Source organism: Pristis pectinata, chromosome 2, assembly GCF_009764475.1.
Source record: "Pristis pectinata isolate sPriPec2 chromosome 2, sPriPec2.1.pri, whole genome shotgun sequence".
Taxonomy (NCBI): domain Eukaryota; kingdom Metazoa; phylum Chordata; class Chondrichthyes; order Rhinopristiformes; family Pristidae; genus Pristis; species Pristis pectinata.
In genome coordinates, this window is record NC_067406.1 from 40,754,698 (window position 1) to 41,043,055 (window position 288,358).

Consider the following 288,358-nt stretch of genomic DNA (forward strand, 5'->3'; position numbering starts at 1 on the left):
GAAATTACTCAGTGGTGAAAATGAGCAGTTATGCTCCCAAATATCATTGAATGGACCCTTATTGTGGTGAAATATAGGTTTAGTAACCAAAATAAACAGAACTCTGAAAGTATACATTCTCCTCCTGACTTTCAACAATAGTCAAAAATTGGAAGGGATAATGGATGAGTTGAGGGTTTTGCTTTAGTTAGTATACAATGGAGATAAGATGGATAACACCATCTCAATTTCTTTCCACATATCTTGGTATCCATACTTCAATTGCAATGCAGACATAACAACCAAAGGCACCCATCATACAAATACCATGGGATTACACTCACAGGGCACTGCTTGAGATGTGCTACCCTACTGGAATGTAGGTTCAAACGCTAAATTGAAAATATTTCAATCACAAAAAAAAGGCTTTAAAATAAAAACCATAGTTTCATTAAAGAAACCATTTATTATAAACTCAGCGGTGTTTTTGGAGACTGCATTCATAATCAATAAGGTGGATAACAATTTGAAAAAGGAAAAAAATGGAACCATATGAAGGGAAGGGCAGAAATATTAGTTTAACATTGCTCTTTAAAAAAAAGCACAAATGGAATGAATAGGCTCCTTGTGTCTTGTTACATTTTATGGCCATCCGGGCTTATAATTTTTGCTCATATAAAACTGACTCCGTAGAAATAACGTAATGCTTGATTCTGTTAAAAAATTGATTTGTGATGGGGTGCTGGATTGTTTGCTATTGGTGTATTTTTGCTTTGAGGATTTTGTTAGTTACATTTTAATCTTGCATTACTCCCAGCTCTCAGCCAGCTCAAAAATATTGCATTGCAATACTTCTAGCGCCACCATTGTTTTGCTGACAGTTGCAATTTGATTTGGAGCATTCAGATAGCAGATAATGTGATTCTACTGGAGACTTTCATGACATTCTTAGAAGTGGAGGAGGAAGGAAAGTAATAGTGGTTCAGCCTTTTATTAACAGCAAAGTTACTAATTCACTCCTTGTTCAACAAGATCTGTGCCATCCAATGTATAGTAGAGATCAATGTCTCTCAATAGCTCACTACAAATTTATCTTCTGTATTTCAGTTACAATGCATGGCCACTGCGTTACGTACTGTTGCCTTAGTGTACTTAATTTAATGTAAATCAATAGCACAGAGCATAAATAAACTTCAGCCTTGGAATGACAGATGGAAAATATTATTTGCACTATAGAAATGACTGTATCTAGCAACAGAGTCCTATTGCCTCCCCTCTGAAATACAGAACATCACCATAAGCAGAAAATGAAAATTTAAAAAAAAACTGTAGGTAAAAACAGAAATTACTGGAGCATCTGTGGAGAGGGAGTTAACATCTGTGGAGAGGGAGTTAACATCTGTGGAGAGGGAGTTAACATTTCAGGTTAATAACCCTTCATTAAAACTGCAAGAATGGGAAAACAAGTGTGTTCTACTTTACAGAGAGGTGGGTGGGACATGAGGGGGAGGGGAAGGGGGAATGGTGGAGAGGACAAAGTGAATGTCTATGATAGGATTGTGATCAAGGTAGTGAAATAATACTTTTAGAGCTGTCTAGTTAATAAATAGAAAGAGAAAGAAAATTTTAAAAAGCCACTACAGAGAGATGTGGACACAGCCCAGCGCATCACGTACAGCAGTCTCCCCTCCTTGGACTCTGTCTTTACCTCTCACTGTTTTGGTGAAGCAGCCAGCGTAATCGAAGACCCCACCCACCCAGGTCATTCTATCTTCTCTCCTGTTCCATCGGGTAGAAGATACAAGAGCCTGAGGTCACATACCACCAGACTTAAAGGACAGCTTCTACCCCACTGTGATTAAGACTATTGAATGGTTCCCTTATATGTTGAGATGGACTATGACCTCATGATCTACCTTGTTTTGACCTTGCACCTTATTGCACTGCACTTTCTCTGTGGCTGTGACACTTTACTCTGTACTGTCATTGTTTTTACCTGTACTACATCAATGCACTCTGTACTAACCCAATGTTACTGCACTGTGTAATGAATTGACCTGTATGAACAGTATGCAAGACAAGTTTTTCACTGTACCTCGGTACAAGTGACAATAATAAACTAATACCAATACCAATAAAGAACACATTGGCACCATGTGAGATAGGCACAGTAGTTACCAGAAATTTAAAAAAAGAGAATGTTGAAAAGATCAGCAGATCAGACAGCATCTGTAGGGTGCTAAACATATAGCTATACTTTAGAGTGCTTTTTGAAAGTAGGCATTGCTTTAAAATTAAGAGATGGCAGAAATTTCAGAATTCATCTGATTTCCCATCTTAATATTGGTAGAGGATTGGAAAAAAGTGGCCTTTGTGTTCATGTTAATGAAATGGTTGTCATGGAACCATAAAGAGAATGATCACAGGAGGACCAAGGCCTGGTTTGGAACCCAACTAAACATGAGGGAAATTTTAAATGAATTTAAGCAAGGTATTTAACAATATTTTGGCAGAAGACAGATCAACACTTATAAAAAAGCAAAGTTGGATTTGAAGAAAGATGTATGCCTGAGATAAAGAAGCTCAGTTTGGGAAGTGTAACGATACATCAATTAAAAGTGAAATACAGAGGAATGTAAATAATCTCACCAAATTCCACAGAGGTGTAGAGAAGGCACTTACTGGAATGAATATGTCATTCAGAAATAAGTTGAATGAGTAGCAAGAAATGTTAAAAGAGATATTTGTTAATGCATGACTGCAGAAACTAAACATCATAATACAAAAACTATTTCCATTCCAGAAAGCAAAAGACTGTCAGAGGAGAGATAAGAATGCCAAAAGAGACAAAATTAACTTGAAACTGAGAAAATGCACAGATAATACAAAATATTCTGAGCAGCCACTAGCTCCAACTATTCACAAGAGAAGAAATATACAACATATCTTGTGAAAACAAAAAATGGGAGGTATGTCTCAGGACCTTTATGTAGCTTAGACTAACAGGTTGCCATTGTAAATGCTTTACTCAGACAGCATCTGTGTCTATTTTTGGTCCTTGAGAAACAGGAAACATTCAGGCAATGCAGAGAAAAGTTACAGGTCTGATGCTTTGGCGCTGAGTTATAAGAAAAGCCTGGTGAAATGTAGGGTTTTCAGTTTGAACAGATATCTGAAGAGTGACACTATCAAGGCAGATGAGATAGATAAGAAGATGGAAGTGGTAATTTGGAATGTTATTTTTGGTTAGGTCAAAGGGACATATTTACAATTTAATGAAAGGTAACTGTAGGACTGATATTAGGAGTTGCTGCATGCACACATTAAACATCATTTGGAATCCAATTCTAGATAAAGACATTTAAAGTATATGTAGATGTAACATGCAAGATTCTAAGGGGTCTTGACAGAGTGGATGTGGAGAAGATTCCACATCTTCTCTTGTGGAGAATCTAAAACCAGGGGTCACCATTTAAAACTAAAGGGGGTGCTTACAAGACAGAGATGAGGTGAAATTTTTTGCTCTCAGAGGGTCATAAGTCTTCTGAATTCTCCTCCTCAAAGGGTGATTGTCTTTGAATATTTTAATGACAGAGTTAGATAGATACTTGGTAAACAAGAAGCTGAAAGGTCACCATAGGTAGATGGGAATGTGGAGCTGAGGTTTTAGTTGGATCAGCCATGATTTTATTAAATGGTGGAGCCGGTTCATGGGGCTGAGTGACCTAATTCATATGTAACAATGTGTGGAGTATTGGGTTATTCCAAATGGATAAAGCAAGATAATCTGGGAGATCTACCTTATCTAAACATCTGGTTTGATCATTTGAAACCAATAAAATAATTATGAGAAATGCAATGATACTTTGGGAAATTATCTTTCTTCTTGTTAGTCATATGATGATGCACAAAAGCAATGCACTGATACCACCTTACATGTTTCAGTCCAGAAAGGATGATGACAAAACTAATATTTTTGCAATGATAATTTTCTACCAGGACTAGGAATTCAGATTGGTACAGGGGCCACTACATGACATTTTTAGTCTGCATTCAGTAGGTGTTAAGTTGAGGTTCCCGCTCACAAAGATGTAGTATATAACAGAGGTAAAAGTTTGATTTGTGAGTGACACTAAACTGTTCAGATCAATAGTTGCTTGGTTACTATCTGTATGTGTTGTCATGCATCATTTTATTGCTGGAGAGTCCAAAGGGTTGGTTTTGTTGAAACTGCCATTAAATCATAAAATATGTTATAAAATCGATAGGCTAAAGGCAGTTTTCAAATTGGATACAAGTATTCGTGAAAGCATTAATCCGTTGAGTGCTGGACACCTGCACAAGTTCTTGTCAATTTATATTCTAGATGAAGTTCCAAACCGCAGAGATGAGGAGGATAGTTTTATACTTGGGAATCTACATTGCTGTTTTTAACTTGAGGGTCACAGCTGATGAAAACAGTAAGTCAAAATGTTCTCTTTTGTATAGAATTGCACTAGAGATATAATATTACAGTTTAAAGATAGACTTCCATTTTACAGTTTATAAAAATATCACTTTAAACATGATACTTTCTCGTTAATCAATGATTTGCCAGATTATACAATTGTAATTTAAATCTACATAATTATAAATTAATAAAATTCTTGCAGTCATGTAAAGGTTTATATTACTTCAAAATGCTGAACATTATGAATTTCTGTTGGAAGGCAATGTATGTTTCAATATCAGCAAACGATGTCTATACTTAAATAAAATGGCAGATGCGTACTAGCCATCCATATGAAGCCCATGGTAGTAGTTTAGGTTGTTCATATGAGGAAGGCTGAGAGGCATGATTTTTTTATTTGGGTTTTTTTTTGTTTTTATTTGCAGCAAAAGGATATTCTTATAAATAATTTGATAAGTGGAAACGGCACTTAAAAATATTACCTGGTTATTATCTCTTTGATGTCTTTGAGGATTTAATCTTTGCAAAATGGCTACTGCCTTTCATAGCTTACAAAGCGACTACACTTCAAAAGACGTTGTTGACTGTAAAGTATTTTGGAACAGGTTAAGAGCCGGGAAGGCACTGCATAAATGCAACATCTTTCTTTTTTACTTTTTAAATGACATCAATGCTGCCTTTAAAACTAATTATATGTTAAATCACCAATTAAATGACAAATAATTTTCTCAACACAATTCAACCAATTCACAGGTATCTATTAATGATGAATAAAAAATTCTCTGATGTTTGAACAGAGTTGACTAATTGTAGGATTAGGGAATGAATTAGATTTGATTCCCTCAACGAATTGGAGCTTTTACGTTTAACTGAAGTATAAAAAATAGAATTTTTTTGTTTAAATGCAACAATTATGTTTAACGTAAACTTGTTTGGTGCCAGTGAAACATAGCTAAAAGGTAAATACATTACTTGGAATGAGGAAGGTGCAGATCCTCTTTGTCCTCATCTGCCTTAGAAGCTTTCAGCTAATCTTTCCTCTGTTGGCTCTTTGCTGGATCATTGTGAACTCCCAGGGCCATGCTCTTCTACCTACCATGGCTATTTATCCTCTTATTTATCAAATATTTATTCAACTTTTTCTTAAAAACACCAACGACTTCTGTCTTCATTGTTTCCTGTGGCTGAGCATAGTCATGGTCTCTCAATGGGCTTTTAATATTCATACTTTAAAATGATGTAGTTGCCGAGGAGTAGGGCTAAGAGGGAAAGTGGTGTGAAGGAACATAGGTAGAATTTTAAATTGATCAGCATTGTGTTCTCAATTATAGCCTCTCACTACTCATTCTTTAAAACCTTATTGTTGCCAAAGAAGGAGGTTGGGGTGAATGTTGGAATTGGATATGTGGTGGTGAAAGGAGAGGTGGGTTTGTGTAGGGCAGGCAATTCATCTCAAAGAGAGGGTGAGAATATGTTGACTGAATTATACCAGTCTGTTCTTCTGCTTCTTTTCTACCCAGTTTCATAGTAACAGTGGAGAAACTTGAGGTAAGATGGTCAACATGTGCATTGGGCATGAAGGAAGGAATATAAGAAGGGGAAAATAGAAAGTGAATAGTTTTACTCTCTTAACCCAGATATTCTCACTTCAGTAATATGATCCAATCCCAGATGGCTTTAATGGCTGAGGGACATATGGTTTACTTCTACTTTTATTTCTTAAGTTTCTATGGGCATTATTAGCCTAAATATTTCATAAATGCTAACAAAGAATTGAAATTTTAGTGATCTAATATCTTTATTCCAATTTTTTTTTCAACAAATCTATTATAAAATTAACAATCTTAAAATGGACACACCAGCTTTGTTCAGGAGCAGGAGCACCGTACGAAAGGAAAGCTAAATACTGCCATGGAGAGGATGAATTTTGCAAGTACATGTAATTATTTTCCATAAGCAAAAAAAAGTACTTGTGAAAGAAAACATTCTGAACATTCTTGCGAAACAGCACTTTGTAAAAAAAATACTTGATATGATTGTACTGGATATATTAAAATCCATGAAAGATTTCTATATCCAAACTAAGTTCTATAAAAATGCATTTTTGTCCACAGCTCAATTAGTGTATACCATAATTTGTTGTAAAAGAGGACAAAGGTCTCAATCTAAACAGTGTGATATACACCACATGTTGTCTGCTGTGGGATAAGGGGACAATTAGTGCAAAACTCTGTGGAGGGAGTGAGGATGCAACAAACTTGACCTACCTTTGCAAGGAACTGGTATTGAATTTAACATAGGCTAATATGACAAAAGTGCAGTTTCTTTAATTGCTTGTTGACATGTTGGTACTGGTTGAACATGTGAGATCCCGAATGATCTCATAGCTAAACAGACTCAGGCCTGGTCAGTATTTAGATGGGAGATATCTTCGAAACCTGGTGCACTGGACTTTAACTGATGATGAGATGGGGCCATCAGGTGCCTGAGTTATTATTCAAACTATGCCTCAGGAGCTCTATTGATTGAAATGACTTTGACTTTGAGAAGTCTTTCAGGTGGTTCTTGTTTTCATGGAAATAATAATTAGGAGATATAAAACTGGCTCCTGACTTGCCCTCTCCAGTTTTATACTATTGCAAGTTCTGTTCCATTTGTGGAATGTGACTACACAGTAACAAACAGGCTTCTAATGAATTCAGCTGGGCATATGTAGCCTGGAACAATATGACATTTTCCCTACATCCACCAATCCATGACCTCTTTGGGTGACATTGTCATATTAAGCAGGGTTTTGCTGACAATGGTTGTACACAACACAACTCTCCCTAATTTGACAATGTCACTCAAAGAGACCATGTATTGGTACGTGTGGGGAAAATGTCATATTGTTCCATGTTATATTACTCATGTTTAATTTAATACCAAGTAGTTGGACACTTACTTACAGTCTTAACAAACTGTGACAAAAACCTGGAAGAATAAAATGATAGAAAGCTCTACTGGAGTGTTAACAGTAGGAGTACAAATGAAGAAAAAAAAATCAGTTTCTAGGTTAATGCCCCTTATCTGGGTGAGTTCAGAATTTACCAGAAGTATTTTTAGAAAATTTACAGATGAGAAAATATCACATAATTTTCCATTGAACCAGCACAATCAGTGTAGTATTCACCTAAAATGCATGGAAGGGATTGGTTTGTAGGGTGGGGGGGGGGGGGGCGTGTAGCCTCTTCTATCAAGCTTATCTGTATCCTTAAATGGTATCGACATGATCAACCTTTAAGCAGGATATGGTAGATCAAAGCTGCTGGAATGGCTGAGATCTGTCGAAATTTGAAACAGGAAATAAGACAGAAAAAATAGGAGCAGAAGTCGGCCATTTGGCCTTTGAACCTGTGCCACAATTCATCAGGATCATGGCTGATTTTCCACCTTAATGCCATTTCCCTGCACTTATCCCCATATCCTTTGATTTCCTTAAATGTCAGAAATCTATCAATTTTGATTTTGACTGAGCTTCCAAAACCCTTTGCAATAGAGAATTCATCTTACTCTGAAATGGCCTATTCCTGATTCTGTGACTGTGATCCTTGATTCTAGACTCTTTGGGGAAACATTCTCCCTGCATCCAACCTGTTGGTCCCTGTAGGGATTTTATAAGTTTCATTGAGATTGCCTCTCATTCTTCTAAACACATCTCTCCTCATAAAGCAAGCATGCTATTCCTGGATCCAGTCTAATAAATCTTTGCTGCACTCCCTCTTTGTCAAAAGGATACCAAAACTGTACATAAAACTCCAGGTGCTTTCACATTAAGGCCCTCTATAATTATAGTAATTGATATCCCAGTTTAGATTGTCTAACATTGCACACACAAGGAATCAATAATGAGATTTGTCTGATACACAGTGGACAAACGTCTCCTTTCAATCTGGAATTGAACCGAAAGTATCCAATATTCATCAATGGTCCGATTTGGCTGAGTTTAACTAATATGTTTTTTTATCACTATTATCACTTCTAATAGCAGAAGTTGGAAAGTGAAATCTCACAGGGCATCTGTCCAGATCAATTTATACTAATGGCTGAGACTGTGGAATCTAAAATACAAATGTTATATTTGTGGATAACACAATGTTGGTTGGGAGAGGAAATAATAGGTACTGAGGAAGGCTAGAATAAACTACAAGAATACACCTGCAGAATAGGGACATAACTGACAAATGAACTTCAACATTAGTGTGAAAATGAAATAAGGCTGGAAATCAGAAATAAAACAAAAATGCTGAAAACGCTCAGAAGTCTCACAACATCTGTGGAAAGAGAAATAGAGAACATTTGAAGATTGTCAGAACTCAGCAGAGTGTGCATTGTTAAATTTTAATAAAAATGACAAATTTCTTAGAAAATATGAATCTATATCAGAAAAATAAGTAATCTGAGAGCCTAGAACACACTTTGAGGTATAGTAGTGCAGTGGTTACATTAGTGGACTGGCAACCAGAGGTATCAAAAACAAGAAGGTGTAGGTTTAGGGTGAGAGGAAGGTTTAAGGAGGATCTGAGGAGTAATTTTTTTACACAATGAGTGTTTGCTATCTGGAATACACTGCCAGAAGATATGGTGAAGTTGGATACAATTATTAGGTTTAAGAGGTATTTAGACAGACACTTAAATAAGTGAGGCATAGAAGGATGCAGTCCTAATGCAGACAATTGGGATTAGTGTAGATGGGCAAAAAGGTTGGCAATGGATGTACACGATGACTATGACCCAGAGGCATGAGTTGGAATCCCATCACTGGCAGCGGAAGATTTAAATTCAAGTAATAAAGCAAATTAAATTTTAAAATTAGTAGTCTCAGTAATAGTGAGCATGAATCTATCGGATTGTTGTGAAAACAAATTAAGTTCATGAATGTCCTTCAGGGAAGGAAATCTGTTCTCTTTACCAAGCCTGTCCTATATGTGACTCTAGACCCAATAAGGTAGTTGACTTGTAACAGCCTGTCAGTTCATGGGCATTTAGTCTTGGACAATTAATGGCAGCATCACCACTGATATTCACAACCCATGAACAAATAAAAAAGTGAATAAAAAATCTAAAAATAATGGCAGAGGTTAACAATGCCATAAAATGGCAAACTAAGTAATAGAATTTACTTCCAGAGGGGTATAAATGGTTCATTAGTTGATAGAACCTAGAACAGTACAGCACAGGAACAGGTCCTTCAGCCTATAATGTTTGGCTCATGACATCTCTTGATATATTTTGGTTTGCATTTACAAAGCACTTTTATAATGATCCTATGAGATGGTGGCATTACTGGCAAGATGAGCAATTAATGTTCATCTCAAAAAGCCCTGGAGAAGGTAATGGTGAAATGCCTCCTTAAACCTCGCCAGTTTTGAGATGAAGAGCTGTTAGATAAGGAGGTCTAGCATGTTGACCCAGTGAAGCCATGTCAGGATGATATATGTTTTAGAGAAGAATTTGCAGGGTTGAACTTCCCTGTCCCGTTTTTTGGCCATTATGGCAGGTAGTTAGTAGTGGTGGAGAATGCAGTGAATGCCAATCAAGCAGCTTGTGTTGTCCTGTATGATGTCCTTTTAGATTATAAAGGATATGGGTTTTGGAGATGGTGTTGAAGTAGTCTTGATGGGTTGGTGGTGACAAATTGTGGATCGTACAGACTACAGGTACAATAGACTGATTCTGGAGTGAATTAACGTTCAGGGTGGTAGATAGTGTGCCAATCAAGCAGATTGCTTTGCCCTGAATGGCATGGAACTTCTTGATCATTAATGGAGCTACACAGATTCAGGCAAGTGGAGAGTATTTCATCCCACTCCTGATTTATGTCTTCTAGGTGATGGGAAATTAGAAGGCGAGGCATTTGCCACAGAATAACCAGTCTCCTATCTGCTTTTTTTTTAACCATATTACTTGTGTGATGGGACAAGTGAAATTTTTGGTCAATGGTGACTCCAAGAATGTTAATGTTAAAGGGTTTGACAATGTTAATTTTGCTGCTTGTCTAGGGGATGGGGTTAGGCTTACTGTTATTGGAGATGAATACTGCCTAGTAGTCATGTGGCACATCTGTCCATATCTGAATGTTGTCCAGGTTTTGGAGCATGAGAACACAGACTGTTTTATTAAATGAGAAAATAAAGCAAGTGGAACTGCACACTGGACAAACATCAGCAAACATCCCAACTTCCAGTTCTGATAAAGAGAATGTAAGGACATAAGCAAGAGTGGGCCATTTAACCCCTCATGCCTGCTCCCCCATTCAATAAGATCATAGATGATTTTTTTCATGCACTGACCCTACATTCCTTGTTTTCCTAAATGTTCAAAAATCTAAGAATCATTGATAAGACAGTTTAAGATGGTTGGACCTTGGACATCGTATGATGCCAGTGAACTATTTGTTTTCTGTTCTGTATACTTTCACACATGTAGAGAAGTAAGATACTTGTGACCTGTTGAACCACATACCATCAGGAGATATTGAATCTTCAACACAGGAGATCTATGACTAAATGACTAAATGGGAACTCAGTCCTTGATGAAATAGTTCGCTACAAAACATTCCCCCCCCCAAAAAGTAAAATGAGCAAAAATAATAATTAAATAAATACTCGTGTCTATAGCATTCATGGTCGACTTCAAACATAGGAATTGTTGAATGGTTGTATTATTATTTGAGCGTATTTTATGTATGCAGATGATTCTGAGCCCAACTTCCCAGAATATTTCTTGTCTCCATCAAAGGTGGAAATGCATGAGCAGTTGAAAAAGGAAATTTACATCTATACTCTTGAGATTTATAAGAAGTCATCATGGCTATGTTTGTTCTTTCCCTCTTTGGCCAGAAGGAAACAACTTTGCCATTATATAGCATCTTTCACTCTCTCAGTATAATCTAAATGACTTTGCAGCCAATGAGGTACAATGAATTTACTACTGTAATGGTGAAAAGTAACAGCTAATTCACGAAACTTCTATAGTGACAATAAGAGATATTTGACTTTGGTTATGACTGATGAGAGTGAACTGGAGAATAGACAGGCATTGGTTAAGATGGTCTGATCAAACATGCTAAAGGCTGTGTTGTGGATAAAGTGGAAGAGACTGGAAGAGAGTTTATAATGCACCAGAGAATGACATGTATGCTTTGATTTAAGTTGTTTTGATGCAGCAGAGGGATAGACTAAGTGTTGAGCTTTAAATTGTGAGTTCCCAGAGAGGTGGGTGTAATCCAAAAGGCAACTATATGGTCAAAGAAACTAGAGAGTAAGACAGTGGGTGTGAGGTTAAGAGAACAAGAATTTGGAGACAGAATGAACTGCTTTTTGGAGAAAGTAGAGTGAGATGAGGTAATGAGCTTTGTTTAAGACATAATGAGGCACTACTAGTAAAAATGCAAGTTCTTCTTTTCAAACTCTGTTAACTTGTGACCAAGAAGTGACAAACTGTCATTATTAGCTGCTAACGGACATTCATGTTTTTCCGATCACAGCTGAAATTTGCATGGAAGCAAAGGATCCTGGAGAGATAACAGATCCTAAATTAAGGAATATTGAATGGTTCTATAGCAAAGATGAAGACAAATGCCATCCATTTGTCTATAATGGGGTAGGAGGCAACAGAAACAGATTTTCCAATGAGACGCAGTGTTTGAAAACTTGCTCTCCCAAATACCATCAACTATTTCCGGATGGAGGTAAGTTTATCACTTACAGTGATGTTTGTTTTGGAATTACTAAATAAGGTTTAATTTTTAAGTGAAAGGGTAACAAACAAAAGTTTTTGACTATTTTGAACTATCTATAATTTTTAATATGTAAGCATGATTTTCTAGAAAAAACTTAAGATAAAATACAGTTTACCTGATGTAATTGTATGTTTCATCTTAGCAATTTTGATGCCAAATCAAAATATTACAAGGTTGGAATGGTAAATAATTTGTGTTGCTTTCCAAGTCCAACACATGAATTATAGATGTAAAATAAGTAACAAAAGTCAAAACTGTCTCAATTTAAGTAGAATATATTTTCAAAATTATAATGATTGTCCTTCATACAACCTTATAGGAAGAATGCTGGATTCACATAGCCTAAGTAGCACTCCTGCATCAGAAATACCAAATTATGAACTATCAGACTGAGGAGATGCAAAAGGGATTGGAAACAGTGAACCACAAACAAATTACTAACATAGAACATAGAACATTACAGCACAGTACAGGCCCTTTGGCCCACAATGTTGAGCCAACATTTTATCCTGCTGTAAGATCTATCTAACCCTTCCCTCCCACATAGCCCCCCATTTCTCTGTCATTCATATGTCTAAGAGTCTCTAAAATGTCCCTAATGTATCTGCCCCCACAACCTCGGCTGGCAGTGCGTTCCATGCACCCACCACTCTCTGTGTAAAAAAACTTACCCCTGACATCCCCTTATACCTTCCTCCAATCACCTTAAAATTATGTCCCCTCGTGTTAGCCATTGTCGCCCTGGGAAAAAGTCTCTGACTGTCCACTCGATCTATGCCTCTTATTTAAAATATATGAAAACACTTTTAAAGTATATGAAGAAAATGAAAATGAAAATAAACAGAGATGGGAAACAGATTGCCGATTTGCTGTCAAACATTTTGCACTACATCACAAAGACACCTTACCTTCAATTCTGTTTAAAATAGATATCACAATGTTGATGAGGTTTTATTTTAAAGCCAAGCTTATTTCTTAAAAAAACTTATTAAAAAACCTATACTATTGGAATTATGTTTAATTTCCATGGATTTTTCTCTGATGTTACAATGGATAATTGGAAAAAACCCACGGAAATTCAATCCTTTTATTATCACATAATTTTGAAAATTATGGGAAAGAAATGATGATTGATGCTGTTGTTTCAAAAATGTAACAAGTACCTTTATGGATTATTTTAATACTATTGTTGATTGAAAATAATCAAATTAAAATTGAGAAGAATTTATAAAATTATTAAAAGTTTATGTGGGTACGTTAACTATCAGTTGCATTTTGAATATTAGTTATTCCTATAAACGCTGAATTTGTAGAGTAATAGAGTTGTACAGAATAGAAACAGATACTTTGGCCCACTATGTCTCTGCTGACCGTCATACCTATCTATACTAATCCCACTTGCTTTCACTAATTCCATATCCTCTATGCCCTGCTCATTCCAGTTCCTGTCCGGATGCCTCTTAAATATTGTTACTCTTCCTGCCTCCACCATCTCCTCTGGCAGCTCATTCCAGATAACAGCTACTCTTTGTGTGAAAATTTTACCCCTTAGACCCTCTTAAAATCTCTTTCCTCTCTCCTTAAACCTATGCACACTAGTTTTAGACATCCCTACCATGGGAAACTGACTATCAACCTTATCTATGCCTCTCAGAATTTTATACACCTCTATCATGTCATCTCGTGCCTACTTTATTCCAGCAAAAACAGAGCTAGGCCATCCAATCTTTCCTGATAACTCAAGCCCCAAATCCAGTGTGGCCTAACCAATGTTTTGTGCATCTGTAACATGATGTCCCAACGTTTATACTCAATGCCTTGGCTGCTGAAGACAAGCATGCCATTTACCTTCCTCACCACCCTCTCCACTTGTGTTGCCACTTTTAGGGAACTATGTGCTTGTTCTCCAAGGTCTCTCTGTTCAGCAACACACCCTGGTGCTCTGCCATTTGCTGTTTATGTCCTGCCCTGGTTTAACTCCCAAAATGCATCATTTCGCACTTGTACATGTGAAATTCTATCTGCCGTTCCTTTGCTCACTTTCCCAATTGATCTGTGTCCTGTTGTGACCTTAGATAACCTTCTTCATGGTCCACTATACCACCAATTTTGGTGTCACCTGCATATCTACTAGTCATGCCACCAACATTCTCATCCAAGTCATTTATATGATGAATAACAAAGGACCCAGCACTGATCCTTGTGGCAGACCACTGGTCACAAGCTTCCAATCTGAAAACAAATCTCCACCATCATGTGTTCTAACTTTCCAGACCAGCCTAGGATTTGTAGAGCTTGCAAAATGAAAAGAAGCCTTTGGGGTCTTTTACTTTTTCTGTATGCATCATTGTTGAAAAGGTAGTTTGTAGTGCTGGTGCTGGGCAACTGGAATGATAAAGAAGATGCCAGATCTGTAAATCCCTCATGCTTGTTGGACAGTTGTCAGTAAAGACAAAAAAAATAACAGCTTCCACCACCAAAATTTTCAAATTTCATTATGCTTTAAGAATCATTATTTGGTATTTTTAAAAATGTTTTCAGAAAATAGTAAAACCAATATGGTTGAAGTTTTCTTTCCAGTCAGGAATCTAGACATATTTTACTTTTTTGGCAGCTGCAGCATGTCAACTGCAAAAAGAACGGGGAGATTGCCGTGCCATGATACTGAGGTGGTACTACGATGTGGAAACCGGTGACTGTGATACATTCTTCTTCAGTGGATGTCATGGGAATGGAAACCGATTCGAGAACAAGTTGGACTGTCGGAATCTATGTGGTAAATTGTCATATTTTGATTTTGGCAGTGCTAAGGTTGACGAATAGATTCATATGTTTTACGTTCCTACTAAACATTGAATTGTTCCATTTTCAAAGATAGCATAAATGGATAGAATTACTTCAACATTTTTAATGAGCCTTATTAAGCATTTTGATTGAATATTAGTAGCGTGTGGTGAATAATGAAGACAGACACAAATGCTCTGATGAACGTGCAATAAATTCAAAGTATTATAGTCATCCTTTGAAATAGTATAGCCATAAGCCTCTTTTACAACAACTTAAAAATATTTTCCAACTGGGACTTATTGGTGGAAGAAAATAAGGGTTAAAGTTCCAGACATACTTATATCCTGAGGGGCCAGCAAATACTACTTCTGAATCATCATCACTGCAATAGGGCTTGATCTTTCTACTTTCAATAATCTGCAGAGAGCAGACTGCAAAAGGTGACTGGACTCTTCAAACACCCTATCCATTCAATACAGGTGCAAGTTTCCACTGAATCGGCACATTGATCATGGGTCATCTGGTCTTGGTCTCAATGCCTGTTTATGTCTGCCTGCTTCTTGCCTGTTTCCATAACCTGTGACACACTTCTAGTCCAAAAATATGTCTGCCTCATCTAAATATATTAAATAATTCAGCCTCCTCAGCTGTCTGTGGAAGAGAATTCCATAGGTTCCATAGAGAAGCAATTCATCCTTACCTCTGTGTTAAAAATGTATTATTCTGAAACTATGCCACCACCTCCCCCTACTGCCCCCTTTGTCCCCACCCAGGGGAAACTGCATCTAATTTAACAAGTCCCCTTGGAATTTTACATATTTCAATAAGATCACCTCTCATTATAAAATTCTATAAAATTCTAAGAATATAAGCCCAAGTTAATCAACCTTACTTTATAAGACATTCCTTTCATCTCAGGAATCAGTCTGGTGCATCATCTCTGAACTAGCCCCAATTCAAGTATATCTCTTCTTAACTAAGGAAACCAAGACTGTATGCAGTATTCCAGGTGTGGTCCTTCACAGTTGTAACAAAACTTCCCTCATTTTACTCTATCTCCTTATCCTTTCTGCATTAGAGACCAATATTCCATTGGCTTTTCTAGTTAGTTGCTATGTGCATATGATAGCTTTCTGTGTTTCATATCCAAGGACACTGCTGTATAGCGACATTCTGTAGTCTTTCTCCATATATTCAATATTCTAATTTTTTATTCTACCTACCAAAGGGGGGGGGGGGGGTGTAACCTCACATTTCCTCATATTATACTCTATCTGCCAATCCATTCACTCAACATATCTATATCCTTTTGTGGATTATTTTTATCCTCCTCACAAATGCTTTCTCACCTGTCTATACAGTATCTGATCAATGAATTTGGATACAAGACACTTAATTATATTATAACTATAATTTCTTTAATTATAGATTTCAATGACAGATTCTAGGCCAGATGACGCATGACTAATATGCCATATCAGTGGAAACTTAAATGTTGCCTGTGGATTGAACGGATAGAGTGTTTGGAGGAGTGATTTAATATACCTCTGTGGCTGCTTTTCAAAGCATGTGATAAATTGGAGGGAAGTGTAGCAACTGGATCCTTAAGTATTTGAAAGTGATCTGCAAGTCAACATGGAGTTTGATATTCCCCTTGTTCTACTTCTAGTGCTAGACTTCACAGGTGATCAAATGCTAAAATGGCCAAGGAATTAAAATGGTCCGGGCAAAGCAAATGTGTTATGTGCCTTACATGCAACTTAACAGGCATCCTGCCCCTTGTTCAACATGTCTTCTCAGTTTGAACAAGGCACAAATATCCTGAATTGGTACAACCTTATAGCAAAATGCTACATGATCAAATAAATCTTCAATGTCTTGATTGACTTGTGTATGCCTTCTTTTCAAAAGGATAAGAAAAAAACTATTTACCTTAATCTTTGAACTGGTAGGATTTAGGCAAGTATTATGATGATTTCCAAGATGAGCTGATTAGTTAGCAATTTTCTTCTCTTCAAGCAGAAAAGTATCTAGCCACTAGTAATCACCTAGGTGTGGTTGAAATTCAAGAAACATGGTACAGGTAATGACAATGGCCTATTTCTCTGTTTGAGTATATTTTAACCTTTGGCCATCTTAAACTGTTCAGCTAAGGTGTGGTGTGCAATTGATTATTCTACAATAGCGTAGAATGGCATTATATGGTAGTTTATGATAGAAATGTCCATTTTTATTTAAGCTGAATTAAAATCAGTGAAATTGATGCAATTACTTCTGTCTTATAACAATTATCTTTCTAAATGAACATGACAAGCTTTCCAAATGAAATCCACTCTTAAATGGCAAATGAAGATTTCAGTAATAAAGGGCTCTCAACTTCCAAATGTTCCTCGGCCAAATTCAACTTAATCAATATTGGGGAATAGTAACAAGGCTAAAAATTAGAAAAAAATATCAGCAAAGAGAAAAAGAAACACGTGCACTTCATTTTGAAATTATTTTTTTCCCTTAGCTCCCATCGGGCAAGGTCGACGTTCTTTAGAAGAAGAAATTGCAAATCAACAGAGAGATGAAGGTATTGTTAAATGGAAAAATATATATCCATGTTGCATTTTGAAATGTTTCCTATGGGTTCATGGGGAAACATAATTGTTCCTTTAAATATTATATGGGGCTAAAGAGGGAGAAAAGGCAAGTTCCTGAAGTGACTAACAACATTTCACTGGTCTCACCTGTTCTTTAGTATTGGGGCGTAGGGGACCAGTCCAAAAATTTTTTTGTTGAGTGAAGATATCAACAAGTATGAGAAAAGCAGAGAAGTGAGCTTGAGGTTATGATCAGCCATGATGGAACAGGCTTGAGAGAAAATTTATTCCTACTCCACATAGATTTGTTTTATACCATAGGATGCCTATCCTAGTTATCCTTCCTTCTCAGACTTTTATGATTTATTAAGAGAGGAAAATAAATATGATTAGTGTAATACGGATATGGTTGGTCCTTCATTTAGGGAATGTTCCCAGCAATTTTCCTCCTCTGTGGTATGTCTACTTTCCTCTGAAAATTTAATGAAGAAACTATTTTTAAAAAACTGTCCAACAGCAGAGAAGCTCATTCAGTGCTGACTCATATTCTGAATCACAAATGCAGTCAAAAATACCAAAAATATATCCAAATACAAATTTCATTCCACAACAGTGAGATAGTTTTACTTGCTTTATTTCACATTTAACTGATTGTACTGTTTAGTAATTTTATCTTTGTATTTTTAACTAATTCTAACATCTCATAAAGAAGGCTGACCAATCTTTAGGCAATCGTTTCCAATGAGAAAAATTACAAGGAAAATCAACAGTAGACTTCCATTATCCATGTGCCTTTCTTTATTTCAGAACATTCCGAAGTGTTTGGCTGTCAACAAATTATTTCCTAAATGTAATTATGATAATAATGGACAAAATGGAGGGATCAAGTTCTGCACAGCAAGATCTAACATGAGGATAAATGGATAATCTACTTTTAGTGAGGGCAGCTGAGCATAAATCATGGCCACCACTCTGAGCAGAATTTTCCTTTCTTCTTCAAAATTGTGTAATGATACCTTTCGATACCACATGCCAAGACAGGCAGTACCTCAGTATCTCAGAAGGGCATTGAACAATTGGTTTATTTGCCTTTTTTCTTCCTATAGAATAATAATTATTAATAAACAAAAGGGGAACATGTATGGTGAATTATTTTGTATCTCACTGATAACGTAATTTCTGGAGATAACTCTTCTTGTGTTATTTCATTTTCCAGGTGATACTGTTACAATTGTGCTTGGATGTCTTTTTGGTGTTGCTGTCATTGCCTTCGTCGCTGTATTTGTGATTCAGAGGTATGGCAACCTTATTCAGACCTGATAACATTAAGAATTTGTAAACATTCAAACATGTAAAACTAAGTATTGTTTAACTATTCTAAAAGAAGCAATTGTGAAGAGGTACCTGTGCCGGAATGCTTTGCATTTTAAAGTGTTTAATCATTTCATTTGGGGAAAATAATTGTTTGAATAGTAAATGTATAAGAAAAGAGAGAACACATTGGATGGATGAAGCACAGAGAGGGATGGAAATTTGGACTGGACCTGAAAGTATTAAGGGAAAGCCTGAAAATTATTAAATTTCTAACTTTTTGGAGACAACTCTTTACTTGCATCTCTGGCAGCTCCACAGCTCCTTTTTGAACATGATACTTAAAATTACAGTATAGGGTTATCCCTAGATGGAAAATTAACTAGTAGCTGCAGGGCAAATGGACCCTTAAATATTTGGAAGTGACTCTAATGTGCAAACTAACATGGGAGTTTGATTTTCCCTTTGTTCTACTTTTAGTGCTCTGTTTAACATATTTTTGTTAAGTTCCTTTGTGAGCTATTGTAAAGGTTCATAATAAATTAATAGTTTTGTTCAAATAGTGTAGAAAATAATTTTATGTGATCATATTAATCGTTAAAATTTGCAAAGGGAATTTCAACCCCATGGTGCTCAAATTACAGACAATTTTAGAACTTTTCATTTTAAATATAACCATCACTGCTAAGTTTTTTTCATGTTATATGATACATACTTTCTCTTCATTAGGAAAAAGCATAAAAGTCAGACAAGGAAATCAAAAAGTACAGAAGTAGAGATGCAATAAAACAGCTCTCAAGTTGATGAAAAAAATACCTGTTTCCTGAAGACATGTTATTATTGGTTGGCAAGATTCCATGAATTTCTTTATTTTAGATAATGATTTTGTACATTGACTTTTTTAAGCCTGACAAAAACAGAATGTTTTATGCCAAATGCGCTAAATGTCTCCATGTGCTCCTCTTCCGTAAGTGCAAAGGACATAATTCAAGTGTTTTATTATTAGCAGTGAATCATATCATAATGCTTAAATCCTTAATGTAATAAATAATTAACTGTACATTAGCTAAGTGAAGAACAAATTGGAATTTGATTATGTTTGCTCATATTTGTACTTTTGCCAAAACTTTGACTTTGATACTTGCAACATTACAAGAGGTTAAAAGATTACAATCTAGAACTAACTTGCATGGAGAATATTGTTTGATAAAAATATAGAGCAAAACACGAGTATTCAAATTATGAACTTTTGTAACTGAAATAAACTTTAATTAAGCTTTAGTTTAGACACTGTCCATAAATCAATTCTTTGGGTAAAGTCAGACTATGAAATAGCCATTTTAGTATAACTTATATGGTATCCACTTTTCAATTATATTTACATCTAAAGTGGAAGTGCTATTTCAACAACTTTTAAGACATCCTGAAAAAGAAATTGCATCAGTATCTTACACAAAGCAATGTTTATATTATAGTCATTAGATTTTAACATGAGTATATTTAGTACATGTGATCATTTCTTCTTTATTGTTACATTTCTTGCCTTTTTTAACTACATGAACAGACAGGAGAACTGAATTTGGTCCCTTCAAACATTTAGGCAGAAGAACATAGGCCCTATTTACAAATATTCACTGATACTACTGGAACATAATGTTTATCTGTTTATTCTGGGAATATAGGTGGCAAATACCAATTCACAGGAAGGGTGCAGGCAAGTCTTCCCTGTTGGAGTGCTAGCACTCCCTCATCCAAGTCCCTTTGAGTTTGTGTTAGGCAAAATTCCTGGACTACCTCAGGAATTATATCTACTACATCCTTCTCAGATCTTGTGGAAGTCATACTAACTGGGAATAGATGTTTGTTCCAAGCTGGGGCTTCCCAAGACTCACAAAAGGTTGGGTGAGATCAAGTACCATAACCCAGAGGAAGCAATACAACTTTGGCCTTAAAGGAATTTCACAAACAGCCCAGGTCCATATGAACAGCAGGATGATGCACTATGCATTCTCATAACATTGTTTTCTATTTAAACTTGCTATGAATTGCTGCTTTGGGAGATTCTCTGGTACATTAAGAAACGTATACCTAATTGCCATGCATGAAAATTCTTCAAGTAAGAAGATAGCATTACAAGAGTTATGATGAGGTTGGAATTGTTGGTATTTCTGCATATAATGCTGATTATTAATTCCATAATTCTGTGTAGTTGCACATTTGAAAATTGTGCTTTTACATGTTCTTCTACTATTTAGCTAATTAAACTGTGATCCAATTATCCCCGTTAATTTTTAAGGAATTTAATATTTCTTCATACCGTGGACCATGATTCTTGTCTGTTTATGCAAAGAATATTGTGTTCAACGTTATGTACTTGAAATATCAAAATTGAAAATAAAGCTGATGCAACAGTGTCTTTTATTTTATAACCCATCGTACTTTTACATATCTTATACCACCTTCTTTTGCCATATTGGTTTGAAAAATGTCTTGAAGATTTTGTACAGTATCATGACAGTTTAAAATTGCAGTAACACACTTGGCATTGAAAATTAAAGACTAGTAATAGACCCATATATCTCGCTTCACAAATCACTAGGTATAATTTTACCACTTTGTAAATAATGAGTGCAAAGATGGTTCAAAGCATGCAAAGACAGATTTACACAGGCATTGTTGACCTATTATCCAATTACGATTCAATTATTCCAATAAAGTTAAGGAAAATCTGAAACAAATTGTATATATTACAATTTTATAGATTGTTCAGAAGTCAAATCAAATCAAGTGTTTGTAATCTTCGTCACTTTAATTATCTGTAAACACTAAATAAATTCTATTAGTTTTAGATTTTTACTCTAAGACTGTAATAGGATCCATCATATACTATATACTGTAAACCTTAATAATGTAATTTGGGTTTGTCCCATTTGAAGCCAAAGTATAGTATGGATCTTTGAACTTGGCAATATTGTAATGTTCAAAAATCCTTTAATATTATTTGAGGTTTGCAGATCTCTGGAAAATCCCAGAAATTATAGATCTCAGATTTTTAGCTCTGAGATCTAATCTGTGACTTGCAGTCAAACCTTCAACATGAATGCATAACTCATGGTGAGCCAAAACTGAACAAATTTCTATTCCACAATGGTATGGGGAACCCATAACCACTACAGGACTTTTCAAATAGGGTGCTCTGAAAGGAAATCCTAAGGTATTAATTTATATAAACACAAACTTTTCTCCTGAACAGTGCTAAGTGGCAATGTGACCAGAAGTACAAATCATCATTATAAATATTAAAAAAATCATCATTATAAATAATGAAATGTCTCCAGCGCATCTGTCTCTGTAAACTTGACTAGAGTAAAGCTCGCATGCAACCTTTTAGAATGCTGATAAACTTTTTTCACATCAGGGAATCTTTGTTGTCCTAATTGTTTAACATCAAACATTCCTTTGTTAGGCAGTTTATGGTCTTGAAGCAGGCAAACAGGATAAAGGTGGTACAGTCAAATGGGAAGGTTGGATCTCGAGTTAGTGTAAGAACTATTTAAAGAAATAGCTTGCAAGGTAATTGTGGACTCTGTTGATCATCAGTACAGAGTCAGAGGTACATAGAATACATGGGTTAACAGTTAAGGACAAAAGCTGTGTAAGGCACAAAATACAGAGATCATGTTAAAGTATGACAGCTTGCAGTATTTTACATCATATCTTTGGCAATTTCATATTATGTTTTGTGTCATATTATTTGTAGTTTTGTACTTACAGTGGCATGCAAAAGTTTGGGCAACCCTGGCCAAAATTTCTGTTACTGTGAATAGCTAAGCGAGTAAAAGATGACCTGATTTCCAAAAGGCATAAAGTTAAAGCTGATACATTTCCTTAATATTAAGCATGATCGATCCACCCCTGTGCTTAACAGTTGGAGAGGTGTTCTTTTCATGAAATTCTGCACCCTTTTTTCTCCAAACATATCTTTGCTCATTGCAGCCAGAAAGTTCTATTTTAACTTCATCAGTCCACCAGGACTTGTTTCCAAAATGCATCAGGCGTGTTTAGATGTTCCTTTGCAAACTTCTGACGCTAAATTTTGTGGTGAGGATGCAGGAAAGTTTGGAGAAAAAAGGGTGCAGAATTTCATGAAAAGAACACCTCTCCAACTGTTAAGCATGGAGGTGGATCGATCATGCTTTGGGCTTGTGTTGCAGCCAGTGGCATGGGGAATATTTCACTGGTAGAGGGAAGAATGAATTCAATTAAATACCAGCAAATTCTGGAAGCAAACATCACACTGTCTGTAAAAAAGCTGAAGATGAAAAGAGGATGGCTTCTACAACAGGATAACGATCCTAAACACACCTCAAAATCCACAATGGACTACCTCAAGAGGCACAAGCTGAAGGTTTTGCCATGGCCCTCACAATCCCCTGACCTAAACATCATCGAAAATCTGTGGATAGACCTCAAAAGAGCAGTGCATGCAAGATGGCCCAAGAATCTCACAGAACTAGAACCTTTTGCAAGGGAGAATGGGCAAAAATCCCTCAAACAAGAATTGAAAGACTCTTAGCTGGCTGCAGAAAGTGTTTACAAGCTGTGATACTTGCCAAAGGGGGTGTTACTAAGTACTGACCATGCAGGGTGCCCAAACTTTTGCTTCAAGCCCTTTTCCTTTTTCGTTATTTTGAAATTGTAAAAGATGGAAATAAAAAAGTAATCTTGCTTAAAATATTAAAGAAATGTGTCATCTTTAACTTTATGCCTTTTGGAAATCAGGTCATCTTTTACTCGCTTAGCTATTCACAGTAACAGAAATTTTGACCAGGGGTGCCCAAACTTTTGCATGCCACTGTATATTACCTTCTTTGTGGCATTTGGTCAGTTTTAATAAATGTTTTAAAAGAGTTCTCTTTAGTGCTGGTCTGAGATCCTTGACTATTTTCATCCCACCAGGCAGATTCTGGTCAAACTCAGAGAAGAGATCTATGAATGTACAACTGTAATAGACTTCAAACCATGTAATTTACAATTTGGTATACAATAATGCAAAGCTACATGAATTATCTCAAATGTTTAAAGTTTATAATTAAGCAAAGATGTGATGCATTTCCATTCCTAAACCACAGTGCCAATTAGATAAGCATGGGTGAATAATTGCCAGGTAATTATTTGCAAAACACGATGTTGTGCCAAACTAATTAAACTAGTAATCAAATGCCCAACTAAACTAATCCCTTCTGCCTTCACAATGTCCATATCCCTCCATTTCCTGCACATTCGTGTGCCTACCTAAGAGCCCATTGAATGTCCCTATCGTATTTGCCTCCACTACCACCCCTGGCAGCGTATTCCAGGCACCCGCCACTCTCTGTGTAAAAAACTTGCCCCGTGCATCTCCTTTGAGATTACCCCCCTCACCTTAAATGCATGCCCTCTGGTATTAGGCATTTCAACCCTGGGAAAAAGAGAGCAGTTGTCTACTGTATCTATGCCATTCATAATCTTATAAGCCTCCATCAGATCTCTCCTCAGCCTCTGCCGCTTGAAGAAAACAACCCAACTTTGTCCAACCTCTCCTTATAGCACATGCCCTCTAATCCAGGCAGCATCCTGGTAAAGTACTTCTGCACCCTCCCCAAAGCCTCCACATCCAGGTAGTTCCCATCATGCTGAAAATTCAACCAAGTTCTTTCTGGTGTGAGTCCCAATGGTGTCCCAATGCAGCTTTCACATTTGGGAGTAAGGATGACGTCAACATTGTATGGGGATTTGAATTACATTTTCCCAGGAGTGGCTGTTGTTGCACACTCCTGAAACAATCTTACCTCAGCATAGTGTTTATCAGGTACGTCCTTTAGCCTCACTCTTCCTGCATTGCAACTATCTCAACCACCATCTTCTCCATCCTGATGCTGTAACACCTCAAAACCTAAGTCTTGATCTTAAACATTGCTGACCCCTGAAGCCACTGATGGAAGCTTAAATCTTCAGTGTCACACATGGATATCGCTTTCCCACTCTCCTCCAGATTTACAACAGAGGCTTTTGCTGTCTTTCATAGCTATAGTATTACAACTAAATCCCCTGGCATCTCTTGGCCTCTCTCCTCCTTGACCAACCATCACAACATATGCCCCCAATATTTCCTCCTCCAACCATCACAACAAAGGTTCTTAATATCTCGTGTCCCACAACCATCACAACACAAGCTCCCCAATGTTTCTCCCCAGCTGTAGAGTCTGTAGGTTTTTTGAAGATGCTGCTTCCTAAGAAGTAGCAACAAAACATTCTTTACTGTAGGCAGTTGGTTCCCACTAACAGTGGCTTGTATAACATCAGATCAAAACTCATACCATGGGGTACACTCAGTTCTTAAAGGTACACTCATTCTCATATATACTATATTACTTACCCTTTAAAAAATAACAAACGCATAAAAACTACTAATCACTTACAGACATCACTTTGTATTCTCAGTTAACTACTTACAGATATGAAATTATGCAATTGACTAATTACCTGGAACATAGAACAGTACAGCACAGTACAGGCCCTTCGGCTCATATAAACCTTATCCCCATTCAATCTATTCCTATCTCTACTTCAACTTTCATAACCCTCTATTTTTCTTTTGTCCATGTGTCTATCTAATAGTCTCTTAAATGACCCTATCAAATCGGCCTCTACCACCACCCCCGGCAGTGCATTCCAGGCACTCGCCACTCTCTGTGTAAAAAACCTACCTCTGACATCTCCGCTGAACATTCCTCCAGGCACCTTAAATGGGTGACCTCTAGTATTAGCCATTGCCACCCTGGGGAAAAGATGCTGGCTGTCCACTCTGTCTATGCCTCTCATAATCTTATATACCTCTATTAAGTCTTTTCTCATCCTCTGTCGCTCCAAAGAGAAAAGACCTAACTCGCTCAACCTCTCCTCATAACACATGCTCTCCAACCCAGGTAGCATCCTTGTAAATCTTCTCTGCACCGTCTCTAAAGCTTCCACATCCTTCCTATAATATGGTGACCAAAACTGAACACAATATTCCAAGTGTGGTCTAACCAGAGTCTTATAGACCTGCAATATTACCTCTTGGCTCTTGAAGGACATTGTTAATGCTCCCGCAATCTTTTCCCTTGCTTCCCATAGTAACCTGGGGTATATCCTGTCCAACCTTGGGGACATCTATCCTAATGCTTTTTAGTAGTTCCAACACTGCTTCTTTCTTAACCTCGACATGCTCCAACACTTTTGCCTGTTCTACACTAACCTCACATTTGTCTAAGTCCCTCTCCCTGGTGAACACTGAAGCAAATTATTCATTCAGGACCTCCCCTACCTCCTTCGCCTCCAGACACATTTCCCCCCTTACCTCTGAGTGGTCCTATCCTCACCCTAGTCATGCTCTTGTTCCTCACATACGTGTAGAATGTCTTAGGGTTTTCCTTAACCCTACTTGCCATGGCTTTCTCATGCCCCTTTCTGTCCTAAGTCCTTTCTTAAACTCCTTCCTGGCTACCTTATCACTCTCAAGAGACCTATCAGATTTTTGCTTCCTGAACCTTAAATATGCTTCCTTCTTCCTCTTGACTAAACCTTCCACCTCTCTTGTTAACCATGGTTCTTTCATCCTACCAACCTTTCCTTGTCTCAGTGGGACAAACCTATCTAGAACCCCACGTACGTGGTCCCTGAACAACTCCACATTTCTCCGGTGGATTTGCAGTGAACCTGCTCCCAGTTTACGCTCTAGAGTTCTTGCCTAATACCATCGTAATTTGCCCTCCCCCAATTAAATATTTTCCCATAATGTCTGCTCCTATCTTTGTCCATGGCTATGCTTTGTCAGGGAGTTGTCGTCACTATCCCCAAAATGCTCGCCCATTGAGAGGTCTTTCACCTGACCTGGTTCATTGCCTAATACCAGATCCAGCATGGCCTCTCCTCTAATCGGCCTGTGTCAAGAATCTTTCCTGTACACACCTAACAAATTCTGCCCCATCTAAACATTTTGCACTAAGGAGGTGCCAATCAATATTAGGGAAGTTGAAGTCACCCATGACAACAACCCTGTTATTTTTGCACCTTTCCAGAATCTGCCTACTTATCTGCTCTTCAGTGTCCCAATGGCTATTAGAATTCTCCCAATAGAGTGATTGCTCCCTTCCTGTTTCTGACTACCACTCACACTAACTCCATAGACGATCCCTCCAGGACATCCTCCCTTTCTCCAGCTGTGATACTGTCCCTGATCAGCAAAACCACTCCCACACCTCTTTTACCTCCATCCCTGTCCCTTTTGAAACATCTAAACCCTGGAATATCCAGCAGCCACTCCTGGTCTTGCAACACCAAGTCTCTGTAATGGCCACAACATCGTAATTCCATGTACTGATCCATTCTCTAAGTTCATCACCTTTAGTCTTAACATTTTTGGCATTAAGGTAAACACATTTCAACCCATCTAACTGATTACATTTATGCCCCATCCCCTGCCTATCCTTCCTCACCTTCTCTGTACACATCGCATCTGCTGCTACACCAACTGATCCATCTTCTAATTTAACACTCTGGTTCCCATCCCCCTGCCAACCTAGTTTAAACCTTCCCCAACAGCCCTAGCAAACCTGTCCACAAGGATATTGGTCCCTCTCCAGTTCAGGTGTAACCCGTCCCTTTTGTACAGGTCATACCTACCCCAGAGGAGATCACAATGATCCACAAATGTGAACCCTGCTCCCTGCAACAACTCTTCAGTCACTCATTAGTCTGCCGTATCTTCCTATTCTTTCTATACTTAGATACATCCTCAGTTATGAATCTAATTGAAACATACAACTGTTCAGGTTCTTGATTCATTCAATTACAAAACTCTTTACATATGACTGTACTTAATACCTCTGAAATACACATTTCAGGCACTAGTAATTCTGGTGGATCACTTTTCCAGAGTCTTCATAACATAAATTCAGTTAAATGTCTACTTTAATGTAAGGAGTTTCAGGAAATATGTGATGAACTTAGAGTGTGGGTAAGTACGTGGAACTATGACGTGGTGGCCATTACAGAGACAAGGCTGTCGCAAGGGCAGGAATGGTTGCTGGATATTCCATAGTTTAGATATTTCAAAAGGGACAGGGATGGAGGTTAAAGGGGTGGGGGAGTGGTTTTGCTGATCAGGGACAGTGTCACAGCTGTAGAAAGTGAGGATGTCCTGGAGGGATCGTCTACTGAGTTAGTGTGGGTGGAAGTCAAAAACAGGAAGGGAGCGATCGCTCTATTGGGAGTATTCTACAGGCCCCCCCAATAGCAGCAGAGACACTGAGGAACAGATCGGGAGGCAGATTTTGGAGATGTGCAAAAATAACAGGGTTGTTGTCATGGGTGATTTCAACTTCCATAATATTGATTGGCACCTCCTTAGTGTAAAGGGGATAGATGGGGCAGAGTTTGTTAGGAGTGTCCAGGAAGGATTCCTGACACAGTGTGTGGACAGGCTGACTAGAGGAGACACTATTCTGGACCTGGTACTAGGCAATGAGCCTGATCAGGTTTCAGATCTTTCAGTGGGACAGCATTTTGGAGATAGTGACCATAACTCCTTGACCTTTACCATAGCCTTGGAGAGGGCTAGGAGCAGATGATATGGGAAAGTATTTAACTGGGGGAGGGGAATTATGATGTTATTAGGCAGGAACTTGGGAGCGTAAATTGGGAACAGATGTTCTTGGGGAAGGGCACAGCGGAAATATGGAGGTTGTTTAGGGAGTACTTGCAAGGGGTTCTGGATGGGTTTGTCCCATTGAAGCAGGGTAAGGATGGTAGAGTGAAGGAACCGTGGTTGACAAAGACATGTAGAATATCTCGTCAAGAGGAAGAAAGAAGCTTACCTGAGGTTTAGAATCAGACAGGGCTCTGGAGAGTTACATGGTAGCCAGGAGGGAGCTTAAGAATGGACTTAGGAGAGCTAGAAGGGGGCACGGGAAGACCTTGGTGAGTAGGATCAAGGAAAACCCCAAGGTGTTCTACACATATGTGAAGAATATGAGGATAACTAGAGTGAGGGTAGGACCGATCAGGGATAAAAGAGGAAACATGTGCCTGGAGTTGGAAGAGGTAGGGGAGGTCCTTAATGAATACTTTGCTTCAGTATTCACCAGTGAGAGACCTTGATGATTGTGAGAATGGCGTACAACAGGCTGATATGCTAGGGCCTTTCGACATGAGGAAAGAGGATGTGCTGGAACTTTTGAAAAACATTAGGATAGATAAGTCACTGGGGCCGGATGGGAAACGTTCAAGGTTGTTACGGGAAGCGAGGGAAGAGCTTACTGTGCTTTTGGTGATGATCTTTGCATCCTCACTGGCCACAGGACTAGTCCCAGATGATTGGAGGGTGGCAAATGTTGTTCCTTTGTTTAAGAAAGGGAGTAGGGATTATAGACCAGTGAGTCTTACATCAGTGGTGGGCAAATTACTGGAGAAGATTCTTAGAGACAGGATTTATGGGCATTTGGAGAAGCAGAGGCTGATTAGGGACAGTCAGCATGGCTTTGTGAGGGGCAGGTCGTGCCTCACGAGCCTGATTGAATTCTTTGAGGATGTGACAAAGCACATTGGTGAAGGTAGAGCAGTGCATGTGGTGTACATGGATTTTAGTAAGGCGTTTGATAAGGTTCCTTATAGAAGGCTCATTCAGAAAGTCAGGAGGCATGGGATCCAGGGAAACTTGGCTGTGTGGATTCAGAATTGGCTCCCTCATAGAAGACAGATGGTGGTGGTAGATGGAGTGTATTCTGCCTGGAGGTCGGTGACCAGTGGTGTTCTGCAGGGATCTGTTCTGGGACCCCTGCTCTTTGTGATTTTTATAAATGACTTGGATGAGGATGTGGAAGGGTGGGTTAGTAAGTTTGCTGATTATCACAACATCACAAGATAAGGGAGCAGAAGCAGGCCATTCGGCCCATCGAGTCTGCTCCAAGGAAAAGGGAAAAAGAAATGGGGTGGGAAAAAAAGAAGAAAAAAAAACTATTCAATCCCATTTGCCAGCCTTATCCCCATATCCCTTGATACCCTGACTATTTAGATATCTGTCTATCTCCTCCTTGAATACCCCCACTGATCTGGCCTCCACTGCTGTGCGTGGCAAGGAGTTCCACAATTTCACCACCCTCTGGGTAAAGAAACTTCTCCTCATCTCTGTCTTGAAACTGTACCCTCTAATTCTAAGATTGTGCCCTCTGGTCCTGGACACGCCCACCAAGGGAAACAGCCTAGCCACATCTACTCTATCCTTACCTGTCAACATTTTAAATGTCGCTACGAGGTCCCCTCTCATCCTTCTGTACTCCAGCGAGTACAGTCCAAGAGCCGACAAACGCTCATCATACTTAAGCCCTTTCATTCCTGGAATCATTCTCGTAAATCTCCTCTGAACCCTCTCCAACGTCAGCACATCCTTCCTAAGATGTGGGGCCCAAAACTGCGCACAGTATTCCAAATGAGGCCTCACTAGCGCCCCGTAGAGCCTCATCAACACTTCCTTACTTTTATACACTATACCTCTCGAGATGAATGCCAACATAGCATTCGCTTTCTTAACCACCGATCCAACCTGGTGGTTAACTTTTAAGGTATCTTGTATGAGTACCCCCAAGTCCCTTTGTACTACCGCACTATCAATCTTCTCTCCTTCTAGATAATAATCTACCCGCTTATTTCTACTTCCAAAGTGTACAACTGCACATTTCTCAACATTGAATCTCATCTGCCATTTCCTTGCCCATTCTCCTAAACTGTCTAGGTCCCTCTGCATTCTTTCTATTTCCTCTATGCTCCCTACTCCTCCACTTATCTTGGTGTCATCCGCAAACTTAGCCACACAACCATTTATTCCATCATCCAAATCATTGATGTACAAGGTAAAAAGGAGAGGCCCCAACACCGACCCCTGCGGCACACCACTAGTAACCGGTAACCAACCAGAACGAGATCCTTTTATTTCCACCCTTTGCTTCCTGCCAACCAGCCAATTCTCCACCCATTTTGCTACCCTGCCCATAATTCCATGACCTCTCATCTTATTAATCAGTCTCTTGTGAGGCACCTTATCGAAGGCCTTTTGAAAGTCTAAATACACAACGTCTACCGCCTTTCCCTTATCCACCCTACCTGTGATTTCTTCAAAAAACTCCAATAGGTTGGTCAGACAGGACCTCCCCTTCACAAAACCATGTTGACTAGGTCCTATCTTGCCTTGCGCCTCTAGGTATTCGGTAACCTCCTCCTTGAGGATAGACTCCAATAATTTTCCCACCACTGACGTCAGACTAATAGGTCTGTAATTGCCTTTGTGCTGCCTCCCACCTTTCTTATACAACGGAACTACATTCGCTACCCTCCAGTCCTCCGGAACCATGCCAGAATCTATCGATTCCTGAAAAATAATCGCCAATGCCTCCGCTATCTCCACAGCCACCTCCTTCAGAACCCGGGGATGCACCTCATCCGGTCCGGGAGACTTATCAGCCTTAAGCCCCTTTAGTTTTCCAAGCACCTTCTCCCTATTAATCTCAATTGAACTCAGCTCCAATTCGTGAGACTCCTGACTAACGGGCACATTGCTTATGTCCTCCACGGTGAAGACCGATGCAAAATATTCATTCAATTCCCTTGCCATCTCACTATCATCCATTATAATACCTCCTGCACCGTTATCAATTGGTCCTATGTCAACCCGTGTCTCTCTTTTATTCCTTATGTATTTAAAAAAACTCTTAGAATCCTTCCGAATGTTGTCCGCCAGCTTCCTTTCGTAACTCATCTTTGCTTTCCTAATGACCTTCTTAGTTTCTCAAAGGTTTATACAAAGGTACTTAGTTTATACAAAGGTTGGTGGTGTTGTGGATAGTGTAGAAGGTTGCTGTAGATTACAACAGGATATTGATAGAGTGCAGAGCTGAGCTAAGAAGTAGCAGATGGAGTTCAACCTGGAAAAGTGTGAAGTGATAAACTTCGGGAGATTGAATTTGAAGGCAGAATACAGGGTTAATGGCAGGACTCTTAGCAGTGTGGAGGAACAGAGGGATCTTGGGCTCCAAGTCGATGAATCCCTCCAGGTTGCCACGCAAGTTGATCGGGTTGTTAAGAAGGTGTATGGTGTGTTGGCCTTCATTAGTCGGGGTATTGAGTTCAAGAGCCGTGAGGTAATGTTGCAGCTCTAAAGAACTCTGGTTAGACCACACTTGGAGTATTGTGTTCACTTCTGGTCGCTTCATTATAGGAAGGATGTGGAAGCTTTAGGGAGGGTGCAGAAGAGATTTACCAGGATGCTGCCTGGATTGGACAGCATGTCTTATGAGGATAGGTTGAGTGAGCTGGGGCTTTTCTCTTTGGAGAGAAGGAGGATGAGGGGTGACTTGATAGAGGTGTACAAGATGATAAGAGGCTTAGATCGAGTGGAGAGTCAGAGACTTTTTCCCAGGGTGACAATGACTAACATGAGGGGACAGAATTTTAAGGTGATTGGAGGAAGATCTAAGGGGGATGTCAGAGTTAAGTTTTTTACACAGAGAGTGGTGGGTGCATGGAACGCACTGCCGGCAGAGGTTGTGGGGGCAGATACATTAGGGACATTTAAGAGACTCTTAGATAGACACATGAATGATAGAGAAATGGAGGGCTATGTGGGAGGGAAGGGTTAGATAGATCTTAGAGCAGGATAAGATGTCGGCACAACTTGTGGGCCGAAGGACCTGTACTGTGCTGTAATGTTCTATGTTCTATAAGTCCTTAATGTAACTGTCTCTTTAAACAATTATCAACCCAAGTATCATTTCTGAATGAAAACAATATTACATTTAAAACATGCAAGTAACACATAAATTGTTGCAGTGACTGCAATAATACATGGTTTTGCTACATATTAGATATCATGAACTCAATTAACGCAACATTAACTGTAATTCTTTCTAGAGGTTCTCCAAATGTGTGCCTCTAAACTCAATGGTCTTTATCCTGGCTTACATTCTGACTTCCTGTAGATGCTTGACTTTTCTTCTTTCCAGATGTTTCTTTTGAAGCCAAGAGGTCACCTCCTTTGACATTTCCCCTCTGGATTGTCTCCAGTTCTCACAATTCTGCTACAACCGTTCACAGCTTCTCCAATCACATTCTGGCTACAACACTTTGGGCTGACAATGGTAAGTCTAAGCTGAGTGTGAAATCTCTCATGGGATTTTTGGATCTTTTAAACTGCTTCCACATTGCAATGTAGTCTTCTCTTAATGTATTCAATTAAACTGTGGTTGATTCATATTATTTACTAATTCTGTACACAATAAAACCCTTGCAGCTCTTCCCCAAAACTATTGCTGTTTCATGTTCTGCCGCAATGTTGTCTGTGTCAAACTCACTTGAACTGACTTTGATACATAAGAACATAAGAAGTAGGAGCAGGAGTAGGCCATCTGGCCCATTGAGCCTGCTCCGCCATTCAATAAGATAATGGCTGATCTGGCCGTGGACTCAGCTCCACCTGCCTGCTTTTACCCCATGACCCTTAATTCCCCTACTATGCAAAACTCTATCTAACTGTGCCACAAATATATTTAATGAGGTAGCCTCTACTGCTTCCCTGGGCAGAGAATTCCACAGATTCACTACTCTCTGGGAAAAGCAGTTCTTCTTCATCTCCATCCTAAATCTACTCCCCCAAATCTTGAGGCTATGTCCCTAGTTTTAGTCTCACCTACCAGTGGAAACAGCCTTCCTTCCTCTATCTTATCTATCCCTTTCATAACTTTATATGTTTCTATAAGATCCCCTCTCATTCTTCTGAATTCCAGTGAGTATAGACCCAAGCGACTTAATCTCTCCTCATACGCGAATCCCTCATCTTCAGAACCTCCTGTGTACTGCCTCCCAAGCCAGTATATCTTTCCTTAAGTAAGGAGACCAGAACTGCATGCAGTACTCTAGATACGGCCTCACCAGTACCCTGACAGTTGCGACATAACCTCCCTGCTCTTAAGTTCAATCCCTCTAGCAATGAAGGCCAACATTCCATTTGCCTTCTTGATAACCTGTTGTACCTTCAAACCAACCTTTTGTGATTCATGCACAAGCACTCCTAAATTCCTCTGCACAATAGCATGCTGCAATCTTTCACCATTTAAATAATAATCTGATCTTCTATTTTTCCCTCCAAAGTGGATGACTTCATGTTTACCAACATTGTACTCCATCTACCAGATCCTCGCCCACTCACTTAACCTATCTATATCTCTCTGCAGACTCTCCACATCCTTTGCACAATTTGCTTTTCCACTCAATTTAGTGTCATCAGCAAACTTTGATACGTTATACTTTGTTCCCTCTTACAAATCGTTAATGTATATTGTGAACAGTTGCGGGTCCAGCACCAACCCCTGCGGCACCCTGCTCACCACTGATTGCCAACCAGAGAAACACCCATTTATCCCAACTCTCTGCCTTCTATTGGTTAACCAATCCTCTATCCATGCTAATGCCTTACCCCCAACTCCATGCATCCTTATCTTATGGTCAAGTCTTTTATACGGCACCTTATCAAATGCCTTCTGGAAATCCAAGTATACAACAGCCACCTGTTCCCCTCTATTTACTGCGCTCATTATATCCTCAAAGAGCTCCAGTAAGTTTGTCAAACAGGACCTGTCCTTCCCGAATCCATGCCTGATGGAACCATTTTTCTCCAGATGTCTCATTATTTCTTCCTTAATGATAGCTTCAAGCATTTTCCCGACTACAAGCATTAAGCTAACTGGCCTATAGTTACCTGTTTTTTGCCTACATCTTTTTTGAAATAGTGGTGTGACATTTACTGTCTTCCAATGCGCTGGGACCTGCCCAGAATCCTTTCCCTGCTTCAATCTCAGGTTCTCTCCTGTTTTAAGAAGACCACTATCATCCCGGTACCAAACAAAAGCAAGGTAACATGCCTCAATGACTACTGACCAGTTGCCCTGACATCCATCATCACGAAGTGCTTTGAGACGCTGGTCATGGCTCGCATCAACTCCAGACTACCAGACAACCTGGACCCATTGCAATTCGCCTATCGCCGAAACAGGTCTACAGTGGATGCCATCTCCCTGGCCCTACACTCAGCTCTGGAGCATCTGGACAGTAAAGGCACATGCGTTAGACTATTGTTTATTGACTACAGCTCTGCCTTCAATACAATAATCCCAAGTAAGCTTGTCACCAAACTCCGAGACCTAGGACTCAACACCTCCCTCTGTAACTGGATCCTTGACTTTCTAACAAACAGACTGCAATCAGTGAGGATAGGCAGCAATACCTCCGGCACGATTATTCTCAACATTGGTGCCCCACAAGGCTGCGTCCTCAGCCCTCTACTCTACTCCCTGTACACGCATGACTGTGTGGCCAGATTCTGCTCTAACTCCATCTACAAGTTTGCAGATGATACCACTGTTGTAGGCTGTATCTCAAACAGCGATGAGTCAGAGTACAGGAAGGAGATAGAGATCTTAGTGGAATGGTGTCATGACAACGACCTTGCCCTCAATGTCAACAAGACAAAAGAGCTGGTCATTCACTTCAGGAAAGGGGGTGGTGTACATGCACCTGTCTACATGAATAGTGCTGAGGTCAAGAGGGTTCAGAGCTTTTAGTTCCTGGGAGTGAACATCACCAACAGCCTGTCCTGGTCAAATCACGTAGAAGCCACGGCCAAGAAAGCTCACCAGTGCCTCTACTTCCTCAGGAGGCTAAAGAAATTTGGTTTGTCCCTTTTGACTCTCACCAACTTTTACAGATGCACCATAGAAAGCATCCTATCTGGATGTATCATGGCTTGGTACGGCAACTGCTCTGCCCAGGATTTCAAGAAATTGCAGAGAGTTGTGTACACAGCCCAGCGCATTACGGACACCAGACTCCCCTCCTTGGACTCTGTCTTTACCTCTCGCTGTCTTGGTGAAGCAGCCAGCATAATCAAAGACCCCATCCACCCGGGTCATTCTCTCTTCTCTCCTCTTCCATCAGGTAGATACATACCACCAGACTTAAGGACAGCTTCTACCCCACTGTGATAAGACTATTGAACAGTTCCCTTATACAATGAGATGGACTCTGACCTCACGATCTACCTTGCTGTGACCTCTCACCTTATTGTACTGCACTTTCTCTGTAGCTGTGACACTTTACTCTGTACTGTTACTGTTTTTACCTGTACTGCATCAATGCACTCTGTATTGACTCAATGTAACTGCACTGTGTAATGAATTGACCTGTACGATCGGTTTGTAAGACAAGCTTTTCACTGTACCTCGGTACAAGTGACAATAATAAACCAATATCAATACCAAAGTATTACAAACTCCTCTACTATAATTTCCGCCATTTCTTTCAGTACCTTGCATCCCATCAGGACCAGGGGACTTGTCTACCTTTAGGCCCACTTGTTTGCTCATCACTACCTCTTCAGTGACAATGATTGTATCGAGGTCCTCACCTCCCATTGCATATAACATCTCTCTTTGGCATGTTAGACATGTCCTCCACTGTGAAGACCAACATAAAATAGTCATTCAAAGCCTGAGCCATTTCCATATTACGCAATATTAATTCCCCCTTCTCACCTTTCAAGGGGCCTACGTTCACTTTAGCCATCCTTTTCTGCTTTATGTAATTATAAAAACTTTTACTATCTATTTTTATATTTTGTGCTAGTTTACTTTCATAATCTATCTTCCCTTTCCTTATTGCTTGCTTAGTGGTTCTTTGTTGTTTTTTAAAGTTTTCCCAATCTTCCAGTTTCCCACTGCTCTTGGTGACTTTGTATGCATGAGCTTTTAGCTTGATGCCTTCTTTTATTTCCTTAGTTATCCAAGGCTGGCTCTCCCTACCCTCACTGTCCTTGCTTTTAACTGGAATATACTTTTGTTGAGCAGCGTGAAAAATCTCTTTGAAAGGCTTCCACTGTCCCTCAACTGTCCCTCCATACAGCCTGTGTTCCCAGTCTACCCTAGCCGACTCCTCCCTCGTCCCATTGCAGTCTCCCTTGTTTAGGCATAATACACTGGTTTTAGATTGAACTATTGCACCCTCCACTTGTATGAGAAATTCAGTCATACTATGATCACTCTTTCCAAGAGGATCCCTAACTACAAGATTGTTAATTTTACCTGTATCATTGCACAGAACCAGATCTAAGATAGCATGTTCCCTTGTAGGTTCACTAACATGCTGTAGAGGATGGGTGGTCTCATAAAATTCATATTTTATGAGACCACCCATCCTCCTGTCTATTGCAACCACATGACTAGAAGCTTTGTATGTGCACTTACATAACCTCAGGGGAGTATCTGAGGCCCAACTGTCTTCAACCTCTTCATCAATTACCTTCTGTTCATCATAAATTCTGAAATGGGGATATTTGCTGATCATTGCACAAAGTTCAATTCCATTGGCAACTTCTTGGCAAAAGGTGCAGTCATATCCTACAAGTAGCAAGACCAAGATAACATGGGCATGGGCTCACAAGTAGCAGGAAACATTTGCACCATAAAAGTGCCAGACAATGATTATCTGCAACAAGAGAGAGTCTAATCACCTGCCCTTAATATTCAATGGCAATACTAGGGCCATGTTCCCCATCATCAACATTTTGGGATCACCATTAACCAAAATCTCAACTGGACAAGCCACATAAATGTTCTGGCTACAAGATCAGGACAGAGGCTGGGCATCCTACTATAAATAACTCATCTTGAGGTGTGCCAAAGCCTTTCTATCTGCAAGGCCCAGGTCAGCAAAGTGATGGAATACTTGCTAGGATGAACACAGCTGTAATGAGACTTAAGAAGATTGTCTGCTTCTAGGATAAAACAGCCTGTTTGATAGATGTTCCATCTTCACCTAAAATATTCATTCTTTCCCATCACTGACACGTTATGGTACTGTGTGTGTCATCAACAAAATCCACTGCAGTTACTTGCCCTGGCAACTATGACTACCTTCCAAAGCTGTGATCTCCACCATCACAAAGGATAATGGTAGCAGGTGCATGGAGACACTATGTCTCCAGTTTCCTCTTCAAATCATGCACCTTTCTTACATGGAAATGTTTTGTCATTCTTTCATCATCACTGAATCTAAATCCTGAAACTTGCTCCACAACAATAACTGTAGCACTTCACAGAAGGATTGCAGTTCAAGGAGGTAGCTTCACAAGAGCATTTAGAGATAAGGAATCAATACAGTCCTTGGCAATGATACCCACATCCCAAAAAATAATATAGTGGAAGTGTGTGGAGTGATCAGGGTCAGGATTCCCTTTTCCAACTTTGGTGAATAGTGAGATAAAAGAATCACTGTGCTAAACTTTAAACAACCTTTGTACTTAGCGTCATAGAGTCATAGAGCAATACAGCACAGATACAGGCCTTTCGGCAAGTCCATGCCAACCACAGTGCCCGCCCAGCTAGTTCCAATTTCCTGCAATTCGGCCCATATCCCTGTAAGCCCCACCCCTCCATGTAGCTATCCAAGGGCTTCTTAAATGATACCGTTGTACCTGCCTCAATCACTTCCTCTGGCAGCTTGTTCCATATACTCACCACCTTCTGTGTGAAAAAGATGCCCCTCAGGTCCCTTTTAAATCTTTCCCCTCCCACCCTAAATCTATGCCCCCTAGTTTTTGACTCACTTACCCTGGGGAAAAGACTGTTACCATCCACCTTGTCTCTGCCTCTCATAATTTTAAACATTTCTAGAAGGTTGCTCTTTATTCTCCTACATTCCAAGGAGTAAAGACCTAGCCTGGTCAACGTCTCCCTATAACTCAGGCCTTTTAGTCCTGGCAACAACCTTATAAATCTTTTCCACACTCTTTCCAGTTTAACATGTCTTTCCTATAACAGGGTGACCAAAACTATACACAGTACTCCAAGTGCGGCCTCACCAATGACTTATACAACTACAACATAATGTCTCAACACCTATACTCAATGCCCTGACTGATGAAGGCCAGTGTACTAAATGCCTTTTTCACCACCCTGACTACCTGTGACACCGCTTTCAATGAACTATGCACTTGTACTCCTAGGTCCCTCTGTTCTATCGCACTCCCTAGTGCCCTATCATTCATAGTATAAGTTCTATGCTGGTTTGACTTTCCAAAATGCATCACCTCACACTTATCTGTATTGAAGTCCATTTTCCAATCCTCGACCCACCTCCCTAACTGATCAAGATCCCCCTGTAATCTACAATAATCTTACATAGAACAGTACAGCACAGTATGGGCCTTTTGGCCCGTGATGTCGTGCTGACCTATATAAACCTACTCCATGATTAATCTAACCCTGTCCTCCTACACAGCCCATAACCTTCCATTTTCTTTACATCCATGTGCCTATCTAAGAGCCTCTTAAATATCCCTATTGCATCAGCCCCCACCACCACCCCTGGCAGTGCGTTCCAGGCACCCACTACCTCTGACATCTCCCCTAAACTTTCCTCCTCTGACCTTAAACTGATATCCTCTGGTATTGGTCATTGCTGCCCTGGGGAAAAGGTGCTGGCTGTCCACTCTATCTATGCCCCTCATAATCTAATACACCTCTATCAAGTTGTCTCTCATCCTGTGTCGCTCCAAAGAGAAAAGCCCTAGAAAAAACCTGCTTCACTATCAACAACACCCCTTAATTTTGTGTCATCTGCAAAATTATTGCTCAAGCCTTGTGCGTTTGCATACAAATCATTCATACAAATAACGAATAACAAGGGTCCCAACACCAACCCCTGCAGCACACCACTAGACACCGTCTTCCATTCCGAAAAACAACTTTCAACCACCACCCTCTGCTGAATCCACCCAACTAGGTCTCCCTGGATTCCACGGGACCTAAACTTCCAGACCAGCCTACCATGCGGGACCTTGTCGAAGGCCTTTCTAAAGTCCAAATAGACAACAAGCACTGCCATGTGTTAGTATCTGTTTGCAGCAATTTCTAATTCTATTACAGGTTACCAGCATTCGCACTACTCCCTACTTTCTTTCCTTTTAGGTCAGTGCCTGGTTTCATGTTAGTTCCTCCCAAAGTCAGCAAGATAGGAAAATGAGTAAGTAGGGACCTATCAGATAATTCCAGCTCTATTAAGTATCAGGATTATTTCCAACCTCAGAAATATGAGCAGTGTTGTCAGATCTGAAAACACGAAGTTATCATGTGAGAGCCTTCAAATTATATTTTTTAAAACTTATCTTAGACTATTTAAGAATATCCTAGCTGAGGTTTCCATTTGTATTTGAGTCTGACATCTGGTTGGTCTGTGTACATGCTGTGTACAGTATCAACACAATTCTGTGTCATACTGCTTGACACCACCCACTGATATGTTTAGTTTAACTCTTTGTTCTCTGGGAAAGACTACATTTATTTACCCCGATTATTCTTTTGACCTTTGCTGGTCATTAAACTGTATTGAACAATAGCATTATATGGTGTTATTTATTTAGTTACCAGTTCATTCCTAATTAAGTTCCATTATGCTGCTGACTGTAGATCATGAGTTAAATAACCACTGATGATTATTGTTTGGCTATTATTGTTTATCTCACCTTCTGATACATAAGAATTGAACACACATTGTGGCATGTGGGATTGAGGTCTCTGATTGAAACTGTGAAGGAGGTGCAAATGACAGTACATTACATTGCATATTGTCATGTATGAGGGCTGGTAGTTCATCATTTAGCTTTTAATCAAATGATTAGTGGATTTGGATAGGTGAGGGGTTGCCAAGAAGTGCAAAGTGCAGCAATGTATATCTTGAACAATTTCTGCACAATCAACTGTATATCATAATATATTCTAAGAACATAAGAATTAGGAGCAGAAGTAGAATTTACTCAACCATTCATCAAGCTCATGGCTGATTTCCTACCTCTTCTATTTCAGATCCATTTTCCTGCAATATCTGCATATCTCTTGATGTCCTTAATATCCAAGAATCTATTAATTTCTATGTTTAATGAAATGAATGACAGAGTCCTCTTGACCCTCCAGGCTGGAGAATTCCAAAGATTCATCAACTTCTGAGTGAACGCATCTCAGTCCCCAGTGGTTTACCTGTTATTCTGAAATTGTGATCCTTGGTTCCAGACTCATCAGCCAGATGAAGCTTCGCTCCTCCATCCAGCCTGTTGACCTTATAAGAATTTTGTAACTTTCAATAAGATCATCTCTCATTCTTCTAAACTTTAGAGAACACATACTTAATCTCCTCTCATCTGGCAAATTAGAATTTCCAGGAGCTAGTCTGGTGAATCTCTGTTGCAATCCCTCCATGGCAGGTACATTCCTTTTTAAGTAAGAGGACTAAAACTGTACACAGTACTCAGGTACAGTCTCACTAAGGCCTGATGTAACTGCAGTAAGATATCTTGCCTCAAATCTTCCCCTAATAAAGGTCAATATCCCATTTGCCTTCTTAATTGTTTGCTGTATCTACCCGCTAGCTTTCAGTGATGAGTGCAAGGAAATCAATGTCCCTTTGAACATCAGTATTTCTCAATCTGATTTAAAAAATACTCTGCTCCTCTATTTTGTGCACTGATGCAAATGCCTTCACAGATTTCCACAGAATATTCCATTTGCCATGTTCTCACCCACTCGATCATCTTGTCCACATCCCTTGGAAAACTCTTTGCATGCTCCTCCCCATCTAACCTAGTCTTGTATCATCAGCAAACTTGGAAATATGACATTGGGGCCTTCAGCTTACAATATAGATTGTGAATAGCTGGGCCCCACCTGCGATACCCCACTAGTCACTGTCTGACAAGCTGCCAGACCTGTTTCTTCGCTGTCTTTGTATTCTCAATCCGTGCCAGTATATTACCCCTAATTCTATCTGCTCTGACCTTCCCTTAATCAGACAGATGTCTAAAATTATCGTACAAATACAATAATTACCATACACCCGGCAAAGTAAATATCAGGTGATTTAGGGAGACCTGTGATGATGAATGGGGAAAAAGCTAAGGGTGGAGTAAAAAAGAGTGTTGGAAGAACTCAGTGAGTCAAGTGGCATCTGTGGAGGCAAAGGGATGATTGATGTTTCGGTTTGATATCCTGCATCAGGACTAAGAGTATAGAAGGAAGATAGCCAGTATGTAGAAGTGAGAGGGAAGGGTTGAGACAGAGGCCAGTAAGTGATAGGTGGAACAAGATGAATGGGGGTGGGTGATGATGGGAAGATGGAACCAGGTGGGATGAGGGTAAGGGGTCTTGGTACCGGGGGCAGGTAAGATAGAAAAGGTGAACAGAGGGAGAAGGGACCAGGGTGGACTGGTGGGAGTGGGAAAGGGATGGAGGGGATGTGGGTTACTTGAAATTGGTATTGGTATTGGTTTATTATTGTCACTTGTACCAAGGTACAGTGAAAAACTTGTCTTGCATACCGATCGTACAGGTCAATTCATTACACAGTGCAGTTACATTGAGTTAGTACAGAGTGCATTGAGGTAGTACAGGTAAAAACAGTAACAGTACAGAGTAAAGTGTCACAGCTACAGAGGAAGTGCAGTGCAATAAGGTGCAAAGTCACAACAAGTTGAATCGTAAGGTCAGAGTCCACCTCATCTGGAACATTCAATGTTCATAACATTGGGGCTAGGCTACCCAAACAAAATATGAGGTGTTGTTCTTCTACTTTGTATTTGGTCTCACTGTGGCAATGGAACCGGCCAATGACAGACAGGTTGGTGTGGGAATGGGAAGGAGAGAAGAAATGGCATGCCACTGGAAGTTCAAGATGGCTGTTGCAGCCAGAGTGCAGGTGCTCTGCAAAATGGTCACCTACTCCGTTCTTAGTCTCACTGATGTACAGGATGCCTCATCGTGAGCACCAAATGCAACAGGCCAGATTGGAGGAGGTGCACGCAAATCTTTGCTTCACAGAAGGACTGTTTAGGTCCCTGGATGGTGGTGAGGGAGAAGGATAAGGGACAAGTGTTGCACCTCCTCAGGTTGCAGGAAAAAGTACCAGGCGACATAGAGAGGTGGGTGGGTAGGGATGAGCAGACCAGGGAGTCACAGAGAGAGTGGACAACGTGGAAAGAAAGGCCGGAGAGAGGGGAAGATGCACTTGGTGGGGGCATCCCATCGGAGCTAGTGGAAATGGCGAAGGATGGTATACTGGATGCTGAGGCTAGTAGGTGGACCAAGCTCTTACTTCTACCTCTGGAAAGGAGGGGGGTGGGGTGATGTGGATAGTTTTAGAGCAGACATGTGGGAAATGGAGGAAATGCCCATGAGTGGAGCTAAGGGTGGAGTGTTGGTATTGGTTAGTCAGTCAAGGCGATTGGCTGGAATTCTACAAGGGGGCGCCGATGAGCTCCGCCGTATTTTTATAAAGAAAGGGACATTAAGAGACTGGTCTTACTCCAGCACACGAAAGCAAACCCCTTGCTGTAAATAGTGTATAATTAGCATTTCCTAGGTTGTTACAAAAGGAATAGCACTAGTGCCACTGAACAAAGGCGTTGGTTAGAGAGTAGTCCTGAAGCGCGGGGAGGTGTTGGTGAGAAACTGTCAGGTGGTGTAAGAGCCGGCAGCGCGCTGCATCCTCCGGCTCGGCAGCCGATTCCCGGTGCGCTGAGCGCCGGACGCAGCGAGGAGATGTGCTCGACCGCCGGCCCGGAGGACCTGGCCACGTTGTCCCAGCTGGACGAGACCATTCTCCTGAACGTCCTGAGCCGCAGATTCCGGCATGACCAAATTTATGTAAGTATGTTGAGCCGGGCTTCAGGTGGTGCTCGTTTAAAGACCCGGTTTAGCAGAGGAGGAGGTGTTGTCGCCTTCCCGTTGACTTGAGGGAATTGAATTGATGACCGCGGAGGAACGATCAGTGAGCTCTCAGGCTACCGTGGTCATCTTGTTCGGAGCAGCCTTGTTTAGTCGAGGCAGAAATAGAGCGACAGCGCTCTGGGCACATTTTGTTTTCAAGTTTGAGCGTGACTTGAGATACCACCGAAGTATTAAACTGGCCAAGCGTTTGTGTGAACCGGCAAGTGTTGCAGCGTACAGACTAGATTTTGGGAATATGATAATACCTAAAAGACAATGTACATCAAGGAAGTGTAATCGGTTTCACTCCCCTCCTCCTCTCCTGATCCAAGGAGTGCAGTTGAACGAGCTGTTCTGACAAGTTCTTGCTCAGTCATGCTTGAACACGAGGGCCTTCACTGCATTTCTATGAACTTAAGTACGACCCGGCAGGACGGCGAGGCCATGGGAACATATGCAACCCCTGGGTTACCACTACTCACCAGGGAATTTAAGTCATGCATCCAGCCCTCCCCCTACTAAACTTTGGGATGCACATGGCTCTTCCACAGGGTGGTCATATTTCAACGGCAATGAAGGCTTGGGGGAGGGGGGACCGTTTCTCAGTCACTGCAGCTTCCAGTATGCAGTACCAGATTGCCAGTGCTGAAGGCTATGAAGGAAAGCACAGCGATGTATGCAGTAGTGGATTTATTTAGTAGGCTGTTACACAATTGCAGTATTTCCCATGGAATGATGTAAAGAGAAAAAAATAACTTCATCTTAGAAAAATGGCCTGAGGCACTTCATAGGAGCGTCATCAAAATGTGGGTCCAGTCCCAAGAAGTTTTTGGAGTAAATGAGTGAAAGTTTGGTCAAAAATGTTTGGAGGAGCATCTTTCTTTTTCAATCTTTTTATTAGTTTTCAAATTGATACAGATTGATATATAGCATCAATATTTATACATGTAATACAAAGAGATAGGATAACAATCATAGCATAGATAATCATAAAGAACAATAAAATATAAAACAAAATCTGTAGATCCAATGATCTCTTAGTAGATGACTATAATATAAAAGAAAGGAAAGAAAAAGATTTATTATATAAATTTAAAAAAACCCAAATCAGTAAAAAAAATTGTAGTCAGTATAAGCTAAACAATAAAAAATTCATAAAACAGAAAAAAAACAACAAAAAAAGAAAAAAAACTGGGCTAAAATTTCTCAGTAGAAACAGAGCAATATTATGTTGTCAACTCCGTTCCTCCAAGTTGGAAAGTTATTGAAAGGGGATCTACATCATGTGAAAATATTGAATAAATGGACTCCAAATATCTTCAAATTTAAGCGAAGGATCAACAGTACCACTCCTAATTTTTTCCAAGTTTAAACATGATATAGTTTGAGAGAACCATTGAAAAGTAGTAGGGGGTATTGGATCCTTCCATTTTAGCAAAATGGATCGTTTGGCCATTAATGTAACAAAAGCAATCATACGGTTAGCGGAAGCAGATAAATGGCCACACTCTATCCTTGGTAATCCAAAAATTGCAGTGATAGGGTGAGGTTGTAAATCAATCTTCAATACGTTTGAAATAATGTTAAAAATGTCTTTCCAAAAGAGGACAGGACCAAAACATATGTGTCAAAGAAGCCACATTCAATTTACATCTATCACATATAGGATTTATGTGGTTATAAAAATGAGCTAACTTATCTTTGGACATATGGGTCCTGTGGACTACCTTAAACTGTATCAATGAGTGTCTGGCACACATTGAAGATGTATTAACTAAATGAAGAACTTTCTTCCAAGTCTCTATAGGTAAAGATGTCTGGAGTTCACCTTCCCATTCATTCTTAATTTTTTTCTAATGATTCTAGATGTATTTTCATAATTAAATCATAAATTATTGCTATCAAGCCCTTATGATAAGGATTAAGGCCTAAAATTATTTTCGTAGTTTCAATTTTGTAAGGTGTCGGAAAAGAGGGTATGGTAGTTTTTAAAAAATTTCTAATCTGCAATTATCGAAAAAAGTGTGATCTAGACAAATTATATTTATTAGACAATTGTTCAAAAGATGAAAAACAGTTATCAATGAATAAATCACGAAAACATACTATTCCCTTCCTTTTCCATATGGAAAAAGCTGAGTCAACTCTGGATGGATGAAAGAAAAAATTAGATTGAATGGGACTTGATAGATTAAATTTATTCAATCCAAAAAATTTATGAAATTGAAACTATATTCGTATTGTATGTTTAACAATTGGGTTAATCGTATGTTTACTTAATTTGGTAAGTGCGAAAGGGAGTGAAGCTCCTGAAATAGAAACTAATGAAAATTCAAGAACTGATTGGTGCTCAAGGCATACCCATTTGGGGCATTGAATTACATCAAAATCTTGTATCTGAAAGATTAAATATCTGATATTAATTGCCCAATAATATAATCTAAAGTTAGGCAAGGCCAAACCACCATCCTTTTTTAGTTTTTGTAAGTATTCCTTACTTAACCTTGGGTTTTTATTCTGCCAAATATATGAAAGAATTTTAGAATCAATAGTGTCAAAAAAAGATTTCAGAACAAAAGTTGCTTGAAATAAATATAAAAATTTTGGTAAAATATTCATCTTAATCGCATTAATTTGGCCTAAAGCATCTTAAATGGAAGAAAGAAAGAAGGAGGTGAGGGTTTCAGGGAGGAAATTCCAGAGCTTGGGGCCTGGGGTGCTGAAGCCACAGCTTCTGTCAACAGGGTGATATGATACAAAAACAAGAAATTTAAAGTTGTTACATATCTAGGAGAAGATGTTGACCAAAGGCAAGTGAAAATATAAAATCCTTGGGGATCCTGATAGGCTAGATGAAGGGGCGATATTTCTTCTTGTAGAATTTAAAAACAAGGGATCACTCATTTAAGGCAGAAATAAGGCAAACCTTTTTTTTCTTGGAGTGTAGTAGATCTCTAACTCAAAAGGTAATTGTAACAGAGACGTTGAATGTCTTTAAGGTGGAGATAGATGCTCAGTAAGCAAAGGAGTGAAAGACTACTATCGTGGGTAGAAAGGAAAACTAAGTTGAGATTGCAATCAGACCAGCCATGATCTTATTAGCTGGTGGAGCAGGCTTGAGATGCCAAGTTGTCTGCTCCTGTTCCTAATTTATGTGTTCATAAGTTACACTTTTGCTTGAAAAGCAATCTTGCCATTTTTCTGCATATTCTAAAGTTAATGTGAATTGGGATTAATTGTTTTTTTAGTTGTTGCCATCATTTGCCCTTACTTTGAATAGTAGAGATGAAAGCCTATGGCTTGTAAAATATTGTAAATAATGTACTTTGTTTTTTTAAAATGTGCTTTAGAAAAATAGAATGGAATAAAACTGAGAAGACTATGAATCTGAAGTGAAAATAGAATTTCTAAATAAATGTAGAAAAATGGCCTGAGGCACTTCATAGGAGCGTCATCAAAATTTGTCTCCAACCCCGAAGATTTTGGAGTAATTGAACAACAGTTTGGTCAAAGATGTTTTGAGGAGTATCTTAAATGGAAGAAAGAAAGGAAGAGCTGAGGGTTTAGGGTGTGGTAGCTTTTACCATGAAGAGAAGTGCAGTAACACCTTGAGCTTATGATCCTTGCGAAGAAAATAACTTTTTTTGGTCAAATGAAGGAATTTTGTGTTAGAACTCTATTTGACATTGCTGTGGTGGAACAGGCAACGAGGTTGAATTGATATTTCTGTGCTCTTTAGTTGTATCATTAGATCTAGGTGAAGAAATGAATGAAGAAACGTAAAACAGAGTGCTGGCAATATCCTATTAATTGCGATGAATAGAAAATTATACAAGATGCAATTGGCAATGCCTTTTGCTGTTGGGAGGTTGTCTGCTAAGCTGCATCCATTTATAAAATTTGCTGGTTTATGTTGAAAGATAAAATAGTAAAATTTACAGTGAGAAAATGAATTCCTCTGCATGGTTGTATCTCCAGAAAGTCCCAAGCTTATGATACTCTCAGTTAACAATTAGTACTCAAATCAGACTCCCCACCACCGCAAGTCCAATATTCAGTATTAATCCGTGTGACGCAAGGGAAAAGCTAATTCTTGACATCCAGATTTCCACCCCAAGTCATGAGACAAAAATGGTTCCTGATTAGACTATTCCCCATATTTCTAGATTCTTCTCCAGAAGATGTAGTTTCTCTGTGTCCACCTTATCAAAAGTCCTTGGCTAGCGAAGTGCTGACTTTCTTATCTCTGGGTTACCTTAATTGGGTGGTTTCAAGCTGTCTTCTTTACTTAATCCTTTAAATCATGATATGAAACTGGTAAATCTGCACTCCAAAGTCAATATCTCTTCCCAGAAGTTTGAGTATGGTAAGTGACCAGGATATGAGTTCTTAGACTAAAGTTAGTGAAAGGGCAGTTTTCTCAGGCTCTCCAGTTTAGTCCAGGAAAAGGCAATTGAATTTTCTAAACAAGTTTGAAGTTGATTGTCTCTGCATTTCTAAAGCCCGCATACAATTAAATCCAAGTTTGCATAGAGTCAAATGGATGTGTAATAAATTAATGTAATGTTATCTTGTTTTATGCTCATTAGGATGTAGTGCGCTTAATTCCTAGTAACTTGTATTGCTGTGAGCGGAGGAGAAAAATGTTGGTGGTTAGAGTTCCTAACATCTTATAATGTGTATCTTATTTCCAGTGTAGTTTTTAAAATTGAAATCACGTTCTCACATTTATATGGTGGAATTTTCAACCCTGGGTGACTAGTTTAGTCGTCTAACATCAGTGATATTATACTGCTTCTATAGTGTACATCAAAATGGCTAAGTTTTTAAATTGTAAAAGTTTAAACAGCAATGTCGGTGTTCTCAATAATTGCCTTTCCACACTGATCGTACCTGCCAGGTTCTATTCTGGTCCATCCTGGTGTAGGCAGAAATCGCTTGAAATACGACCCTGTTTTGAGCTGCTGACTACTCATTTTTACCATCACTGTGCCACCTACCTGCCCTACTGCAGAATTAACTGACTCCTCTGTCTCAGTTTATCAGCTGCTGAAGTTTTCATCTGTGTAATTTTAACCTCTAGTCTTTCTGTGCACTCCTGTCTAGCCAGCTTTGTTCTATCTTCTGAAGTCAATAGTTGAGCTTATTGTCATATGCACAGGTACATATATGCACAGATACAATGAAAAACTTGCAGCAGCATCATCACAGGTACAGAGCATTGGAGAGACAATGTTTACAAGAAAAACAAATTAAACATAAATTATACAGGACAGAACACATTTAGAACAAAAAAAATGTCAATTTGTACTGCACAGTGGTAATAGTGTTGCAATACTGAGGTAGTGATTAGGGTTGTGCAGGTTGGTTCAAGAACTCAATGGTTGAAAGGAAGTAGCTGTTCTTGAACCTGGTGGTGTGGGACTTCAAAGTCAAGTTTATTGTCGTATGCGCAAGTACATATATGCATAGGTGCAATGAAAAACTTACTTGCAGCATCACAGGCACACAGCATCAGATCAACAGCATTCACAAGAAAAACATAAATTAAACATTATACGCAATTTCTGTACCTCCTGCCCGATGGTGGTTGCAAGAAGATGGTGTGGCCTGGATAGTGAGGATCTTTGGTAGATACTATCTTCTTGAGGCAGTGCCTAATGTAGATACTCTCGATGGTGGAGAGGGATGTGCCCATGATATATTGGGATGAAACCATTCAAAACAGAGTCACCAGGAGCCCGTGTCATAGTTTGCAGCAAATCTCTTTCACGTCCATGCTCACTGACCTCCACTGACTTTTAGTTTTGCAATGCCTGAGTTATAAATTTATCACCCCACCAAATATCTATAATATCCTCCATTCCTTTTACTGTCTGAAATCACCTCCAATTCTTAATTTTAGCAAGTCCAATTATGACCACTCCATGATGCTGGTTCCTTTGATAAAGGAGCCAGGAACTGTATGATTCTATGATTCTAGGTAGTGAACTTGCAATAAACTTAGGCAGGATGTAAAGTGAACTGTACACAGCTCTTGTCCCTACATTGTATCCAAGAGCCCTGGGGAAAAAGTGCAGGAGAAATTTATTAAAATGGTACCTGAACCTTGAGATTATAGCTTTTTTTTAAATTTTTAAAAAAAAATTTTACAGCGTGGTAACAGGCCCTTTTGGCCCAATGAGTCTGCGCCGCCCATTTTAAACCCCAAATTAACCTACCCGTACGTCTTTAGAATGTGGGAGGAAACTGGAGCACGCGGACACGGGAGAACGTACAACTCCTTACAGACAGTGACAGGAATCGAACCCCGATCGGTGGCGCTGTAATAGTGTCGCGCTAACCGCTACACTACCGTGCCGCTTTCTGAAGATTAGAACAGGTAACTTACTTTCACGGGTAGTGGCTGAGGCAAGTAGCGTGGATCCTTTTGAAAGGAAACTAAACATGTACACTCAAGGAAAAAGAAAATGGATTTGCTGAAAGGCTGACGTGAAGTAGATGTGGAATATAAACAGTTTTGGAGACTAGTTATGCCAACATGGTGTTTCTCAGCTGCATGCCATATGTCGTCTGTAACAGTGTGCATCTACTATTTTTGTGTTCTGAAATATCATTATTTATTATTTTGAATATAGTAACAAGTTATGTCAAATTTGATTTGGATAAACTGTTATTAAAAAGTTGGTCACATCAATATGTTGGGTTCATTCCAGTATTCCATATAAATTTGTATGAAAATATTTGATGTGCTATTTTACAGCTGACGCATACATAGTATTAGTGGTTTAGCCAAGCTTGTATTGTGTGACAAGTTAATATGGAAATTTGTAAGGCGTTAGTAAATTGAGGTTGGTTTCAGCTGGTAGATTGCCTGATTGATGATTGTTAATGGAATTTTTACTTCGTTCTGCTTTGTGAAAGGAATGGGGCTCTGGAATGCACATTTTATTTGGAACAAGATGGCCAATTCTCCAACAGAGCTATTGGAGAGAAAGTGTAAAATCCTGAGGCAAATTTAAAAAAAAGCTTGGATAGAGAGCCTGCCTTCCCCAACCCCAACCCAGTGGGATCCAACTATGTGTTCAGGTGGGATTGGGTGTAGGTGCTTGTAATAATTTGTTTAGGTATGACTGTTCCATGCACAGAGAGTGAAAGATTGAAACGGAAATTAACATTTACCATAAGCCTATGAAATCCAGAGTTCTAAGCATGCTGCAAGTTGCAGTTCTAGTATAAGCACTAGGAATTTGAGCCTCACTTGATTGTATCCAAATCTTTGAAGTTTAGTGTTTAAAGAAAACCAACAGAAGTTCCTGAAGTCTGGCTAAGAAACAAGTAACATCAATGCTGCATGGTGGATAAAACTAGTCCTGGCTGCGAATGAGCTCCAGAGAATAGAGTTCTTGCTAACTCTGTGAGCAGTGTGACTTTGGAGATTTTGGCAGAAGCTGAATAACATGACATCAGTAGCCTTCTGGAAACAATTTTATGATTACTTGCATCGTGAACTGAGCAGCCTTCACAAGTGGCTGATGGAATCAGTAATTGTGGTAATGTTGAACTGTGTGTCATAGCATAGATGTGAAAAGGATAACGTCACTAAAGAAGTTATCACATGAAGAGGGGACTGAGAATCAAAATTTGAGCTATTCCAGAGCAGATTGTGGGGACCACAAAGCCAGCCACTGTTAATATGCTGGTCAGCTTGAGATGTACAAGATTAGAACTAAGGCAGAATGGTTGATAACATAATGAAAGTTGTGATGGAGGATGAAGTGCCTGGGACACAGACTGTCACAGAAAATGCACCACATTCTTTAACATGATTGGAGCAGGTAGTTTAAAAGATTTGAGCTATTACATGGTTCATGGAGAAAGGGTAGATCAGATTGGAGTAATTTGAGTAAATGGGGATAAATGATGGGCCTTTTGAGAAATGGACGACGAGGAAGAAAATGATTCTTATTGGATAATAAAGTTGATTTCTAAGATTCACAAAATGAATTAGCATTTGGATTTGGTGAGATTGGTGAAGGCCTTTTTCTGACCTGATCTCAGCCGGGGCACCAGCAGAATGGTCTAATTGTTTTGAAAACCTTAGACTAATTTACAAAACATCTGCTAAGACTCCTACTTTTGATTACTTTCAAATGTTTAACGTTAACGTTTGCACATGTGGATATTAGTTGAGGTCGATATCAGGCTCTGTGGTGACACTGTTGCACTAGAAGATTAACTATGCTGTACAGCGCAAAAGAGAGCCATTTGGACCAATGAGTTCTTGCCAGCACTTGTGTTTTATTCTTACCATGTCTTTTCTTTCCTCCTCTAAACCTACTAGTGTAATCCTCTGTTCCTTTATCCCTTGTGTGCTTGTTCATCCTCCTCTTAAATATATTAATTGTTTCATCTCTTTTTGTGTTGGTGAGTTCCACATTCTTGTCATGCTTTGGCTAAGCAAGTTTTTTCTGAGTTCCCTTTTGGTTTCTTGATGGCTATCTCATATTGGTGGCCTCTATTTGTGCTCTTTTCCGCAAGTGGAGTCATTTTCTCTGCATACACTTTATGATAACCCTTAACAATTTTAAAAACCTCAATTAGATTGCTCCTAAATTGCCTTTCTTTTCCCCCAAGAGAAACAAGACCCAGTTGGAATAGCCTGCTTAAAAGCACCACACGATTTCCCAAGAGTAATGGCCACTTAGACAGGGGTCCAGGAGGGCGAAGCTAATTTTTTTTTCCCAAGTGGACATTTTAGGAGAGTAGGAGAAAATAAGAACACAATAAGGTAGGGGCAGGAGTAGGAGTAGTAGCCCCCTCAAGCCTGCCTGCCATTCAATATGGTTGTGGGGCCTCAACTCCTTTTCTGTACTCATTCCAAACAGCTCTCAATCCCCCAATCTTTCTTTCAAAAATTTTTTTACCTTCTTTTTAAATGCATCCAGTGATTTTTTTTTTTGCCCTCCCAACCCTCTCAGGTAGAGAATTCCAAAAAGCCCCACACATACTTTGTCTAAATGACTGCCCACCTCCCCCATCTTGTAACTCTGTCTCCTCAAACACTCCCAATATCTTCTATGTCTTGCCCCTTAAGATCATTATGTTTTAGTGGGATCACCCATCCTTCTCTTAAACTGAACTTTCTTAGCCACCTGTGATAAGACAACACTCTCATTCCCAGGAATCGGCTAGTGAATCACTTCTGAACTGCGTCCAATCCCAGTATATCCCTCCTTAAATAAGGGAATCAAAACCATAAACAATTCTTCCCGTATGGCCCCACTAGAACCTTGTACAATTGTAACAATACTTCTCTTTCACTAAACTCTAACCCCTTTCTTGACTACTTGTTTCTCTTGCTTGCTAACTTTTTGTGATTCTCACACACACGTAGATCCCGCTACTGTCTTTTGCAATCCTTCTGCATTTGCATAATCTGCTTCCTCTTATTGAAGTACATGACCTCATGATTGGCTGTATTAAACTTTGTTTGCCAAGTTTCCTAGTCTTTGTGCATTCACTATTCTGTTACGGAGTCCAAATATCCTCATTGCAACATTCCCTCCCACCCATTTTTATGTCATCAGCAAACTTGGATACTTTGCACTCTGTGCCTTCCTCCCAAGTCGATGATGTAGACAGCAAATAAATAGGGGCCAAGAAATTGTTCTTGAGGCACTCCACTAATTACATCCTTCCGTCCTAAGAAACACCCATTTATTCTGACTCTCTGCCTTCTCTGTGACAAGCAGTCTTCAATATATGATAACACACTTCCCTCAATACAGTGACCTCTTGTGCACCAGCCTTTTCTGTGGCACCTTATCAAATGTCTTCTGGAAATTCAAATACACTATATCTACAAGTTCCCCAATTGACTCTGCTTGTTACAGTCTCAAAAAAACACTTGCAAATTTGTGAAACATGATTTTTCTTTCATGTTTTTTCTGTCTACATTGTAAGGAATTCAAAATATGAATGTTTGTGATTTGTCTGTCAGTTTTCTTCAGTTCTTGGTATATAGCTTGACGTTCTTGCATACTATTAGTTGTGAGACATGCATGAAGTGTTGCATTATGTTCAATTTAGGCTTTAAACATATCTAATCTAAACCACCTCTAAGCTTGATTTACCAAAATTGTTACCATTTGTAAACTGTACAAATTGATGAATTCTGTTTGATATACAAGTCCTGAATAGTCTGTGTAGTGTAATGTGATACAGTCTAAACAAGAATCTGATAAGCTCGACGTAGCATTTTAAAAGTTCTTTTTTTTAAAAAAAGTGTGGGTTGGGCAGGATTTATGATAGTGTCATAGAAGGAATTGGCAGCAATGCAGTCTCTGCTGAAAATTAAGATCAAAGTGCATATTGTTTGTTTGCAGCAATTTGTGGCCTGAGTATGGGTTCAAGAATTAACTTCTGACTAAATCTGTTTGTTATGAGGTAATTTTCTCCAACATGTTTAGTAATGAAAGTATTGGGTAATGTCTATTTTTATTATTTGTTTGCAATATATGTCCTATTAATACACATCTGTAGATTTTTCTGGAATCTTGATTGAATCACAACGCTTAATACTCGATGTCTCCTTTATGCTGGATCTTTTAACCATTATTGCAAAATGCTTTAGTAGGTAAATATTGATGCTAACACATTGTATAGTGGGTGAGGGAAAAGGGTGGGTCTGATGTAAGTTTGAGGAGGCTTTTGAAAGACTGATTAACCAGGTGGATGATATGGGGGGGGGGAAGAGTTCTTGAAACATCAGAAGGTCCAGTCAGTCCTGCTGATGACATTCAAAGGAAGCTAAAATCAAAAATGCAAAAGCTTTGTAAAAGATAAAAATGCAGATGTTGAATCTTCTGTGTTGGCATGGGAAGGTGCTGTGAGGAAGTGAATGAATGTTGGTGGAACTGGAAGAGTAAATCAGGAAGTTGAAGAGTCAGGGAAGGTGAAAATGTATCTGGAGGTGAAAATGCTGCTGAATGTGGAAGTTGGTCAGGTGGCCAGTGAAGATAAGAGGACTCACATCCTTGCTTTGTGGAAAATTTTTTGCTTTTTGATTAATATTGCCCTTTCCAAAGTTGTCCTCTCAGTCTTCTATGCTGCATGAGCAAGAACACTTGTGCTTCAGAAACCAGGTGTTCATCAGTGAATGCTTCTGTGTCCTAGCTTGCCAAGGTCAGGGTGTACATTTGTCTTGTTGACAACTTGTAAGACTTTTCTAAAGGGCATACCTTTTAGTGGGAAACCCACAGTTCTTCTGGTTCAGTGCAATTATAAAAACACCTCATTGGTCCATCTAGCATCTGCCTCCACTATTGGAGTGCAGTGGCTCCTGTGTGTATCTTACACTGCAAAAACTCTTCAAGATTTCTTCAGTAGCTTCTCAGTCCATTACATCCTCCATAGAAGGACAAGTGCAGGTGATTCAAGAACGTCGTATTCACTCCAAGTTGCACACCATCCTGACTTGGTGTCATCTCAGAGTTCCTTATTTCTTGCTGGAAGAAAATCCTGAAGCACCTTTCCTAACTGCTATACTCCGTTCATCTTGGGAACCATGGAGGTTCCAGAGAGGTTCACCATCAGTTCAAGAGCTATAAATTTTGCCCTTCCCAGTACAGCTCATCTCCTGAGAAGAAGCATTAAACTAAACAACTTATGAGATGCAAATGACACAAAAGTTACTAGATTCTAAAAGGACAATTTATCTAAATGTCCGTAGTATTTGAAACAAGGTCATTGAACTTGTGGCATAAATCAATACAAAGGGGTGTAGCGGTTGCTACCGTGGAATAAAACAATCCTCTACTCGGAGGATTGCCAAACAGAACTGGTTTATTTTCCCGCCTTGCGCGGGCCCTTTAAGGGAGAATGTTCCCGCCCAAAACAACCGGCAATGACGTAAGTCCTACGTCATCAGGACTTTCCCGCGCGCGGGTTCTCCCCGTCGCTCGGAAAGACGAGGCCCGCCGCCATCTTGGGCCTCGTCGCTCCGACGCCGCTCGACCCGACTGCCAAGCCGGTTCGCCCAACTAGATGGTGAGTCTCCACACAACCCCCCCCCCCCCCAGAACCGGCGAGACAGTCCCCAAAGTCCGTGGGCTGTGCCAGCTGCTGCTTAGGGGGGCGGCCTCTGTGTCGCGGCGTGGCAACCTCGACAGGCTGTTGCAGATCCAAATGGGCTGGTTTGAGGCGGTCCGCCGTGAAAACCTGTTCCCTGTCTCCAATGTCCAAAATAAAAGTGGATCCGTTATTCCGTATGACTCGGAACGGTCCCTCATATGGTCGTTGCAATGGCGCCCGAGGTGTGCCCCTGCGAACGAAAACAAACTTACAGTCCCGTAGTTCCTTGGGCTGGCAGGATGGGGCTTGACCGTGCCGTGAGGTGGGAATCGGGGCCAAGGCGCCAAGCTTCTCGCGCAGTCTTTGTAGGACTGCTGGGGGTTGTTCCCCTTGGTCCCAAAGGGCAGGTATGAAATCCCCGGGGACAACTAGTGGCGCCCCGTATACAAGCTCAGCTGACGAAGTGCGGAGGTCTTCTTTGGGGGCAGTGTGTATGCCGAGCAGGACCCAAGGCAGCTCGTCAACCCAGTTAGGACCCTTCAGGCGGGCCATCAAGGCCAATTTCAGATGGCGGTGAAAACGTTCCACCAACCCGTTTGATTGAGGATGGTAGGCCGTGGTGGTGTGCAGCTGCGTCCCTAGCAGGTTCGCTAATGCAGCCCAGAGACTGGAAGTGAATTGGGTGCCTCTGTCTGAAGTGATGTGGGCTGGAACGCCAAAATGTGAGACCCAAGTTGTGAGCAGCGCCCGGGCGCAGGAATCAGTTGTGATGTCAGCCAGGGGGGTTGCCTCAGGCCACCTCGTGAACCGGTCCACGATGGTAAGGAGGTTCCGGGCTCCTCTTGAAACCGGCAGAGGGCCCACGAGGTCGATGTGTATGTGGTCGAACCTCCTACAGGTAGGCTCGAACTGCTGTGGTGGGACCTTGGTGTGTCGCTGGATTTTTGACGTCTGGCAGTGCGGACAAGTCCTGGCCCACTCACTGACCTGTTTGCGCAGGCCATGCCAGACAAACTTGCTGGCGACCAGTCGGACAGTAGATCTGATGGACGGGTGCGCCAACCCATGTACCGAGTCAAAAACGCGTCTCCGCCAGGCTGCAGGGACTATAGGGCGGGGCTGACCAGTCGCAACGTCGCAAAGTAGGGTCCGCTGACCTGGACCAACCAAGAAATCTCGGAGCTGCAGACCCGAGACTGCGGTTCTGTAGCTGGGCAGTTCATCGTCGGCTTGCTGTGCGTCAGCTAGGGCCGTGTAGTCGACACCCAAGGATAGGTTGTGGATGGTTGGTCTGGAAAGTGCATCAGCAACGACATTATCCTTTCCGGAGACATGTTGGATGTCAGTTGTGAACTCAGAAATGTAGGATAAATGTCTCTGCTGACGAGCTGACCAGGGATCGGAGACTTTGGAGAAGGCAAAGGACAGAGGCTTATGATCGGTGAAAGCGGTGAAAGGCCTGCCTTCTAGAAAGTATCGGAAATGCCGGACCGCCAGATACAGCGCTAGAAGTTCCTGATCAAAAGCGCTGTTCTTCAGTTCGGGCGGTCTAAGGTGCTTGCTGAAAAATGCCAAGGGTTGCCAGCAGCCTTCGAGTAGCTGTTCCAGTACCCCACCCACTGCGGTGTTGGACGCGTCTACCGTGAGGGCAGTCGGGATGTCAGTCCTGGGGTGTACCAGCATCGTGGCGTCTGCCAGGGTGTCTTTGGCTTTAACGAAAGCAGCCGCAGCCTCGTCAGTCCAGGTGATGTCCTTGCCCTTACCAGCCAGCAGCGAGAACAGAGGGTGCATGATACGGGCTGCTGCAGGGATGAAACGATGGTAAATGTTGACCATCCCAAGGAATTCCTGTAGGCCTTTGACTGTGTCGGGGCAGGCAAAATGGCGGATAGCATCCACCTTGGCGGGTAAGGGTGTTGCCCCGTCGCTGGTGATTTTGTGGCCGAGGAAATCGATAGAGTCAAGTCTGAATTGGCACTTGGACGGGTTAATCGTGAGGCCGAAATCGCGGAGGCGGGAATACAGCTGGTGGAGGTGGGAAAGGTGTTCCTGGTGGTTACGGCTGGTGATCAGTATGTTGTCCAAGTAAATGAACACGAAGTCCAGGTCTCGGCCTACCGCGTCCATCAGCCGCTGGAAGGTCTGCGCGGCGTTCTTAAGGCCGAACGGCATCCGAAGGAATTCGAACAGGCCGAATGGGGTGATAATCGCAGTTTTGGGGACGTCATCCGGATGGACCGGGATTTGGTGGTATCCCCTAACGAGGTCCACTTTGGAAAAGATGCGGGCTCCGTGTAAGTTCGCTGCGAAGTCCTGGATGTGAGGGATGGGATAGCGGTCCGGGGTGGTGGCGTCATTCAGCCTGCGGTAGTCGCCGCAGGGCCTCCACCCTCCGGTGGCTTTGGGGACCATGTGCAGGGGGGAGGCCCAGGGGCTGTCTGACCTGCGAACAATCCCCAGCTCCTCCATGTGACGGAACTCTTCCTTTGCCAGGCGGAGCTTGTCTGGAGGTAATCGTCGTGCTCGGGCATGAAGGGGTGGCCCTGTGGTAATGATGTGGTGTTGTACCCCGTGTGTGGGCCTAGAATTTGTAAACGAAGGTGCCAAAATCGATGGGAATTCGGCTAGGAGCTTGGCGAAATCGTCACCAGAAAGGGAAATGGAGTCCAGGCGCGGGGCTGGTGGGCTGATTTCTCCCAGGGGATAGGTCCGGAGAGTACTAGAGTGGACTAACCGCTTCCTTCGCAGGTCGACCAACAGGTTGTGGGCCCGAAGGAAATCGGCTCCTAGGAGTGGTCGGGTGACGGTGGCAAGGGTAAAGGTCCAGGTAAAACCGCTGCCGCCAAAGTGTAATTGAAGCGTATGGGTGCTGAAAGACCGTATCGTTGTACCGTTGGCGGCATTGAGTAGAGGACCTGGTGGCCTGTCACGAGTGTCACGGCCTGTCGGGGGCAAAATACTGACCTCCGCTCCAGTATCAACGAGGAAACGCCGTCCAGATTTCTTGTCCTGAACGAAGAGGACGCTCTGTCGGCGGCCAGCCGCTGTAGCCATCAGCGGCGGCTGGCCCTGGCGTTTCCCTGAAACTTGCAGGGTGGGCGGCATCGACGGGCCTCCGCACCCCACCTCTGATGGTAGAAGCACAGCTGGTCACCCGTGTCATCGTCTGCGTTCCTGGGGTGTGGCTGCTCGGTTGCTGGGGCTGGGCGAGGCGGGCGTTGGGCTCGCGGCCTGGTGATTTGACTGACGGACGAACCGCTCTCGCGCTTGGCCCTCCACAGGACATCTGCCCGGGCGGCCACCTCACGGGGGTTGCTGAAGTCGGCGTCAGCTAACAATAAGTGGATGTCATCAGGGAGCTGTTCGAGGAAGGCCTGTTCGAACATCAGGCATGGCTTGTGTCCCTCGGCCAATGCCGGCATCTCATTCATTAGGGCGGATGGGGATCTGTCCCCCAGGCCATCCAGATGAAGCAGGCGGGCGGCGCGCTCACGACGGGAGAGGCTGAAGGTCCGGATCAAAAGGTCTTTGAAAGCCGGGTACTTATCTTCCTCCGGAGGCGACTGGATGAAGTCTCCAACCTGGGCGGCTGTCTCCTGGTCCAGAGAGCTAACCACATGGTAGTTCTTCGTGGAGTTGGAGGTGATCTGCTGAAGGTGGAATTGCGCTTCGGCCTGGTCAAACCAGACGCTGGGCCGAAGTGTCTAAAAGGTGGGCAGCTTGAGGGCCACTGCGTTGGCTGCTGCGCTGTCGTCCATTTCGCGGGTCCAAAAGCCGTTTGGACCGTCGGGGTCACCAATGTAGCGGTTGCTACCGCGGAATAAAACAAGACTCTACTCGGAGGATTGCCAAACAGAACTCGTTTATTTTCCCACCTTGCGCGGGCCCTTTAAGGGAGAATGTTCCCGCCCAAAACAACCGGCAATGACGTAAGTCCTACGTCATCAGGACTTTCCCGCGCGCGGGTTCTCCCCGTCGCTCGGAAAGACGAGGCCCGCCGCCATCTTGGGCCTTGTCGCTCCGACGCCGCGCGACCCGACTGCCGAGCCGGTTCGCCCGACTAGACGGTGAGTCGCCACAGGGGTATGATTTAGTGGCCATTATAGAAACATGGTTGCACTGTGGAGATGATTGGGAATTAAATATCCGAGGGTATTGGGTAATATGGAAGGATAGGCAGGAAGGTTAGGGAGGTGGGGTAGCGCTCTTAATTAAGGATGAGATCAGGGTGATAGTGGGAGATTATATAAGATTAAAGAGCAGAATGTTGAGTCTATCTGGGTAGAGATTAGGAACAGTAAAGGGAAAAAAGGCACTGGTGGCAGTTGTCTATAGGCCACCGAATAATAACATTTCAGTGGCACAGGCAATAAGCCAAGAAATATCTGATGCATGTAAGAATGAAACGGCAGTTGTCATGGGGTACTTTAACTTCCACATAGATTGGGTGAATCAAGTTGGTCGAGGCAGTCTTGAGGAGGACCTCATAGAATATATCTGTGATAGCTTTCATGAACAGCTTGTTAGTGAACCTACAAGGGAAAATGTTATCTTGGATCTGGTCCTGTGCAATGAGATAGGTCAAGTTAATAATCTTGTAGTTAGGAAGGAGTGATCATAGTATGACTGAACTTCTCATACAAATGGAGGGTGCAATAGTTTGATCTAAAATCAGTGTATTATGCCTAAACAAGGGAGACTACAACGGGATGAGGGAGGAGTTGGCTAGCATAGACTGGGAATACAGGCTATATGGTGGAACAGTTGAGGAACAGTGGAAGACTTTCAAATAGATTTTTCATGGTGCTCAACAAAAGTATATTCCAGTTAAAAGCAGGGACAGTAAGGGTGGGGAGAGCCAGCCTCTGGTAACTAAGGAAATAAAAGAAGGCTTCAAGCTAAAGGCTTTGACTATTTTGTGTTGGTCTTCATGGTGGAGGACATGTCTAACGTGCCAAAGAGAGATGTCTCAATGGGAGGTGAGAACCTCGATACAATCGCTGTCACTAAAGAGATAGTGATGAGCAAACTAGTGGGCCTAAAGGCAGACAAGTCCTCAGGTCCTGATGGGATGCATCCCAGGGAACTGAAAGAAATGGCGGAACTTGTAGTATAGGTGTTTGTGATAACTTACCAAAATTCTCTGGACTCCAGGCAGGATCAGCAGATTGGAAGACGGAATATCATGCCACTGTTCAAAAAAGGATATAGGCAGAAGGCAAGTAACTATTGGCCAGTTAGCTTAACGTCTGTAGTTGGGGAAAATGCTCAAAGCTCTCAATAAGGAAGAAATAGCAAGACATCTGTATAGAAATGGTTACATCAGGCAGATACAGCATGGATTCAGAAAGGGCAGATTCTGTTTGATAGACTTACTGGAGTTCTTTGAGGATACAATGAGTGCAGTGCATAGAGGGGAACAGGTGGATGTTGTATACTTGGATTTCCAGAAGGCATTCAATAAGATGTCACATAAAAGACTTATCCATAAGATTAGATGCATGGAGTTGTGGGTAATGTATTGGCATGGATAGAGGATTGGTTAACCAATAGAAGGCGGAGAGTTGGGATAAATGGGTGTTTCTCTGGTTGGCAATCAGTGGAGAGCGGAGTGCTGCAGTGGTCAGTGCTGGGCCTGCAACTGTTCACAATATACATTAATGATTTGGAAGAGGGGACAAAGTGTAGTGTATCTAAGTTTGCTGATGACACTAAATTGAGCGGAAAAGCAAATTACACAGAGGATGCGGAGAGTCTGCAGAGAGACATAGATAGGTTAAGTGAGTGGGCAAGGGTCTGGCAGATGGAGTACAATGTTGGTAAATGGGAGGTCATCTACTTTGGAAGGAAAAATAGAAGATCAGATTATTATTTAAATGGTGAAAGATTGCAGCATGTTGTTGTGCAGAGGGACTTGGGAGTGCTTGTGCCTGAATCGCAATAGGTTGGTTTGAAGGTGCAACAGGTTATCAAGAAGGCAAATGCAATGTTGTCGTTCATTGCTAAAGGGATTGAATTTAAGCTGGGAGGTTATGCTGCAACTCTACAGGGTACTGGCAAGGGCGCACCTGGAGTACTGTGTGCAGTTCTGGTCTCCTTACTTGAAGGACATACTGGCTTTGGAGACGGTGCAGAGGAGGTTCACCAGGTTGATTCTGGAGATGAGGGGGTTAGCCTATGAGGAGAGATTGTTGCCTGGAATTCAGAAAAATGAGAGGGGACCTTATAGAAACATATATAAAATCATGAAAGGGATGAATAAGATAGAGGAAGGAAAGTTGTTTTCACTGGTAAGTGAGACAAGAACTAGGGGACATAGTCTTGAGATTTGAGGGAATAGATTTAGGATGGAGATGAGGAGAAATTGCTTTTCCCAGAGAGTAGTGAATCTGTGGAATTCTCTGCCCAGAGAAGCAGTAGAGGCTACCTCATTAAGTATATTTAAGACACAGATAGATTCTTGTATAGTAGGGGAATTTAGAGTTATGGGGAAAAGGCAGGTAGGTGGATGTGAGTCCACGGCCAGATCAGCCATGATTTTATTGAATGGTGGAGCAGGCTCGATGGGCCAGATGGCCTACTCCTGCTCCTGAATTTATGTTCTTACTTCCCTCTTTTCTTCCTCTCTTACTTTTCTTCTCCAGGATCTAGGGCATGGATATTATTTTACTTTTTTTTGCCTTTCTTTTAACAATGGTAATATTCAGAAGAGTAGTACTTTGAAAATGTGTGTACGTTATCTGATTTATTCTCTTTTAATTTTTTTTAGTCTTACATTGGAGATATTCTAGTTGCCATCAATCCTTTCAAGTATTTGCCCTTGTATGAAAAATCGGTAGGTACTAATTTTATTTTACATAAAAATCAGCTGAAATTGTTAATTAAACCCTAGTTTTATGAAGGTGAAGCTAATTAAATTTGAAAAAATATTGTGCTAATTATTCATGTGATTATTATTCTGCTTTATCAATTTCTATGTAGAAGTAAATGACTGCAGTTACATCATGTTACATTGAATTTTTTACTTTCATTTCAAACTGGCTCTTGACACAGGTTGATACTTCATCTGAGTTGTTTAAAAAAACAAAAAATGGAATCTTTCAAACAGTTGGTTGTGCCCCAAAAGTCAAGTCCTCAACTTCAATTGGATTTGCATAAGATGATATTGAATTTTGAGAGTCAGAAATTCCTATGTAAAACGGCATTAAATTTAATATTCATCCTATTACATAAGAAACTTTAACAGGGGTTTATACATTGTGCATTGTGCTACAAGATTACATGGGGTAATGGTTGATGATTTTCATTCACTCTGAATTAAGGTTACAGCTAGACTTGGTTCTTTTTTGAAAAAAAATTGATTTATTATGTTTTTGTTTATTATTGGCTTGGCTTTGAAAACAAAGATAGGGAAGCCAAACAAAATTGTATTGTGGAGACCTGGAAATGATAGGAGCAGTGACTTTGGGAGCATTGAGGAAGAGAACAATGAGTGATCCAGAGTGTAAGCAGTGAAGGGAATTATACAAGCATGGTTACTTGGCTTAAGTAGGTTCTTTAAGAAGGGTAGAGTGAGGATTTTGAGCCATTTTCAAATTAAGATACAAATCCATGCATTCAACATTTTTGCTTCTGCCTCGCATGCCTGAAGTGCAAGAATTTGAAGAGCAAAAGCAGGCTGCTTTTTTCTGAATTAGCTAAAGTTTGTGCAGGAAAATGTAAGTGAGCCCAACTATCATAGGAAATAATGCATTTTTTTTGTGATTAAATGTGCATATTGACCTTAATGTTGCAGCATTTTCATAAACCCCCAACAAAATGTCATTTTAACAATTTCTTGTTTCTGTTATCAGGAATCGGAAAAGTACAGAAGTTGTTCAAAAGATAGCCTACCTCCACATATTTTTGCAGTGGCAGATCGTGCCTATCAATCAATGTTGGGTCGCTTAGCCACTGGCCCTAAGAACCAGTGCATTGTCATTAGGTAAGAATATAATGAGAAATTTTGAGAACTGTTTTCTAAGATAATGGCCCAAATCTTTTACAGAATTGCTGGTAATTCCATGCAGAAAGCCAGGTGTTTACCTATGTAACTGTATGGAAGTTGAGGTTTCTTGCACAGACCTCCAGGGTCTAATGATGGAGCAGAAGCTACAGCCATTTCCCAGGACACTGAACTATGTCAGCTTAGACCTGACATCAAAGCAACAAGACCCATCATTTGAATGTAGATGGCTGTGAGGGAGAAGGTGAAATGTAGTGTAATTCACACTTTTCATTTAACTAAATTAATTTCAATGTATTGTGTTTTGCGTGTTTTCAAGTGACTTACTTAAATGTAAATTATTTAAATATTATGATTAATTTTTAATAAACCTTGTATGTTTGAATGTCAGAGAGATTCACAAACACTATTGTTCTCTGGCTTTCAGTTTAGAGTGGGGTCATAAGCTCTATCAAAACATCTAGGTGAAGTTTTATAATCAGATGACTCTGAACTGCCCAGGAACTTGTAGATCATGGGAGCTGGAGGAAGTTTATTTTGTTGGACTTACTCAAGTGAGTTGAGCAGATGGGTGACTGGTGAGCTTGGGTGGCTTGGGCTCAGTGGAACATGTGTAGATCTTCCACAGAAGATGACAGTTTTGTAAGTGATGCAGCCAAAATTACAGGCAACGCATTGACCTGGAGCTTTTCCTCGGCAGGGCTTCTTTTTTTTCTCAGCACAATTTGCCTAAATTTGGCCAAACCAGCCTAAATGGTTGTGAAATTTTGACTGCTGGACTTTAAGCACAAATTGAATCTCTATGGTCTTTTGCCCACACCTGGCTTATCTCCAATCAATGACTCATCGTTGTGTATTTCACCTAATTTTTGATCATTTGTAGGTCCTTGAGGAGGTTCTCAAAGTTGAGCTTTTTTTGTGCAAAAAAAAAGGCATGTGTTGAAAGTGCTTGAATGTAATTTTTAATTTACTAAAATTGACAATGCTTATTTTTAATGTTAACCTATCTTCAGCTGAGATCAAACCATACCAAGTTATTATCGTTAAATTTATCAAGGAGCGAGCTGCACAAACTCAAAGAAAACTTTTCAAAACTAGCACCATTTGTACTAGAAACGATCCTTTTGACCTTCTAATTATAATAATTTCCAAGCAGTTACAATCACTGAGGATTGGTCTTGAACACTGTAAATGAGCTTTCTAATACAAGTTGGGATTTTGAATTATTTGTTTTGTTTACTTATTTGGTCCCAAATCTTGGGCATGGGCATTAATCTAAATTTAGAATCTGATCTAACCATTGTCAATCCAAACTTGACCTGAGCTGAGTACTTGTAATTTGTTCACTATTTGACCACTTGCAGAAAACAAATCTTTTCCCTCTCACCTTAAACCTATGCCCTTTTTAGTTCTTGATTCCCCAACCCTGGGAAAAAGACTGAATGCATTCACCATATCTATGCCGTCATGATTTTATACACCTCTATAAGATCACCTCTCAATCATCTATGCTCCAAGGGAAAAAGACCTAGCCTGCCTAGCCTCCCTCAAGTCCTGGCAGCATCTTTGTAGATCTTTTCTGCATACTTTCCTGTGTAATAACATCTTTCTTATAGCAGAGTGACCAAAACTGAACACAGTACTCCAAGTGAGGCTTTACTAGCATCTTGTACAACTGCACCATGACCTCTCAACTTCTATACTCAATGCCTTGACTGATGAAGACCAGCATGCCAAAAACCATCTTCATCGCCCTCTCTACCTGAGATGCCACTTTCAGGGAACCATGTACAAGTACTCCAAGGTCTTTCTGTTCCACAACACTCCCCAGGGCCCTACCATTCACTGTGACAGACCTATCTTGATTTGATTTTCCAAAGTGCTATACCTCACACTTATCTGAATTAAACTCCATTTGCCATTCCTCAGCCCACATGCTCACTTGAGCAACATCTCACTGTAATTTTTGATAACCTTCTTCATTGTCCACTATAACACCTATTTTATTGTCATCTGCGAACTTACTAACCATGCCTTGTACACTCTCATTCAAATCATTGATATAGATGACAAACAACAATAGGGCCAGCACCACCCCCAGGCACACCACTAGTTGTGGGCCTCCAGTCCGAGAAACGGCCTTTCACCTCTGCTTCCTACTGTCAAGCTAGTTGTGTATCCAATTAGCCAGGTCTGTCTGGATTCCATGCAACCTAACCTTCCAGAGCAGCCTACCATGTGGAACCTCATCAAAGGCCTTACTGAAGTCCATATAGACCACATCTACTCCCCACCTTCATCAACCTACTTGGTCACGTCATCAAAAAAAACTCAAGTTCGTAAGATATGATCTCCTACACACAGGCCATGCTGACTACCCTTAATCAACCCATGGCTTTCCAGATGCATGTACATCTTATCCCTCAGAATCCTCTTCAGTAACTTGCCTACCACAGATGTTAGACTTGGTCTATAGTTCCTGGGTTTTTTTTTTTGCAGCTCTTCTTAAATAAAGGCACAACATTTGCTACCCTCCAATCTAGCAGCACCTCACCTGCAGCTGACGATAATGCAAACATCTTAGCTAGGGCTCCCACAATTTCTTCTCTAGCCTACAACAATATTCTTTGATAAACCTGGTCAGGCTCTGGAGATTTGTACGTTTTAAGACATCCAGCACTATCCCCAAGACCTCTCCATTAACTTTCCCTAGTTCCAAAGTCTTTGTCTTTGTCCATGGTAAAAACAGGAGAAATATTCATTGAGGACCTTGCCCATCTCCTGTGGCTTCACACTTAGATGTCCACTTTGGTCTTTGAGGGGCCTTATTCTCTCTCTAGTTACTCTTTTTTTTCCCTTAATATACTTATAAAATCTCTTTGGGTTCTCCTTAATCTTCTCTGCCAAAGCTACCTCATTCCCCTTTTTGCCCTCCTGATTTCCTTCTTGAGTATGCTCCTGCATCCCCTATACTCCAGGGATGCACTTGATCCCAGCTGCCTGTACCTGACCCATACCTCCCTTTTCCTGGCCAGGGCTTCTATCTCTTGTCATCCAGGGTTCACTACTTCTACCAGCCTTGCCCTTCACTCTAACAGAAACATGTAGACCTTGAGTCTCACTATCTGACCTTTAAAAGCCTCCCACTTGCCAGAGATCACTTTACCCACAAACAACCTACTCCATTCAGCCTTTGCAAACTCCTATCTCATACTGTCAAAACTTGCCTTGTGTCAACTGTGGAGCAGTTCTGTCCATTTCTATAACTATTTTAAAACTAACAGAACTATGGTCATTGGCCCCAAAGTGCTTCCCCCCCCCCCCCCCCCCCACTTTCACTTTAGTCACTTGCCCCACCCTGTTACCCAAGAGTAGGTCGAGCTTTGCCCTCTCCCTAGTAGGGCCCTCTTTACATCGCCTGAGGAAACCTTCCTGAACGCACTTAAATTCCACCCTATCTAAGCCCTTAACAGTATGGCAGTCCCAGTCTAATGTTAGGAAAGTTAAAATCCCGCACTATGACAACCCTATTATTCTTGCAATTGTCTGCAATATCTCTGTATATTTGTTCTTCTAATTTCCTTTGACTATTTGGGGGCCTATAATACAACCCCAATGAGGAGATCATCTCCTTCTTATTTCTTGGCTCTACCTATAAAGTCATGATTCTTCAGTAATTTCACCTCAATAGGTTACTTTGTAAGTGTGGTAAGTGGCTGGGACAATAGTGGCTTGTTGACCTACTGCCTCTCTCGGTAAATGACTGATCTTCAAACCACAGGAAAGTTTGTGTGTGGTCAGAAATACCTCATTAGTGCAGTACGTGGGTGCATATTCTAGATTCAGACCATGTACCAAGTTAGGGGAGACAAGAGACTGCAGATGCTGGAATCTGGAGCACCAAACTACGTGCTGGAGGAACAGCGGGTCATGCAGCATCTGTGGGAGGACTAATGCAGGGTTTCGACCTGAAATGTCGACAACTTCTTTCGTCTCACACATGCTGCATGACCTACGGAGTTCCTCCAGCATATTGTTTGTTGTTCCATGTACCAAATTATGCAATGATATAAAACATTTGAATGCATCAAGTGTAAGATGGCAGTCCACTGGACACCCAGGATACAGTTGAGTAGGTTTGATTCAGTGACATTGGACCATTATCTAGTAAAGATACAGTTAAAGTGAGCTTTTAGTGTGTATTGAGTAAAGGAGACCAATTTTGAATGTGGTCCTTTCCAGTATTCCTGTTTTCTACTTTCCAGTATTGCTGTTCGCCTTCCACTGTGTGTAGATCTAGTAGGGTATTACAGTATGATTTCATAGTCCTCTTCGAACATTTGCTTCATGATTTGAATTCTCTTGGTTCCACTTAGATGATGCACCATTAATTTACCCATTGAATAAACTGGAATTTCATATTTCTGTAAATTTTCATTGTTATATTCAAATTCTTACTCTAATTTTAATGCTGGCCACGTATGAAGCAATTAAAAGCAAAAAGCATAACTTAAGTTTGATTCTGTTTTGAATTCACAGTGGGGAAAGTGGTGCTGGAAAAACTGAGAGTACTAAGCTCCTGCTGCGACAGATCATGGAACTCTGCAAAGGAAACTCTCAATTAGAGCGACAGGTTCTGCAGGTAAGAAACTAATAATGACAAGCTGCTTGACATTGCTTTCCCTTGTAACAAAAAGCTTTGCTAAATCCAGACTGAACTGAGAATTCTTTGCTCTTATTGCCAGAAAAAAGGGTTTAAGTAAGCAAACATGTCAAACAGATGAGTAGATGGATCAATGGACATGGTTGTTGTTCATTTTATTATTGCTCAATAATTACCTTTCAATTTCTTGTGTTAAATTCCTATAGAAGTTTATTGCTGTTGTGGTGTGGCAGTACATTTCCTTATTATTACCATGTATATTGTTTACTCTGCGAGCTTCATGCAAACAAGGAATTTCATTGCACCCTGGTGTACATGACAGTAAACCAATCTGAATGAAATTACTATGAATTTGTCATTCATGGAGCTTCGTAAAGGTAGCTTGTACAGGACTATTACTTTTAACAAAAAATAAAGAAGTTGCCCTGATGACTCGGTTGGTCTAAATGATGGAGAAGCTTCTAAAACCTGAGGAATGTGGAAGTGCTCTGATATCTTGGTTGAGCTGTCTCAGGTTCAATCCGACCCACTGCCTGCATTCAGCCCCTAGGATAGTACTGTAGTCATGCTTGCCTGCTGCAGTACCTGCAAGGCCAATTGTACTGGAGATCTCCACTCCATGTCCTCCTGCAGGGTGGAGCAAGTCCTGGGCAGTGGAACCTGAGATTCTGATTCCAGCACTGCCTTGGACACTATACTGATATGTAGAGGCATTTATCCAAATAGATTCAAAATATTTTTGATATATTTAAAACAATAACAAATAACACATTTAATAAAATCTGCTAAAATAACTAAAAGAAATGTGAAATAATGGGGGGAAAAAAAATTAACAATGGTTGGCAATTACATTTGAATAAATGTGTTTACTGTGTGGCTGGCATAAAGCTAAAGGGCTGAGTGTGAATCCATTCTCTCAGCTCTTCACTGTCTGTTACCACCGCTGGACTTCAGCAGTGGAGGTGGTGATTAGCTGCAAGCGGTCTGTGATTATGTGCTTGACTATGGTGCAACATGAAGAAACCCTCAAATGTCACATCAGTGACATTTTATACCATGGAGTTGACTATTTCAACCGCATTCGTAAGAGGAAATGTAAACTAGACTTGCAAACTTGTCAAACATAGATGATTAGCTTCTAGCCACATGTCAACAATCATCACTAGTGTTGCCTGTTTCCATCTTTTGTAAGGTACTATACCTCTGCACTTACTCACTGGTGTACTGCTGTGACACTCACCAATGAGTTTCTTGCTTTAGACATGATGGTTCAAATGCATTTCTGTGTGGCCTCTCACCCGCTTCTCTAAATATATAGCCATGAAAATGGTGCTGCTCATGACTTGACTTGCACTGTCCAATTTGCCCATCATCTCCATACTTGATGACTTCATTAATATTAGCTTCTAGTTAAACAGTGGCTTTTTAAAACTCCCATCTGTATTTTCAGCAAAAGCAGATGCTGATGAAGTTCAACTCCACTTTCAATGTGGCAGCACAGCTTTTGGTCAATTGAAGAAAAAGGTATTTGAAGATTAAGACCTCCAGATCTAGCACAAAATTCGTGATCTACTGAGGCAAAGTCTTGCTCTCCAATATACTTCTGTGATCTGGACTGCCCACGGAAGGCATCACAAAGCACAGGAAAAATACCAACTGCACTGTCTTCTCAAAATCCCCAATGTCCCCAATATTGAAACCTTAGTAACACTCAGGAGGCATGTTTACCAGGCTACATCATTTGCTTGCCCAACACCAGATTCTTGAAGCTGATGCTTTATTCTATACTCTGTCATGGAAAGAGATTACCTGGTGAGAGAGGAAAAATGATCAAGGATGTGCATAAAGCCTCCTTGAAGAAATCCAATATCCCCACTGATCTCTGGGAATCTTGGGGCCCATAATGATACCAAGTTGAGAAAGAAAATTTGAACCCTATTGAGAACCTTGAGGCTATGCATCAGGAGCATACAGTGGTCCTTCGTGAATGGCAGAAAAGGAGCACACTACTCACAAACTGCCCATCTGCCCACTCTGTCGGCCACTGGCTGGCCCATGTGTGGGAGAATCTTGCAGTTCCCATATTGTCCGTGTCAGCCCACTCAGATTCCCCAGATGGCAGTGGAAGTAAGTCATCTTTGAATCCAAAGACTGCCTGAGAAAATGGGCATTCCTAACTAGTTAGTCCACAGTGAACACTGTTGCACTTTTTGGTGGCTGATTCACATATGAGCCAGATCCTGTTGTCGCGAAAGGATTGAGTATGTTCACTTTTACAGTAGCAGGACAATCAGAAGTGACAGTCCAGAATATGGAGACAAATGGAGGTGGCTCTTGCCCTGGTGATTTCTTCTAATGCTGAACAAGATAAATATGAACATTCTGTATTTGTTTAAAATAGGTGGAAGTTAGTGGATGTAAAGAGAAACAAGAGGTTAACTATTTATCTTTGTACTTTCTACAAATTCTGATGAGGGTAAATGCTTGAAATGTTAATGACCTTCCTGTTGGGCTGATTTATGTATTTCCTTTTTGTTTTACTCAGCATGGTTTAGGAACCTGGAATCTTCTGATTAATTGCATTGAAATTGAATTATGTCAGGTGTATTTTACATTTTAAAAAAATTGCACAAAGTATGATACTAAATTGATTTTACTCCGAGCTTTATTTTAAATTTAACAATACTTCAGAATTATCCTAATTGGCATTATCTGATGCAGTGATCATTAAATAATTACTTGCCAAGCAGTTATCCTGTAAGGAGAATAACAGAGACAGGTGGTATGATTTAATATTTAGAGAATTGAAGCTTTTTTTTTGCCTGTATTGTAAACTCGTGATTTTGGAGATTACAGGTTAGAGGAGGAAGGAACTTGAATTTGTAAAGCAGCTTTCATAAGTTCAGTAGGTCATAAAATAGTTTGCAGCTATTACAGTATAATCACTAATGTAAGTAACAAAATGCAGAAGCCAGTTTTTACCCAGCAAATCCCACAAATAAATGTAATAATGCCCAGGTAATCTTTTTTAGAAATGCTAGTTGAATGACAGATATTGGCTGGGTCACTGGAAAAACTCCTCTTTGAATAGGTCCATGATACCTTATACTTCCTCCTGAGAGATGAGATTAAAGTCTCATTGAAAGGCAACAATTCTAACAGTCCAGTACTTGTGCAGTACTGCACTTATTACAATCATTGTTTAAAAACTAAATAACTTCCACTTGTTGGTTTTACTCAACAGATACCACACTGTCCTCTGAAATGGAAGGGTACAAAATTTAGGCTGACTTCTAGTGTAGAACTACAGCAATGCTGTATTGTTGGCACATGGTTTGTATACACTAGCCTGTGAACCTATTTGTGTTAAGGAAGAGTAGGAAGGGTTCTTCTTTTCCTGGCCATGCTTCCCTCTGCATGGAAAAGAATAGATTACCTGGACTTCCACATACTGAGCGGATCCAGTTGACTGACATTTTTTCCTTTCGCCCTTCACCCCACAACTCCAAAGCAAAGGATCTGCATGCCTTGGAGGAGGGTGGTAGTGAGAAAGTTGGGCCATTTTAGGGAGTGGATAACTCTTGTTTATGGCTTCTACTATACAAGCGAACCTGCTATTATGGCCATTCACAAATTCACCCTTGTGGAATTCACAAATTGCCAATTTGAGGTACAGAATAATAAAATTTGTTCTCATAGAATTTAGGTGGGGGGTGGGGGGGAATAAATGAATTCAAAATTTTAAAAAATGGCAGATGACATTTAATCCAACCAAATGCGAGGTCTTGCACTTTGGGAGATCAAATGTAAAAGGACAGTACACTATTAATGGCAGGACCCTTAACAGTGTTGATGTGTGGAGGGATATTGAGGTCCATAGCTCCCTGAAAGTGGCTGCATAGGTTGATAGGGTGGTAAAGAAGGCATATGGCATGCTTGCCTTTATTCGTCGAGGCATTGAGTTCAAGAGTCAGGAAGTTATGTTGCAACTTTATAAACCTCTAGTCAGGCTGCATATGGAGTATTGTATTCCGTTCTGGTTGCTGCATTATAGGAAGTATGTGGAGGCTTTTGAGAGGGTGCAGAAGAAGTTTACCAGGATGGTGCCTGGATTTGAGGGCATGTGCTGTGAGGAGAGGTTGGATAAACTTGGGTTGTTTTCTCTGGAGTAAGGGAGGCTGAGCAGAGACCTGATAGAGTTTTATAAGATTATGAGAGCCATAGATAGACAGCCGGTATATTTTCTCCAGGGTTGAAATGCATGTATTTAAGATGAGAAGGGGTAAGTTCAAAGGAAATGTGTGGGGCAAGATTTTTTACACAGTAAGTGGTGGGTGCCTGGAATGCAATGCCAGGGATGGTAGTGGAGGCAAATGTGATAGAGGCGTTTAAGGTCTCTTAGATAGGCACTTGAATGTGCAGAGAATGGAGACATATGGACATCGTGTACGCAGAAGGGATTAGTTTAGTTAGGCATTTAATTACTAGTTTAATCAGGTCGGCACAACATTGTGGGCTGAAGGACCTGCTCCTGTGCTGTATAGCTTGCATTTCTTGATGTATGCACAGATGACACTAGTTCACTTTATGGAAAATTGTAATACGGATGGTTTTCTAGGAAAGTGCTCCCCCACCCCCACCCATCCCTTGGTAATGTGAGGATCACCTGTAATGAGAAAATTTGTAAGACATATTGTAGATTTTAAACTGATCTCAGCATGGAGTTGATACTCTTGTTTGACTATTGTATTCCTACTACCCAAGCTTTGCTACAAAAATGCTTAACAGGAAAAAGTAAATAGAAGGGAACTAGAGGACTCTGCCAGTATTGATGTTTGTGGTCTCGTCAACTAAGTTGGTCGTACAATAAATGTAAACCACTCCCTAATGCAGGCTGCTAATGACGATCTCTTATGCTTTGTGTACAATTGCACTTCAGTGATTGCCAACACAGTTCGAAGTATTGTGAGAATCTCATAATGGCTGATAGAAAATACGGATGTGTTATTTTCCTTTCAGATCAGCCAGTTAGTATAGTGAGCTAGTGAGTCAAACTCTTATGTTAGACTACCAAATGATGTCTATAATCTTTGCCTTTCTATCCTGCAGCTGATTTTGTGATCACTGACAAAAATATTTAAAAACCTGGGTTTTGAAACAATGATTGGCCCCATTATTTTCAACTGGCTTGCATACTTTCTGACTCCACTTTCCTGTTACTTGCACACATCTTTCTAACTCTTGTGATTTTTCCTCAGCAAACTTGCACATTCAGGTTTGATAAGACTTGATTTGAATGTTCTTTATATAAGTCCTTAGACTATTTGTTCTGATAAAATAGTTTTATTTTACTCTATTTACTCTCCCAAAACAGCAATTAGATTGATTTTCGTGCAAAGAAGAATCGGGCAGAAACCAGGCCTAACCCCTTGAAGATTTTCAATGGCAACTTCTCTCCTCGTTCTACCACCTTGCAGCCATTGGAACCTTTAACCATATTGCTGGCATGAATCTAAGAATGCTACTGAACATTTATTGCTTCCAAAGCCATGATTTGCCTGACAAAATGGCGAAGCATTGGTTCTGGTCACCTACCTATAGGAAAGATATCAATAAGCTTGAAAGCATGCAGAGAAAATTTACACTGATGTTGCTGGGACCTGAGTTACAGGGATAGGTTTAATAGGGAAGGACTTTATTCCCTGGAGTGCAGGAGAATGAGAGGAGATCTTATAGAAGTATACAAAGTTATGAGGGGTATAGATAGGGCGAATGCATGCAAGCTTTTTCCCCTCAGGTTGGGTGAGACTAGAACTAGAGGTCATTGGTTTAGGGTGAAAGGTAAAAATATTTAAGGGGAATCTGAGGGGGAACTACTTCACTCAGGTTGGTGTGAGTGGAATGAGCAGCCAGTGAAACTGGTGGATGTGGGCTCAGTTGTAACATTTAAGAGAAGTTTGGATAGCTACATAAATGAGAGAGATATGGAGGGCTATGGTTTGGGTGCAGGTAGATGGGACTAGGCAGAAAACTAGGCTGGCATGGACTGGATGGGCTGTAGGGCATGTTTCTGTGCTGTAGTGCTCTATGAGACATGAAATCCAATTTTGGCTCCTGGGCCCTCTGGTTGGGCACACTATAACCAAGCAGTGCCAATTCTGGGCATGTTTAAGTCCCTATTATTTTGAAATGCCTTTTATTTTTGAATAGCAGGGATTGTAAATGTATAATGTTGAAACTGTACCTTTTTGTTATTTCAAGATGCTGTCTGATCTGAAATTTTTCACAGTTATCGTGGGCATTTCAATCAGTAAACGTTCACTCTTTTGATGTGATGTTAACTTGATTATTTTACTGAAGACTGACTTCTTGAATCCAATAATATCCATTCACCTCCGTTCCTTTTGTAAATTCATGTGCCTTGCTCTTTAAAGTCAGATCTCTGCCTTTATCCCTAAGGAAAGGTCAGAATTCGACTCTGCTGTACTGTTCTGCCTTTTCAATTGTATTATTCACAGAGCAAATGTAGCTCCATCTTCTTTCAGTTGCTGCCCACTCTTGTATTTTTTCCTACTCCATACTTTTGCTTTAAATTTCTTCAATCTCACTTTATCTAGCCCTTTATATTTTTCTTCTGTTTACTTTTTAATGGTATTTTGTCTTCTATTTCACTTTCAGCTTTGATCTTCTGCGCTGGATCATAAGGTCACGGCTGTTTTTATTAAGAAATGATGCTGGGGCAGAGTACTAGATCCAGCTGGTTTCATATTCCCTGTATGAAGTAGTATAACAATCTTATAATATTTGCAGTTTACCCCAAGTGAATTTGTTGTGAAACAACATTTTTGGAATGTCCTGAGAATCTAGTAAGGTATAAGTCTTAAGTTCTTGGTCCACCTCATTAAATGTTTTAATGGTTGATGCTGTGTTTTTGATCAGCACTTTGAACTATCACATCACTATGCTGGGAAACTTGCAGTGCTTAGATATTGTTGAGTAGGGCAGAGCTACTTAATCAGTTTGTTGTATTGTCCAACTATTGAAAATAATGAATCAGCCATTCATGTCAAAATGTGTGCCTGTGATTTCACTCATTATATACTTGGAAAACATTTTCGAAAACTGAATTACGATACTTTATCATTGCATTGCTTTGCTTTGTTTGTCTGACAATTGAATATGTTGTCTAAATCATTCAAAGAGTTTTGTTCTTCTTTTGCTCTTCCACACTTTTATGGTTACTAACTCTCAGGAGGTCTGAAGAAACAAGGTATAGTCATTGACTTTGAAGTGGAACAAGACCATCTCTTTTTAATAGTAATTAAATAAAAAGACATCAGATTATAACTAATTAAATAAAGTAGGGATGCAGGATCAGGTGATGTTTTGTAGCTGCATAATGTGGCAGCTGGTGGACCCCATTGTGGTTCCTGGTGACCACATCTGCAGAAAGTGTTGGTTGCTTAAGGAACTCGGGCTCAAAGTTGATGACCTGGCATCTGAGCTTCAAACACTGATGTATCAGGGAGGGGGAGAGTTAACTGGATGTTGTGATTCAGGAGGCAGTCACATCCATTAGATTAACTACTTCAAATTTGGTCTATGGTCAGGGAAAAGAGGGTGTGACTGTGAGTGAGGCAGTAGATGGATCCAAGAGATAGTGCTGGAGGCGCTTGTCCAACAGGTCTGAGATTCTTGCTCCCTGTGTGGATGAGAGTTGGGGCCTAAAGGATGAGAAATGGAACTGTGGCACAGTGGTTCAGGGGCCAGCGAAGAGAAATGTAGTTGTGATTGGGGATAGTATAGTCAAAGGAATAGACACAATTATCTTTTGCAAGGATTGAGAGACCCGAAAGCTGTGTTGCCTGCCTAGTGCTGAGGTTCGGGATATCTCATCTGACCTGCAGAGGAATTTGGAATAGGAGGGGAAAGATCCAGTTGTCATGGTCCATGTGGATACCAGTGACATGGGTAGAAAAAGGAAAGAGCTTCTGCTGAGCGACTTTGAATAGCTAGGGACTAAATTTAAAAAGCAGAACCAAAAAGCTAATAATCTCTGGATTGCTGCCTGAGTCATGTACAAATTGGCACAGGGTCAATAAGATCAGAGGGTTAAATGCCTGGCTCAAAGATTGGTGTGGGAGAAGTGGGTTTGAATTTGTGCGACATTGACACCAGTATTGGGGAAGGAGGGAGCTCTTCCGATGGGACAAGCTCCACCTGAACCACACATAGACCAGGGTCCTGGTGAATCGCATAACTAGGGCTGTACATAGGGCAACATGGAGGCAAATTTGAGAAGAAGGGGGATGAATACAGGACTGAAGGTGTTAAATTTGAATGCACACAGTATATGAAATAAGGTAGATGATCTTATAGCACAGTTAGGAATTGGCAGATATGATGTTGTGGGCATCAGTCGTGGTTGAAAAGATCTCAGCTGGGAGCTAAACATCCAAGGACACACATCCTATCAAAGACGGGCAGGTGGGCAGAGGGGGTGGGGTGGCTCTATTGGTAAAAAATGAAATCAAATCCTTAGCAAGAAGTGACATAGGATCAGAAGATGTAGAATCCTTGTGGGTAAAGTTAAGAAACTGCAAGGGTAAAAAGACCCTGATGGGAATTATATACAGGCCGCCGAATAGTATCCAGGATGTGTGGTACAAATTACAACAGGAGGTAGAAAAGGCATGTGAAAAGGGCAATGTTACGGTGATCATGGGGGATTTCAATATGCAGGTAGATTGGAAAAATCAGGTTGGAAGGGGACCCTAGCAGGGATGACAGTGGAACAGTAATGGCAGGAGTTTCTGGGATTAATTCAGAAGATGTAGGATCAGTTCATCCCAAAGAAGAAGTAGCAGCATTCTAAAGGGAGGATGAGGCAACTGTGGCTGACAAGGGAAGTCAAAGACAGCATAAAAGCAAAAGAGAGGGCATAGAATATTGCAAAAATTAGTGGGAAGCTAGAGAATTGGGAAGCTTTTTAAAACCAACAGAAGGCAACTAAAAAAGCAATAGGGGGAGAAAGGATGAAATATGAAGGTAAGCTAGCCAATAATATAAAAGAGGATACCAAAAGTTTTTTCAGATATATAAAGAGTAAAAGAGGCAAGAATGGACATCGGACTGCTGGAAAATGACACTGGAGAGATAGTAATGGGGAACAAAGAAATGGTGGATGAACTGAATAAGTATCTTGCATTAGTCTTCACTGTGGAAGAAACCAACAACATGCCAGAAATTTGAGATAGTTGGGGGTAGAAGTGAGTGTAGTCGCTATTACTAAGGAGAAGGTGCTTGGGAAGCTGAAAGGTCTCAAGGTAGATAAGTCACCTGGACCAGATGGACTACAGCCCAGGGATCTGAAAGAGGTAGCTGAAGAGATTGTGGAGGTATTAATAGTGATCTTTCAAGAATCACTAGATTCAGGAATGGTTCTGGAGGACTAGAAAATCGCAAATGTCACTCTACGCTTTAAGAAGGGAGGGAGGCAAAAGACAGGAAATTATAGACCAGTTAGCCTGACTTCAGTGGTTGGTAAGAGTCCATTATTAGAATGAGGTTTTGGGATGTTTGGAAGCTCATGATACAATAGGCTGAAGTTAGCATGGTTTCCTCAAGGGGAGATCTTGTCTGACAAATCTGTTGGAATTCTTTGAGGAAGTAACAGGCAGGATAGACAAAGGAGACGTCAGTGGATGTTGTTTACTTAGATTTCAGAAGGCTTTGACCAGGTGCCGCACATGAGGCTGCTCAACAAAATAAGAGACCATGCTATTATAGAAAAGGTACTAGCATGGATAGAAGATTGGCTGACTGGCAGAAAGCAAAGAATGGGAGTAAAGGGGGCCTTTTCTGGTTGGCTGCTGGTGACTAGTGGTGGTTCTGCAGGAGTTGGTGTTGGATCCACTACTTTTCAGGTTATATGCTAATGATCTGAATGACGGAAGTGATGCTTTGTGGTCAAGTTGGCAGACGAAACAAAGATAGGGCAGGTAATGTTGAGGAAGCAGGGAGTCTGCAGGAGGACTTGGGCAGGTTGGGAGAATGGGCAAAGAAGTGGCAGATGGAGTACAGCTAGGGAAGTGTATGGTTATGCACTTTGTAGAAGGAATAAAGGCGTAGACTATTTTCTAAATAGGGAGCAAATTCAGAAATTGGAGGTGCAAATGGGACTTGGGAGTCCTAGTGTAGAATTCCCTAAAGGTTAACTTGCAGTTGAGTCGGTAGCAAGGAACGCAAATGCAATGTTAGCATTCATTTCAAGAGAACTAGAATATAAAAGGCAAGGACGTAATGCTGAGGCTTTATAAGGCGTTGGTCAGACCACATTTGGAGTATTGTGAGCAGTTTGGGCATCGTATCCAAGGAAGGATGTGCTGGCGTTGGAGGGGGCCCAGAGGAGGTTTACAAGAGTGATCCTGGGAATGAAGGGGTTAACATGAGGAGCATTTGATGGTTCTGGGCCTGTACTCGCTGGAGTTCAGAAGGATGAGGGGGGATCTCATTGAAACCTACCAAATATTGAAAGGCCTGGATAGAGTGGGTGTGGAGAGCACGTTTCCAGTAGTGGGAGAGTCAAGGACCAGAGGGCACAGCTTCAGAATAGAAGGATGTCCCTTTAGAACAGAGATGAGAAGGAATTTCTTTAGCCAGAGGGTGGTGAATCTGTGGAATTCATTGCCACAGATGGCTGTGGAGGCCAAGTCATTGGGTATATTTAAAGTGGAGGTTGATAGGTTCTTGATTAGTAAGGGTGTCAAAAGTTACGGGGAGAAGGCAGGAGAATGGAGTTGAGAGGGAAAAAAAATCAGCTATGATCAAATGGCGGAGCAGACTGAATGGGCGAAATGGCCTAATTCTACTCCTGTGTCTTATGGTCTAAAGTCAGGGCCGGTGTCCAGCTAATGCTTTGCTGAGTAGAATGCTGCACAAGAGCCTCCACAGTGGAATGCCCATGAACGTGCTACACCTGCTAACAGATAGGTGTGGGTTTTGGAGGAGGATCTGCCCATCTCATAACTACTATTGCATGCCTTTTATTATCTGACTTGAAATGAATAATACAAATCATCTGTTTTACCTATTTTACTCATTTGGAGGACACGTTTGGTGTGCAGAAGTTTAAAGTATATAAGGGAATTTATGGGCTCAAATAAAATCCCTTTTCCTTCCTGTTTTCTAACAGCTGGCATTAAAATTGGCAGACATGGCTTCATTTTGTGGTTTCTTAAAAGTTAAAGGGTCAACTTTCGGAATTCTGATGTTAATTACATTTAGTGCCATGGTCTACTTTAAGATTCTGTTGAACTTGGCTTATAAGGCCGTCAATGTGTGGTGCCTGTGGTTGCCAAATTGGGGGGGAGGGGGAGGAAATGACTTGCCTTAAGTTTTTGCAACATCCAAGATTTAAGTATACCAAAATTGAGAACTGAACTTTTTAGTTTGGGATAGAAACTTCTTAATTGGGATTACAATTGTTTTTTTTCCATAACTAAAAGAATTGCAGAGGTAGCAATTTGTAATTCTGCTAGGCAGCTAATGCATACTGTGTTTTTTTTTGCTAATTTTTAATCTTCTACAGCATGTACATTATAGAATAAAAGATGAGAAACTAAATTCCAGCAAGTAAGGGCTTTTCAAGCATGGCTCTTGGGCCCTGGGAAGTGGAAGTGCTTTCCTCAAGATGACCTAAAAAAACAATTAATAAAAGTAGCCATAATTTCCCACTGCAGTAACTTTTCTGATCCAGAATATTCTCTTGCTCTTGCCCACCTCTCCATCTCTGGCTGCAGCTTCTAGTCTTCCTACAGGCCTTGGAATTCTCTCAGCTTCCATTGTCCACTGATCCCTCTCCTGTCTGCTCCCTGTTTGCAGCCTGTTGTCAAAGGTCTGCCCATTTCTCAGTCCTCTAGCTGCTCATTCTGGCTGACTGTGGCCAGGAATACAAGACAAAAATATAATAATTGGATCCTGCTGTTAAATTCAGCTGATCTTGAGGGAAACTTGTTCGTGGTTTCTTCATCCATCACAAAACCACTCCTACTCTCCAACTCCACAATCCTTCCATATAAACAATGTCAAAATTTAAAGGTGTGTGATTTGAATAGGTTATCTAATCAGTTTTAACTACTTGAAATGTGCAAATGTTAAAATAGACTCGTGTGGTTCTGCTCTACAAATCCATCCATGGCCTTGACCCAGGCTATCTCATCCAGCTTTAAAGTCTTCTGTTTTATTCACCACCTTTAATGCATCAATTGCCCACTACTCTTACACACACCATTCATAGCAATTATTTGTTCATCTTGAGGTACTGATTGGAGCTCCTATTAAAGCCTTTCCATTTCCTTCAAGGTTTTTTTTCAATAAAAGTGCACCCTCTCCATCTTGATCTTTGCATTCCAACTTATCCTTTTTTTCACTTTGGAACAGTTCTGTGTATCGTAAAGTTGTTAGATTACTGCAGTTTTCAGTCTCTGATTATAGCTTGGTGCCAAATATTGTCTTCCTCTCTTGCAGAGTTAACAAAAGGCAAGAAAGACCAATTTTGTGGTCTCTGTGGCAACAAAAAAAAAGCACAGCCTATCTTGTCAAATAAAGACATGTTGAGCACTCTGTATTTTTATGTTTGTTTCAGCTGAATAAATTTGTATGTTAAATGTTTTGCTTTTTGCTTCCCAAATCTGCTTTTAATTTTAGATAATGGAATAAAGAGCACAGCTGAACACTTGTGATTTTTGGCATAGGTTTGCATTTGCAAGGTCAGGTTAGGTCTTTACGAAATTTGAAACAATTTTTAAAAACTTTTTCCCATGCAGTTATTTTCATAGTGGTACAGGGAAGAAAATGACTGCTGTTCACTCTGGTTATTTAAAAAAAACTTACATATGCTTGGTTGGAAAATAACTCCTTTAAATCTTCAAAGGCTTTGTACAACTCCCCAGATATCAAAATGCATGAATTACAGAACAATAATATATACCCTATGCAAAGATTTAAAACAAAAATTGTCCCTAAAATATCTACTAACTAATGACTTCCAGGTAGTCTTCAAAGAATTTAATGTGAAATACAAAAGGTTTGAATTAGTGGGGGTGGGGAAAGTTACAAAGAAAGCGGGCGGCACTGCAATTTTGTTTTTATGATGCTTGCACCATGAGTTTTAGGTCGTTAAGGCTTTGGCACAAATTGAACACCACTGAAGGTTCTGGCCCAGAAAGAATTTCATCTTATGAGCCTGATTTGTGTTTAAAGCCAAATCCTAAAAATGTAGATGACTATCTAACCTCCTCCAGCATGCTGTTCCCCAATGCTAATATTTATTTGCTGAAGGCCTTACTAATTTAAAGCATGGAAATTCATTTGGTCTCAAGGATTGTACGGCAGGGGTGCATTCATAGCAATGCAGCATTGTGTTAGTTTGCAGAGATTCAGCATCTGTAGTACACAAAGTCACTGGTACAATGAGGAGAGTTTGTGGAAAACTTTTATCATTTCACTTCAAACAGTTTGGCACACTTAGGAATTTGGGGGTGGGGGGGGGGGTGGGGTGGGCAGGACATCCTGTAGCCTGAGTGTTAGGATCACTTCTTTGGAATATTTTCCACATACTTGATCTCAAGAGGCAGGTTGCTCATTGAAACCTTTTAAAAAAGGATCTGTGCCTTCAAAGTAATTTTGTTTATAATTTATAATCAAGTATGTGGAAAATATTTTAGGCCTCAAAAGCCCATTGCATCCCTCCCATTTCTTGCAACACATTCCTGCCAGCAATTTCCCTGTCTAGCAGGCTGCTGACCCTGCCAATCAAGATGTTGATTGGGTGAGGAATCTGGGGGTAGAGAAAAAAATACAAATGCACTCCTTACATTTCAGGGAATCACATCCCATCCCATCATGACCATAATATGTCCTTTCTTCCCACCCTGCTGCCAAACTTTCCCAATTAAATATTGGGTCCTTTTTTGCAGAGGAGAACAAAGATTTTCATTCTGTACTCAAATGTGCTATATTTAGCATTTCAAACACTTGTTCTAATCTGAGGATACAGATGTGACTGAGTCTTTAATCTGTGGAAAATACTGGGATTACAGCAGGGTTTCCTTATGTCCTTCTTTGCATCTTTTCTCAATGTGGCAAAAATGTCCCTACAGCAGGGAGTGGAGGCTGATTAAATAGCTACCCTGCTGATCATTGTGGACTCCAACATGTGGAGATGAAGAGGGAAATTTCTCCTGTGAGCTGCTCTACATATTTGGGAGTGCAAAAAAAGTAGTTCCTTTTTAAAAGGCTTTATTTAACAGTTTGTGTATTTCTCTTGTTATAAAACTTAATTTTACTTAAGGTCATTACTATTTGAATCTTGTTGAAATACTTAAAAATATTAAATGGAAAATGCACTTACTTAATCAGGATTGAATGTATTGGAGTGAGTATGATAGCCGATGTATATTTCTAGTTACCTTAACATACATTGGCTGCATAATATTCTTAGTTACGGAGGAAGGCAGCAGTTTTGTGGGAGTGGGTGAAATTGCAGGTTCTGTTTTTTTTTCAGAAAAAAAGTGATTTGGCACTTACTAGCAATTTCAATTCCAGGTGGAATTGGCAGCACCTAACCATTTAAATGACAGTAAATTCCAGATTTCCCTTTGTGCACAGTGAAATGCAAATTCTGATACCATCTAACACAGAGGTATGGCCCAAAGTTGCAGAACACTGGGGAAGGAAATTCTGATTTCTGTGAGAATTGCAGGGCAATGGAGTAAGATGCAAAAGGGGAGACAAGTCAACATTTTACTTAATTCACTTAAAATTTTTGTATTTATGAATGGCATAGTGCTTTATTAATATTTACTTTCAAAATTTTAGTTCAATTTTGATATTTTAAAAAAATATTTGAGATGTTGTAAAAGTTGTGACTTCAAAAAAAAGTTGTTTCTCTAATGGGCAAAGCTCTGGCCACTTGTGTTGGTCCAGTTAAGTGTGGCTGAGTGAGTGATTGCTGGCAGTCAAGGTACTGGGCCTGTAATATCTGCCCCAGTATTTGCAAGCTCTTTTGGGTTGTAATACTAGGCTGTTGATCACTTTAGCTATACCTAGGAACACTGGTTTGGTTTGAGTCACTAAACATCTTGTATTATTGGAATTTGTTGTTGTAGCATTCTTTAATGTTGCTGCAATATTACCACTCATACTAAGACAGCTGACAACAGAGTCAGAGTCCTTTATTGAGGGCAGCCATTCTCAAACTAAACAGCAGGCATCTGGTACAATAATGCATCAAGTAAGCATTTTGCGTAAACCTTAACAGCAACCTCTATTTACTGTAAATAATGACACCACCAACAAATAGCAGTACAATATATTTGGCTTGCTACTAAAAATCATGAACACAATGAGTAATGGTTTCTACTTAGGTCATCTTTTTAGCACTCTCCATCTTCTTGCCTTTGTTCTTGTCTGTACCCTAATTTTTTTTTTCATTTTCTTCCATTTCATAAGTCATGCTTCTCCCCTTTTCTTTCCCTTTTTAGCATTTGCATCTACTGTTTTCCCCTTTTGAGGAGTGTATTTTGGACTCTTCCTCCACCAGATAACTCCACCCACGGTCCTTCTGCACTGTAATCATGATTCACTAGTTGCCTCAGGCTTGAGCTCCCTTTTGTCCAGATTATGAATGAAACTACAAGGTCTGGATTTAGTTTGTCACCTCTTTTGAGGGCTAAGTGTTCTCAGTATGAAGTTCCCTGAGCAACACTGATCAGGCATGTTTGATGGGTAACTTGAAAGATGGGAGCTGCCATCTGTGTACTCTTTGAATTTCCTTTTGCTTTTCATCATCTGTCTCCTGTTCACACCAGCCTTTGTCGTCATCTTCCTTCAGTTGCTAGCTTCAGAGTGTGGACTTCTTTCAGGTCCTGGTTCCATGGTATTGTATCCAATAGTGTTCCATTCCCAGTGTAAATGTTGACTTTTAGATAAGTTTCAGCCAAGACTTGTAGTTTCGATAAGCTTCTCCACTCTATTTGGTAACTATTCCTGTTCTTGTTCTCATCCAAACCTTCCTTCACCTATTGGCCTCTTCACTGTATCCACATTTGGAATCCATGACATTTTGATTTCCTCCCACTCGATTAGTAATGCATTTTGTCGTCTTTGCCTGTTGCTTTGACCAGCGCTGCTCTTTTTTTTTCCTTCCTTGGGTAGTATCATTGTAGCCATTGATAGCTGTTTTCTTTGATTTGCTCATTTGAGCTACAGCCTGTAGCACTGGTCTGCAAATGTCTGCTAGCTGTAGATTCCTCACCACTGTCCAAGTCCAGCTGACCAGTGATATGTGCAGGTGGAGCCAGTGAGCCCTGATGTCTGTATGTTGGAAACATTCCAATAAGCAGAATGACAAGTTGTGGTATCTTAGTTATTTCCCTCAGCCACTGGTGGCTTTGTGTGCATTTATCTTATCGCTCTCTTAATGTGTGCAATTAATTCTATTGAGTGTTCCTACTTCCAGCCATCCCCGACTCTAGAATATGTACAATACCCACTGGTTCTGTTCCAGGGCCTTCTTCTCTATTAGCAGATTTTCAGCATCTGCAGTCTCTCTTGTGTCTTCTCCATTAGCTGCTGGGTTCTTGAAAAGCTTGAACCTTTTAAGTGTTTCATATCCTATGACAATCTTAACACTGGCCATCTTCAATAGTTATTTTGAAGCCTCTTGCCTTTTCTAAACAAAGAGTGTGAGCTTCCTGCCATTATGTGAGCTACTGTATCCTGGTGAATTCTCTTGGCAGTGTTCATGTGATTCAGCTTTGAAGATGACTATGCTATCACCATCTTCTCTCTGGACCTGTTTCTTGCAGTTCGCCCTGAGCAAAACTGTCTCTTGGCCACCTCACTGCTGGTGACTATCCTGCATGCTCCCATGACAATTAGGTTCATCATTTTAACCTGCTTAGCTTGAATTCCCTCAACATCATTCTTTCTATATGCTTTCCTGACAACATCAAATTAAAACGTCCCTTTGAGGATTTTACAATGTATTCGTAAGGGGTGTCTTCTGTTCTGTGGTGCTAATAAGCTAGCTAAGGTCTCTGTATCACCAGCCTTACCAACAACTGTAATATAGCCTTCCACTTCTCAAGTATGATTGTGCTCCTGTGTCCTTCCCCAGGACCTCAACAGTATTATTTGTCTTGAATAAATCCACATGGATCACAAAGAGGACAAATACCCAAGTCTACTTGTACTTGTTGAGCTTTTCATTCTGTTTCCAGCAATTCTTAACAAGCTTGCTCCGACTTCAAGAACTTTCACCACACCTCGATCGGTCCTGTATTATCCTCTCAAGAAGCAACATCCAAAACTTGTTGTCACTGTGGGTTTCTTTGCTGATCCTCCAAATACTATTTCTTGCACTAGGCAGAGCTACAAACATAACATTGTTAACTGATGACAGCCATTCTCAAACTAAACAGCAGTATCTGCTACGACAGTGTATCAAGGTCACGTGATACACATTTATATTTGAATGCTAGCTAAAACCTGAGGAGTTAGAGGTTAGCTAAATATAAAGGTTTCTACATGTGCTCAAATGATTTCTCCTCGGTCAGGATAGTAACTGAAAAGGGTGCCTGTATTCTATATAAAGCAATTTAGTTATCGCCTGAATAGTACTAAAAGCAGAAATGAGAGGTTCAAAAGATATTTACTAAAGTTCTCAAGATGTGGATGCATTGTGATAGATGGGAGAAGGATTTGAATTAACGCACTCAAAGGGATTTGGATGAATGTTAAAAGATATGGAGCAATGTGCATAGAAATTGTGATAAAGCCAGCCACTCCAGTGACAGAGCTGGGATCAAATAGGTCAGGAATAACTTGCTTCTGTACCAAAACATTTAAGTTTTTAAGATCAATTTTCTATAAACCTAGAAAATTGACTTTTTAAGTAGTATTAGTTTCATAAATAAATAGCACAATATTTATTCCCTGGTTCCACTGTGTTGCCTGTAGTTGTTATTTAAGGACTCATAAGCAACAGACTGAAGGGGAAAATTTCATTAAAAATTAATTATTTCTAATAAACATTATCTTTGAGAGTGACAGACATGTTGAGAGTGATTAATAAAGCTTATGGGATTCAAAAGCAGGGAGGATATGCTAAACCCCTATAAAATTCATCCAATCCAATTCTAGTCACTGCATGTTAAACCAGTAGAAAGGCTCTAGAGGAAAGTGTTGAAAGGATTTACTATAATGGTTCCAGAGAACAGGGATTTCAGCTATAAGGTGATATTGGAAAGGCTAAAGTTATGTAGGACAAAAAGATGTTTGGAGATGTATAGGGTTGTGACTGGTTTAGGTAGGGCAGCTGTTTAACTAATACCTATGTTCACATTAGCATGGGGACATGTTTAGAATGTAAAATTAACAGTAATTTGAATTGGTATTTAAATAAGCACAGGTGTTTTTGATTTGGGGGGAAAAATTGAATTCATTTAATTCAATGAAATTATGAATTAAGTAGATTTCATTTATTAGGTAAACAAAATGAATACAGACAATATGAAAAGAAAAATAACAACATCTTGAATTTGTACAGCACCTTTAGTAATAAACATCCCAAGACATTTCACAGCAGTTCTTTTTAAGCAAGATTGGACACTTATGTATATGAGAGATTGGGTAAGGTGATCTATAAACAAGGTAAGTGTTAAGGTGCATCTTAAAAGAAGAAATTGGATTTTAGGTCAGAATATCAGTACAGTGAATCTTCAGTGGCTCTGAAAGCAGACAAAGGCTGCAGCAGGTTGGAGATCTCTTTCAATCGTGAAGCCCTGTAGAAGGTGCTGGCCAGATTTGAAATAAAATCAGAAATTGAACTGCGTTAACGTTTCAGCTCAAAGACCCTTCGTAGGTAGCTGCACAAAGGAGAAAACAAGCTTTTTTTAAAAAAAAACCTGTTTCCTCTTTTCCAGTTTTGACAAAGGGTCCTTGACCAGAAAAGTTAACTCTATTTCTCTTCCCAGACTTGAAAACTGACCTGCTGAGTGTTCTCAGCATTTTCTGTTTGTATTTGGATTTCCAGCATCTGCAGTTTTTGATTTTCCACTTGCGAGTCAGGTTTGGTTGTCCTTCAAAAAATTGTGAAGTTCCCATTTCTACAAAGGCAAAAGTTTGATCAATAGTGCCTCTGGACATTTTCCAGTCTATAAAGTCAATAAATTAGGCTACTAATTGCCTACCAAGTTATAACTTATAGAAAGCTGTATATCGTATCAAAGTACAGTTCAGACGATGCAGATTGGAGGCCTTTGGGTGTTGGACTAGAGCTCTGAGCAAGTGACATTGCAACTGGAGTCCAGGCCTGTAGACATTTCTAGGTCTATACCAATACTGTCATTTTCAAGGTTGAAGAAATGTTAAAGCTTCTTATTCTTGTCGCAAACTGAAAATTTGCAGAACCCAGTGCACCATTGTGATGGACAGATGTTTTCACCCATTCTGCAGGACACTTTCAATTTGAAAGCCTGAATCTATCCCAGTCCTTGGGGTTTTAGAAATGTAATGAGTTTTAAACATCATTGTTCTTTAGTACCATGCATTAAGGGATTATGGGTTAGTACGGAGATATTTGGAAGTCACATTCAGCAAACGTTTCCCACAATCTGGTGCTACCTAATTAAAGACACAAGAAATTATGCCGGCCCTTTCAAAGAACTCCAGATATGTAGGAATTGAGGACTACCTAGATCTGTATAAGTACAGCTATTATAGCTTGCACAAAATAAGATTCTGTGGAAATGCTGTCAGAGATTTTCAAATGCAACATAGCTGCATTCTGTCTTAGTATTGGATTCAATTTAGCCTGCACTCAATTTTTCAATCAAAGGAAAGTTCTGAATGTATTCCAGGATTAGAAAAGATGAATGTTTTTGCTGGACTTAGATCTGTGACAAGAATGCAATGACACACCTTTTGGCACAGCTTATAGAAACTATTAGGATGTATTTGTTATTACTCATAGGATCCATATAAGAACGGGATACGAGCCCTGATAGATGGTTAGAAAAGAGTGGTAAGGGTGTTTGTGAATTTGATAGTGTCATGAGGCTACTGTAGTAGTTGACGATCTGGCATTTGAGAACCATTCACTAATCTTCATAATTGTTGTGAGGTCATTGAACTTGCAGCACGAAATCCAAGTCCAAGGGACTTGGTTTTGAGTTTGTCTGGAGGTTCTTCTGTGTCCCTTTTTGAATAGATAATATCTCCCCTCCATTACTCCTCATGCACCAAGACTTCCAGTATAGTTCTGGAAAATTCTATGCAGTGCAATTGCTCAAAGAATTGAGTTCAGATTGATTTGAGAAAATTCCCACTGCCTCTTACTGCTACATTGCACTCTCTCATTTAAGACATGCAGACTCTCTTTAATGTAATGTCCATGAGCTTAAAGTTGTACTGCCTACTTATGGTATTGACTCTTTGCTTAGCATGCAGTCAACAAACAAATGCATATTCTGCATCAGCAGTGATGCAGTGTGAATTTGGCATGTTGCCTATGAGTGTTTACAGGTACAGGTTTATTGCATGCTGCCACTTCCCTATGTCAATTTGAGATCTAAAGAATTTAGTACCCTAGTCTGTTTGACCCTATGCAGATTTTCCTGTCACTAAGGTAGTAATCCCAAGGTTATCATCTTGAGATTCTTTGTAACTTGAATTCTCTAGTTAGAATCAGTCATGGAGCTTTATAGCACAGAAAGAGCCCTTTGGCCCAACCTATCCGTGTTGACCAAGATGCCTATCTGAGCTAGTCCCATTTGCTTGTATTTAGCCCATATCCCTCTCCACCTTTTCTATCCATGTACCTGACCAAATGCCTTTTAAACATTTTAATTGTATCTGTGTATACAGCTTCCTATGGCAGCTCATTCCATATACCCACCACCCTCTGTGTGGGGGAAAAAGTTACTCCTAGGGTCCCTTTTTAAATCTTTCCCCTCTCACCATAAATCTATGTGCTCTAGTTTTAGATTCCCTACCCTGGGAAAAAGACTGGGACCATCCCCCTTATCGTACACCCCTCATGATTTTGTATCTGCATAAAGTCACCCATCAGCTTCCTATGGTCCAGGGGAGAAAAGTCCCAACCTACTTCTCATAACTCAAGCTACTCAAATTCCCACAGCATAACCTAATTTCTGGTTCTGCCTAGTTATATGCAACAATTTTACCCTCTCCCCCTCCTTCTCCAATTTCTTCTCGAGCAATGAGGAAATGATTTTTAACTGGCCACAGGTTTTGGGACTGCAGTCATGGCTACAACATATAGTATCTATTTTGCTGACAACGCTATCTTCTGTCACATGCCTACCTTGTTCCCTACTTCACCCACCTGTACCATGGTGCCATGATCAACTTGCTCAGCTTTCCTGCAGTCTTGCTCTCTATCCATATAGACAGCAGGTACCTCGTATCAGTTGGGCAAACGCACTGGATTAGGATTGTCCATTGCTGTGTCCCTGTGGGTCAAGTCAAGATCTCAACATTGTTGCCATGGCTGTCCTGTTCTTGTATTTAACATGTAAGATGTTGAGGTAAAAGGAAAATGTAAAAAGAACACTCTGTTTTGCAGGTGAATCCACTTCTGGAAGCATTTGGGAATGCTCAGACTGTGATGAATGACAACAGTAGCAGATTTGGGAAATATATTCAACTGAGATTTCACAGTACAGCAGGTAAAAAAAAGTATCTTCTATATATCGGCTCCGGAGGTGGTGAATTTTCACCTCCAATTCCACATAACCAAAACGGAAATTTCACAGTCCCAAATTTTTTGGTGCTGAGATCCATAACATGCTGTTCGTGCATTCGCTAGGTTACAAAAATTTGTAATCTACTAACAGCTATTTATACAAGTGAAGGTTACTTTTAAGTGGGCTTAATGAGCTGTAACCCAGCCGTGTGGCCTTTCTCCATTTCCTGCATTAAAATGCTAACGTTTCAGTGCTGCAACTTAATGGAGCAGATTTTTCACAACCTTTTAATGCTAATCTGTTCTCTTGTTGCATCTTAAAGGCAAACCTAGATTGTGCAGAATGAACTGCATTTTGTTCAGACACTCATTGAAAATGTCACTACATTTAGCCCTTTTCATCATTTACCCTCACTTTCTCCCTCTTTCTAACTTTCTCCCCCCTTGGCTTTATGCATTAAGATGTGAGTTGATTTTCTAAAATGTCCTGCAATATTTAACAGTTTGGCTACTTTAGGTGGGTTTTGTAGCCCCTGATTGACAGGATGGTGGTGGTTTTGTGGGAAAGGAGGCCTGGATCACAGTTGGGGGTTGAGGTCAATCATGGGGGAGGTGCAGACTGATCTTGGTTTGCGGAACAAAATTGTTCGGCCTGGATGAACCATACCTGCCTCTCCAGCGGTGCTGTGAAGGCAGTCACCCTGGATTCATCTTTTTTTCTAATCTGTTTTCAGTTACCAAGGTTCCTTGGGTCTGGGAAACCTGTTTGGTGTTTTAAAAATAGGATAATTGTTAAATTGAAAGCAGGGGACTCGTGATAATTCATAAACGGCAAACCCACTTCCTGTAAACATTCACTTGGCTTTCCTCCTCCCAATTATCATTGAAACCAAATGCAGATATGTTTGAGGATAGTTTGCTTTCAGTTCTAGATTTATTACACATTATTGCGGATATTCCCCAACTCAGCCCTCTCTTTCTGAAACTGTTGTTATGCGCAAATTGACGGACATAATGTTTAAATAATAGCACCCATAATTCTGAAAGAATCTTGTTGTTTGTGAGATGTTATTATTCACAAAAAGTGAATGTATATTGTGTGAAAGACCAGTGTTTATTTTCCATCTCTTATCGAGTGCTTGCTAGACTATTTTGGCGAGCAATTAAGAGTCAACCACGTAGGTGAGAATGGAGTTGCAAACACGTTGAGAAAGCCACATTTCCTTTCCAGTAGGACGTTAGTGAATCAGCTGGATTACTGTCAACATTCTGATTGTTTCATGACCAGTATTATTGATGACTAGCATTTCATTCCATCTATTTCATCTGTTTAATGTCTTGAATTTAAATTCCCAGCCACCATGGTGGAATTCCAACTTGTATTCCTTGGTCAATAGGCTGATCCAATAATCCAAGGGCTTCCTCCAATTGAGACAATGGTGGGATGTGGGCAAGACAAGTTTGCCTCATCTGTCAGAGTAGGCAAAGGGGGTCGACCAAGAGGTGGGAGTTTGACATTAGGTGCCTTTTGAGGGAGGTACTTGATTTGGAATACTAGATCGAGCCATTATGGACCCAGCCCAATGGAAATTGTACAAACTGAAGAAGGATTCACTGAGGGACCTGCAGAGGGGTCTCAAGGTACGTATGTGAAGTCACAAATCCAGATGCTACAAGATTTGGACTGTGCCTTGCCCTTCTACTCTCGGAGGAAAAGTAGTGGGTTCAGCAAGCAACTGGCATTTGATAGCTCCTTAGTCATGGTTCTGGAGGGAATAGGAAACTTTGTCTGCTTCCTTTATGGGGCACAGTGCATCTGGCGAGGACGTGCACAGAGTTTAGAGGGAGGACTTGCTGAGCTTGAGCCTGGAAGACGCTGATTGATTGGACCCTCCACTGATGGCATTAGTGGAGCTAAGTGATGACCATCTTGGGAGGCAAGTCCCTGGGACTGGATGTGCTAGCCGTGGAGTTCCTCAGGCTTTCTGGGATAGAGTCATAGAGTACTACAATGCAGAAACAGGGTCTTCAGCTCATCTAGTCCATGCTGACCTGATCTACTGCCTAGTCCTATCTACCTGCACTCGGACCATATCCCTCCAAGCCCCTCCCATCCATGTACCTCTCCAAACTTCTCTTAAATGTTACAATTGAACCCTCATCAACCACTTCTGCTGGCAGTTCGTTCCACATTCACATCACCCTCTGAGTGAAGAAGTTTTCCCTCAGATTCCCCTTATATATTTCTCCTTTTACCCTAAACCTATGTCCTCTCGTTCTAGTCTCATCCAACCTGAAGGGGAGAAAGCCTGCATACATTTACCCTATCTATACCCCTCATACCCCTCTATAAGATCTCCCCACATTCTTCTGCGCTCCAGGGAATAAAGTCCTAACCTGTTCAACCTTTCCCTATAACTCGGGTCCTCAAGTCCTGACAACATCCTTATAAATTTTCTCTGCACTCTTTCAAGCTTATTGATATCTTTCCTGTAGGTAGGTGACCAGAACTGCACATAGTACTGTAAATTCAGCCTCACCAATGTCTTGTCCAACTTCAACATAACATCCCACCTGGTGTATTCAGTGCCCTGATTTATGAAGGCCAAAGTGTCAAAAGCTCTCTTTACAACCCTATCTACCTGTGATGCTACTTTCAAGGAACTATGGACCTGTATTTCGGGTCCCTCTGTTCTACCGCCCACCTCCGAGCCCTACCATTCACTGTGTAAGTCCTACCCTGGTTTGTCCTCGCGAAGTGTAACTCCTCACACTTGTCTGCATTAAATTTCATCTGCCATTTTTTTCAGCCCATTTTCGTACCTGGTCAAGATCATGCTGCAAGCTTTGATAGCCTTCCTCACTGTCCACTACGCCCCCAATCTTGGTGTCATCAGCAAATTTGCTGATCAAATTTACCACATTATCACCTAAATTATTAATAGAGATGATAAACAATAATGGACCCAACACAGATCCCTGCGGCATACCACTAGTCACAAGCCTCCAGTCAGAGAGACAACCATTTACTACCCCTCTCTGGCTTCTCCTGCTTAACCAATGTTGAATCCAGTTGGCTACTTCATCCTGAATGCCAAGTCACTTAACCTTCTGGAGCAGCCTCCCATGTGGGATTTTGTCAAAGACTTTGCTAAAGTCCATGTAGACAACATCCATCGCCTTTCCCTCATTAACCCTTTTTGTAACCTCCTTGAAAAATTCTAAGATTTGGTTAGACATGACCTACCTTGCACAAAACCATGTTGACTATCCATAATCAGGCCTAGTCTATCCAAATACTTATCCTATCCCTTAGAATGCCTTCCAATAATTTACCCATGACTGATGTCAGGCTCACTGGCCAATAATTTCCCATCTCATTCTTAGAGACTTTTTTGAACAACTGAACAACATTAGCTATCCTCCGGCACCTCACCCGTGGCTAAGGACATTTTAAATATCTCTGCCAGGGCCCCTGCAGTTTCTGCACTAGCATTCCACAAGGCCTGAGGGAACACCTTGTTAGGCCCTGGGGATTTATCCATCTTCATTCGCCTCAAGACAGCCAGCACCTCCTCTTCCATAATCTGGATACGGTCTATGACCTCGTTACTCTTTTGCCTCAGTTCTATAGTCTGTGTCTGGCTCCAGAGTAAACACAGATGCAAAAAAATTAATTTAAAATCTCTCCCATCTCTTTTGGCTCCATGCATAGATAACCAGGCTGATCTTCAAGAAGGTGTCCCTTGCTACCCTTTTGCTCTTAATATAGCTATTGTAGCGGCTAGCTACACACTATGAAATGAAGACACAGTTGCTGGTTTGAAATCAGAAGTCGAATGAACGACAGGGGCGCGGTGTGCCTTTAATATACGAAAACTTCCCGCACTACAGTTCCCATGCTGACATCACGCACAGGTCACCTGACCTTCCTGCGCGCAGGCTTTCCTAGCCTGATGATGGGGAAGAAGGAGGGCCCCGTGCCATCTTGTATCGGGGCCTCCGATGTTCACGATGTTGGGAGCTGGTTCGATGCTGGTGCGGTGAGTCACTACATTACACCTCCCCGCCCCCCCCCCACCCCCAAGAACTGGCGATACCATCACGAAAACCAGAATTAAATAAACTATGACTTGGGTGGCCTGCCCTTGCGTCGTGCTCGCTGGACCACCATGGGTTGGTCCAAGTCTAAATGAGCCGGCTTCAGCCTGTCAATTGTAAAAACATCCTCGCGCCCCCCAATGTCCAACACAAACGTAGACCCATTGTTCCTGACGACCCAGAATGGCCCTTCGTATGGCCGCTGCAGCGGTGTTCGGTGCACGCCCCTCCTGCCGAAGACAAACTTAGTCTTGGAGGGGAGTCGGCATATGGGTCGGGGCCTGCCCGTGTCGCGAGGTGGGTATTGGGGCCAGGTTTCGGAGCCGCTTGCGCAGCCGGTCAAGTGCCACAACAGGTTCTTCCTCTGGCCCCCGAGGGGCTGGTAGGAACTCGCCCGGGACGATTAAGGGTGTTCCGTAGACCAGCTCCGTGGACGAGACATGCAGGTCCTCTTTTGGCGCAGTGCATATCCCCAGCAGGACCCAGGGGAGTTCGTCTACCCAGTTGGGCCCCTTAAGGCGGGCCGTGAGTGCCGACTTCAGGTGTCAGTGGAACCTCTCCACCAGCCCATTGGATTGCAGGTGATAGGCGGTGGTGAGGTGGATCTGGGAACCCCACAAGTCGGCGCCGGCAGACCACAGGTGAACTGAGCTCCCCTGTCTGAGGTGATATGTGCCAAGACACCGAAACGGGCCACCCAAGTTGACAAAAGGGCCCGTGCGCAGGACTGGGTGGAGGTGACTGTGAGGGGAATGGTTTCAGGTCAGCGGGTAAAACGGTCGACAATCATGAGGAGGTACTGCGCTCCTCGGGAGACTGGGAGGGAGCCGACCAAGTCAACATGGATATGGTCGAACCTCTGGCAGGTAGCTTGAAAATCCTGCAGGAGGGCCTTGACATGCTGCTGTACTTTCAAGGTTTGGCAGTATGTGCAGGACCAGGCCCATTCGGAAACCTGTTTACGCAGGCCATGCCAGACGAACTTGTCGGACACCATCCGGACAGTAATCCGGATGGATGGGTGTGCGAGGCCATGGGTGGAATCAAACACCTGTTGACGCCAGGCAGCTGGGACGATGGGGCGAGGTCTACCTGTGGAGATATCGCAGAGCAGGGTGCGCTCACCGGGGTCTACCAGTAGGTCTTGCAGTTGCAGGCCCGAGACTGCAGTGCAATAGCTGGGCATCTCCATGTCTGTTCGCTGTGCCTCCACCAAGGTGCCGAAATCCATCCCCGGGACAAAACTTGGATGGTGGGCCATGACAGTGCATCCGCGACCACGTTCTCTTTCCCAGACAGATGGCGGACGTCAATGGTGAACTCTGAGATGTACGACAAGTGCCGCTGCTGCCGTGCTGACCAGGGATCTGAGACCTTGTTGAAAGCCAAGGTCAACAGCTTGTGGTCAGTGAAAGCTGTAAATGGCCTGTCCTCTAAGTAGTATCGGAAGTGTCTGATGGCCAGGTACAACGCCACCAGCTCGCGGTCAAAGGCGCTATATTTGAGCTCTGGTGGTCAAAGGTGCCTGCTGAAGAATGCCAGCGGTTGCCATCTGCCCGGGCAGCCACCTTCCGGGGGTTGCTGAAATCGGCATCTGCCAGGAGCAGGTGGATGTCATTGGGTAACTGCTCCAGGAAGGCCTGCTCAAACATCAGGCAGGGTTTGTGGCTGTCTGTCAGAGCCAACATCTCGTTCATGAGCGCCGAGGGGGGTCTGTCACCCAACCCATCGAGGTGAGGGAGGTGGGAAGCCCGTTCGTGTCGGGAAAGGCCGAAAGTCTCGAGAAGGAGGGTCTTGAACTTATCATACTTCTCCTCCTCCGGGGGCACCTCGACCTGGGCTGTGGTGTCTTAGTCGAGGGCGCTCACCACATGGTAGTACTTCGTGTCATCCCTGGTGATCTGGTGAACCTGGAACTGGGCCTTGGCCTGGTCGAACCAGCCACAAGGCCTGAGGGTCCAGAAGGTGGGCAGTTTAAGGGCTACTGCCTGTACCTCTTGTGCAGACATCATGGGTCCAAAAACGTTTGGGGCCCGTCGGGGTCACCAATGTAGCTACACACTACAAAATGAAGACACAGAGTCGCTGGTTTGAAATCAGAAGTTGAATGAACGACGGGCGTGGTGCACCTTTAATATCCGAAAACTTCCCGCGCTACAGTTCCTGCACCGACGTCACGAGTGGGTCACCTGACCTTCCCGCGTGCGGGCTTTCCTAGCCTGACAATGGCGAAGATGGAGGGCCCCGTGCCATCTTGGATCGGGGCCGCCAACAACGTTCGCGATGTCAGGAGCTGGTTCAATGCCGGTGCGGTGAGTCGCTACACTATAAAAACCCTTGGGATTCTCTTTCACCCTGTCTGCCAGAGCAACCTCATGTCCTCTTTTTACCCTCCTGATTTCTCTCTTGAGTGTTCTCTTGCATTTCTTGTACTCCAGTACCTCATTTGGTCCAAACTGCCTATACCTGATATGCGCCTCCTTTTTCTTTACCAGGGCCTCAATATCCCTCGATAACCAAGGTAGCCTTCCCTTTTATTCTAAGAGGAACATAGTTTCTGTACTCTTAATATTTCACCAAGCATCTCTTTGCTGGAAAACAGCTTATCCCAATCCATGCCTGCCAGATCCCTTCTGATTCCATAAAAATTGGCCTTGCTCCAATTTAGAATCTTTACCCCAGGATGTCCTGGGGTAAAGTCTGGTGACTGGAAAGGTGCCCTGAAGTGCAGGACAGTCATTGTTCTGCATTCTAAGAAGGCTGGTCTCTGACTCTTAAGAAATTGGCACCCAGTCTCCCCCCTCGGCACAGATTAAAAGGTCTTTGCCTGGGCCACATCCAACCACTTGGTCAACATGATCCTGCCTGACTAGTTCTACATAGTCCAAGTCTGGTCCATTCAGGACAACATTCATTTGGTCTGAGGCCTGGAGAAGGCAGTTAACAGGGTGGATCATACATACCATTACAGGACTCTGCATGTTCTGACTTGGACCATATTTTGTGGCCTGGGTCTGACTTTCGTATACAGCTGCAGAGTGTCTGGTGCAAGTTAACGGGTCCTTGACAGTGCTCCTTCACTTTGGAAGAGGAGAATGTCAGGGATGCCTCGTATCCAGATAGCTATGGTCCATCTGCATAGAGCCATTCCTAGACTTAGGAGGACAATATCTGTGAGAGTATCAGCAGCTAATCTTGGCTGTGTTCGTTATGTGGATCAATTGAGAGAAATGTTCCATACTCCTGGCAGATGGACTCTGTGCTGGAGGAGATGAGCCTGTTTGCATGGAATACCATGCATCATCTCTATTTGGGGGTCTATCTAAGCTCTGTCAAGGAAGCCTGGCAGAAGCTGGAAGCAAAAGTCACTCCCAGGGGTAGGGTGCTGGACAGAACTGCTGAGTGTTTACCTACAGGGGCCAAGCTATGATCATAGAGCAGGTGGTGACCTCCACTTTGTGATACCGGTTGGTCATTTTGGCCCTGTGTTCTGCTTTTGATGCCAAAGTCCACAAGAAGCTGGTGGATTTCTAGGGCAAGAGGAAGTACTGGATCTCTACCTTGGCTCTGAGTCTCCCAACTGAAGAGGGTGATCAGAAGCTGATGTGCATCTACTCGGACTCAGCAGCAATATCTGTATATAGAATACCTTCCCAATGGTGTGTGCTGGTGACTTATTTCTTCTGCAAGGGGCATTGCCTTCAGGATGACCCACATCTCCTAGTGGCAAGTATCAGCCATGATGTTCTGTAGGAGTTGCCTGTCTTTTGCCAGGATGTTTTCAGAGCCTGGGATCTGGTCACCTCCAGTCAGTGCTGGTGGAGGAAGGTACCCTGACTGCACAGGCAGCTGGACAAAGGTACAGATCGGATGGTGGAAGAGTGAGCTGCACACCACTGAAGCCCATGGGCAAAGCTTCTGTCAGACTGGCGGCTCAGGGTTTGGGGTAATCCCGGTTGTTCTAACCCCAATTTGACCAGAATTGCTAATTGGACTCTGAAACCCCCTTCAGGACCTGCTCTCCCACATAACAGGAGCAGTCTCTCAGAGATGCTCTCCGTACCATCCTACATCTTGTGGAGGCATTTCTTGTATGGGTTGCTTCTGCCTTTGTCTGCCATCTGGACATGCTCTGGTGGTCTGTTATGGCAATGAGGAGGATCACAGTGACGGTCTCTCCTCCCCCTTTACAGCTGGGGTGGAGGCTGATGCACAGAGCAGTCACGTACAACAGATTCCTGGGCCACCTGCCATTGCTGCGGCCTGAAGGAGTCCATCTTCCCAGTTTTTATTTGAGAGGCTGCAGCCCCAATTTGAATATTTGAAGGGGCTGCTCCTCAAGCTCTGGAGTGCTTTAGCCTGCAATCCTAATCTTGAGTACTTGTGTGGGAGAGGGTTGGTCAGAGGACCTCCTCATTGGCTTGCCCTGGACCTGCACAGAGTTGCCATTCACAGGTCCAGCCAGTGGGCTATCGAGGGATCCGTCTGAGCCATCTGCCCGCTTCTCTTCCAAGGATACGTCCACACCCAGGTTTCTAGAGGTAGTGTCCATTGGCTTGTTGGAGACCTTCCAGGATTGGTGGGCATTGGAGGGACTGGAATGTATCCTGCGCAGTGAAGATCCCATTTTTAATCCAAAATTGACTCTATGAGGAGGGACACAATTCAGAGTCCCCCTGCTATTTCATGCAAGTGAGTTAAATTTTGTGTTTTTAAACTCCATGAGCTATTTACTTTAAGTTTGTATGTGGATGATAACTCTTGATGTGTTCATTTCTAAGTAATGGAATAACTTGTTATGAAAATGTTGACTTGAAATTGTGTATTTGTATATTTTAGAATTTTTATATTGAAGTACATTTTGAAATTTAAAAATAAGACATTTGTGAGAGGAGGTTTACTTATAACAGAAACCATTTTTTTTGTTTGAAGATCTTAAAGTACACAGCTTAAAGTACCTGTTAAGTCCATGAATTCTGCAACAATTAAAGCTGTTGAGGGGTCTTAACAGCTGTTAAGTGTTCAGAGCAGTCAACTGAAAAATGAACTGAAAATGCATTTTTGTTTTCAAAGATTTATGTGCAATAGGACCATATGCCAATAGTTAAGCCTTCAGTGATGTCACAGACCTCCTGTAACCTGTATTCTATTCTAACCTTGGGTGCTGTCTATGTAGAGTTTGCACATTCTCCCTGTGACTGCAACAGTTTTCTCTTGGATGTTTAGGTATCCTTACATTTCCCAAACATGTTCTTATAGGTTATTTGGCTACTGCAAATGAGTGGCAGGAGAATTGGGGGAAGTTGATGGGCATGTGAGAGAAAATAGGTTACAGAGAAGTGGGTGTGAATGGAACTTGTGGGAATGCTCTAGGAGCTGGCGTAGACTCTGATGTTGTCAGAAAATGTAAATATAATATGAGATCACTCGGGGCTTGCTGTTCCCTTCCAGCTTTGCCTCTCTACTTGGGTCAAAGAGCTACAGTATTTTTCAGGAAGACAAATGTGTTTTTTTTCAGCCCTTGGCTGGTCATATGCTCTGAGTAACTACCTGACATGCTATTCAACCCAGAGTGAACTTCAAATCCACACCTGTACAACCACAGGACCACTTCGCCATGTACACACAGCCTGCCTCTACAGATTTCTTCACTGACTTCTCCCCGTATCTTGTATACAAAGTTCATCTCCCCACATCCTATATCACATTAAGTCTGGCTGATCCATCTGAACAATCTGACCTTTATTGGGCTCATGATTCCTAATGCAACAAAATTCTCATCCAATGCCTCCAATTTGGAAGCCCTCTTCTAAAACTGCTTTTTAAAATTAAAAAAAAGGCTCCTGATTGCAATCTATCCTCTGCTATTTTTTTAGTACCTTGTGCTTGGATTAGGCACCAAACCTAGTTTGACTTTTTTTTTACAATGGCAATCCAATCAAATGTGAAACAGTTGCCTTGAGGCATTTTTTTGTCTTCTTTGGCTTGCCTTTACCCACTCAACCTGTGGTTTTGTTACAGGAGGGAAGGAGTCCATGCCTGGAGTGTGCAGAGCAGCCCTGTATTCTCATTCCCTTGTTCTCTCCTTTTGCCATGCAAAACCTTCCCTTTCAAGTCTTTATTCAGTTCCCATTTGAGCACCTCTATTTAATCTGCCTGAACTACAGTGCATACCAGACCATAACCACACTCTACATTTGAAAAAGGATTTTCTTGTGTCACATTTGGCTATTTTGCCAGTTACTTTCATTGGGATTGGTACTGAGTGGAAGTGTTGTAGAAATTAAGAATTGTTTGAGGCAGAAAAGAGAGAATGGGAATAAGCAGACCCTTCTAAAGTTGGCAGGCTGTGCATATGGGGTACCACGAGGATGTGTATGTTTGTGTCCCAGCTTTTCACAATCCATATTAATGATTTGGCTGAGGAACCAAATGTATTATTTCCAATTATAAATGAACCATAGAACCATACAGCACAAAACAGGCCCTTCGGCCCACCATGTTGTGCCATCCATCAAACCACCCTCACACTACCTAACCCCTTCCTCCCGCATATCCCCCCATCCCACACTCCTCCATATGCCTATCCAACAAGCTCTTGAACTTGTTCAATGTATCTGCCTCCACCACCACCCCAGGCAGTGCATTCCATGCACCAACCACTCTCTGGGTGAAAAACCTCCCCCTTAACATCACCTCTGAACCTCCCACCCATAACCTTAAAGCCATGACCTCTCGTCTTGAGCATTGGTGCCCTGGGAAGGAGGCGCTGACTGCCTACTCTATCTATTCCTCTCAGTATTTGATATACCTCTATCATGTCTCCTCTCATCCTCCTCCTTTCCAGTGAATAAAGTCCTAGCACCTTAAGCCTCTCCTCATATTCAATACTCTCCAATCCAGGCAGCATCCTGGTAAATCTCCTCTGCACCCTCTCCAACGCCTCCACATCCTTCCTATAATGAGGCGACCAGAACTGAACACAGTACTCTAAGTATGGCCTAACTAGAGTTTTGTAAAGCTGCATCATCACCTCGCAGCTCTTAAACTCAATCCCGCGATTTATGAAAGCCAACATCCCATTGGTCTTCTTAACTGCTCTTTCCACCTGTGAGGCAACTTTCAATGAACTGTGAATATGAACCCTCTGCTCCTCCACACCAAGTACCTTGCCATTCACCCAGTACTCTGCCCTGGAGTTTGTCCTTCCAAAGTGTACCACCTCACACTTCTCCAGATTGAACTCCATCTGCCACTTGTCAGCCCAGCTCTGCATCCTATCAATATCCCTCTGTAAGCTCCGACAGCCCTCCACACTATCCACAACACTGCCTATCTTAGTGTCGTCTGCAAACTTACTAACCCAGCCCTCCACCCCCTCATCTAAGTCATCTATAAATATCACAAAAAGTAGAGGTCCCAGAACTGATCCCTGCGGGACACCACTAGTCACTGCCTTCCAATCCGAGGGCACTCCTTCCACCACAACCCTCTGCTTTCTACATGCAAGCCAATTCCTAATCCACACAGCCAAGCTTCCTTGGATCCCTTGGCCTCTGACCTTCTGAAGAAGCCTACCATGAGGAACCTTATCAAATGCTTTACTAAAATCCATGTAAACCACATCCACTGCACTGCCCTCATCAATCTTCCTCGTCACCTCCTCAAAGAACTCTATCAGGCTTGTGAGGCAAGATCTTCCCTTCACAAATCCATGCTGGCTGTCCCTAATCAGTCCATGATTCTCAAGGTGTTCATAAATCCTATCCCTTAGAATCCTTTCTAACAGCTTACCCACCACAGACGTGAGACTCACCGGTCTATAATTCCCTGGCCTATCCCTATTACCTTTTTTGAACAAGGGGACAACATTTGCAACCCTCCAATCCTCCGGCACCACCCCTGTGGACAACGAGGACTCAAAGATCCTTACCAGCGGTTCAACAATCTCCTCCCTAGCCTCTCGAAGCAGCCTGGGGAAAATCCCATCAGGCCCCGGAGATTTATCTGTCTTAATATTAATTGACAACTTCAACACATCCTCTCTTGATATCTACAACCTCGAGAACATTACCCCTACCAGCACTCCCTTCCACATCATCAAGACCCCTCTCCCTGGTGAATACCGAAGAGAAGTATTCATTGAGAACTTCTCCCACTTCCACCGCCTCCAGGCACATTCTCCCACCTTTGTCCTTAATCGGACCTACCTTTACCCTAGCCATCCTCCTACTCTTCACGTACTTGAAAAAGGCCTTGGGATTTTCCTTAACCCTACTAGCCAAAGCCTTTTCATGTCCCCTTCTAGCTCTCCTCAGCCCTTTCTTAAGTTCCTTCCTCGCTACCCTATATTCCTCACAGGCCCTGTCTGAACCTTGCTGCTTATACCTCACGTATGCTACCTTCTTCTCCCTAACAAGTCGTTCCACCTCTCTCGTCACCCACAGTTCCTTCACCCTGCCATTCCTTCTCTGCCTCACCGGGACATACTTATCCCTAAGATCCTGCATAAGATCCCTGAACATCGACCACATCTCCATGGTACATTTTCCTTCAAAAAGGACATCCCAATTTACACTCCCAAGTTCTCTCCTTATAGCCTCGTAGTTCGCCCTTCCCCTATTGAAAAACCTCTTGTTCTCTCTGCACCTGTCCCTGTCCATGACAATTTTAAAGGTTATGGAGCAATGGTCACTGTTGACAATTTTAAAGGTTATGGAGCAATGGTCACTGTTGACAATTTTAAAGGTTATGGAGCAATGGTCACTGAAGGGGGATTGTGAGTTGGGAGAAGGATGGAATGAGGCTTTAAAAGTATATGGAAAAGCTGAGAGAGTTGGCTCAAATGTGGCAAATTGTCCATAATGTGGAAAAGTGTGCAGTATCCATTTTGATGCACATACCAGAAAAGTGGAGTCATTGTAAATAGTGAGAGATGGTAGTGCTGATTTTGAAGGGAACCTAGATGTACACAAGTCACTGAAGGCCAACATACAGGTACGGTAAGGGATTAAGATGGTAAATGGAATGTTGGTCTTTATCATGAGCAGATTGGAATTCAGGAGTTAGGCCATCTTATTGCACCTTGGTGAGGCTGCATCTTGAATATTATCTATAGTTTTGATCTCTTTGCCCAAGAAAGAATACTTGTTCAAAATAAGAGGTAGGCTGTTAAGTATTGAGATGAATAATCTCTCAAGGGTGGTGAATCTTAGAACTCAACCCTGATGGATTGTGGATGCTCAGTTGTGTTCATTCAAAACACCATTGATTTCTGAACATTAAAAGGATCAAAGATGCTGTGAAAGTGGAAGATCAGCCATGTTCTTGAATGCTGGATAGCTTACTCCTCCTATTTCCTATGTTCAAGGGCCCCAGTTTCTTGACTCCTCTGCCAGTGAGAAGTTTCTCTATTTCCTTTGTCTAAGCTCGACATAATCTTAAATACTTTTAACAGATCTCCTTTCAAAGATACAGGAGCTTGAGGGCACATACCACCAGGGTCAAGGACAGCTTCTGTCCCACTGTGATAAGACTATTGAACGGTTCCCTTATACAATGAGATGGACTCTTGACCTCACAATCTACCTTGTTTGACCTTGCACGTTGTTGTCTACCTGCAAAGCACTTCTCTGCAGCTGTGACACTTTGTATTCTGTTATTGTTTTTACCCAGTACTACCTCAATGCACTGTGCAATGAATTGATCTGTACGAATGGTATTCAAGACAAGTTTTTCCACTGTACCTCTGTACAAGTGACAATAATAAACCAATATCAACTTCCTCTATCCTGAGGAGAACAATCCCAGCTTCTCCAGGCTATCCATGTAACTAAACTCCCTCAATGGAATCATTCTACTAATTCTTATTTCTTCAGAGACTTGTAGGGAGCAGAATCTAGACCAGCACTTTTGATGAATGGACAGACACATTAAAATTTTAAAGAGTATATGGAAATAAAATAAAAATGCAAATGCTGGAAATCTGAAATTAAAAACAGAAAATGCTGGAAAAACTCGGGTCAGGTGGCATCTGTGGAAAGAAACAGTCAATTTTAACAACCGTATTTAAAATGTTTTAAGATTTTAAGAGGAATAGATAGTAGACAACCAGCGCCTCTTTGCCAGGGCACCAATGCTCAATACAAGAGGGCATGGCTTTAAAGTAATGGGTGGGAAGCTCAAGGGAGATATCAGAGGAAGGTTTTTTTTACCCAGAGAGTGGTTGGGCATGGAATGCGCTGCCTGGGGCGGTGGTGGAGGCAGGTACATTGGTCAAATTCAAGAGATTGCTAGATAAGCATATGGAGGAATTTAAAATAGAGGGATATGTGGGAGGAAGGGGTTAGATAGTCTTGGGTGAGGTTTAAAGGTCAGCACAACATTGTGAGCCGAAGGGCCTGTATTGTGCTGTACTGTTCTATGATTTAAACACTTGAACTTTGCTGTTTTTTTGGATTTCCTTATCTCCTATCTGTCTGATTTGGGCATTGGCTGTGGGTGTTAAATTTTATATTGGCAAGTTCACTCTCTTAAGTAATGTGACTTGAATGAAGGATTGGAACAGAGTGAATGGCAATTCCCCTCTTGACTGGTTGTTGTTTTAGGACAAGTAAGCTGGAGAGTGTGGATGCTTAGTTATAGGCTCAAGATGTTGCATGTTATAATACTGCATCTGGAGAGTGAGATTCATTTCCCAGTGGCAAATTTGGTAATGTAACCCTTCACCAAACATATCCCCAGCACACTAGATGTTGCAAATGATTGACCAGCTAACACAATAGGAGCAGGAAGCAGTAGGCCACCTGACTCCTCAAGCCTGTCCTGCCATTCAATATGATCATGGCTGATCTCCGCTGGCCTCAGCTCTTCCGTGCCCATAGTCCTCAATTCCTCCACCTTTGAAAATTTATCTACCTCTGCCTTAAATACTTCTAATAATCTAGACTCCATAACCCACTGCAGAAAGATTCACCACCCTCTGTGAAAGGAAATTTCAACGTAGCCCAGTTTTAAATGACTAGCCCCATGTTTTGTAACAACCCTTCATTAAGACTTTCCTATTATTGAAAACATCTCAGCCTCTACTCGGTCGTGCTCACTCAAGATCTTGTATATCACAATAACGTCACCCCCTCAATCTTTTAAACTCCAAAGAATACAGACCAAATCTGTCTAGCTTCTTTTGATAGGACACTCCTTTCATCCACAGAGTTATCCTGGTGAATCTCATTTGGGTTGCCTCCATGCTATCCTTCCTTAAACAGGGGACTAAAACTGTGTGCAGTACTCAAAGTGTGGCTCAACAATACCTTGTACAATCGTAACAAAGGCTCTCTATTTTTAAACTCCAAACCCTTTGCAATAAAGGCCAAAATGTCATTTGCCATCTTATCTACTTGTTAGACCTGCCTGCTGACATTTTGTCATTCGTGCTGTAGAACACTTAAATCCCTCTGTACTTTGCTCATTTGTATTCTCTCTCCATTTAGGTAATAGAACATAGAACATTACAGCACAGTACAGGCCCTTTGGCCCATGCTGTTGTGCTGACATTTTATCCTGCTCTAATAACTATCTAACCCTTCCCTCCCACACAGCCCTCCATTTCTCTATCATTCATGTGTCTATCTAAGTCTCTTAAATGTCCCTAATGTATCTGCCCCCACAACCTCTGCTGGCAGTGCAGTCCACATACCCACCTCTGTGTGTGTGTGTGTGGGGGGGGGGGGGGGGGGTGCAAAACCTTACCTCTGACATCCCCCTTGTATCTTCATCTAATCCTCTAGTCACCTTAAAATTATGCCCCTTGTATTAGCCATTTTCACCCTGAGAAAAAATCTCTGTGTGAAGGCAGGAATTATTCCCATTTTGTGCTGGCTAACTTTTGGGCAGCTGAAAACTTGCTAATGTTGTGGTTTGACACAGTATAGTTTAAGTTGGGTGAACAACCCAGCCTGTGTATACTTGAATTTCCTGTTTTCACCTCTGCCAATCTGCATTCATGTGTTTTGAGCTTGGAAGACAATTCTCCATTGAGTTAATGTGCACCCCAGTTCAGACAAAGGGAAATAATTCAGCAAATTGCTCCACTTGGCATAATGATACATTTCTGAGAGTGATGGGCATCTGACAGCCTCCAAAAATGAAAGCTTTTTAAGGCAATTGGTGCACAATTTAGTGTGAAAGGTGTGTTTTGTTTCAACTTATTTAACAATTTCTGATAAGCTTATAGCTGATACAATGTTTCCTGAATGTAGTAATTATATCTGGAAAAAACACTCAAACAAAGCTATCACATATCCAAATGACAGTATGGAAATTATATCTTGGTCTCCCTTAATGTAACTTTTTTCCTTCCCATTTACTATAACCATGCTGCAATTGTGCAGCTATTTTAATATTTAATTGTATTTCAATTGAGGTATCCTTTTAGAGTCAGTACATAATTAATGATGTAGATGTGGAGGAAAATCTGGGTGGCTAAGGGACAGTAACAATATGCTACCAAAGAGGATAGTTTATGATAGTCACCTGTATGATTCCATCCAATTAGCTGTGTAGTCAATTTAATATGTGTGAATTGGTGTTTTCATCCAGTAAAAGGTGCCAAAATCAATGAATACCTACTGGAGAAATCCCGAGTTGTGCATCAGGATGAAGGCGAGAAAAACTTCCATATTTTCTACTATATGTTCGCTGGAATATCTCCTGCTGATCAGGAGGTGTATGGGCTTCTGGAGCCCACGTTTTACAGGTAATACTTTATTTCATGCATTTTTACCTTGTTCTTACCAGGTTGAAGAAAATTATTATAGTAAAGCATTCAAAACAGAAAGGCCCTTTGTAGTGTTGTACTAATTTTAATAAAAGTTGGTGATTTCAGTTCTTGAAAAACAAGTCACTAAAACTTCATTGGAGGTCAAATCTGCAAATTTTTCAATCCCACATCCTCGTTTTGAAAGGACGCTAAAATATAATGGTCCAGTGAAGAGAATCATGTAGCAAATTACCTGACAGGAATTACATGCATGATTATGTACTTGGATGGCTTGCATAAAGCAGTCATAATAAATTGTTCCATATGAACAGTATGCAAGCCAAGCTTGTCACTGTACCTCGGTACATGTGACAATAATAAACCAATTTACTGACAGGAAATAAAGGGCTGAATTGTGCTGGTTGTTGCCACTAGTTTTAGAGGAACTGAAAGTGTTCAGCAGCTGGCAAGTTTATCCTGGACTGAGCAGAGTGGTTGTAGGTCTAGGACGAACTGAGTGACAATTGACAGTTACTGTGTTCCATTGCTGAACTCCATGTGGAGTTGGTCAGTCAGCTAGCCAGACTTGACATAGCATCAGAATCTCTGCTCATCTGAATGAGGATTCCCAAAATGGAGATTGGAAAGAAATGGAGATTGGAGTTTGGTTTTTGAATTGTTACATAATTGTTTTTATTGTTATTTATTTATTAGTTTTCCTGGGTTTAATGTTATTTTTAATTTTAAAATTTCTATCTTTTTTAATAATTTAAAGTTTTTTTTTAAAGTGTCCTTGAATATCAAGGACATTTAAAAACGTGAGCATCGGAATCTTTAGCGGGGTTGAGGCTGTACCCCAGCATTGCCCTCGGTCAAAGGTTTGGAGTGTTCCAAGGGCAGGATCCCAGCAGTATGGTGGTTGAGGTCTCCGTACGCCTCACTCAGTGGCTTCGGGTTTGGGAGACCCAAGGTGATTGGGTGTGCCCACCATGCAAAGTTTATGCAGGTGTGGTGGATGAGTTTGGGCATTGGTCTGAATTGGTCACTCTTGGACTAACTTGGATTCTAATAAACTTTTTATAACTTACCAATCATTCATAAACTAAGTATTTAAGTTAAGAATTGTGAGTGGCACAGTGGCTCATGTAGTAGAGCTGCTGCCTTGCTACTCCAGTGACCTGGTTTCAATCCTGCCCTTAGCAGCTGTTTATATGGAGTTTGCATGTTTTCCCTGTGACAGCATGCACTTCCTCCAGGCACTCCTGTTTCCGACCAACTCTAAAGGCATACAGGTCGGTAGGTTAATTGGCCATTGTAAATTGCCTTTCGTGTGTAAGTAAGTAGTAGAATCCAGGAGAAGTTGATGGGAATGTGGGGAGAATAAAATGGGATTAGTGTGCGTGGGTGTTTGATTATCGGCACAGATGCAGCAGGCCAAAAGGCCTGTTTTTGTTTTGCTGTATGACTTTTTGACTCTATTTTTAAAATTTGCTGAACTTGGTTTTCCTGTTTTATTGCACATTTGAATCCAAAAACTTGGTTTCAAAGGCAGAATTAAGTGAAGTAATGTGGTTGAAATGTTTATTTTCTGTAGAATATTCTACTCCTGGTGTACTGGAATAACAATGTTAATCTCCCTAAAGTTTAGCTCAAAAAAACAAGTTAACTGCTCTTTCACCACATTACTGTTTCTGGAGCTAATTTACAAGAGTCTTTTGTCTTTGCAAACTAAGTCAAAAGTTAGTTCTGACACAGGAGACCTCTTGGCCCGTTGAGGTCAGTGCTGCTCTTTGCAGAACACTCTAGGCAGTGTAAAGTGTTTTCCTTTGTGCCTATCTAATTTTTCAAAAGCTGGTTAACTTTATTTCCACTGCAATTACAGGCAGTGAGGTCCAGATCATAACTCAGGGTATTTCCTTTTAAGAAAAGCTTTCCCTCACCTCATCTTCTATCTTTTACCCATCATTTTATATCTGTGACCCCTATCCTTGAATACCTGCTAATGGGAGCCAACAAGCATAATAAATAAGAGGTGTAGACCATTGGCTCTGCTGTTTCTAAGATAGTGGGTGATCTTTTTCCTTGGACTCTTTCTTGCACTAACTGCATTTTCTGTGATTCCCTTAATAGCTAAAATTCTGTTTCTTTTTCCCCCAAGTGGACCATCACACATTTTTCCATATGATATTCTATATGCCATGTCCTTGCTCGTTTTCTTGTCCCTTTCTCTCTGAAGGCTGTCTTCGCCCTTCTCATAGCCCACACTAACAACCAGCCTAATATCATCAGCTTTTCTTACTTTAATTGGTTTATTATTGTCACGTGTATCAAGGTATAGTGAAAAATGTTGCTTTGCATGCCATCCATACAGATTATTTCAGAACATCAGTACATCGAGGTAGTACAAGGGAAATGCAATAACAAAATGCAGAATGTAGTATTACAGTTACAGAGAAAGTGCAGACAGAAAGTAAGGTGCAAGTAGATTGTGAGGTCAAGAGTCCACCTCATCGTACAAGACGTCTGTTCAATTGTCTTATAACTGTGGGATAGAAGCTGTCCCTGAGCTTGGTGGTATGTGCTTTCAGGTTTTGTATCTTCTGCCTGATGGGAAGGGGAGAAGAGAGAATGTGAGAGAAGCCTTTGATTATGCTGGCTGCTTTACCAAGGCAGCGAGAGGTAGACAGAGTCCATGGAGGGGAAGCTAGTTTCCTTGATGTGCTGTGCTGTGCTGTGTCCACAACCCCGCAATTTCTTGCGGTCCTGAGCAGAGCCGTTGCCATACTGAGCCATGATGCATCTGGATAGGATATTTCCTATGGCGCATTGGTGAAAAATTGGTGAGGGTCAATAGGGACATGCTAAATTGGAGGCACTGATGCACTTTCTTGGCCGTGGCAGCTATGTGGTTGGACCTGGACAAGCTATTGGTGATGTGTACACCTAGGAACTTGGAGCTCTCAACCCTCTCGACCTCTGCTCCATTGACGTAAACAGAAGCATGTGCACCACCCCACTTCCTGAAGTCAATGACCAGCACCTTCGTTTTGCTCACATTGAGGGAAAGGTTGTTGTGAGACTCATCATGACTTATCAAATTTCCTCTTGATCTTCTTTTAAGGATAATGGCATCTTTTTCTGTCTAATCGTTGGCTCTCTATTTTTAAAAAAATGTTTTGAGATAGTTGTGCATAAGGATAAGACTGGATCTCGGGGGTTGGGGGGGAGTACTCAATTGAGGGAAGGCTTTTTACAACAGTATTAGGTGGGAGCTGGGGAGAGTAGATTGGGAGCTGCTATTATTGGGCAAGTCCACATCTGACATTTGGGAGTTGTTTAAGCCAGCTGGTCAGAATTTCAGAATAACATATTCCCGTCAGGAAGAAAGACGAGGATTTCAAAGTTCAGGAACCTTGGATGACAAAAAAAATGTTGTAAATTTACTCCGAGTTAAAAAGGAAGCTTGTGTAAGGGTTAGGAAACTGAAATCAGACAGGGCCCCTGAGGAATATAAAGGAAGCAGGAAAGAATTTAAACAGGGAATCAGGAGGGCTAAAAGGGGACACGAAATGTCCTTGATGAGTAGGATTAAGGAGAATCCTACTGCATTTTATACATGAGTTTAAAAACCAGAGAGTAGCTAGGGAGATGGCAAGACCACTCAAGAATAAAGGAGGGAATTTCTGCCTGGAGACAGAGGAAGGTGGCCAGATACTAAATGAGTACTTTGCATCAGTATTCACTAAGGAGAAGGACTTGGAGGATAATGAGATCAAGGAGGGGTATGCAGATGTTCTACGGCACGTTGATATCAAGGAGGAGGTGTTGGGTCTTTTTAAGAACACTAATGTGGATAAGTCTCTGGGTCCTGATGGGATCTATCCCAGGTTGTTGAGAGAGACAAGAGGAGATTGCTGGGGCCTTGATGGAGATCCTCTTTAGTTCTGTGGAATAGCCATGTTGTCCCTTTTGTTTAAGAATGGCAACAGGGAGAGACCAGAGGTCGGACAAACTTGGGTTGTTTTCTCTGGAGTGTCAGAAGCTGAGGGGTGACCTGATTGAAGTATATAAAATTATGAGAGCCATAGATAGTGTAGACAGTCGGTCTTTTTTTCTCCCCCAGGGTAGAAATGCCAAATACTGTAGGGTATAGATTTAAGGTGAGAGGGGGAAAGTTTAATGGAGATCTGAGAGGCAAGTTTTTTTTTTGCACAGAGTAGTAGGTACCTGGAACATGTTGCCAGAGGAGGTGCTGGAAGCAAATACAATAGCAACATTTAACAGCCATTTAAACAGGCACATGAAAAGGTAGGGGATGGAAGGATATGGACCATTTGCAGTCAGATGGGATTAGTTTAAATGGGTATTGTGGTCAGCACGGACATCATGGGCTGCTCCTGTGTTCTGTTCTCTCAACAAGAAATATCATTTACCAGTTTTTGTTTGTGATAAATCAATCATATTATTCTTCACAGATTCATTTTCTAAATTATTTAAAGGGTTGTCTTTGTCAGTGGATCAAACACTTCGAACCTTGACACACAGGCCCAGTTGTACATAAAGATTCAAATACTTGATACCTAGCCTACTGGTTTCCAAAGATTTGTTTTCATGCACTCCCCTACTGTATATTAGCACTGTAGTAATGTAAGGCATGAAACAAGCTCCAGAAGCCTATGCTTTATTTTATTTGCTTCTATTTTTCCCAGAGGCCTGTTACAATACTTTTTCTTCGTTACTATATACTGCATCACCCTTTCAACTAAAAGTTTAGACAACATTGAAAGGCTTCACCTGCACATTTCAACTGCAGTGTGAATAGTGTAATGTGAGATCTGGAAATTCAACTGTTATACTGCAACCCAATCTTTTCTAGGTACCTAAATCACAAATATGGTTCTGATGAAATCATCCAGCGATGGAACAAGAAATACCATGAAGTGTGCAATGCACTGGACATGGTTGGGTTTCTTGAGCAGGTAAATCACCATGTTTCCAGAAATGTTGGTGCTCAGTTTTAATGTGAAATTTCCCATTGAAAATGTACGCAATTTGGCAATGAGTGTAATCGGGTGTATCCAATTGTGGTGCTCTTCTCTGTAAATAATATTTTGAAATGTTTTCATTGTTGATATTTATCCTCCAACAATTTGCACTTACCTAGCATTTTAAGCATTAAACAAAGTGTTAAGCTCATTTACAGAGAAGAGATATAATGAGAGGAATTGATGTGGAGCTATGAGGGAGTATTTAGAAGGCACTGAAAGCTGGGTCAAACATAATGTAGCTCATTGGTGGTGAACGAAGTCTTTTAAAGAGAAACCACTTGTGCTGCAGCACAGGGGTAAGAGGATGTTTTTTTTTGAAAAAAAAACAAGATTGGGATAATTAGTGTGGTTAACAGATAATGTGGTTTTTGTTCGTATTTCCTACTAATGAATAGAAGTATTTCATAATTTTAGTGGCCTACCACCTTTTACACACACCTATTTTGGAAAAAGCTGAAACCTTATTTGGAAAAAAACTCTTAATTTATTTGCTGCAGGTTCAGACTGTACTGATTGTTATTACTTAATGGACTAGTTTGCATGCATTGAAGTACTCCATGCTATAATGATGGATTCTTATTTGTTCCTATCACAGTATGCCTGATAATTAATTTTCCCTTGCATGCACACATGCATTTAAATTTATTAGGTTTTCCACATCTTTCTTCTCATTCCTACATCATATTGGAGGGGGTATTTGTGTTTGGATGTGGTGAGGGTCGGGCTCACAATTGGAGAGTAGAGAACGCCACTTGATGTGATGTTCCATACCAGCTTTTTGTATTTCTAGAATTTTCTAAAGCAATCAGTTGACCTTGGAGTTGCATTTTATTTATTGATAATTAAGAACATAAGAAATAGAAGCAATAGGAGTAGGCCATTTGGCCCATTGTGCCTGCTCTGTCATTCAGTAAGATCATGGCTGAATTTGTATCTTAGCCCCACTTTCCTGCACTAATCCTATAAAAGAACATAAAAACATTAGGAGCTGGAGTAGGCCCCACCATTCAATATGATCATGTCTGACATGCCCTAGGCTTCATCTCCTCCTCTGTACCTGTTCCCCATAGCCCTCAATTCCCTGATCTTTCAAAACTTCATCTTTACCCTAATTATCGATCCTTTGAATCCTGTTTTATCTATATATAAAAAAAACTATTGATCTTTATCTTGAATGTAGTCAGTGACTGAGCCACCACATGCCTCTATGATAACATTCCAGAGAATCGCTATGCTTTGAGTGAAGTAATTGCTTCTCATCTCTGTCCTGAGTGCTGATGCTAAAATTTGAGTGTAACTCCTGGTCTAGATACTCCAGCCTAGAGTATCTCCCAGGTCCCCCTAAAACACCATTTTAAAAAAATATTCTGCCTTTCTATTTTTTCTACTAAAGTCGATGACTACATATTTTTCACATTTTATTCCAAGTGCTGAAAGCCTAATAATCTGTATCAAAGCCTATTCGTTGATTGGACCATTTAACACTGTATTGTTTTTTTGGCAGTAGAATGTGTTAATCCTGTAGTAAAACAAACAAACAATCCATCATTAAAATAATATCCAATTAATATTTTGCCTTTATTTATAGGAGCAGGTGGACATGATGACAATACTAGCAGGAATCCTGTCACTAGGCAATATCCTTTTCGAACCTCAAGACACTGGAATCCTTAAAGTGACAGATCAGTCAAAGGGATGGCTGAAAGCTGCAGCAGTACGTATACCTTCAATATGTCCTTCAAATAAACTAAAGAATCTAATGGCATGTGAAGTTCCCTCTACTGAAAGGGTGTTTTTCTTTGCAACAACAAAGGAATCATTGGAACATACAACAGTGTTTTGTTTCTATAACTACTTACATATAATAATGGCTCCAGTTTTTGAGAAACTGGTCAAATATACTTTTAATATTGAAATCAAACTTATTCACCATGTAATATCTTTATAAGTGCATTGAGACTCAGCAAATGTATATCCAAAAATATAATGGGTTATTTTGCAAGGCAGAGCATTTCAATTACATAAGTGTTGAAATTTTAAGTAGGCTTGCCTCGTGTCTGTCCTACTTAATCATAATTACAATATGAACATTCACATGGATACAGAGAGAACGTTATGTTCATGCTAAAAGAAACATAACATTACTGTCCTTTTCTATTTAGAAAGCAACAGTGAGACATAATTAACTAATCAGTATACATTTAATGAACGATGACACTTCCTGACCTGTTGAGTGCTTTCTAGCATTTTTTACTTTTATTTCATATTTCCAGCATCTGCACATTTTTTTTAAACTATTGGCCTAGGAAACAGCTTTTGGAGTCTTCTCCTTCCAAATTTTGGTGTTGAATTACTTTTCAACTGTATCTGGATTTTAGCTCAAGATTCTGTTCCCTTGACAGGCCTGCTTGGATTTGGATTCTACTTGATATATTAAATCCTACTTGATCAAGTGGTTCAACATCCACTCTTGGCTCATCTCTAGCAGATCAATTTGATCTATATGTATGAGCACTTTTGAATCTGTCACCCATTTGAACTAATGATTTCTTGGCTCCGCAAACCTTGTGTGTGAGTTTGACTTGATGGGGGGCTAATAATGCATATGCTGATTAGTATCATTGTGACTCCGTCCTTATTTCCCTGTAACCTTGCAACTTATTCTCGATTCACCTTTGATTTTTTTTTTGCCACTTACCTACATTAAGGGGTAACCTAGAGGATTAATCTATTGGTCTGTTTTTGGAATGCCTGAGGAAACTGAACCACCCAGCAGAAACTCATGTGGTCACAAGGAGGACATGCAAGTTCAACACAACATCTGAGGTCAAAATTGAACCTGTGTTGCTGGAGCTGTGGAACTGCACCACTGTGCTGGCTCAATGGCATTCCAGTTAAGACCCATGCTACACAGTTGTACTGTATTAACAGGATTACTGATCCTTTATGCTGCTATAGTAGACATCTTGGATTTAGGACCAAGTATCACTAGTCAAGTCTTATGATCTAACCTCAATTAAAGCTTTAAAGTTGGTGGAAGTTCTTGAATGCAAACACTATTTCAAGTATTAAGATCTTGATTGTGTATAATTATGCTTGCCAGTTGTGAGAATCCCACATGACATGCCCTCTTCAACTTGCACAAAGTATTTAAATAAACATGGTGAGTTTCAGTTGCTAAGTTTTTCTTTCATTTGTCAAGTGCACTTTGTTGCACTTTGTTCCTCCTTGCTCCACCTCCATTTCACATTCTTTTTCAATCAATGATGCAAAGCTGTGAGCTTAGTTGCAAGAACTGGAAAGAATTGCACACCACCGTTTCCCTCCTCCCCTATTCCATTCCTCCCAAACAATCTTATTGCCTATGTTTTCAGGCTTTGGCACATTGTTGGCCATTACCTTCTTCACTAGTTGTAGGCCATTGACATCAACCTTCAAACTAAGGTACTTGGATGACCTACTACTAGTTGCAAAAATGTGCACTTGCTTCACCTCACGTTTAGGTTGTGCTCATGTAATCTGAACACTTCCTTCAAACTTGGAAAGATCATCTTGATTAAGCACGGAATGATTCGTCCTGTGCAAGACTTATCCATCACAACCTAGAAAACTTTTGGTAAAGACTTGACTCCATGGGGTAACGTTGTATATGAGTAGAGTCCTTTGTGTGTTTTGGCCAGGTACAGTTGAATATCTTTGTAGCATTCAAGTGTGTGTAGGTATGGGAAAGGTCCAATTTTGTGAATACTTTACAACATGATAACTTTGCATTTGAATCTTGAAACAGGTAGTAGATGTTGTTCATTGTCTAGATGGTTCTGTATGACTTTGTGCAATTGTGTGGAGATCAGTTTTGTTAATGTAGATACTACAGTTATTAGTATGGCCCCTCAGTCTGGTTTTTGCAAGCACACCATTTTGTTTTAGACTGCTAAGGTAATTGTCTCATTGCTTCTGGCTCCTTGCCCCAAACTTAGAGCTTTCAGCTACTTATAATTATTTCAGATTTTTAAAAAAAATCTTCCAGTTTAGAATATTCTTAAGAAATAGAAACAGGAGTACATCAATTTACCCCTTGTATCTGCTCCATTATTCAAAAACATTATGGCTGTATTAACATTTATCCCTAGTACCCAATATTTTTAAAAAATCTGCCTAATCTCCTTAAACAAGATGCATTTCACGCTTGCATGATGCAAGAATTGTCAGTCTGTTTTGTGCTTCTTGGGCAATCTCCAGTACTTCTTTGTTTATGTTTGCAGTGCATCTTACTTTGGGGCTCTCATGCTACTATTTTTTCCTTCAACCTCCAGGATGTTGTTCCTTGTATAGAGAATATCCATTCATTTGAGAGATGAACTGAATGGTTCTCAAGTTTAGTCATGCAAGTGTGGTTTTCCAGTACATCAATGCTCCTGGCCCCTGTCATTTTAATTTGCTCTGCTATGCACTCTTGCTGGTACATGCATAGGCCTACCACAAGTTTTGATGTGAGAAGTCATTAGGAAACACTGAAAAATCAGTTGTGGTGTCACTAGCTCCCCCTAAAACATTTCAACAGAGTCTTTAGTTTACTTCAATAATTCCAAAGGAAAACTACCACCCTTGGTGCCAGTTTGAAAGACCTTAACAAATGCATTGAGAGGTGTAAAGAGGGAGTAGTTTCTTTTGTAAGATAAAACTCTTAAAATGTTTACATAGTTAGATTTCAGGTTGACAGACTGAATGTCTGCAACAACATTACATTGCTGTAAAGCAGGCACATGACATGACTCATCTGTTATCGGTCACACGAATGCTGAGCGAACATCATATACATGTCTAGAGATAATTACAAGCCATTTTGTATCTCATTCATAGTTTTCAGGGGTATGTGGCCATGAAGAGCATATCACATAGATCAGTGCCATATCCTAGTAGCAGTCATTACTCTTCAACACTATCGATCCTCGTTCCTGCTTTTTTTATTATTTCATTCACACTGCCAGGATAAAAGATGATTACTGGGTGACAAGAAATAATGCTTGATATGGCCCACTTATTCTGTTAGGAACCCAAACAAAATATCAGAGCAGCCTTACAATGAGAACCCCACTGCCTTAAGGAATGTTAATGAGTAAACACTTGACACTTGTGCTTCCACTGGATGGTTCTAGAGTCCTTTGGGCTGTATATCTCAGAATGTTGTATCCTGGTTTATTAATTCCTGCTGCCAGCTCCAAAGCTTCATCATTGTGACTGAACCTCCTTTGTCGCCATCGTGAAAATGTGCAGGGACAGGGGAAACATTGAGGAGGAACAGCTAAAGGAGCTAGAAAGGAAGAAAAGAAGAAGTTGACATTAGCTCACCAAAGAATGCTTTACATGTGTTGTACTTCGTTCCCATTTTCTCCTTACAGTCACACTATCTTCTTCCACCAATCTTGTAACCAACCTTCAACTGCATTTCCTTCTGTCTAGATAAAAGTTTGGCCCCTATTTTCCTCCAAGATAAAGACCATACCAACTGTACAAAAAAAAACTGCAGGCTGGAAATCTGGCAGGTCGGGCAGCATACGTGGGGAGAGAAACAGAGTTCAGTGATGGTTCTGCCAGATACCCAACTGGGTTCTGCATTCTGCGGCAAACCCCAATGCCATTTGATTGTTGATGGCTGAATGCCATGTGAGCAGCCTGCATGTGCTGATGACAAGTAATGCTTGTCCACCCAGTTGAATGACCAAGATACCCCTGGTGATGTATCAGCTGTATTCTATCTATGGGATAGGGCACGACCTCAAAATTGCTGCACACCAGGTAAGTAATCAGATGACAAACATTGCCAAAGGCTTCCTTGTCAGCCGTCTGAGAGGAAAGGTATATTTAAAAAAAAAACTAGAGAAAAATGATCTTGCAATCTGTTTCACCTGCTACAGAATGTATCAACCTCTCTCCCCATCCCCACACCAACTACCCTACCCTACCTGTAAACAACCATGATATCAAACTTCAGCACTGCCTTCCTTCCAGGGATCCCCAGAGATCACAACCCTGCGACTCCCTATCTCAGAATCTTTCTCAGGGCTTTACCCAGTCTCCAATAGAGCCTGCGACTTTGTTCCTTTCTGGGGTCTTGCTTTGCTGCAGCCACCTATTACTTGGTGATCCAGGTGTGCCAAAAGATTTCAGCAGAGCCGAGGGACCGGGTTCACTGGCAGGCAGCTCAGTGATGACCAAGAGTCTCCCCATTGTCAACCCTGCCACCTTACAGTGGGAAATGAAAGTTTCCTACTCCTGTAATTGCAGGTTGGACAATCCATCCATTGTCTGATTGGATGTTGTCACAAATAAAAATTAACTGCTATTATTAGGCTATAGCATAAATAACTTTAATATATTTAGCCAAGCAAGTGTAACATTTGGCACATTCTATAGAATTGGCACTACTGCAGAAGACCATATTTACACTATAGTTTTGCTATCTCCTCCCTTGACTTCGGTGTTTTGGTAGTTATTGTCTCATGAACTGCAACAGAAATGGAACAAAAGAGCAACATGTTATTGATGCATTCAGTGCACTTCATCTATATTTGCGCTTTACTGACACCATAGCAAAGACAACAAAGATCAAACACACAACAAAAGTTCAGTGACCTTAAAATGATTGCACCAAAATTGCATTTTAAAAATAAATTAAAGCCTCTGTTGGATATAAATGGCTGTGACCCAATAAGCTTTTGATATTCACTTTGTGTTTGACCACTGATCTTAATTTGTTTGACAGGATTTTTCATTGCAAAATTTATGCTTTAAAACAGTAAAATTTATGCTCTTCTTGACACCACAAAATTTGCAATTATGTCACTTTAAACACGTGAATCACCTGGGGATATTTTACTAAGGGCATCATTAGAATTTGACAACAACCACATGAGATTATAAAAGGTTGCTGTAAGTTTGGTCAGAGCAGTAGGATTTGAAGAGTACTGTAAAGGAGAGATTTAGAGAGCGAGAAATTTAAGGAGGGAGTTTGAGAATCTGCTACACAAGTGGGTGAAGACCTGGCTTCTATTCATAGAGTCAGGAACGTCATGGACAAGCTGTAAGCTACCATTGAAGGAACACCCAGGTCTCTGATGCTTGGAGGGATAAGCTAGAAGCAGGGATTTGGTATTGATTTATTATTGTCACTTGTACCGAGGTACAGTGGAAAAACTTGTCCTGCATACCGCTCGTACAGATCAATTCATTACACAGTGCACTGAGGTAGTACAGGATAAAAGCAATAACAGAATATGGGGATAATTGAAAACAATGGTAAGACAAGAGGTTGCAGATGCTGGAATCTGGAGCAACAAACAAAATGCTGGAGGAACTCAGATGAAGGGTCTCGACTCAAAATTTTGACTCTCCATTTCCCTCCACAGATGCTGCCTGACCCGCTAAGTTCCTCCAGCATTTTGTAAGAGTTATGAAGTTTGAAGGGTTACTTGAATAGGAGGAAATGTAAGTCGATGATGGTGGAATACAGCTTTGTATGAGTTACAAAGAAGCAGCAGGATTTTTGGGGGGTCAATTTTATGAAGTTTGTAGCCGGAGAAGCTGGACTGGTATTGGAAAAGCCTCATCCTCAACTCATCTATGTAGCATGTTTATAATGTATCCCTGATCTGTCTCAGAACATGCAGAATGTCTTTGAAGGAACAGGAAGCAAAATCAAAATGCTGGAGTTACTCAGCAATTGTGGATAGAGAAACAAAATTAACATTTCAGTTAATGATAGTTCTTCAGAACTAGGAATCATTAGAACAACCAGCATGTTTTAAGCTTCACAAAAGGATAAAAAGATTAAAGATACAGTGTGATAGCGTGGAGAGTAAGAATAACATGACACAGCTAGTGTTGGTGCCAGCTGAGAGGGGGTGATGAAGGTTTGCTAATTGCAGCTAATCTGTATAGAGGAGATGTAAGTATAGGGAGATGGAGTAGAGAGAAAATAAAACTGCTGAATAAAGAACATAGCAGTTGCTGGAAATCTGAAATAAAAGAGAATGCTGGAAATACTCAAAGGCCAAGTAGCATCTGTGGAGAGTGGCAAAACGGAGTTAATGTTACAGGGATAGGATTGGGTATTGAACCATTTCAACTCACAAATGAGATAATTAAACCTTCAAAGTGGGATAGATGGAATTATAAATAAATATAAGGTATTAAAATTGTGCTTTAAAAGGAAGCTAGGCGAGAGAAACGGAGGAATAGTAGAGTCTAATGTTGCCAGAACAGCCTGGGTGTTGTGTGGAACATTTGAACAATGCCCACTTTGTGGCTCCATTCAAGTTTTCCACACAACAGGGTGATATTGCAGGTAATTGTTGACCCTCCTCTACATTCTAACTCCTGTAGCGATGTTTATAAATCAAGTTAACAATTAAAAATTTTAATAGTTTAAAGTGGATTTGGAAGAGATGTCATTCACTTTATCCACCACTTTCATATTTAATAATAATCGTTAACCACTGAGATTCTAATACTGATATGGAATTGCTTTATTTGCTGTGGCTGTCCTGGACTATACTAATTAATGTTAATTTGAATAGGGTCAGTTTGGTGTTGAGCAAGAAGAACTTCTAAAATGTTTGATTTGTACAATGGCAGTAACTCGAGGAGAGTCCATTCAACGATACCACACCAAACAGCAAGCTGAAGGTAGGGACAATTTATTTAATCTAGTAGTAATTGATAGGCTTATTCTTGGCATCTTTAGGTCCATGTAACCTGGATTGGACAAAGCCAAAATACTGTAGATGTTGGACATTTGAAATAAAGACAGAAAATGCTAAGAAATACTGAGCAGATCAGGCAGCATTTATGGAGTAGGATTGAAAAGTAAATTTACTGCTTAGAAACTGCTACCTGCTCAATTCACGTGAGCCCTTTAGAAAATGATGAGTCTATCTCTGATGCATCGCATTATCTGTTTTATGCCCTGCGTTAACTGATCTAAGCTAAGTTGGTTTCAGCTACTTGGGTCAGAGAGGGAAAAGGTCAAATAGGACTTCTGTTCCTGTTACTATTTGGCAACACTTTATAGTAAATAAATATCCGTTGTGAAAAGCTTAAAGCTACTTATGACCACTGGCTCCACGCTTGGGCAAGTAGCTTGCTAATGTTTACTCTTGGATGAGTTTGTTGCAATAAGTGACATGTCCTGAACTAGCAAAGATGTTTTTTTTAATCATCGTAAGGTTCAAGAGGAATGTGTTTAAACATTCATCATACGCATCCACACTTGGTGTTCATTGCATCCAGAACAAAATGGTTCACCTCACTGGAAATTTCACTTCAGAACTTAAGTTCCACAATGTCCTTTCAATACAATTTACCAAAATTGGTATTGGTTTATTATTGTCACTTGTACCGAGGTACAGTGGAAAAACTTGTCTTGCATGCTGTTCGTACAGATCAATTCATTACACAGTGCAGATATGTTGAGTTAGTACAGAGTGCATTGAGGTAATACAGGTTAAAAAAAACAATTACAGAGTAAAGTGTCACAGCTACAGGAAAGTGCATTGCAGGTAGACAATAAGGTGCAAGGTCACAACAAGGTAGATTGAGGTCAAGAGTCCATCTCAAAGTATAAAGGAAATTGCTTGTAACTTCTATATCAATTTGCCTTTATGTAGTTCTTTAACATAGAAAGATTTTCCATTTAGTTTCACAGATGTAAGCAAAAAGAAATTGATATTGAGTCAAAGAAGGAATGTCGTCAAGAATATATTTGAAGGAGGGTTTTATGGCAGGAGAGAGAGTTGAACAGTTGAAGGATTTCAGTGGAGATGGGACCCAGGTGGCTAATAGTACAGCTGCCAATGCTGGCATTAAGGAAAAGGATACACAGTAGGACAGGGTCCAATGTGTCAGAACGCGGTTGAGTTCTGAGTAAGCATCTCTGGTTGATCATCTTCTGGCAGCTTCATCAGTGACTGCACATCTTCTGTTTGCTGTAACCCTAAACCCCCATCACTGGTCGCCTGATATTTACAGCTTAGTGACACAAACCATTCTTTCACCACTTCAAGATTACCAGATTCTTAATTACTTGTTTTTCCTGGAACAAGGAAAGCCGAGAGGTGACTTAATAGAGGGCAAATTTATGAGGGGAATGGATAAGGTAGCTAGTAAGAACCTTTTTCCCCAAGGTGGGAGTATCCTAGGCATGTGGATATAGGTTTAAGGTAAGAGATGGGAGATTTAGAGGAAATCTGAGGGGGAATTTTTTTCACACAGAGAATGGGAGGAAACTGGAATGCACTGTCTGAGGAGGTGGTAGAGGCAGATACTCCCACACCATTTAAGAAGCATCTGGATAAGCACTTGAATTGTCAAGGCATAGAAGGCTATGGACCAGATGCAGGCAAATGAGATCGGTATACACTGATGCAACGGTTGGCAGATGTGGTGGGCTGAAGGGCCTGTTTCTGTGCTCCACAACTCTAAAGCCTTATGACTCAATTGGATGAAGCTTTACCAGCAGTTAAGCAGATGTCCAACCCCCACACCCCCCGGCCCATTTCCAATATTGTTATCAATAACAATATTGTTCAATGTAACATCTATTAGCATTCTCTAAGTTGTTTACAGGAATTTCTTGGAGATTTATTATTAATTACAGGTACACTGGAGAATTGGCAACCTTATTTGGATTTTATGGTTGGGAAAGTTACTTTAAAAGGAGGCAAGAAAATGATGGTTATTCCAACCAAAGTACAGTCATATTCTTAAAATTGCTGCAAGGTGCCTGCGTTGTAGATTTTGTAATTGGCGTTGTAATAAGATTATAGAAAATTGGCAAGGAAACTTGTGTTTCTTGGATATAACATAATTAATTTTCCCCATTATCAACTTGTTTTAGTCATTGTGCAGTGAAGGCTTCATAGAGAAAATAAACTGAGATTGAATTTACAGAACAATATCAAAGATGAGGTGAAAGCCATGATGCATGAACATATAATAATGAATGATTCCTGTTGATGCATCTAATATAACCAGAGATTACAGAATGAATACTTGGGGATTGAAGTGTAACTCATGATTGGGGTTGAAAGGGTTGCATTGCTCCCCGTGTCGCCTTTCTAATTTTGTATCTATGTTATTATAGATGCCAGGGATTCTATTGCTAAGGTTGCTTACGGCAGAGTTTTTGGGTGGATAGTCAGCAAAATCAACCAGCTTCTGGCTCCAAAAGAAGACATGGATGTTGTTGAACTGTGGGAGATAGGTATGTAACACAAACATTTCATGTGTCAAAATCATGTAAGCTAAGCTGTACAAAGGTTCTGTTTTCTGCCATTGTTGGCATACCCAGGATAACGGTTGTTCTTAAAGTGAGATAAACTTGCACAATCAAGAATAAATTAGGTTGTTTACCTTTAAGTAGAAATAGTCTAAAAGTTAGCATTTTGAATGTTGAATGTGGAGAGCATGGCAGTTTTGTTGGGTATGCATTTTTTTATTATTTGTTTTGCTGTTTCCACCTATCACAAATATCTCTTTGTGCTTGAATAAGTCAAGCAGGTGCAAACTGCACTCTTGATTTGAATCCTGATTTTTATTATAGGTATATTAGACATTTTTGGATTTGAAAATTTTGCAGTTAACCGATATGAACAGATGTGTATTAATTTGGCAAACGAACAGCTTCAGTATTTCTTCAACCATGTAAGTAAACCTGGAATTTAAGATTATGTTACTAGGTTAGGTGTTGAATTTTAGATAATTGATGGCATTTGAAAAATGTGTTGTCATTTTCTGCCAATTATTTCCATATGTTACTTAGAATTATGTACTCTTATTAGGACTCGGAGTGGGGAAGGAAATAATGATTTGCTGCTTTAATTTGGACACAGGAAGTTACATTCTCACTTTGTTTATTTTGAATCAGTGAACTCTAATTTTGGAGAGTGACCCCAACCATCTACTCTTGACATTTCTGTGGCAGTATAGTCAGAGTTGTGCATCCATCATTAGCATCCTGGGGGTCACCAGTGGGTGGCACAGTGCACAGTAGAGATGCTGCCTCACAGTTCCAATGACCCAGGTTCAGTCCTGACTTCCAGTGCTGTCTGTGAAGTTTGCATGTTCTTCCTGTGGTGCTGCATGTTTCCATGGTTTCCCTCCACTTCCTAAACATGTGCAGGTTGATGGGTTAATTGGATACTATAAATTGCCCTAGTGTATAAATAAGTGGTAGAATCCAGGGGGCGTTGATGGGAATGTGGGGAGAACAAAATAGGGTTTGTAAATGGGTGTTTGATGGTCAACGCAGACTTAGTAGGTCAAAAGGACTATTTCCATGCAGTATGACTTCCTTATGACAATGATCAGAAAATTGACAGCCACACAAATACTATGATTACATAAAGCATTCTAAGATGAGGCAGACTGCAGTGAGTGACACCCTAGGGCCTTTCTACTACCTGCAAGGCACAAGTCAAGAGTGTCATGGAATTTTCTCCCTTTTCCTGGATGAGTGTAGCTCCAGCATCACTTGGAAAGCTCAGCACTAACAAGGACAGGACAGCCTTCTTCCTGGCACACAGTTGACCATCCTAAACATTCATTCCTTCCACCATGAGCACACCATGATGACAGTACATATCATCTACAAAATGCATTACAATTACTTGCCCAGGCTACCCAGATGGAATCTCCCATACTTCTGACTCCTAATGCCAAGAAGGGCAAGATCAATAGCCTTCACAGGATCCCTGCCAATTCACACACCATCCTGAATTGGGAACATTACACTATTCCTTCATTGGCACTGGCTTTAAACCCTGGAACATCAAATGCCACTGAAGAAACACCATCATTGGAAGTACAGTACTAATTTACAGTACCGAGAAGTACCACCACCTTCTCGAACAGGGTGGGTGGCAAATGCTGGCATTGTTAGCCGCACCCATATCCTGTACAATGAATAACAAATTGCTTCCACCAGCTATCATGATTTGCAAATTATGAAACCGATTTTGAGGAACTGCAATACATGGGCTGCAGCATAAGCAGATGGCAAAAGAATATTGAACCTTAATGACCTTGACTGCTTTAGCTTGTAACCTTAGAATAATTCCTGTCCTGTCTTCACCAATAGATAATTCAGTGGTCCATAAATACCTATGTTATTCAAGCAATAATCTTCCTGCACTCTGCCCTTGGGCCACAATTTTTCATCCTGCAAACTGTTCTCTGTAAATAATATAAAAGCCTTGTTTCCAATCTGGAACTCGATGGCTATTCCAAACATGCAGAACAAGATCTACAACAATTGTTGGTATTGCTTGACTCCTATCTGATACTAGTACATCCCTCTATTCCATGTTTCCCATCCATGTGTGTATTTTGTGTGTGTGTGTGTAAATTATATTTTCCTGTTCTTTTATATTTTTAAATTCACAAATGAAATGCATTTCTATTTTTTCTGCAGCACATATTTTTAATGCAACAGGATGAGTACAAACAAGAAGAAATTGAATGGAAAACAATTACCTTTAAGAACAACAAAGCAATTCTGGTAAAAAAAAAAGAGCATTCAGTTCTGCCTGGCTTTTTTAAGGTTATTAACATGTTGCTTCAGTTTATTTAAGCATAAACTTTCTCTTCACAGGATCTGTTTTTAGCAAAACCATTAGGAGTTTTTTCCCTACTGGATGAGCAAAGTGCATTTCCACAGGTGAGGACCTGAATGTTGAAGAAACCATGACAGTAGCTTGTCACTAATGCTTTAAAAATGAAAGTAATTATTCAGAAGTAAAATATGACAGATTTTTTGAAACTTCAAAAAAAAACACAACTATTTAGCTATGGCAGGCAGCAGCTGTGGAGAGAGAAAAACCAGAAGTAATATTTCTGGTTAACGACCTAACGAATGTGCTGATAAAGGGCATCAACATGAAATGTTAGATCTGTTTCTCTAGTTACTGTCTAACCTGTTGAGTATTTCTAGCATTCTCTGTTTCTATAATTACTCAAGCTGCCCATTTACTTCAGCTTTGGGATTTGTAATTTAAAACAACACGTGCATTTGGTATGGCATGCAAAAGCCAAAGTAGAGTCATCTTTCCATTTTTACTACTTTCACTTTTTCTTTTAGTTATAGGGTTGTAGGGCACAAAAACAGGCCTTTCAGCCCACCCCATCAAGCACCAGTTTTCCTCCTTGCATCCCCATCGGCTACCCACCACCAACCCTATCTTCCAGCCACCCACCTACTTTTACAGTAACTAATTAACCTACCAACTACTCTACCCAGCTCCCTCCCACCCACTGGCTTGACTGCCCTGTCACCCCTTTCCACGTTGTGGCTTTGTTGGGCCTACAAATCCATGGCCATTAATGTGGTTGGTAAGTTGCTGATGTCATAGTATGATATTATTTATTACTAATCTAATGCCCATTTTGATACAGAGATTTAATAATCTGTGTTGGCATTGATCTTAAAATATTATTATTGCTGAGATGGTGGCTCAATATGTTTATTGAGCACAGAGGAGTATCCACGGTGCTGAACATGATACATTCTTAGTTTTTATGTGAATAAAGACTTGGGGGTGGGGGGGAGGCATAAATCATCATATTGAAAGAAAATCAGTTGTTGGAGGAAGTATACTGATTTAAAAGCTTTTATCAGCTCTGCAATTGCACTTTCACAGTGGTTTGTATCTTAAATGTTTATAAAAATGTAACTGTAATTATAGAGACAGATAGAAGTAGGAGTAGACTGTATGGCCCCTTGAACTTTGTCCACCATTTAATAAGGTAATGGCTCATCTAATCTTGGATTCATCTCTATTTTACTGCCTGTTCCCCAGATCCCTTAACTCCCCTATAGATCAATTATCTGTATTTCAGCATTGAATATATCCATTTATTTAGCCTCCATAGTTCTATGGGGTAGAGAATGCAAAATTGACGAATGTCTGAAGAAAGATGTATCAGATCCACCTCTCGGTGAAGGTAGACTGATGACAAGATTCAGCACTGCCTCCAGTGCCTTGCCACAGCCTAAGGCCAACAAAGGAATAGTATTTAAAGACCTCAAACACACCAAGCTTGTGGTCCATCAAGAACTCTGGTCCCTTCCCTCCATTAGTTTCATGGAATTAGTGCACCTTGCAACTGATTTGAGTAGTTATATTCATACACACTTTGTCTGGTTAGTTTGCTAATTTTCCATTAAATTTTTAAATAAATGCATGCAGATTTGAGAGAAGCTTTTAGATAACTTTTATATTTAAAAAAAAATCAGGTCCTATGTTAATCTAAGAGAACTTTGCTAACAAAAAATAATCCTGATAATATTTGTGCAATAAACAGATATACCTTTTATGTACATTACAGGCCACTGACAGGACTTTTGTGGACAAATTAAACAATGGTTTCAAACGGAATCCACATTTTAAAATAGGCAGAAGTCAGAATCCAGTATTTACAATAGTACATTATGCAGGAAAGGTAAGAGTGTGTTGCTTTTGCTTCTATGAAGAGATGACAATGAAAAATGTTTAACTGCTATTTTTTTCTATTATCCAAAGGAAAAGCATATGTTAATAAAAGAAACAAAAAGGTTAAAGTTTAGCAATATCAAAGATCATGGCTTAATTGGGTGGAATGAGTGCGGATTTTTTTTTTAATAAAAGCCTCTTATTATTGAAGTTACACTAGGGTCTATTGACTGTCATGGGTAGAGGTCAGCAATGCCAAGATTATTTGGTGACAGTGCTGCTTTCACACTGCTAAAAACAAGTAATTATTGCTTAAACTATTTGGTTTAAACAAGAATATTGCCACTTTCCAAAGCAAGAATGCTACCCCTTTGTCTGTGGTTTAAGATTAATAATTGACAACATCAAATTGAAGCTTTTACCTTCCCCTGTACATAAAAGTATCACAATTTCAGTCTGGAAAGATTTGGCTCCAATATTTAACCTAAATCTTATTGCTCTCAGCTCCCAACCAATAGAAACCACTTCTCACTTTCTCTTTCTCTGTTCCTCCTAAAGTCAAGAAGACTTCAGTTAAATCACCATCTTCCCTTAACTTCTAACTAAGAGGGAAAATTATTGTACACCTTAACTTGATTCTTGGAATCCAGGTATCTTTCTGGTTTAAAAAGCCAGTAATATCTTTCTGGCTATTTTAAAATTATGCATCCTTTTGAGAACCATGCATTTGCATCCCCCTCTAAACTATATTTTAGTCATTAATAAATAGTGAATTCTTAAGACCCCAGCCTAGATTCCTGTGCTATATACCTGCTCATTTTTCCTACTTTGTCTCCTATATTCATCCAATTTTCCAACCAGCTTCACCTTTAGTTTATGGTCACCATTCTTTTGAAATTCTTTATAAATAACATGCCTGCACATTTCCCTGTTTACTGTTTTACTTGTGTCTTTAAAAAAAAATATTAGATTCATCAGATGTTACCCATCTTTTGCAAGTTTATGCTGATTCTCTGATCAGCTGAAATTTGTCAAGGTGTACTCCATCCTTAATTTCCTGACTACAGATAGATCTTGATCTAAGCAGTTTGTAAGTCCCTGCTTTTCCTCTCGCCTTTCCTAAATAGCAGAGTGACATTTTCCTGTTGAAAGATATGGTTTCTGGATCACAATTCTGAAGATCATAGGAATAGGAGGGGGCCGTGCAGTCATCAAACATATTCCACCATTAACTAAATTTATGGCTGATCTATAGTTTAACTCAGTTTACTGTGTTTCTATAATGCTTAATGCTTTTGTCCAACAAAAGTCTATCAATCTCTGTTTAGGAAAACCATTTGTATTTATGGCATAAAGAGGCAGTATTGGTGCCAATATGCAGAAGTAGTATTTAGGTTAGTGACTCATTCCTTGGTATATTAGCTATTAGAAATTAGTGATTAAAAAGGGAGTGCGTTAAAGAGTGTTAAGATATATTAAGGATTGAAAGTGGGCAGAAAGAGGTTTCGCTAATAATGATACAGAGAGTTTGTCTGAAGAGGTGAGGAAAGTGAGAAATCAAGACCAGTGAGAGTAAATGAAGAAGGCAGAACCTAAGAGTGGTGCAGAGAAGGGACATATTAGGAAAACTACTTGAGGGGTTAAACTACGAGTGATGCTTTGGAATAGTAAAGGAAACAGAAAGTCACCGTGAACACTGGGTGGAGGCAGGGTATAAGTGCCAGCAGAAATGGGATGAATTGAGGACCGAGGAGGAGACTACTGGAGCAAAGCAGAGGTTTAATAAAAAAAAGTACAACAAATTGCCACGTCCTGAGAAATATTTATCCTGCAACTATTATCACTGAAGCAGATTTATTGGATCATTTATTTATTGGATTATTTATATCACTACTAGTTGTGGGATTTTGCTGTGCACAAATTGGCTACCACATTTCTACACTTTACCATCACGACAACTTCATTAATAGTTTATTAGCTGTGGTCATGAAATAACAAAGATTTTTCTTTCGCTTCTATGGATTAAATCCAGTAGGAGCAAAGTTCATTTGACAACCAGCAGCTTCTGCAAACAAATATTACAAACAGTTGCTGCATGGATTTTATCATTCAAGAAAATGGCCTTCTGTCAGGCAGTTGGAAATGGGCATCTCCTAGATCTTGAGAATTTTTGTTTCAAAGGCAAAGGGACCCAATTCCATTCTTCCTGTTTAGAATCATGTTCCTTTCGCATTATTAAGTGGTTAACTTTATGATGTCAGATGTCATTAGTTGCTAATCTTCAATGAAGATCTTAATTGCTATGTTAGTCCTGGTCTATATGTTTAGCTTGTCATTTTTAGTGATTTTTTTTCTGCATTTCTTCCTTATGTTAGAACATAAAATGTGCACTGTTTTATCAAATGGGAAGGGAAAAATAAATTTTAGCAAAACTAGTCTGTCTTCAATATCCAAGTCAGAGTACAAAGATCAATATGCTGCTGGTTTTACATTCTAAAAATATAGAATTTGTCCAGATATTGCACATTGCAAGCAGTTAAGTTACTGAAAGTGTTCATCCATTCTTATGGACCATTAGTTTAAGGCCAGTCCATGTCATAGGTAGGAAAGCAAGTTGTGAAGAGGATGCAAGGAGAGTACAAATGGATGCATGTAGTTAAGTGAGTGTGCAAAAATCTGGGAAATGTCACATATTGCAGGAAAATGTGGAAATAGTCTATTTTGGCAGTAAAAATAAAAACGAAGCATATTATCTAAATAGTTAAAGATTGCAAGGCTCTGAGATTTGGAAAAGGCTAGTCTGCAGCTACAGCAAATAATTGGGATAGCTAACAATGTTTTTTTAGTGCTAGAGGAATTGAGTACAAAATTACAGAAGTTGTGCTTTAGTTATAAAGGGCATTGGTGAGATCACATCTGGAGCATTATGTCTAGTATTATCACCTTATTTAAGGAAGCTTGCTAATGCGTTGGAAGCAGCTCAGATTGCCACCTGGAATGAGTGGGTTGTCTTATGAGGAAAGGTATACCTTGTGTGAAAATGCTTATGACTGCTGGAGATTAGAAGAGGGAAAAGGAATTTGATTGAAATATACAAGGAATCACCATTTAAAAATATGGTTGCCCATTTAAGACAGAACTGAGGTGAATTTTCTATGACAGCCATTGTTGTTTTTCTTCAAAGGGTAGTGGAAGTGGAATCTTTGAATATTTTTAAAGCAGAGGTAGATGGACTTTTTATAAGCAAGGTATGAAAGGTTACAGTGGAAAGGCAAGATTGCAGAGATGAGGCTTCAACCAGATCAGTGATGATGTTATTAAATGGTGGGAGAGACTTGTGGGGATAACTAGTTCATCCTCCTAATTTACATTATCGTATATGAAATGCAGGAAGATAATTTGCTGGCATAGCCAATAATTAGGAAGCAGATGGAATGCTGGCCTTTATTGCAAGTGGGAAAGTCTTGCTACAATGAGACAGGGCATTGGTGAAACAATACCTGAAGTACTAGGTATAGTTTTGTTTTCCTTTATTCAAGGATAGAATATCCTTCCATTTGGAGGCAGTTCAGAGGAGGTTCATTGTGTTTATTCCTGGGATGAATGAGTTATCTTACGAGGCACAGGTTGGACCTATGGGCTTTGGAAGAATGAAGTAGTCTTCTTGAAACATAACATCTGAGGGACATGACATGACATGACATGATAGATTCTGAGAGGATGTCTCCTCTTGTGGGGGAATCTATCAGGGACATAATTTTGAAATAAAGGTGGTCCCTTACAGATGGAGAAGAGAATGTATTTCTTCTTTGAGGGTCATGAATTTTTGGAAGTCTCTACCCTGGAGAGCTGTGGAGGATGAATTATTGAATTTGGATGAGAGACATATGGAGGGCTATAGTCCGGGTGCAGGTAGATGGGACAAGGCAGAAAACCAGGCCAACATGGACTAGATGGGCCAAAGGGTCTGATTCTGTGCTGTAGTGCTCTATGACTCTATTCAAATCCAAGATAGATTATTGGACATCACGGGAAGGAAGAGTAATGCAGGCAAGCAAGAAAATGGAAAGTGAAACCCAAGATCAGACCAGCCATGATCATATTGAATGATAGGGTAGGTTCAAGAGGCTCTATATCCTACACCTGCACCTAATTCTTTCTTTGTGTTGTTGATCAAAAAAAGAGGTTTATTTCAATTTGGCTGTCATTGTCCTGACATGACAAATTGCTCAAGTGTGCTTACAGGTGAGTTTATGGCTTTCTTCGATTTGGTCAACTTTATTCATGGCTTTGAGTGAGCTAGTAAAAAAATGATTTCTTTCTTGAATGGATTTAATTTGGTACTTTTTAAAGTGTTATCCTTCTTTAATTGTTTATGTTTCCTCAAATAAGTTAATATAACTTTATAAAGAGAGATTGATCTCCGACTGTATTCATGGCTATTGGTACAAATCTTCCATTGCTATCTTGGCAGACCCTCAACTGCCCCTATCTTACTCTAACACCAGTTGCCTGTTCTCCAGCTAAATCTCCCTCCTCACCCCAAATGGCGGAGTACATGTGTGGGTCTTTGACTCGGTTGCATTTTAAAAGCAATGGCTTAACTGCTTGTTCATGCTGAAGTTGTAACCAAAGCAACTCTGCTGAAAGTACAGGAAATTTTCAGAGGGCTGTGGTTTCCAGTAAAATGATTGGAAGCCATCTGTGTAAACAAGAGTAGCAGTGTTTGACTGATTTCAGAAGCTAAGTAAATAGAACCCTACCCAACTGCCAAAGCTGAGAGAGCACACATGCTCACAAGTAAGAACTAATGTAAATTTAATTCTTTCCTACTGAATAATATTTTATGAAACATTAATCTATGTTAACTGCATCCCCAAACTGGCTCACCTCATTCTGCCTTCCCCCTCTGCCTGAACACTCTCTGCAGGTTACCCCCACCAAACACTGCCTCTCCTTATTCCCCCCCCCCCCCCCCCCATCCTGCCACTTTCCCCATTCTCCCACCCAATTTGTCGCTTTCCCCAACCACCCTGCTCTGGCTCTTATTCCACCCACCCCCGCCCCGCCTCTTCTGACTCTCCCCACACTGCCTCTTTCTGTTTCCTTTCTGTATTTCCCCCCACATCCACCCCCCAGCTCTGCCTCTTTCTCTGTACTCCCCTCTGCGCTGCCTCTTTCTGCATCCCACCCACTGAGGCCCTTTCCCTGTCCTCCTGCCCCCTCTGAACTGCATCTTTGCTGTTTCTTTATTTTGCTCTACGTTTTAAGGTGTGTGTTTTGTATTTAGTATTTGGGTGGATGGCTTGAGTTAAAATTGTTACCTATCACTAATTAACAGATCCTGACCATTCTGTTTTTAATGAGTGTAAATAAATCTATTTTAGAACCAAGTATCTAAAGGGAAAGACAATATGAATTGTTTGCAGGAGAATCTTAAATCAGTTTGAGCTTTTTTAACAACTTGGTACTGTTAGTAAATTTCTCATTTTTAACTGATGGCCTTCTTCTACAGGTCCAATACAATGCATCTGGGTTTTTGGAGAAAAATAGAGACACTATCCCAGCAAGCATTCGAGGGCTGTTTATTAATAGCATCACTCCACTGCTAAGTGTACTTTTTACAGGTAAATGCCATTGCAGGCATGTTAGACAAAGTTGAGCAGTTAAGCGCAGTGTCCTCTTGTCCTTAGTTAAACTAGTTTTAACATTGATCTCTGACTGTTAGATACTTGCAACAATAAGTGCATTCTCAGCACCAGAAACTCCATCCAGTCCTGACCTTGGTTGCTGTTTGTGTGGAGTTTGCACATTCTCCCTGAGACCACGTGGATTCTTTTCCCCCATCCCTCCAGCACCTCCCCCGCCTCCCACCATCCCCCCCCCCCCCCCCCCCCCCCCCCCCCCCCCCCCCCCCACAAAACACCGGTGCTCTGGTTGCTTCCCAAGTCCCAAAGGCATGTAGGTTGATAGATTAATTAACTACTGTAAATTGCTCCTAGTGTGTAGATGAGTGGTAGCATGTAGGGAAAATAAAAAGTGAGATTAATGTAGGGTTAGTGTATAATGGGTGGTTGATGGTCGATGTGGGCACGATGGACTGAAGAGCCAGTCAGGGTGCTGTGTCTCTGTGACTCTATAACTAAGATTTCATAAGAGATGAAGGCATATTCTGAAGAATACAAAATAACATTTTGTTTTACATATAACACCATACAATCAATATAAATCAGCCAAAATATTTCATCGAAGCATAAGATACGATAAGATATCTTTATTAGTTACATGTACTTCGAAACACACAGTGAAATGCCTCTTTTGCGTAGTGTGTTCTAAGGGCAGCCCGCAAGTGTCACCGTGCTTCCAGTGCCAACATAGCATGCCCACAATTTCCTAACCCGTACGTCTTTGGAATGTGGAAGGAAACTGGAGCACCCGGAGGAAACCCACGCAAACACAGGGAGAACATACAAACTCCTTACAGACAGTGGCCGGAATTGAACCCGGGTCACTGGCGCTGTAATAGTGTTATGCTAACTGCTACACTACATAGCCAGACAAAAAAGGGACACAGAACCAAAGAATGAAGTATTCAGAGTTTTGACTAAGAGTCTAAATACAGTTAATGAAGGGTGAGAGGTTATCAAGGGCAGGTTCCTAAATAACACTTCATTATGTAAGTATTCTTAAAACGGGAAGTACAGTAAACCATTTAACTTTGCTGGCACTGAAGAGAGTTTTTCCCATTTTAAATTTTTCATTCACAGACTCCTTTCCACTGACACAATCAAAAAATAAATGTTCCTGATTTTTAAGGACCTGTATTAGAAAGACGGGTCTCCAAATAAATTCCCTATCCCTCTTTGTAACAAAGGAAACCATTGTTAAGTGGCATAATAAATTAAATGAAATACTTTGTTGTAGTAAAGAATCATTTAGTAATTGTTTTCTGAGGAGAGCTGTAACTGGAAGTTATGGCTGCCATTGAGGGGGTAAACAGAAGAGCTGGGTAGATGGTGGAGGGGTGAGGTGGTGTGCAGAATTACACAAGAAACCATAGTTGGAGGTTCACTGAGTTCTTGGAGTTCTAAGGTTAGGAGTGATTACACAAGGAGGTAGTGGATGATGTTGGGTTGTGGCAGAGAAAGTCAGTAATAGGCTTAAGCATGAGGATGCAAATTTGACCTCTGGAACTAGAAATATAGTTTCAAAATTTGTAAACACCAACAAAATAGAGAGGCGCAATAATACAAAAGAACATGGGAAAATGGAGGAAATCATCAATAACCTTCCAAGTATATGTGTGTAATGGCAAATTAATTTTGATATGTGTGAGAGGGTGCTTTTCATTATGAAGAGTGAAGAAGCTAGATGAATGGGACGGATGAGCAAGAAGACCTAGGTGCATTTGTAGAGTGGAAGGCCAGCAAGAGTGAAAGCATTAACATTTTTGAATCTGAAAGCCAGCACAGGACATCTGATGTGCTACTAGAGAGTGATAAATAGAAGCAAATTTAACAGCATTGCAGTGTTGGGATGTGGGGTCTGCTTGTACACAGCACTGTAGAATGGGGCACAAAGATTTTGCTTTTTTCTAGCTTATGAGGCCGCTATGTATGAGTACATCTTTGTATTGAGCTTCTGTCACAGAAGAAGAGAGGAGTCACCAGAGAAATAAGGAAAGGGAGAAAAGAGGGTGTATCAATGTATTCATTGTTCTGGAAAAAAGTTGTGTATTGGTGGATAAATATAATAAAAATGATTCCAGTTTATTTAATACTGACATTAATTTTTAATTACAGCAACAGTCTCAAGGACAGGAACCTTAATGGCTCATCAGAGACCAAAGGTAAGTTACTCCAAAACCAGAAAAGCAAAAAACTACTGATACTGGAAATCTGGGATAATGCTGGAGATCCTCTGTGGGTCAAGTAGCATCTGTGGAGAGAAAAACAGTTCACATTTCTGGTGAAAGGTCATTGATCTGAATTAGAAAAAGGAGAAAACAGTCATGTTATGTTTCTGGAAATCTTTGTGGGGGGACAAAAAAGGGATTGCAGAAAGTACTGACTAGATTGGGTAGCAACTGTGAAGGCAAAGGAACAGTTCTGACACAAACAGGAAAGGCCAAATATCTGAAATTGTTGATTCAATATTGAGGTCCAATGTCTGCAGTCTTTCCTACATGAAAGATGAGGTGCTGTTCCTCGAGCTTGCATTGGACTTCATTGGAACAGTGTAGGAGCCAAAGACAGATTAGAGTGGGAGTAGGATGGAGTGTTAAAATGGTGGACAACTGGAAGTTCAGGGTCCCCCATAGAGGACTGAATGAAGGTGTTTTGCAACTTGTGTTTTGCATCTCATGGTTCCAGTACTTTGTGTTCTTTCTTTCTGTCTGCTGCCTTCATTTCCATTTAATACTTCTCCAGATAGATCAGCTATGATTAAGAACCTAAGATGAAGAAGCAGGAGTAGATCATCTGGCCATTCAAACTTGTGCTGCACTTCATGAAGATCATGGATTAACAGACATTCATCATCTCCTCATAGATGGAATGAACAGCATCTGGACCACCCGGGCTATCTAGATCTCTGACCTATCACAGCTACTACCTTTGTTCTTTCCACTCCTCTCCACTCTGCAACTTAAAACATGCTTGTTTTTTCGCTTTTCCAGTTCTGACAGAAGGTCATTAATCTGAAGCATTTGATTTGCTTTCTCTCCACAGATTCTGCCTGCTGCTAAGTATCTCTAGCACTTTTTGTTTTTATTCCAAGACTTCAGCTGAATGACAATTCCATTTCTGAATTCAGAATTCATTATGAATTGAGATTAGTATCTGTTATTAGCTTATTTTATCACCTCAGAATTCTTTTCTCCTAGTATGCACATAATTGAACTTTGGCTGCTCCATGTCCAAACTCCCCAAAATTTGCAAGATTTGCCATTTTGTAGTTTGATTTATTTTCAAGATTTAATTTAAGATAGGAGACACAACAAGCCACTGTGGGTTCAGGTATATCGGCAGCAAGCACAACTGATTAAGTAAGTTGCTACCAGTACAAAGAAGCAATACTTAACAAAGATAGTCACAATCTGTTCCTCAACCTCAGAGCAACAGACTGGCAGATGTGCAGATGTTCTTTTCTCTTCTGCATTATCTTGTTGATTGCATATTCTCTTCCTATTGCTAGCTCTACATGACCCCATACTTTATACACTTTTCTCTCCAATCTTGCCTACTAGCTACCAATTTCCAGAGCTATCTTACTCCTTTTCCTTTTAAAAATACATTTTGTATTTAATTTAATACTAGCCTTGTCACCAGTTCTGATTTGAACCATTCTTTATCATCTTTGTTTACTCTCTTGTGGACTGATTTGCTTCTTGAATGGTACCCTTATATTATTAATTGTCTGGAATTCTGTCATGTCTTGCTTGCTTCAACATCCCCCGTGGATTTTTCACCACCTTTTGTTCTATCTCTTCAGTGTTCTGTGCCCTACATGTTTCAAGTACCAGGGTATCAGACCTGGCACAAAATAGTGGGCTACTGGCAGCATAATCCCTACCCTCCAGTGTGCTTCTGAGACCTGGACGACTGACAACAGGCACCTCAATGCACTGGAAAAATACCACCAGCGATTTCTCAGGAAGAGCCTCAAAACTCACTGGAAGGACAAGTGAACCAATGTTAGTGTCCTTTACCAGAGCAAAACCCTCAGCTTTGAGGCTAGAGTTGCACTCAGTGGGCTACGTTGGCATGTTGTTCACACGGCCAGCACCAGACTCCTGAAAAAGATGCTCTCTTCTGAGTGATGTCATGGGAAGAGATTACTGGGGGACGGAAGGAAAGATTAAAGGGTCTGCTCAAAGCCTCTGTGAGGAAATGTATAATCACTATTGACTCTTGAGAATCTCTGGCCCATGGCCACTCAGAGCAGAGGAGGAGCATTAAGGATGTTATTGAGAATGTCTGCAGAGGTAGTGGAAGAATGCACCACCTCAAAAACTACACACCTACCTTCCCCATCAAGCCACTGGTACTAGAATTTAAGTTTTGTCTTATTTGTAACTTGAACAAAATTAGAAGTCCAATTTACTTGTTTTGGATCAGTGCCATCTGCAAAGGAGGACAAATTATTAATACAGACGTGGAGGTAGAACTCATAACAATGCTGATATTAGTGGAGCATTAAAATTGTAACGAGGAAACACAAGAACAAATAAGCATAAGTAATAATGGCATAGAGGAAGGGATTTGGATTAAAAAGTTTAAAAAAAATGTTTTTATTTGTCCTTGTTGATTCAATCTGTGAAGGAAATGTGAAAAATACAGCAGCTGTCATTTAAAACAAAATGAATGTTGCTGCACGAGTGTATAACTACTATAAAGTAGAACTATTTATGTAGCGCTTTGACTTACTTTGGGGGGGGGGGGGCGTGGTGGTGGTGGAAGGAAAATGGATCAGTAGGGGAATGAGCAGCTAGGAATCCAATGTGAGATTTGGGAGTTAATGAAAATTGTTTTTAAAGATATGCCCTGTATTGGCAATTAAAGGTGACATGATGACTGAAAAGGGGCTGCAGTTTAGGAAGAAAATTACAGAGATTAAGGTCATTACATGAGGGTTCTGCTATGACTGTTAGGCTGAGAGATGGAGTGAATGTCAAAGATGAAGCAAAATGGAGTATTAAGGGTTTTAAGTTCAGTGATTTAGAAAATATGGAACCAACATGGATTAGTGAAGAACAAGGTTATTGAACAGAGCTTTTTTAAATTAAATTTTTTTAATTAAATTAAATTTTATTTACAGCGTGGTAACAGGCCCTTCCAGCCCAAAGAGTCTACACCACCCATTTTAAACCCAAATTAACCTACCCGTATGTCTTTGCAATGTGGGAGGAAACCAGAGCACCCGGACGAAACCCACGCAGACACGGGAGAACATACAACTCCTTACAGACAGTGACGGGAATCAACCCTGATCGCTGGCGCTGTAATAGTGTCCGCACTAACCGCTATGCTACCGTGCCGCCCTTTTTGCAGGACCTGATAGCATATTTGTAGATGATACTTAGCAAGTTTGAGATAATGATGAGAAAAATAACGCCATTTTCGCCTAGATAGGTGTCCCACTGGCAATACAGGTAAAGTTGGAGACCAAGGTAGGTAATGTTGCAAGGCTGAAAGTAAATGGTCTCCTGAACAATAGGAGGTAGCTGTTGAAGGTCAAAACTGGGTCAGATAGCTGGCCAGGGTTCTATACAATTCTCTTCATCTTGAGTAGTTGATTGAAGGAGGGGTGTGGTGACTACAGAGGCAGATTTTATGGCAGGGTTAAATTTTGCTTCCATTAGGTTGGAAGTAATTTAGATTATCTTCAATTTGATGTCAGACAAATTGACAGGATGAAGGTGCTTGAGGGTTATGGCTAGGTTTCATTAGTGTTTGTCAGAGAAGTGCACCATACAAGTAAAGAGAAGTTTAAGGATAGATCCCAGGAGTATAGGAAGTGATTTTCAAGGATGCAAAGCTAAACAGTACTGGGGATATGTTGCTTTCATTTGGACTGGCTGGGGCAGAACTGTATTAAGGGTTTCAGTAAGATTAAAATTTCAATGAATCAAGTGCTATGGAATTCACAATTTGTGCTATCAGCTGCATTGTAGTACCCAAATAGGATGGTTTAATTTTTACACTGTTTGGAAAGGTTTGGAAGGGAAATAATTACAAGGCAATGGAGAGAGAGCAGTGGTGAGACTAACTGGATTGCTAGAGTTGGTACATATTCGACTGGCTGAATGATTTCCACCTGCGCTGTAACTTCATAATTCTATGATTGCTGTAGTAAGTAACAATAATCAGCCTCAGAAATATTTTGCTGCATTCTTTTTTGGATCAGTAAATAACATTAGATAACAATTATGCTGAATTGAAACACCAAGAAGCATATTTAGACATTTTTAAAGTGATTTAGGCCTAAATTCTGTGTTTTTGTTTTATTAGCAGGCACAAAGAACAGAAGACAACTTTAACAGCACCAGGAAAACAGTCTGTTGGAGCTCAATTTAGAGTAGGTATCAATGTTTAACTTCTATTCATTAGCTGCTAAGAATAGCAAATGTAAGTTCTATGGGTTATTTTCAGAATTTTAATCGGCAAAGGGAAACCAATCAGGATATTAATCTGTTGCACGACTTTCCACAGGAAAAGACAAGCTAAGTTTGTTGGTTGTGTTTCTTTATGTCAATATGCATCAATTCTAAAACTCATTTAAGATGAAACCAGGAGCATTGATTGCCTTGACCTATAGGTAATTTGTGCATTAAATTAGCATTGATAAAAATGCATCTTTGGCAACTCAAGATAATTAGAATCACAGCAAATTTATAAATGGAAAGGATGCCATTTGGCTCAATGTTTCCATACCATTTGAAAAACAGCTCCCCTGTTAATCCCACCTCCTAGCACCAGGTCCATAGCCAACAGTTCATGGCTCTTCAAATATGCATCAAATACTGTTTAAATGTGACGAGCATTTCTGCCACCATCAGGGTATGAGTTCAGACACCTATCACCCAATACGTGGAAAGGAAAATTCTGATACTCCTCTAGCCCTTCTACTAATTACTTTAAATTCCTACTACTCTGTTTCTAACTCCTGTTTGAGGAAATTGGTCTTTCCTCTTTACTCTATTAAGGACTGTTATAATTTTATGCATCTCAATTAAGTCGTCCCTCAGTCTCCTCTGTTCCTAAGAAAACAATGCTAGACCATCAGGCTAAAATCTTCCAGTTCAGGCAACTTCTTTGTAAGTATCATCTTCAATGCAATCATATCTTTCCTGTAATATTATCACCAGAACTGTATGTAACTCAAGCTGTGACCTCACTAATGTGGTTTAAGATGTAGCAAAATCTCTCCACTCTTATGTTCTAGGCGTCAGCTAAAAAAAAGTATCCCCATGCCTTTTTAACTACCTTATTGATCTGTCCTGCTGCCTCTTAAGAACCTTTGAACATACATGCCAAGGTCCTTCTATCCCTCTGTAATAAGGCTATTGAATAGTTCCCTGGTATGATAAAATGGACTCTTAACCTCAATCTACCTCATTATGACCTTGCACCTTATTGTTCACCTGCATTGTGTTTTCTCTGTAGCTGTTGCACTTTATTCTGTATTCTGTTACTGTTTTACCTTGTACTACCTCCATACTACCTCAATGCACTGTGTAATGATCGGTATGCAAGACAAGTTTTTCACTGTTCCTCGGTACACGTGACAATAATATTCCAATTCCTTCTGTTCCTTCGTATCACTCATTATCGCCCTGTTTATTGTATGTTCCTTTTCCTTATCAAATCTCCCCAATTGCATTATCTTGCTCTATAGTTTAAATTCTATTTACCACTTTTCTGCCCAACTGACCAGATGATCAATATCTTTCTGTAGTCTAAAGCTTTTCTCCTCACTGTCAAACATATGGCCAGTTTTTCTGTCATCTACATTAGTTTAGCTCATTGGTACATTACTACAGAAAGCAAGGAACCTACTGTTGAGTCCTGTGAACTCTACTGGTAGAAGCCTTTAGCCCCAAAAAAGACATTGATTATTATCCTTTGCTTCCTGTCAAAGAACGTTGCTTTAAAGTACAATTTGCAAAATTGGTCCTGACCTAAAGCGTTAACTCTGTTTCTCTTTTCACAGCTGCTGCCTGACCTGCTGAGTATTTCCAGCATTTTGTTTTATTTCACAGTTCAGGCATCTGCAATTTTGTTTTGATCTTGACAAAATTAGAAATTGAATGAATTTACTAAATTGGGTTTAAAAATCACAAACTTTTTAACTTTTAAGAGTATGCACGGATACAACCAAAATTGTTCTTAAATTTATAAAATTTCAATAACGACATCTCCATTAAGTCCCAATAAGTTAAGGGTTTAATGCAAAGAAAAATGGGGATGGGGTTTGCAGAGCAGCGCGTTTCATTAGTTGAAAGATTAAGAATGAAGAAGAAAGTAATTGAAATGCAAAAAAAACATCTGCAGACATTAGAAATCTGAAGCAGAAAGAAAATTCTCAGCAGGTTTGGGCAGCATCTGTGGAAAGAGAAAAACAGAGTTTAACGGTTCACTTCAGTGGCCTTTTATCAGATCAAGGAAAAGTTAGGAATAGTGATATTTAAGTTACAGAGAAGCAGGAAAGGTAGAAAGAGCAAATGGAATGTCTGCAGTAGGATAGAGACAAAGAAAATGGAATGCAGGTGGGGTAGACTGAGGAAAGACATGAATCCTTATGAATGCTAGCTATCTGTCTGAAGAAGGTTCAAAAAGGGGGGAAATAGAGAAAAGAAAAAAAAGTCTGAAAGGAGGTAAAATGCTGGAAAAGACCAGCCCGTCAGGTGGCATCTGGAGAGAAAAAACTGAGTTAACATTGCACGATGATGACCTTGCATTAGAACTAGCCAGTTCTCTGACACAAAATGGAAGGACTTTTGATTTGAAACCATTGAATTTAATGTTGAGTGCTCAGAGCTACTGTGTGCCCAGATGAAAAATAAGATGATCTTTCATCTAGGCACACTGTAGCCCTCAGGACACTTCCTTGAGCTTACAAGAGGTTTTGCAGGAACTGTATAAGAGGCCAAAAATAGAGGTCAGAGTGGGAGTGTACGAGAATTACAGTGACTAGCATAGGAAGCTCAGTGTTACCTTGTGAATCTTTCAGCATCCTTTTTTTCACGTCCATTTCCATTAACATCCACTCCCCTTTTTATGTGGAGGGGACCACATTGTGAGCACTAAATGCAGTACGCTAGACTGGAAGAAGTGCAGATGAATTTCTTCCTGCAACGTGTGTAGTTCTGGATTTTAGGAAGGAAAAGGCAAAAGGGTAAAAATTGCACCTCCTGTGTTTGCATGGGAAGGTGTCATGAAAAAGGAGTGCATGTAAATGTGAATGGAAAGAGAAGTAGGATATTGAATGGCGAGAAGAGGCAAATGTGTCTGGTGGTGGCATCTCATTGAAGGTGGTAAAAATTACAGAAGAGGATCTGCTGAATGTAGATGCTGGTAGGGTAGGAGGTGAGAACAAGGGGAACTCTCTGGTGGGGAGGAAGGGGTAAGAACGCTAGTGGAAACAAACGTGGTTGAGAACTATGGTGGAGGGAAAAAGGGAGTCGTCTCAGATGGATCTGACAGAGGTTGAGAAACTGAGCGAATGAATGGAATCTTCACAGAAAGCAAGGTGGGAGGAAGTGTGGTGCAGATAGCTGTGCCTTTAAAGTGGATATTAGTCACTACTTATACACAAGTTGAAGGTAGAATGTCAAGAAAGGGAAGATTCAGAAGGCATCATATGAAAGTGAGAACTGTGTGGAAATGGGCACAAAGATGATGAAACTTTTGAGCTCTGTATGAAGCTAAAGTGGTGCCAATACAGTCAACCAAATACTGGAAAAGAAATTGGTGAGGGGAGACACAAGATGCTGGAATCTGGAGCAAAAAATAAACTGCTGGAGGACTCAGCGCATCAAGCAGTATCTGGAGGCAAAGAGGTGGCCGATGTTTCAGGTTGAGGCCCTGCATGGACTGAGAGCATAGAAGGGAAGATGGCCAATGTATCCAAGTGAAAGGAAGGGTGAAACAGAGGCTTGTAGGTGGAACCAGATGAGGGAGGATGATAGGCAGGTGGAACTAGGGAGAGGGTGTAGCAAGGGTGAACAAGGTAGCAGAAACCCAGATAAATAGGTATGCAGTTGATGGCAGATGGAACCAGGTAGAGAGGATGAGTGTAGGTAACGAGGGATGAATGGAAAATGATCAAAGGGAGCGAGATCTTTGGTGGACTGGTGGTAGTGGGAAAGGAGCACAAGGCAATGGGTGGCCTGAAATGGAAAGTTGTAAGTGAGGAGAGCTGAGTTGAATTGAAACATCTTCTGTTCCACCTTTCCTACAAAGTGTCAGGCGTGGCTGGGCATTCAGGTTGCCAGTTTAACACCTTTTGATTTGGAGAAAGGGAGTGGAATTGAAGGAATTGTTATTCAGTTGCAGAACAAGTTCAGTCAGACAAAGGACGATGGTGGCAGAAGGGGACTGGTTGGGCCTCTGCTCAAGGAGAAAGTGAGGGGCCCTCAGACCATCCATTTCTGACATAGAGGTGTAGATGGATTGGATATCCATGGTGAAAATGGAACAGATGGAATCAGGAAGCCTAAAGCTGTCAAAGTGGTAGAGGGCATCAGAAGTGTCATGGATATAAGTGGGAAAGGACTATGCAAGGGGAGAAAGAATAGATTTAAGGCAAGAACAAATAAGTTTTGTGGGACAGGAACGGTTTTAAAATGGGGTTAGCAGGATAGCCCTGCTTGTGAACCTTGGGAAGAATGTAGAAGTGGCTGTGCTTGGTTGAGAATAGTTTCCTCCCACATTCCAAAGACGTACAGGTTAGGAAGTTGTGGGCACGCTATGTTGGCGCCGGAAGAGTGGCGACACTTGCGGGCTGCCCCCAGAACACTCTAAGCAAAAAGATGCATTTCAGTGTGTGTTTCGATGTACATGTGATTATAAAGAATGTAAGGATGGAGAATGTGTAGGGAATATTATCTGAGGAAATGATGCCAGTCCCTATCTGGGAGACAATGTCCTGATGCTCTTCCAAGGGGTGATGAATGATAAGAAGGTTTGAAGAGGTGTCAAAGTGTTCAGTCTCTGAGAGATAATGGTCAGTTCAGCAAACAACAACGGCAGCAGCACCACCACCACCCTTGTCAGTGGGTTTCTTGTCATCAAGAAACTAAGTTATGAGGAGAACACAGAATATCTGCAAAAGGATGCAACCAGGTTAAGTGCATGGGTAAACTGTTTCAGGGGTAAAATGTGTAGATATGGGTAAGGAAGAACTGAAAATAAAAAAATTATTTAATTGAATATGTACTTAAGACATCGAATGCCTCCAAAACTTGTCTTATCTGTCAGTCGTTGCAAAGTGAAACATTCTTTACCCAGTCTTTTATCAACATAGCCATTGCAATATGTGGTTGGTGAATATTGTAGTTAGCCACACATCGTGGTCTGGTAATCAAAAGTTTCAAAGAAGCTTTAGTTTTGAGCTACCTTTGTAAATGCTAAAGGAACTTGCATTGTGACCACTTTGGTCACCTACCCACACTGTGTCTCTGAGATACCTATTGAAGTAAGGCATATGGGTCAGATGCACAACTTAAACCTTGCTCTACTTTGGTTTATATGAGTGAAGGGATTCAAAGACTTCCAGTCCATTTTCTGTTCTGCACGTATTAACATCAGTGTCCATTATTTTTTATTTTTTCTTTGCCCTTGCTTCTTGGTCACTAGCAGTTCATGCTCAATAATAAAAGGTGTTATTTGGTATCTATAGATCTGCAGATATTTATTGGTCAACACAAAAATTTGTAGGTATTTCACTTAAGCAATTGGGTTATTTTGAATAGGAAGAGAACCTTTTTGTTTTAATCATAACCCTGGAGTTCTCAAAATCTTATTTTGTGTACAAAGAACATAAGAAATAGGAGCAGGTGTAGGCCATCTGGCCCTTCAAACCTGTTCTGCCATTCATCAAGATCAGGCTGATCATCTTCCTCTGCTCCATTTTCTTGCACTATCCTCTTATCTGTTGATACCCTTAATATCCAGAAATCTGTCAACCTCTGTTTTGAAAGAATCCAGTGAGTGAACCTCCACAGCTGCTTGGGACAGAAAGTTTCACCACCCTCTCCTCATGTTATTTCTAACTGTGACCCTTGCTCCTAGACTTCTCAGCCAGGGAAAGGTCATTTCTCCAGCCAGTCTGTCAAGTCTTGTGAGAAATTTCTAAGTTTCAGTGGAATCGCCCCATTCACGTTCTCATAAACTCTAGAGAATACAAACCTAGTCTGCTCGGTCTTTCCTCATATGTCAAAGCTGCCACTTCAACAGCTAGTCTGGTGAATCGTTATGGCACTGACTCTATGGCAAGCATATCCAGTTTAGGAAGGAGACCAAAATTGTGCACAATGCTCCAGGTGCAGTCTCAACAAAGTCAAATGTAATTTCAGTAAGACGCCTTTCCCCTATACTCATAACCTCTCATAATGAAGGTTATCATACCATTCACCTTCCTAATTGTTTGCTGCACCTGTAGAATAAATTTCAAAAACTTGTGTACAAAGACACCCAGGTCTTTTTTTTGAAAATCAACTTTTTCCAATGTGTCACCATTTAAGAATTACTCTACTTTTCTCTTTTGTGCACTAAAGTGGATGACCTCACAATTTATGACATTTATATGCCACCTGCCCTGTTTTCACCCACACCCTCTTCAAGCCTCTGTATCGCCTCCTCACAATTCTGCTTAATTTTGTTTTAATCAGCAAACCTGAAAATATGACCTCAGCCAAATCATTGATATTGGCTGAATAACTGTGGCCCAAGCACTGATCTTTGCTGCACCCCATTACTTGGAATCTGCCAACATGAGAAAAACCCATTTATTCCCACTCTTGGTCTTCTGTCTGTAAAACATACATGTCAGCATATTACCCCCCCCCCCCCCCCCCCCCCCCCCCCCCCCCCCCCCCCCCCCCCCCCCCCCCCCCCCCCCCCCCCCCCCCAATTTCATATGGTCTAACAATGTTAAACAATGTCCTCTATGGTACCTTGTGGGAAGTTTTCCAAAATCCAAATACACAACATCAATTAGTATTCCTAAACAATGTATTTGTTCCACTCGTCACCTCTTCAAATAACTGCAGTAAATTACTCAAACCTGATTTCCTTTTTTAAAAAATTTTTAAAGTTTTATTTATGGTGTGGTAACAGGCCCTTCCGGCCCAACAAGTCCATGCCACCCATTTTAAGCCCAAATTAACCTAACCGTACGTCTTTGGAATGTGGGAGGAAACCGGAGCACCCGGAGGAAACCCATGCAGACACGGGAGAACGTACAAACTCCTTACAAACAGCGGGAATCGAACCCCGATCGCTGGCGCTGTAATAGCGTCGCGCTAACCGCTATGCTACCGTGCCGCCTCTCCTTAGTCCTGTTGTTCTTCTCTAGGTGTTCCATTATTATCATTCATTATAGAGTCCATAATTTTTCTTACTACAGTTGTTAGGCTATCAAGTTTTTCCTGTTTTCTCTCTCTCCTTAATTAGTGGGGTCAAAGTTACTACCCTCTAATCTGCAGGATCCATTCCAGAGTCTGTAGAATTTTGAAGGGTGTTAACTAATTCATCCACCATCTCTATAGCCAACTCATCCAAAATTCTGAGATGTAGATGATCAGGTCCTTGAGAGAAATAAAAGACTGCAGATGCTGGAATCGAGATGAAAAACACGATGATGCTGGAGGAACTCAGCAGGCCAGGCAGCATTCTTGGAGAAAAGCAGGCAGTCAATGTTTTAGGTCAGGACCCTTCTTCAGGACTGAAGATAGGGGAAGCCCAGTATATAGGAGGGAAAAGCAGGGCAGTGATAGGTGGACAAAAGAGGAGAGGTGGGGTGGGTACAAGGTGGTGATAGGTAGATGCAGGTAAGAGATAGTGATAGGCAGGTGCGGGGGAGGAGGGGAGAGCAGATCCACTGGGGGATGGGTCAAAGGTAAGGAGAGAAAGGAAAAAATGGGTAGAAAAAAAGAGAGAGGCTAGGAAAGGGAAGAAGAGGCTGGGGGGGGGTGGTGTTGTGGGGAAGGGTGTGGTGATTACTTAAAGTGGGAGAATTCAATGTTCATGCTGTTAGGCTGCAAGGTTCTAAGATGGAAAATGAGTTGCTGTTCCTCCTGTTTGCACTTGGAATTCTCCTGGCAGTGGAGGAAGCAGAGGACTGACATTTCAGTGATAGTGTGATAGGGGGAGTTGAAGTGACTTGCAACCGGGAGATGCAGATCGTGGTTACAGACAGCGCAGGTGTTCTGCGAAATGGTCATCTAGTCTGCATTTGGTCTCCTCAGCATTGGTGAGACCAAACGCAGACTAAGTGACCGTTTCACAGAGCAGCTGTGCTCTGTCCGTAACTGTGATCTGCATCTCCCTGTTGCCAGTCACTTCAACTCCAGCTCTGTCAACTAGAATATTCACCTACATAGTGCTACCTGATTTCCTTTACTGTTGATACAGTTGGTAATGTTGTCTGTTTCATTATGTTGTGCAGCAGGCCAATGTGTATTTTGTATGTTTAAACCCAATATTTTCATGAAATGAAAAGTTGTCATGAACACTATGTCCAACTTTATTTTCAAGCATTCTTTAGCAGTGCTGATGGAGAAGATGTTTTCAGCAAATCCACATTTCATTCGATGTGTGAAACCAAATAATAATAAATTGCCAGATCAGCTGGACAGCAAAGTTTTTATGGATCAGGTGAGTCAACCAGTCTAGCATTCGTTGTTGTAAATTGCAAGTTAAGATGGGGTTAAATTGTGCTGGTGTTTGTAACCAGAGTAAAGAGAACCTAAGTAGATGTATTCAAACAAAACCGTGTACAGATACCCAGCAAATCTTTCTGGGAAATATTATAAAACAAAAGAACAATATCTTAAATGCACAGGGGTGCCTTTCTATTCAGATATTTATTAGTTTGTTTGAAATGGCTGCAAACAGAATTCAAGAGTTAAATCTGTTTTTAATTCTAATTAATCGCTCAAAGACCTGCCTTTCTTCCCTCAAAAATGGAAGGTGATGTGGATTTGAAAACTTGGGTTTTTAGCTCTTGCAGAAACATTGGTGCTGCTGGTCCTTCAGAACCCACATACCACTCATCATAAACAGAAGTCTCAATGTTGTAACCTGCAGTAGATCTATTTTGCTGATAAGGACCTGCTGTTAGAGATCAAGATGAAGCATCAGAAATCTCTCAAAATTGTAATCCTTGTTTTCAAGTAACCAACTCTTCTGTTTCTTTAACTTTCTTCAGCCCTACACCTCTCTTGAAATTTCCATGTTTCTCTAGTTCTGATCTCCTGCATATTCTCACTTCTAATCACTCCACTGTTGGTGGCTGCCTCTTCAGATGCTTGGACCTCTGAAAAATTCTCCATCTGTTCTAATGCTTCAATAAAGCATATGGAATGTTTTACAGTGTTATGTAAATACATGCTGTGGAGAAAGCTGTCAGAGAACACAGTTTAATAGTGCAGTGTTGAGAGAAAGAGAAGGAGAGAGCTGGACAGTGGAACATGCAGATGAAGTGTTCCCATGTGCCTGCTGTCCTTGCCCTCCATGGTGATAGAGGTTGCAGATGTGGGAGGTGCTGTTGGAGTAGCTAAGGTTGCCAATTGCATTTCGTTTTGTGGAGGCTACACACTGTAGCCACTGTGCACCAGTGGCGGAGGGAATGAATGTTGAGATTGGTGGATGGGGTATCAGTCAAGCAGGCAGCTTTGTCATGCAGTGATGTCCTGGGGCTGAGGCAGATTCAAAAATCTTGATATATCACTGCCATTTGTCCCCAGGTTACTGATGTATAATTGTTTATAAAACAAGGGGGTATTAAAAACCATTACTGATATTAGCTTTTACTGATCAAGACCACAAAATTTAGAGACAGAAATTTTAAGGAAAATGCTGCTCCAACTAGCAATAAATTCTACTTGCAATAGTAACATGGCTATGTAGTTTATTTTTGTCTAAATCCTAGCCTTTACTTCTCTCACTTTTTAGATTATTATTTTGAAACAGTCAGTTGAAGGCAATTCATGAAATAAAGAAAATACATTTACTATTTATTTTTTTTTACAAAAGACGGGTGCTATCTTCATTTACTGATAGGTGGAAAAAAAGTAGACTGGGTTAATTTGAAGTAGCCTTTGTGATTTTAATGTATTCGTTCTACACTGTCCAGTGATTTTAATGTATTCATTCTACACTGTCCAGTTATTTTCATATCTCATTGATTCCAACTTGTTTCAGCTGCGATACAATGGATTATTGGAAACTACCCGGATTCGTAGAGATGGATATTCTTGGAGACCATTCTTCGAAGAATTTGTTAAAAGGTAGAACAACTTGTATTCAATGTGATAAGTATTGTGGTATACTTTGAAAAGAGGAATAAACAAATGCTGGACTTGCTAGTAGAAATGAGTTAAAAGTATGATTAAGAAAAGGGCTTTACAGGTAGGGAGAAGTCAGAAGAGGTTTACTGCATTTGTAGGTTCAGAGCAGTTGATAGTGGAGCAAAGGAGGTCTATGAGAGGCTGGACTGAAAGGTGAAAGAGGTTTCAAATGTATTTGAGGCTGTAGAAGACTTTATATGTGAGAATATAACTTTAGTCTAATGAGGAGGAGTTAATTGAAAGTTGCTGCAACAGATATGATGAAGGCTAGTAAAAATGGTGAGTGAGGAAGTGCAAATTATAAGGATTCAGATACAGAATTTTGGATGGCAGAACAGTGTGAAAATATTGCAGTGAATTGAATTCATAAAACATTTCCCTTTCCATAAATGTCTAAATGAAATTTTCTTGATAGAAATTTTCTTTGAAGTTTAATTGTAATATTATAATTTGAATGTAAATTAAGTATGTAAATCAGCACGTGAATATGTTGCAAGAAAATTAATGGATGCTGCTGATTGTGTTGTTTTACAGATATGGAATACTGCTTATTACCCCCAATGTGCCACTTACCAAAGAAAGGTAAAATGAAAACAAAAGCAAAATTGCAATCAAAAAGATTAACTGTATGTAGCTTTGCAAATGAAATTCTTTTTAAGTTACTGTTAGTTTCATTAAAATAGCTCCATATTGTTTGTATGTTTCTTAAAATTGATAACTGCTACCACATCTGAGCCCTTTGGGGAGGTTGGATGCATTTTTTGCTAAAATTCTTTCGGGTTCAGGTCACATTGGGATATACCATGCTGACGTGGCACAGCGCTTTATTGAGGTCACAGTGATCAGCTTACTGTTGCTGCTTAAGTCCTCTGTTCTTGATCAATAGTATTTATGTTTAGCAAAATAAGTACTTTTGTCTCTTTTTCTGCAAATATAATTTTGTTGAAAATGGACAATATTTTAACTGCTTGAGTTGAGTTGAATTGGCTGTGGTTGGGTACCTGAAGGGTTACGAATGATGAAAATGAAAAATTTGATTTTTAAGGTCTCATTAGAAACTAAATATGAACAATTCCAATTGGATTGAATACTTAATGTTTTACCAACAAAAGCAAAAACAGTGTCTGTCTTTCTTTCTTACAATATTTTTATTAATTCCACAAAAAGTACAGAGTACATGAATCAAAAAGAGGATAAAAATACTACTGAATACATTGTGTTAAATCATACTTGAGATCACAAAACTATATTAATAATCACGTGATAGTTAATACCAAAAAAATTGGAATAATTTTATTATATAAAAAAAAATCTAAACCCACTACCAAGACCGGAGCTGTTTGGTAAAAAGACAAGGAAAGACCCTTGTCATATAATGATATCAGCCAATATCTGTACTTTAGTCACCAGATCAAAGGTTTTGAAAATAATTCAAAAAAAGTCCCCACAGGGTTTGAACAAGATGCATGAGATTAATGCAGTAATAATATGATTGTAGTGGAACAACAACCATTCAAAGTTACTTAGGTCTTGCTCATTTTCTGCTTAAATGTGCTACGCTTTCCTCTTTTCCCGAGGCCAGGCTTGGGATGTCAGCTGCTGAGCTTGTGTTAAGAGGACTTTGTATGGAAAGGATGTATTGCAGCTGAGCATTTGTGTGTGTGTGTCTTGGAATTGGGCCAGCCATTGAGATCAGAGGATCAGGGAGATCAACCAGCAGCATCAGGGAGAGATGGTTTGGTGGGCTGGCATAATGGTGAGAGGGGGTGGGAGGGAGGTGGCAAATCAGGGATCTGAACCACCAGCATCAGGCTAGGTGGGAGGGCAAGTTTGGGAGCAGCAACATGGAGATGGGGACTATGGTGGTAGTGGAGGGGAGGAAGGCTGCTGAGCAGCTCCAGTTATGAGGAGGAACTGGAGAGACTAGGTCTGCTTTTCCTCAAGTGGAGGAGGTTAAGAGGAGAAGTGATTGAGGGTTATTATTAAAATTATGAGGGTATAGATAAGGTAGACTGCAGGAAACATTACACCTTATTGCAGGGGGATAAACCTAGAGGACATAGGGTAAGAGGAAAGAGATTTAGAGGGGATCTGAAGGGGACCTTTTTTACCCAGAAAGTGGCAAGTATCTGGAATGCACTGCCTGAAAGACTGTGGAAGCAGAGTTGACACCATTTAATAATTTTCTAGATGATCACTTTAATCGTCAAGGCATAAAGGCTCGGAGATTAATATGGATGGGTAGCCTCTAGTCAGCATGGACATGGTGGGCTGATTTGTCTGTTTCCATGTTGTATGACTCTATCAGGGGTCAGGACAAATCGGAGATCTGGGGAAATGGGGTGTTGGAATAGTGTGGGGGGTCTTTTAGTGTTGAGGGGGTGGAGAGAAGTTTGGTGATTTAATTTAAGTTTCTCACGTCCTTGCAGATCAGCAATGCAGGATAAAGGGCATGTTGTCCAAACCATGCCCCATCCCAAATGTGGAAATCAATAGTGGTTATAAAGGTCACTTGGATGGCAGGTTACATTTCCTGATTGGTGTGATTTGATCTGAAAATCACCACAGGATCTGAGTTCCTCCAGCAGATTGTTTGTTGCTCCAGGTTCAGCATCTGCAGTCTTTTGTGTACAAGTGTATACATTTGTGTGTGTATGTGTGCAAGCTCATGTTCATGTTAGTACAAGCACTGTGTATGTGTGTGTGTTAATAAATGCAAACAATGGTCAAAGAATGTGAGCTGCTGCTGCAGCAGAGAATTTCTGAAGCTTATTATTACTGAACAATTTTGGTGCTCTGCCAGATGTCCTTTGTCTTCTGTTAATTTTCACTTGTATGACAAAAATATATGGCATCAGTACTTTTATGTAATCTGCTGCTGTTAACTAAGATTGTACCATGTCATTTGTTAAACTTGGAGGATAAAATTATGCCGGATGAATTCCCTCAGCAATTTTTCCCATTCTATTGCTGTCACTACAACAAAAGATTCTGCAGCTCCACCAAAGATGAAGCAATGGAGTAATTCAGAGTCAGCTTGCAATCTGTCCACCCTTAATTTTAAATCGGGACTCTACTTTCAAGAAGCATTTAAAAAAAAATTGTCCTACTTGTTTGTAAGGAATTTTCTACAGCTGCCTTTTGATAAAGATAAAGGCAGGGGGATGGGAACCCGAGTGATAGGTCAGAGGTTGGTGCATTTAGTGTACAAGTGTAGAAAGGCTGAGGAAGGATAGGCAGTTAAAAGGGCAAAATTGCAGTCAGTTGGATGGGCTGAAGTGTGTCTACTTTTAATGTGAGAAGTATCAGGAACAAGGCTGATGAACTTGGAGCATAGGTAAGTACATGGAACTACGACGTTGTGCCCATTACACAGACTTGGCTGTCACAAGAGCAGGAATGGCTGCTGGATATTCCAGGGTTTAGGTGTTTCAAAAGGAATCGGGATGGAGGTAAAAGAGGTGGGGGAGTGGCTTTGCTGATCAGGGACAGTGTCACAGCAGTAGAAAAGGAGGACATCCTGGAGGGATTATCTACTGAGCCAGTGTGGGTGGAAGTCAGAAACAGGAATGGAGTGATCACTCTATTGGGAGTATTCCACAGAGCCCCTAATAGCAGCAGAGACACTGAGGAGCAGGTTGGGAGTCAGATTTTGGAAAGGTGCAAAAATAACAGGGTTGTTGTCATAGGTGATTTCAACTTCCCTAATATTGATTGGCACTTCCTTAGTGGAAAGGGGATGGATAGATAGGGCAGAGTTTGTTAGATGTGACCAGAAGGGATTCCTGACACAGTATATGGAGAGGCCATACTGGACCTCTCGACAATGAGCCTGATCAGGTTTTAGATCTCTTGGTGGGAGAGCATTTTGGAGACGGTAACCATAACTCCTTGACTTTTACCATAGCCTTGGAGAGGGATAGAAGCAGATGATATGGGAAAGTATTTAATTGGGGGAAGGGGAATTATGATGCTATTAGGCAGGAACTTGGGAACGTAAATTGGGAACCGATGTTCTTGGGGAAGTGCACGACAGAAATGTGAAGGTTTTATCGGGAGTATTTGCATGGTGTTCTGGATAGGTTTATCTCATTACTTCAGTGGTGGGCAAATTACTGGAGAAGGTTCTTAGAGACAGGATTTATGGGCATTTAGGGAAGCATAGGCTGATTAGGGGCAGTCAGCATGGCTTTGTGAGGGGCAGGTCGTGCCTCACGAGCCTGATTGAATTCTTTGAGGATGTGACAAAGCACATTGAAGGTAGAACAGTGGATGTGGTGTACATAGATTTTAGTAAGGTGTTTGATAAGGTTCCTCATGGAAGGCTCATTCAGAAAGTCAGGGGGCATGGGATCTAGGGAAACTTGGCTGTGTGGATTCAGAATTGGCTTGCCCATTAGAAGAGAGGGTGGTTGTAGCTGGAGTCTATTCTGCCTGGAGGTCAGTGACCAGTGGTGTTTTGCAGGGACCTGTTCTGGGACCCCTGCTCTTTACGATTTTTATAAATGACTTGGGTGAGGATGTGGAAGGGTGGGTTAGTAACTTTGCAGATGACACTAAGGTTGGTGGCATTGTGGATAGTGTAGGAGGTTGCTGTAGGTTACAACAGGACATTGATAGGATGCAGAGCTGGGCTGAGAAGTGGCAGATGGAGTTCAACCCGGAAAAGTGTGAAGTGATACATTTCATGAGATCGAATTTGAAGGCAGAATATAAGGTTAATGGCAGGACTCCTAACAGTGTGGAGGAATAGAGGGATCTTGGGGTCCACGTCCATAGATCCTTCAAGGTTTCTGTGCAGATTGATAGGGATATTAAGAAGGCGTATGGTGTGTTGGCCTTCATTAGTCGGCGTATTGAGTTCAAGAGCCACGAGGTAATGTTGCAGCTCTATAAAACTCTGGTTAGACCACACTTGGAGTATTGTGTTCAGTTCTGGTCACCTCATTATAGGAAGGATGTGGAAGTTTTAGAGAGGGTGCAAAGGAGATTTACCAGGATGTTGTCTGGATTGGAGAGCATGTCTTATGAGGATAGGTTGAGTGAGCTGGGGCTTCTCTCTTTGGAGAGAAGGGGGATGAGAGGTGACTTGATAGACGTATACAAGATGACGAGAGGCATAGATCAAGTGGACAGTCAGACTTTTTCCCAGGACAAAAATGGCTTCCACAAGGGGGCATAATTTTAATGTGATCAGAGGAGTGTATAGGAGGGATGTCAGAGGTAAGTTTTTTTTATACAGAAAGTGGTGGGTGCATGGAACGCACTGCCGGCAGAGGTGGTGGAAGAAGGTACGTTATGGGCATTTAAGAGATTCTTAAATAAGCACATGAATGATAGAAAAATGGAGGGACGTGTGAGAGGGAAGGGTTAGATAGATCTTAGAGCAGGATAAAATGTCGGCACAACATTGTGGGCTGAAGGGCCTGTACTGTGCTGTTTTGTTCTATAAGTGAAACTGAGGTGTACATACTGAAGACAGCCAGATTCAGTTGCTTGATACCAGTTAACTGATCAAAGTGGCAGTGAAGAAGCTACAGTTAATTAAGGAAGGAATAAACTGCCTTTACATTTTCTCGACCCCTGAAAGAAAATATGCACATTGAATCTGCTAAAGATGACTAACGCTTTTTTCGTCAAATAGATGCCCTCCAGGCATCACAAAACTAACAGAAATTGCATGTGCAAAAATAGCACAACAAGAACTGATAACTGTACAGCCAACAAGGAAATTAGAAAAATAAAAGGTCAGTCATGATATGATCTATTATAAATCCTTGCATATCTTAAAGCATTGTTAAATGTCAACAAGGTTTATTTGATAACATTCCAATTCTGAGGTAGCAAATTGCCAGCTCATGGAGAAAATGAGCACATATTTTAATCTGGTACATCAATGTCATTCTAAAGAGGTGCTACATTGATAGATGTACAGTCCTCCAAGTGTGATTATATAATATTGTGAGTATTTGAACATGGAATTGTATTTAAGATGGGGCAATATCTCCTGGTATTTCTTCCTTATTCAAACAGATTATTGGTTACATTCAATATATGTGGGAAATTGCTATGTGTAAGGCTGCTTCCATGTTGAGTTGCATAACAGTGAATTCAAAGTATTTAATTACATATAAATGAAAATCAAAAGGCTGCAGATGATGAAATTTTGAAATAAAAACACAAGTTTCTGGAAACACTCTGCTGGGCAGGCAGCATCTGAAGAAAGAAGTATACAGTTAATGTTTAAAGTTGAAGAATCTGAAACATTAACCCTGTTTGTCTTTCCACAGATGCTGCCTGACTTATGAGTGTTTCCAGCATTTTCTGCTTTTAATTCTGTCTTTATGTAATCTCCAGAGAACTATCCTTTTATGTAATGTGTCCATTCTTTATGGTAAAATTGAGTTTTCTTTCTACCTCAGTTGTCTAGCTATTCTTCAAACTACTGACCTGAAGGACTGGAAATCTGGGTAAGTTGCATTCCAAGGGCAGCATTGCTGAAAGTATCAGAAGTACAGACTAAAAACTTGGATAGTTTGCATTCTATACTTGTTCATTCTTTAGCGCACATGGGTACTGAAACTGGGTTTCATGGGTACATGAAACTGGAAATATGATGCCCTGATCTACAGAAATAAGCGACAGATCAGTTATGATCTAAAAGTTGTTGGCATTTGAAATGGGATCCTTAATCTGTCTTGTTCATAAAATGTTCTGCCCAAAGCATGAGCCTGTGTTTTATTAGATGCTGTGTCACCAACTGCAGCATTTCCTGCTCTACAGGTTTCCGATATTCAACATTCATGGACTTTGTTTCATCTATTTTCTGCATATCTGCATAATTTTCAATTAGAATCAAATATGTCCATGCCTCTTATCAGTGTTCTATCCTTCACCTTTCATTGACATCACTTCAGTTAAGCTCTGCTGCCTAATTTATGCTTCCTCGTGCACTTGCTCTCCCAATATTTAAACTTAAGCTTTTTATCTGTACATAAACTGTTGTTTGGCATTCTCATTCTTTCTTTGTAATCTCAAATTCAGAAGTGTTAATAAAGCAAATAGGGAAATTTCAGGCTGGATGTTAACTCCGAGGCAAGGAGGAAGTGGTGGGAAGAATGGGGTACAATGGTTGGCAGTTGGGAAATGTGAATATACAGGAACTGAAGAATGTGTCTCAGTTGTTATTGTAAAGCTTCCCACTCACAGCCTGCCTGCTTGATAAAGTGTCTGCCTGTCAGACAGTAACTCTGCAGAACAAAGTCCAAGTCTGTACTAGACTGAGACCAATCAAGACCAGTGATGTGATGATGTAGTCTTTTGTTAAGGATTAAATCAAATCAATGATGGGGATTAAATGGTATACATGGGAAGTTTGATTGCAGATAATTACCATGGGAGCTGATGCAGAGGAGGTAGGGTTGTGGTCTTATTTGAGGAAAGGGTTTACTAGGTAGTTGTTTGGGCTGGGAGGGATTCCTCCTGCTCCTCCCAGCCCACAAACTGTCCTGTAATAACTTGTCTTATGGCCTCTGCTCTTCCTGCCTCCTTTCACTACTGTGATCCCTGAACCCAGGGAGACCCAGCAGCCTGTGCTTAAAAACAGAATCCACTGTTAAAGGTGGCATAAGGTTTCATGAATTATTTAAACAATTAACCCACAACCCAGATCTATCTCTTGTCCTGCTTCTATTATAGCAACTTATGGACAGGTTTGAGGTGGGCTGGGTTCCTGTTTCACACTTCTGGCTTTTTAACTCTCCAACCCAAGTTAACCCATTCAATTCTGGTGATTGAAATTCCATTCTCTATTTCTGCCCATTGAATTGTCGATATTTATTAATATTAATGAAGTCTGTGTGTGTATAAACCAAATATCATTCTTGTAAGCCAATTTATTCTGGTTATGTTAACAAATCCTGCACTCCATGTCTGTCTTATGATATTTGAACCCAATTAGTGTTGTATTACTGATTTCTTCAAGTTTGAGCTTTTTTTCCCCTTCTCCTGCAGAAAATCGCGTCTATTCTTTAAATACTGGCATCAGGATCAATTAGCAAAGTGCATCGAAAAACTTGAAAAAGCTGCATTAATTATCCAGAAAAGTAAGCAAAAAAGCTTTCAATTTAGATCTTAAAACTTGTTCTTAATGAGGGAGAATTTACCTTTTTTGAAGTTTTTAGTAATATTTTAACTTGGTTAAAGAAACAGAATTGATGAATGGCAACCTAAAGTTTTGAAGACTGTAGGAGATGTAGTCCAATTGCCTTGAAAGGAACTAATTTTCAATTTTAATTCTCAAATATCTTTCAAACTCTGTTCCGTGAATTGCTAAATTTTGCTATCTTAGACCATTTCCCAGGAATATAGCCCCAAATAACATCGGACAATCAGGTTCTAATTCTTTGCTTACAGTCATTGCCCTCCAATATTGCAGTTCCGGTTCCTTGCTGTGATCGGACCTGTCTACACCTGGAGATCAATATGCATTGAAATAAGTTTTAGAGATCTATGTAATCTGAATTTCTGCTTAGTGCCGGGCAAAGTTCAAAGGCAGTAATCCTCAGCACCATTTGCCAGTCCTTCACATATAAAACAGTTCATTTAACCTCTAGATAATGGCCATTTTTGGGCTGACAAGTAACAGGCATGGTGCTGAATAAACAACAAGTAATAACCATCCCAAGCAAAAAAAAAGCTTTGCTATTTCTCAAGCTTCAATGGCATTATCATCAATGAGTCTCCAACAACACTGTTGAACAGAAATTAGAGCAGACGAGCAACACTGATATCAAGGATGCTCTGTGACATGATGTTCACTTCCTGATTCCTCAGACCCTTGCTACCACTAACAAGGCTGAAGGCAGAAGTGTGGTAGAATACTTGTGTTCATCTGGATAGGAGCAGCCACAGGAACACGATGTTTGATGTCATCCAGAACAGAGCAAATTGGCCTGTCACTCTGCCCAGAATCCACCTCCTCCATTACTAGTATACCACAGATGTAGTATATCATCTGTAGAATGCTTGCAGCTATTCAAGAATCTCTCTTTGATGGTACCACCTTCCATTCATGTCTACTGCCAACAATAAGAACAAGACCAGTAGTGCTTTGGGACCAATGTCACCTAGACATCCATAATCTCTCCTCAAGCTCTCTCTCCCTGAACCCCTCCTTAATCAAACACTATTCTGCTTTGGGTGTATGTTGCAAGTTAACTGTTGCTACATCAATATTATGCGATTCATATCAAAAGACGTAGTTGGAGGCCCATTACCTTAATGTGCAACAGGTCAGGAACAGCCACCAATTTCTTGAAAAAAAATGTGTTATCTGTCTTAATGGGCTATTGTCAACAAGATTTTCATGTTGGCCTTTTGACTTCATATATTTGTTAGTTAACGTTGCCACAACATCTTATTGGATACTGTGACTGGTGGTTCTCATTCTTTGGTTAAATTATTTCCTTAAAGATAAACTGAGAGCAACTAACAAGCTCCCTGAAATTTTTCCTAACCATGTCGAAAGCCACTGATCAAGAGCAGGAGTCCTTCTTTTCCCCAAAATATAGGATGGATGAAAAAAGACCATGGAGTATAAATAGCAGAATCGATGTTTTGGGCACGTAGCCTGTTTCTGATAGAATATTCTGTGTGAAAGGTTAATCTTATAGTCATACAAAGGCATTTTCAAAGTTGAAACTTTTCTCTGCTCTTGAAAATGACTGTTGATTTCTCTTTGAGAATGCCTCTGATCCAGCTAAGCAAAAAATTTCATCAGAGTTTAAAGACTATCTTGCATAATTGTGCTGCTCTTATTCTCCTTCATAACAGGTTTATATTTTATGTTTATTTTTACTTTTAAGTTAATAAAATCATTGCCTTAGAGAACTGTCAAATTGAATTGGCCCAATTTATTTTGCTGTTTATTCTTCAGGTTATAAAAGATTCCGCTGTCAAAGCAAGTATAAAGTTTTATTGCTCGAGCTACAAAATCAGCGTCGGCTGGAACTGGAAAGACAAATCGAAGAAAGACATCAGATTGAATTGGAGCAAGAAATGGAAAGAAAAAAGCAGGAAATGGAATGGAAAAATGAAGGTGGGATTTGAGTGTCCTGCAAGGGTTCTTAATGCTAATGCTACAATATCACATTGTTGATCAATTAAGTTTAATTGTTCAGAATGGGGAACATTATGGATAGTACATTCAGACTGATGTGGTCACATCAGAGGCTCAAGTGTTCAGACAGAGGGTACAGGTAACTGCCAGACAGTCCATGAGGAGCAGGGAGATAGGGCAGGAGTCCCCTGAGAAAATCTTGCTCACTTACAGGTTACTCCCATTGCCATTATTATTGATGCCATTATTAGTGATGCTTCCTTGGAGGAGAGCATTCGGAGCCAGTCAGCACCACTACTGCTCAATTATGCTGAAGGGGAAGAAGAAGAGTGAGCGAGTAATAGTGATAAGGAATTCAGTAGTTAAGGTGTTTCTGCAGCTGAAAACATGACTCCAGAATGGTATGTTGCCAAGGTCAAGGATATCACTGAATGGCTGCAGAGTAATCTGAAGGGGGAGAGCCAACAGCCAGAGGTCATGGTCCAAATATGTACTAATGACATGGGTTGAGAAAGAGATGCAGTGCTATAGGCAGAGTTTAGGGAGCAAGGAAAGGAGTTCAAAAGCAGGACCTTAAAGACAATAATCACTGTTTTACTCCCAGTCCCACCTGGTAACAAAATGGAATTAGGAAGATAGATCAAATTAGTACATGGCTGGAGAGAGGATACAAGAGTGAGTGCTTTAGATTTCTGAGCCACTGGGATCATTTTTGGGGCAGGTGAACCTATACATGGCCAGGAACAATAACCTTGAAAGGGTTTGCTTGTGCTACTGGGGAGGGTTTAAACCTGGGAATGGAAACCTCATTTGGAAATTCAGGAAACGTAACAGGAGGTGAAAAATACTGATATTAACATCAGTAATATTACTTAATTAATATCAGTAATCAGGAAATGCTAGGATCTATTTAGCAGAATTCCTAAGAAAAGAATAATGGTATTGAATGGAATCACAATGGATTTATGAAAGGAGAATCATGTTTGGCTAATCTACTAAAGTTCTTTGAAAATGCACTTAATAGAATATATAGGAGGAACCAGCAGGTGTGGTGTATTTGGATTTTTGATAAGGTCCCACACAGGAGGTTAGCTAACATAGTAAAGCACAGAAAATTGGGAGTAAAGTAGTGATATGGATTAAAAATTGGTTATTGGACAGAAAGGAAAGAGTGTGAATAAATAGGTTGGCAGGCTGTAATAAATGGGATGCCGCAGGGATTGGTGCATGGACCCAGCTATTCACAATCTATATCAATGATTTGGGTGAGGGGTGAAATGTCATATTTGAAAGTTCCTGATGATACTAAACTAGGTGGGGTTATAACTATGGATGAAGTTATAAAGATGCTTCAAGGGGATGCAGACCAGCTGAGAAACTGGGGGAGAAAATGGAAGATGGAATATAACATCGAAGTTGTGAGGTCATCCATTTTGATGTACAATGCAAGAAAGCAGTGTATTTTTAAGTGGTGAGTGTTCATGTTTAAAGGGACCTAGATATGCATGTACACAAGCTACTGAGAATAACATGCAGATGCAACAAGCAATTAGGAAAATGTTAGTTTTTATTGTGAGAGGATTTGAACACGTGAGTAACAAAGTCTTACTACAATTAATAATTATAATTAATACTCCACACCAGGAGAATTCTGTACAGTTTTGGTCTCCTTACTTAAAATACTTGCCTAGATAGATGCAGCAAAGATTCACTATTCTGGTTCCAGGGACGGCGATGTTTGCCATATGAGGAGAGATCTAGCAGGCTTGAGTTTAGAAGGATGGGAGAAGATCTTGCATAGCTTGACAGGATTGATAGAGATTTTCCCCTAGCTGAGAAGTCTACAACAAGCAGTCGCTGCCAGGAATAGGCTATTTAGGACTGAGATGAGGAGAAACTTCTTCATTCACAGGGTGGTGTATCTTTGAAATTCTTGGGGTTATTGCGATCATACAAAACAGATTTATTGTTTTCTGGGTATTAAGGGAATCGAGGGAAATTACTATGATACAGGTAAATGATGTTGAGGTAGAAGATCAGCCATGAACTTGATGAATGGCAGGGCAGATTGGCTTTTTTTTCTTGGAGTTATGGGCTAGGCAAAGGGTTGTACTTCAGGGTGGAGCAGAGATCTGCCTGGTTTTCTCCACCAATCTGTTAGATTTCCACCTGAATACATATCTTGTGTCTATCCTCCTTGTCCAGGGATGTCCCATTTGTACTAATACCACAAATGGGTTTCATTGGAAAAAGCTCAATGATGTAATTCTTAAAAAAAAAAGTAATCAATCCCAGATCAATTCTTTTTATATTCTTAATCAAACTTGCTAACAAAAGCAAGTGGGAAAAATGTTTTTTTTTAGTCTTTTGGTTCTCTAAGCCACCATCCTCTCCTCCAGAGAAGGTGGATAACACACATGAGTAGTAAGCTGGATGGCACAAGCAACATTGTTAGTAGAGCTGCCTCCTTGTAGCTCCAGTGACCCAGGTTTGATCCTGACCTCTGCCATCAATGTGGAATTGGCACATCCTCCCTATGACCACTTGGGTTTCCTCTGGATGCTTCTCTCTCCACCCATATCCCAAGAAGATGTGGGTTGGTAGGTTAATTGGCCACTGTAAGTTAACACTAGTGTGTAGATGAATGGTAGAATCCTGGGAGAGTTAATAGGAAAGTAGGGAGAATAACATGGGTTAGGGTAGGATTAGTGGAAAATGGCTGATGAAGACTCAGTGGACTGAGTTTGCCAAGAATAAGAATGGTTGTGACAGTCCATTATTTCTACTAGCTTGTAAAACGCCTTGGATTTACTATCTTTGATTTAAATACATAAGAAATAAAGGAAAGAAAATTAAGTGGGCATGAAAATAAGTACTCAATCATTTAAATTGTGCACAAGAACATGGACATGAATAACCACCAATGCAATCTCGTCACCATCTGAGATTCTGCCAACAACAGTTGTGTCTTTGACAAATTTATAGATGGTGTTTGAGCTGTGCCTAGCCACACAGTCATGAGAGAATAGAGTGGCTAAGCATGCATCGTTTTGGTGCGCCTGTGTTGATTGTCAGTGAGGAGAGATGTTATTACCGATCTGCACTGTTGTGTGCAATCAGTTGCATGTAAAGAAAAAAAAAGTTTTAATCTGTTAATCAAAATTCTTACTGTGCAGGACCAGTTACACCACCAGTTCCACTTCCAAGAAAAAAGAAGCCACTCCCTCGACCTCGTGCTGTAGCTGTAGATAAATTTCACAAAGCTGTCCAGCCTCCTGTTCCCAGACCCCGGAGTAAATTAGTGGAGGTATGTTTTTCTTTGAGCCTTGTTTTTATATTTCTAAGAAGAAATTGTACTTTGATTTCCCAATTATTTTTTCACTTCTAAGTTGTGATGTGTTACTGTATGAATTCTCCATGTGTGATAAATAAATTTGCAAATATTTCTATTGGAAGAAGAACTGGTCAGATTTTAATTCAGCATACTGCTCTCTTTAGAAGTGCCAGAGTGCAAGTTTTTGGCTTGTCAACAACTAATTTTGACAAAGCTTAATTTTTGAGGTTTATAGCTAAGCTGTCTGGAACAGGGTTACATACTATTATCAGGAAGGGGGAAATGCCAGCAGTGTCCATTTCCATCATTGCTGTTGTACATAATGAAATTAGTGACCTAACCATTTATTGGAGTATAGGAACAAAGAGTCAAAAGTAGGCCTTTTAACTCCTACAGTCTGTTCAACCATTCAATATGATCAAGGCTTATCTGTAACCTAACTCCATTTATCTGCCTTTGTCCCAAATTTCTCAATATATTGATCAATTTTTTAAAAAAATTGTTATTTTTAATTAGTAATTGACCTAACATTAATTGTCTTTACCTTTTGAGGGAGTACATTCTCAGTTTTGTAAGTAGGATTGGTTCCTAACATCAGTCCTGAAAGGCTTGACCCTAAATAATTTTCAGGAGTATGCACCCAAATCAAAATCTTGCATCTAGAGGAAATAGTTTCTCTCTGTAATTTTTTTTTTGTTGCCATTATCATAAAATATTTAATTAGTTTGCCCCTTGATCTTCTAAATTCAGAGAATTCAGCCCTACTTTGTGCAAACTCTCCTTTATATATTAACCAACTTGACTCTTGTGGTACATAGAACAGTACAGCACAGTACGGGCCCTTTGGCCCACGATGTTGTGCCAACCTATATAAATCTATTCCACGATCAACCTAACCCTTCCCTCCCACACAGACCATAACCCTCCATTTTTCTTGTGTCCATGTGCCTATCTAAGACTCTTTCAAATGTTCCCATTGTATCAGCCTCTACCACCACCCCTGGCAGTGCTTTGCAGACTCCCACCACTCTGTGTTTAAAAACCTACCTCTGACATCTCCCCTAAACTTTCCTCCTCTGTCCTTAAATGGATATCCTCTGGTATTGGCCATTACCACCCTGGGGAAAAGGTGCTGGCTGTCCGCTCTATCTATGCTTCTCATAATCCTGTACACCTTTATCAAGTTGCCTCTCATCCTGTGTTGCTCCAAAGAGAAAAGCGCTAGCTCACTCAACCTATTCTCATAAGACATGTTCTCTAATCCAGGCAGCATCCTGGTAAAACTCCTCTGCGCCCTCTCTAAAGCTTCCACATCCTTCCTGTAATGAGGTGACCAGAACAGAACACATTTCTCTAAGTGTGGTCTAACCAGAGTTTTATAGATCTGCAACATTGCCTTGCAGCTCTTGAATTCAATCCGCCGACTAATGAAGGCCAGCACACCATACGCCTTCTTAACAACCCTATCAACCTGTGCAGCAACCTTGAGGGATCTATGGATGTTGACCCCAAGATCCCTCTGTTCCTCCACACTGCTAAGAATCCTGCCATTAACCTTGTACTCTGCTTTAAAGTTCGATCTTCCAAAGTGTATCACTTCACACTTTTCCAGACTGAACTCCATCTGCCACTTCTCCTTCCAACCCTGCATCCTGTCTATATCCTGTTGTAACCTGCAACAACCTTCTACATTATCCACAACACCTCCAACCTTCGTCTCATCTGCAAACTTACTAACCCACCCCTCCACTTCCTTATCCAAGTCATTTATAAAAATCACAAACAGCAGGGGTCCCATATCAGATCCCTGCGGAACACCACTGGTCACTGTCCTCCAGGCAGAATACGCTCCATCCACTACCACCCTCTGCCTTCTGTGGGCAAGACAATTCCAAATCCACACAGCCAAGTTTCCATGGATCCCAGGCTTCGTGACTTTCTGGATGAGCCTAACATAGGGAACCTTGTCAAATGCCTTACTAAAATCTGTATACACCACATCCACTGCTCTACCTTCATCAATTTGTTTTGTCACCTCAAAAAAAAACTCAATTAGGCTCATGAGGTATGACCTGCCCCTCACAAAGCCATGCTGACTATCCCTAATAAGACTGTGCTTCTCCAAATGCTTGTAAACACTGTCCTTAAGAATCCTCTCCAATAGTTTGCCCACCACTAACGTAAGATTTACTAGTCTATAGTTCCCAGTCTTGAACAACATTTACCATCTCCATTCCTCTGATATCACTCCTGTGGCCAGGGAGGACGCAAAGATGATCATCAACACGCCAGCAATCTCTTCCCTCGCTTCCCACAGTAACTTGGGGTATATCCCATCCGGCCCTGGTTACTCATTCATCCTAATGTTTTTCAGAAGCTGCAACATTACCTCCTCCTTAACCTCGACATGCACATTAGCCTGTTCTACGCTGACCTCACATTCGTCAAAATCCCTTTCCCTGGTGAACACTAAAGCAAAGTATTCATTAAGGACCTCTCCTACCTCCTCCACCTCCAGACACATTTTTCCCCCTTTATCCCTGAGCAGTCCTACACTCACTCTAGTCATCCTCCTGTTCTTCCCGTACGTGTTGAATACCTTGGGGTTTTCCTTAATCCTACTTGCCAAGGCCTTCTCATGTCCCCTTCTCAAGTCTCATCTTAAGCTCCTTCCTGGCTACCTTTATAATTCTCAAGAGCCCTGCCTGATTTTTGCCTCCTAAACCTTGACTAAATTTCCTCCTTCCTCTTGACTAAATGTTCCACCTTTCATGGTAGGTTCCTTCATCCTACCATCCTTTCCCTGTCTCAGTGGGACATACCTATCCAGAACCCCATGCAAGTGCTCCCTAAACAACGTCCACATTTCTGCTGTGCATTTCTCTTGGAACATCTGTTCCCAATTTACGGTCCCAAGTTCCTGCCTAATGCCATTGTAATTAGCCTTCCCCAATTAAATACTTTCCCATATCATCAGTTCATAATGCTTTGCTGTTAAGTTTTAAATGCACACCCTTTATGCCCATAATTTTGTACCTATGGTGTTCTCACTGCTCCAGATTTAATCTAAACAAGACCTTTACAAAGGCATTAACAACTGTAGAATAAGTTCTACCCTTATAAAGGCCAGATTCTGTTGTCCATTTTGATTATTTTCTTTACCTGCCAATGAATGGGTGATTTATGTATGTGAAGCCTTAAGTTTTTAAAGGATCTCTATTGTTGTTAGTTTTTCACCATTTAGAAAGTACTCTTTTCTCACCCATAAGCCTAAAATGATCCATGTAAGGCCCAATATTATATTTGCCTTATTTTGAATTATTTTGCTACAATTTTGACTAGTTGCTAAACTATTGATACTACTTCATGTTATGCTATCATCTATGTACTGACTTTGTGTGTGTCATCAGCAACCTTGGATATGTTCTATCTCATCCAAAAATGTTTCCTCGTTCTTGGTTCCTAAAACCATAGATGACTTGAAAAATATTTTCACACAGTGAGTGTTGGAGGTCTGAAATGCATGCCAGGGCTAGAGGTGGAAGCCAATTCAATTGTAGCATTCAAGAGGAGGTTGGATAAATATCAGAAAGAAAAGAATTTGCAGGGCTATGAAGAAAGGGCAGAGATGTGGGGCTAATTGATATCAATGGGCTAAATGGCTGCCTTCCATGCTGTGCTTTTGTAAACAGATCCTTGTGGAACATCATTAATCACATCTTGTTAATTAGAGAACGTGCCTATTGTCTCCACTGTCTATCACTTGCCGCTGACCCAATTTCCTACCCAAGATAATATTTGCCTTCAATTCCATTAATGATTGTTACAGGGCTAGAATTATTACTGAGCTGTCTCGAATTCTCTTCAGAGGAAAAGCAAGGGATTATTTTGCTTCAAGTGATCACAAAACAGTTTTTTTTTTGTAAAGTTTAATTGTCTTAAAAGAATGACTTTAGACTAATGCCACTGCACCAAATCTTTAATTGTAATTTATGAAGTATATGTTCATGAAATAATTTATTTGAATCATCTTTTCTTTCTGTATATGACTGTTAAACTTTGTAGTTTAATTTTCATCATTTTTGATCCCTGTCATTTTAACGAGAAGAGAATTTCATTCCTTTTAGAATAATTTCAATAAATATGGCCACAGTGTTGGTGATGAGTCTGAAGGGGAGGGATGAAAATGGCTGCCAGACCCCACAAATTTATTTTTCACGTTTTTCTATTTTCCCAATTTGAAAGCTTAGCTGACAAACCAAATTAAGCCAAAGCTAAGGACATTTGGATGATCACCATCATTTGGAAATCGGGGATTAATATTTAGGTTTGTATGTTCTGTTGCATGTGTTTAGAGCACTGGTATGAGTAGTGACCTTAGATTTCAACTGTGTTTCAATGGGCACAGCTATACATCCAATAGCTAGTATCTTCCACTGTTCACTTTAATGACTCAGTAGGAGATCTAACTGATTTAAGATACCTACTATAAACAAAGCTTTTGTTTTAGGCAACTCCCTTTGATAATTCTCGGGAGCACATGAACAGTACTTGGCTTCAAGAGCAGGCAGAGAAAGAGCAGCGAATTAACAAGAAACGAGCTACAATTCGGTGGTTCAAAGAAACTCAGGCTCGAAAAGTAGTTCAGAATGGCACGTTCCCTTGCTGGTTTCATGGGATGATTACAAGACGGTGAGTGTGGTTTAAGTCTAGTTGGGTGGGATTTATCCTTAACATTGATAATCACAATACCATGGTCAATGTTATTGATTGTAAATGTGGTATTGAATGATTTAACTAAACAAAACTTCAGGTTCCTAATTCTGCTTGAAGATACTGAAAGTAGTGCATTAGTTACAGGCAGGCAACATACCTGGTGTTTGATGTCCACTGCTTGGGAAGTTTATCGTTACTAGGGATTGAGAATTGATGTGGGTTTGTGGGAGAGGCAGGTAAGTAATTGAAATTGGACTGGCTTGAGTCAGCTTTCTTGTGCCAACGATGCTGAAACAGCACTCAACTGCCACTATGAAAGCTTGCTTCTGTGACTGGTGTGTAGATGCTGCAGGCCAGGCACATGCTGTTGAAATTTATGGAAGGGGCTCAACGTGTGTTCCATGTCATTGGTTGCCACCTGCGCACATCTTGCTTATGTGTGTTTATCAGACAGACAAGTGGAAGTCCAATCATATATATTCCATGTGGCAAGTTCTCCAATTTTCACTTGCTTTATTTTTCCTGGAAGTTGAAATGTGCAATACATAAAAATGCAATCCAATATCTAGGCAGATGTTAATTAATGCTACAGAGGCAAATAAATCTATATTGCATGTACCATTTTCTATTTCAGCAAGATGACAAAAACCAGAAATATGAAAGAACACAAAGCTAAAGCAATTTTGGATTTGTAGGCAAGACTTATTCAAGCCATCTGACGTGTTGGCACTTAACCTGTCTTGCAAAATCTCACCCACTGATAATTGGGCTGAAATTGGCAATGGGGTGATGCAGTAAAGAGAAGTACAGACTTAATGTGTGGTCGGCAGTGAGTGCTGAATCAATAGACTTTCTTCCAACCACACCTGGACCAAGGCTTTAGTGAAGTTGGGCAGTCTTTATTGTCATGTCAGTTTTATTTTAAATATTCTTTGCTCTGTCTTATTTTGGGTGTTTCTTCTTTATTTGCAAATGTGTACCACATAATACATTTTTATACTTTGAATTGCAGTGAAAGTGAAAACCTGTTGGCAAACCAACCTTTAGGTTGCTTCTTGATACGTGTCAGTGGAAGTAGGGAAGGGTACACGTTAACTTTCAGGTAATCTTTTTTTGTCGTTTAAAATCATTAGCCTCACCTGAAAGTGTTCTGTTACCAGTGGAAACTCTCCCTCCCTTGTACTTTTCTCTCTTTCCCTCCTACTTCACTCTCTCTCCCTTGTATTTCTTTCTTTCTGTCCCTTACTTCATGCACTCTTTCCCTCCCCCCCCCCCCCACCCCCACCCAGTCATTTAGCTGCTCTGACCATGCTCCATTCAAATCTTAATAATTCTATGGCTTTTGAAAAATCTTTAAGGCATATCTCATGTTCTTTTCAATAGGCACTGAACTCTAACCTCTATTTCATCAGATCGATTATCATCACTAAGCTTTGTTTTGAATCTCCTTCATTTTTTTGTTTCCTTTGTTCACCATGCAACACACAAGCCATTCTACCTAGCATCATCAGTGATACCCATTGTGATTGGTACCAGAACTAATTAACCCTCCTTATCCTCTTCATAGTAATAAACAATAAATAACATCTTTCCTTGACAAGTGTATGAACTGTAGTTGTAAGGGAAGTGGTGAGGTTGGTGGAAATCAAGAGCTAGCTGGTTGCTTGTTCTCTTTCTGGTTTTTCACACTTATTTGCAGTAAAGGTGTGAGGGAGAGTGCATGGATGGTCTGTCCGGGGGTGGTGTGGGTGGATCTAGAAAGTGGTTGTGATACAAAAGTTCCTTTAAAGATTATTCTTTCGCTCAGTGGGGACTTTGACTCAGTAAAGAAAAATGGGTACTAGTGTGTTTTGTTTCTTTTTTTTAAGTTCACTGAGTTTTGAAAAGGTTTCCAAGGTTTGGTAGGAGGCTGTTGAATCTGTTACTTAAATCCCCATAAATTACATGGCATAAAGTCCATTCCTGAATTTACTGTTTTCTTTCTTTTGTCCAACTCGTGTCTATTTTAATCTTCCCATTAGCAGCTTTGCAAGGGTCAAAGAATTATAACAATCTTTTACCATTTAGATATGGAGAGATAATTTTTTTAAAATATTTTATCTGATTCTCCATACCATTTGAATTTCCCAAGTCTTGAAGAGGTCACTGAAAGTTAATGTGCCCACAAATGAGCAATTAATCCCACGTATACATAATGTCTAATAATCTGTTACTAAATTGTTTCCCCTAATATTGCATATTTAAATACATGGAGATATTTTAAAGAATGAGAACTTTATTTTGTCCATATAAATCATTGTCTACTTACAGAACAATGCAATACAGGGGGCTGCTCAGCCCATTCTAAACATGGGCCACCTCTTTGAAAGAGTTATCCAATTAGTCCCACTCCCTTTCCTTCTCCCCATGGCCCAGCAAATCTTTTGCTTCAATTTATTCAAACATGATTTGCCTTTAATTCATGCTGTTTTCCTTTTGTTAACTCACATTTTCTAAGTATTGTTTACTAAGTTCCATTTCTTTTCATCTCCATTTGTCTCAGAGTTTCCCCACCATTGTCAGCAGGTTGATTGGCCAATAGTTGCTGGATTTGTCCTTTTCACTTTACTATAGAAAAAGGGTTGTAACATAAGGAATCATCTGGCATTAGTTCCTTGTATAAGAATTGAAAGATTGTGGTTAGATTAGCCATTATTTTGGTACCTTCCAACAGCAAGGGGATGAATCCCATCTGGATTAGATCATTTATTTTTTGTCTTAAGTACTGCCCACATCTTCTTTAATTAACAATCTCCTACTAAACTTCATAACTACCCTTAAATTATTTCTGTCCCTCCTTTTAGAATTGGCAGCATCTTCTTTAGTAAAGATGGATACAGACTACTCATTCAAATTCTCAGCTGTCCTCCTGCTTCCACAAGAAGGTTTTGCTCTATGATCGATTTCCTTCCCTTTCATTGGACAGCCATTTTACTCATTATAATGTTTATAGGTCTTTTGGCTTCTCTTTTGCCACTCCTTAATACATCATCTTACTCTAACTTTTCCAAAGGTTAATGAATTTTGGGGTCATTTCAAATGTCCAGTTGCATAAAGATAAAAGGTTCTTTTGAGTTAGTGATTCTAAGCTTGAAAACTTTGAACATGGTCATTTAGGTCACTTCCTGTTTTGTTTAATTCGTCTAGCAGATAGGTTCCAGTCAATAAGTGTGAAAATGTGAGGCATTTAGCACGGAAATCCAACAGTTCCATTGTGGTGAGGTTAAGAGACCATTTTCTAGCCTGCATTTTTGGTGATAATGATGAATGTATCAGAACAACAATACAGATAAACACTGGAAGACTCTGTCCCATGTGCTTTATAAAGAAAAAAGTCAAAATGTTTATTTTAATTGTTCGTGGGACTTCTCCAAGGTCTTTGCAGCCAGAACTACACCCAAAGTAGTCACAAGGCAAAAACAGCAGACTGCAAAGAGTGAACAACATTGAAGTGAATAATCATTTTAAATTGTTGGTGCTAATTGAGAAATTAATATGAAGCAACGTCAGCTATGGTTCTTTCAAAAAGTCCCATAAAGCATTTAGTATCCATCTATAAAGGCCAGTTTGTGCCTCATCTGAAAGATAGAAACTCTGTAAATACAGGACCAGAACTACATTGAAATGTCAGCCTAGATTGTTTTTCTCCTCTGAATCAAAAACATTGTAGATTCAAGTCTTATGTTGTACAAAAGACTCGCATTCAAATATAATGTTGTGAAAGCTTACTTTGAGACTTACTGTATTATTTCAGTTGAAACTGGATGGCACATTGATTTGGACAGTGGTATCTCATCTCTGAAACCTGTCCACAACCAAATAAAATGTTAAGTAGTTCCTTGTTCTACATACAACACTCATTTGAAAGGAATTGTCTATCTTGTTCAGAAGCCACAGAGCATTCCCAAGTAACTATAAAAATTGTCACACTAATAGTATAGAGATATTGTTTTTGTTTTGGTCCAACTCTGAGTTTCCCCTTCCCTTTCTGGACCTCTGTCTCCATCTCAGGAGATAGACTAGCCACCAACATCCACTACAAGACCATACCCTCCCACAGCTACCTTCATTATACCGTCTCTTGTAAGGACTCCATTCCATTCTCTCAGTTCCTCTGTCTCCATTGCATTTGCTTCAATGATGGGAGGTTCTGCACAGGTGTAATCTGAAGAGTCTTTTTCTTAATTATGGCTTCCCCTCTTGTCACAGTGACAGAGCCCCTTGCCCATGTCTCCATAACTTCCTGCACCTCTGCTCTCACTCTTTCTCCTCCTGGACAAAGCAAGGATAGAGTTTCCTGACCTTCCACCCCTTTAGCCTCCATACTCAACGAATCATCCTTCACAATTTCTGCCTGCTCCCACAAAATTTCATGACAAAACACTTATTCTCCTCCCCTTTCAACATTTTGTAGAGATCACTCCTATCCCTACTCCTTGGTTTGCTTTTCCATCTCCGCCCATCACTTCTCTTGTATGGCACTTTCCCATGAACCACAGGAAGTGCAACACTTGTTCTTTTACCTCTACCCTTTCCACCATCTATTGACCCAAAGAGCCTTTCTAGGTGAAGCTGCGATTCATTTGCACTGCTTCCATTCTAGTGTACTGCATCTTCCTTTTTCTCTATAGTCTGGTCAGCTGGGCATGTTCCAATAGACCAGAATCATGTCAGCAACAAATTACACAACCACAGTGGCTTAATCTGATTGCACTTTCTAGATGACTTCTGCCTATCTTAGAAGTTCCTTTTGTTCCACCCATCACCCTCCCCTGCCATCTCTGCTATGTAGGCTAACTAGTTTCTCTTGTTCTCAGGTCTGATGAAGTGTCCCTCATCTGAAACCTTAAGTGTTGCTCTTTCCACAGATGCTGCCTGGCTTGCTGATTTTTTTTTCCATTATTTTCTGTTTTTATTTCAGATTTCCAACATCTGCAGCTTTTTAGATTTCTATTTACTATATGTCTAATTCTCTTGTACCTGACCTAGGACTCGTGCCCTGAAATAGGAAGAATTTCATTTCTCCACACTAATGTATTTTACCTTGATAAACAAAAGAAAATGAAGTGAAATTCCATATCATGTTTAGTTAACGACTAAAGGTCCCCTGGCAGAATTTGACATAGCAAAGTGTTCCCTTCCTGGTCCTAAGCAATTTCCTTTCTCAAACAATATAGTCAATTAATCAGACATTCATTTCATTGCAATTTCCACATCAGGCACTTCTTGCCATAACCAGCCAACATTTCAAAGAATGTGTATGAACCTTGTGTTTTGAGATTCTACATAAACCTGTCAACTTTCACTAGCCTATCATTCTTCCAGATGAGATTCATGATTCCTTTAACTGAGAAGAGCTCATAGTCTGGATTAGATAAACACAGTATATCCTACAAAGATGTTGGCGGTTAAAGCAATTTAATCCATCAAAGCTACTCCCTTCTGTGATCATATCTATGATCAATTTGTTTTGGCATCTACTATTATGAATAATTCCAAGGGTTTACCCATCTTTTGTAAAGTATTTCCAAATAATAGAGATGAAAAAAGGAAAACAGTGATTTTCATTAATGATGTATTAAGTTATTGGACAACTGGAGCAGTCAAACCAAATATTTACCACAAATATTGCTGAAGCTTCATGAGTTGGGTTTAAAGGTTTTTGATCATCTTCCTTGAGAGGCAAGTTGTGCAAATGTTTCCAGTCTTAAAAATTTTTAAACAACTCATACCCACTCTGTGGGTACATTGATGAATTTAGAAATAAGGCATTGTGTCCACAACAATCTTAGCCCATATGACTTGTGTTTATCATAGAATGTGATCAAAACATGGAAGCTGAATCACAGATAACAGGAGATTAAAAACGAGTTTAAAGAATCATGAAGGAAATGGGGATAAAGAGATGGGTTTGCAGAATGTGGGGTCTAAAATGAAGGCAACTGCTGCCAGTAATGAGATGAAAAGAAGGGACGGTGCCCTGAAGGAACATTTGGAATATCTGGATTTGGAGCCATGATGGTCAGGGCATGGTGTGACACCCTGCAATAATTTCAGAAATGTACAAAGCTGCATGCTTGCAATTAATAAACTAGTTAAACTTTGTTTAATACTTTAACCTGACAGTAAACCTCAGTAGGTTCTCAATTCAGTAAATCAGGAAAAAGTCCAGTTCTGTGGCTGGATTATTTGAGGCTCTTTAACCTGTAATAACTCTTCTGCTTCTAATTAGTATGTTCTTTTTCTTTCCCCACCACTTCAGAGGTGTAGATCGGTGTAGACACTATATGATTGAAATGCAGCCGAATGGGAAGTATGTGATACTGGGAGAAGATAAGGTCCATTCATCACTACCAAACTTGGTAGAGTATTATAAAACTGTTGGAATTCACCATTCATGGAAGTCCTCACTGTACCTTGTGGACAGGTAAATAATTGTAATTCTTTGTAAATTCTTCACTAAACATCTTGTGCCATTTATAATTTTATTGTGATGCCAGAAAATATTTTAAGCCTTTTGTAGTTTTCTTGGATGGAGAAACAATTAGGAAAAAAAGCAATTTTGTCATTAACTTCTGACATGATGTGCATGATCCTTGCTTGTGTCTGACTAAATTCCACATCAATTCTTAATTACAATTGTCTCAATAGGACTTCTGAAACAAGGTTGGTACTGAAAATCTGTCCGTATCAGCAGCTTAGCAGGGGGCCTTGTCTTTGTGAACATTTGAGAACCATGCTGCCTTTCTATGTTGTTATTGATATACCTTGCTTAAGATTCTTGGTTCCTTACATGTGTTCTGCATAACTCATGAATTTTGGAAAAAAAGCTTGCGCTGGTTTGTACAGTTATGACCCACACAACTTCTTGATCTCCAATTACAATCTTTTTTTAATTACAATAAATAAAGTTTTCAGTATATTACTCAAGTTTTTTTCAGGCCTTCAAAATTTAAAAGAAATAATTGCTTAGTAATCGGATTGCACCCATTGTTGGTGTGTTAAAATATGGCCACATTTAGTGCAACTGTTGGTCCTTGCAAAAATATCATGAAATTAGGCAAAATCCAATTTGAAGTCCAGAGTTAAAGGCACACTCCCCATGGCAGCTGTGCAGCAACACCTACTTTAGTGACCATGGAAGAGACGGGCTGCAAGGAAGAGGGATTCTGCTCCCACATTCACTCAAAGGGATATGTGAGTCCTGGTCAATGAAATACATCTCAGCAAGAATAATCTGTGTGCTAGGGGACCAAGAGACCTGTCTTGCGCACTATATGAAAGGCCTAGCCCATCTCCAGGATTAAGAGTCACTACACAATAGAGCAATGCTGAAAGAAATTATATGATTTTGCAAAATATGTCAGTGTGCATACCACTGCTTACACCTACAGAGTGGAGATCCTCACAAAATGTGCAGAGGCCTGAATTCTATAAGGGAAATACCACTCATGAGGGAAGAGAGAAATGTAGCAAGCCTATGAAGTAATTGGAATAGGGATTTATTTTGTAGGTGGATCTGCACAGCAAGATGTGAGGGTATTTTGTGCATCACGTAGGCTCTCCAGGTTTACCATGTTTGTGATATGGATTGTAGTTTGGAGAGGGTCGTATGGGTTGCATTGGGTGATTTCATTTTGCAGATTGTATGAAATTGATTTCCATTTGGAGTGTTCTTTATATTGCATGTGGCCAATGAATAGATGCCTCCTCCACTTGGCTGGGGAATGAGGTTGCAGTTGCTAAGCAGGGGGATGCACCAGAGGTTGTCGTCTTGTTCCTGCTGCTCTACGACTCCACCTCATGGCAATCACACCCTGGGGCTCCTTGCTCTGCTTCCTCAAAGTGGCTGCTTCCTGATTCTGCAAATTCTTTGTTCCTCAGAAGAGGTCACGTAGGATTTGATGTTTCCGAAGCCTCTCTTGGAGTAGGTTCCTTGCAGAGGAAGATTTCTCTGCCTCCCTCACTGAGGTCCTTTACATGCCACTGCATACCTCCCCAATCCACCACACAGGTAGTCAGCCATGGACATTTGCCAATAAGGTCACCACTGAAGCAACCTTTGAACGCTATGTCAATAGCTAATTGCTGAAGAGAGGACTTGCTGTTACTTCCAGCACAGTCTTGTGGACTTTGGAAGGTATTTGAGTGTCCTGTTGTCAGCTTTGAAGGTGCCTATCGGATCACCCTTAAATATTGCAAAACATAATTCAGCATCATAGTGCTCTCAGTTCTACTGAGACTATTCCATGACGACTGTGGTCTGGAGCTTTGTGCTCCAGCTTGTGTTGGCATGGGTGGAATTGTATGTTACCCATGCAATGACACAGTTTTTATTTGGTGCACAGCTGATACCAGAAGAAGGTCATACGAGCTAATATAACTAGCACTTGGAGGTACCCAGCCTATTTTTTTTTGTCTGGCATTATCTCGCATGAAAATGATCTTCAGCATCATCTACTCTGTGCAAAGCCAAAACTGGACCATGTAGTGGCTGCTCTATCAGTGCTATGTGATCTAATTTCTACACCAATTTCTTTCGGCATTTGATTCCGTGTTAGAACTATAGGTCCTGTGTAATTGTGCATCAGCTCCCCCTTCCCAACTGTCCTCTGCTTTTCCTGGGTCTTTTCATCATTGGGCCTTCACTGCAAGCCATCTTAATGTCCCATTCATTCCTTTGCTACTTTCCTGGCACTAGGAAGGCAAACATTCTTTGTATTTAAAAGCACTTGCTTTGTTTGTAAAGAATAGGGAATTTCAGGAGGCAGGAAATTGATGGAGATTACAAAGGATGGTGGAGCTGAGAATGTGAAAAATGGTGAGGGTAGGCAGGGACTGGCGTGAGGGAAGTGGAGTGAAAATGACAAGTTTGATGTGGAAGGTGAAAAGAGGAATGGAATGACAAAGAAGGGTAATGAAACTTGGCAGGACTGTGCATCAACATTTATGTATAGTGCATTCGATGCAGAAACCATCTGGCCCAGTTACAGTTGCCCTCACCACTGCTGAAAATTGTGTGGTCAATGTCTGAAGCTTGAAGATAGAAGGCTGCTGGAGCCCATCCAAAACAAGACCCAACCAATGTCACAAGCTTTCAGAAAACTACCAGCATAATTTCACCTGTGGACTATTGATAAATGTGTGCTTCTTTCAGACAGTTTATCCAACCTAATACCCAGAAATTGGTGATTTGATTTTCATTATATAGGCTGCAGTTAATCGTTTTTTTTAACTTGCCAATCACATCTGCTAAGCTGCCTGCTTATAAGAAGATAAGGTAGAAACGTGTTAAAATTGTGGTATTAGGTCAACTATAGTGTCTTGTGGTTTAGGAAGCCTCCCATCTAGATTTTTTTTGTTCCTTTCCAACATTGAATGTTTCACGGCAGTGAACTGATTCATTTGACAAGCTGGGCAAGAATGGGCACAACTAGAATTTTCACACCTGAACCTTAACTCCAAGTTTTTAACATATAGAGCAAATATGAAGTAAATTCAAAATAATTTGCCAGGAAGGAAATCCCTTGCAATTGTACATCACATTTTCCATAATGTTACTTGTCCTCTGCTTTATCATAGAATGGAACAGCACTGCATCTGGTTAATTGGCTCAAGTCTGTGCTGGCTTTTTCCAAAGAGTATTCAATCAGTTTAACTTCTTGGCTCAATTAAATTTGTTTCCAACACCCATTCAGATATTGCATCTGGAATCCTAGAAAAATACACCTTCTATTTAAAGAGAAACAGAATTCCTTGTGTTGCATTTGTTGTTTCTACCAATCATTTCAAATCAGTGTCCTCTGATTACAGACATTTTCAGCTATTGAAAACAAATTCTGTTTAACTAAACTATAACTTTAAGTATCACTATGAATTATTTGATGGTTTTTCTTGTTGATGACTCTTCAATCTCAATTGTTTTTCTTTGTTGTCTATGATAAGATAAGATATCTTTATTAGTCACATGTACATTGAAACACACAGTGAAATGCATCTTTTGTGTAGAATGTTCTGGGGGCAGCCCGCAAGTCTCGCCATGCTTCCGGTGCCAACATAGCATGCCCACAACTTTCTAACCTGTACGTCTTTGGAATGTGGGAGAAAACCATTCTCAAGGGAGCACCTGGAGGAAACGCACACAGTCACGGAGAGAACGTACAAACTTCTTACAGACAGCGGCCGGAATCGAACCCGGGTCGCTGGCGCTGTAATGGGAAGCCCATTTTGTTTTTTTTTGTGCTATCCATAATTATGCTTGAACATGCTGGAAAATCACATGCTTGAACTACTCTAGCCCACATTTGAAGCTACTACCACAGTATTAACCCAGCGATAATGAAGGGGCAATGATACATTTGCAAATCAGGATGTTGTGTGACTTTCAAGGGCAGGAGGTGGTGGTGTTCCCATTCACCTGCTGCCCTTGTCCTCCCTAGTGACACAGAAGTGTTTGGGGTGTAGGTGTAGCCTGGTAAGTAACTGCAGTATATTTTGTAGCTAGTACACACTGCACTGATTTTGAAGAGAGTGAAACTTTAAAGTGATGGATGGGGCACCAATTAAGCACATTGTCTTGGTTGTAGACAAGTTTGTTGGGGCTGGACTCATCCAAGCAAGCAGAGTATTCCATCACGCTCCTGAAGTTTGCTTTGTTGATGCTGGAAAGGTTTTGTGGTGTCACAAAATGAGTCACTTACTGCACCCCAGGGATTGCAACTTCTAAACTTTGGTGCCCACGATGGGAACAACATTAAACCTTGGCTGAACTGGTGTTTTATCTAAGGTTTAGCATTACTGTCCAGTGTTTATACTTGAAGCCTCTATTTATAATGCCTATGATTGTACATGATTTATTTCCAGCAATGTTTCATATATAATAAATGAATGAATATATAGGCATATTTCTGTTCATGTTGGTTGAAGGAGGAATGTTAGTCAGGTGCTTGTGTTCTCAAAGCTGACTTTTAACTTGTGCCACAGGTATAATGGTAGAAGTCGGCATTTCTAACAAGACTTCATTTGCACAGTAATGCAATGAAAAATCTTGTATTGTGTGTTTAGCACTTGGAGTGGAACTTAAATACTCAATCTTCTGACGTGGAAGTGAAGCAATACAGACTGACATTTAAAGCCCAGCAAAGAATTGGTGACATGTCTAAAATTATCTTGGGTCATCTTTTTAATGTTTTCACGATTTTGCAATAATGTTGCAATTATTCTTTCAGAAATGTGACAGCGAAACAGATTATGAAGAACTCAGGCACTTTTCGATGAAAATCAAACCACAAGAAACTACAAATTTAGACATTGATGCTGATGTCTCAACTCATGATCGTGTGCACAATGAGTTGTCTAAGCTTTTTGTGCCACCTGAACCACAGTTGTCAATGCAGCCTCAAGTTCCACCAGTCATGAGAAAGATCGCAGACAAAAAGCTCCAGATTGCTGCTTTAGTGGAAACGCAGGCAATTAATTCAGAGAACTGGTATGAAGATCAGGAAAACAAACGTACATTCCCAAGACTTTACCCATCAATACGCTTAGCAATGAAAGAGATTCAGCAACTTTATGAGGTATGTGGATACATTGATCATCTTTCATTAGAATTGGAGTTTAATATTTCACTTCAGTAACAATAATGTTTTGTGAGTAAAATGATTTTCACAAAATATCCAATTACCATCAATGAAATATTTGGTATTTTTCATTATGGATTTGGTCATATATTTTAATGACCATTACAGAATCTTAGAAATAAAATTAAGTAAAAACTCAGATGGTCTTTTTCCATCCATTTCGACCAGTTTTGTCTAAATTTTAACAGATAGTAGGTGGTAACCACAGGAAGAGATCTTTCAAAGCTGTTGACACTTGTGTTTAAATTACATGTGCTGTAGATGAAATTTTCAAAAAACATAAGATTTTATTAACTTGGAGCCCTCTTGCACAAAGTTATTACACGTAGTTAAGGTTAAATTGTTTTTACTTACATTTTAGTCCTTTTATGTATCTGCATGGTAATCCTTTTAAAATGATTCTTGACAGGACCAGCTGGTGTGATCTACAGATTCTAGCTATTTGTATTTGGTCAGCCATGTCACAGGTATAATTTCGATTATGGTGTACACTCTTTTTGAAACCATCACAGTTTGCCAGAATCAAGATGCATGTCAGAGACAATTCTTGGTAATGCTCAAGTGTGTGCAGGTGTTCTCTGGAGTTTAGCAGCCTGTCGCACAGAGTTCTTGTCAACTACAGCCTGCTTATTATCATGAACATCTTGATTATCTGGAGAAGAGCAAGAAACACTCTAACTTTAGAAACAGGTCAACCTGTGCTGGTGCTATTAGAAAGTATAACATCATTCTGGTATTGAATTCTCATCTCTGATGCATGCAAGTTTCTTAGGCAGCCCTGTTTTGTGGTTGGCACAAACGGTCTTGCAAACATCTTGATGAGCATAAATGAATGCATGGCTATCAATGTAATGAATAATATGTATGTCATTCAGTGTTTTCCATAACATCGCTCACAGCAACTCTCTGAATTATTACATGGGTTATGTATTTTTATATATTTTATAAGAAACTCAACTTTTCATATGTATTTAATGATGAAAAATGACCACTGAGCAACGTATCTGTAAGTTGATAGTTTATGCAGAGCATTAAGTTTCCCATCATCTCTACTAACAAGAAATGATGGGAAACTTAATGTTGACATTAACCCTATTTTTAATTAGCTGAACTCCTTCAAAGTAATCAAAGTACTCCTTAAGTAATTTGAAGGTTGTTTCCTAAAGAATAACTGATGTTTGGCCATTATTTGTTTTTAACAGAAATATGGGTGTGAAGTGCAAACTAACAACAGAGAGGAGGTGCCAGAACTCCCTCCAAAACAGTTCAAAGAGCGACATCTGAATACTACATTGCAAAATAAATGGTTTGTAAACTAAACGTTGGAGACCTGTCCCTTTGGGATATAGCTTTCCTAGTGGGAGTGTGACTAGATCTGTTGGTTTAAAAAGTAGAGACAAGAAGGATGACAATGGAGATGGTGAAATTTGAGGAGATTTGCCTTGTTAGTTTTTTTTCAACCATTTACATGAAAGAAAACTGGGTGTTCAAAGAAACTCGTCCCACATGGGAGCAGCATTCAACTCTTGCAAAGCAATTATCTTTATAACTAAAAGAGTTGTTAAAGAAGGAATAAGTACTTGGTTTAAAAAAAATGACGTGACTGCAATAATGGAGATATAGGAGTTTCAAGCGAAATGTTTATAAATGAAGAAAGTCTAAGGTTAAACCATCAAAAAGCAAGAATTGTAGTTTTGATCTAGACTACAGAGAGCAGGGTAAATCTTGATATCCAGCACTGCAGATGCAGAAATGTGTGCTATGAATTGGGATTTGTCCCTTTTTAATTTTCTAACCGTTAAAAATCCCATGTAGAACTGGTTTTTGCAGAAGTGAAGGGATCAGATTTTCTAGTGCTCCAAGAAAAGATTTGGAGCTCATGATGAAAGTGAACCATTGCCGTTGCTCTGTGAGAAATGAAGGTTGTGTTCACTGGATGATAGCGATGGAAGCTATTCATGTGAAGCTGGCATGAGTTCCATTTTGTTCTGTCCTCCCTCCAATTAAGTTAATGAAAAATAATTCAAAGGATAAAGGAGCAAATACACCAGTTATAGAAATTTTTTAAACTTTTTAACGGGGAGAGAGATAACCACCTCACAATTTGCTGCAATGGCAATATTGGTAATAAATAGTATAATTTAAATTGTTTTTGCTACCATATTTGAGAGTGGCAAATCCATGCCACAGGCTGCTGCAATATACTGCAGTGAGCATTGCAGCCAGTCAGGAACAGCATGGCTAATTTCTGATACTGATCCAAAATGCTGAGAATTTTTCCCCTGCTTTTGTCAAAGAGGTTTGCATTTCTATCATGTTTTTTCAACATCCTTCTTGGGAAGTCCCGAAGTGCTTTACAGTCAGCAAAGCAAGCTCCCAACAGTAACTGGATAGCATTGGCCAGGACACAGGTGAAAACTCCCTTGCTCTTGTTTGAGGTGGTTCCATGGGACTTTTGCATTTACCTGAGAGAGCAGATAAAGTGTCTGTTTCATGCCTGCTCCAAAACCCAGCATACCTAACCAAGCAGCATCCTCTCAGTACTGCACAGGTGCATCTATCCTGGAATTTTGTACTGAAACTTTTTCAGCAGGACCTGAACTCTCAAGCATTTGACTTGGATGAGAGTGCTACCAATCAAGCCACAGCTGACAGGGAGACTGGCAGTGACAATGAAACGTGACCAGTCACTTGTGAATATTGATATTCCTACAAGTGATAAAAGATCCTTGTCAATTTGTTGTATATTGTGGACTTTGAGTCAGATTCCTGAAAGCACCAAATCCTTACAAACCCAGAAAATGACTCCAGCTAACTTTAGCTTCTGATTAAGTGTTGTGCATTACATGAGGGTTTGTTTTTTTATGACCCTAGGTAGATAATTGCAGATTTATTGTCAGTTTTGTGTACATGGAAATCTGCCAGTTTTGAGTGAATTTTGCTTAGAAAGGTAATCACTGTTTTCACTTGGATACTATTAGAAGCAATTAGTGAAGTTGCACAAATTATCTAGCTGGTTACAGTTTACACATTTGCCTTTCAGATTGAAGATTGGGAGAATCTGTCCATACACAGATGAAAAGAGGTGATACTTTTGACGTGTTTACTGTAACAATTTTTTTTTCTTTTGTTTACTGAAACACAACCAAATTTATCTGGACCCCAGTTGGTGTTGGATATATAATGCTGATTTCAATGAGTATTTTGCACAGATTTATTTTTGAATAGTGTTTTTTTTGTTAAAGGTTTTGTCAATAATCTGCCAAAAGCTGCTTTTCACAATGAAATGTTTTTATTTTTCCACTCAGTATACATATTGTACATAATTTTTCTGGACTCCACTGATCCATGTGTTAACTTGTATGCTGGGGAATAGTTTGTACAATTAATAAAACGTCAAAAACTTTAGTGGTGAATGCTGTTTGTTTGAATCATAGCCAAGCTATTGCAAATGTCAATTTCCTCCTCGGTTATCTGAATTATACTGGAGGTCTGGGATGGAACCAGAAGATGGTGTTTAACACCAGCAGCGAAGCTGGTTAACCTGGCTGGTTAACCCCAATTTCCAGCATTGTGTTAGCCTGAGTTGGGTGTAGCCTCTTCCAGCCAGCCCCACCAACTGATACTGCCCCTGTGCTGCTCTGTATGACCAAAATCATAGAGACATGCCCTTCACCCACTGAGTCCTTGCTGACCGTCAACCATCCATTTACACTAAACCCACATTAATCACACTTTTATTCTCCCGACATTCTCATCAACTCCCCTCCAGATTCTACCAGTCACATATACACTAGAACAATGTACAATGACCAATTAACCTACCAATCCTTTCATCTTTGGGATGTGGGAGGAAACTGGAGCACTTCGAGGAAACTCGCGCGGTCACAGGGAGAATGTGCAAACTCCACACAGACAGCATCCAAGGTCAGAATTGACCCAGGTCTCTGGCACTGTGAGGCATCAGCTCTACTAGCTGTGCCATTGTGCCACCCCAATCTTCTTCAGGCTTCCCGGCTCTTTGGCCATTTGCCCATTGAGCTGGTACAAGGTTAGATCTGGCCCAGGAGGCACGATTAGTAAGTATGCGAATAACACGAAAGTTGGTGCTGTTGTGGATGGCAAGGAAGGTTGTCTAAAGCTACAGTATGATATAGATCAGATGGAAAGTTGGGCAGAGTATTGGCAGATGGAATTTAATCCCAACAATTGCAAGGTGATGCATTTTAGGAAGTCAAATAGGGGTAGGACATACTCAGTAAATATTAGACATACTCAATAATACCAGTAAATATTATTGTTGATGAACAAAGGAACCTCGGGATTCAGGTCCATAGTTCTTTGAAAGTGGAAACATAGGTATTCTACTCATGGTATTCTTATCTCCATAGGTTAGAGCAGAGAATATAAAAGTTGGGATGTAATGTTTCAGCATTACAAAATACTAGTTAGACTGCACTGGAGTATTGTGTGAAGTTCAGGTCACCATGCTGTAGGAAGGAAGTGGCACTGGAGAGAGTGAAAAGGAGATGCACCAGGATGTTGCCTGAATTGGAGGACTTTAGTTATGGGAAAAGATTGGATAGGCTGGGTTTGTTTTCCTTGGAGCAAAGAGGGTGGGGGGGGGATGTTGTTGGGTGACCTGATAGAGCCATATAAAATTATGGAGGGCATAGATAGGATAGATAGTCAGGATCTTTTCTCCATAGTAAGGGTAGCAAAAACAGTAGGGTATAGATTTAAGGTGAGAAAAAAGTTTTAGAGGGGACTTGAGGGGAAAGATTTTTTACACAGATTGGTTGATGTCTGGAACTCAATGAGGAGGCAGTAGATCAGATTCAATTACTATTTTTAAGAATTACTTAGGCACTTAAGAAGGATATGGACCTAATGCAGGCAAATGAGCAACAGGATCGGCATGGATATGGCGGAATGAAGGGCCTGTGTTATGCTGTATGACTCAATGGCACAAGCACAGCAATCCCCTTCCAAATGTTAGGGAAACATCTCATGAGAGAAAAGTAGGTAGTGTTTTTTCTATTAGGTTCTAATAATTTTAATTGATTTTTAACATGTGGAATGCTTTTTAGCTGTTTTAATGTTTAAAAATATTTTTAATTTTGTTAGCAGTATTTTCTTGCATGTCTCAAGAGTTCTAAATGTTCATGAATGTCAAAGGTGATCACAAATTTTCAATAGCTCCAACCACAATGACAGCTGTGACAGCCCATGAATCTGGGATGTGGAGTCTCACTGACTGTCAAAGCTGTTGTGTGAGTTTAACCAGCTGCCTGCACTGAGTCAGCCCCAGTTAGGGGAAATCAAACAATTAAAGAATCACTCGGGAACCTGGTCTGTTACAAGCATCAAAGGTTTATTATTATGCTGAAGAAGGCTGCTAAGCATCCCAGACAGCTCCTCCACACAACTAAGGAAAACGTGCATTTCTTCAGTATATCTCTGGCTGGCTACAGACCAATAATAGTTTGTAATTGGTGTATTATTGTCACATATACCTAGATACAGTGGAAAAAATGTGCTTAGCATGCCATCTCTACAGATCATTTAAAAACATAAGTGCATCAAGGTAGTACAAAAGGAAAAGCAATAACAGAATATAGTGTAACAGTTACAGAGAGAGTGCAGTTCAGGTAGACAATACTAACAATTGATGACGTACATTACATGCATACCCCAGATGCTTCTTGACCTGCTGAGTTCCTTCAGCAGTTTGTGTTTTGTTACAGAAGTATTGCCCTGTTTTTTTTCAGTAACTGGAATAGCTCAGTGTTTTCAGTCATACCCCCTTTTTTCCATTTTGTGGACGCAGGATTCTAGCTTAAGTACATATTACTGCAGTCTACTCAACAGATTAGGAAGCATTTGTGAGATGACTACAATATTTCAGAATATCATGGGTTTCTATATCTTAAGGGAATCGAGATAATGGGGTTAGTGCAGGAAAGTGGTGCTGAGGTAAAAGATCAGAGATGATCTTGTTGAATGGTGGAGCAAGGATGTGCGATCAAGTGGCCTGCAACAACTACTTGTTACGTTCTTTGTCTGTGGCTTTTTGCCAGATTTGGAAAATATTGCAGATGTAACAAGCTTTAAGCAATTGCAATGGTAAAGGGAAGGTGAAGAGCAAGGAAGGTCTGTGATATGGGGGTGTCACATGAATGGTTTAAAATACATATGAGGGATAATCACGCAATACAAAATGAAGTGAGAATGGGACAAGAAACAAAACAGTTTATGGATGTCAACACCAAGACCATTACATTAATCCACTGTGTGAAAACTTGGAAGCAATGATTAGAAAAAGAAATTATTAGATCTGATAGTCCAGAGGTCTATAAAGTAATTAACTGAAAGATGAGATGCTTTGCCTCAAGCTTCCCTTGCTCTGATTTTCTTTGAAACTAGTTGATGCTTTTTTTCACATTGTGAGGCAGGTGTATCATATTCTCAAGGCCTGCAGTGTAATTAAGTGACAGGTTAAACTTGAGCTCTTGTGGTTTAGAAAATCCAATTTGGTAACTTCAAAGATCTGGAACCTAGGAGCAGAACTAGACAAGCTGGTCCTTTGAGTCTGCTTCACTGTTCATTAAGATTATGGCTTATCTGCTCCCTCAGTGCCATTATCCAGCACTATCACCATATCCTATGATTCCTTTAATGTTTTGAATCAACATAACTGAACCTCCGCAGTATTCTGTGGTAGAAAGTTCCAAAGGTTCGCCAATCTCTAAGTGAAGAAATTTCTCCTTGGCCATGGGAAACATGTTCCTGCTTCCAGCCTGCCAAGTTCTTTGGGAATGTTGTAAGTTTCAAGATCTGTCATTCTTCTAGGTTCTAGAGAATACAGTCCCAGTTTACTCAACTTCTCCTCCTCCAGCAAAATCACCCCCCACCCCCCCACCACCACCACCCCCAGAACCAGTCTAGTGAATCTTTGTTCCTCTCCTGTGGCAAGTGCATGCTTTCTTAGGAAAGGAGATCAAAACTGTAAGCAGTACTCCAGGTGCAGTCTCACCAGGGTCCTATACAATTGCATTCTCCTGTATTCAAGTTCTCTCTTTGTTTTAAAAAAAATGCTGACATTTCCCCCTCAGTCAGTCACTTGTTACACCTGGATGTTGGCATTCAGTGACGTATGTACAAGCACATGTCTAGGGGTCCCTTCTGAATATCAGCAATACCCAATCTCTCTGTTTAGCAAATTTCTGTTACGTGCACCAAAATGGATAACCTCATTTTTCTGTATTGCGTTCAATCTGTTCTCACCCACTCTCTCAGCTTGTCCATATGTCCTTGTAGCTGCTTTACATCTACCTGCGTACTCACAATCCCATCTAATTTAGTGTCACTAACAAACTTGGAAAAGTGATATTTGTCCCCCTCAGGCAAGTCATTAGTATAAATTGTGAGAAGCTGGAGCCCAATCACTGATCCTTGCAGCACTTCTCAGATTTTCAGGCTGTGACCAGTGAACAATTTTATTATTCCTGCTCTTTGCTTTCTGTTTTGTAACCAATTCTCAATTTCTAAGAAGGTTTTTAACCAACTGTTTCAAGCTGGATATGTAATTACACTTTGATTTTGTCTGAGGTTAGTGAGCCAGCTGCATGATTTGTATACAAATGAGACTCTGAATTTGTTTCCTTTAAAAAAAAATCACTCATTCTCTTTAATGTTTCCACCACTGGTTTGTTGGATGACATTGAAGGGAAATGACTTTCAGGCACGGAAACGCTGTGGAAATGATGCATTGGTGGACTCATTATGTATCTTGTGTGTACTATCTATAACATTCAACAAATGAACATATTTCTATGCTGATGTGTGCCATGTGATGCATATTATAGCTTTTTATAGTCCAAGGACAGTTCATAAGGGTTCTGAGAGTAAAATAGAAATGTCTTCTGTTCAAATAGCTTTAACCAGAATTAGATTCCACTTCAGGTTAAATTTGTGGTTAATTAGGTACATGTCCAAGAAGTTTTCTTTTTATAGTTCCAAATTCATCTTATTGCATGACAGGAGGGCTACCAATAATTTATTTGAGAAATCTAGCTGTGAGAAAAATATGTTGTTAGAAGAGGGAACTGGAAATACAGAACTTCAACATTCACCAGGCTGGCACTTGGTATCCTGAAAGGGGAAGTCTGATATGCCACATGCCTCAATAAAGTACCTCAACAGAGGAATTACATTTTTTAAAAAAAACTGCAGATGCTAGAAATCTGAATTTGTTTTTCTTGTGAATGCTGCTTATATGATGCTATGTGCCTGTGATACTGCTGCACGTTTTTCATTGCACCTGTGCATCTACGTACCTGTGTATATGACAATAAACTTGACTTTGACATAAAGAGAAAATGCTGGAAATACTCAGCAGATTAGGCCACATCTGTGGGAAGATAAACAAGAGTTAAGGTTTCAGGTTGATGACATGTTATCAGAATTGGGAAGGAGACAAAAGAAGCTTGTTAAGCTGCAGGGAGGGTAAGGAAGGGGCATGTCCCTGATGGGGTAAAACCAGGGCTGATGAAACCAGGATCACTGGTTCAGCATTTATGGAATATTGCAGTTGGGAACCTGAGGCAGTCCTCCTTCTGAGGTTACTTGTGCTGTTTACCCTGAACAGCTTCTGTCTCTTACTGTGCTTGCTAATTATGCAATCACCAGCTTCTCCTGAGGACAATACTTGGGGATCGAGGAAGTTTCTGATGGAATTGTGGGACTAGGTCGATCTTTAAATCTGATATCTGAGTTGGCAGTCTGCACTGATGGAGGCTGGCATAGTCATCAGGGGTTGGGGATACTTCCCACTATAAACCTGCAAAACTATCCCCTTCTTCCACACATTGCATGATTCTTTTAAAAAAGAACCTTATCACATTACCACTCCACTTCTTCAGCTGCAAAAAAAATGGTTTGAGAATTTCTTTATAACTTTAATCTAGTTCAGTTTTATTACATTGACTTGTTTGTTGGGGTGTTAGCAGTGTTAAGAATGTATGTATGACACAAACTTAGTTTTTGAGTCAGCCTTCTGATTCTGTGAAACTCCACACTTGGCCTCTTCCACTTCACTGGTTGACTGTGGGTTTGCACAGCTGTACCACAAGGTGGAGCATGATCTTTTCTTGCAGTATTGAGGAAAATTGAATCCGAATTTTTGTCTCATATCACTGAGATAATGCTGTGGTTGACTATTTTCAATGAAATTCACAATGGTGCTGCTCAACTCTAATTTTTGTCTCGACCTAACTAAACCTTTTTATAAAGAGTATGGTTGGTTTGTACTTTTCTCTGCAGCACACTTCATTTTGCTGGGAGATTTATTTTGTTGAGTCTCTTTAGAGGAAAATAAAATGCATGTTTTTTTTACTAGAACTAGTTGAGATTTAGATTAGAGCTATGGTCAGACTACCTTCCTCATTGTTGTTCTTGCCCAAGTGTGGTGGCTCCTTGCTGGGGTAAGTTGCAATCAGGGTCATTTGGCAGGGAAAAACCACATTTGGTTGCATGACCACACTCTCATAGCAAGCAGGGTAGCACATGATCAAAACACTAACCCTTTAAACAAAAGAGAAATAGCAACAGGAACAGGCAGGTAAGAGAAAGCGGGTGTCTGCAGCTGCAGCAGAATCTTGTAAACCAGCTATTGACAATGTGGTTAGTCAATTCATGAAACATCAGATGAACAATAGTCTTCTTAGTACATATGTCTTAGAAAGGGAGAGACTGTTTTAATAAAAGACCCACTATTAATTCATGTCATGTTCCAGCTGTACAAAACATTGGTTAGACCACACTTAGAGACTGTGTACAGTTCTGGTTGCCACACTGAAGGAAGGCTGTGGTAGCAATAGAGAGAGTGCAGAAGAGACTCAGCAGGGTGTTGCCTGGAATCAAGGGCTGTAGTTCTATGGAGAGATTGGATGGGCTGGGTTTATTCTCACTGGAACATAGGAGGCTGGGGGGTGATCTATAGAGGCTTATAAACATATAAAGGACATAAATAGGATAGATAGATAGTCAGTACCTTTTTCCCAGGACACAGGAAAAGGGCACAGCTTTAAGGTGAAAGGGGAGGAATTTGAGGGAGATTTGGGGGGTAAAGTTTTTTGCAGGGAGGATGATAAATGGAACAAGCTGCCAGAGAGGAGGTGGAGGCAGAGACAATTACAATATTTAATAGGTGTTTGGACAAGTACTTGGAGAGTGCTGCAGAGAAAAAATAAGGGTACAGCCCTATCTACCATGAAGAGATTTTTAACTACAGTTGAGCAAGTCAGGATCACCTGGGAATTACTTTTTTGCATTTTTTTTTGAACGGAAAAGAGAGAGTAATGTTGAGTGTCCAATACGTTGAAGTGCATTGGGCGCCAAGGAGATTGGGCACAGAGGCCTGCAATGAGCCTGATCAAACAGTACATTGACGTTGTTACATTAAAACCCTGTGACCCATCTATTTCAGCTTTTATCTTCTTGCTAGTCTCATGATACAGCAATAAAGGCGTTGTTGCCTACCCATAACAATAAGTCCCTATCAATTAATCCACTGCAGATGGGTTTAGTTGAAGAAACTAAACACCCTCCCCCAACAGCTTCAATTTATATTAAAACCTTAATGACTGAAACAATAAGGGCTGAATGCAATTTTCTGCATGGTTTTATTAATATTCAGAAAAATACAGCACTGAGACTGGAATCCATGAACACAGCAAAATTCACAAATAGAAATAAAATGAAGTTCTCCTATTGTATTTGACTAATGATTAGTTTTGAAACAACGTTATTGGAGATAGGGAGTATTTGTCCTTCCCGTCCTCTTGATGAGTAGTGCATGGGATGGGGGAATCAAACTTTGGTGAAAGCTACACCCGATATAATAATTCATCAAAAGAGGGTTATCTTTTTTAAAACAAAATCTCTTCAATGAGCATCTTTTCTTTCAGATCATGAATGTGGAAATTCTTGTTCAATCAGGACAGTACATACTGAATCATATTTGCAAGCTTCCAACATGCTGCACTGGTGATAATTACAGCAGGATTTCTCAGCACGAAAACCGGGTACAGATGCCTCTAACTAGTATTCCAACTGAATAGGTACAGCAAGATAAGGAAGAAATCTCCAAAACTGCTTGAAACATTCACTTTAAAGTGCTCTTGTCTTATCCTTCTGTTTGGCCTAATGAACTATTTCAAATAAGACTGCATTCTGATACGGTTTTTTTCTTTAATTCAATTCAAATGCAGCAGTCAGATAAGATGAAATTAAGCCTTGGAAAACTATAATTTGGATAACTAATTAAGAAAACGTCATTTAGTTTAAAATACTAAGGCATATGTAATAGAAATCTTGCCTCAGATTGTGGTCATGGAATCCTTTCCAGCAGAAAAATCATGCAGAGTAGCATTAGATGTAAAGGTTTTATTGTGTGGCAGCCAATACTGATGCCTCTCATGTGCTGAAGTTCTTCAGATCCTAATGTGAAAAGTGCTGTTGAAAAATAAAATTAATTTAGATGTTAATATTTAACTCTTTAGATAGTATAACATATTCACTTACTAATTTTGCTCATTCCATGAATCATACAAAATGTGCTAACTTCGTATACAGTGCTAATAGCCATCTACTGATGTAAGAGGCCAATCTTCCTATCTTTCTGGCAGTACCAGTGGTCCCAATGGGACTGTGGGTATATCCTGTGAATAATTCAGTCATATTGTGAGGTACAATCACAGATTTGATGCCTGATTGATGTTGAAATTGTTGACCCAATGCAGGGGTTCCATTTGGGAAGAAAATAATTTCTTTGAATAGGTTTCAGAGAATGGGAAGGAGAATTAAAATCACCCCCATTAGATAAAACAGCATCTCTCTGCTATCATCTATTTAGAGCCAACCTCTCTGATATCATGACAGAATGAAATCACAAAAAATAAAATAATATATTAAAATTTTACTGATATCTCTCCTTTAAAATGGGAAATTGTGCTACTTTCAGAACATTTCAGACCTGAAGAATTGGATGTTTGGATGTCTTACTTTGAAATCACACACCCAAAGTTCTTCCTCCACATTACCCCCTACTATCTGTCAAGCCACCCCGTACCTTCAATTTATCATAAAATTTTGAGTATATGGTATTGAATTAGGATTAAAACTTGTATAAGATTTGAAGTAAGCTGTTTGTACTAGTAGCATTAAAATTGCAAGCAAATTGAACAAAAATATGAACAGCTATTTATAGAATGTTAGGTGAATATTTTCTAAGTAATTGCTCTACCACAGGCACAACCCTCACCATCGAGGATACCTTCAAGAGGCAGTGCCTCAAGAAGGTGGCATCCGTCACCAAGGATCCTCAGCATCCGGGACATGCCCTCTTCTCACTACTACCATCAGAGGGGAGGTACAGAAGCCTGAAAATCCACACTCAACAATTCAGAAACAGCTTCTTCCCCTCTGCCATCAGACTTCTGAATGGTCCATGAACACAACCATGTTATTCTTTTTTTTGCACTATTTACTTTTGTAATTTATAGTAATTTTATGTCTTTGCAATGTACTGCTGCTGCAAAACAACAAACTTCGTGTCATACTACAAGTCAGTGATAATAAACTTGATTCTGATGTGAATCCTTTCCTTCCTCACGGAAACCAGCCTCCCCTCCTTGGACTGACTTTGTCTTTACCTCTTGCTGCCTTGGTGAAGCAGCCAGCATAATCAAAGACCCCACCCACCTGGGTCATTCTCACTTCTCTCCTCTCCCATTGGGTAGAAGATACAGGAGCCTGAGGGCACGTACCACCAGGCTTAATGACAGCTTCTATCCCACTGTGATAAGACTATTGAATAGTTCCCTTACACAATAAGATGGACTCTGACCTCACAATCTACCTTGTTGTGACCTTGCACCTTATTGTCTACCTGCACTGCACTTTCTCTGTAGCTGTGACACTTTACTCTGTACTGTTATTGTTTTTACCTGTACTACCTCAATGCACTCTGTACTAACTCAATGTAACTGCACTATGTAACGAATTGACCTGTACGATCGGTATGCAAGATAAGTTTTTCACTGTACCTCGGTACAAGTGACAATAATAAACCAATACCAATCCCAACGTATTACATGAAATGGCAAACACCTGATACAACACTTCAATTTAAGCCAAGGTTGAAAGGACAAGTGTGGATCACGGTTCAAGCTAACATTTGAGTGCAGTGCTGAAGAACTATAGTATTGTCAAAGTTGTTGTCTGTTAGATAAGATGCCAGACTGGGTTTGTTTACTCTCTCTGGGATTTTTCTCCTCATCTACATTCCAACCCCTCCATATCCAATGACATGGTACTCATGTGGTGCCTCAAATTTCACATGTACACTGATGGTTCTGCCCAACCTCTCCACACTGATGTCTCGTCTACAGTGAGACAACTCCTCCCCTTACATATTGGAAATACTAAAAACATTGTCAATGACTATTGCCACAGACTCCATACTTTTATCACTGATTCATTCATCTACCTGGTCACCAATTCAAACTAAACCAGTATGTTTGAAACTGTGCTGTTTTATTTGACCCCAGACATTATCCCATTTCTTCTCCATCACACAACAGCTTACCCACCAGCCCCCTTCACAAATTCTCTGCCTTCACCCTGCCTTAATCCATCTGCTGGCAAAGCCCTCTTCCACGGAATTACCAATTTCAGACTCAAATATTGCAGTAATTTCCTGTCATAGGAGTGAGCATATCCAAAATTGCATCTCAATTGCACCTGTCTTGCATTTTTAATAACTGTTGTTTATTAACAACATTTAAAAGGTACTTGGACAGGTACATGGAGAGGAAAGGTTTAGAGGGATATGGGCCAAACACGGGCAAATGGGACTAGCTCAGATGGGCATGCTTGGTCGGCATGGACCAGTTGGGCCGAAGGGCCTGTTTCCATGCTGTATGACTCTATGACCCAATACACTGGTGCTCACTGACCAATGATTGCTTCAAGTTCCCCATTTTATAACTCTTGTTTAGATTTGATTGTGATCTTAATTCTCCTCCCTGATCTCTGAAACCTAATCATCTGAAATTATTTTCTTCCCAAATGGAACCCCTTCATGGGGTCAACAATCTCAACATCAATCGGGCATCAAATCTGTGAATTACTCACAGAATGTACTTACAGTCCCATTGGGATCCCTGGTATTTCCAGAAAGGTTTAGATAGGAAGGTTGGCCTCTTATATCAGTAGATGGCTATTAGTACTGTTTACAATGTAATCTCATGCTCTATGAAATGGGCAAAATTAAAAAGAAATAACAAAAACTTGCATTGATCCACTTTGAAATTACCTCACAAAATCTGGGGCACGGGTAATCATATATTCAAAGTCAGCTAAAGAAAGTTTCCCATCACCATCCAGGTCTCCTTCCTCCATGATTTTGTTGCACACCAACTGACGTTCTTCATCTGACAGTTCCTTGTTTGTAAGCTTGTTGAGCATTACCTCCAGATCAGATTGGCAAATGAAGTTATCACTGTTGAAGTCTATGCAAAATTTGACACAGATACAATGGTTTGTTTCATTGGTGAATTCAGCAGTAAGATAATTTTTTTTTGCAAATTTTTGAAATATCTGATAGTGAATCACTTTCCTTTTTTGGGAGTCCATGGTACAGGTACTCCCAAATATCAGAGCACCCACTAGGTTGAAAGAAACAGAAGATTAATGAGGTGAATTAAACACCTCTCTAGACAAGGTAAATGGATTTTGTACTGGAGAATGAGGAAGAGATTGAAGAAGGCTAATAATTGTTCTAATTTGGGATTCTGAAATGAGCCAAGAATAATGAGTGAACTTCATAGAGTGAAATGAATAAAGACATCTGGGAACACATATCTGAAGCAAAACAAAAATGAAGTGACCATAGCTGTAACAAGAAAATAAACAACAATGGCTGAAGCAGCAAGAAATTCTGGAGATTAAAGGCAAGAGATATGACAGATGGAATCAAACACGAGGTCTGACGTGATAACACTTTGGTAGGAAGAATGAGAAAAGACAATATAAATTAAATGGTACAGTTTTAAATTGGGTGTAGGAGCAGGGAGATACGAGATTCTGTGTACATACATCTCTGAGGAGGATATGACAAAGGAGATGGCTCTTAAATAGGTGGGAGCCATGGCTTTATAAATGTAAGTGTGAAGTACAAGAGCAAGGAAGTTCTTTTAAATTACTGATAAGTTCACAAATGAATTCTGGGCAAAGCCTAAGAGCAGGTGCAGTGGAGGTTTACTGGAATATAACCAGGAATTTGGAACTTATGTTTTAAAGAGAAACTAAAGAAAACAGGGTTATATTCCTTAGAACAGAGATTCAGAGAAGACTCAGTAATCAAAGCACACAGGGTCAAGGTATCAAGCAAAAGAGTAAGAGGAAGATGAAGAAGAAGAATTTTAAATCAGCAATTTGTTCTGATCAGCAATGCATTCCTTTGGAGTCTGGTTATGTAAATGCAATAATAATTTTTGAAAGGGAGTTGTAGAAATACTTGAATAGGATTAATTTGCAAAGCTGTAGGAAAAGCCTTTTTTAACCCTCCACCCTCAGACTGCCTTCCCTACCTCAATAATTTAATTCCTGCTAGCTTGCTGCTGAAATCCCCATTCACAGATTTGCCATTTCCAAACAGAACACTCTGCCTCTCCTTCACTGGTCTTTTGCCCACCCAGCTCACACCACAAGCAGCTGTCCCCTCAGATGACCCTTCAGCTGCCCAGAGCCTTACACGCTCGAGTTTCCTCTCTGAATCTTTCTCCTTTTCCTACTTTAAGATCCTCTTTTAGATCCTTCCCTTTGATTCCTCTGTCTTTGCTTTGGCTTGGCATGCACCTGTGGAGCACCTTAGGATTTCTATATCTGTTAAAGCAGTATGTAAATACAAGTTGTTGTAAATTTGCTTTCTATACTGATTGATAGAGAAATACTGTGTCTATTACCACTTACAAAACTTAACTAGTCCTGATGCAAGGTCTCAACCTAAAATGTTGATAATTCCTTTCCTCTCACATTTGATGTTTGACCCACCCACTGAGTTCTTCCAACAGACTGTTTTTTGCTTATGCAACTACTAACCTTATTTGGGGACTGAAATTGGTTTCCTGGACCTGTTCATTGTTTGTTTGTGTCCTAGGTTTGTGTGGAGCCAATGTATTCTCAGTTCGGAAAGTGGGGAGGTGAGGAGAGGGGTTGTTGGGGGATTAATAGCAAGGTTCTGTAACTAAAGCACCAAATATTAACTTATATCTATTACTTTACTTTTAATATCTTACTTTTTATTTTTATGTTATTAAACATTAGTTAGAGTGCACTTGGAGAACTCTGTACAGTTCTGGTCACCACACTACGGGGAGAACATGGTAGCAACAGAGAGAGTGCAGAAAAGATTCACCAGGCTGTTGTCTGGAATGGAGGGCTGTGGTTATGAGGAGAGATTGGATAGGCTGGGTTTATTCTCACTTGAATGTAGAAGGTTAAGGTGTGACCTTAGAGGTTTATAAATTTATGAGGGGCATAGGTAGGCTAGATAGAATCCTTTTCCCAGGGCAGGGGAGTCTAGAATAAAATGGCACAGGTTTAAGGAGAAAGGAAAAAAATTTAAAGGATAAGATAGGTAAGATTTCTTTATTTTCCCATGTACATCAAAACACAGTGAAATGTAGATCTAATGGGTAAGTTTTGCCCACAGAGGGTGGTGGTTATCTGGAACAAGTTGCCAGAGGAGGTACTGGAGGAGATACAATTACAACATTTAAAATGTATTTGGACAGGTACTTAGACAGGAAATGCATAGAGGGGCATCGGCCTAATGCAGGCAAATGGCATTCGCATAGATAGTCATCATGGTTGGCACAGACGAGGTGAATTGAAAGGGCCACATCTCGATGATTCTACCATATAATAATACAGGAGGAGGCCATTGCTGTGAGCTCAATGTTGGGTCCCAGCAGACCAATCCCATTAGCCCCATTCCCCATCGATCAGTGCTTCTGCACCATAAAGGTTCCAGTGGTCATATATTTGCAGGATAATGGAATATGACTGGGAATTCTGTGACATGAAATGTAGAATCTGCTTTACACCTGACCAATTTCTGAAATTTGACATTATTTAGAATTTACCCCTCATTTTCTCTGTCATTTTATAACTCGGTGAAGAATCTGTGGTTTGGGACATCACCCAAGGTTTCTCAAAAACTGAAGACCAAAGTGTATGCCAATGGAAAATCAAGCATTACAAGAAATAACAAAGATCACTTTGTAACAAGTTCCTTGTAAACCTTGCCACTATTTCAAATGCCAAGCCAAGAATCTTGAAGTTCCAAGCAACTTTTGTTACAACCTTTTAACAAACTGTACACTTAGCCAATATCAAATAATAGAACTTCCTGTTCAGTGATATGTCACCATAGTATTCAGCAACTGAGACATTATCTGAGTCCAGTAGAATTTATTTTGATGGGTTGACAATAAGAAGCTTTATTAATTCAACATTTGATTTATGGTAAGTAGGATCCTCACATTTTCCTGTCTTTAGCTTTGTTGTTTTACTGGGTCTCACATTCACACTTCAGAGTAAAGCTCTACTTATGCGTTAATGGCTAATCATGTACAGCTTGCCTATCTATGTGGACATGTTGACAACTTAATAATTTATTTCAGATTCTTATCAAAATTAGAAGGCATAGATTTAAGGTGAGGGGCAAATTTTTCACATAGAGGGTGATGAGTATATGGAATGAGCTGCAGAGGAAGTGATAGAGGCGGGTACAATTACTATGTTTAAAAGACAGTTTGACAGGTACATGGATAGGAAAGGTTTAGAGGGATATGGGCCAAATGCAGGTAAATGGGACCAACTCAGGTAGGCAACTTGGTTGGCATGGACAAGCTGAGCCAAAGGGCTTGTTTCTGTGTAATTCCATAATAGTATGACTCCATAATATCAATTGGTACTGAGTGTATTTTGTCAGAATAACATGAAGAAGTAAATATGAATCCATATGGATCCTAGCGCAGGCTTCATGTCACAGAGAAAGATTCCAAATAATCATTTGGAGAATTTAATTTATTGATAGCTTTTGCTTCAAGTAAATTATTACTGAAAATATATCCTCTTAATGTGAATATTTTTATGGCACATTTATTCCATCTCAAGATGTCAGATGGAATTCCCTCACCATTTAAAAAAAAAATCAGTACTTTCCAATAATTTCAATAGAGTTGATTGCTTTCTCCTGGGTTGAAAAGAGTTAATGATCATTGTTCCACCATGCCTGCTTCTTTACCAGGCTGCAAACTATTATGCAAGGAAGTCAATTCAACCATTTATCAGTTTTGGAAAGTGAATTGCAGCTTTATTAGGGAAAAATAGATGGAGAAAATTGCAGGGAATGAGAACAAAAGATTGGTGATTCACAGCAGCTTTTATGTCATAATCAAAGGGATCAGCCTTTTATCTTTTCATCATGGAACATCTTGCTGCTCTGTTTTGTAGTCTAAAACTATGTGCTGTGTCTGAAGTGAATTAAAGGCTAGTTACATTTTAAGTTATTAAACAAACAGATTTTTATGCTATTAGAGAAAATTGTTGTTCAGTTTTATATAAAAATAACAATACTAGCAACAAAGAGTTTTATTCTTCTGGCTGCAACCTTGTCTGCTAATCATTTTTATAATATGGAATTCTCACCCTCACATGAAGAAATTCAGTTGCAGAACTTAACATCAAACAACTAATCTAGGAGGTGTTGCGACATGCTTTAGGGTATGGAATGTTGAATGTTGAATGTTGCAATCCAGCACGTGATTTTGTGCCATAACAGCTGCCAGGAGCAATTTTAAGATATCTGTCAGACGTACATCGAAACACACAGTGAAATGCATCTTTTGCATAGTGTTCTGGGGGCAGCCCGCAAGTGTCACCACACTTCCAGTACCAACATAGCATGCCCACAACTTCCTAACCCGTATGTCTTTGGAATGTAGGAGGAAACCGGAGCACCCGGAGGAAACCCGAGCACCCGGAGGAAACCCATGCAGACATGGAGAAAGTGTACAAACTCCTTACAGACAGCGGCTGGAATTGAACCCGGGTCGCTGGTGCTGTAATAGCATTATGCTAATTGCTACACTACTGTGCCTGGTGCTGTGTTATATGAACAGTTACATCGTCCATGTTGTTATGTCCTACAATAAATGCAAAGGTATGAGAAAGACACTAAGGCCAGTCATTTCCAAAACATGGCCCTCCACTTTATTCTCAAAGTATAGGAATTATAAAGTGGGTGGGTCATTAATTTTCAATGGTATTGTTACACAAAAGATCAGAAATAAAGGATGCTCTGGCAGCATAACTTTCTGCTTGATTTTACATAGGCTCACTTGCATTCCTTGGGCAACACCATTATTTTGATTTTGATAGGAGACACCTGACAATAGACTGGTCAATAAATTTAATTTTCAATTAATAGTTAAGACTAAAACTCTAAAAAGATTTCCACTCATTCTGAAGACGCAGTTCGCATACCATATGAAGACTTACCGTAAATTTTAAATGCATAATATGCCTTTAAATTGTTAGGTGCCACATCACTTAAGGCAGAGAACATATTTAGAAACTCATTAAATGTCATGACCCCCTGCTCATCTTCTGAAAACACTTGAAGGATTTTTTGGTGAAAGGGGTTTTCCTGGGAAAAATAAAAAAAAAATCATTTCAAATGTTCGGCATTTGTACAAATATCCACAGGATGTATCTGGAGTAGCATTTACCTGCCCTTATTCACACTGGGTGAGAAGAGTTAGATATCAGGATAACTGCGTTATTATGAGCCAATCTCAGGAAGCTCTTGTACTGGGTAGCAGAGCTTTCAACAAGTGAAAGAGCCATGACATTTTTGCCATCACTACTCAGTCCTTCACTCATACCTTCAGTTCTGGCATCTTGCTGATGAGTTGCAGAGGTAGTTTGATATCTTCACTATCATTGAAGTGGCAGGGGACATTCTGTGGTGCCAATGCATGAAATCTGTGATATAATCTGAAAGAGTACAGAGATACAACAAAGGTAGGGGGAAATGGGTTAATTTTCCTTGTATGTTATAAATAATGAAGGGGTAAGAGTTAAATGAATAGGGAGAACTTATTGGACAAGTTTTACCACAGAATTATCTTGATTAAAATGGAAAATAATTGTGATGTGAAAGGAAGTGGGGTGGAGTAAGAAACAGCATAAAACAGCAGGTGGCCTGAAGATTGGGAAAATTTCAGAATTCAGCAATGGAAGACCAGGAAATTGATAAGGAAAGGAAAGTAGAAAGCAAGAATAACTTAGCATGAAGGATTAAAATAGATATAAAGCACCTATGGAAGCGTGAAAAAGGATTTGCAAAGGTTAAAGCAGATGCCTTACAGAATGAGGTGGGAGGAAGAAAATAGCCAAGAAATAAAACAAGTACTTTCTGTTGGTCTTCACAGAATAAGGCATAGAAAACCTCCAAGAAATAGTGGAGTAGGTCTGGAGTGAATGAGAAGCTGAAAAATATTAGCATTAGCAGTAAAAAAAAAGTAGTGTTGGAGAAATTAATGAGATCTATGCATCTTCAGGACTTGCAACCGAAGGTTTTGAATGAGGTGGCCTTGAAGATAGTGAATGTTACCTTCCAAAATTCCATAATTTTAAGGACAGTCCCAGTAGGCTGGGAAGTAGTAAATATGTCCCCACTCTTAGAGGGAGGTCAGAGAGAGAAAATGGTTCTGTGGACCAATTAGCTTGACATCAATAGTGGGGAAATGTTTGTAATTTACTATTAAGGAACTTAAATAAAAGGACTGGACAGAGTCAGCATGGATTTAAGGGAAGTTATATTTGACAAATCTAATAGATTTCTTTTGAGATTCTAACTAGAAAAATTGATAAAAAGGGAAACTAGTGATTGTGGTGTATTTGGACTTTCAGAAGGTCTTTCCGGAGTTCCCACATGAAAGCATGTAGCATTGGGGACGATATATGGCAATGGAATGGAGATTAGTTAGCAGGTAGACAATGGAGAATGGGAACAGTGAAGTCATCTTTGGGTTGGGAGGCTGTCACGAGTGGGGTGCCACAGGGATTGGTACTAGAACTCCAGCTTTTCAAGATATATTAATGATTTGGATGAGGCAATCAAATGTAACGTATCCAAGTTTGTTAACAATACAAAACTGAACGGAAATACAAGTTATGAGAAGGATGCAAAATGGCTTCAGAGGAAATAAACAGGCTAAGTAAATGGAAGAAGGCATGAATTAAAATATGTGAAAAAATTGCAAGGTCATTCGCTTTGGAAGAAAAAAGTAGCAAGATGAACTACTTTTTAAATAGCCTCAAACTTAAAAGTGTTGCTATTGAGACAAACCTGAATATCCTTATACGGGAATCACTGGAAGTTAATATTGTTGGTGCTACAAACAATAGGGAAGGCAAACTGTATATTGATCTTTATTGTAAGAGGATCTGAATACTAGAGTAGAGCTGTCGTCCTCCAGTTATATAGAGCCTTGATGAGACCACATCTGGAATATTGTGTGTAGGTCTGGTCTCCCCTCCTAATGGATCTACCTACTTATATTTGCAATAAAGGAAGTAAAATGAATGCAAATTTAGCAAATTGACTCCTGGGATGAAGAGGGTTTACTATAAGGAGAGATTAAGCAGATTGGGTCTACATTCTCTTGAGTTTAGAAGAATAAGAGCTGATCTCAATGAAATGGGCAAAATTGTGGATTGACATTGGAGATGCAAAGTTGAAGTTTCTCCTGGTTATGTGTCCAAAAGCAGGGGTCACAGTCCCAAAATAAAAGTTTGACTACTCAGGACAGAGATGAGAAGAAAATTCTTCATCCTTTTCCTTTGATCTTCAACCATCTTTAACTTGTCTTCCATGGGTGGATCGCTGCTGTTCTTCACCAAAACTTTTCCAACAGTGCTGCCCAAACCGCCTCTCCCACAAAAAAAAGAGAAGGGCATCAAACTCTTGGAATGTCAGCACCTTTGGGTGTGTCCCCTACAATTCATACTCTATTCTGACTTGAAAATATATCACCATTCTTTCATCATCGCTGGGCCTAAATAATAAAATTTACCACCTAATGACACTAGAGAAATGCTTTCACCAGACTGCAAGTTTGAGCCACCAGTTCACGACCTTCTCAAGGGTAGTTAGGAATGGGAAGTAAATGCTGACCTTACCAGTGATTCCCACATCCCATAAATACATTTTTAAAAAGCCAAGCCATATTTATTGAATTTGTAAATGCATGGAATTAATAATATTGTGCTGATATACAGTTCCTATGTTACTCTGTTTAATGGATGCTGCTCTTTGATGTGGCAACAGTAGTCAGCACAATACATGCACAAGAATGCACTTCTGAATATTTACTGTACTAACATTTACACTGAAAAGCAAAGAACAAGCATTCTAAACAATCTATTGAAATGGTGCCTCATGTTCACTTTAATCTTGACAGCTTTGCATAAGCCTAAAAGACTTCATCTTTAGACAAAAATTGATGCCTTCAGACAGCCTGACCATCTGCTCTGGTTGTGACTTCACTGCATGATAGGCCATTTGCTGAACAGGGGCACCATTTGGCCCTCACATTGCTTATTGATGACTGACTTACCTCAGAATTTCTTTCCTTGTGAAGACAGTACAATCCTTGAAATAGAAAACAATATTTTTTAGTTGCCATTTTTTAAAGTTTGTCCAACATAAACATGCAAAGACTTGTAAATTACATTTACTCCATATCTCAGGATAATTCATTAGGCTATCTAACACTACTGTGAAAACTGAATGACGGGAGTTGCCTCATTTTAATTAGTAAGCTAGTGAATAGAGGCATAGCAGGTCACCTCAATTCTTGTGAATTCCTGTACTACATAGGAGTTCCAGGGTATTTCACCATGTCCTAGACACAAACAAAGGAAGTTCTGTCAGCTGGATGAACCCATGTTATCAGAGCTTGAGTGTCACTGTGATGCATCTGTGAGGCTGCGAGTTACATGGGCAACAGCATTCAGGAGTTACTACCTGGCAACAACAAAGAGGGAATGAGTGACTGCCAGAAAAGATGGTCCAGGTAGATAGTGCACGAATCCCCCAAATGCGTCTTACTCTTGTCGTATTCACCTCCGAGTACTGTTGAGGTTACAGTCCTTGTTGGGTACTGCCAGATCCAATGGGGTGGGTCCATTGCTTGGGTCAGTTGTACAAAGGGAAAGGAGGAAATTACAAAGGCTGGAGTGCAACAGTTAGGAGAGTAGACTGGTATTTCTGCAGCATGATCATAAGATGGTATTTTAATTCCCCAGTACCAGTGTCAAGGACATTGCCCAGCAGCTGAAGAACATTCTGTGCCAGGGAGGGGGGTGTGGGTCATACCACTACTAATAACACAGGAACAAAGAGGGATCTGATCCTGGAAGCAGATTTTAGGAAATTAGGAAAAAGTAAAAGGAAGGACCTCAAAAGGGAGGAATCTCTTCAGTTCAGACTGCACCTAGTTCCATGTGCCAATTACCACAGAAGAAGGAGCTTGTGGCGATAGAAGGTGTGGCGGCAGAAAAGGCTTTAGGTCCTTGGGAGGGTAGACTTGTACAAAATAGACAAGTTACACTTCATTGGGTCAGGGACATATTATTACAGAGTAGTTTACTACTACTGAAGATTAATGCAGGGTCTCAACCTGAAATGTCAGCTTAGACCTTTTGCCTCCACAGATGCTGGTTGAGCTGCTGAGTTCTTCCAACAATTGTCTTTTTTTGTTTAATACTACTGTCGGTGAGGTTACTAGCAGGTGACTGGGAACCTGAATGTGGAATCAGAAGGGAGAGAAAGTTGGAAATAGAAACAGGGAATTAGTTAGCAAGTTTGGAAGGAAGATGAAATAAGCGTTAGAAAAAAAAAGTTAGTTGGTAACAACTAATGGTACAGCCTACAATCACAGTGTTTCGTAAATAAAGTGGATGAAATTAGGACACAGATAGATGTGCTGTGCACAAGTCTGATATCACAGTTATTACTGAAATATGTCTTAAGGAAAGGAGAAATTCTAACTTGACGTTCTTGGTTAAAAGGGGAAAGAGGAGAACATGGCTAAAGTTGGCGTGGGGGGTGGAGAGGTGATATATTGGTTACTGAAGCAGCTACAGCTGTGAAACATGAAGAGTCACCTGAGTTGGTGTTACCTGTTCTCAGCCTTAATTAATCTGTGGAGTGTGCCACAAAGTGAGGTATTATCGGGAGCTAACATTACAGAATAGAGATTACTGCCATTTGTAAACCATATATAGAGTCTGTATGGGTAGAATTAAGGAACAAGAAAGGAGCAGTTACTCTACTAGGAGTATTCTATAGGCCCCCCGGTAGCAGTAGAGATATAGAGGAGCAGATTGGCAGGCAGTGTTTGGAGAGAAGCAAAAATAACAGGGTTGTTATAATGGGAGACTTCAACTTCCCAAATATAGACTGGAACCTGCTTAGTGCCAAAGGTTTAGATGGGACAGAATTTGTTAAATGTGTCCAGGAGGGATTCCAGACGCAGTATGTTGACAGGCCAACTAGAGGGAATGCCATGCTAGATCTAGTTTTAGGAAATGAACCGGGACAGGTGAAGGATCTATTGGTGGGTGAGCATTTGGGGGACAGTGACCATTGCTCCATAACCTTTAAAATTGTCATGGACAGGGACAGGTGCAGAGAGGACAAGAAGATATTTAATTGGGGAAGGGCGAAATATGAGGCTATAAGGAGAGAACTTGGGAGCGTAAAGTGGGATGTCCTTTTTGAAGGGAGATGTACCATGGAGATGTTGTCGATGTTCAGGGATCTTATGCAGGATGTTAGGGATAAGTATGTCCCGGTGAGGCAGAGAAGGAATGGCAGGGTGAAGGAACCGTGGGTGATGAGAGAGGTGGAACGACTTGTTAGGGAGAAGAAGGTAGCATACATAAGGTATAAGCAGCAAAGTTCAGACAGGGCCCATGAGGAATATAGAGTAGCGAGAAAGGAACTTAAGAAAGGGCTGAGGAGAGCTAGAAAGGGACATGAAAAGGCGTTGGCTAGTAAGGTTAAGGAAAATCCCAAGGCCCTTTTCACCTACGTGAAGGGTAGGAGGATGGCTAGGGTAAAGGTAGGTCCGATTAAGGACAAAGGTGGGAGAATGTGCCTGGAGGCGGTGGAAGTGGGAGTTCTCAATGAATACTTCTCTTCGGTATTCACCAGGGAGAGGGGTCTTGAGGACGTGGAAGGGAGTGCTGGTAAGGGTAATGTTCTCGAGGTTGTAGATATCAAGAGAGAGGATGTGTTGAAGTTGTTAAATAATATCAAGACGGATAAATCTCCGGGCCCTGACGGGATTTTCCCCAGGCTGCTTCGAGAGGCTAGGGAGGAGATTGCTGAACCGCTGGTAAGGATCTTTGAGTCCTCGTTGTCCACAGGGATGGTGCCGGAGGATTGGAGGGTAGCGAATGTTGTCCCCTTGTTCCAAAAAGGTGATAGGGATAGTCCAGGGAATTACAGACTAGTGAGCCTTACGTCTGTGGTGGGTAAGCTGTTAGAAAGGATTCTAAGGGATAGGATCTATGAACGCCTGGAGAATAATGGACTGATTAGGGACAGCCAGCATGGATTTGTGAAGGGAAGATCTTGCCTCACAAGCCTGATAGAGTTCTTTGAGGAGGTGACGAGGAAGATTGATGAGGGTAGTGCGTTGGATGTGGTCTATATGGATTTTAGTAAGGCGTTTGATAAGGTACCTCATGGTAGGTTTCTTCAGAAGGTCAGAGGCCAAGGGATCCAGGGAAGCTTGGCTGTGTGGATTAGGAATTGGCTTCCCTGTAGAAAGCAGAGGGTTGTGGTGGAAGGAGTGCCCTCGGATTGGAGGGTAGTGACTAGTGGTCTCCCGCAGGGATCGGTTCAGGGACCTCTACTTTTTGTGATATTCATAGATGACTTAGATGAGGGGGTGGAAGACTGGGTTAGTAAGTTTGTGGACGACACTAAGATAGGCGGTGTTGTGGATAGTGTGGAGGGCTGTCAGAACTTACAGAGGGATATTGATAGGATGCAGAGCTGGGCTGACAAGTGGCAGATGGAGTTCAATCCGGAGAAGTGTGAGGTGGTACACTTTGGAAGGACAAACTCCAGGGCAGAGTACTGGGTAAATGGCAAGGTACTTGGCAGTGTGGAGGAGCAGAGGGATCTGGGGGTTCATATTCACAGTTCACTGAAAGTTGCCTCACAGGTGGATAGAGCAGTTAAGAAGGCCTATGCGATGTTAGCTTTCATAAATCGTGGGATTGAGTTTAAGAGTCGCGAAGTGATGATGCAGCTTTACAAAACTCTAGTTAGACCACACTTAGAGTACTGTGTTCAGTTTTGGTCGCTGCATTATAGGAAGGATGTGGAGGCGTTGGAGAAGGTGCAGAGGAGATTTACCAGGATGCTGCCTGGAGTAGACCGTATGGAATATGAGGAGAGGCTTAAGGTGCTAGGGCTTTATTCACTGGAAAGGAGGAGGATGAGGTGAGACATGATAGAGGTATATAAAATATTGAGAGGAATAGATAGAGTAGACAGCCAGCGCCTCCTTCCCAGGGCACCAATGCTCAAGACGAGAGGGCATGGCTTTAAGATTATGGGTGGGAGGTTCAGGGGAGATGTCAGGGGGAGGTTTTTCACCCAGAGAGTGGTTGGTGCATGGAATGCACTACCTGGGGTGGTGGTGGAGGCAGATACATTGAACAGGTTCAAGAGTTTGTTGGATAGGAATATGGAGGAATGTGAGATAGAGGGATATGCGGGAGGAAAGGGTTAGATAGTGTGAGGGTGGTTTGATGGACGGCACAACATGGTGGGCCGAAGGGCCTGTTTTGTGCTGTATGGTTCTATGGTTCTATATGCATTTAAGAATTGTTCATTTTACCTTGCTAACCAAATACAGATAAAAGACATTTCTGAATGCATAAATTCCACATATTTTCCAATTTGCTAACTCAATCACTAAGGATGAGCTGCATTAGAAGATCTTAATATTATAAAAACAAATGTATAAATCTCAGAAGGAGATCATCTTTCAACTATGATTCTTGATCAGCAATATTGCTTAAAATTACATTTTAAATGTATTCAATTTAGCTTTGTAAGTCATTTGGATCTTAAGCTTTAAATGCATTTTGCATGTAATGTAGTGATATTATTTATCAATTGAGTTTTGCCATAAATCTATTCCATTGCTGCCACCTACTGTTCAATAAATGCTCACAGTGAAGTCTTAGCCATTACTAATTAGGTTCCGCACAGAATTCTATATTGGCTTTGGCAGAATTTAATTGATTATTTCTCAGAAGTCGCTAGCAGGATAATAGGGAATTATAAGCGCTAGCCATTAGAAGTGTCTAAACAAGACCCCAATTTGTATCAATGAAGAAATATGCTGAGAGTTACAAATCACCACAACTTATTGGACAATTTGTAAAGCCCTACCATTAACCTTGCAAAAAAAAAAGTTTGGCACTAACCTCTGCATAAGAAATTGGAGGCTTTGCACCATAAATATAAATTAAACCTCTGCAGCAAGTTAAGGCTGGTATTTGACAATATAAGCAGTATTTTCAGAGTGAGATTTGCATGCAGGCAATGTCACCAACCTCTCTTGAAACCTTGACTACCTGCAGGATTGAAACTTCAATGGCCTGGGATGAAGGGGTTATGGGTTTAAAATTTATAGGTGATCATTTTTATTTCACTTCTGCATCTATTTTTTCATCCTCAGAATCCAATCTTCCCGTCCCTCTCATTAGGCTCCAATATTTAGGGCAAATTAGCAAGAGTGCAAAGTAGATGGATGCATAAAAATTGGACAAGCAACAATGACAGGACTCGTTTATAATCTCCTCCCATCTTTCACCCAGCAACTGGATACATTAACACATGATCAGAAGATCATTGGCAAAAGACTGTAGCCATGAAGGTACAATCCCTTTTAACAAAAGTAGAGCACACACAGCCCACAAAATGCACCACAGGGAGCACAATTGTAACCATGGAAATGGCAAGTTGGGATCATGTACTCCATTTTTCCATTTTTATCTCTTCAGCAAAATTACCCAACCTTTTGTGGGTCTTATTATCGAGACCATAAGTTCTCTAGTTACATCAGATTTGACTCTAATTCATGCAATTTCCTTCTCCAACATTCTCCTGTTTCTTGTTCTATTCTTAAATAAATTTCAGTGCGTAAGTAAAGGCTTCTTCTGCTTAATTTGTATCTTAAGACAAATCTGAAATTAGTATTCCAAAAGTAGTAGGTGTTGTGGGAGGGAAGTTCATGGAAAAATATTCATGTATAGACTTTCAATAGATTTTTGTCCTCAGAATTATTCTTTTATTTATTACCCAGAAAGCTGTGGAGGTAGAGCCATTGGATATAGCTCAGAATAGCAACACCGTGACCACTTTGACTACTTTGCACTACAATGGACTTTATTTTATGTTTTTTTGTGAATGTCGTGTCTGTAATGCTATGTACCTGTGATGCTGCTGCAAATAAGTTTTTCATTGCACCTGTGCATATGTGTACTTGTGCACGTGACAATAAATTTGATCTGACTTCGACTTTGGCAGAGAATGAAGGACATTTGAACTACAAGAGAATCAAGAGGTCCAGGGAGAGAGCTGGAAAACGGTGTTGAGGCCAATGGTCTCATGGAATGGCAGAGGAACCTCTACAGCTCCAATAACCTACTCCTGCTCCTTTTCTTACTTTCTTATGTTAAGTGGTCAAAAGTGCTGCAGGCTTGAACACTTTGACATTGGCTCTCCTTGAGGTGGCCGTAGGTTTGAACATAAGGCTATTTCTCACTTCTGCACTGTGATTCGAGTGCAGTGATAATCTTCCCACAGCCCATTCAGTAATTTCTCCTGATAAGGTCTACAAGAAATTTGATTTTAAAAAAAACATCCTTTTCATGGGCAAAAATTACTGAAAATGCAGCCGTCGCATCAGGTTTGCACAGCTTGCGTTTCAACTCTACATTGAGAGCCCATAATTGAATTCATTCTTCCCTCTACCGGTGAAATGTTCCCCATGCCACTGGCTGCAACACAAGCCCAAAGCGTGATCGATCCACCCCCGTGCTTAACAGTTGGAGAGGTGTTCTTTTCATGAAATTCTGCACCCTTTTTTCTCCAAACATACCTTTGCTCATTGCAGTCAAAAAGTTCTATTTTAACTTAATCAGTCTCCAGGACTTGTTTCCAAAATGCATCAGGTTTGCTTAGATGTTCCTTTGCAAACTTCTGACACTGAATTTTGTGGTGAGGACGCAGGAAAGTTTGGAGAAAAAAGGGTGCAGAATTTCATGAAAAGAACACCTCTCCAACTTTTAAGCACGGGGGTGGATCGATCACGCTTTGGGCTTGTGTTGCAGCCAGTGGCACAGGGAACATTTCACTGGTAGAGGGAAGAATGAATTCAATTAAATACCAGAAAATTCTGGAAGCAAACATCACACAGTCTGTGGAAAAAAAAGCTAAAGGCGAAAAGAGGATGGCTTCTACAACAGGATAATGATCCTAAACACACCTCAAAGTCCACCATGGACTACCTCAAGAAGCACAAGCTGAAGGCTTTGCCATGGCCCTCACAGTCCCCCGACCTAAACATTATCAAAAATCTGTGGATAGACCTCAAAAGAGCAGTGCATGCAAGATGGCCCAAGAATCTCATAGAACTAGAAGCCTTTTGCAAGAAAGAATGGGCGAAAATCCCCCAAACAAGAATTGAAAGACTCTTAGCTGGCTGCAGAAAGTGTTTACAAGCTGTGATACTTGCCAAAGGGGGCGTTACTAAGTACTGATCATGCAGGGTGCCCAAACTTTTGCTTCGGGCCCTTTTTCTTTTTTGTTATTTTGAAACTGTAAAAGATGGAAATAAAAAAAGTAATCTTGCTTAAAACATTAAAGAAATGTGTCATCTTTAACTTTATGCCTTTTGGAAATCAGGTCATCTTTTACTCGCTTAGCTATTCACAGTAACAGAAATTTTGACCAGGGGTGCCCAAACTTTTGCATGCCACCGTACATCCCAACAGAAATCATGCATCATTACAAGGTAGTACATGCACTTGTACCTGTGCCTTAGTTTGTCTATATATTTGAAAACGTACATTAAGAAAATTATAAAAAATAAATAAATGTTCATTATTTGTGTTGTGTTAATAACATACTTTCTTATATTTTAATTACAATATACCTTAACAAGAGACAGTTTCAGATGATTGCAAGGTTACACTCTGTTGGTAGTGACCTGTGAATTTTATCCATGACTCACAGTAGCTTCTTGTTTTGATTGGAAACAATTATCACACTGTCAACATAATGTGATTATGGCATTGCTGTAAGTTCAGTGATATATAGTTTGTATGCACTTACTGAGGAATGTTACTTGTATTATAACAGCTGTGGTAAAGGTAAGAAGTTCTCTTCACAACAGCCAGCAGATCTAAAAACCGTATCGCCTCAAAAATTAAAATAGTATTTGCATTCATTCCTTCAACAGCATTATGAAGGAGTTTGTGACCCAGCTGACATTCCCTCCTCTAAACAGAGCTACAGTGATTTAAATTCTGATAATGTGTCCTGGCTAAAATATTTCACAATATTTTCTTCCATCATTTTCTGGTTAGCCTTCTGCATGCTCATAAATATCAGAACCCCACCATTCACTTCATCCACATAATGACTTAACTTGCTGAAATTCACAAGCTTCTCTTAAATTAGAGAGATAACAAAAGTTACCTATTATATTTCAAATCAAAAATCATTACTTCTGTAAATAATCCATACCCTATTACATAATACTATTCTTTAGTGACATTAAAATAATTTTCTCTTTGTACATTTTCCAAGAATTTTTTTTTGTTTTTAAACAAGCCTTACCTATCATTTGACATCCAAATTGGAATTATTTTAACAAAGATTCCTCTTTTATTATAACATTATAAATCTGTACATTTAAATGCACCGTTAAGGGTGTGATAACCTTGTATATTTTTACGTTATTCTGTAGACTTACCTGATATTCATCTAGCTGTTCTTCAGTAAATATACTTTGCTTATTTCCCATTCTGAATGTGCGTCTCCAGTAAATTTCCACTCTTCTCAAATAATATTGAAGCTCGTGTTATATTATTATTTTACATTCAAATTATTTTTTTTGAAAAACCACACCGAAAGACTCAGTCAGACTTGCCAGAATGATCCAGCCTTTGACTAAAGCAATTTCAGTCTAATATTCTATTCAATGAGGAAGAGGGACAGTCTGATGTGAGTGGCTCTAGCAAACATTATACAAATGTTTTCTAAATCAATTAGCTCATTCACAGAGTGCCAGCTGCAGATTGCCTTTCACTTTAAATATTATTTTGTTTTATTGTTTGGTTGGCATTTGCCAGTATTAAACAATATTATGCCATTTTCTGTGTGGACAGTCCTGTTCTACTGTGAATGATAAACTGTGGACCACTGCAGAGCTCTTAAGTGCTAATAAAGAATTAACAGTTTGCAATGATACTTACTGAACCTGAATGTAGTATTTCATTGTGAGGCTATCAAATGAACTGAATAAAAATAAACACAAAAATAATAACATAGATTAGAGAGAATTTTGAAACTTCTGTTACACAATCATTTGCCTTGATTAAGGAAGCCATGGCTTAAGAGTTGTTGAAAAGATGATGGAGATCAGCAAGCAGAATTCCTGAAGAGGCTTGAGATGTTTTACATCATTTTTCAGGAAAGGAGAGCTTGGAATAGCAGGCAAACAAGGAAAATAGAGAGGAGAAAGAGAGAATATGGAAATCATCCAGCATTGACACAGTGGCAGAGTTAGCAGAGCTGCTGCCTCACTGTGCCAGAGACCTGGGTTCAATCCTGACCTCGGGTGCTGTCTGCGTGGAGTTTGCATGTTCTTCCTGTATGACTGTGAGGATTTCCTCAAGGGTGCGCCGCTTTCTTTCCACATCCCAAAGATGTGCAGGTTGGTACGTTAATCGGCCACTGTAAATTGTCCCGAGGTGAGGAGTAGAATCTGGGGGAGGTTGATGAGAACATGGGGAGAATAAAATGGGATTAGTGTAGGATCAGTGTAAATGAGTAGTTGATGGTCAGTGCAGACTCAATGGGCTGAAGGGCCTGTTTCTGTGCTATATTTCCCCTGACTCTATTTATCCAGGATCCTGCAACAACCTTGTAGGACTTGGCATCTGAGAGTTACCACTCCAAAAATATATAAATTACAGAGCTTGTTCAGTACAGATATCTGTGCCAATAAATTCTATGTTCCTCCACATTATACCTTCCTGAAATTCTTTCACTGTCACTTAGGGGATTATTATAATGTCTGAAACTGATGGTTTGGGTTGGTGGAGGTTAGATCTGCAACCCACCTGGAATCCCCCACTCCTGACCTTACTAGAGGTGAGGTGTGCAAAGGGCAGAAAACCTGTTCAACAACAGGACTTTTGGTTGTTGAAACACTGCAAGGAGGTTGTCTGCCTTTAATAGGAATTGGATTTTAACCTGCGTTGTTTGGCTTTTGTGGCCTTGGGGAACCTAGGATACAAAATACATAAGGTAGGTTTCAGAACAATTTGTCAGCTTAAGAACAAACCCCCACTTCCATAACCTCCCTGTCCCATGATATGGACATCAATGATCTCCCAGTGCAAGGACCAACCTCTCTGGCACAATCACTGAGCCTCTCTCCATGGTCAACAATCCTCAATTTCCAATCCCATCCCACCTATGCTTCCAGAGTCGGGATGGTATTGATAATGCCGAGGTCACCTACTGGCAGTATATAGAAGCCCTGCCTAAGTGGCAGAAGGAGCACACCACCTCACAAACAACCCAGCTGCCTGCCCTGTCAGCTACATCCTGCTCCCTCTGTGGAAGGGTTTGTAGTTCCTGCTGTGGTCTCATTAGCCATCTCAGATCACACAAAACTAGAGGATAAGCAAGTCTGCCTCATTCTGAGAGACTGCCTAAGAAGAAGAATAGAATTAACTATTTTCCACAACTCTACGTTTCAACTTTTAGTATCAAAACACCATATTATACATCTGAATTCCTGGTAAACCTCAACCAAAGTGCCTATTGCATCCCAGGATTTCACCAATTTAAATGTTATTAACCCTAAATTGCCATAGGAGAAACCATGAAGACTTAAGTTAAAAAGAAATAGGATCCATGTGTCAGAATCCAATTTCAATCCTTAAGTATTCATTTTGACAAAGAAACAATTCATCTTTACCCAAGTGACATAATTATAATCTCCTAGCAGGTTGCCTCTAGGTTGTGGCCTTGATAGTTTAAGCTTACCAGTTCTAAAAAGAAATACTTTGTTTCACCCACGTAGTCGTCATTCAACGTGGCATTACTTTGTCTGGTTTCCCGAAGTTCAATTTGATTACAGAAGCTGGCATCTTGTGAGAACAGTTTTCTCCAATTCCCTTGCAAAGACACAAATGACCCATCATTCTTTACAAAGATTTCAATTAGAATAAGACAATCTCTGTGTTTTACAGAAAGTGAAGCCACTCTGACCGACAATCATTATTAGAAGTAGGAAACCATGTTTAGTTTCCTATTTCACCTAACATTAACCTTTCTATTTTTTCCCCCCACGTGTCCAAATAATTTTGAGATGGCTCCATCTAAGTGGGTTGGTTGTGGCTCTGGGGCTGTCTCACTCCTTGTACAGCAGTCCCTTAGAAGCTCTGCCGTGAATGATTACTTCATTGTATAGATTACAAAGAAACATTCAGCCCAACCAATCCCTGCCATGTTTATGCTCCACTCAAGTCTCCACCTCATCTAATTCTACCAGCATAGTCCCCTATCCATCTCCTTCATTCTGTCTCAGAGTCAGAGTCACAGCATGGAAACAGGCCCTTTGGCTCAATTTGTCCGTTCCTACCTGAGTTAGTCCCATTTCCCTCTAAACCTTTCCTATCCATGAACTTGTTCAGATGTCTTTTGACCATTGTAATTGTACCCACCTCTCCCACGTCCTCTGGCAGCTCTTTCCACATACCCATCACAGTGTAAAAACTTGCCCCTCAGGTCCTTTTTAAATCGTTCCTCCCTCTAATTTTAGACTTCCTTACCCTAAGAAAAATACTGTGACCATTCACCTATCTGGAGGGATGTGAATGATACACAGGAAGAGACATATAGTATAAATATAAATCAAGATCGGCACAACATTGTGGGCTGAATGGTCTGTCCAGTGCTGTGCTGATCTATGTTCTATCTATGCCCCTCATGATTTTAGATAGCACTTTAATATCACTCCTCAGCTTCCTACACTCCAGGGAAAAAAGTCCCAGCCTATCCAGTCTCTCTTTATAACTGAACACCTCCAGTCCTGGTAACATCCTTGTGAATCTTTTTTGCACCATTTCCAACTTAATGACATCCTTCCTATAGTAGGTGATAGAAATGCACACTGTACTCCAAGTGTGGTCTCACCAACATCTTGTACAGCTGTAGTATGACGTTCCAACTCTTGTACTCAATACCCTGACTGATGAAAGCAAGCATGCCAAACACCTTCTTCACCACTCTGTCTACCTGTGTCTCCACTATTATGGAACTATGTTCTTGTACCCCTAGATAATTTCCTGCCATTTACTGTGTAAGTCTAGTCCAGGTTTAACTTACCAAAATGCAACACACACTTGTCCGAGTTAAATTCCATTTACCATTCTTTGGCCCACTTCCCCAGTTGATCTAGATCCCATTGTAATCTTAGATAACCTTCTTCACTGTCCACTATACCACCAATTTTGGTGTCATCTGCAAACTTACTAACCACGTCAATTACATTCTCATCCAAATCGTTAATATAGATGATGTGAAACAATGGACCCAGAACCGATCCCTGAAGCACACCACTGGTCACAGGCCTCCAATCTGAAAAACAACCCTCCACTACCATCCTCCGACTCCTTCCACCAAGCCGCCAGTTTTGTATCCAATTGGCTAACACACTCTGGGTCCTATGTGATCTAACCTTCCGGACCAGCCTACCATGTAGGACTTTGTCAAATGCCTTGCTAAAGTCCATGTAGACAATATCCACCACCCTGCCCTCCTCAATCCTCTTGGACACCAAAAAACTTAATCAAATTCATGGGACACGATTTCCCACGCACAAAGCCATGCTGGCTATTCCTAAGCAGTCCTTGCCTTTCCAAATGCTGGTAGATCCTGACCCTCAGAATCCCCTCCAGTAACTTTCCCACCACTGATGTTAGGCTCACTGGCATTTAGTGGCCTAGCCTGTCCTGGCAGCCCTTCTTAAGGATTAGCCACCCTCCAGTCATCGGTACCTCACTTATAACTAACAGTGATACAAATCTCTCTGCTAGGGCCCCAGCAAATTTATTCCCTACCTTCCCACAATGTCCTAGGATACATTTGGTCAGGCCCCAGGGATTTATCCACCTTTATTTGCTTTAAGACCGCCAGCACCTCCTCTTTTGGAATGCGGATGTGTTCCAAGACAACACTATTCTCTTCCCTGAATTCCCTAGCTGCTATAACCTTCTGTAACTCTAAATACAGACCAGACATATTCATTTAAGACCTTGCCCATCTCCTGTGGCTCCACACACAGACGACCACATTGATCCTTAAGAGGCCTTATTCTCTCCCTAGTTGCCCTTTTGCTCTTAATATTCTTATAATCTCTTAGAATTCTCCTGCACCTTACCTATCAAAGCTATCTGATGTCCTCTTTTTGCCCTCCTGACTTCCTTCTTAAGTGTACCCCTACATCTGTTATATTCCTCAAGGATTCTCTTGATCCCGACTGCCTTTATCTGACATATGCCTCCTTTTTCCTGACCAGAGCCTCAATATCACACGTGAAGCAGTGTTCCCTAATCCTGCCAGCCTTGCCTTTCACTCTAAGAGGAACACATTGGCCCTGAACTCACCCCATCTCATTTTTAAAAGCCTCCCACTTGCCAGACATCCCTCTACCTACAAACAGCCTTTCCCATTCAACCTTTGCAAGTTCCTGTCTAACGCCATTAAACATAATGCCTTGCCCAACTTAGGGCTTTAACTTGAGGATCAGTCCTATCCTTTTCCATAACTATTTTAAAATAGCATTATGGTCACTTATTGCAAAGTGCTCCCCCACTGACATTTAAGTCACTTGCCCTGCCTCATTTTCTAACAGGAGGTCCAGTGTTTCGCCCTCTCTAGATGGGCCATCCACATTGCTTGAGAAAAATTTCCTGAACACACTCCAAATTCCACTCCATCTAAACTCTTAGGACTATGGCAGTCCCAGTCGATATTAGGGAAGTTAAATGAATCTCGCCTTGAGTGAATCTGTATGCTCTCCATGATAACAAATTCCACAGTTTACTTATAGTGAAGTTGTCCTTGTTTTTAATGGGATGCTCGGTCTTGATTCGTTGAACTTCTACTCCTGTTGGTCTGACGATCATATCCTGCCTGGCAAAATTTTAATCATGAATGTCATTTTCCTGGCCTTATCATTAGGAATCTGTTACCATGGTGCCTCTCTCTTTCAAGTACCAATGTTAACTTCTTTCTGAATATAGATTCCCTGATCTCCACAGTCTTGTCCTGAGCGACAGTAGAAACTGAATGCACCACTACAAGTGGGCTTCCTTTTACTGGCCTGGAATCATTCTTAGAGCAACAGCTCCTCATGCCAAAATTGTAGACATTCTCTCTGATTGTAGAACTGTACGAAGACTTCAGTCTTTTCCTACAGCAAATACTTTGTTTACTTAGTTTTGCTAAGTAGGTTTATTAATTACTTAACAAGGGATCAAATCACAAAAGCACTTCGAATCCTGCAAGTGACCCCAATAAATATTAGAAAAGTGGCAAAATCTTGTAACATCTTGAAATAAATATTTATCAAAGATCACCAAATCTTTTTTGGCCTAATGTTCAGAACCTGTTACAATAGTGCCTCTATTTTACATCTGGCAAGGAACTGCCTGGGCTTTACCACCAGATACCTAGGAAAGAATAATGCACACATTTAGCTCACCCCAAAGTAAGAGAGTATGATTTCTACATTAAGATCACATGATAACAATTTAACTAGTTACACATTCAATATGTAAATCATTTTCATCCTGAGCTGTCTATTTCTGTCTAACTTTTTTGGTTGCATTGGTACCTCTGTTTGAACAAGTTGACTTAAATCTCAACTTTTTACTGTCTCATGGCATCAGTATTTGTACATTAATAAGCTTACTGTATTTTAGCTCAGTGGTAGCATTCAAAAATTAGAACTCTGCAATTAATAGCATATCGCAGGCTGGAACAGTAAATGCTGGAAGCACCCAGCAATTTAGGAAGCATCTATGGAAACAACGATTAACTTTGCTTCTCTTTCCAAAGATGCTGCCTGACCTCCATCATTTTCTGTCTTTATTTCAGAACTCCAGCATCTGCAGTGTTTTGACTTTGAATTTGATATCAAAATGAGTGGTGGCAGTAGTTCAAATTCTGTATCTTAGTCAAAACAGATTATAAAAGTTAGATCAAACTATAATGCATTTCAATGCCATTTATGGAGAAGTGTTACTAGTGGGATAATGTGAACTATTTCAGACTTAGAGGAAAACTATCAGACTGTAGCAATGTCAGCATGTTTGTGTTGTACAGTTAATTTGTAAACAAATCGCTAGATGCCATTAGATCATGATTATATCTTTCTTACTATCATCCCTCCACAACTGCAATATCAACAGGTTATTTCTGAGTTTATTGGTGAGTCCTTCTGAAGTGGATCGAGTTGAAGTGTGATGGAATATCTTCAGCTACCAAGACCTTAGAATCTGGAATTCCGTCTCCAAGACTTTCTGACTCCTTACCCATCTTCTTCCTCTCAAGGTATTCCTGAAAACTTACCACACCCTGTCCTAATACTTTTATGTGGTTTTGTGCTAAATTTTGTTTGATTATATCCCTATCCCTGTAAAGTGACTTGAGATAATTTACTATGTGAAATGCATTAAATAAATATAAGGCACTGAGTGACATAGCTGGCCTCCTAAATTAGTGAAATACTGACCTTACAAAAAATCATTTTCATTTTGATACCATAGTTTATGCAATAAACCAATTAGTGACTGATTACAGATGTAAGCGTTGGGGTGATCTGTGTCACACCAGTGACACTTCATTTCCTGATTAAGTGCAGCTAATCTACAGAGCAAGTGGGAAACTGTTCAACCCATGTCACCTCAGAATTCTTCACTGAAGCTTATAAGAGAATAAGCCTTAAGTTCTGCAAAACGAAGTCCTCTAGCAACCTGCCTTTGCAGAACAACACCCCTTCCAACAATAATGTCCATGACAAGAGCTTGGAAAATGTGGACCATTCACATATCTCAGGAGATATCTCTCAATGACTCTACTTTCATGCCAAAATGTATCATTATTCGTGGGATAGCATAGCCTTTAGTTGCCTGAGGAAAAGTGTTTTTGTAGATCAAAACCTCAAACCTGGCACAAAGCTCACAGTCTACTGGCAGCAGCAATCCCCTGGCAAGCATTTGAATTGCTAAGGCAAAGAAGGCTATGAAACAAACACGGTTGAATGGGACCAGTATTGACAAGTACAGTGGAGACACAAGAGACACTGGGATCTGGAGCAATAAACAAGATGTTAGAGGAACTCAGCAGGTCAGGCAGCATCTGTGAAGGGAAATGGACAGTCGACGTTACGGGGCGAGACCCTTCATCTGGACTCCTATGACATAATACTCATCAGCAATGTTACTGAACAGAGGGAGGTCATATGGCATGCTATGTGTGTGCCAGTTTTTTTTGACAGAGTAGTTCACAGAAAGTTTACTGGACTAATATCTGGAATAGCTGTGTTGTCTTATGAGGAACACCAGGCTGGTATCCATTGGGATTTAGAAGAGCGAGAGGACACTTAATTGAAACAAATAAGAGCCCAAGAGGTCTTGACAGGGTGAATGTAGAGGGGATGTTCCTTCTGTGGGAGAATTTAGAACCGGGGTCACTGTGTAAAAAGAAGGGATCACCAGTTAAGATACAGATGCGGCAAATTTTTATTCTCCGAGGTCCATGGGTCTTTGGAACACTTCTTCAAAAGATGGTAGAGGCAGAGTCTTTAATTGCAACATAGATTTAGATAAATTCTTAATTAGCAAGTGGTTAAAAGGTTACCAGGAAAGGCAGGTTACCATCAGATCAGCCACGACCTTATTGAATGGTGAAGCAGACTTGAGCAGCCATGTGACCTACTCCTGCTCCTACTTTGAGTGTTCATATATTTGAATTTTGTTCCAAACCCCAGATTTTTTTCCATAACCATTGTAATTAATTTTCCTCAGATATATGTCCATCTACCTTTTAAAGCTGCCAATGTAATCAGATTACACCACCCTTTCAGATATTACTTTCAAAATCTTAATTTTCCTGTGTGTTGGAAAGACTTGCTTTCTTTTTTACTCAAGTTCTTTTGCCAATTGTTTTATAACAATCACCTCTGTCTACCAGCAGAAGAAACAGTTGTTCTCAATTTGCACCATCAAAGTAAGTCTTCAGTTTGAATGGTCTGTCCTTACTCTTTAGCCTGAGAAGAACAAACCCACCCTTTATAATCTCTTCACATCATGAAGCTCTTTTTCCTTATCATCCTAGTAAACTTCCTCTGTGTCCTCCCCAAGGCCTTGACATCCTTCTTAAAGAATGGTGTCTAGAAATGTACAGAATATCCCAACCAGATTGACTTTGTTTTTTGTTTTTTTTAAAAAGAGACAATGATATCCCATGCACTTTCATAACTGTGAATGCACATAGTCTTTTTCCCAGGGTCAAGGAATCAAGAACTAGAGGGCATAAAGTTAAGGTGAGAGGGGAGAGATTTAATTGGAACCTGACGGGCAACTTTTTCCACACAGAAGGTGTTCTGGTTTCCTGTCACATCCAAAAGATGTGCTGGGAGGGCACTGGGCCATTGTAAATTATCTTTGTAGCTGGTCCTGCCCTGTGACTTTGCATTTGGGACAAATTTATAACATGCTGTAGGACTGACCACGTGGAGGGTCCCTGCCTAAGAAACACAAACTCTATTTTCTCTTTTCTGCCAACAACATAGGCTACAAGACAGGATCAGGTCATTTAAAAATCGGTAAGACTAGGAAGATAGTTTGTTAAATTTAATTCTGATCTAAATGTAACTTCCCTTTGAGAAATCACTGCAGGAGCTGCAGACGTTTTGCATAGTCCTGTGATTTGGAGAGGGAATTAAATGATTCTATACAGAAAATTCTGAATTTGTTTGTTAAATTGTCGTGCTTCATTGGCTAATTTCTTCCCATGTCCAGTGGTAAGAATGAAGAATCATTATCTGAGGTAAAGTATGTGTTTCCCTCTTCATAAAACTACTTTTGTTCAATCCAAGTTTTGTGCAAGGATTTACAGACAATTCAGAGGGTGCCTTATTTTGATCTTTAGGATTACTTGCCTGTTTCAGTAAAGTTATGACAATATTCTCTACAAGGTCTTGTCATTGCTAACAGTTTCAATGTAGGCAGCAGATTTGCTTATCTCAGCACCCTGACACTAATCTCTCCCTCAAGAAATGTCACACACTCAACCCTTCAGGAGTATGGACAACCTTATCACCAAGTGGGACTGCATCCAGAGAGAGGGAATGAAATAACAGCAGGGGGACAGCGGTGAAGAAGCTTCGATCTGTGTCAGTCCCATCAGATGGCAACAGCAGTAGATAATGGGCAAATGAGAGGGAGAAGTTGTTTGTACTAGACCACTTCCTGTAGAGCAGACAAATTACTGGCCTGTTTTACACTATTTTGCCAACAAAAGGTGGATGGAGAAGTCTCAGCTGGGTGAGAAGATCAAAAGTTAGCTCAGTATGGAGGAGTGATAATTGGCCTCAGCACCCTAACGTATCCTTGAAACAGGCATTAACTGAAGTACAAACAGAAGATGGCAGGTCAGGCAGCTACCATGGAGAGAGAGAAGCAGAGTTAACATTTTAGGCCAATGAAGGTCACTTTTACTGCCTGACCTGCTAGGTATTTCCAGCATGTTCTGTTTTTATCTCAGATTTCCAACATCTACACTATTCTGCTTTCGAATTTTCATTTGCTGATTGATTTTTAATTAGTTTCTTGTTCTGTCACCTTTGTCAGAGATTTGTTTGTGCTTTAGTTTGGTATACTTTGGCAGGAATCCTGCCTTTGAAGGAGTAAAAAGATTCTAACCATGTTCCATTTCATCATAATTCATTATGCCTCAAGACCTCTCCAAGACCAGTGATCATAAAATCATAGAACAGTACAGCACAATACAGGCCCTTCGGCCCACAATGTTGTACTGACCTTTAAATCTTGCCTAAGGCTATCTAAGCTCTTCCTCCCACATATCCCTCTATTTTAAATTCCTCCATATGCTTATCTGGTAACCTCTTGAATTTGACGAATGTACTTGCCTCCACCACCGCCCCAGGCAGCACCTTCCAACCCCCAACTACTCTCTGGCTAAAAAACCTCCCTCTGATATCTCCCTTGAACTTCCCACCCATTACTTTAAGGCCATGCCCTCTTGTATTGAGCATTGGTGCCCTGGGAAAGATAGAGTAGGCTGTCTACTCTATCTATTCCTCTTAATATTTTGTACACCTCTATCATGTCTCCTCTCATCCTCTTTCTCTCCAAAGAGTAAAGCCCTAGCTCCCTTAGTCTTTCGTCATAATCCATACTCTCCAAACCAGGGAGTATCCTGGTAAATCTCCTCTGCACCCTTTCCAATGCCTCCACATCCTTCCTATAATGAGGCAACCAGAACTGGACACAGTACTCTAAGTGTAGCCTAACCAGAGTTTTGTAGAGCTGCATCATTACCTCGCGGCTCTTAAACTCGATCCCACGACTTATGAATGCTAACATCCCATAAGCTTTCTTAACTACCCTATCCACCTGTGAGGCAACTTTCAGTGATCTGTGGATATGGACCCCCAGATCCCTCTGCTCCTCCACACTATCCAGAATCCTGCCATTAACTGTAATCCGCCCTGGAGTTTGTCCTTCCAAAGTGTATCACCTCACACTCTCCGGATTGAACTCCATGATAAGGAGCTATATAAAATAACATTTCTTTCTACTTCTTAATTTCACCGTCAGTGTTCTTGAAATTATTACTTCACTTTCTTTCTCTTGTTCTTTTTACTGTATAGGACTCTGTTTTCCTTGACCTTGTGGTTGTTGAACACAATGTCAGTCATTCTATGTTCTGTCCTATCAAAAATACAAGTTGAATGTTGCCAGATGCAATATAGTTTTACAAAAGTAAAGGATGTTTCAGGACGTCAAGGGCTTAGCAACTTACTGGCAAACCAGTGACCTTTATTCTCTGTGACACTCATGCTACAAATGGTTTTTTCATCCTCCATTACTGAATCTTTTATTTTCCCTTTTGGAAATAATTCAAGTTATTTAACTACAGGATTTCCACTAAGCCAATGGGATAATGATCGCTAATCAGTTTAACAAGTTCTCTCTCAAGCAACAAAAGGAGCATTTCACTGTGGCAAAATCTACTGTGCACTTGGACATTTCGGATGTTCTTCAATCATCAGGCCCGGTATTTTTCTTTAAAGTACTTACATTTCTTTCTGATATTCTTCCTTTTGTAAATGCTACCTGTTGATTGTATTCGATGTGTTAATCTGACTATAGTGAGAAATAGCAGCGGGACTTTTCCTTGAAAATCTGCAATGCTTGTGAAAGTGGTGCTCCCACAATGGGATTAGTTTTATCAAACTATTGACTTTGTGATGATGAAACAAAGTGATGATGAGGAGAGAAGCTTGCATGGTATAGCTTTCTGTGACATTGCTAGTCTTTTCCTTCTCAGATGTAGAGGTCATAGTTTTTTCTCATAGAAACCTGTCACATTTATAGAGTCATACAGCATCAAAACAGGCTCTTCAGCCCAACTCGTCCATGCTGAATGTGTTGCCCAGCGAGCTAGTCCCATCTGCCCGCATTTGGCCCATAGCCCTCTAAACCTCTCCTATCTACTTATCTAGACGGCTTTTAAATGTTGCTAATGTGCCTGCCTCATCCACTATTTCTGGCAGCTCATTCCAAATACACACCACCCTTTGCGTGAAGAAACTGCCCCTGATGTCCCTTTTAAATCTCTTGCCTCCGATCTTAACCCTACACTCACCCACTCCCTTGAAAAAAGACTATGTGCTTTCACCCTGTCTATGCCCCTCATGATCTTATATATCTCTATCAGGTCACCCCTCAATCTCCTATGCTCCAGAGAATAAAGTCCTAGTCTACGCAACCTCCCCTTGTTACTCAGGGCACCAAGTCCAAGCAACAGCCTGGTAAATCTTTTCTGTACTCTTACTAGTTTAATAACATCTTTCCTATAGCACAATGACAAAAACTGTACACAATACTCCAAGTGCAGCCTCACCAATGTTTTTATAGCTGCAACACAACTTCCCAACACCTTTACTCAGTGCCCTAACTGATGAAGGCCGGTGTGCCAAACGCCTTCTTCACCTGCACCCCCCCCACCCCCCCATCTACCTGTGACATCACTTTCAACAAACTATGCACTTACATTCCTAGGTCCCCCTGTTCCATGACACTCGCCAGGGCCCTACCCTGGTTTGATCTCCCAAAATGCAATACGTCACATTTATCTGGATTGAAAGCCATTTTTTCTATAACCTCCTACATGGTCTACAACACCACCTATTTTAGTATTATCCACAAGTTTCCTAACCATGCCTCATTTATATAAATTACAAACAACCAAAAGGTCCCAGCACTGACCCCTGTGGCACACCACTACACACAGGCCTCCAGTCTGAGAAACAACCCTTGACCATCACCCTCTGCTTCCTACCACTGAGCCAATTATGAATTCAATCTGCTATCTCCCTCTGGATCCCATATGATCTACCCCTCCAGAGTAGTCTGCCATGAGGGACCTTGTCAAAGGCCTTGCTAATGTTTATATAAACAACATCCACTGCCCTACCCTCATCTACCCTCTTGGTTACCTCCTCGAAGAATTACAAGAGATTTGTCGGACACGACTTCCCATGCACAAAGCCGTGCTGACTGTTCCAAATCAGACCCTGGCTTTCCAAATGTTGGTAGATCCTGTCCCTCAGAATCCCCTCCAGCAATTTAGCCACCACCAATGTCAGACTCACCGGCCTGTAGTTTCCTGGCTTGTTTTTGCTGCCCTTTTTAAACAATGGTGCCACATTAGCCCACTCTCTAATCCTCCAGAACCTCACCTGTGGCCAGTGATGAAGCAAAAATCTCTGTAAGAGCCTCCACAATTTCCTCTCTAGCTTCCCACAAAGTCTGAGAATAAACTAGGTCAGGCCCTGGGGACTTATCCACCTTCATGCACTTTAAGGCCTCCAATACCTCCTCCCTGTTACTTCATATGTGGTCCAAGACATCAACACTCATTTCCCCCATTTCCTTAGCTGCCATCATTTTCTCCACAGTAAAAACTGAAGAGAAATATTCATTAACAATCTCTCCCATTTCCTTTGGTTCCACACACAGACAGCCATGCTGATCTTTGAGGAGACCTAATCTCTCCCTAGCCACCCTTTTACTCTTAATAAACCAATAGAATCTCTTGGGATTTACCTCACCTCTCATATCCTCCTTTTGCTCTCCTAACCTCTCTCTTGTGAAGTGCATTCCTACACTTCTTGTAGTCATCAAGAGATTCATTACTTCCCAATTGCTGATGCACAATGTACACCTCCCTCTTCTTCTTAACCAGAGCCTCAATATCTCTCATCAACCAGGGTTCCCTAAACCTACTAGCCTTGCCTTTCACCCTAACAGGAACATGCAGGCCCCGAACTCTTGACACCACACTTTTAAAGGCCTCCCACTTGGCAGACACTCCTTTCCCTGCGAAAAAATCTTGCCCAATCAATCACTGCAAGATCCCACTTGACGGCTCCAAAATTTGCTCTGCCCCAGTTCAGGATCTTAACCTGTGAACCAGTCGTATCCTTCTCCATAACTATTTTAAAACTAATAGAACTATGGTCACTGGACCTAAAGTGCTCACCGACAGACACTTGCACCACTTGCCCTACCTCATTCCCCAGGAGAAAGTCCAGTGTTACACCCTCTTTAGTAGGTCCCTCTATATATTGATAAGGGAAGCTTTCTTGGACACATTTCACAAATTCCATTCTATCAAGCCTTTTTTTAAAAACTATGGTTAGCCCAGTCAATATTAGGAAAGTTAAAATCTCCCACTAATACTATCCTATTATGTTTACAACTAGCTGCAATCTCTCTACATGTCTGTTCCTCCAATTCCCACTGGACTATTGGGGGGTTGGGGGGGTGGGGGGAGGGAGGCCTATAATACAATCCCATCAAAGTGACCATCCCCTTCTTGTTTCTGTGTTCTACCCTTAAAGCTTCACTGGATGATCCCCCAAAATTATCCTCTCCAAGGACCATTGTTATGTCTTCTTTCACCAAGGTGGCAACTCCTCCTCCTCCTCTCTTACCTGCACCTCTGTCATGCCTGTAGCATCTGTATCCTGTATTTGTATAATAAAGCAATAACTGACTAAAAAAAAGTTTTTAAATTATCTGTTTTCTTCTCTGAACACATGAACCAATGGACCTTTACCATTACTGTCTGTGTTACACAATAACAGTTTCTCTGTTCCCATAATCTGTGTTTGCTTCTCTGTGAAGAATTCAGCATGGAACAGTGGATTTGTAGTAAATCCATATAAATATATCACTTAATTGAATTAAAATGTTGAGAGCCAAATGGCACAGTTTGGAAAATCTTTTAGACAGAACGCTGCAACTCCAAATTCACATTTAGTTATTAATAACCCTTGCATCACCTTGTGACATATGCAATCTTATTAATTTCTCCTTAAAACCTATAGTAGTGCATTAGAAATGTCAGTTGTTGAGAAAAATTGATACAATCTTATAAGATATTTTTAGGACTGCTGATTGTCAAAATGCAGAAACATAGGGAGATCTACTGAAAACCTACTGAGTTTCACACAGCAAGATGGCTTGTACACTAAAAATATTTAAGCTTCCTCTGGGCGAAACAAATATTGCAAAGTTTTGCATGAATACACTCCTGATTTTAATCGTCCTGTGGGCTTTCACTAGCCAGAGTCCAAGCTCTGGCATTCCCTCCCTAAACCTCTCCTTTAAGATGCTTCATAAAACCCACTTCATTGATGAGCTTTTGATCATCTGTCATAATATGGCACTTAATATAATTCAATGCTAAAATTGAGTTTGAAAACTTTCCTGCGAAACCTCTGATCTCTGAAATTAATAGTGCAAAATGAACGCATTTTGCTGTTACAGTTTCTTAAAATCAAAGTTGTGCTATCCTTAACAACATTTCTTTAAAAAAAATCATGGCGTTCCAAAGCTCTTTTCATATTGATGCATAATATGCAAGATAAACACTAGTTTTCTATTAGAAATTGATCAGATTACTTTTTAACTATTTTAGTACACAAAATATTTTGCAGGCCAGTAGTTGGTAATTTTATAAAGCTACGAGGTCCCTCCCTGGAGGTTGGTAACAACCATAACAGATCTTCAGACAGCTACTGAGCAGGCTGCAGTTTGAAACACTGAATCTCCACGGACCTTCATTCATGGAACAACGCAGGTTCAGATATCTCATTCTCTCTTTTTTCTTGGCATTATTAATCCCTGAATTCCAGACTGAATGCTACTGGCGCACAACAGGTAATATTGTAATAGTTAAACTGTGCTTTTCCTTTACATCCTTCACGAGTAACCTGTTTTTTGTTCTGATTTACTATTGCTTTAGAACGGGGAATAAACCTTACTTTTTTTTTAGAAAACTTTTTGCCTGGTTCATATTAAACTGTTTTAAGACTGTGATAAATGTTGTAATAAAGTGGATATACATTTTCTATAGTCCTGCATCTGATTTGAGTTTTTAGTTAGATTTTTTTCAGACAGACTACTGCCAATTATTTTTAAAAGTAAAAGTTTTCATATGCTTTATTATAAAGAATACTTCTTGCAGTAAATCTATTTGATTGTTTAAAAATACATTTCCATACAAATAATTACTGAGGACCAACCTGATAGTCGGTTAATTCAACCCGTCAGCTTTATTTTCTGGTCAAATCCAGCCATGTTTTCACTGAGGCACCATTTTCCAGCTGTCTGTTTCGCAAAGAACACGTTTGTATTTTCCAGATGTCTGCCAATACGGTAAACACAAGTATAAAATTGGTGAAATGTGGAAGACCCATGACTGTTATCAATGCAGCTGTATAACTCCAAAGCAAGTTATTTGCTGTGACATGTAAGTGATTTAATTGATCTGTCATTGAACATGGATACTGAATATACTGCCAGTCAGCTAGAAGTCACAAAAAAATTCAATTTTCCTTTGAAAATATCTTCAACCAATCAACAGAGCGTAATATCCAGGAGAGCATATGGATTTGCTGAATTACCTAGCAGATCTCCTTAGATAGGCAAAAATATTGACGTTAGGATATTTCCTCTATTCCCCCCCCCCCCCCACCACCAAATGTGTGGTGATTGATGGCACCTTAACTGCAGGAAGCTCATACCCATTTGGAAAGATTAAACTGGCCAAAGATTTTTACCTTGGAAATGAAGATGACCTAATTCAGTGAAGGCTGGAACTAGAGGCCACAAATATAAAATCATCATTCTGAATCCAAGATGGGATTCAGGTGGCGGGGGTTGGGGGTGGGGGGGGGGGGCTCACCTTTCTGCAGAGTATGGTTGGAATGTGAAATATAATGATTTGAGTTATTCTGGAATTCACTGACAGAGAGGTTAGTAAAAGCAAATTTAATAACAACTTTCACACAGGAATAAATCTGCAGGGCTGAGAAGAGCAGAGAAGTTAGACTAATTATTAGCTCATTCAAAAAGCCATTACAGACATATTGGGCTGAACTTACCCCCCTTTTGAGCTGTAAGATTCTGAGTCTCCACTGTGCACTTTCAAGCACCATCCACAGGCATGAATCCTTATGCCAAGATTACATCCTCTACTTGCAGCATACAAGTCATGATCAAACTTCCCAAAGATAAATTAAAATTACATAGAATTGAATGTATCCAATTAACCCATGCTTGTGTTTGTACTCCACATGAATATTCTCCCAGCCTATAAAATGCAATGTATTCATTTGTTACCTTGTATTCACAACAAAAAAAAACATTCTGTTCCAGGTGGTTTGTTACGGCCCACACGCTACACAAAACATTCTCCCATTCTATTTTCCCATCTCTGCCCACAAAAGAGTTTCAAATGTGTAAGGTTTCAGACATTTCAGATCTCCAGCTTCCTTATATCTCACACTTGGAAGAATGGGAAACAGTGCAAAAGGGGGTTATCATTTGCCAGGTTGTACCAATACTGGATAGGCAGGCCCTAGTCATAATATTATTGAAATCTTCATCTACAGGCTCCTACCCACAAGACTGGGAAGTTCCTGGAGAAAGAGGGCCACCCTCTTGTTTACACCACCTGACTCAAAAATAAAACAGAGTGGCTGCCATATAGTTTCCTTCCTGTGAAATATGTCTTCATGCATTTATATCTTCTCCAACAGGGAAAAAAACTCTAAAATTTACCACTCCAGCACAGCTTTAAAGTTCAAGCAGATCCAGGGTATAAATGCCCTGAAAATTAGCTTTTTGCAGCAGCAGCATAGTACACTACAAACATGACAACATAAATTAATAAACTTAAATTAACATAAATTGTACATAACTTACACAAAATAAACAATGAAATTAGTGCAAAGACACACACACACACACACACACACACACACACACACACACACACACACACACACACACAAAAAAGATAGTCCAAGGTAGTGTTTGAATTTTTCTGGTCAGTTCAAGAACATGATGGCAATGGGGAAGAAGCTGTTGTTGAACCTTGAGGTGTGGGTCTTCAGGTTCCTGTACCTCCTGCCTGATGGCAGCAACAAGAAGGGGGCCTGGCCCAGATGGTGGGGGTCCTTAATGATGGATGCTGTCTTCCTGAGTCAGCGCCTCCTGTAGGTGTCCTCGATGGTGGGGAGAGCTGTACCCATGATGGAACCAGCCAAGTCCACCACTCTCTGTAGCCACTTGAGTTCCATACCAGGTCATGATGCATTCGGTCACAATGCTTTGCACTCTACATCTGTAAAGTTTGTCTTTAATGACTTATTTGGTTTTTCTTGGATTCAGCCTCGAGTGAACAAATCAACTATCCTTATTCCATCTTAAAAACATTCAAGAATTCTTAATGGAGGCTGCGAGGCCACTTGGCAGTTCATTTATTTTTGCATTGTACCCATTGATAGAGCAGTGAAGGTTACAGTTAGACTCTTTGTCTCTTCCCATTCTACCATGCTAATCTCAGAGTCCCAAACTGTTACTCCCATCCCTTAATACATACAGGTTCACCTGTTCAGAATTCCAAGGTTATTTTGTTGGGGGGGGGGGGGGGGGGGGGGGGGGGGGGGGGGGGGGGGGGGAAATCAGTGCACAAAGCAGCAACTTCCTTGTTGACAGTATTGTTAAAATTTGCATTTTAAATCAGCTATAAAAATTACGAACATATATAAAAGGTCATTTCAGAAGCTGTAATTCATCCTTTTACCTTAACTGATTTATAGCAAGTTTTGACTGTGCCACGTGGATTTATGACAGAAGCTATTTGAGCATCTTATTTACGAGGTCCCAGATGCAACATTAACAGTGAAACACTTTCATTGCATTGACTTTCCACCAATTTCCATATGTCTTGATGAGTGAACCTAGTAATATTCCAGAAACTTGACACTAGAGGCACTTATCAGGCATCCTATCCACCAAGTAAAGCATTTACTGCTGCAATAGGGCTGCTATGTACAAAATGCTTTGCAGCAACTTCCCAACACTTCTTTGACAACATTTCCGAAACATGCACATTTTATCACATTGTAAGGCAAAGACTGGATACATATGAACACCATCACCTACAAGTTCTCTTCAAGTGGAGATGGTACGAGTCTTGGAATACATATCACTACTACTTCATCCTTGCCAGCACACCTTAAGAGCACTGTGGAGACTGTCACCACAACATTTCCAACAGTTTTAGGAAGCAACTCATCATCACCTCATCATGTGCAATAAAAGATGGGCATGCAATGCATTCATTGCTAATCTACAAATACAAAACCTTTGTCAATGCTGATTGTGAGCAAAATATTTAGTCATTAGTGCAATATCAGATCATGTAGCGAATTTCTGGTTCATTAACACTGATGTTTTTTTTCTGGCTTTGGTTGGTATAATCAGGCTTTAACCCATGTCATTGGATAGGAGCAGGCAGACACAACCTGAAATTTATCACCATACTTCACTCCTTCAGCAAATAAAATTGGACAAAAATACCCAAATTTATGTATTCAAGCTCACTGCAACCAGCACTCTCTGGCTCAAAGGTCCAAGTCTGGTTGACTGGCTTACTACCATATCTGCTGCCCAACTATTCAATTCACAAAGACACTGACCCCAGTCCAATGAAACTGAAGCAGTTTCCTCTTTCTCCTACACTGACTCAATAGGAGAGTCTTCTTGGAGGTATTTCTTTGATGATTTAGAAGATGTGCTGAGAACACTGAGCAAGTTCTGGCCTGAGGCAACAAAATGGGCTGAATCATCTGTGGATGATGAATTACCTGAAATTACTGGAACCATGCCATTTCTTCCTGCATGGTCCTGGGTGTAATTCTGCCTCCTGAATGACCTAGACAGCCAGTGAATGCCTGACCCGAGGCTTCTGAGATTGAATGCTTGTGAATATCTCTGACATCTATAAACATTCAAGACAATTATAAAGAAAAAAAATACATTTTAACAGTAAAACAAAAGCACTTAAAATCACTTAACTCAAAATTACTTAAACCATTCTGTGGACAGCTTCAGAGTTGGGAAACCAGAAGGTGAGCACTCTTCTGCTGGACTCCAGTTTCCACAGGGCCAAGAAACAACTCACAATATTACTACTGGGCTAATGATTTGCTTTAAGATAACTTGAATAAAAAGTATTAATAAACCTGATTTCCCTTCAATCTTTATCCACAGTTGTGAATTAAATGCCCAACTGTACTTAAAAGAAAACATTTTTGCCAGGTTACACATTCACACTGAATGAATATTGCTGCTCAGGTGCCAACAAAGATCCATGGAAGAATTCAATGTTGGGCTGGAGTTTTCAGTTATAAATGGTTTCAAGCAATTACCATTTCCAGCTGTTTGATTATACATGGACCAAAGTTCCCATCAATAAATTCAGCATTCCTCAATAGGCTACTGTTTTTCAGCCTTCTGATGAGAACTCCAGATATTTATTAACTGTTTGCACTGTAAGATAGCTTGAAAATATCAGTTCATGTAAATACCCCATGATTACAATTAGCATATGCTTTGGCCTGCAAAAAAGTACATTGATTTTAATTCCCTTGGACAAGTATTTAGAACTATAATGGATTTTTAAAAAGTTTATGATAATTTGTTAACCTGAATCCAATGCATATGCACTTAACACATTTACATGTGAAATATTTTATATCTTTCTGGTTTACCATCTAAAACTTGTTTAAATTGATTGGGTGCTCAGCTATCTTGATGCTATTATTGTTTCTGGATGCCAGAGATTGTCTTTAATTGATGTTTTACACAAAAGGACAAAATTAAAAGGAAATTCCATCTCACTGAGATCACTATGTTTTTGTAGGAAACTTTTGAGAGTGGGTTGAGTACTGTTGCTTCATGAGTGACTATAAGTTAATTAAGAAGCCAGATCATTGGTCTGTAAAGTAGATTTATATAATTTTTTCATTACTTATGATTTGTATTATTTATCACATTTTTAAAAAGTGTACTTATAGGGTCATTTCTATTGAATGAAAAGTTAATTGGAATTGATGTCTGTTCAGGGTAAATTATACGGTTGACTTTCGTCAATATTGTGTCGTTTGGTACAATGCAACAACTTGCCATCTCTCTCTACTCTGTGGCCGCCATCTGAAGCAACAATTGAAGCGCTACAAGAAATCAATTGCACTATAAAGAAGCACGTTTAGCTCACATTCGACAAACTTACTTAAATAGTGGGAAGAAAAGCCATGTTTCTGAAGCAAAATTTGTGTTTATATCTGTAGATTTTTGAAACATTCTGCTGCATATCTATGTATTTAATTTATGCTGATGTAAGAATTTTGTCATTTATTACGTTCATTTTGTATAGAACATTGTTGTAACCTGCAAGGTTCTTGTATGAGGCTTAATAATACTGTATTTTAAAAAATGTTTCTTGCAATACTACTGGGTCAGTTTCCAAAGCAGATTTTAATCTCCCCATTTCCTTTCAAATAATTTTGCCATATTTACTGTCAATCTCAGTCCAAAAATCAAATGTTTAAGTCTCCCTCTGTACATTCTCACATATTTAGACACAGTGCAAACTATAAAGTTGCTAGTATTCTTTTGAATATGTATGATTTGAGAGATTTTCATTTTCTCAACCAAAGAAGTTTTATTCAGATGGATTGCTAAATGAATGTAAAAATACCGAATGAGTGAGGAAAAGTTTTCTTAGTGAAATAAAACCTTTAACATTCTTTACACCGCAGATGAATATTGCAATTTCTTATAGCTTGTAGGGTGCAAAACATTCACACATAACTTTTAGAGTCATAGATAGAGTCCAAGAGCAACACAGCACAGATACAGGCCCTTTGGCCCAACAAGTCCATGTCAACCTTCATGCCCACCCAGCTAGTCCCAATTCCCTGCATTCAACCCATATCCCTCCAAGCCCTGCCCCTCCACGTATCTATCCAATTGTTCCTTAAATGGTATTATTGTACCTGCCCAAACTACTTCCTCTGGCAGCTCATTCCATATACCCACCACCCTCTGTGTGGGAAAAGTTGCCCCTCAGGTCCCTTTTAAATTTTTCCCCTCCCACCCTAAATCTATGCCCCCTAGTTTTGGACTCCCCTATCCTGGGGAATAGACTGTTACCATCCACCTTATCTATACCTGTCATAATTTTAAACATTTCTATAAGGTGCCCCCTCATTCTCCTATGTTCCAAGGAATAAAGACCTAGCCTGGCCAACCTCTCCCTGTAAGTCATGCCCTTTAGTTCTGGCAACATGCTCAAATCTTTTCTGCATTCTTTCCCATTTAACCACATCTTCCCTATAACAGAGTGACCAAAACTGTACATAGTACTCCAAGTGTGGCCTCACCAACGACTTATACAACTGCAACATGTCCCAGCTCAATGTCCTGACTGATGAAGGCCAGTGTGCTAAATGCCTTTTTCCACACCCTATCTCTGATGCCACTTTCAACGAACTATGCAATTGTCCCTCTTCTATTACACTCCCTAGTGCCCTACACCAGGTTTGACTTTCTAAAATGCATCACCTCACACTTATCTGTATTGAAGTCCATTTGCCACTCAGCCCACTTCACTAACTGATCAAGATCCCCCTGTAATCCATGATAACTTTCTTCACTATAAACCACACCACCTAATTTCGAGTCATCTGCAAACTTACTGATCAAGCCTTGTGCATTCACATAAAAACCATTTATAACAAATAACAAGGATCCCAACACTGACCCCTGCGGCACACCACTAGTCAATAGGCATCCATTCTGAGAGCAACATTCAACTACCACCCTCTGCTTCCTACCTCCAAGCCAATTTTAAATCCACCTAACTTGCTCTCCCTGGATTCCATGGGACATAACCTTCCAGCCCAGCCTATCATGCGGGACCTTATTAAAGGCCTTGTTAAAGTCCAAATAGACAACATCCACTGCCCTACCCTCATCTACCTTTTTGGTTACCTCTTCAAAAAACTTTAAAAGGTTCATCAAGCATGACTTTCCACACACAAAGCCATGCTGATTCCTCCTAATCAGACTCTGTCTTAAAGAGAAGGGCACTGAAACAAAAGAACTGCAACTTGTGAAAATAGAAATATTCTGCTTTGTTTCCTTAAACAGCAAATTGCAGTTTCAGGGTTTTTTTGATATCATTTATGATTCCTACGTGACTGCAGCTGCTCAAAATTGCACTCAAGCTTGTATACCAATTTTCCATTGATAACTACCTTGCAAGCATGCCACTAGTAAAACAATGCCAACAGTAAACCACGAGTATTGAATGACGGAATAACCACAAGAACAGTTTATTAAACCAGTCCCATTTTGTTTTGCCAAAGTTATTGCCATTTCAACCATGTTCTCTCAAACACTATTGATTTTCTTACTCTGTAAGAAACATTCATTTCAGAGCCCTAATAATAGTTTACAATAGCATGTACCTCAAAATGGCGTTTTAAATCATGGTGAACCTATTCCACAGACTGGCAAGTCATTGCGTTGCCTGAAAAGGGTGATCTGTCATTTTGGAACCCACGCAACCTTCATTTCATAGGAATTGACAAAGTTAAAAGATTATATAAATGGGTGCATTCCCTTCTGCAATCACAGTCCAGATTACGAAAATATGATTTTATACCATGGGGGAATCTATGACAGAGGAGTAAGCTGTTACAGCTGAAACTTCACTTAAATTTTGGACTACCTCAGGAATGGAAACATAATTCAATAGGTCATCTTTGTCTTTTTCTGGAGATTAAAAAAAATTCTGATAGTTTACTCTCAATCTGTTATTATCCCTGTAAAAACCTGTTTGCATTTGCACCAGCAACACCTCCGCAAGTTTGTAAATATACTGCGCACAATTGTGATTTATTATATCATCCAACCAGAGACCTAAATAATTTTAGCATTTAAACTGCTTTAGAAATCTTATTCTCCAGTTGTTGGCAATCTTTTTGGCATCAAGTTGCACTGTTAGTTTTAATTACTTTGAATGTGGACCCTAGTTCATTTAGTGCCATGATCCCAATTAGATTCTTCCTTTCAAGGAGCAAATGCTGTTCATACACCTCCTATCAAAATGCCAACTGTCATAATGAAATTAATTTGCCAATTGTATATCCACCCTGCCAGTTTGCTAACATTTTGTTTTTTGTCCTGGTCCACCTCAGTATTGATTATATTCCAAATTGGTATCATTCTCAAATTTTACTATTTATATACAAACACTCACTCCCACAAAGGCAACATTAACAAGCTGAAACAATTTAAATGGTGTCCTCAGCCTTCACATATCCCCTACCAACTAGGGCAAGGGCACGCCACCACCTCCATGCTCCCTTTAAAACTGCACATCATCTTGGCTTAGAAACACTTGGGAGTTTCATCGTTGGGTCAAAATCCTAGAATCCCACCTGTAATGGCATTGTGGAAGTACAGTCACCAATGGAATCAAGGAAAAGAAATTAGAAGTAGATTACCCAAAATCTTATTGAAAGGAAGAGTTGACTTGATCAGTTGTATGGCCGACTCCACATCCTTTTTCATTTTTATGTTTGATCCACTGACTACTCCAGGATTTTACTGCTGCCCACCTTTAAATTACTCAAGACCTGCAAATTTGCTTGCAGACTCAATTCCCTGCCCCTATAATCTATTTTACAAGACAACTTTTGTGCATCTTAGTCCCCCATTCCAGATCCCATCTCAAACTTCACTTTAGTCTTCCTGTTCAAGTTTACTTCACAAAAAGTCACCAATCATCACAATTGAAAGGCAAGTATCACTGTTATCCACAAAACAAATGGATAGTATTTAAATTAGTATTCATCTAGTTTTTGCCTTATTGTTGACTTTCTTCAATAGGATTAATTGACAATGATAATCTATACCTCAAAGGATAAATAATCAACCATCATATGATATTGAATGCAATGTGTCTTTGTTTTGATGTTAAAGACTGACAAGGATCATAACACACCAGAAAAATCTAGTTTATTCTTTAACTATTCTGTAATATCTAGAATAAAACAAATATTGTATTTATCCCAAATCCACTCGCTTTCTCCATTTTGTCCTGCAGTATACAAGCCTATCTTTAAGAGTCATATTATGTAATAAACAATACAATTTCCCCACAAGCAGAGTCGAGCATTAGACAAGGTCTTCAAGCTCATGTTTTCAAGTGATCGCCTATTTGCACAGTCGTGTGCTCAAGTACTTACCTTGGAGTTCGACATGCAAAGGAAATAGATTTAAAAATTAAGATAAAAACAAAATGCTGGAGATACTCAGCAGATCTGGCTGCATCTTAGGAATGACAAACTAAGTTAAGATTTCAGGTCCAAGCAAATCGGAGGCTAGGTGCCTCAAATGATTCAACTTTACAGCCATGTACAAGTCAGGATTAGGTTATGACAAAACTAGTTAAATATACACAACCTATAATTAAGCTATAAAATGAACTCAAAATTTAAAACACATTTACAAGCAATCTTCAGATATCAGGACCCAAGGATCAACATGGCAAAAAGAATGGGTAATTGTCTACAATGGATTCACACTTATAACTACATTAAATATAAATAAAAAGCACATTACACAAACAGCTTCAAAAAAAGTGAATGTTACATCATATAAAACATGACAGTAACACAACATTTTTGTAACAATGGGTAGAATTTTACAGTTCACTACTTCTGGAAGTTACCAATGAGGAAGAGACACAGAACATATAATCTGGTGCATTTCTTTATATAAACAAAAAGGGGTGAACAAAATTATCCAGCTCCAGTACTGAGAAGTTTGTCAGAAAATGGAGAGTTTTAGCTACCAGTTAACCAAAGCACAGCTATAACACCTCTTGATGCCAGTTCCAGGACTAATGCCAAGAGTCCAAGCAATAGGTAAAATGTAATACTCAACAGGAATACAGGAAAAAAACTGATTAACTAAAATGTAATTTATTTTTCACTCCTGGAGTTAAGATGTTGAATAACAAGATTTATTGTTGTGTTACAGTACAATGAATAAAATCTACTTTTAATAGAAATTGTACAAGAACAGCAAACTATCTGTAATCGTGCAACATGTTTTTAGTTAAATATATGCAAATACAATGAGCACCAATGTGAAGTTGCAATTTTTCTCAATTGTGGGATATAGAATTTAAACTATCTACAGCAAAACCCACAACAAAAAAAGCACTCCAGATCCACCAGTTTCAAAAGCTATAAACAGTCTGGACAAAATAGTTCTCTAGATAAAATCTTTTCATCAGTTATCAATCCACGGAATTTTTGAAATTGAATGTTTAAAATGAAAGGAAAATGTGCAAGGTGCATTTTTCCCCCAGAGTCCTTTCAGTGTAGTTAAGGGGAGAAATTGTAGTCACTTCAAATCTTGTTCCTCACACTTCCATGAAGAAATACTGTGGTTTGGAACTGCATTCTGTGGTATGTTCCAGTAATTTTAGATTAGTAATAGAACTGATGCCGTTGTAATATCTCAGGCAATATTATTCCTTGTTCTTCCATTTGATGCTGCTGTACAACTCCTGCTTATCCAAAACTTTAATGGTTTAAAACTTTCCAAACCTCTTAAAAAAATGAATTTCAGATGGTAATTGAGTTAAAAGATGTCAACTGTGAAACATATGATGCGAGTACAGGATTAGTTGGAAGCACTTTTATTGGTAGATCCCAGCTGAATGTGTCCACATCTATTTTCCCTGCCCCAGTCCAAGTAATTATCTCCGATTGGTTCTCAAGTACAGTAGGTGGTTCCACAGGTTCACGAGCAGTGACAAACTCAAAGTGTAAGCGCCACTTCAAGGATACTGAAATATACAAGTATATCAATACATTGTTTAAAATTATGAATTTTTTTAAAAAATTTAAAACCTGAAATATTAATGTGTACAAGGTTTAATGAAAATTCTTGCACTTAAGTCACTTAAGACCTAATTACAATGTTCTTTATTCCTCTTTTCTTGAAAATAGCATGCTTTAATACTTTTAAAGTAGGAAACGCTCAATTCCTCAAGAAGAAGAGAAACAAGGAAAAAAAAAGACACCAAACAAAAATAGGAAGGGGGAAAATAAAAGGTAACTTGCAAGTCAAACATCTAGGTTTCTAAGAAACAGAATGAAAGAGAAGTTTGAAGTAATACTTTCTAAAGAAATGTCCACAATGAATTAAGGCCATCCCACTACAAAAACACCCAAACTGCAATGTAGGATGAAAGCTGGAATTCAGAGTCATAAGTAGCAGTGGACTAGAATTTTGTAATTAACATAGTGAGTTTTTGAACTATTGGACTGAGGACTGGGATAACAGCAGAGAATTTGGCACAAGATAGAACATGAGCAACTGCTGTTAAATATGTTGGAATTTGTGTGTAACAGAGCTTAGGGAGCAATGTTTGATAGCTCAGTCAACAGTTCGCATTCCTGATCACTATCCAGTGATCGTTCTCTGCAAAAATGCAAACTACCACCTATTAGGTACAAGGACTAAGTATCAGAGGAGACTTGAAAGATGTATATAAGATTATGAGAGGCATAGACAGAGTAGACAGCCAGCATCTTTTCCCCAGGGTGGCAATGGCTAATACTGGAGGTCACCCGTTTAAGGTGTGTGGAGGAAAGTTCAGGGGAGATGTCAAAGGTGGATTGTTTATATAAACACACACAGAGTTGTGGGTGTCTGGAATGCACAGCTGAGGGTGGCGGTAGGGGCCAATACGATAGGGTAATTTAAGAGACTATTAGATAGGCACATGGACGAGGAAAAATAGAGGGCTATGGGAGGTAAAGTAGAGAAGGGGATAGATTGAATGGGGATAAGGTTTATATAGGCTGGCACAACATCATGAGCCAAAGGGCCCGTATTGTGCTGTTCTATGTTCTATGTTAAAATATTCCAACATTCCCAAAGTCAAGTACACAGTTTTAAGTGAAGGACCTGAATAACAAAACTATTCCAGAGCTTTTCCAATTGACTTTGTTGGTAAATACATTGCTAACATACAACTGAACTTCCTGCACCAGAATAATTCTAGATTCACTCTTAGTGTTGCGACTCAGGTAGTTCAATGGACACAGTATTTGAGAGCAAGTGGAGGGGTGAGAGGTGGCATACATCCTTGTTCCCAATTCCTATGAAACAATTCCTATAGTGAACTCATTTGGATGAAACACATTCCAGAAGACCCAAAAGTTCATGACTTTGCTCACATTAGAACTTGCAGTAAGGTAAATGATCTACTTCCTAATCTGGTCCTGTTAGTCCAATTCCTAGATTTCTTCCTCTACTGATTATGCTGACTACATCATGATATATGCAGGTTAGTCTCATTATTAAAAAATCTTAGTACAGTGAACACTTGATAACAAAGATGCCATTTTTAATGAAGAGATAAATCATTGTATTTGCCACATTATGATGAGTAAATTATTGATTACATTACATCAGGCTAATTTATACAAAAGCAAAATACTGCTGATGCTGGAAATACTCCGCAGGTCAGGTAACATCTGTAAAAAGAGAAACCAATTTATCTGGTCTCAGTTTGGCAACCTGTGTGTTCAGCCAGTCCCAGGTAGGCAAATAGAATATTGGAGCATTGTGCATTGGTCTAGGCTCCCTACCCAAGGAAGGAGACATCTAAGGATTGAGAGAGCAGAGTGAAGGTTCACCACATTGATTCCTGGGATGGTGGAACTGTTTAATGAGAAGAGATTAAATAGACTTGGCCTTTATTTTACAGACATGACAGGCGATTTCTTTGAAACATGCCAAATTCTCATGGAGCTTGCCAGCATAGATGCAGGGATGATATTTCCCTTGGCTGGGGTGTCTACATCCAGAGATCACAGAATCAAAGAAACTGGCAAGTCATTTGGGACAGATGAGAAATTTCTTCAACAAGAACATATTGAATCTTTGGGATTCCCTGCCTTAGAGGTCTGTGGAGGCTCAGCTGCTGAGTATATTCCAGAAAAATGGATAGACTTTTAAAATGTGAAGATACGGGGGGTTAGTGCAGCAAAGATTAACCATGATCTTATCAAATGGCAGAGCAGGCACGAGGGTTAAGTAGCCAACTGCCATTTCTATTTCTTATGTTGGAGTCCACTGACAGAACCTAATTGGCTGGCAATCCCCAGCATTGAGCTGGAGAATCTACATCTCCATTCCACACCAGCCAGTCCTTGGGTAAGAGCAGAACCCATTTATTTGAATGGGGATTCCCAGCCCTTTAGATTAATGGGAAAAGGTAAACAAGGCAAATTCAAATTTTATCTCCTTTCTTATTTAATGTTTTTAGAATTTTAATATTTTTAAATAATTTTGTGTTTTTAAACTTTATTGATTTTCTTCATTATTTGAAACAAATCTTAATGTTTTTAAATCAGAGACATTTAAAAACTATTACAAAGTCTCTTCACCCACAGTCTTGCCTCCCATTGAGGTGTTCGGTCATTCTGAAGTAAGCCACCTGAGGCACACCCACTGCTGAAGATTTGCTCTGCTTTGCTGTATACCTTACAGGATAGTGATGGGGTGGCAGCTTTTTCAGCTATTTATGTTCAGTCCACCAGATTAAGCGCAGGCAGGTGGGATTGGGGACCATGGATGACATGCCAAATCTAACTGGATTTGGCCAACTGCTTCAATTTGATGACTTTTCTGAAAAATATCATCAATCCAAGTGTTAAATATTATTTCCCTTCCACAGGAGTCGCCTCACCTGCCAAATACTTCCAGCAATTTGTGTTTTTACTTTGGATTGATACATGCTTTTCAATTACAGTACTGTAAATAGTCAGTAATGATTCACATTTAAAGGAGTCAATGAACAAAATTTAAATAAGTACTCTAATAACTGTGTATGAAGACCGCTAGTACCAACAAAAGTTGCTATGGTTATGGAAACTTGTACTGCTGCTGGTAAATGTGGCAATTTATTTTGATTTTTCAGTGAATCATAACTGGTTTTTTCCAAATACACAAGATAGGTTGATGCATAGTTATATAAATGGTCAGGTCATAGAACACTTACCTACAGTGGTCATAAAGCTGGGTGTAGCACTAAGTGGAACTGGTAAACTGAAATGAGTTTTAGCAGTATGCAAACATGACTCTTGGTGCCGAGCATGTGTACTCAGCGAAACAGGTTGCCCTGGTTTTCTTTGATAGTCCTCTTGTATATGCTCTTCAGTCTGCAAAGATACTGAGAACTGGAAATAAGGAGAGTCACAGATTCAAATTAATGAGTAAAATTTAGACAAAAGTTGAATATTTCATTTCATCATTGTTAAAGATAGCACTCCATATTGGAAAAAAAACAGGAATATGTATTTACCAAACTACATCAGTAAAAAATTAAACAAAGTTAATTAAATTTTCCTATTCCTTTTTGTATTTCCCTCTATTTATTGGTCTTCCCCTTTTCCTATTTCGCTCCTATATATTGGGCTTCCCTCTTTCCTATCTTCAGTCCTGAAGAAGGGTCTTGACCCAAAACGTTGACTGCCTGCTTTTCTCCACAGATGCTACCTGGCCTCCAGCATCATAGTGTTTTTCATTCTAATAACATTTCAAAGTCATAGCTTTGCATTTGTGGAAATTAAACCATGAACCATGAAGTCTCATCTATTATTCAGCTGGAAACAATTAAAATTTTATGTTGCATACTTAAAGAGGGGATTATGTAACAACAGAACAAAAATCATAAGCAATGCCAAGCTTAAGTATCCCAAGACAAATTTGGAGAAATATTGTTTTCTTAAATCGCCTGAGACTTCAAATCTCAAAGCAAAATATCCAACAGTGCCATGAAGGTCACTAATGCATTTTGATCAACTGCTGCACATGCTCTGAACCAGTAGTAGGTGCTCATCTGAAGAGAGGGAAGTGAAGATTGAATTAAGGGAACTGTGTAAAGAGCATTGACAGTCTGCAAGTGTCTTGCCCAAAAGCTTGCTGAAAAAAAAAACTCATGGAAGGAATCACAGTCAATGAAAGATAAAGTCAAGGATAAAGAAGGGAATCTATGTTTGGATGCAGAAGGTTTGGGTGAGGTTCTGAATGAGTATTTACCCAGGAAAGAGGCATACAGGACTCAGAAATCGGAACTGAGGGAGTAAACATGTTAGGGCATTTAGAGATCAAGGAGGAGGTAGTGTTAGGTCTCCTAAACAGTATTAAGGTGGATAAGACCCCGGGGCCCAATGGGATATACCCCAGGTTACTGAGGGAGGCGAGAGTGGAAATTGCTGGGGTCTTGAACAGTATCTTTGTGTCCTCTTTGACCACAGGCGAGGTCCCGGAGGACTGGCGAGTGGCTAATGTTATTCCTCTATTTAAGAAAGGAACAATGGGAAAATCCAGGGAACTATTGACCGGTGAGTTTCATGTCAGTTGTAGGGAAATTGCTGGAGAAAATTCTCAGAGATAGGATAAACGAGCATCTGGAATCCAATGGCTTGATTAGGGAAAGCCAGCATGGCTTTGTGCAGGGCAAGTAGTGTCTTACTAACATGGTTGAGTTTTTTGACAAGGTGATGAGAAAGATTGATGAAGGTAGAGCTGTGGATGTCATCTATATGGACTTCAGTAAGGCATTCGACAAGGTCCCACATAACAGGTTATTCAAGAAAGTTCAGATGCATGGGGTCAGTGGACAATTGGCTGTGTGGATCCAGAACTGGCTTACCCGTGGAAGACAGAGGGTGGTAGTTGAAGGAACTTACTCGGGCTGGAGGCCTGTGAGTAGTGGTGTTCTGCAGGGATCTGTACTGGGACTTCTACTGTTTGTGATGTACATAAATGACCCGGATGAGCATGTTGATAGGTGGGTTAGTAAGTTTGCAGACAATACCAAGATTGGTGGAGTTGGGAATAGTGTAGAAGACTGGCGATGGATACAGTGTGATATAGATCAGTTGCAGATGTGGGCACAGAAATGGCAGATAGAGTTTAACCCGGATAAATGAGAGGTGTTGCACCTTGGTAGGACTAACGTCAAGAGGCAGTACACTCTTAAGGGTGAGACCCTTAACAGTTTTAAAGAGCAGAAAGATCTTGGGGTGCAAGTCCTTGGCTCATTCAAAGTGGCTACACAGGTAGATAGGGTGGTTAAGGCGGCTTATGGAATGCTTGCTTTCATTAATCGAGGTATTGAGTATAGGAGTCAAGCAGTTGTGATGCATCTCTATAGAACTCTGGTTTGGCTGCATTTAGAGTATTGAGTGCAATTCTGGTCACCTCACCATAGGAAGGGTGTCAAGGCTTTAGAGAGGGTGCAGAGGAGGTTTACTAGGATGTTGCATGAATTAGAGGGCATGTGCTATCAGGAGAGGCTGGACAAACTTGGGCTCTTTTCTCTGGAACAGCAGAGGCTGAGGGGTGATCTGTTGGAAGTGTATAAAATTATGAGGGGCATAGGTAGGGTGGACAAGCAACATCGTTTTCCCATTGAGCGATCCAATACCACAGGGCATGCATTTAAGCTGAGAGGGAGTAGGTTTAGAACAGATGTGAGGGGTAACTTTTTTTTTTACTCAGAGTGGTGGATGTCTAGAATGCGTTGCCTGATAGAGTGGTGGAGGCAAATTCACTGGGGGCTTTTAAGAGGGGCTTGGATGGGCACATGAATGAGAGGAAAATGGAGGGATATGGGAATTTGTAGGTAGGAGGGATTAGCTATGTTGGCACAACATTGTGGGCCGAAGGGCCTGTTCTGTGCAGTACTGTTCTATATTCAATCTTAATCCCATCTTCATCTAACATTGTTGGATACATTTCAAAAAGATGGCAGTGATGCAGAAAAATGTGCAATAACTACAGCTAATTATTTTCTCTTCTCTCCATCTTCTTCATTCAACGGGTGCTAAAATGCCCATTGCTAACACCCATACCTGCACAACAGTTTAGAGATGAAGATATTTGAATTGGTAAAAGCTGTAACAGACACTGCCAAATGTAGTCAAAATATTTACAAACTGCACTAGACAGATCACCAAGATTAAAATATGAAATGTATTGACCTGCAAACATGGAATATCTCCTTCAGAGAAATCGAATGTGCCCAATACATCTTCTCCAATTTTATAGATGGTTTTGAAAATGCAGAACTTTCCAACTTTCCCCCTGACATTAGTAATGTTATACAAATCTGCACAAAATATACAATGCAATATAAATCAGTTAACCTTCAAAGCAATAAAACAATTTATTAGCAAAAGCACAATGTTACTGCTGTAATAATTTTTGGATTTATTTTAAAATATTAATTAAGAGAAGACTAGGAAGGTCATACAAGATCAGATCAGAGCACATGACCACAGATAAAAATTGTTGCCCACATTAGCTCACGGGGATTGCTGTACATGTGCAATCATGCCCTATCACATACAATGCTCATTTGACAGACACTGATTCACACACTGAAGAAGATGTTAATCAGAGACTTGAGACATGCTTCAAAGTTCCTCAAGAGTCCCTTGCACCACTGCTGGAGTGCAGGTAGAATTTCCACCAGGTAGGTTTGTTCTCTGTCAGCACTGACCACCCAACCACCCCCATTTTGATGTCTCTGGACCCTCCACTTATTGACATAGCTCCGCCTTCAATACTATAATTCCAAGCAAGCTCATCTCCAAACTCCTAGACCTGGGAATCAACACCTCCCTTTCCAACAGGATCTTTGACTTCCTGACCAACAGACCACAATCGTAAGGATAGGCAGCAACACCTCCAGCACAATTATTCTCAATACTAGTGCCCCACAAGGCTGCATCCTCAGCCCCCTACTGTATTCCCTATACACTCACGACTGTGTGGTCAGACTCCGCTCTAACTCCATCTACAAGTCTGCAGATGATACCACCTTAGTGGGCTGTATCTCAAATAATGATGAATTGGAGTACAGGAAGGAGATAGAGAGCCTAGTGACATGGTGTCATGACAACAACCTTTCCCTCAATGTCAGCAAAACAAAAGACCTGGTAATTGACTTCAGGAAAGGGGGGGGGGGGGGGGGGCGGTACACATGTTCCTATTTACATCAACAGTGCCAAGGGTTGAGGGCTTCAAGTTCTTAGGACAGAACATCATCAAGAGGCTGTCCTGGTCCAACCACACAGACACCATGGCCAAGAAAGCTCACCAGTGCTTCTATTTCCTCAGGAGGCTATAGAAATTTGGCACATCCCATTTGACCCTCAATTTTGTAATTGATGTACCATGGAAAGCATCGTACACGAATGCATCGCAGCTTGGTATGGCAACTGCTCTGCCCAAGACCTCAAGAAATTGCAGAGTTGTGGATACAGCTCAGCACATCATGGAAACCAGCCTCCCCTCCATGGACTCTGTCTACACTTTGTGCTGCCTCGGTAAAGCAGCCAGCATAATCAAAGACCCCTCCCACCCTGGACATTCTCTCTTCTCCCCTCTCCCACTGGGCAGAAGATACAAAAGCCTGAAAGCATGTATCACCAGGCTCAAGGACAGCTTCTATCCCACTGTTATAAGAATAGTTAAAGGTCCCCTGGTATGATAAGATGGACTCTTGACCTTACAATCTAATTCATCATGGTCTTGCACCTTGTTGTCTACTGGCACTGCATTTTCTCTGTAACTGTAACACTTTATTCTGAATTCTGTTACTGTTTTACCTTGTACTACCTCAATGCACTGTTGAAATTAAGTGATCTGCATGGATGATATGCAAGACAAGTTTTTCCATTGTACCTCAGTACATGTGACAATAATAAACCAATTTAATTGCCCAATGTCTGATCTGCTCAGTGATCTGCTCAGTGACCAACATCCATCCCAACATCTTGAAGATTCTTTCTCAGGTCCACACACAAAAAACTTTTCCCAACCCTGTGTAATCCTCTCCCCAATTCAACGGCAGGAGATAATGCAGGAAGGGTCTATTCTACTGCACGTTTTGCCTTGAGGCTAGTATAACTTGAGTGTTGAAGGATGAGATTTTTTTCAAGAAAATAAATCCAAGTTATTTCTTCAGCCTTGAAGAATTATTTTTCAATGCTTTTGTTGCAACTACTTAAATTGTTCAGAGACATTAGCAATGCAAGAATGCTAAAAAAAATTTCTAAATCACATTAGGTTAGAGACAGTATTGATTTCCCAATAGTTCCTTCACCAAGCCAGATAGAGTAACTATAAGCAATTAACCTAGATGGCACCATTTGCATTACTGAATCCATACCAAAAAAAAGGAAAGAATTCCAGAAAAATATTTAATTTCTTCCATATTTTGGAAGAACTATTTCTACCCACTCCCCCCTCCCCCCCCCCGCCAAACTCCACATAAATGCAGCATCTTTTAAATAAAATAGAGACAAGTTCTACATTTGATGCATGCAAGGGCATCTGGAGTACAAGTCCTATACTGCCTGCTGCTGCCTTCTAAATACTCACGAAGACTACGGCGAGATGTGCTGGTCATCAACATTTCGGTTGCCAAATCCACTAATCTAGTGTCTTTTTTAATACTCTCATCTTCATCCAAAAATGGATTTGTAGGTGCCACAGCTTCATCTGGAGGAAATTGATAATTTTCCAATCCTGATGTGAATAAAAATGAAATAATCACTAAAAAGCCTTGTGACTAATGAATGAAATCTACTCATTTACACACATAACCAAAGGCGAATATTCATCATCCTGCAGAAAATGGTCAATAAAAGAATTACACAATGTCCAATATTAAATAGAAATTAAACTTGGACAGAGTACAAAATGGAGATGCTACCACCTGATTTTTGCTGGGAATAAAAGTGGAAGCTTATCCAACCATTTCCAGAAAATACAATTGCTGCAAAATGAGTTATCAAAGTCTACAACATAGGAGGTATGATTAATTTGTTTTTAGGTGACACAAAGAACAGTGGTGTTGTTAATAATGAGGAAGATAGTAATAGGCTACAGTTGATAAGTTGGGCAGAGCGGTGGCAGATGGAATTTAATCCTGATAAATGAAAACGACTAATAAGGATAGGGCATACATAATGAATGGTAAGAACTTCAGGAGTACTGAGGAACCTCAGTGTGCAAGTCCAAGGAAACCAGAAGGTGACAGCAGAAATAGACATGGTGAAAAAGGCATACTTGCCTTCATTAGCCAGGGCAAAAATATAAGAGCAGGAAGGTTATTGTACATTTTTTTTTAAATATTGGTTAGGCCACATCTAGAGTACTGTGCAAGATCAGTTGTCACACCATAGGTGGAAAGGATGCAGAGGAAATCCACCACAACGTTGCTGGGGATGGGGCATCTCCCTAATAAGAGACAAGACTGAATAGGCTGGGATTTTTTTCTTGAAACAGAGGAGGTTGAGAGGGAAACCTGATAGAGATACACAGTTATAAAGGGGCATAGATAGGGTAGATGGTAGCATATCTTCTCCCTATAGCAGAGATACCTAAAAGTAGAACACATCGATTTAGGATAGGGCTAAGAGGTTCAAAGGGATCTGAGGAAGAACTTTTTTCACCTAGAGGATGGTTGGTATCTGGAACACACTGCTCAAGTGGGTGGTGGAGGCAGATCTCAAAACCATTAACAAGTACCTAGATGAGCACTTGAATTGCCAAGGCATCAAAGGCTATGGATCAAGTGCTGGCAAATGGGAGGAGCATAGATTGGAACTTGACGGGTGGCATGGACACAGTTGTCCGAAAGGCCAGTTTCTGTGCTATATGATTCTAGAAGCTTGCAAAGGGACTGTATAACTTCTTGCTCAAAATATACACGATCTGCAACAGTCGGGATATTACCATGCATTAGTGTCATACTTGTTCTTGGGTATAAACTTGCTCAAGGAGAAAATTCCTGAGCATTAGAAAGGCTTTTACTTACTAAAGCCTAATTTTCACCAAGCTATCATACTTCCATCAGAGAGAAAATACAAATTAAAAAGGAAAAAATGCAATCACTTGCCCCAAAACAGCATTTATCTCTAATAGAAATGCAACAAAAATGTTGTTGATTGAGAAATTAGCCACAAGTCATCTGTGCAATTAGAATTCATAGCAGATAAACAACAAATGAATCTTTAACATCTACTCACCATAGACAACAAAAACCCGAAAAGGAACCCGGAGAAGTTTGATTGGAGAATTGACCCTTTGACAGCCAACTGTCAATTTATAAGCATATTTCACTGACTGGCCTCGGAAGGAAGGTGGACCATCAAGAGGTACAGTTTCACAGTAAGAATCTGAAATTTTACAGTAAAACTAAATTGCATATCACTTTAGACTGAAGAAGCTTATAAACAGCTGGTGTGAACTGCTGTCACATTTCAATAGCATGACTAGAACAATTTTATTCTAAAGTAATGCTTGAACTTTAATAAAAAGCAACAAAACAAATTAGCATCTATATACAGAGACAAGAGACTGCAGATGCTGGAATCTGAAGACACAAACAATTTGCTGGAGGAACTTAGCAGGTTGAACAGCATCTGGGGTGTGTGTGGGTGGGGGGGGGGGGAAGAAAGGAATTTGATGTAGGGTTTTGACCCAAGACATCAATATTTCCTTCCCCCAACCACACTCCTCCCCCCCCCCCCCCCCAATGTTGCTCAACACATTAAGTTCCTCCAGCAGGTTGTTTGCAACATCTGTAACGTAACAAATGTAAGAAACCGCAGAGAGCAGTGGACTCTGCCCAATTCATCATGGCCACATTCCTCCCCACCATTGGTAGTATCTACAGGAGGCACTGCCTCAAGGCTATATCTATCATCAAAGATCCCTAGCATATGGGCCATGCCATCTTTTCACAGCTACTATAGGGCCGGAGGTACAGAAGCCTGAAGTCCCACACCATCAGGTTCAAGAAGAGCTACTTCCCTTCAACCATACAGTTCTTGAACCAACCAGCAAAACCCTAATTACTACAGTTTAGCAACACTATCACCACTTTAATCACTTTGCACTAAAATGGACTTTTTTTGTTCTTTCTTGTAAAAATTGTGTATAATTTATGTTTAAGTTTTTTTTGTGAATGCTGCTTATCTGATGCTATGTGTCTGTGATGCTGGTGCAAGTAAGTAAACAGACTCTACTGATCTATATACATTTGGTTGTCACTGCAAAAGTAGACACTGGGCACTCTTTCCTATACTTCAGTTATTTTAGCTCACATTTTGTGGTCAGCAGCAAACAAATATTGCCCTACATTCATTACGTCTTCACTGGTCCACAGAATTTCCATGAGCTTTTTATACTGCGACTTGCAGTTTTATAGACTCCATGGAGCCATCTACAGGGAAACATGTAAACAGCACAAGCAAAAGTATGCCTTCTCAGACTGAAGAATCTTTGAGGCATATATACCTACAAATTAGAGCACAAACATGATTTTCTTTTGTATTACACAACTGAAAATTGACCTTACCTGGACTGAAATTCAGTAAAGGTTATTTCCCAAATTCAGTCAGGCACTTTCAGTGATTCACCCTCGTTTGCCCATAGGACACCAATCCCCCTGCAAAGTATCTTTTGGAGAACTGCAACAGAAATTAGACTAAGCTATCCCGTAAGCACCCACTGTTGGAGACTCATGGGACAACTAGGTTTCAATAACCCAGCATTATTCCAATTAAAAATTATCAACCAGAAATATCAACTCTTCTCTTCCAAACGTCCTGCCTGAGTATTTTCAGCATTTTCTGTTTTATTTAATACTGCTGTTTTGGAGATTACCATAAGAAATTCCTAAAGGATGAAGGGGTTTATTTTCTTATTCATTCATTTTCCAGAAACTGTGCGTCATTGGCAAGGCCAATGTTTACTGTCCAAACTAACTGCCCTGAGAAGGTGGTGGTGGAGCTTCCTCCTTGAATCACTGAACTCTTTCTGGTGAACACACTCCTAGAGTGCTGTTTGGTAGGGAGTATTTAGACTCTAGGTGGTAACATGCACAAGGTGAAAGATTGGCCGTATTGATAGAGCAGATTTGATTGACCACATAGCCTATTCATAAAACACGTATTCAGTAGGTTGACAGTTGAGAATTAGGAAAATTCTACCAGAGCAATGTAGGCTACAAGGCAATATTAAAGTACTTGGTTTTAACAATATGATGAAAAAGTATTTGAATTGAGAAATCAGTGAGCAGGTCATTTTAAGATTTTGTTCAAATAATAGTTCAGGAGAAATCTATCATTACAATTCCTGCAGTATGCTCTTTTAAAAAAATAATTGGGATAAAAAGCACTGAAGAATAACATTTTGTTTTAATTGCCTTGGCAAAGAGCCAGCATAGACTCAAAGTATTTAATGATGTTAAATACGTTGCCAAATTTTGCCATTCCCCAACCACATTACCAGTCTATACATTAAGTTTAGCAGACATCAAAAGAGCAGCTCAAAAATCACTCACCAGAAAGCTCAAACCAAGTGCAGCCTTACCACCATGTATAACTGTTATTGAACTGAAACATATTTTGATGTAGATAAAAATTATGTTTACTTACAGGACTTTGATTCACCAGGATCAAGACACAGATCACAGAACAGTATCTTGGGTGGAGTGGCTAGAATACATTTTCCTCGTTCACCTGGAAATAAATGAGCAGTTTGAATGATTCTACTATATGTTTAACTTTAGAAAAGAATATTTCAGATCAAAAAAGATTCCCAACTAATACTGAAAACAGTTAACAAATAGGATACAGATTTAGGCAGACAGTGTATTGAATGGATTGAGAAGAAAGGGAGCCTGGAATGGAGGCAATTATTCATGAGGATTATGGCACCAAGAGACATGTCTTTTTTTGAGGCGATGGGCGATTAAAGGAGGCTTGGAAAGGAATGGAATAATACCAGAGGAGATGGAATTACATACAATTAAACAGCTAGCAAGATGGCCAAAAGGAGAAAATGAACCACACGCGATTTATTGGGAGCAGGAGAGACAGACCAAGAAGCAAGGCTTATCGGCAAGAAACAAGAAAGATAGGAGAGTTCATGTCAAAGGAAGCTGGGAGATAGAGAGTGAACCATGGCACAGGTATGGCTTGCTAAATTAGATGAAGGGTTGCAGCAGAGGTATTTGCACAGGTAGTTTCAATCTTTTTGACAAAGTCCAGGAACTTCCTGCAGTAGTTGAAAGCGAAAGCACAAGTTGTTTTAGGAAACATATGCTGGTGAAGACATTACGGTGTGGGGGAACACTTCTTCGCGTTCCAGGATGTCGCCGAAATTACAGCATGTTGGGATCCAACAGTTCTTCATTTTACTCCAGGTTGATGAATTAATCACCAAATCAGCTGTATGTTATAAATACAATGGTAATGCTGATGGGAGCAGACCAAAGAAACAGTAAGGATTGAAGAGATTTGTCATTTCTTTGATATCAAGGGTGATTGCCAGATGGACAACATAATGTCACAGTGAATACAGCACAAAAACCAAGGTTGCTGGGACTCTAAATGTGCCCTTGCAAGTGACATAAGGATATGGTTTACTAGAGGTGAATCCAGAACATAGTGAATTTGAAAACAGATGAAAAAGGTTAGCCATGTTCGTGAATGAAAGAAGTGAGATAAGGTGGATGGGATGACAAGTAATTTAAATGAGCTTATGTGGAGGGAGAAATTTTTTAAAAAAGGCCAAGAAAGTAGAGAACTCAGTGGAGACAAAGCAAGGTGATTTGAGCTGAAAGTTGAAATTACTGTGTAGGAGTTTTAGGAAGTAATGAAGATATCATGGCAAAAAACATGGTGTCAAAGAGTTTGGCATTGTAGTTGTAACACTGGAGGATGCTAGAGATGGGAAAGTGCAAAGGTTAATGAAATCTAAATGCAAGAAGAATTTAACTGACACAGGTTTGGGAATGCAAGCCAATGTAGAACAACAAGACAAAGACAAAGTGCCTCTACTTCCTCAGGAGGCTAAAGAAATTTGGTTTGTCCCCTTAGACTCTCACCAACTTTTACCGATGCACCATAGAAAGCGTCCTATCTGGATGCATCACAGCTTGATACGGCAACTGCTCTGCCCAGGACTGCAAGAAACTGCAGCGAGTTGTGGACACAGCCCAGTGCATCACTGACACCAGACTCCCCTCCTTGGACTCTGTCTTTACCTCTAGTTGTCTTGGTGTAGCAGCCAGCATAATCAAAGACCCCACCCACCTTGGACATTCTCTCTTCTCTCCCCTTCCATCGGGTAGAAGATACAGGAGCTTGAGGGCACGTACCACCAGACTTAAGGACAGCTTCTACCCCACTGTGATAAGACTATTGAACGGTTCCCTTACACAATGAGACTTTGACCTTACGATCTACCTTGTTGCGACCTTGCACCTTATTGCACCGCACTTTCTCTGTAGCTGTGACACTTTACTCTGTACTGTTACTGTTTTACCTGTACTACATCAATGCACTTTGTACTAACTCTATGTAACTGCACTGTGTAATGAATTGACCTGTATGATTGGTTTGTAAGACAAGCTTTTCACTGTACCTCGGTACAAGTGACAATAATAAACCAATACCAATACATACATTCTACTTAAGATAATATAAGATTTCTTTATTAGTCACATGTACATCAATATACACAGTGAAATGCATCTTTTGCATAGAGTTTTCTGGGGGCAGCCCGCAAGTGTCGCCATACTTCTGGCGCCAACGTAGCATGCCCACAACTTCCTAACCTGTACGTCTTTTGGAATGTGGGAGGAAACCGGAGCACCCGGAGGAAACCCACACAGACACGGGGAGAACGTACAAACTCCTTACAGACAGCAGCCGGAATTGAACCCAGGTCGCTGGCGCTGTAATAGCGTTACGCTAACTGCTACACTACCATATGAACATTGGATTTTCCAATTTCAGGTAACCCATAGCCCAGTGCTCTCCTCCCACACTCTCACCTATCACCTAGTTTTCTTCTCCCTTTGTTCATCTCTCCCATCCTGCGGCCGCCACCCCCCCCCCCCCCCCGCCGGTTCCATCACCCCCTCTGCATCTCATTCCACCTATCATTTTCTAGCCTCTGTCCCACCCTCCCCCTCTTGGCTCCATCTGCTCATCATACCCCTGTCTGGTTCCACCTATTACCTACCAGACACTATCCCACCCACCTTTGTACTGCTACATACTTGCAATCTTTCCTGTTCCCTCTCAGTCCTGATGCAGGGTGTTGACCTGAAACATCGATTTACACCCTTTGCCTCCACTGATGCTGCTTGACCTGCTGAGTTCTTCCAGCGTTCTGTTTGTTGTTCCGTAGAACAATAAGGGTGGGAGTGAAAGATGACTGTGATACATTGATATTATACGGAATACCACAATTAGAATTTGAGTAACATTAATGGGTGTCTGATGTTGCACACAGATGGGTGTCCGCTGTTGGGGAAATTACAATAGTCAGATCTGGAGGTGGCAAAGGCATGACTGAGCATTTCAACAGGTTGGAGGCATACTTCTGCACACGCTGTACAGACGCAATGATAGACAGTATTTATGAGAGAGGATATGGGACCCAAATCTCCTCCAAGGATTAAGAGCAAGTCAAAGTTGCAAGTAGTCTCAATCAGCATGAGACAAAAGCTTAAGGGAGGGAGAGAATCAGGGGTAGAAATTTGAGATGGGAGACTAAAGGTTTCATAAATTCTAGCTCATCCAAAACCAGTTGTTTGAGCAGCAGGCTGACAAAGATGGAGGAGAGGTCAAGGAAGAGGAGAAATGTGTTTCAACAACAGGTGGAAATTTATTTCACATATCTAGATGATGTCATCAAGGGCAGTCTAGTGTCATCGAGGAGGAGCTAGGGTAAAGGGCTGGAGATTGAGGCAATGATGGTGTTCTGGAGTGCTGTCTAGATCCAACAATGCTGAGGCTGAGGGAGAAACTGAAGATACCTAGCACGTGATTAAAAAGGTTAAGAAGATTAAGAATAATGGAGATGACTGGATAACAGAAACAAGCAGCTGAATGGTGAGATTGACTATAAAGGCTCAAAAGAAGCTGAACAGGAATTATGGTCAATGTGGTCAAAATCACATGCAATGTTATGGGTGAATTTGGTTACAGCCATTTTGGTGTGATTTTAGAAAGGGAAATGTAACTGAAGAGATTCAAACGCAGTTGTGGGAATAACTTAAACTTGAGATGACAATACATTTAAGAGCTTTGGAGAGGAAAACGACATTGGAAATGAAGTGGTAGTTTTTGAGGTTAAGTATATATTTTGGAGCAAAAAAGGATAACGTAGGGGAATTAGGGGTCAGATTTGGAAGGGGAAAAGAGAACAGAACACAAAGTATAAGGAACCTTTTAAAATAGCGGCAAGTATAAGTGCCAAGAAGGAAAGCTGGATGATCATCAGAGCACTGGGAATCAATTCTAGAAAGCAGGACTTGGGTCTCAGGCAAAATTAGCATTGAAAGTGCATAAAGTAAATGAGAGAGAAACTAGAAGAGTAGGTAGGAGTTTGGGGGAAAGAGGTTTGATGAGGTAGGGATTGATATGATGACATGTAAAAGATAAAAGGAAAAAAACTAATCAGACCATTGAGCACCCACCCATCAATAAAAAGTCAATTTCTCGCAAGAATTGTTGTTGAGAACTCTTGTGCATAATTTCAACAAAGCCATTCAAGGCCGTGAAAAGTAATATTGATTTTTATAGTACATTATGTTCCAATCAAGCAATACAAAGCTTTGAGAATAAATAATTGGATCCATGACACCAAGTGAAAAGTAGCTTAAAGATAACATCCTACCTCTGTTTGGAACAAACACGGTTTCATTCTCAGCCTGCACATCATACTTTGTGTCTTCAGAGGGAGGAAGTGCAACACGACTCTCGCTGGTATGAAACTGGCAATGTATCTGAGCACTTGCCCATGCCAACATCTCACTGATAAAGAAAAGACAAAAGTTATGGCTGCAATTTAAAAAATACATTCGCAAATCTATGTAAGCCTAATAAACTACTTTATAATATGATGTTTCACAAAGCACGAGGAAAAATGAAAGTATTCAAAATCCAAAAAAGTTTAATCCCAAACACATTTCTCAAAATGCTTCCCAAGTAGTTGTTCAATTCACCATTACTGTATATATCAAAAAAAATCCTAGTCCAACTGCAACCCTGAATTTAAAAACCTCATGTATGATTATTGTTGTAGCTATGACTGGGCACAAGGCAAACATCCAGATGGTTCAACAACTAGATAAGTTTCAGCAGCTAAATAACCTTCTGCTTCTTTCTCAGGAAAATAAAATTGTACCAATCTTCTGCTCCCTGATCTGGTGACGAAGGCGGTACCATTTCCTAAATCACAAAAAACTCAAGCGAATGATGTGAAAATCTTCGGAACTCCACATAAGAGTCATTTTATACATCACATATCATTATATTCTCATTCTTTGATACATTGGACAATTAGCATCAGTGGTACAGACACCCAGTTTAAGTATACCTAATTTGGACATAATTCTGTGCGGCGGTGATTGCATTTACCTGCAAGGAACAAGCCTATAAAATATCGACCTTATCTTACAGATATGCATGACACCAGAAAATTTCAAGCTGCCCTTTTGAGACTAGCATGATAAAATTTGTACACTTGAACAGGTTTATAGGTGACATAAATTCAAAGTGTGTAGATGAAGGGGTTTGGAAATAACATGAAATGCTTAAAGGTTAGCAACAGACAATAGATGGCAAAATAGATTGGTAAAATGGCCAGCCAAATGGCAGATTAAATTTAATACAGAAATGTACAAGTTAAATTATATTGAAAAACACAAAAAGAGAGCCAACAGAAACCAAATAAAACATTGGTCAGACCTCAGATGGGGTACTGTGTGCAGTTCTGATCAACACACTATGGGGGAAAGATGTGATAGGACTGGAGAGGGTGCAAAGAAGAGTCACCAGGATGTTGCCTGGAATGGAGCATTTCAGTTATGGAGAGACTAGGTTTGTTTTCCCTGGAGCAGAGGAGGTTAGGAGGAGACATGATTGAGGTATATAACATTATGAGGATAGACTGTAGTAAACTATCCCCATATAAGAGGTAGACAAAACTAGAGAACATAGATATAGAATAAGGAGCAAGAGATTTACATGGGGATCAGAGAGGAGGTGGGACAGGTTATGAATCTATGACTAACGTTTTGATACTGAACAGAAGCCACTTGGGCCTCAATATTTACATGCAGGCAGGGAGAGGGGAGGGAGGAGAATCAAGTCAGAATAGCCATGAAACACAGAAATGCAGGCAACCTTGAAGTCCAGCCAATTTTAGAGGCAGTACATCATTTAAACTTTTCTTCAGAATTTCCCAGGAGAATATTTAACTGTCAGCAGGAATACCCGCACTGCTTTGTCACAGCCAAGGATGAAAGGGGTGGAGGAGGGCAAAGCAAAGTTTAGTGGACAACTACAGGAGAAATCTACACAACATAAGCAGGAAGAGCCCAATGATGCAACCAGTTGATCAGATCAAAACTCAGCAGTCCTTGCACATTCAGACATGAACGGTGACAATTAAACAACTATCCAGAGGAATTTTCCTATCATCAACAATGCCGAACTCTAGAGGCAACTGCAAAAAACAATACTGAAACATTTACAACTACAAGTCCAAGAGGATTATCCATCTTGGCCTACTCAGCAAGACCTCGCTATTAGTGAAGCCATACTGTCATGGAAGTCAGTCTTCAGTCAATTTCATTCACTTCACATGACATCAAAGAACAGTTTAAGTACATCAGCTTCAAAGAAGTACAAGGTAGCGAGAAGAAATGGCTCGTCTTATTGAAGGAAGTACTGTCAAAGTAATGAAACGTGGGGGAAGAAGCGTCAATGCAAAAAGACGCAAGTTGACGCAGTGACAAGGAAGATTTTTCAAGAGGTGATTTATAATGTAATATTGGGAGACAGGGAATTAATGAAAAACAATATGCAAACACAATGATGTCAAGATACAGGCAAAAGAGCTTTAAACAAGTTCCAGTTTACCAAGTGGGGCAGAAAATGGAAAGCTGGTAAGGAGTTTATGTGGGGAATCAACTCCTGTTTCCAGAAGTCAAAAAAATATAAACAATCACTGCAATTTTGAGAGATTTCAGAGTTAGAACATAGAACAAGACGGGCCCTTCTGCCCACGATGTTGTGCTGACCTACATAAACATTGACTCCTTGATCAATCTCACCCTTCCCTCCTACCAGCCCATAACCCTCCATTTCCCTTATATCCATGTGCCTATCTAAGAGTCTTTTAAATTTCCCTATTGTATCAGCCTCTACCACCATTCCCGTCAGTGCATTCCAGGCACCCACCACTCCGTAAAAAACCTACCTCTGACATCTCCCCTAAACTTTCCTCCTCTGACCTTAAACTAATGTTCTCTGTTATTGACCATTTCCACCCTGGGGAAAGGGTGCTGGCTGTCCACTCTGTCTATGCCTTTTTGATCCACACTCATCAGTTCTGAGATGCAGAAGGATGTGTGTGTCCAAGTGCGTGACTTCCAAAAGGCTAGTATGCAGAGACTACAAGTAATTGCGAAAGCTATCAGAGTGTTATTGTTTATTGCTAGAGGACTTGAATAAAAAAATGTAGGGAAGTTATTAGAGCACTAGTGAGACTACTTCAGGAGTACTGCGTACAGAATTGGCCTCTTATTTATGGAAAATCTTAATGCATTGGAAGCAGTTCAGGGAAGGCTTACTACACCAATAACTGAATGGACTATTTTTCTTTCAGGGAAAAAATGGACAGGTTAGGCTGGAGTTCAAAGAGCAAGATGTGACTTGATGCAAACATTCAAGATCCCGAGAGGTCTATGCAGGGTGCAAGTGAAGAGGGTGTTTCCTTGTGGGAGAACTTAGAAATTCTTCCTCAAATTCCCTCCAAATCTCCTACCCCTCATCTTAAATACCCTCCAGTTTTAGACCCTTCTGCTAAAAGGAATATTTTTTTCATTATCCACTCTGTCTATTGTTCTTCATAATTTTGTATTCCTCAGTCAGGTCACCTCTCAGCTGCTTCCATTCCAAAGAAAAGAAATCTAGCCTAACCAATCTCTCCTCATAGCTGTTCTGGTAAATTTCCTCAGCATCCTCGCTAATGAAATAAAATTCTTCCTAGAGTACAGCAACCAGGCCTGCACACAGTACTTCAGCTATGGCCTAATTATGGTTGTACCATAATTTTCCTGCTTTTATATGTTAGGACCAGCTAACTAAGACCTTCTTAACCACTTTTTCTAACTCCGTTGCTGCCTTCAGGGATCCTGGGACACATACACCAGTTTATCTTTGTTCCTCAGTATTGATTGAGGTCCTACTGTTCTTTTTGTATATCCTAGCTATTAGTCCTCCTAAAATGTTTCATCTCAAAATTTTCAGGATTAAAAATTCTATCTGGCCTTTCTCTTCTCATGTTACCAACTGATTAGTAACAATCTGTAGCAAAGACTACCCTCCTCACTATCAGCAGTATTCTTGGGTCACCAAAACTTATCAATAATGATGTCCTGTAGAGCCTCTCCCACTTTCACTCTCTAAACCTATCCAATAAGCTATTTTTCTTAATCCAACATCACCATTGACATCCTTGACCTCACCATCTTGTATTTGGACAACTCTCACTGGTCATATGTAGACTTAGCTACAAATAGCCGCTTCCAATCCATTTTTGCCAGATCCTACCTTGTAGTGAAATTATCCTTTCCCCCAATTCAGGACCTTAATTTCCAGTCTAACCTCAAAAGTTAATGAGTCATTGCTTGTCACTAACCCCAAAATATTCTCCCAGTGAGAACCCCTCCAATAGTCCAGTTACATTCCCAAAGCTTAGACCCAATAACTAATTCATTTGTTCGTATCAAACAGAGTTAACCTGAAACTTAACTCTTGTTTCTCGTCGCACACTTTCCAGATTCACTGTTTTTGTCCCAGATTTACTGTTTTTGTCCCAGATTTCAGAAGAATGGGCTGAGACACTGGTTGGTAGTATTGCTGAGGCAAAGATCGGCACCGCCACAAAGGCATTGGTGATCAGGATGGAGACATTTGAAGTTCACGGTAGTAGGGCAAGCACGGTGGTGTAGCAGTTAGCATAACGCTTTACAGCACCAGCGACCTGTGTTCAATTCCAGTCACTGTCTGTAAGGAGTTTGTATGTACTCCCCACATCTGTGTGGGTTTCATCCGGGTGCTCTGGTTTCCTCCCACATTCCAAAGACTTACGGGTTAGGAAGTTGTGGACATGCTACATTGGCACTGGAAGCGTGGTGACATCTGCGGGCTGCCCCCAGAACACTTGACGCAAATAAACGATGCATTTCACTGTGTATTTCGATGTACATGTGACTAATAAAGAAATCTGAAGTTCATCGTTGGGTGTTAAAGACCGCCGGGGATGAGCAGCGGCACGTTTGCACTCTGTTACCGACCAGGTGCACGACAGCAGTCACCCGCAGACAGACTCCCCAAGGGCGGACACGCGCATCACAGGTGTCCAGAGTCCGCAGACAGGCGCGCACTGGTTGCTTGGTAACGGGGGCGCGCGCCAGGCAGGGCGTCGGGGGCGTGCACGGGGGGGCGGGGCAGGGCGTCGGGAGGCGCGCACGGGCGGTGTTGGGGGCGCGCCCCACCCTCCTTTACCTGCCGGCCGAGGTGGAGCGAGCCGTAACGGGGTTGGTGAAAGTTATAACGCACTCCAGCTCCTCGCCCGTCAGGAACACCGAGCCCCGGAGGAGTTTGGCCACCACCTCAATCATGCCGAGGACCGTTCCGAATAAACCTTTACGCCAAACTCCGCTGCTCAATCCATCGGCGACGATTTAAATCACTGACCAAACATGAGGGGGATGGAATGGACGGCACTCACTTCCGGCTGATGGTCTCCCAGCACAATAGGAAGTGTGGCGGCATCGCACATGCGCGTTGACAGCCATCTGACGTGTCATTCCGTTCCGTCGGGGGCAAAGGCAGCCGGCAGAATCTGCGGAAAAAAGTAAAATGTGGCACAGACTCTCATGGAGGAGGGGATGGGTGGAGCAGGAGCAGAAAGCAGCGGTGGGAGGAATCGATACAATAAAAACAGAGAATGATGGAGGGGGTGTTGTTGGGTGACCAGGGGGAAAGGCAAGGGGGTCGGTGTAGGGTTCCCCTGTGTCCTTTCTCCTCAGTCATAAGTTTATCCCTTTGGATATTGGTTTGGGGAGGGTGGGAATGACCTATCCCAGGATAGCAGCGTCAGACAGGTCTGTGACACCGTGACCGGCTCTGAGGCTCAGGGGGAAGGGAGCAGTCAGTCAGACAGGGTGATAGTGATAAGGAGACTGATAAGGGGGACAGGCAGGAGATTCTGTGGCCGCAGATGAGACACTAGGATGGTGTGTTGCCTCCTGGGTTTCAGGGTCAAGGATGTCTCTGAGTGGTTGCAGAACATTCTCAAGGGGGAGGGTGAGCACCCAGAGGTCATTGTGCACATTGGTACCAACAACCTAAGTAGAAAAAGGGCTGAGGTGCTGCAGAGTGAATAAGGGGAGTTAGGAAAGAGGTTAAAACGCAGGACCTCAAGGGTATTGATCTCTGGATTACTCCCAGTCCCATTGCAGAGGTGTGTGCACAAGTTCTTGGGCTGACACTTGGGTGCTAGTGAGGGAGAAAATAGAAAGATAGGCCAGATGAATGTGTGGCTAAAGAGTTGGTGCAGGGGGCAGGGATTCAGGTTCTTGGATCATTGGGGATGTCTTCTGGGGCAGAGGTGACCTGTACAGGAGGGACAGGTTGTACCTGAACTGGAGGGGGACCAATATCCTGGTAGGGAGAGTTGCTGGTTCTATTTGGGTTGTTTAAACTAAACTGGGGTGGAATCCTGAGCAGTAGTGAAGTGGATGAGGCATTAGGGGCAAATACTGCTGACAATGAAAGCAAGCTTAGTAGACAGGATAGTCAAGAGCACGGCAAAAAGAGAGGAAAGAGCACTGGCTTAAACTGCATTTATTTCAGTGCAAGAGGTTTAACAAGTAAGGTGGACGGACTCAGAGCATGGATTGGTTCTGGGGACTGGGATATTATAGCCATAACAGAAACGTGGCTGAACAAAGGGCAGGACTGGCAGCTAAATGTTCCAGGATACAGATGCTGCAGGCATGACAGAGGTACAGATAAGAGAGGAGGGGGAGTTGCCTTATTGAAGAGGGAGGACATAACAACAGTGCTTAGATAGGATATTCTTGGGGGATTGTCCAGTGAGGCTATATGGGTAGAACATTGAAACAAGAAGGAGATGATCACTTTGATAGGATTGTATTATAGGCCCTCCAATAGTTAGCGGAATTAGAGGAACGGGTGTGTAGGAAGATCACATATAGTTGTAAGAATAATAGGGTAGTATTAGTGGGATAGAATAGTATTAATGGTAATTTTTGTAAATTACTGGAGAGAGGATCCAATCCAGAGAGTTAGGTCCAGGTATGGAAGTCTGTGGGTTCAAGTCCCATTCCAGAGATGCGTGCACAGTACTTGGACTGACACTTGAGTGCTATGTTGAGGGAATGCAGAACAGTCAAAGGGTACAAAGGTTAAACTCCCCTTAAGCAGTTATAAAAGATTCCTTGGCACTATTACAAAAATGATCAGGGGAGTTATCCCTTGACATCATGGCCAGTGGTTATCTTTCACTAAATATTAATGAAATATCATTTCCTTAGTTGCTATGTCCAAAGTGGCGGTGTCTCCTACATTACATTGGTGATTACATTTCAAAAGTATTTCATTATCTTTAAAACATTTTGGGACATCCTGAAAGGAACATTAAAGGCATTCTACAAGTTTAAGAGTCATGTGGCATGGGATCCATGGAAACTTGGTTGTGTGGATTCGGAATTGGCTTGCCCACAGAAGGCAGAGGGTGGTTCTAGATGGAGTGTATTCTGCCTGGAGGACAGTGACCAGTGGTGTTCCGCAGGGATCTGTTCTGGGACCCCTGCTGTTTGTGATTTTTATAAATGACTTGGATAAGGAAGTGGAGGGGTGGGTTAGTAAGTTTGCAGATGACATGAAGGTTGGAGGTGTTGTGGATAGTGTAGAAGGTTGTTGTAGCTTACAACAGCATAAAGACAGAATGCAGAGCTGGGCAGACAAATGGCAGATGGAGTTCGATCCAGAAAAGTGTGTAAAGGTACAGTACAAGGTTAATGGCAGAATTCTTAACAGTGTGGAGGAATGGAGGGATCTTGGGGTTCAAGTCCGTAGATCCCTCAAAGTTGCCGCACAAGTTGATAGGGTGGCTAAGAAGGCGTATGGTGTGCTGTCCTTCATTACTCAGGGGGATTGAGTTCAAGAGCTGCGAGGTAATGTTGCAGCTCTGTGAAACTCTGGTTAGATCACACTTAGAGTATTGTGTTCAGTTCTGGTTGCCTCATTATAGGAAGGATTTGGAAGCTTTAAAGGGGGTGCAAAGGAGATTTACCAGGATGCTGCCTAGTTTAGAGAACATGTCTTATGAGGAAAGGTTGAGCAAGTTGGGAATTTCTCTTTAGAGCGATGGAGGATGAGAGGTGACTTGATAGAGGTGGATAAGATTATGAGGGGCATAGATAGAGTGGACAGCCAGCACCTTTTTCCCAGGGCAGCAATGCCCAATACCAGAGGACATCCATTTAAGGTGAGAGGAGGAAAGTTTAGGGGAGATGTCAGAGGTACGTTTTTCACACAGAGGGTGGTGGGGGCCTGGAATGCGCTGCCAGGGGTAGTGGTAGAGGCTCATACAATAGGGACATTTAGCAGACTCTTAGATATGCACATGGATGTAAGAAAAATGGAGGGTTATGAGCTGTGTAGGAGGGAAGGGTTAGATTGATCGTGGAGTAGGTTTATATAGGTTGGCACAACATCGTGGGCTGAAAGGCCCGTACTGTGCTGCACTGTTCTATGTTCTATGTTCTATGTTCAAGACTTTCTTAGTGAAGAAGCTGGAATTGAATCAAGCAGTGCTAAAGTTCCACCATTCACCTAGGTTCCAATGGCCCCTTGCTTTTACTACAGAGTTATCATCCTGTAGTTCCAGCAATTTGCATCACATAATTTTCTGAGCTGAAGGATGAGGGAAAATGTAATGCAAAAGCAAGGATGGACCAATAATTTATTAAATATAAAATAGAAGGCCACTGAAGATGGACAAGTAGTCTCCCAATTCTTTTATTCAGCACAGAGACAGGCCCTTCAGCCCACCATCTCCATGCCAACCATCAAATACTTATCTATACCAATCCTAGTTAGCAGCACTTGCTCTGTAGCCTCCTGTGCATTAGTTCATCAAGGTACATCCTAACTGTTGTGAGAGTAGCTGCCTGCACCACTCACTCAAGCTGTGCTTTCCAGATTCCAATCAATATGTTGGAATATATGAGGGTTCAATGAGGGTGAACAAGTTCTTCCTCAGATCCTCCCTGATCCTAAACCTATGCCTCTAGTTTTAGATATCCATGCTATAGGAATTTTTTTTTCCTGCAATCTATCCTATCTATGCCCCTCGTAATTTTGTATACCTATTCCTCTATATCTCTATCTAAACATCTCTAATGTTTATTAAACATCGTTAAGCTGATATGGTTGTGAATGCTTCCATGTCACTGTCATTGCAAATCATAACAGTTGGAACACTGGCAACAAGTCAGGCTGCTGTTTATCGATTACAGCTCAGCGTTCAACACCATCATCCCTTCAGTATTAATCAACAAGATTCAAAACCTGGGCCTCTGTTCCTCCCTCTGCAACTGGACCCTCGAATTCCTGATTGGGAGACCACAGTCAGTGCGGATCGGTAGTAACATCTCCTCCTCGCTGACAATCAACATAGGCGCATCTTAAGTCTGCGTGCTTAGCCCATTGCTTTACTCTCTCTACACTCATGACTGTGTGGCTAAGCACAGCTCAAATGCCATCTATAAATTTGCCAATGACACTACTGTTGTTGGTAGAATCTCAGATGGCAACGAGGAGGCAATAGGTCAGCTGGTTGAGTGGTGTTGCAACAACAACCTCACCCTCAACGTCAGCAAGACCAAGGAATTGACTGTGGACTTCAGGAAGGGGAAGTCGGGAGAACACACACCAGTCCTCATTGAGGGGTCAGCAATGGAAAGGGTGAGCAGCTTCAAGTTCCTGGGCGTCAACATCTCAGAGGATCTATCCTGGGCCCAACATATTGATGCAATCACAAAGAAGGTATGATAGTGGCTCTACTTCCTTAGGAGTTTGAGGAGATTTGGTATCTCACCAAAGACTCTCGCAAATTTCTATAGATGTATGGTGGGGAGCATTGTGACTGGTTGCATCACAGTCAGGTATGGAGGCTCCAATGCACAGGATCGTAAGAGGCTGCAGAGGGTTATTGACTCAGCCAACTCCATCAGGGGCACAACACTCCCCGCCATTGAAGACATCTTAAAGAGGCGGTGCCTCAAGAAGGCAGCATCCATCACTAAGGACCCTCACCATCTGGGACACACCCTCTTCTCATTACTACCATCAGGGAGGTGGTACAGGAGCCTGAAGTTCACACTCAACAATTTGGGAACAGCTTCTTCCCCTCCATCATCAGGTTTCTGTACAGCCCATGAACACCACTTTGTTGCTCCTTTTTTTTGCACTATTTGTTTATTTTGTAACTTATTATAATTTTATGTCTTTGTGCTGTACTGCTGCTGCAAAACAACAAATTTCACAACATATAAGTCAGTGATAATGAACCTGATTCTGGAGTCTGTTGTGATAGTCTGTGCTAGCAAATAATCTGTATAACAACTGAAAATCAACCTGTAAATCAGTTATTTCTGGACAATGTTCTAACCTCCAAACGTAAATATAAACTATGTTCGTGATTTATGTTGTTTGAAATCTCAAACTGGGTTATTGCCTTGTAATCAACTTAAGATGCTCATCATGTACAGTATATATATCAAGTTATACTATTTGTAATGCAATTGTGCCTTTAACAGCAGAAGAGCTGATGGTTCTTCATTTTAAATTAAAAGTGAACTGCAGTTGATTGTAATATAGCCACCAAAATAACAAGGGTCATTAACTAGAGATGGGAAATTTAGAAATAATTATTATTCAAGAGATTACACTGAATAATCACTAGTTTATCTACATAATTAAATTAGCTAATTTTATGCTAAATCCATTTGAAAATTATTTAGTGCTCAGAGGAACATTTTATACAATTGTTGAACACTGCAATAGCAGATAGTGAATGGAATGTCCACTAAATGGGTAATGTCCATTTCTTATTTATTTAAGAACAATAAGGCTTGTAACAATACCAGTTCACTGCTGGTCATTTTATTTATTTTGTAGATAGCTTGGAAAGGAAGTCTAGTTGAACAGGTCAGAGGTCACACAAAATGTCATCTATTAAGTTTTTATCAGATAATAAGCATTATCAAAAATGTACATTATGCCTCATTCTGAAATATTCAACAAAATATAAAATGTAACCAATCATACTTAAGTTGTTACTTGCAACTGTTCCTTAGTTTAGAAAAATAATTTTGATCAGAGAATGCTAACATGTTGTTAATACTAACCACATATTTGGTTTCTCTACATTTTCTACATAAAGGCAGACTTTTTTTTAGATTGGGAAAACATTTCAGGTGAATTTGAAAAGGAAAAGGTGTTCTAGAGACCATCTGCAATCACACTATTGTCTGTTAATACATACTTGAGCCTACATATAATTTTACGTGCAAATAAGTTTTCTGGTGGACAGTAACTTCTACGATCAATTCAAAAGACAGGAAGAACCTTCATAAAATCATAACAACATGATCTTCCTTTTATCCCCATTTTTGCCCTATCTATTTCTCTGTTCCACACTAATAATCCAGCAAACCCTGTACCAGACAAGCAGATTTTCCACATTATTGGATATTACTGCTCTCAATACCTCATTGCAATTTTTATTTGACTTTCTTTAAGCATATTATATAGTGCTATCATAAATTTTACAGTGAATCTGTTGTTCAAGAGGAGTGGAAGGTTGAGCCTGGTAAGTTTAAAGGGAGTGGGAAATAGAACCTGATGAGATTAAGTCTGTATGTTTCAGTTCTGGCTGCAAACCTACCCAGACGGGAGTATGTGATGATCTCCTTAGGGAGATTAGTCGGGGTATTGAGTTCAAGAGCCACAAGGTGATGATGCAGCCCTATAGAACTCTGGTCAGACCACACTTGGAGTATTGTGTTCAGTTCTGGTCACCTCATTATAGGAAGGATGTGGAAGTTTTAGTGAGGGTGCAGAGGAGATTTACCAGGATGTCGCCTGGATTGGAGAGCATGTCTTATGAGGATAGGTTGAGTGAGCTAGGACTTTTCTCTTTGGAGAGAAGGAGGATGAGAGGTGACTTCATGGAGGTGTACAAGATGATAAGAGGCTTAGATCGAGTGGACAGTCAGAGACTTTTTCCCAGGGCGACAATGGCTAATACGAGGGGGCATAATTTTAAGGTGATTGGAGGAAGATATAAGGGGGATGTCAGGGGTAAGTTCTTTACACAGAGAGTGGTGGGTACGTGGAATGCACTGCTGGCAGAGTTGTGGGGGCAGATACATTAGGGGCATTTAAGGGACTCTTAGATAGACATATGAATGATAGAGAAATGGGGGGGCTAGGTGGGAGGGAAGGGTTAGATAGATCTTAGAGCAGGATAAAATGTTGGCACGACATTGTGGGCCAAAGGGCCTGTACCATGCTGTAGTGTTCAATGTTCTATGCACACAAAAAGTCGACCCCCTCTGCCACCATTTTTTTTAACCATGTTCTTGACCCCAGTTTTCCCAACCCTGCCTCCAGCCACACAGCTGACCAACACCCCGAATCCTGGCACACAGTCCAGATTAATGAGTGAGCCAGATATGAAACTATTGGGATTTACAATTAGTCAGATACCAGCTTATTGGAGTTTTTCTGTACCTCTTCCTTTATTGTAGCACTGACAGCATCCTCTTCCTTAATAAATACAGATACTAGATATTCATTTAGTATTAAAGCAGAAAATGCTGTAAGTACACAGCCAAGTCAGGCACAATGTGTGGATAGAGGAACAAAGTTGATATTTCAAGTTCGAGACACAAGAAATCCTGCGGATGCTGGATGTATCTGGAGCAATACACAAAAAGTGCTGGAGGAACTCAGCAGGTCAGGCAGCATCCATGGAGGGAAATAAACAGTCGACGTTTCAGGCTGAGACCCTTCATCAGGAGTGGAAAGGAAGAGGGCAGAAGCCAGAATAAGAAGATGGGGGAGGGGGAGGAGATGTAATAAGCTGAGAGGTGAGAAGAGGCCGAGGGCTGAAGGAGCAGGAATCCGGTAGGAGGAAGTAGTGGATCATGGAATAAAGGATGGGGGAGGAGAGGAGATGGGCAGATCATCAAGGCAGGGGAAGGGAGGCATGGGAATAAGGGAAGACAAAGGGTGGGGGGGGGAGGGAAGACAAAGAAAGGTAGGGTTACCGGAAGTTAGAGAAATCGATGTATAGGCCATCAGGTTGGAGACTCCCAAAGCAGAATATGAGGTGTTGTTCCTCGAACCTGTGCCTAGCCTCAACGTGGCAGTAGAGGAGGCCATGGGTAGACGTGTCAGTATGGGAACGGGATGTGGAATCAAAGTTGGTAGCCACCGGGAGGTCCTGGCTGCTGTAGCGGACTGAGAGAAGGTGCTTGACGAAGAGGTCACCCAATCTGCATCGGGTCTCACCGATGTACAGGAGGCCACACCAGGAGCATTGACTTTTCAGAGTCATACAACATGGAAAGACATACAGGTAGGTTAATTTGGGTTTAAAATGGGCGGCATGGACTCATTGGGCCAGAAGGGCCTGTTACCACGCTGTAAATAAAATTTCTTCTTAAATTTTAAAAATTAAAAAAAGAAACAGACCCTTCAGCCCATCAAGTATCTATCTATACTAATCCCATTTCCCAGCACAACACATAGTCTTCCTTGCCGAAATATTTTGAGTGTTCATCTAAATATTTCTTAAATATTGTGAGAGTACCCACTTGCTCCTTTCATCAGAATCTACCAAATATTTCCAGCACTTCTAGTTTCTAATTCAGATCTTGAAAGTATGCACTTACTGCAAGAGCATGTGTTTGCCTTCATAAGATCTCACCATCTTTTTATTGACTAGACATTTAATATTTATAAACTTAACTACTTGCTGCCCACATTCTCATTTTAACATTTGTTTTCTCAACTAATAATAACTGTACCCACACTGGATGTGTATATACTTATAATGTAATGAGGTTATGTATCTCCTTGCAATTTTTTTTGAACTACTCTACACTGCTAAACCAGGAGGCACTGAGAGCAATTGCAACAAGGTTCACAATTCTTTTAACCAGGGTCTCCTTTTGCTCATATTTGTCAGGTGATTTATATGTGAGATTATGATCTACATGATCATCAAGAAATAAGCAACACATGGTTCAGCTAATCAATTTCAAACCATTGCAAGCAGATGATATGGTCTTCTCTGGTGGCTCCTTGAACAAATGTCACTACATCATATACACCAGAATGGAATAACTCAGTTCAATTTATCATCAGTGCCAAATTAGCTGATCTCAGTCAGGACAGCAGTGAGGTTATCATTCACTGCTGTTAATTTTGGATAAATTCGTTTAATTTTCAAAGATCATGTTCTTGACAAGGTAAATTGGAGTGAAAATGACATGAAGTTAAGCCACTTTTTAGTTTCTCTTTTTCTCCTGCTTCACATCCTCAAATGCCTTGCTTAATAAAGTGAGGGACAGCCATGAAAGAGTAGCTTTCGATTTATAGTGGTACCGAAAAAGTCTCTTGTAAAAACTATAGGGCCTACAGCTGTGGAAAGAGGAATGTGCAGAATTAATCAATGGACTACCTTCACTAGAGAAATTGCAATCATCAGGCAAAAGACTACAATCTCACATGCTAATTACCTGCCAAATATAAACAAATTTGGTTATAATTGGGAAGGAGTGGGAACAAAATAGGCATGTTTCCTACCTCATTACTAAGTGTGCAATATTTTGATACCATTTTGGACAAATGGCCTGTATTTATCTGGGCTGCTACTTGCAAACTTGACACTTGGATAATGTGACAAAGAGATGACTACACCTGTGAAATGTACCTACTATCCCTGCTAAGCATGTGTCAGTATCTTCTGAAAAGGAGGAAAGATCAGGAGAGGATACTACAGCAAGAGAGAGAGTCTGAAGATGGAGGCAGTGTAAAGGATCTCTGGGAGTGTATTCTCTGGGATTGCTTTTCAGTGTTTAATGCCAGAGGATGAAGTCATTTTAGAGAAGAGTAGACTGAGCACGTCCATGGAACTACCAGATAAATGCAGTTGTAATGGGTGATTCATTTGTCAGAGAAAGGGAAAACATTTTCATAACCTTTAACATGAGTCTGCGTGGTTTATTCCTTGTATGGTGAAAGAGTAAACTGTGTCACTGAAGTGAAGATAAATTCAGGAAATTGTCAACTAGTCAGGTGATCATTGGTGATTTGACCTGAAATATTAACTCTGTTTCTCTCTACACAGATGAGTATTTCCCACATTTCTATTTCAGATATTCATCAGTTGTGCTTCTATATGATAACATCTGATCACTCACTTGCCATGTAAGTTGCTAGTGGTTAAGAAGTTTTTATGGCTATCGTCTATTATAAGTATTTAGGAGTAATTCTCTTCTATAATCCCGCCTAAGAGCAGAAGTGGTCAAGCTGGATGTGTTGGTGATGCAGCTGGTGAAGTCATTGTGATTTCCCTATTCCTGGCCACAATGCAACAGCAGCTGCTTTCTACTTCCCCACTGATTCTCCTAGACTGCCAGATGTGGAACATGCTTTAGAGAATGGTAGTATACAGTTAAATGGGCATTATCAGTCTTGTTCCAGTTTTCCTTCCACCTGTGTGGCATTGCAGACTTACATGCATGGCAATGACTGGATTTCATTGTGTAGTGGAGATCTTATCCATCGGTAGTAAGTAGTCATTTCCAAACATTGAGGAACATATAGATTGAACTGGCATAAATAGATTTATTAAAATTTTATATTATGAAATAACTTCATATTTAGAACAGAAATTATGTACAACATAAATAATATTTTTAAAACTATCATTGAAAATATTATTCAACAGTCTAACAAGCTGCTTCCTTGAATAATGAAACTAGAAAAAGACGATGTTATTCTCATAAAACTACTAATCTGCTCAAGACTGCCTTGAACAATTCCGTCTCTTCAATATCACATGATTCAATCATTGCAACACTCCCTTCTTACCTACTTCACGCTGTTGCAAAACAATGAAGATATCATGAAAAAAAACACTATTTTACTATACTAGGTCAATGCCTCGCATATAAGGTGCACTTAAAGTCTGTCACAAACATATCCTGTACCCTTGCATAATTCTTTTTTCATGGTAGAACTGATGCAGTGCTTTGAAAAATTAAACGTAACAATCCATTGGAAATTGAATTACTATTAGTCTTACAGCAGCATCTTTTCCTGTTTGAGGATAAATTCTCTGAAATTTCTGGAACAGAATTAACATGTTCTATGGGGCATTTCCAATTTGTGAGACCATACATTCAAAGGACAAAGTCCAAATAGCACAATCGTTAAGAATACCCCAGGAAGCAGCAAGCATCTTATTGGTAACAGCTGAGAGCCATCTGAAATTAACTGGTAATATCTGAGATCTTCTTTTAAATCTCTTTTAATATCTGAAGTATAAAAGAAATAGAAGGTTAAGCATAGAGAAATTGATATTCAGGCAAGTCAGAGAATTACTTAGCTCCAATGTAGTCACTGCTGAAAATTACTACACTATTCTCTAGCTCACCTAGACATAAGTGGATAGCACAGAGCCTCCACATTTTCAGTTGTGTTCCTTCCTATTGTCTCAAAGTTTATCTCAATCACCTAACTTTTCATTTATTTATTCCACATCCTAACCTTTGGGCAATCTTGCATGATAAGTGTTTCCTTCGCAGACATCAGTGGTTCAATATCAAATTTTGTTTGCTAATCTCCGATGTGACTGGGATATTTTACTATGTTATTTTCACTATATAATTGCTGTTGTTAAAATCCACTACCATTCTCTCCTCAAAAAGAGACAATCATCCGTTCTCACAGTTATTCAAAAGCTCTGTTATTGTGCACTGCCTTACAGCTTCATGCCTAGCCTTCTTAAAACTCAGTTCCCATCCTATCTTTGTAACTGTTGCCTTTCACAAAGCACTGAAGTAACCCCAGACCTTTATGAATTATGGCTTTGACAGTCTTTGAAATGTCCACACCATGCAATATAATTGACCAGGCAACTAATGCTGAAGTACCACTTCATCCCCCTTCATCTCTAACCACTTATCACACTCCTGTATTTGCATGCTTCCTTCCCTAATCCTTTGAATGCAGACTGACTTATTTTCTTAGCCTATGTCTTCACCTTCAGAATCCCTAATAACCTATTATCAACTCTCTCCTATTTCCTTAAAGATATATTTATTTGCTGGTATTTTCTGTCATAATACCCAGTCCTACATCTCCACCACTTTTCTCAGCTGTACAAGTATTCCATGCTTTCATGTTTTGTGTGTCACAAGTTCCTCCAACTCAACTCAACACTGGGAAGACTACAACTAACTTCTAATCAAAATTCCATTGCCTTGTCACTGAACTTATTTTTATCAGACCATCGCATTCAGTATATCCTTTTGACTTAATTGACATGGCTTGCTTAGTTCCTCTTTCATTAAACTTTGATACATATTTTCCATGCAAAGACTCAATTAATTTATTGCTTTTCTTACGGCCTTTCTAATCCCCATAAACTCTAGAATTTGGTACAAATTCTATCTCCAGTGGTAACCATTCTCCTGTCATCTATGTCCGTAGTAACGCTTTCCATTCTGACATATTGTTTAAAATCCATGTGGTCAAGAGACTGTCTCTCCTTACCCTCTCTCTCTGCAATCTTCTCCAGCACTATATCCACCACCCTTAAAATTTCTTGCCTTGTGACACACCAATACCTCTCTTCATGCCACATGAATGGGTGAGCCTTTAACAACCCTGGTCTACTCTATGAACTTCTTTCCTTAACATCTCCACATTCTGCTGCTGGGTCTCCAGTTTCAACTGCCCATGTACTCTCACCACACTGAACTGTATCATTCCTCTCCCTTTGCTTCTTCCATCTCTCCAACTTTTCTTGTAATAGCTGGCTTCTAGTGTGCTTGCTGCTAGGTAATAGGTCTTTGGACTTACTGGACTCTTGCTCAGTAACTCATTGAATAAGGCATGTACCAGATATAACTTGTTGAAAATCACTAATGTGGCGAAGTGTGCTGCAGCCAGATTTTTCTTTCCTCTCCATCCAGAAAATAAATTTCATGCCAACTGCACTACAACTAAAATCACTGTATTAACATGAAGGTGGTGTGGGGGAGCTGGTTGGTGACAGACCTTCACATGTTTAATGCAGATAAAGCAGATTCAATTTAAATATCCTGTCTCACACAACATAAATTAAAACATCCTCTCTTTTGAGGAGCAACGGCAGAAACTGTGAAAGACCTAAGGATTGTAAGAGACAATGAAGAGATCAACAAGCCTGATGAAGCAAATGATATCAAGACAAAATTCTGTAATTTACTTAAGGACATCTGAACAGGAACAAGTGACAATGGAACATACTGAAACATTGGAATATCAATGCTGCACACATGTAGCCTGCTCTACTATTTTGTTACTTTTGCATCTCTTTATCTTGACTAGGCGCCACATAGGAGGCAAATTAAAAGCCCAAGGTATTGGACGAAGTAAATTAGAATGGATTGAAAACTTGCTGTACAATAGAAAACAGAGATGGAATAAATGGGTCCTTTTCAGACTGGAAGGAGGTAAGTAATGCAGTGCTGCAGGGATCAGCTCTTGGCCTGCAATTGTTCACTATTTACATTAATGACCTGGAGGAAGGAACAATATCCAAATTTGTCAATGATATGAAAATAGGTGGAAGGGCATGTTACGGTAAGAATACTGTAATTTTGCAATGGGATATAGATTGAGTGAGTGGGCAAAAGACTGGCAAATGAAGTTTAATGTGGGGAAGTATTAGGTCATGCACTTTGGTAAGAGAAATAAAAAAAAGGCAAAATGTTATCTTAATGGAGAATGATTGCAGGTGAGTGAAGGACAGAAGGATCTAGGTGTTCTAGTGCATGAATAACAAAAAGTTAGCAGGCAGGTCCAACAAGTAGGCTAAAGGCATTTTGGGCTTCATTGCAAAGGGGTTGGAGTTTCAAAATAAGGAGGTCTTATTGCAATTGTGCAATGTTTTGGTGATGCTGCACCTGGAATACTGCGTAGAGTATTGGTCCTCTTACCTAAACAAAGATATAGTAACATTGGAGGCAATACAAAGGAGATTCACAAGGCTAATTCCTAGGATGAGAGGGTTTTCATGGGCCTGTATTCCTTGCAGTTCAGAGGAATAAAGGGTGACCTTATTCAAAAGCTATAAGATTCTAAGGGGGCTTGATAGGGTTGACATTTGGGATGTTTTCACTAGTGGGAGAGTCTCAAACAAGGGGGCCTAACTACAAGATGAGGGGATGGTCAATTAAAACTGAAGTATATAGGAATTTCTTCTCGCAGAGAGTAGTGAATCTCTGGAATTCTCTGTCTTGGCAGGTGGTGGAAGGAAGCTGGATAGTTAAAAGTATTTAAAGTGGAGTTAGATAAATATTTGATAGATCAAGAAACAGAGGGGTAGGGAAATGGCACAGAAGAGGAGTTGAGGCCAGCATGGTTCGGCCATGTTCATATTAAATGGGGGGACAGGCTTGAAGAGCCTAATGTCCTACTCCTGCTCCTATCTTTTTATGTTCTTGTGCTTGTAAAATCCCTATACTGTGCTAGTTCTAATTTTAAGAATTTTCCTTATGGGCTGCATTGATGAGATTCCTCACCAATGACACTTAACTGGAAATTTGAGGCTGTTATTTATTGTTCTGTATTCCTTATCAGTGGAAGAATCATCCATCTCCCTTCTCCCTTGCAAATTCCTTTTGTTATGTTAATTATTCACTCAGATTACATGACAAACCTCCTCTCATCTGGGATGAATATAATTTGTTTATACAGACGGACCTTAGAATCTTATAGGTTTGAATAAGGTCACCCTTCATTCTTCTGAACTGCAAGGAATACAGGTCCATGAAAACCCTCTCATCCTAGGATTTAAACAAAGTCTCTTCATCCAAAGGATCATGCTCATGAATTTTCAGTGGACTCTCTCAAAAGACCAATGTATCCTCCTACGGCAAATTGCTTAACATTGCTGATCTAATGACTAACAACTCCTGTATAATCAAGGCTGAAGTTTATGTTTTCTATTGACAAATGTTCATTCACTGAGACCAACCAACTTTATAAACACATTAATTACTTATTTCTATGGAAATGTAAAAAGTTATTAGTTATTAATGAACACTTAAATTTGCTAATTTCATAGGGAATACATATGTGATAAATATGTTTTATTAGCAATAAAAACTAAAGGTCTCCATGTCAAAGTTTCCATTAAGATTGCAATCACAAGAAACTGAATATTTCTTACCACAGTCATCCTGAGATCCTTGAACACAGTGCAAAATCCCATAGCTACACTTACACCATGTACAATTTTTAGGCACCCACGCTCCTTCAGGAATGTAGCCACAGTTCCTGTCACAGAGAAAACAAAGCACAGGTAGTTATTCAGCATAAACTATCATTCAGCAAAAATTAATCCAAAAGATTTAACCTTTTTCCCCAATTTCCCTCCAATTTTTGTGAATATATATTCCTGCTGTGGCAGGTGTCACACTGGGATAGTCTTAGCCTACCTCAGTGTAGTGGCTTTCATCCTTCATGAATCTAAACATTTATGTCTGCAAGCTAATTAACTGTGAAAGGCATCACAACCAAGCCTATTTTAATTACACTAGATAAACACATACCATTTTGAACAGAATTATCCAGATGAGTTAACCTTCCTTTCTCTCTAGTCAAGTAGTGATAAAGGTTAATGTTAGAAAATCATATGCTAATCAGATGGTTCAACAAAACCTAATATGTCCTAGCCTATTATTTATACTTACTGGTCAACCAACCAGGGTGGAGGCAAAGCTTCCTATTACTTTCCTATGTTTACTGAGAACCATGTAAATATTTTAATTTTGCAAATCAATATGTAGTACAAACATGCCTCTTTTTATAAATTGGTAAATTGGTTTATTATTGTCACATGTACAGTGAAAAACTTTGTTCTGCATGCCATCCATATGGATCATTTCATTACATCAGTACATTGAGGTACTACAAGGGAAAACAATAATAGAATGCACAATAAAGTGTTACAGCTGCTGAGAAAGTGCAGTGCAGGCAGACAATAAGGTGCAAGGCTGCCACGAAGTAGATTATGAAGTCAAGAGTCCATCTTATCATACTAGGGAACCACTCAAAAGTCAATATATAACAAAATATGTCAAAATATTTAAAAAAATATTTTTAAATGGCATCATGTTTATGTTACAATTACATAAAGAATGGAGTGAAATCATGCATCAAGGATCTCAGAAACCAAGATCCCCTAACTCAAATCAAATGGAAATAAAACCTGGCATCTTTCTGACTTATATGGTTCAGCAACACCCTTGGATATTTTCCACTGCAGTACAGTCCCGTGTTCAATCTGTGCAGTGAGTACATTAAGAGAATGGGATGTTTGGAAGACACTGAGGCTGCACTCAAAATGTGGGGAGACGGGAGTTGGGGTGGGGTTGGAAGATCAACAATTCAAGGTGTACAGATGATTCCACCGTGTTACTGAAAGTGAAGTGGACTTGAGAAAAATTGCTGTAAGAAGCAAAGAGAATTTGAGAACTGGTCAGTTATTGAACATCAAGAAGACAAATATTTTGTCACCTGGGATGCAATATTTAATGACTAAGTGGAGGTAATGGAATGTTTCATTTTATTGTGGGCCTGATTAGATAAGGCATACATACTGAACAAATCAGGAGGAGGCGAACCTTAGGAAGAACAGTAATATCAGACTTCATCACAATCCTCTAAGTTTCAACCATCCTGATCCATGTAACTCGTATCCACCTCAGCTGTGACCACCTGAGAGGATTGTGATTCTTAAGTTTGAACAACACAATTGATCATACCTAATGCGTTCATCGTATTCACAACTTCTCCCCACAAAGTGTTTAGGGCAAATGCAGAAACTGCCAAGTACACAAATTCCTCCATTCTGACAACAACTCTTGTTTAGCCTGCTGCCTGAGGAAAGAAAAATAAATCATAAACAAAGAACATGGAACACTACAGCACAGTACAGGCCCTTCAGCCCACCATGTTGTGCCGACATTTTATCCTGCTCTAAGATCTATCTAACCCTTCCCTCCCACATAGCCCCCATTTCTCTATCATTCATGTGTCAAGAAATATAGCATTATCTACTTTGAGCCTTTTCCTTCAATATATGCAGCACAATCAAAGTAAACTGCAGATATAAGATTTATTATTAGAGATATTAGAACCAGTTTGAATCCAGTAGCTGCCTTTGATGGCTGATTTGGTGAAAGCAATGTGGAAGTGAGTCATACTGATAAAACTTATTTGTTTGGTTCAAATGATAAGAAAATTATGTTCTTACACTGGGCTGCCAATGCTTTTACAAACCAGATGCATGAAAACATACATTGGCTCTATGAACCAACAAGATTTATCTCACCTGAGCTGTTGGTTGTGTTGTTACAAGTGACCACAGGATTAAAAGAAAATGCAAATCAATATCTGGTGAATCTTGATGAAAAGCACACACCAGTGGAAGCTAAGTGAGGACAGGATTGGGGTTCAGCTGTAATGCTCTGCATGGTCAAATAAACCAATGCAAAGTATAGCAATTTGGGCAAAAGAACATTGGCAATTGGGGCAAGTCACTGTTTTTTGTAATGTACACAAATATAAACCAAAACGTAAAATCGACACAATTAATATTTACTATTGTTGGACTTCTCAGCATTTTTGGATCAGGCAAATCCAAGCAGTTGTCATTAAACTTAGAAATTGCAATCCTCAGTCAGCCGGTCCACAAAGCACATGCAACTTGTTAAATTTCATAGGTCTAGAGGTTTGCATTTGGTATCAGCCCAGGCTTAGTATTAACACTGGTGTCCCTGAGTCAGAAGGTTGTGGGTTCAAGCCTACTCCAGAGATTCTGAAACATAATCCAGGTACAGTACTGAAGTGGGGGGGGGGGGGGGGGGGGTTGCTGTGCAGTTAGAGCTATTACCTTTCTGCTGAGATCCTGTCTGCCCTCTTAGGTGAACAGAAGGGATGGTTTTGCACTGTTCAAAGAAGAACTGGGGTAGTTAACCATGAGGTCCTGCCAATATTAATTACTCAATCGATATTATTACATAAATTGGACTTCTGCCTTGGGCTCAACCTGAAGGTTGTATCAAAGATGCACCCATCTTGATGCCAAGTTACTTCCAAGTATCCTCCCAATTTCATTTGAATATACCCAAGCTTAAAATTACCATTAATTATTGTAAGTAATCAGGGCCCAAAGAAATCCTGATTTATTTCAACATATTTCTTTTGGTTTGAAAATCAAAATTCCAACTCATCTCATCATTCATGCAGAGCAGACACAGCAGGCTTGAAAATTCAGACTGCTTTTCAATTTCTCACGTAATTTATACTTTGCCTTAATAACCTACTAAAAATAAGTCATACAGTGCCGATCACTATGGGGATAAATTTTTCAAATTGCTCAAATAATTGCAATTGAGAGGTGAGAAAAATGGTTTTGCTTACAGTTATACTTGAAAATCTGGATACGATGTTGAGAATTTCCCCTCAATCCCCAACAGTTTCAATCACCTACCGTTTGTGAGTCAGGACAGGCTCAGATTGGTGGCTGAAATGTTCTCTCACCCAACGGGTCCAACAGACAAATGTAAAATATTGCGCATTAGGCATAGGAATTAGAGTGGGCTATTTAGCTCTTCAAGCCCGTTCTGCTATTCCACGAAGAATGAAGATTGCTCTTTCCTTTTAATTTCTATTAAGAATTTAAAGTGCGGTCAATAATTATGATTTAGAAGTGGAACTGTTTTCCTCAGAAGATCTTCCCACCCAGCTGGTAGGATGGTAATAAAACCAAGCGAGCGTGCTATGTTTACTTAGTAAAGACTCGTTTGTTTGGATAAGGATTAAAAAACTAAAGAGAGATTATTGAAGATTTGATTGATTGATTAGAGGGACGTGGCAATTAAAGCTAAACTCGGATCAAGTTTACGACTTCTGTCTAAATATTGCAGCATAAACTGGAATATTTGTACATATTAAGCCATTTTATTAGCGATGACAAAGTGACCCACCCCCCACCGCTGTTATTTAACAGCCGAGGCCAACATTAAACTGCAACTTTATGTAAGTATTCGTCTCACGGTGACCTCTGTTTTTTGATTGCCATGACTTACTGTCCGTTAATCCAATGAACGGTATGACCGCTTCATGGCTTCGAGATTTTCGGTCTTCCGCCTGTTTGTTAAATTGATTAAAATGTCTTAAAGAGGATCTGTGGATTTTCTCTGTGTGTTTCTGAACAACGGATTCGGGGGTATCTTTATCTTCACAGTTTTGACCTTCGCAGCCTGAAACTGAGCAAACATAACCGCTTGTTATTACTGGATGTCACAAGAAACAGAAATCATTAGTTCAGCCCAGTTTCACTTGAATCGCTTACCAGCCTCAGTTCCTGCCGTCTGCAAGATGAATATCACCACAGAGAGGAACCTAAAAATACATCAAATAGTGGTGAATATTGCACTCAAACCTACCGGAGGATCTCGCCCATCATCCTTTCAGTAAACTTACCGAGAGGCTGTTCCCAATTTCATCTTCTTTGCCAAGGGTTATACTTCATTCGTGCTTTGAAATCCAACAAGACCTCAGTTTGAGAGGGGACCGGTGGTAGCTGCTGACCTTCTGTTCGGGCGTTTTCTGCCTGTTCTTCAACTGCAGCGAGTTTAACAGTTCGCTCTCACCTCCTGCCTCCCGAGCTCTAGGGAAACCATTACATACCTCAAAGCCTGTCCCGCCTCCACATTCAAATCAGCAACCCCTCCATCTCTCTTTGCCTTCAGATTTTTCATTTGCCTTCATTTTTAACGTCCGTATTCAGACCAACAGCAGTTCCAGCCGTAATTTCCCACATTGACACACAGGAGCCCAGCGACTGGGGAGAAGTCCATTCGCTTTAACGCTCTTCGTTTCTTAAAACAAGAATGTAACTGTTTAAATTTGCATTGATATCAGTTTTAGACAGTTTTGTTCCGAATCCCTGCACTTCAAATTGTAGCTGAGCCCGCATAAATGATCCTTGATAACCGAATTTGTTAAACGATGACTAAAGGCTGCACGGAACACGTCAATACAGGACTATGGAAGAGATTTTACCGATCAAAGAAACACCTGATGTGATCAACTGTCCGGTCATTGAGATGGTTGTTGGGCCATTGCATGCTTCGCTGTTATAAGAAGCACAATGGTCACCTCGACAGCTCTCGAGGTAAAGAACCACCTTAGGCCACACATTGGACAGGTCCTTATCAAATGATCCACCAGGAACTCTCCTACCAGTGCAACTCCATCTTTTCTTCCCCAGATTTATCCTTCCTTTCCCAGATTTCCTTTCCTTACTCTCTTTAAGACAGTTTCATTTATTGTCCCGACCGTAACCATTCTTGGGATGTGAGTCCGGACAGACAGCATCAGCACACCCAACAGAAATTCTCCCTGATCTCACCCAGTGGCCAAGGGGGAAAAAAAATTCTAGCAGGGGGGCACTTGGATAACGATTGGAGGTGAGAATCCTTGTTCTTTTTCACTTGTTAACCCCGGGTCATCAAGGCCGAATGTCATGACTTGTAAAAGATCGGTAAACTCGGAGAAAACCCACGATTCTTGCTCTGGCCTAATATCAAGTCGGTCTCTTGGACTAATTTCTTAACCTAGACATCAATTGCCTTAAGATCGTAGGTTACAGATTTAGGTAACAATCTATTATGGAAAACTAAATTGAATGCCGTTTGGAACTTGAAAACTCAATTTTACCTTTGGATTCTAAGAATTAAACAAATAGATTGTAAAAATCTATAATGACTATGATACAAAAATTAACATATTGATTATAATTTAGTTTGATTTGGCATGGCTGTTATATCCCCAGAGACAGTGTGAGATGGGAGAAGGAATGTGTGCTTTAAAGCCATCACATTAAGTCACAAAGTAATAAAATAGACAATAAGGTATACACCTTATAATTGTACCTTATAAAGGTATATACCTTTTATTTTTCTGAGAGTGAACAATATATAGCAAGCAGTATATATTGTTACTGCTCTATAGTTGTATCACATGGGGAGGTATGAATCATTAACTCTTTCCATTGATTATCTTATCCTCACCCAACACAGTTGGGAAGAAAATGTGTTCCAGGAGGAGGTTTGCATTCCACTGAATTCTATCTTGTTTGCCGCGAAGTACTTGTTAGTTAGATAAAGTACATCGGATAAATGCCATTCACAGCACTCATCCAAATGAGCCTTATTTAAATATGTTGGCTCAGGAAACATTTGTCCCTCCTTAACTTTCAATACTCTCCACTCTAATCTCCTGACGGATTTAACTGCTGAATGAATTATGACTTTAAAGATGCTAATATTTGCAAATGTAAATCTAAATTGTAGGAGTCTGCAATACCAACAATTTACAATGATATTATGTCGTTAATATACCAAAATATCCCAAGTGATCACAGAAAAATTATGAAGCAAATTTAACCCCCATCCACATCAGTGAGAGGAGTCCTCCCTGTCAAATCTTCCTGCTGAGTTGGAGTCTCACTCCCAATGCACTCTGCCCTCAAGATGACTGTGATGAGGTAAGACGATCGTCCATTCTTTGTGGACAGTGTGTTTGCATCCTTTTCCAGAACTTCTTTGTAAAAGTCCTGGTCAAGGTTTGTCCCGAGTAGCTGTGCAACAGTGGGCTCTCTGATCCATGCATATCGAGAGAAATACCAGTTGCTGCTGGAATATCATCAGCTCCATGAAAGATGCCCGAAGCTTGTTGGTCTTCAAATACGACAAAGACTTTGTGGTGACTGACTGCACTCTCAGGTTCTGCTGTCACTGGACACTGAGGGGCTGGGTCCTGTGTAACAGCCTCTCAGACATTTCATGGGAGTATTGTTTAAGGAGGAAACATGAGTGGGTTTGACGCATTATAAATAAAATGTATTGGTTTGATGGTGGAATGAACGGACTGATTTGATGACACTATGAATATAAAGAAAGATATGTACTGATTGTATTGTATTTCTTTTATATATTTTTATGAATAAAGTTTATTTTTAAAATATAAAAAAAGGTTTGTGTAAGAAGATGCACTTTGGTCTGCCCAAAACTTGTAGATCTTCCCATGTAAGGAGATGTCCACAATTGAATGCTGCCGACTGGCACATTCCAAGGTGCTGGAGTATGTGCTGAGGGATGCATTGAAGCTCAGTGCAGCCGCCGCAAAGGCTCTGCAGAGAAGGACCACAATCAGAGTCCTGCCACTGCTGGACACTGTGTAAAAGTATCTCAGGTGCTTCATAGGTGTATTGTTTAAGAAGGAAATAGGAGTGGCATTGAAACCTTGTTAGAGAATAAATATATTGAATTGATGTAGAGAAAGATGTGTAACAATTGTATGTAATATGAATGAAGTATATTGCTGCAATTTAAAATAAGGAGTTTGATCCAAGGTGGGTAAGCACATCATGTTTGTTAGTAGAGGTGGAAACCTGCTGAATTACATTGTCTATATACACAGATAAGTCTCAAAACCTTAGTATGTGATTTCAGGCTTTTGTATCCTCTGCCCGATGAGAAGGGGGACAAGAGAGAACAACTGGGGTGGGTTGGGTCTTTGATTATGCTGGTTGCTTTACTGAGGCAGCGAAAAGTGTAGACAGAGTCCATGGAGGGGAGACTGGTGTCCGTGATGCGCTGGGCTGTGTCCACAACTCTCTACAGTTTCTTGCGGTCTTGGGCAAAGCAGTTGCCATACCAAGCCATGATGCATCCGGATAGGATGCTTTCTATGGAGCATTGATCAAAATTGATGAGGGTCAAAGGGGAGATGTCAAATTTCTTTAGCCTTCTGAGGAAGTAGAAGCGCTGGTGAGCTTTCTTGATATGGACCCCATGATGGGAATATCGGGGGGATATTTGATATGATGGAGAAGGACTGTTGGCATTTCTCTTATGGGGGCTGGCATGAACTTGATGGGTCAAATGTTCTCCTATGTTGTTCTAAGTATATTTGTAAGTAGGTGTGAATTAATTTATAACAATCCTGGTTGTGACTTAAGATCATTAAGCTGAAATCTTGGGAATTGTAACATTCAAAAATGGATAAAATTGGGTGGGGTAGAATGTAAAAATATTAACAATCTATAACTTGGGTCCATCCCATTGGTTTCAGTGGTCAACAACATCATACAGCTCCTGACTCTTCTGATCTCCCTTCTGACCTCTGACCTTCCTTTGGCCCCTCAATCTTCCCTGATTGTGGCCTTGGATCTTCTTTCTTCTCCAGAACCTAATCTCTTCCTGATTCTGGCTTCTGATTTCTCCTTTTGCTTTCAAGCTCCGCATCTCACTCCTGGCTTTTCTGATCCCTCTGTTTTCCCTGCTGGAGCCTCATGCCAAATGTCTGTCCTGCCCGACAGCTAGCCAGTCTCTCAATCTGGTTGGGTGCTGTCAGGAAACACTGACAAATTTTTATAATCAGATGCAGCTGCTAATTCAGCATGACCAAAATGAATCCATTCCTCAGTGTCTTTGGCCACAATATAATTTAAAATCTTATCAGTTATCTTTTTTTAACCTAAGAAAGTATAAACAAAAAATGGAACTGAAAATCCCTTCAGCAGTTACGAGCCACTGACTTGAGCCATTCAGACTAAATTTGTTGTCATCTGGCCTTGGTTCAACTTTTAGATTCATGCTTCTATATAACATCTTTGAGCTTTGCATGTAATCAAGAGCAAGCAATCATTTTCCCTCTGAAAAAAGGCCCATTGGAGCACAGAATGGTTAACTACGCCAATTCTTCTTTCAGTATACATAACAATAATGCAGCTGAATCGCAATGTGAGCATTTCCCTGCATGTTGTGGCAGAAACAATTATCCCTTTACTGGACTGATGCTGAGAAGTAGGCCTAGGGGAGGGATAGAGAGAATAGAAGGTGAGGGGGAAAACCTACCTTTTCTGTGGAGCCAGGAAGAGGAACATTTCTAAAACTGCCGCTGTTTTTTGAGCATAAATTCATTAACATTTGGAATCAATGGAATCACGTGCATAATCAATTCTTCTGCAGTGTATTTTTAAACTGATCTATTGTGTGACAAAGATTAGAGAATTAAATATATTTTTTTAAGAAAATGTAAGATCATGTATGAAACAATAATTGTGATTATATATAGAATCTGTATCCTAATGTTGCAGTCACAACTCCAAGCACATTTCCAGCTAGTTTTCTTAAATCATGTCTAAGTTTTACTGAAGTGAGATTTTGCATAATGTTTCTAGATAAACAGATACAGCTAGTATCCTTGTCATAAGTGATGTGACGGATTAACTGGGATAGCAGTTTTGCTTCCCAATTCTGTCATTTGTAATTCTTTGGGGTCAAGTGCATCTTCTGCCGTCACTGCTACATAGTATATATTTTAAAATGAGTCCAACTCTGGTGCATTAGTCCAAATTCTAGATGCCTATGCAGTAACTGAAGCTCCTTTGCTCTCTGAACTTCATGGAATTGCTTGCCCTTTGTTTTTGCCAACATTCTGTTGGGAGCATATTTATCTCAGTGGCATAATCTCACTGGTTCTCCACTCTGCTTTGGAGCACCAAGACAACAACAAAATGTACGTGAGGCTGCTGTTTATCAATTACAGCTCGGCGTTCAACACCATCATCCCCTCAGTATTAATCAACAAGATTCAAAACCTGGGCCTCTGTACTTCCCTCTGCAACTGGATCTTCGACTTCCTTATTGGGAGACCACAGTCAGTGCAGATCGGTAACAACATCTCCTCCTCGCTGACAATCAACACAGACGCACCTCAAGGGTGTGCGCTTAACCCACTGCTCTGTTCTCTCTACACTCATGACTGTGTGGCCAAGCACAGCTCAAATGCCATCTATAAATTCGCCGATGACACTAGTGTTGTTGGTAGAATCTCAGATGGTGATGAGGAGGCATACAGGAGTGAGATAGATCGGCTGGTTGAGTGGTGTCACAACAACAACCTCGCACTCAATGGCAGCAAGACCAACGAATTGATTGTGGACTTCAGGAAGGGGAAGTCGGGAGAACACACACCAGTCCCCATTGAGGGGTCAGGGGTGGAAGGGGTGAGCAGCTTCAAGTTTTTGGGTGTCAACATCTTGGAGGATCTATCCTGGGCCCACCACATTGATGCAATCATGAAGAACTCACACCAGCAGCTCTACTTCATTGGGCGTTTGAGGAGATTTGGTATGTCACTAAAGACTCTTGCAAATTTCTATAGATGTATGGTGGGGAGCATTGTGACTGGTTGCATCACAGCCTGGTATGAAGGCTCCAATGCACAGGACCGCAAGAGGCTGCAGAGGGTTGTAGACACAGCCAGCTTCATCACAGGCACAACCCTCCCCACCACCAAGGACATCTTCAAGAGGCAGTGCCTCAAGAAGGTGGCAAGGACCCTCACCATCCGGGACATACCCTCTTCACATTACTACCGTTGGGGAGGAAGTACAGGAGCCTGAAGGCCCACACTCAGTGATTTAGGATCAGCTTCTTCCCCTCCACCATCAGATTTCTGAACAGTTCATGAACACCGCCTCGTTATTTCTTCTTTTTGCACTATTTATTTATTTTGTAATTTATAGTAATTTTATGTCTTTGCACTGTACTGCTGCCACAAAACAACAAATTTCATGACACATTTCATGACAGTGATAATAAACCTGATTCTGATTCTTATGATTCTGTAAAACAGTATATGAAAACAAAAAATCCATAGATGCTGGAAATCTGAAATAAATGCCAGAAATACTCAGCAGGTCAGTCAGCATCTGCGAAGAGAGAAGCAGAGCTAATATTCAGACGATGAGGCATTGAACTGAAATATTAACTCTGTTTCTCTCTTCAAAGATGGTGCCTAGCCTGCTGAGGATCCCCAGTATTTTCTGTTTTTTATGCAAATCTATATATGCAACCAGCTCAAGCTATAATGCGGAGTGCTCTCAACATTTTCCAATCTTGATTTGTATATGAAGCAAATTCAGTACTTATAGTAAGTGAACTCATTGCCATTTCTTTTCCTGGAGCACCAATCTTAAAGAAGTCCTTTCTCCCCTCTCCTGCATCATACTGTTTATCTATTTTCCCCTATTTGATTTAATTATTAATCCTTTCCTTTCTGTCTTTCACAATGATCTGACAAAGAATCATTTACTTGCAGTGTCTTTTCTTAACATGTGTCTCTGGTTCTGACTCAGTCTTCCTGGATTCATGCTCAAACTTCACCCTTCCAGTTTCAGACCATTATATCACCACTGATGTCAGTATCTCGTTCAGTTTTCCTCTTATTGCCAGCTACTATCTCACCCATCTTACAAAAAACCTTCTCACCGTGCATGGATTTTCTCTGCATACTCTGGTTTCCTCCCACTTCATTCTGGCCACTGTAAATTACTCCTTAGTGCAGGTTAATGTCAGTAGGAATCAGAGTGGAGTTGGTAGACATGTATGGGGGGGGGGGGGGTATGGAATAAGTTGTAGGGATACAGGAAATAAGGAGGAGGGATTGGGACTAATGTGGTTGTTCTTATATAACTGGCATGGGACCTAATAGGCTGCTAGGATCAGCTAAATCTCTTCTTTAACTCCAGCCAATTTCTCCTGAAAATAATGTTGCTGTGGGAAGCATTAAGTGCCTTAGCTACGCAAATCACTTTTTGAAAAATCTATGACTCTATAAGAGATGCAAGAGGAGAAAACGTGTAAAAATAATGACATTTAAAAGTTCTCATAATTTCAAATCAAAATACATTCCTTTAAAATGTTGACTATCTTTCTGTTGATATTCTTGGTCTGTGCATTTACCTCAAACATCTGCCAGAAGGATAGCCACGTGATGGCAGCCGAAAGCCGCAGTTTCAGGAATGGATGTGAACTGCTTTGTTTTGGTCTGTGCCCAATTTCTCTCATCCTAGTTCATTGCTTATCCAACAACCATTTGCATGTAGCCTCTGTTCAGCCCCATCTGTGCACTTTGTCCTTTAGAAAACATTACTGTGCAAACTCTGATTGTCATCTGTTTCTTTTCTCTTGTACACAAACAGTTAGACTCAAAGAACAAACATTTCACAGCTCTTCAATCATTTTTATTGACTCTAACACAGCAATCTGAGTTTTCCACCGTTACCTTGAAAGTTAGACTGTTCTTTCGTAAATTTAGGGATGTGGAATGTTTTGTGGGTAGCTAGTGATACAATCAAGAAGGCCCATGATTTTTGGTCTGTGCAAAATTAGTTGATCACTGCTGCGATAGTGATGGGAGTGATGTAACTGAGTGGACCTAGGTTAGATAGGTTTCCGATTCTCATTAGCCATTCAGTGATTCCTGACTGGAGTCCAGGTATTGGTGTTTGGAGAGGACTAAGTGCACAGTACTGTAATGTAGATGACTTAGATGAGGGGGTGGAGGGCTGGGTTAGTAAGTTTGCGGACGACACTAAGATAGGCGGTGTTGTGGATAGTGTGGAGGGCTGTCAGAGCTTACAGAGGGATATTGATAGGATGCAGAGCTGGGCTGACAAGTGGCAGATGGAGTTCAATCCGGAGAAGTGTGAGGTGGTACACTTTGGAAGGACAAACTCCAGGGCAGAGTACAGGGTAAACGGCAAGGTACTTGGCAGTGTGGAGGAGCAGAGGGATCTGGGGGTTCATATTCACAGTTCATTGAAAGTTGCCTCACAGGTGGAAAGAGCAGTTAAGAAGGCCAATGGGATGTTGGCTTTCATAAGTCGCGGGATTGAGTTTAAGAGCCGCGAGGTTATGATGCAGCTTTACAAAACTCTAGTTAGGCCACATTTAGAGTACTGTGTTCAGTTCTGGTCGCCTCATTGTAGGAAGGATGTGGAGGCATTGGAGAGGGTGCAGAGGAGATTTACCAGGATGCTGCCTGGATTGGAGGGTATTGAATATGAGGAGAGGCTTAAGGTGCTAGGGCTTTATTCACTGGAAAGGAGGAGGATGAGAGGAGACATGATAGAGGTATATAAAATATTGAGAGGAATAGATAGAGTAGACAGTCAGCGCCTCCTTCCCAGGGCACCAATGCTCAAGACGAGAGGTCATGGCTTTAAGGTTATGGGTGGGAGGTTCAGGGGAGATGTCAGAGGGAGGTTTTTCACCCAAAGAGTGGTTGGTGCATGGAATGCACTGCCTGGGGTGGTGGTGGAGGCAGATACATTGAACAGGTTCAAGAGCTTGTTGGATAGGCATATGGAGGAATGTGAGATAGAGGGATATGCGGGAGGAAGGGGTTAGGTAGTGTGAGGGTGGTCTGATGGACGGCACGACATGGTGGGCCGAAGGGCCTGTTTTGTGCTGTATGGTTCTATGGTTCTATGGAGACTGAAGTTTAGGCTTGTATCTGAAAAATCTGTAGCCATTGGAAGATGTTTACAGAGCCCAATACCAACAATATTTTCAGCATACTTTGGAGGTTAACACCCTCAGCTAAGGATGGAAGAAGGGAATCAAAACTGCAAAATAACAATAACAAGTAAAAGAGTCGTTGTTGCTAACAACATATTTCTTAGCAACATGAATATTTCTAACTCTAAATGATTTGCTTGCTTTCCTTGTTCCAGAGAGACTTCCTCAGTTCCTTTACCAAGGACTGTCACTTTGCAAAGCAGATAATCAAGGTAAGTGACTGTGGTATGTTTGTTTAGTTAAGGATGAGCTTTGTTTGGTTTGGGATTTAAAAAGCATGACAAGATAATGAGTAATGATCTGATTGATTAGGAAAAACTGAAGCTAAAGCTAAATCTCAGGCCAAGTTTACAATTATCCTAAGCTTTCAAAGAAGACTTCAATAACTATCTTCAAATTTAACTGGGATTGCTTTTGTAAAATCTTATATTCAATTACTGTTTCAATTAATACTAATAGACCCCATGTGGAACTGAGTTTTATGGGCC

General features: G+C 40.4%; 5 protein-coding genes across 5 annotated transcripts; 2 read left to right on the forward strand and 3 right to left on the reverse strand.

The window, feature by feature from the left end:
• The first annotated feature begins 4,187 nt into the window (after window positions 1-4,187).
• On the forward strand, window positions 4,188-21,309 carry wu:fb59d01 (uncharacterized protein LOC322379 homolog). The gene is made up of 6 exons (XM_052045524.1): window positions 4,188-4,439; window positions 11,958-12,161; window positions 14,827-14,988; window positions 17,512-17,574; window positions 18,801-18,879; window positions 19,625-21,309. Exons 1-6 carry the CDS (start codon window positions 4,346-4,348, stop codon window positions 19,680-19,682), a joined length of 660 nt encoding a protein of 219 aa, XP_051901484.1. The 5' UTR covers window positions 4,188-4,345; the 3' UTR covers window positions 19,683-21,309.
• A 22,057-nt stretch (window positions 21,310-43,366) lies between these two features.
• LOC127580669 (unconventional myosin-X) lies at window positions 43,367-182,991 on the forward strand. The gene is made up of 31 exons (XM_052034353.1): window positions 43,367-43,707; window positions 62,615-62,680; window positions 63,699-63,829; window positions 68,390-68,492; window positions 90,166-90,268; window positions 106,987-107,143; window positions 112,023-112,125; window positions 113,783-113,908; window positions 120,771-120,879; window positions 123,335-123,454; window positions 123,794-123,894; window positions 125,663-125,749; window positions 125,843-125,908; window positions 127,576-127,689; window positions 133,195-133,306; window positions 135,482-135,528; window positions 139,691-139,753; window positions 143,645-143,806; window positions 147,941-148,060; window positions 149,609-149,694; window positions 150,289-150,336; window positions 156,177-156,224; window positions 157,768-157,859; window positions 159,692-159,853; window positions 163,051-163,181; window positions 167,719-167,900; window positions 168,937-169,026; window positions 174,226-174,390; window positions 179,192-179,539; window positions 180,805-180,908; window positions 182,646-182,991. Exons 1-29 carry the CDS (start codon window positions 43,603-43,605, stop codon window positions 179,238-179,240), a joined length of 3,048 nt encoding a protein of 1,015 aa, XP_051890313.1. The 5' UTR covers window positions 43,367-43,602; the 3' UTR covers window positions 179,241-179,539; window positions 180,805-180,908; window positions 182,646-182,991.
• A 7,384-nt stretch (window positions 182,992-190,375) lies between these two features.
• Window positions 190,376-210,870, reverse strand: LOC127580672 (calcium and integrin-binding family member 3-like). Its single transcript, XM_052034369.1, has 7 exons — window positions 210,820-210,870; window positions 207,491-207,658; window positions 202,363-202,397; window positions 199,624-199,735; window positions 199,238-199,385; window positions 193,983-194,178; window positions 190,376-191,119 (listed from the first exon to the last, which is right to left on the reverse strand). Exons 1-7 carry the CDS (start codon window positions 210,868-210,870, stop codon window positions 191,098-191,100), a joined length of 732 nt encoding a protein of 243 aa, XP_051890329.1. The 3' UTR covers window positions 190,376-191,097.
• Window positions 210,871-235,869: 24,999 nt separating this feature from the next.
• On the reverse strand, window positions 235,870-259,866 carry rgp1 (GP1 homolog, RAB6A GEF complex partner 1). The gene is made up of 8 exons (XM_052043376.1): window positions 259,543-259,866; window positions 254,642-254,778; window positions 250,384-250,467; window positions 247,969-248,118; window positions 246,317-246,463; window positions 243,910-244,037; window positions 240,921-241,098; window positions 235,870-237,692 (listed from the first exon to the last, which is right to left on the reverse strand). Exons 1-8 carry the CDS (start codon window positions 259,656-259,658, stop codon window positions 237,469-237,471), a joined length of 1,164 nt encoding a protein of 387 aa, XP_051899336.1. The 5' UTR covers window positions 259,659-259,866; the 3' UTR covers window positions 235,870-237,468.
• A 6,966-nt stretch (window positions 259,867-266,832) lies between these two features.
• On the reverse strand, window positions 266,833-278,980 carry LOC127580678 (cryptic protein-like). The gene is made up of 7 exons (XM_052034379.1): window positions 278,914-278,980; window positions 278,783-278,832; window positions 278,517-278,696; window positions 276,189-276,303; window positions 274,592-274,698; window positions 270,592-270,686; window positions 266,833-266,904 (listed from the first exon to the last, which is right to left on the reverse strand). Exons 1-7 carry the CDS (start codon window positions 278,934-278,936, stop codon window positions 266,833-266,835), a joined length of 642 nt encoding a protein of 213 aa, XP_051890339.1. The 5' UTR covers window positions 278,937-278,980.
• Between the last annotated feature and the right edge of the window lie 9,378 nt (window positions 278,981-288,358).

What these genes read in the sequence shown, in the direction of transcription:
- LOC127580672 (XM_052034369.1), bottom strand. Translation starts at nt 210,870, where the DNA reads ATGGGAAATAAGCAAAGTATATTTACTGAAGAACAGCTAGATGAATAT. An exon ending in TTATGCATTTAAAATTTACG is followed by an intron (nt 194,179 to 199,237) that starts GTAAGTCTTCAT and finishes AATTTTGCATAG; the next exon opens with ACTTCAACAGTGATAACTTC. An exon ending in CGTGCCCCAGATTTTGTGAG is followed by an intron (nt 191,120 to 193,982) that starts GTAATTTCAAAG and finishes ATTTTTCAACAG; the next exon opens with CACTTTTCACATTAGGATCT.
- LOC127580669 (XM_052034353.1), top strand. Translation starts at nt 43,603, where the DNA reads ATGTGCTCGACCGCCGGCCCGGAGGACCTGGCCACGTTGTCCCAGCTG. An exon ending in GAGATTTCACAGTACAGCAG is followed by an intron (nt 90,269 to 106,986) that starts GTAAAAAAAAGT and finishes GTTTTCATCCAG; the next exon opens with TAAAAGGTGCCAAAATCAAT. An exon ending in GATGGCTGAAAGCTGCAGCA is followed by an intron (nt 113,909 to 120,770) that starts GTACGTATACCT and finishes TAATTTGAATAG; the next exon opens with GGTCAGTTTGGTGTTGAGCA.
- wu:fb59d01 (XM_052045524.1), top strand. Translation starts at nt 4,346, where the DNA reads ATGAAGTTCCAAACCGCAGAGATGAGGAGGATAGTTTTATACTTGGGA. An exon ending in GGTCACAGCTGATGAAAACA is followed by an intron (nt 4,440 to 11,957) that starts GTAAGTCAAAAT and finishes TTCCGATCACAG; the next exon opens with CTGAAATTTGCATGGAAGCA. An exon ending in AAATCAACAGAGAGATGAAG is followed by an intron (nt 17,575 to 18,800) that starts GTATTGTTAAAT and finishes TTCATTTTCCAG; the next exon opens with GTGATACTGTTACAATTGTG.
- rgp1 (XM_052043376.1), bottom strand. Translation starts at nt 259,658, where the DNA reads ATGATTGAGGTGGTGGCCAAACTCCTCCGGGGCTCGGTGTTCCTGACG. An exon ending in GAGATATTCCATGTTTGCAG is followed by an intron (nt 241,099 to 243,909) that starts GTCAATACATTT and finishes CCTTATTTCCAG; the next exon opens with TTCTCAGTATCTTTGCAGAC. An exon ending in CAGCTTTATGACCACTGTAG is followed by an intron (nt 237,693 to 240,920) that starts GTAAGTGTTCTA and finishes TGTATATTTCAG; the next exon opens with TATCCTTGAAGTGGCGCTTA.
- LOC127580678 (XM_052034379.1), bottom strand. Translation starts at nt 278,936, where the DNA reads ATGAAATTGGGAACAGCCTCTCG. An exon ending in GACGGCAGGAACTGAGGCTG is followed by an intron (nt 278,697 to 278,782) that starts GTAAGCGATTCA and finishes ATGTTTGCTCAG; the next exon opens with TTTCAGGCTGCGAAGGTCAA. An exon ending in GAATACGATGAACGCATTAG is followed by an intron (nt 274,699 to 276,188) that starts GTATGATCAATT and finishes TCTCTGTGACAG; the next exon opens with GAACTGTGGCTACATTCCTG.